The 288,358-nt window shown below is 39.7% G+C and overlaps 1 protein-coding gene across 3 annotated transcripts; it reads right to left on the reverse strand.

Moving 5' to 3' along the window:
* Positions 1 to 28,072: 28,072 nt before the first annotated feature.
* On the reverse strand, positions 28,073 to 226,557 carry LOC127433000 (kin of IRRE-like protein 3). Of its 3 annotated transcripts, none has more exons than XM_051684578.1 (16): positions 226,129 to 226,557; positions 100,713 to 100,862; positions 91,135 to 91,284; positions 79,277 to 79,434; positions 73,794 to 73,944; positions 67,194 to 67,299; positions 50,648 to 50,796; positions 50,125 to 50,252; positions 49,575 to 49,701; positions 43,210 to 43,310; positions 41,025 to 41,223; positions 40,229 to 40,336; positions 37,541 to 37,624; positions 37,299 to 37,408; positions 34,622 to 34,708; positions 28,073 to 29,877 (listed from the first exon to the last, which is right to left on the reverse strand). In XM_051684578.1, the coding sequence occupies exons 1-16, from the start codon at positions 226,175 to 226,177 to the stop codon at positions 29,413 to 29,415; spliced, it is 2,322 nt and encodes a 773-aa protein (XP_051540538.1). In that variant the 5' UTR covers positions 226,178 to 226,557; the 3' UTR covers positions 28,073 to 29,412. The 3 variants fall into 3 exon arrangements, with proteins under 3 accessions (XP_051540538.1, XP_051540537.1, XP_051540539.1); XM_051684577.1 differs by having other exon boundaries at positions 37,299 to 37,411; XM_051684579.1 differs by lacking the exon at positions 37,541 to 37,624.
* Positions 226,558 to 288,358: the final 61,801 nt, after the last annotated feature.

The raw sequence follows: 288,358 nt of genomic DNA on the forward strand, positions 1-288,358 counted from the left end.
AAATAAAATAAAAAGTTTAGCCTTCAGTCTAATGTACTGTTTAACGAGCTTATCTTTACATAAAATGTTGTTATAGTGGATATTGCTTCATGTTTATGCACAGCAATGTTGTCCAAAATAATTAAACGTAATGTTTATCTTAATGTCTGGTGTATATCATTTGGAATGTAATTCAGCTTTCATGTTCAAATCAAGCGGCATAGTGACATAATCAATTCTGTAGTGGCTATCTGTCGTGGATTTGAGATCTCAATTCTAACACTAATAGCTAGACAGGACCGTAAACATCATATTTCAGCCGTGACACAGATACGAATTTAATGGCTCGCAGTCACCCTGTGTAGTAATCTGTGTGATAAAAGCCAGCAAGCTCCTTCAGACCAGACCCTGACGGGAAATAAGTGCTCGATACAGCTAAATAGAGAGAGAGAGAGAGAGAGAGAGAGAGAGAGAGAGAGAGAGAGAGAGAGAGAGTTAGGCTGGAGATGTTGTCTTGCCCCTTCTCTTCATGGCTAGACTAGGGGTCGGCAACCTTTTTGACGTGGAGTGCCATTTTTTATTTACCTGGTCAATGGCTGTGGCGAATTCCACCCCTTGATATACTTTCCCCATGTTTCTACTCTTAATATTTCCTATAATACTACTTATAGTATTAAATAAAAGAGATTCCTCGCAGTGATCTGGTCACAGTGAAGGTCGATGAGTTGAGAGGATTTGATCCGGATTAAATTAACTATGGTTTTACTGTAGTAATATTGTAGTAACTATGTGTTTTGGTGGAAACTATATAGTTCTGATGTACTAGCCATGGTGTTGCTACAGTAACATTAATAGTAGTTAATAGTAACCATGTTTAATTTTGCGGTTACTATGATTTTACTTGAAAAATACTATGGTGATACTATGGTTACTGTAGTAAAACCATGGTTAATTTTTGTAACGTAGAGTTAGGGGTAGGGGTTGGTGTAGGGTGTCTGTGGGACACCAAATAAACAAAATAAAAATGCTGCAGTGATTCCACTCTTCTGTATGTTAGCATTTAAACAGGGGTGTAACAGCATCTAACGCTATTTGCACTTAGTGCAAAGAAGATGCTTTTATTTGCTTTTTACACTTAGTGAAAATAGCATCTGTCGCTATTTGTACTTAGAGACTCGCGCTGCTCGTGCAAGCCATTCGCGCATCACAAGCCTAGACTATTTAGCCCTTTTCGGTGAATTGCACCTGCAAAATCCACTGTCCAGTTTAATTTAGATTTTGAATAGACTTTTGAACCGTACGATGTGGGTTTATGTTTTCTCTTTTAATCTTTTAATGTAATTTTGAGTGTGACTATGGTTTAAGGACGGTGTACCGGTATGCTGGGTTGGAAACCTCAGGGATTAACGGTGCTCTGAAAGCAAAAAGAAACAAATGAAACACGGAATTTAGGCACAGCCTGACCGAAGCAAATCCGGCGCGTTTACTCGCGATTAATCATTAGTGACGCGCTGCCGGCTCGTGATGCGCGAATGGCTTGCACGCGCAGCGCGAGTCTCATCACACTTTAATAGTGTTTAGTCTCCCATTCAGCTGATGAAAACACGTTGCGTGATCATGAGGAAGGATTACATCAAGATGTAGATTGGAATGCTGGTGCGGAATTTAAATAAATTAAATTGTCTACTCCTCTCTCGCCTTTGCTGGCGTGTCAGTGATTACATCTCCGCGTGCCATAAATTGCCGACCCCTGCTGTAGTCTTATAAATGCAACGCTGCTAATCGCCTCTCTTACCTTGTGATGGCACTGGAGTAATGCAGCAAGAAAAGGGCTTATGACAGGTTTCATTATTCCTCTCTCTGTCTCTAAAATCTGCTTTACTGGTGGTTAAATATTTGAAGTCAGTCATTGTTATTGATTTTAATGTTAATCAGTTAATGAGTGCAATCATGTGACAATTGTCTCTGTTCTGTCTGGTCTTTATAAGTGAGCTAAGCTAATTATTCTTTGCATTTGAATCTTTTTTTTAATTTTTATTTTTTTTTAATTTTGGTGTAGGCTAATGTATTCAAGACAATTACTCTTATGAAGTAATTGTACAGTTATTTTTTTTCTGTTTCACACAAACATGTACAAACACACACGCGCATACTGTTGACACATTCAGTACACACAAATCCAAACACACAAACAGAAAAAAATTACAAATAAATGATGAAACAGTGAGTAACCTGAGTTCAGGGTGAGATAGTCCCACCACCCTCTGGATATTGACTTCTTCTTTTATTCAATTGCAGAGCATTAATCCAAAGGAGTAAGTAGGGCATTCACATTTCAATGCTGTGCAAACACCACTTTGAATATCTCAAATATGATAAAGAGATTTGCTCTATAATTGTCTCTCTCAGAAGTCAGAGGAATGTGTTCTTCTGTAAAGCCACAAAAACACACATATTTCTGTTGGCTGTGAGTGTGAGGCAGTTTGCGATGGCACACATCTGGGTGTTTATTCTGTGAGTCAGTTTCTTTGAACCTCTATTGAATGTGTTTTACATCAGTTTAGATGTTACATCAGATTAGTTAAAGGAAAAGTCCTGTCATTATTTTGTCAAGAATTGCCAGAATTCTGTGATTATTTACTCACCCTCATGTCACATAAGCCTCAAGCTGTTAATATCTTTCTGCAGCAAAAAAAAAAACAAAAAAACAAACAAAAAAAAACTTGCTCCAAACTGAAAATCTACGTCTCTGCTGCAGCTCTTATATCAGACATGGCACAGGTTGGATGTCACTGATGTCACTGAACAGCATTGGTTTACGCATGTCTCACGACCAACCAAACATCATTAACATGTTAACAATGAAACAGTGCCAAATTTGGATTAAGAGTTGTAGTGGAGGGGAAGATTTCTCTGAATATAGTGCACGAGTTGTATGTACTACTTTAATGGTGTCTTTTGGTCCTTTTTGGAGCTTGACAGACATGGTCACTATTAACTTGCCTTGTGTGGAAAAGAGCTGCATTAAGATTCTGTTTTGTTCCTGTTGTGTTCACAAAAGAAATAAAGTCATATGGCGTTGGAACAACATGAGGGTGAACTGTGATTCCAGAATGATTGAAGAATTGTCACTTTGGGTGAACTACACTGCTAAGGTGGCACAGAAGCTGCATCTGATGTGTCATATAAACCACAAATAGGTGCATTTTCAAAGGCAATGCTTCACAGAGGCAGCATGTGGGTTGATGATGTGACGCTTATTTTTTTGTCTGGATCTATTGTTATTCAAAAATAAATTAAAAATGCAATTCACACAAAATAATGACTATACCTCTTCTATGATGTACATCTTTTCAATTACAGATTATTTATTTATGTATTTATTTTTTGGGTGGTTTGGCTTAAAGTAAAAATGGCATCTGGTGAAACCGTCCAGAGATAAAAAAATATAAATAAAAAATAAATAAATAAAAGTCTCATTAAACGTTAATGTGGCATTGAGCAATGAAGAATAATCTTTTATTATTATTTCTAAAAAAAAAAAATAAAAAATAAAAAAAAAACAGTGAAAAATTTGTATTTTTAAAATATTATCAATATTTTGAAAAACTTTTGTTCACCAAATCAAGGTCATGTGATAAAATAAATAAATAAATAAATAAATGCCTAGATAAATAAATAAATAAATAAAACAGGGAGAACTCCTTTAAACCCTCAAGAATGTGTGCGAAATAATTATACAAAATTTTAAAAATATGATGGGGGGAACTAAGCCTGGAAAACTTCTTGATATTCTTGACTCAAACATTTTTTATTTTATTTTATTTTATAAATAAATAAATAAAAATAAATAAAAATTTATTAAAAGTAAAACAAATATTTTTGAATACTTTTAAAAATACATTTGAAAACCTTTCTGAAATTAATGATCATGATCAAGCTGTGTACACACTCATGTATTCAAGGTGCAAGGAATTGTTTTTTTACATTTTTCTTGATGGTTACAACATGACATTTAATTATATATATATATATATATATATATATATATATATATATATATATATATATATATATATATATATATATTTTTTTTTTTTTTTTTTTTTTTAATTATATAAATCTTTTTCAAAAATTATTAAACCAAAGTGGACACCCTATTTGTCAATGAACCATGAATATTTTTACATTGAAATTACAAATGCACAATTAATGTAATGAAATTAATGTTTTGGTAACACTTTACAATAAGGTTGTATTTATTAACATTAGTTAACTAGTGAACTGTACTAACAATAAACAATACTTTACAGCACTTATTAATCTTGGTTAATGTTCATTTTAACATACAATAATACTTTTTTTAAAGTTGTATATTTTTACATTAGTTAATGCATTATGAACTCTATAAACATGAATTAACAATAAGAAATGCTGTTAACAATATTGTAAATTGTTACTTCATGATACCTAATGCATTTACTAATATTAAGAATTGAATATTAACTAACTAATGTTTTAAATATATAGTTATGAACTAACAATGAGCAATGACTTTTTACAGCATTTATTATTCTTGGTTGTTTGTTCATTCTTAGTGCATATTGCATAAACTAATGTTAATAATCAAGATTAATAAATGCTGTAAAAGTAGGCTTTTGCTACTTGTTAGTTTATGCTATGTACAGCTGAAGTCAGAAGTTTACATACACATAGGTTGAAGTCATTAAAACACATTTTTTAACCACTCCACAGATTTAATATTAGCAAACTATAGTTTTGGCAAATCATTTAGTACATGTATTTTGTGCGTGACATGAGTAATTTTTCCAACAATTGTTTACAGACAGATTGTTTCACTTTTAATTTACTATATCACAACTCCAATGGGTCAGAAGTTTGCATACTTACTGCCTTTAAGCAGCTTGGAAAATTCCAGAAAATTTTGTCAAGCCTTTAGATAGTTAGCTAATTAGCTTCTGATAGGAGGTGTACTGAATTGGAGGTGTACCTGTGGATGTATTTTAAGGCCTACCTTCAAACTCAGTGCTTCTTTGCTTGACATCATGGGAAAATCAAAAGAAATCAGCCAAGACCTCAGAAAAAAAAAAAAATTGTAGACCTCCACAAGTCTGGTTCTTCCTTGGGAGCAATTTCCAAATGCTTGAAGGTACCACGTTCATCTGTACAAACAATAATACGCAAGTATAAACAGCCATCATACCGCTCAGGAAGGAGACGCATTCTATCTCCTAGAGATGAACGTAGTTTGGTGCGAAAAGTGAAAATCAATCCCAGAACAACAGTAATGGACCTTGTGAAGATGCTGGAGGAAACAGGTAGACAAGTATCTATATTCACAGTAAAACGAGTCCTATATCGACATAACCTGAAAGGATGCTCAGCAAGGAAGAAGCCAATGTTCCAAAACCACCATAAAAACAGATTACAGTGTGCAAGTGCACATGGGGAAAAGTTCTTACTTTTTGAAGACATGTCCTCTGGGCTGATGAATTTTTTTTTTTTAACTGTTTGGCCATAATGACCATCATTATGCTTGGTCACAAATAGGTCTTCCAAATGTCTAACACCTGTTTCTGATTGCGGAAAGCGATAAAAGGAGGAACCACACCAGAGATAGCTAGAGATGGAGAGAGAGAGTGACACACGAAGACGAGTTTGTGTGAAAGTGACTGCTGAAACGCACATTTTTATAAGTGACTTCTGAAAAGCAATTTTGAGTTTTGTCTAATTAAAGACCTACCTTTTGAGTTGAAGTCCCACATTTCCCACCTCCTTCCTGGGTTACAGAACCACTGTAACACTTAAAGGATGGGCAAGGAGGAGGCGGGAACTGGCTGAACAGTCAACATAAAGTTTAATGTAATACTCAACATAAAACAAACATAAACAAACACACACACCTGCAGTGCGGCCGCATGCGTCTCTCAAACTCTCTCTCGAACTGGCGTCGGCGGCCCCCCTTTATCTCGCTCTCCCGCTGATCATCTGCTTTAGTGCCGGCCATACACCCTCACGGCCCAGCCACACCCTCCTCCTCATCACAGAGGCCTACAAATCTGACTCAGTTAGACCAGTTCTATCTGGAGGAATGGGCCAAAATTCTAGCAACTTATCGTGAGAAGTTTGTGGAAGGCTACCCAAAACGTTTGACCCAAATTAAACAATTTAAAGGCACTGATACCAAATACTTACAAAGTGTATGTAAACTTCTGATCCACTGGGAATGTGATGAAAAAAATAAAAGCTGAAATAAATCATTCTCTCTATTAGTATTCTGACATTTCACATTCTTAAAATAAAGTAGCGATCCTAACTGACCTAAGACAGGAAATGTTTTCTATGATTAAATATCAGGAATTGTGAAAAACTGAGTTTAAATGTATTTGGCTAAGGTGTATGTAAACTTCTGACTTCAGCTGTAGGTAATGTTAATGCATGTAACCCTACTTTAAAGTTGTCCAAAATAATGGTTGAAAATATTCAATTATAATTAAAAACATGAAATATGCAGTTGAAAATATGTGTTTTGCTCATGACAAAGTTGAAGGCAGCACTGATGCTGCATTATTTACACATAACCAAAGCAGGGGCGTGGCCTGAAGGGTGGCACGGTGAAAATTGAGCTTTTCCACTCCATTTACCACCCCAACTCTGACCCAGCTCACATAGTGGAGATGGGGCGCAATGGCTTATCCCATATGGGGATAACGTTCCGATTGCATGTTCCGCAAGTTGACAATGTTCCACCTACACATGCGACAGATGCCTCTATTCATGTAAACCCCATCTGCTTAATGAAAAGTGCAAATGTTAGCAGTGCTCGCTATTTTGCAAGGGCCACGAGAGTCATGTTGAAAAAGCGACCCACCATGTCCGACATCCTCAGAAGGTGTCTGGGGTTGAGCTATGTCATTACACAGGAGCTCAAAGTGATAATCCAGCAAATTGAAAGCTACTAGTGCATGTTCTAATGCATCTGTCACTTGTGAACTCCCGCCAGATAAGAGGAAAGAACTGTCCGTTCCAGCCATAAAGTGGACAGACTAATGCAGCCGGGGAATCTGATATCATCCACAGCACAGATCAGCTCACCCACAAACTGCCATTGTTTTGAGCACCACAAGCATATCAAAATTACAAACACATTTAGTTTGAAAGCATTTCTTTCCTTCTGCATAAATACCTTAAGTTCTTGAATTTGAACTTTTTGTGACGGGGTCTCTGTTGACCCAGATGATTCGGCCACAGCTTATTTCTAAAATCGGAAAATCGACAGGCTCAAGTCTGAAGTGCTTTCTGCTTCAAAAAATTTAATGTGCAAGGTCAAAAAAAAAATCTAAATGATTGATTTTCAGAGCATCAGCTCTCTGCACCTTACTGTAAGGTGTAATTGCAAGTGTGTTTGTGTGAGCCGAGTCTTACATGGAGGGCGTGTCTGTCATGTTATGTTTTTAAGGTGATTTGTTGATCTTTTAAAGGGTTTTGCAGGAAGTGTTTACGTGGCATTTCAGGAGTGGATGGACAGGGCTGTTTTTATATGTCAGTTGAGTTTTTCACTTACACTAAAAGGAGTAGTTCACTTTGAAAATGGGTTGGTAATATATAATTTACTGACATTCCAAACCTGTACAATTTTCTTTCTTTCAAAGAACTAAAAAAAAGAGTTATCTAGTAGAATATCAGAGCTGCTCATTTGCAATCTTCAAAAAGGACATAAAAGCATCACAAAAGCAGTCCATTTGACTTGAATGCCATAGCAGACTGATCTCACTGTGAATATGGCAATGGTAGGTCAAAAGTTCTGCTGCTGAAATTGGTCTGTGCTTACCGAAATTGTAAACACTGCCCCCAGTGGCTGAAGCTGGAAGAGTTGTTGAACTTATGGGTACATTTGAGCTCTAGTTTCCAGGGAAACTGTCCACAGAGTGGCGCCAAAAGCGAGTTTATTTTAGAGCAATAATGCAAATTCCAAATCACGCTTATCATTGTTTATGTGAACGCTATTACTTTCTGGTTCCTACGGGACCAGAATCTGTATCTCGGAGGTTGCTAAAGGAAAATGTGTTCATGTTCAAATTTATGCAAAAATGTCTGATGGGGGATGGCGCTTTACAGTAATTCAGCAGAATGGGGTGGATTTTTAGGGTACATGAACATTCGGAAGCAACATGTAGATTTCCTGTGTGATTATGTTGCATGGTTTAAGCAAAAAAAAAAAAAAAAAAAAAGGGAACCACAAGTGAACGAAAGTCACAAGATGCTTGAAAGTGTAACTTTATCAACAGTGTTTGTATTGAACCTCATAATCCATGATTACCATTTACTCAGTCTCCCACGAGAACTCAGTAATGTAAACTGACTAGTTTAATCAATCACTTCTCTGTCATATTGTGAACAAAACTACATCAATTATGGAGAGTGTTTTAAAGACCTCGTAAAATGGTTTAACAAATGTACATTTCTTTCCAGGGTTTATGTATCAACTTTATCTCTAATGTTTCTCCTTAAATTACATAGGAAAATTAAAAATATACTCAAATGAAACAATTGTTAACTTGACAACTACAGTACAGTAATGTTGCTAAAATTAATGTGGATGGCATAGCCCTGATAATGTGCTCTTGGACAAATTTGATGCGAAATACTATAAATTTCAGCCTTATCTAATGAAAATTTCATGACTGTGGCAACATTTTTGCGAAAACGACACTGCGTGGTTCATGAAAAATTTCGCAGCATTTCCAAGATGAAATGTTCACTGTGTGGCGCTAAAAATGAGTAAATGTCCTCCCAAACAGATAAGGTTTTTAACTTTAAAGCTCTATCATGTTGTAGAGCAGAGGAGGGCGGGGCCGGGCTGGAATGATGCACGCCTGGTCCCAATCAGCCTGATGGGGCGTGCTAGGGATAAAGGCGGCCGGGGACGACAGTTCGAGAGAGAGAGAATTACAGGCAGCTGCCCTGTGTGTGGTTATGTTTGTGTGTTTTTGGTTAAGTTGATCATTAAACTATTATTTATATTCTCAAGCCGGTTCTCGCCTCCTCCTTTCCCTCTAACCCCCTTACACATGTTTTAAATCAACAAAATCTTCCTCCTTACCCTAAACCTTTAAGCTAAACCGAACTGATGGTGTCATGAAAAACAATTGTGACATCAAAAGCACTATTGCTGAAGCAGCCACGTCATTTTGTGATCATTTTATGACACGTTTGAATCACTTGTCGAATTTTAGGGTGCATGTGAGATATGAACACATTCAAACAAGCTTGTAAATGTACTCGGTTATGTAATGCCAATGCGGTTTTTTCTCACAAGTCATGCGCTATAGTAAAAGTGTTTAGATGTCATAAGCTAGCCTTGTGTGAGGAACAGAGTGAAAAGTGTATATGAACTGATAATCTCTTGATAATTTCTCGTGATTTGTGTAAAAACTAATAAAAGTCGTTGTTGTAAAGCCTCTAGTGTTCACTTTACCAGGAAATTAACATGTGAGCCACGTAAAAATCATTTCGCTAAAGTATAGTAACATGACTCTATGGGACCAGGTTACAAAATTTGATTGCAGACTTTGGTATCCTGGCAAATCTGAGCACATTTTAAGACGCTGAGATCTCTTTTCTCAAAAGAAAAGTCAAGGAAGCAGGAGATTTCAACAAAAGCTTGATACTAGAGATACGAGATACTAAAGAGATCTCAAATGTGATTTTTCTCTCTAATGGGTCTGCTAAAAGTGTATTCGGTCAACTTTCAGGAGTACTCTATTATATTAATGGCCTCAAAGCCCACAGACAGGGACTGAGAGCAACAAAACTAAAAGTTTGATCGGGTCTTTAAAACAAAATAAAACCTTATAAAAGGATTCATATATACAAGCTGACTAGCTGTTTTTTTTTTATTCAGAGGGAGTAAATCTCTTGTGCATAGGGAATCATAAACAAAATACTGTTATTTTCCGAACAAAGATAGGGAGAGAGATCAAGAGAGATCATGCCACAATCTTTTTTATGTTGTTTTTTGCAGCATGCAACACAAAGCTTGAAGGTCAAATCATGCCTAGCGTCTGATCACTCATCCGGTGGCTGTCCACTCTTATTCATGCCCCTGAAGTGAGGGCAGAGCTTCTTACAAAATCTGCACATTCCAGAATGCCAGAGTGGCATTATTTGTTTGGTTTAGTCGGATGCCACCACCTGAATGGAAATGAGCACTTTTGATTGGAGGAGAAATGCTTGAAGGGGAAACCAAATGCAATTAACTTTAAACACACACACACACACACACCTTTACACATGTGCTCTGTGATATGCATAGTTAATAGGATTATCAATCGATTACAAATTGTAATCAAATTACTGACATGATATACTGATTAATTAACCAAATTAATCACAATTAATCACACAGAATGAATATTTGCTGAGACAAGCCTTGAAATGAAGATTACTGAAGGCCTACATCAAGAACGTACCCAGGAAATTACTTTTAGGTGGACCTCAATTGGCCCCAAATGTTTTTTAACCAAATTTTCCTTAACAACAGAAAAGCGGCACATTCAAAAGTTCTTTCACACTTTTAGAAATCAGAATTTATGCAATATATGCAGCTATTTCATGAAAATATATTTGAATTAGAAGAATAATCTCTAATATTCTGAGTGGGCCTGGGTTTAATTACCCATACTTTTTTCTTTTTTTTAACACTAATCATAAGCCTGTCACTTTTATTTATTTAAATTGCTATTTTATGTACACCATTATGAGTCACGCCAGGAAAAAAAAAGCACATTTGAATTTATGCAAAGATGTCTGATGGGAGATGCCACTTGTGAGTAACTCGAGTTTATAATTAATTGTACTAAATTAACATTATTTTAAATAAACAGTCTTGTTTATTATGTTAGAATGGAAAATTTGACACTGATGAGACATTTGTATTGTTTGAAATAATGTCTCTCTTCCTCACAGCAGTGGGTGTAAAGCCCATCATGAACACAGTAGATGCAGGTTTATGTTGCTCAACTTCACCTGAGCAAGTCTCTGGAGTTTCCTGGGAAACGCAAAAATCCAATCTGATAAATTGTTCAGTGGCCCTATGTGAGACCTGTCACTGCAAAATTACCTGACTGAAGATTTTCTAAAGACAGCACTACATGACTCAAATGTCTTGGTGCATTTTTTCGGCATTAGTTAAAATCAAAACATCACATTTGAAGCTGAATAAGGCAGTAGAAATAAATGATAAGATTGATTGACTACTAGATCTTTTATAATCTTTCCAACACACTCTCATGGCAAAATCGTCAGAATTCGTACGACTTTTCTAAATTTGGCTAATTCGTATGATATTCCTACGACTTTCACTACAGCCGATGATGTTGCTGGACATCGATTCCATCTAATACACGACAATTACTTGCTTCTGTCACACACAACAGCTTCCTATCATATTTACACACTCTATTGATTGGTTAAGTTTAGATAAGGGGTTTGGGTAAGGGCATAATATTAGTAAATATTTCCTTAAGGCCTCGTGCACGGAACTCGCGCTTACTTCCATCCGTGAGTTTGCACGTGATGAAGTCATACGAGTTTATGTGAACAACATTTTGCGAGAACATATGAAATAGCCAACTTGTAAATTATATACGACTTTTCATGAGATTGGGTTGAATCTTTCATGTCAAGTAGGCCTACCCCTGAATCGGCTACATTTTCCATTAACGCTTCAATGCATGGTAATTTTCCCAAACACTCTTACATATTCGGGTCTTTAGAGACCCGGCACTTATATCTATAGAAAATGGATGTACAAAATGCCCAGACAGTGTAACATTTTTAAAATATTTTCAAAACAATTAGAAAACAATAAAATAAAATATATTTTGATATATTTTGATGTTTTAATTTTAATAAATTAAAGAGATACTGCAACAAATTAGGACAAATCAAGAAAAGGATTCATTATTTTCACACTGAAATTTCTTGAGATGCAACTGGCTGTCAAACACATATTGAGCTACACATAACACATAATCTACACATGTAATCTATGTGTAATTTATGTGTACCTTATGTTTATCTTATGAGTATTTTCACAGGCACTAATTGAGTCTACATAGATACACAGCTTATATTATTTCAGTAGTACACCCAAAATGATAATAGTCATATCATGCTGTTTATGTGTTGTACTAGTTATAAGTTTACTTCGATGTTGTTTCTTTGTCAAATAGCAATGTCAAATGTAAATCAAGTCAATCACTGAAACAATAGTGCCACCTTGAGTAAGAAATTGAATGTATATTATGTATGTGTATACGCATATAAAATACTGATAATTCACCATTGTTGAAAATTCATTGTTGCACAGAAAGTCAACGTGATCTAGTATTTATTTGTATGAATATAGTACTCAATTCTCTTGTAAGACACAAAGAAATAGATATCCTGTGATAGTAAAGTCAAATAGATATGAAATATTTATAAAAAATAATTTATGGAAGTAAAAAAAAAAAAAAAAAAAACTGACACTCTTACATACCTTGGGTCTCTAGAGACCCTATACACTTTTGGTACTTAAACCATTATATTATTATTATTATTATTATTATTATTATTATTTAGTAATTGTGCCTTTTTTTTTTTTTTTTGTGTTACACTATTTACACTGTTAATAATAAGAGGTCCCACACAACTCAGAACCACAGATTTCTGCAGAATTCAAGCAATAACCATAAAACTGCTGCAACCTGGGACCTATATTTTTTGCAAAAAATTTTTTTTACGCAGCTCCTTGTATCACAGCAGTTTACTGGTGAAATGAACACTAGAGGCGCTATAACAAAGACTTTTATCTCCTTTCACACAAATCACCAGTAAAACGGCAGATTATGCACACCTTTCACCTTGTTTCTCACCTCACACAATACTATCTCACTGTAGTTATTTAGAAAATTAATTTATCCAAAGTGACTTTTACACATTTACACCTGGCTCAAACGAGCAACCTTCCAGTTGCAAGTCTTCTGTTTACGCCAATATGCCACACCACCCCATGGTGGCCAGAAGTTCAATAATCCACTTACATGCATAATAGAAAACACTTGCAAAGCCATCATGGGTTCGATTCCAAGGGAACACATGCTGATATGTAACATAGATGCATTTCTAATCTTGAATGTGTCTCCTAAATGTGTAATCGTGCTCGTAACACATAAACAGCAGCATTTAGCCTAATAAATATACAGTAAAGAACATAAAATGCCTCACGGCACTTATAAGTGATGACTCAAACGAATCAGTCAGTGGCAAATTCTCAGGGCCAGCAAAGCCTTCTCTGCTGGCCTAACATGCCAAATAAAGAAATATTTTTCATCATTTCATTCTCAATCACCTTTTTGCCTATGTATTTATAATTGCTTTCCACTCTTAATTCATCTACAAACAAATAGAGAAAAAATAAAAGTTTATCCAGTCAGAATTTATTCCTTGATGCTTACAAGTGTGACAAATGTTTCACAAATCGCATGCCCGAAGCAGCGTGTGAGTTCGAGCTCCACCCTGTCAGGCTTCAGAATTTCTTCAGAATCCCTCAACAGTGCAAATGAATGAGCAACTAAAGTCAGATTGTCAGATTCATCAGCGAATCAGATTGATTGATTTGTTCTTGGTGGGTGTGATCTTTAGGATATGTCCCGGTTGAGGCCTTCTAGCTGGCCTTGAGTGATGCAATCACGCTTTAAGTGATGTACTTAATTCAAGAGCGAAAAGCGTGAGATCTTGCTGACGAGTCGGCTGTCATCACTGCTGGTATTGCCGTTGAGAAAGAGATCCTTATGGATTTAAAAACATGAGATGTTCTGCATGACGTGTGATTGATTAATTAAACAGGAAAGGAGGACTGATTTTCACTTCAAGTAAATTGCTAAGTGCTTTTTGCATTGTTATAGCAACATCAGGAGTTTTCTAAGTGTAAATTAGGCTGCTTGAGCATTCAGTGTCGGATCAAGTTTTGAAAAGTAGCGCTGCGTTCCATTCAACTCAGAAAGTCGGATTTTCCAACTTCCTACTAGGAAAAGTGCAATGGAATGCATCTGAAGTTAGAATTATCGCTTTTAGGCTTGTGCAGAAATTCTCAACTCCGATTTCACAGAGATGCAGGTTCATGATGTCACACAAACATGTCGACACTCAGGAAGATATACAAAGTATGTGATAAACATTCACTTGATTAAGTAATATCGATAAATTAGTTAGTTTCCACATTACATGATATTAAAGCTTGTTTAACAAACGCCTGCAGAAACAGGTGTATAAAACATTATAATCTCTTTTGATAACCGTAGACCTGAAGCACAAATGCTAGCGCTGCAGCATTGTTTATCAGTTGGGTTGCTAGGAGACATCTCTAATGAGAGTCAAACCCCTGCTAATCTAACGGGAGTGTTGTAGTTCCGAATATCGGGGAATGGAATTTTTTATGGAATTTATGTTCGGAGATATCAAATAGGAATATCCCACATCCAACTTGAATGGAACGCAGCATAACCATGTACCCTGATGAAACAAAATTTATTGCAAGCAACATTAAATCGCAAATATTATTAGATAGATTTTTCCAGGTATTATAGACCTCCTTGGTAGATTCATATGAAAAATTATGATTTTTGAATGTCTGTTCGGGAGACGTTCATTTCACAAAACAATCATGCTGCAGTTAAAAGTAGGCTTACTTGAGCATTAAATGTCATTTCAAGTTCTGGCTTTCGTGCGTGGACGTGTTTTTAAAATGTCAGTTGGTATTACTAGTTAGCTGCGGCATAATGTATGATGCCCAAAGGCATAGGGTGTCTTATTCATTGTGAAACTGTGTTTTCTTAATGGCATGAATCACACTGAAGGCCTAGACTTTAAATGCACGGCCCGCCACTGCAATCAGTGAATCCTTTTCTGAACCGGTTCATTGAAACAAGAGATCTTTACAAACCAATTGAATGTGAATCACGTTTCCGAACGCTATTACATTGGGTATTTTAACAATTACCTCAAACTGCTATCATCAATTTGTAGCTTTGATAACCAATTTGATTCATTCTGTGCTTCCAAAAATCTGATTAAATATCATATTACTTTTCTATGCTTTAGCCATTTTGCACAACGTTGCAACCGTACAACCAATTTTTGGCATTAGATGCTGGCAGCCTGGATAATTACCTTTTTCGAAGAATTCAGTTTGAAGCCAAGAGTTCATCTTTGCAGACAATGAGGAAATTCTTTCACCTCAGTCCATTAAAAAAATATAACCCATGAACATACCCCTCATTCTTAGAGGCATTTCTCTCACCCTATGCTTTTAAAAGCTAAACCTTCCATTTAAAAGCCTCCCATACCCTTTACTTTAATTAAAAGGGCAAACATACTCTCTAAATGCACAGAATAAATGACACCTGAATCAATGGGGAATTTAAAAGGTTGAAACCTTTTTATTTAAGAGATTTATTAAAAGTCAGTGTGATAGAGGATCTTTTAAAGATTTGATGATCTGTTTTTATCATGTTAGGAAAATGCCACACTTTTCATCTGTGCAGTCACTGACATCTCTGTTTCAGTCTGACAACTTCCAAGTTAATCCACGTAAATCCCTCATCAGAAATGCAACTTTAGAACAAGCTGAAGAACTGGATTAGCATGCACAGATCTTTGTATGCCACCCGTGTGCGGTTGCGTTCTGTTCGGCATTTTCCAAATGTCAATAAGCATGGGTGATTTATCTTTAAGTCTAGTTGCGAGGTGCCCCCTGTCAATAACAGCTGCTGATGGAGCGCCTCCTCGTGTGCTATCTCAATGGCTTACAATTTAGGTAGAAAATAAAATAGAAAAACAGACCTTGGCTGATCTGTGGGTCAGCAAAATCAGAGCCCATGTCGAAGATGTAATTGAGACCTTTGAGAATGAGATCAATGTTCATATGAAGGCCAGTGTATTTCTCCATATTTGCATTGATTTTCTTTATTTCTAAAGTTGTGTTCTAATGCCATTGTTTATTTCACTATTACTATTGCTGATACTTTGGAATTTGAGCAAACCCCTAACTTTAAGTATTACACTGCTTCGGACATAACTGAGCGTGTTTACTTGCACATTCTTACACTGATTAGGTTTAATAAGCAGACAACATAAGGTCATGTAAACACCTTAACCGGCTTTCTATTGTCGGGGTAAGGTCTTAAACAGTAAAACATAAAGCACAAACTGATCAACAAAGGTAGATTCTTGCCCTTTAGCCCAATTTTGTGTTGCATGTAGGGTAGACAGAGTACAGTTGTAACACTGAATAGTTCTCCTCTCATGCAATTTAGAAGGAACTGTCATTATTAGTGTGCACATTCATATTAGCATCCTCTCTGGGAAATTTGGACGTTGTCACCAAAGTCAAAACAATTATTAGAAAAAAAACCTGTTTTTGTTTTTTAATTCTCTTTGTAAATAAATCATTCCTGCCTGACTATTATTACGATGGCTTGAAAAGCCAACATACTGTTATTCTACAAACTTTGTTTAGGGATATTTCAAAGTCTCCTAAACTCAGACCAAAATTTCTAACACCAACTCCTCCTAAAGTTTTCAAGCTACATCCATCAAACTTGCCACAGAACTTCAGACTAGAGGTCTTCATGGGTCCACCCTAACCAGAGGACCCGACACCCGACCCGGGACCCGTACGAGTTTGGATCAACGTTTTATACAGTCAGCCGGGTCCGGGTCGGGTCCCATTCTATTGCTGCGGTTCCAAGGTCTGTTTAACATTATGTGTAATAAGTGAGTCGATCCGAGAAGACCCGGCCGTGATCAGACAGCGCTGATGATGATGGTGCTGTGTGTGTTGCAACATTGTAAAATTAGGATGAGAAAGTGCGGGCGGGAAATAAGGTGAAAAACGGAGTGGAGCCACGACGAGCTGAGTGATGTCAAAGGCAGAGTGGAGTTAAGGCACACAATAGCAAAATAGCAATGCTAACATTAGCAGCCGTGGCTATGAAAGAGCAATTGTTATTATAGTTCAAAAGGGCAAACAGTCGAAGTTATCTTATGTGAAAATAAGATTGCAAAGCTGATTCTAAACAAGTCGCGTTTGTTATCCGTCACCGAGACAGCAAGTGGACTTTTGAAGCTGAAATAATGAGTGGATTAGCTATGCTGTTTCAGTCAACAAGAGAGGAATCACAGAAAACCTGAATATATTTTACCAACTTTCTTGGCAAGGAGGATGGATTATATGCGCCAGGCACAGGGGAGAAGGCTACTAACGTTACATTAGGTAAGACACAAAGTTCTGTTTTCACAAGTTGTAAATTAACTTGTTAATAGCAATCAACTGTGAAATCTGTGTCGATCGGGTCTGTGTCTCCCGGCCGGGTCCCAGCTTTCAAATAATAGAAGGGTCCGGTTTGGGTAGTACATTTCCGGGTCTCTTTGGGTCCGGGCACAAATTTTTGGACCCGTGAAATCCATCAGACCGTTCTGAAATAGTGTGCATCAAACTTACGATTTTCCATTAAAGCACAAACAAAATACCTAGGGAGATTGCAGGGTAAAAGAAAAAAATTCATTCAACACTCATTCATACCCACAATGCATCGTGATTTCGAGTATAAATAGGATGTACACTCACCAATGCTATCTTGCCAATAATCCAACGCAGGGAGGACTGATGTGCGGGGAGAGAGAGCAAGAGTGGGAGAGCAAGAGACAGCAGTTAGTGCCTTCATTTCATTCCTGCAATGTTTTATTTCACACTGGCTGTAGTGGTTACATTTTTGACATATCAAAGCTTGATTAAAAATAACAGAATCAAATATAGCGATCCAAAATGATACCAATAAATTGTACAATTTCTGATTTATTAATATAGACGGAATATTTGATATGGATATTTTTTATTTTGCCATTAAAATGCAAGGTGAATTCTTTCTTCAGTAATTCACTGTGGTGATATTTTTAAGCCAGAAGATTGTGCACAGAAATTATTCAAATATTCAGTTATCACGTAGGTATTCATCCAATGATCAATGGATGTTGTTCATAATAACTTTAGTACTGTATTCCAGTCACCACTTCTCGGCATTCAGAAATGCTGCTGAATTTGGATGGGAGAGTGTCAAGATGTCAAGAAAATAAAAATAAATAAATAAATACAATAATGTTCACTTGTATAAATGTTTTTTAGTTTTTAGTATTAATGTTTTAATCATTATGAAAATATATATGGAGTTAAACATGACAAACAGAATGAAGATGTACACCTTTTTATAAGAATAACAAGTATTATAATTGTTGTTATTATGATTATTATTATCCTGCATGTAACATGAAAGTTCTTATGTGACGAAGTTGTTTCTGTGTCACCTCCGTGTATACATCTGTGTCTGAATTCACTCAATCATTTCCTTCACTCCTTGCGTGATATAGGAAACTCACAGACATCCACTATATCCACCTTTTTCCTACGTCCCGTGATGCTTAGCGTGAAATATGGGCGTTACTTCCATTGTCAAGTAAACACAGCTGTTGTTGCTGCGTCCGTCCATTCATTCTTTCATTGCGGTATTGGGATTTTGAGGACAGCATGAATGATTTCATGAGGATATACATCAATCATTATATCAGTGTGTTACTGAACGATAATAAACGGCAAAAAAAAGTCATAAAGACAAAGAAAGCGCAAACAAAACTGGCGTGCTTTTTAAGAGCTGAGATTTAATCTAAGCACAAACGCAACATTTCGAGCAAAATTATCATTTGTTTTAGTGGAGTACCTGTGTTAGTTCAGCTTCAGATGTGTGTGCTTGTACTTGTCACTCTGCATGTTCAAATCAGACAGACTCACTGAGGAAGAGCCATGAAGTTTTCATCCGTGGGTATGTAATTGCTTTTTCAAGTTTTCCGATCGGACGTTTATTTCCTTTTAAATCCGTACGTAAGTTTAAACATTTGTTCGGCGGGTGATTGAATGGTGAGAAGCTGTGCTTTGCTGCTGTTCGGAACTCATCAGGATGGCATTTTAAACTGAAAATGCGATGTGGTTTTTGACTACCTCTGTATGTGTTTTTATAATTTAATCACAAAACATTTTGCACCCCATTTACATCTATATTTAGTGCTGACCATTTGTGATTGGATCATCCGAAACGTGTCTTATTACCAGCTGTAAACAGGGTCTAAAATAACTGCAGCCTGAGCTAGGGAATGCTATAGAACAGCTTCCAGCGGAAGTCCCACCCACATTCGTTTCCCCAGGAAAAGGTGGATAGGAAATAGTGGCTGTGTCTCGTTTGTAAGGCTGTGTCCTCCGGAGGCCGCATTTGTCGGCCGCATACGTCATCGAGGCTGTCTCATTTCAGAAAAGCGAGTAGGACACTTCGAATGCGACCTTCTTTCACGGGAATTCGGAGGATGCATGAGGTGTATCCTTCATGGGCTCTCACAACCCACAATTCGTTGCTTCAACAGAAATGTCTAAATAAAATAACGGCAATTTGCCCGTAAATATGATGTTCAAACGCAAGTAATGTTAATTCCCAAGTTGAAGTACCTCAGTAGATGGGTGCAGAGAATATAATATGTATAATTATATTACTATATAATTAAAATAAAGTATTAGACTAAATTTACACTTTAAAAAATCTATTTTCTTTTCTCTCTACATCATTATAACTCTCCTAAAATGTACCTCATACATTCCCTTCCAAAGAGACTTTGTTACCTTCTCACTCAAAGTGCTCGCGCTTGTTAAAAAGTGGCGTGCTGTCATAGCAACCATGTTACGTTATGTTTCCGTTCGTCCTACGAAGGCCGTCTCGTTTAAATGAGACTTGTTTAAAAGAGGACACTTGTGTAGGGCTTTACTGGTTGTTTAGATCAATTTTACTATCAGAAATAATTGGTAATTATTTCTTTAGTTATTAATTAATATTTAAATTAAATAATAGAATCTAACTCATTAAAACCTTATATGGGGCTCCAGTAAATGTAGTGCGCTACGTTTAGGAGCGGGTTTGGCTATTAGCAATGATTAATAATTATCAAAGATAATTGTGTGTGCTGGTATCAAATGCACAACAGTCCAATGTGGTTGGACACAGCAGATCTCATTCATGATAAGTCATTACAGTAATACCTTGTATTATTACTAGTATTATTATTAGCAATGAGCGGACTCGGCGGTCCATAAACTGTACAAGCAATAACCTTGGTACACAAGAATAACACACTATAATATTCTGTCTCTGCCCAGACGTAAACCTCTTACTTGAATCGCATGGGGATGCAGTTAGAATGTGTGTTCATCCGTCCTTTAACTCCGACTCGGTTCCTCGATTCACATTCAAATATAGACAAACCCACAAAATGCCTTTAAAATCAGATTTAAAATGCTCTCTCTCTCTCTCTCTCTCTCTCTCTCTCTCACATCATCGTATTTGAGGTGTAAATATTAATCTGTTCTGATGCGTCATGGACTTCACCTGTCAATCAGCCGCTGCGTTAAAACAAGAGTTTAAACTTTGCCGGTTACAAGCGGCTTTAAAAGGAAATAACCTTTTTCAAATTAATGAAAATTTAAGAAAAGTGGATGCATACACAACACGAGAACTTCACAGATCTTCCTCAGTGTGTCTGATATCAACATGCAGAAACACAGATGAGAAGCACGAACATCTGAAGCTAAGGTTAACAGAGGAAATAATGGCTAATTCTGTTTGAAATGTTGTGTTTGTGCTTAGATTAAATTTCAGATGCATCTGGGAGATGAGCTTTGGTGAGAAACAAACCAAAATCGAATGTATTGTTTTGTGAAACTGTTGACCAACCGTTTCTCTACTCTATGAGTTTATGAGACTGCACGAAAGCAAGTTCAAACAGCCTCCACTTGTGAAATTGGGAATTCAAGTGAAAACCCGTGTTGTTTATCTAAAAACAGGTCCACCACAGCGATTGAAACAACAGAACACAACACAGCTGAACACAAACCAGAGAACCGAACTTACTAAATATGTCTGATGAGTTTGTAGTCTGAGAATGCCCAGCCTCATTTGTTTGAAACAGAGTGCTCAAGCGGACAGGGTTTCCCGCTGAAAATCGAAACCAAGCTATTGACAGAATGTACTGTCACTCCTCAGAGCTGGTTAAGACATAAACTCTGATTAACAGAAAATGTACCTTTTATCATGTGTTCATGATAATCTATCTGGGTCTGTCTCTCTCAGTTTGATTGAGAACTCTGTTTCAAACAAATGAAGCTGGGCATAGAAATGCATCTATTCTCCAACTACAAACTCATCAGACATATTTAGTAAGTTCGGTTCTCTGGTTTGTGTGCAGCTGTGTTATGTTCTGATGTTTATATCGTTATGGTGGACCTGTTTTTAGATAAGCAAAATTAGTTTTCGCTTGAACGCCACATTTTGCGAGTGGGGGCTGTTTGATCTTGCTCTCGTGCAGTCTCATAAACGTGCAGAGGAGAGTAATTGTCGGTCAACAGTTTCACTAAATAATAATTTTTTACAATTCCTCCCTTTGTTTTAAGAAAAAGAAAGAAAGTCAAATTGGGTTATAACAACACAGGAGTGAGTAAACAATGATTCATTTTGGGGTGAACTATCCCTTTAAGCATCCAGGTGTAAACAGCGACGTGTCTCGTCTGACCACATGTGATCGGATCACCCAAGACGCATCTTAATACCAGAGGGTCTACATGACAGTCTGACTATGTAGTTACCTGGCTGTTTGCCATAATGTAATGTCTGTATGTACTTATAAAACTTCACAATTTTAAAAATAGCCAGACAAGGCTTTTGACAACATCAAAGTTTGTTTTGACAGAGTCTAGTTATTAATTTGTCCTCTTAAAATTAACTTATTTTGGGACATGCACGGTCACTGAGAAAATCAGGATGAATGAATGGATGGGAATTTGGTGTGCATGAAAAACACAGAACCCATTAGCAACCAGATGGTAAACAACCTAGCATTATGGAGGCGAATTTTGCACGGGCAAGCACAACTCACATTTTCTTCCAAAATGTAAAAATCTATTATGTTATTATGAGTTATTTAACTTCTAGAAGGTGGAGGCAAAAAAAAAAAAAAAAATGTATTCTCTTTCTCATTCTGTCTCTCCGTTTTGAAAATGCTGATAAAGTCAACCTAATTAGTCCATGATTGTGCAATCATGAACATTTATTGGACCGTCCTCATGTGCAAAATACAAATGACAATTAATTACAGATGGCAACTGTCAGCGTTTGGTTAGCTAACAGGTATCATGCTGCGAGATAATTCAGACCACATCAGGAGAGAGAGAGATACAGGGATTTGCAGCTCATCGGCTTGCATAGTATGCGATAAAGCCGTCCGTTGGGAAAAGGGGGTGTTTAGTTGTGTGAGCCTTGTGAACTTCCTTTGTTTTAGTTTTTCTTTTTGCTGATGACATTTGTGTGGTTCCATTTAATTATACTTTTTAATACTGCAACTATTTGATTCATATGCAAGCATAAGGTTTGTCCCAAGGGAAAGAACATTTGAATTTAAACGTATGTAGATTAATATAGATTTATGTAAAGAGCAAAAAGAGGGTAGAAGACTTGTTTAAAAAAAACTTTTATATTTTTCATGATCGATTCACAGATCTGATGGAGTGAATCAACTCCTAAAACATTTGTCTTTAAATGAATCATCACACCAGCAGAACTTCGGTTAAGTTGCTTTGAAGAATCGATAATGCACATCTTAGATTGAGATTGAGAGAAACCGATAATTTATTGATCATCAAGACAAAACTTAGTGCAAAGTTTTTGTGTCCAACAGAAAAGAGAATCTCGTATTCCTTATTCTCAGACAGACGTCACAGAAGGACAAACCCACTTAAAAGCTTCTGCAATTTAGTTCTTCAGCAAAATGAGCCAATTAAAAGAGTTGTACAAAAACATCTGTGTATACACCATTATGTTCATTATCCGTGAATAATGATCAATCCATGAAAGATGCTTTCTGTTGAAACGAATTACACTCATTCATGAGCAATTTTAGCTGGGTATAAAGGCTGGACGGGATATTTGTTTTTCTTCCGGTCGAGAGAGAACAATGAGAGCTGAAAGAGAAAAATTGACGTGCATATTGATTCGCGAGGGACCCCTGGAGACCTCCGAGACAAAATGTCAGAAGTTAGTTTGCCATCGATCAACTCAACAATCTCTAATATTAATTACAAAAGGCAAATAAAGCAATACTGAGCATGCCCATCATGTTAAATGTCCCAGGAAAAACAGGAGCAAAATCACTAGCCCATGTGCTGTATGTGTTTCCTTGTCTTTGCATGATATACAACACCTGATACATTCCAACTGCCCAATAGTGCTTCACAAGGTATTCATTCAATTTATGTGAGATTCCACATCAAAGAGACTGCATATATTACCTCCCTATGATGTCAAAAGGGTGCTTCAAACAGCATATGGAACAAGTGTACATCAATATATCACTTCAAGGAAGTGGACAGGGAAATGTACACATCAGTCATTGTGCACCTGGTGAAAAGGAGTAAGACCCTCAAGTCTTACTTTTTTATTCAGCTTAATTCACTTCAGGGGTGGTTACTATGCATACTGTATGTGACCAGATATGTGCCTGTTGCAATTCCATTAGCATGACTGTTCGAATTCCACTCCACAGTTAATAAGGCTCTAGATCATAATAAGACTCCACAAACTCTAGGTCATGACGTGTGTTTAGTGATGTTAATGCTAATTAGTCACATTTGATCTGTTTCAGAGAGAATCCTTTTTTTCAATGGACACATACTTAAAAGCAAGGGCACCATTTCTTTGTTCATCCGTGAGTTTTCTTTTTAAAGGAAATGATGAATGAACTGAGCCAAGTGCTTCTGTCAACTGATCTATCTCTTTCCCCCCCTGTTCTCTCAGAGCTCCACAATGTTTCTATTTGCCCTGCTCTCAAAAGGTTAAGCAGGAAAGTCAAGCATTCTCGCTTGACAGCTCCTACGCCACCAGCGGCTCAGAGGTCCCTTAACCTCGTTCAGCGCGGCTTAGCAGAGTGATGATCTTGAAGAAATCCCCTTATTCTGCTGTCATGTGATGCTTTCTGTTCCTGCACTTTTCAGAACTAAAGGTTGCATTGTGATTTATTTTTCCTTTCCATGTCGCAAATTCTCCTCACCATATGTGCTGCGCAGAAAAACAACATAATGTCAGGCAACGTGAGCAATTTCATGTTTATTCTTTCTTAATATTTTTTGCTGGTGCTTATAATTATGTTGTGCTGTTGCTGAGCAGCAGGTTGATTCTAAATGAGTTTATTGTTTCATTACTCACAGAAAACATTTTAAAGTTTTTTACTTAATCTTCAACATGTTCTTGAAAAATAACAATCAGACAGACGAACAATACAGTACATCAAAAGTTTTATGTTTTTCGTCTTCCTGTATGGTGAGGCACCCAGGTTCAGCACGTCATTCATAGGAATGGAGTGCAGATAAACGTTTCACAGAGCGTCTGGATGAAGCTTCGGTTCGAATAGATGTTTCATCATGCATTTAGAGGCTTGAATCATTTTCCTGCAGGTGTTTCTTGCCAGCACAGTATGAGGAATGAGGAATGATGACGTTTATTTAGAGTTTCATTTGTCATATTTCCGGGCCTTGCCACATGCTGCGATCATCAGTTACGGAGTGTTTGGAGGGATATAAATGGGCATAGTTTTATCTTAATTTACATAAACATCTCAGTCTCTGCTGTAAACTTTGTCATCTTGAGTGCTCCCATAGATCTGAACTGCCTGGCTGAGTAGCATTTTCAATTTTGTAGATACAGTCAGCAACATGTCATATACTGGAGGCACTGTTTAACGTGGGGGAAAACAAAACATGGCTAACAAAGTTACGAATGAAGAGATCTGGCAGTTTAAAAAAAAAAAAAAAAAAAAAATCAAAGCAAAAAAATACAAAATAACCAAAACAAACCAAAATCACAAAACAAAACACCAAAACAAACAAACTGAATCTTTCTTTCCTTCTTTTTTTTTTTTTTCTTTTTTTGCCAGCCAATAGAATAAAAAAAGCTAAAAGAAGTTGGGCAGGGGACTGCATAAATGACCACCAATGCTGACCCCAAAAACAAATGGCGAACCATACTATATATGGATTTGCATCAAGGGCTGCATACATTTGCATCTCCCGCTGCATGCGTTGCGGGATCTCTCGCGAATGTTGACGGGGGAGAATAGTGTGCAGGATGCCACAACTTCACCCCCTTCACAAGGAGTTGGGGGCCCCCTGCAGCCATGGGCCCCGGGGCGTTAATGCGGCCCTGTTTGTGTCCACAAGCAGAAGAATTAACCCGGCATGGGTGGTGTCTATAAAGTTGAAGGGACCAGTTAAAATGTTGCATGCTTTGTGGATTGGTGTAAATTAATGCATTAAGCTGCCATCACTTCTGGCCCTGTGTAGAATCATTAGATGCATCCTGAAAGTGGCTGTAGAAGTACTCACCGCTGGTCACAACAGATTGGTCAGGCAAATTCTGTTCCAGCACTCTGAGCTCCACAGAACACAGGCAACTGAGGAATGTGCTGAAGAAGCCTTTTCCAAATAGCTGCACTTACGAAGTGTGACTCGACTTTTGATTAAGATGACAAAGCTGGAAGCAACAGGGACTGTAATTTAATCCAGTACAAACATGAGGGCCTGTACTTAAAGTAAGATCATCCTTTGAAGTCCATTTAGTTTTAAAATGAAGCTGTCGCAGTCGGGCCAACCTTTAAAAGCCAAGATGATGGATTAAACCCACAGTGTAACTAATTTGTTTAAAGATGTTTGGAGGGTTTGTGAAATATCACTAATGCTATCGTGGGGAGATTATATCAGAGTAGGTTTGTATTTCCCTGACCCTATTTGCAGCTTTATTCAAGGGCGATTTATTCAGGAAATAATACTCAAAGTAAGGGATGATCTAAGCAGATTTGTGTTGTATTTATAACATGTTTAAAGGGGACTAGCATTTTACTTTTTGCAAGTCCACCTTTAAGGCTTCTATATGTACATTTCGCTTATGAAATGAGTAATAGTTTTAAAATTGGTGTTGGTATGTAAATGTGGGTAGTTATACTGTACGTTAATTTCTGAACAGCTTGTTTTTGCAGCTTTGTTTTTAAAGGAGATTTGTGTTGTCAGTGTTTTGCAATGTCCTAACTGAGACACAATAATGTGACAAACAATAAAAGCCATCTACCATGTATATCTGAGTCTTTGTTGGACATTTTGCTTGTCACTTTCTTTCTATTTCTGTGGCATTGCGCTGTGTAGCTACACTCACAGTGAAGTCAAAATTGGTCCAGAATTCTGTTCCACATACCATTGTTGTTTTAAAACAACAAATGTGTACTAGTTGACTGTAACTGTGTCATATTATGCAAGGATTGCTGATTTTTCAGTGTCTACAAACAAATTACTTGTCACTGGAAACTTGTCGCCTGGTAAAGAGACATTGTTAGAGCATGTCTAAATAGTACAATCTCTGCTATTTCAAAAGAGCAAGAAAAATGTTTTCCATGGTATGTCCCCCTTAAAGAGATAGTTCACCCTAAAATGTAAATTCTGTAATAATTTACTCACCCTCATGTCATTCCAAACCCTTATCGCACGTGAACTTCCTTTGTTTTAGTTTTTCTTTTTGCTGTTGACATTTATGGTTTCATTTAATAATACTTTTTAATACTGCAACTATTTGACTCATATGCTAGTATAAGGTTTGTCCCAAGGGAAAGAACATTTGAATTAAAATTTCATAATGGAAATGATGTAGTAAAGTAACACCAGCAGAAAAAGTGGAGACGTTTAGCAAAAGATTTAAGTTCTCACATGAACATGCGTGACACTATGAACGAGCTTTTCACATAGCACTGATGACCGGGCAATGGATGCCAAAATGTAAATTTTTAAATTACTTAAAGGAATATTCCGGGTTCAATACAAGTTAAGCTCAATCGACAGCATTTGTGGCATAATATTGATAACCACAAAATTAATTTGGACTTGTCGCTCCTTTTCTTTAAAAAAAGCAAAAATCTGGGTAACAGTGAGACAAGTGAACAGGGGCCAATTTTTGAACATTAAAATACTGACTGTTTCAAAAGTATAGCTACAAGACATAAACAATATGTGTAAAAATGATTTTAGTGTGATAAAATCACTCACTAACCTTTTCTGTGTAAAATTATATCCAATTTTACAACTTCGTTGCCTTGACGATGTAATGTCAACAAACCCTAAAATCCTAAAACGACTGTAAAAATGACAATTTAAACAACTTTATAGCTCAAATACTACATGAGTTTTAACAGAAATATTAATGTAAGTGATTTTATAAAATTCTAAGCTTCTCATTTCTGCCTTTAAACCCTCCAAAAATTGGCCCCAATCACTTCCATTGTAAGTGCCTCACTGTAACCTCGATTTTTTTATTTTTTTATTTTTTTTATTAAAAGGAGGGATGATTCAAAATTAATTTTTGTGGTAATCAACCTTATACCACAAATGCTGTCGACTGAGCTTAACTTGTAGTGAACCTGGAATGTTCCTTTAAATTTCAGGTTGTTTTAAATCACAACCGTATGCCTTCAGAAGACACACAGACTACTTTTATGATAGATTTGGGACCTTTTTTAAGCTCTAAAGTGAGTTGCTCCCTAAAAACTGCCATTGTATTGAAAATACATAACGAAATATTCAAAATATATTCATATTCATAATATTCAGCATAATATACTGTAAATATTCATAATATTCAGCATAGTAAAAAAGTCTTTTGGAACTTCAATTTTCACTTTTGGGTAACCTATTCCTTCAAATGAAGCATAAGTAAAACTTAAAAGCATTCATGTTTTATCATCAGTATAGTAAGTGGGTGTGTTTAAAATGATGATTTTGACATGATCTCTTCTGACAGGAAGTCCTGAATAAAAAAAGCCCACAGAGGAACAAACAGAGGTGCTGCATAAGCTTTAATGACCACAGAAGCTCGTTCCCACACACTGTTTTATTCAACACTTATTTTGTAATCATGATTATTTGATCAGTGTACAGTAATTGCTCTGATGCTCTGCTCAAGTTAAAAGTTTCACTGGAAATGTTTCTGCAGGCTCAGCCACTGATGGGAGGCACTTCCTGCAGCAATTAACGGTGTAAATGTTTACGCCAGACAAGCTTACTTAAAACAGTAAGCTTACATAATGGCAGCTTCAAAATTAACATAGCATCAGAAAGATGGGGAAAAATCATCAAGAACATTTGTTCTCCCACCAGAATGTGGGATTTATGAGCACAGGATGTATAGAACAACAACAACATATAGCTGCAGGTAAAAGTCAATTAATCACAAAGTGTTTAAATTCACTGTAAGCATAAGTACGTAAACTCATTTATTAACCATGAGGAGTTGAAATGACAAGCTCACATTTAATAAATGTTAAATACGTGAAAATAAAATATTCAGAACTACATTCTGGTCTCTGGCATGTAAACAATATGCTGTCCATGTTAGCAAAGCTCATATAGAGTTTTCCATACATGTAGTTTGGCCATGTGTGATTTTTACACACTCACATTGCATTTGAAAAAAGACAAAACATTAAATCGTAGTGACGAGAGACCACATTGGGAAAGAGATGCATTTAAAAAAACTGTTTAGTGCACACAAATGAAATATCTTACAGAGTCTTTAGAAAAAGCACAGAATGAACATTTTCAGCGATGACCTCTGGAGGATAATTCATCCTCGTTAAGATCTCTTTATCAGCAGAGAAACACTGCGGTTGGCATTGAACAGACACCATTGTGCTTTGAGCCACAGTAGATGAACTACAAGATGGCCCAAGTTTGGCTCCTCAGAAAAAATTTATACAACGCTCAAGTTTGTCATCGTATCTGAGCGCAAGGTACTGGATCCCAGAGAGCAGTCTGGCTGCGTGGAAAAGATTAGATCGGTTCACTGTAATAGCTGATGGCAATTGTGTGGGCGGACTCCTGATTGTCATGTTATGAAACGACGTCTGAGATCTTTTTTTTTTTTTCATTTTTCAAGCATTCAAAAGTTATTTCACAAAGAACTTTTTAAAAAAACACATTACTTTTCAAAATATACAGTAAAATGGGGTGCTTGTGTGTTGAGATGTTGGCATTGTCTTTCCAAGCTAAGGACGCTTGAATTTCGTCAGTGTACAGAGAACAGAGCACGAATGATGCATGAAGCACAGGTGATGCACCATAAGTGTTCGTCCGAATGCATGTCCTGTATGACTTTCATAAAAGTAGTTAGCATTCATTCCTCACTCTCTGTGAGGTTAAACGTGTGTCTGCATTCGTTTCTGCAGTGGTCGGGTAAGGTCCGAATTCTGCGACGAAGATTGCGAATAGTGCGACGAAGAAGATGCTGAGGCTTTGCTGGCTTTGTCGAACTGCACATATCCATCTGGCTTGCTGTAGCTGCTGACGCTGCTGTCACACTGCGTGTCCTGGAACGAGCTGGAATCGCTGAGTGATCCTCTCTGGAATTCTCTTTCGCACAGCTCGATGGAGCTGCTGCCCATGCCCAGCACGAAACGCTGACTGTAGTCGTAGAGGCGGTTGGGTCCTGTGCCCAAGGTGTTGTAAATGTTGGTGTAAGACATGCCGGTGGGTACGCGATGCTTTCCGAGGGTGGCCGTGCCAGGGTTCCGTACCTCAGCGTTCTGATTGGCTGTCAGAGATATGGTCGGAGTTTGCTGTTCCTTGAAGGTGTTGACACTGTAGTATCCGTTGGTTGGATCCTTTAGAGGCAAAAGAAACATAAAAAGACAAAGTAATTTAAGTAACTTAATTTTAAAACACAATCTGTAAACAAAAAGAGCTTTCAAAACATAATCATTAACACAATAGAACTTAAGTCACTGTCAGAAGTGTATAGTAACAAAGTACAAATACTGTACTTTTCTACATTGCTTAAGTACAGTTTTTAAATATATCTACTTTACTCAAGTATAAATATTATTTCACTACATTTTGAAGAGAAAATTAAAGGAATATACTGGGTTCAATACAGGTTAAGCTCAATCGACAGCATATGTGGCATAATGTTGATTACCACAAAAAATATTTTCGACTTGTCCCTCCTTTTCTTTAAAAAGAGCAAAAATCCACGGTTACAGTGAGACACTTAGAATTGAAGTTAATGGGGCCAATTTTTGGAGTGTTTAAAGGCAGAAATTGGAAGCTTATCATTTTTTAAAAGGCAGCTGCTATTTGCACCCTGGTGCAAATAATGGTATATGCTATTTACACCCCAGTGCAAATAGTAGCAGATATTATTTGCACCCCAACCCTGGTGCAAATAATGGTAGATACTAATTGCACCCTAGTGAATATAGTGTCAAATATTATTTGCACCCATATTTAAATATTAACATACAGTATATGGGCATCACTGCAGTGTGTTTATTGTGAGTCCCACAGACACACTATATTAACCTCTACCCCTAAACCTAACCTTAACCTTCCCTTAGAAGAAAATAACCTTGCTTTCACCAACCAAGGTTTCACAGCATTTTTTGGTAAATTTACAGTAACCACAAAATTAACCATGGTTACTATATTAGCACCATATTACTGTACTAACAACACCATTGTTCATTGCATTAAAACTATGGTTTCTGCCAAAGAACATGGTTACGACAATATTAGTAATACAGTGACACAATGTACACACAAGTGATGCCGAGCCTCGTGAACGAGTGCGATCGACAGAACCCGCCTCCGGATCAAACCCTTCTCTGCACTCCTCAACATTCACCGTGACAAAATCACTGCAATAAAATCAACATTTATATCCATTTTTATCTATTATTTTAATTAGTATTAAAGGAAATATTAAGAGTGGAAACAGGAAATCGAATGGGACAAAGAGTGGGACAAAAGTTCCGCGGTCGCTAAGACAGCACTACGCAATCACACACCAACTCTACAGCCTGCGCCACTGCAGCGACATCTACTGATTAGTTTGTCGCATATTTCATTGGTTCCACCAGACTATTGGAGTGCAAATAGATGGCTTGTGTGGCAAATGCTATTTACACCGGGGTTTTTTAAAAGCACTTACATTAATTCTTCTGTTAAAACCTGTGTATTATTTAAGGTCCTGCCATAGCTTCTCAATTGGGTTCAAGTCAGGACTTTGACTTTAATTTTGCTTCTTTTGAGCCATTCAGAGGTGGACTTACTCCTATGCTTTGGATCATTGTCTTGCTGCATACTCCAGTTGCACTGAGCTTCAACTCACAGGAATGATCGGATGTTCTCCTTTAGGATTTTCTGGTAGAGAGCAGAACTAATGTTTCCTTCAGTTATTGCAAGTCGCCCTGGCCTTGAAGCAGCAAAGCATCCCTACACCATCACACTACCACCACCATGCTTGACCGCAAGTATGATGTTCTTTTTGTGAAATTATGTGTTTGATTTACACATCAAACATCTGGTACTGTTACATCTGTGTCCAGATGTAACGGGATCCCTGTCTTCCAAAAAGTTCCACTTTCGTCTCATCAGTCCACAGAACATTCTCCCAAAAGGTTTGAGGATCATCATGGTTTTGGCAAAATTCAGACGAGCCTTAATGTTCTTCTGGGTTAGCAGTGGTTTTCGCCTCGCCACTCTTCCATGGATGCCATTTTTGGTCAATGTCTTTCTGATAGTAGAGTCATGAACATTGACCTTTACTGATGCGAGGGAGGCTTGCAGTTCCTTGGATGTTGTCCTTGGCTTTTTTGTGACTTCCTGGATGAGTCATCGCTGTGCTCTTGGAGGAATTTTGGAAGGTCGGCCTCTTCTGGGAAGGTTCACTACTGTGCCATGTTTTCTCCATTTGGAGATAATGGCTCTCACTGTGGTTCTTTGGAGTCCCAGCGCCTTTGAAATAGCTTTATAACCCTTCCCAGGCTGATGTATTTCAATCACCTTTTTCCTCATCATTTCTGGAATTTCTTTCAACCGTGGCATAGTGTGCTACTGGGTGAGACATTTTAGCCAAATTCATGCTGCTGAAAAAGTTCTATTTAGGTGTTGATTTGATTGAACAGGGCTGGCAGTAATCAGGCCTGGGTGTGTCTAGTCCAGCTGAACCCCATTATGATTGATTGCAGTTTCATAGATTTGGGGATTTAGTAATTAACAGGGCAAATACTTTTTCACACAGGCCCAGTTGATATCGGATAATTTTTTTGCTTCAATAAATGACATTATCATTTAAGAACTGTATTTTGTGTTTACTTAAATTGCCTTTGTTTTATGTTAGATTTTGTTTGAATTTCTGAAAAATTTAGTATGAGATATACACAAAAACAGAAGAAATACTTTTTCACAGCACTGTACGTTTATGAAAATGAAATACTGCACAACAAACTGTTTAGTGAATTCAACCCTCAAAGAGGTAATTCAATGATTTAACACATCAAATTAATCTCTCTTTAAATTTTTCTCATTGTCTCTGGTAGTTTTCCTGGATGTATTCATAAAGCTTTTGTTACCTAATTAATTTGTTTATCCGAAGTCTGTAAGCACTATAATTAAATTATTAGCACTTTTAATATATTACAGGACAGCTTTAAACATCGTGAGCTTTGATTTAAAAGCAAAAAGATAGAGAAAAAGAGAAAGGAAACTGTGATTTTATTCTCTATTATTTGTAAGCTCTAAAAAGCCAAGGTCAAGTATAGCTCACACTAATTATAGGCAGCGTGACATGGAAATTAGGGAACAGACTGATATCTGTCCTACGCTAAGAAGATTACACGGTTTAGTGATGTGAAACAGTCATCTCCAGCATAAACAGTCAAATCCTGTTATCAGCTAATTAAATGGGCCTTGACGATTCATGTCGACATTAAATATGCAAAATCATCTCCATAAAATTCACTCACATTTTATTTTTGGCCAGTTTTTATATAGATAAAACATTTCTCTCTCTTTCTTGTCCTTTTTAATCCTAGTGTCCTTGAAGCAGTGTAAAGGTGAAATAACTCCAGGATTCCAGGAAAAAGAGCAGCTCAGTGTTTGCTTTCACTGCTGTCAGAGTCAAGGCCGCACATCTCTGAATCATGAATGAGGGCCAAATGGCTTAATCATACAGAATGGAATTTAATATTTCAGGTTTGACAGACGTTGGAGGTTCCCTCTCAGTGAGATTTATCATTGGAGGTATGGATGACTGGAGAAAACAAGATGACCAATGAGATCTTTTACATTTTCTGAAGGACATTTGAGTTGTGCTTGCCCATGCAAAACTCACTGCCACAATGCTAGGGGGATGCAGGGTGATGCTATGTGGTTGCTATGTGATCGAAATGGTTTTTAGTGCATTGCTAGGGTCTTTTGAGTGGCTCCTTACTGGGCCAGGTTGGAAAAGCCCACCCCCAAATCAGTGTTATTATCGTTAACGAAAACTAAAGCTAAATAAAATAAAATTCATTAACTGAAATAAAAACGAACTAAACTGAAACTAAATAACACTGAGAAAATGAAAACTAACCTAAAACTAACAAAGTGTGAAAACTAACAAAAACGAAACTAAATTGAAATGAAAAATTGAATATAAAATAGAAATAAAAACTAAATTAAAAATCCAAAACTATAATAACCCTGCCCCAAGTTTCTGTGACCTAGATATGGCTATGAGACCCTTCTTCAGCGTAAGTCTATGGGATTTTTTTTGCCTGTTTTATCGTCTGCTAGGCAAAAAACACAAGTCTGATCGTTTAGAAAAGAACAGCAGACCTTTCCTGAACAATCTGGATGATTTGACGTTTGAGTTTTGAGACGAGTTGCACATCATTTATCTGAAAATCTCTAATCCTAATTATGAGCAATAGTAAGTGATGTTTGCCTTAGCAAGCACCACTCATGATCGATGCTTTTTGTCTAAAACCAGCAATTTCTAACTAATGATCTTAATGAGTCCTTAAAATATTGTGCTTTTAAAATGATCTAAAATGCTGCAGTGGTCTTTTTTTTTTTTTTTTTTTTTTTTAAAGATCAGATTTCAAAAGTTGATTTAAAAAAAAAAGTTTTAATATATATTACTGTGACAAAACATCTAGACTGAAGTCTAGCCAAATGGTTTTCATTAAACAAATTAGAATGCGTATTCAACCAAAGCAACCCCATTACTTCTCAATTACCAGAGAATATAATGAAAACTTGGTCTCTGTGGATCTGACATGCAGTCAGTCAGTTTGGCAACATGTCCATTTATGAACATTTCTATAATGGACGCTGTGTAAAAAAAGCAAAGGACTGCAAATGAAAGGAATTCTTAAAAACTCATGTCCAAGAGTAAGAGTTCCAACAACTCCGGTTTATTAGATTTTCTCAGATTACATGGCCGTTCTATTAAATCTGTTTTTTTATGAGTGTGATGGAGAAATGACTCTCTGGGGTTCTTTAATGGTGACAGATGCGAGTCCTGCAGAGTTCCCCCAGCCCCCCCCCCCCCCCCCCCCGTCCCGCCGTCTCTCTGTTCATCACCTTAATGTGTTGTAGCTCTCTCTCCTCCTGCTGCAAGACCTCCAACTGTTTCAGCACCGACTCCTGCTGAAATTCACCTCTCTCCATCTGAGAAGAAAGAGAAGGCAAGATGATGCAGTAGGTGAGTGCTATTGATTTCTGCCTGTAAACATGCACAGTAGAAGTCAACATCTTGAATAAACATAAACTCTGTATAAGCTCAGATCTGATCTGAACCTAGTCAGAGTTCAAGGATGTAGCAGTGTTGCAGTGTGACAGAAATGCTGCCATGTCTTGCATCCATAGGAGTGTTTGATTGTCTCATCCTTTACTGAAACAGCACTACAACCTCAAATGAGAGAGAGAGAGACCCTGTTTACACCTGACATTAAAGGGACAGTCTACTCAAAAATGAAATTTCTTCATTTATTTACTTACCCTCATGTAATTTCATACCTGGATGACTTACTTTCTTCAGTTGAACACTAAAGGAGATGTTTATCACCATTTACTTTTATTGGTTGTCAGTCCCTAACACAGGCATAATTTTGCCTTTGCCAATTTTGTCCCCACCACTTTTTCAAATTTCATTCGTCAGGTAAGTGTCTAATGCAGAAGAAACATCTCCAGCTCTTGAGCAGGGATTTCTATTTTGTTTGTGTGTGTTACAATAAGTGGCGATCCAGTGCTGGATTAAAAATTTTTTTTTTTTAATGTTATGATTAATACGTGTTGCGGCTGTTATCAGTGGTGTTAAGTGACAGGGGGCAGCAATGTTTTCTTACGCATCCAGATGCACGCTAATCGCTCTGCTGTTCCGCAGCTCTTTTCCAGTTTAATCAAAAAGCAAAATGCAAAAAGAAGTGTCCCCGCACAGGATAAACATCCACTAACGTACAGATGCAATTTTCATTTATTAAAATAAAAATTTGTATTAGGGTGGATTAGAACTCAGAACTTCTTGTACTAGAGGCGAAAACTTCACCAAAACCAGCAGGTTATTCTAGCTAAAACTATGCTGATCCATGGATTTATTAAAAAAAAAATTCCAATACTGACAGTTTTATATGAATGGATCAAGTTATCAAATTAATTATGTGAAATATGTATTGTAGCGCTTACATTGGTCATCAAGAATGACTATTCATCAAAACAGTAAAAGGTTATTTGACATTATCTGAACATAACTTAATGTTCATGAGTTTCGCCACTTCGCGACATCACAACCCCCACCAATCCCCCCCATCTGATCCCACCACTTTTTAAAACAAAGTGACACCCTTGGTCCCTAACATTAAAGCCAAAATCATGCTCTATGCAAGTACATGAACACAAACGTGCACTATTTCATGCATCATAACACTGCAAAATGTGTCATAATACAATTCTAAATGCAACACCAGTATGTATTGCATTCACATCACTGCCACAAGGAGCACCTTCCTCTATGGTCAGTTTTACCTTTGAGGCCAACAACTGTCATGGCACAGAAATAGTTTGAACAGTTTATCATCTTGATAAGCAAATAAGACAAAGACATCTTTATAGCTAGCTACATGAATAGTAACACATCTGGTTTAATGGTGCAGACATTGAGAACTAAGGTTTACATGTTTTCATGACAGTTACGCACATTTTCCCCACAATTCTCATTACTGCAACGTGAAAAAAGATGGTGTGACAAGGAGGAGGGCGTGGCCGAGCCGTGAGGATGCACGCCCGGAGCTGAAATGTCCTAATCAGCCGGGAGGGGGATAAAGACGAACCGGGGCGTCAGTTTGAGAGAGAGAGAGACACACGCGGCCGCTGTGTGTGTGCGCGCGTGTCAGTGTGTTATGTTTCAGTTTCTTTATGTCATTAAATTATGTTGACTGTTCTTCCGGTTCCCGCCTCCTCCTTGCCCATCATAAGATATCATCATTATACATCGTTGTACTCCCTTGACACTTCCGTGCATTTTCTGTGGTTTTAATTTAGAAAATCATTGTAAAACAGCACATTTTTTACTGTAATACAGTAAAAAAATAAATAACTGTGCTACAGTAATGAGAATCATCATTAAAAACAATGAAAATAGTAAAAGTAAAATGGCCGAACGCATTGAGGTAATGAGAATTGGGGGTTAAATGTGCTTAAGTGTCATGAAATAATTTCACAATGAAAAATAAATAAATAAATTAATGGTTCGAAATGTATGCTTCATTTTCTTTATGCAAAATTTAACTTCATGTTTTTTTTGTACATTTTGATTTGAGGTTAAATATGACCTGGACATTTTCTTAACATGTTATATGAGAACCACCCCTTCACTGTCACTCCCTGTCTTAAAAGTTTTTTTCCACATTTTTTGTTTGGACGGTTTTCTTTTAAAGTTCTATTTGGCTAACAAAGTTGCTAACCTTTGTTTTGGCACAATGATTACATTGTTACATGAATAGGCTGTCCTTTAATGTAGTCCAGGAAGCATCAGGATGCATTAGTGTTTACATATCAAATGCAATATGGCCATACAAGTCCCTGCCCACATCCAAAGATGGTTTGAGTGAACGGACCACAATGCATCTCCAAGATGCTTTGGATTCCATTTACACCTGTATTTAGGGCAGTCCACTTGTGATCAGATCGCTTGAGATGGATGTTAATCCACAATTTAAAAGGAGTCAGAGGCAGGGGGACAGGGTCAAGAGTGAAAACTCACCATCATTTGCTTCATGCTGCTGTGATCTTCCGGTTCTCTAGCTGCATTATGATCCTTATGGACAATCTCCACTCGGATGTCATTTTTAGCTGATACGACCCCTTTGAGATCTGCTGGAAAATGTTCTGATTAGCCATAGTCACTTAAACACAAACCTCTGGCCCAATGCAGCACGCATATGCATTTTCCCAGATTCTGCCTGCTAATTTTAAAGGGGTGAGAAAAGTGCACAAGGGGCTTACTTTCACTTTTTAACGTGCCGGAGAGCTCTCGCTGCCGAGAAGAGAGGGACACAGGAAGTGATGACATCACCAGGTGCATGTCCTCTGTGGTGCATGGTCACAACATGCAAATAAAGAAGTATCACTTAAAAATGAGGTCTTTAAAGTCTTGACCAGATAAGTCTTGCAAAATGGCTGCTGCTGGTAAAGTCCAGGAGCTCACAGCTAATGGGGTCAATCACTTCTATTTGAGATTTTTGCAAAGAAAGGATAAGACAATAAAGACCTCAGATAAACACACTCGGATGTGTGTGAAGTCCTGGTGCACTTTTATCATACAGTGTTGGGGTAGTGACTTTGAAAATGGATCTTGCCAAGCTACAAGGTATTCGTATAGTTCACCCAAAAATGAAAATTGTCACATCATTTACTTACCCTCATTTGATCCCAGATGTGTATGACTTTTTTTCTTCTGCTGAACACAACCAAAGATTTTTAGAAGAAAATTTCAGCTCTGTAGGTCCTCACAATGCAAGTGAATGGGTACCAAAATTTTGAAGCTCCAAAATGCACATAAAGGCAGCATGAGAGTAATCCATAAGATTCCACTGGTTAAATACATATTTTCAGAAGTTGTATTACAGGTGTGGTTGAGAAACACATATTTAAAAATATTTAAGTCCACCAGCTGGTGGTGAAATGTACAAAGAATATGAATCACCAAAAACAAAAGAAGAAGAATGTGAAAGTAAAAGTTTGATTGATAGTAAAAAAATGACTGAAATATCAATCTGTTTCTCACACATACTTATCATATCACTTCTGAAGATATGAATTTAACCACTGGAGTTTTATGGATTTCTCTTATGCCGCCTTAATGTGCTTTTGGAGCTTAAAAATGTTGGTCCCCATTCACTTGCATTGTATGCACCTACAGAGCTGAGATTTTCTTCTAAAAATCTTCTTAAAAAAAGTCATACACATCTGGGATGGCATGAGGGTGAGTAAATGATGGAAGAATTTGTATTTTTGGGTGAATTAACCCTTTAAACCTTTTGAAATAGTTGTTGACTACACTACAAGCTACTATCAGTAGCTAACTACACTATATCTACTTAAAGGAGTAATATACTGTAGCTGTGTCCAAAATCGCTCACTTGTTCACTCATTCACTATTTCCTATATAGTGGATGTCTGTGAGTGCACTATATCAGGCAAGGAGTGAACAAAATGAGTGAGTGAATTCATACGCTGACGTATACACCTAGTGTCAGAGAGAGCGCTGGAGATGACGCAGAAACAACTTCATCACATACCTGTATGTACTTTTATCTTACATGTAGGATAATAATAATCATAATAATAATACTTGATATTCTTACAGAATGGTATATAAACAATAAATCTTCATTCTGTTTGTCATGTTTCATATATTTTTCATAATGATTAAAATAATAATACTGAGAAAAACTGCCAACAAGAATTAAAACATTTGAAGAAGCATACATTATTGTATTTATTTATTATTTTTTAGCATCTTGACGCTCTCCCATCCAAACTGGCCAGCATTTTAAAGCACAGAGAAAAAAATAAGTATGCATAGCGCCCTCATTCGACTGTAGAACAGTTCTAAAGTTATTATTAACAACATCCGTTGATTATTAGACGAACGCGTTAGCTACACGTGATAACCGAATATTTGAATAATTTCCACTGTGCACAGTCTTCTGAGTTAACAATAATATCACCTCAATGAATTAGTGAAGAAATAAATCACTTAGCATTAATGGCAAAATAAATAAATAAATAAATAAATAAAAACTATATAAAATATGTTTTTATCTGTATATATAAATAATAAATTGTTCAATTTATCTGTATGATTTTGGATTGCTATATATTATTATGTTATTTTTAATCAAGTTTTGAATTTTGATATGTCAAAAAGTAAAGCACAACAGCCAGTGTGAAATAAAACATTGCAGGAACGAAGGAAGATGTAAACTGGCGTCTCTCTTTGATTATGGGCAAGATAGCATCAGCGAGTGTACATTGGCTGTACACTCGAAATCAGAGTGTATTGTGGGTAAGAATGAGTAAACGTAAATGTAGGGAATGAGATGTAGGGAAAAATTTGGACACCACTACAAACTGACCGACACCCAAAATAGTGCACTATATAGTGGATCGGGGGCGATTTCGAACACGGTTTGCACTTTTATCATATAACTTACTTAATATAATCAAGGTAATATACAAATCTGAAATGACAATCTCAATTTTGATGATCTTGAAACTTGAACTAATACATTTACAGTTAATGGTAACTAAACTATTAAAACAGCTTAATTTATATAACTGAATCGAAAATATTGTGATTCATATGAGTATTTAGCTAAATGTTTATTTTGCTAAAAAAAGAAAAAAATTCAATGGTGTGTAGGGACTTCTGGGAACACTATTGGGTGATGATTCACACAAACAATGAATAGTGTCGCCCAGTAAGTATAAATTAGCCTTTAGTAGCATTGCCACTTTTGCTTAGTTACTCCCCAACACTGTTGTGGTTGTGCATGTGCAGCTAAAGCCATGTTGCATGGTGCAATACACAATTACAAATTTAATCTAAAATCAGCTGGGTCTCAGTGGACATGCGGGGTGAGTTGCTTTTGTGGTTTGTGTCTCTTTAGAAACAACAAGCTCTCTTACTTCTCTGTAGTCGAGTGCAGCAGAAAGCCCCCAGGGTCCCAATGAGGACGATGAGAGCCAGGAAAGCTCCCACTGCAACCCCGATGATGACGGCCAAGCGCAAAGACCCTGAGGAGAACACAGAACCACTGGGATCATCACACAACCAGTGACAGTAGGTAGAACCCATGCAATGTTCACAGTGCAGACCCAGAGCCTGTTTGTCACTCGAGGAGACATAATGAAGTCATGTTCCGGGAGCTTTCTATTAAATCCTACGGGGATGAGCTGACCTCTTTGAATAACTCAGCTTTGCACATTGGGAGTCAGATTAACTGTAGGAAAATGGGCCAGTATTTGAATAAAAAATACATTCTAATTTAATTTAAATCTCCCAAAGAAACCATAAAGGCAAGTAAAAGGATTAAGATCTGTTTAAATGGAAGTTCTGAATATGTCAGGATTCCATTAAGGAAATCCATAGATTTAAGCAGGTGACATTTAACTAAATATACAGACTATGATCTGGTATTCACCATAATGCTCTGAAGAATCATAAGAGACGTAAGTAGGGCTGGGCGGTTTGACAGTATATCTATATACTCTATATTTATAGAAATGTATTCATCAAAAGAGATTTTGCTATACAGTTTAGATATATTTATAAGTGGGCAGGACTGCTTAACATTATTAACAAGCTATAGTGATGAATAAACATGAAGTAATGTAAAAAAAAAAAAAAATAGAGAGCAGTACATGTCAAACAAATCAAGATGAGGAATAACTTGTTATAAACACAAGTATAACTTGTGTTTACCTTGTTCCTTGAGGCGGATGATCTCCGTGTCAGAGCCGAAACTGTTCCATGCAGTGCAGTTGTAGATGGTCTGGAAGTCAGCAGGGACGATGTTGCTCATTGTGAGGGTGGAGATGACACCTTCCTCTGTGCTCACAGTCTCCACTGTATAACGGCCTGATGTTCCTGATTCCAGCACGGTCTCCTTCCATGACCATGCCTGCAGAACAAACAGTGACTAAACCCAAATGCTCAACCCATATATCTTTTTAGTAGATCTTTAATGCTTTAGAAGATCTGTTTATTGCTATTAACTGTAAATGCATTAAACCCGTTTCATGGCTCTTAGCAGAGTCACATTTTTGCACCTTTTAAATGTTTGTTATTTATCACCTAAATGGATAGACCGTAGTCTCATGTAGCAGGAAATAAAGTGGGTTCCACATATTCTGGTCCAGTGAGAAAGGATGGGGCCGTTTGACCAACCTGTACAGTGACTAGCCACATTTATGTTTTTAAATGACAAATAAAGCAGAATAAACAGTTTTATTATGTCGCTCTCTGGAGTACTTGATTATATTTGGTTAATAGTGACATTCTGTGATCAAATATTTTTATATAATGACTACTAAACAGTATAATCGACTGTTGTCCCAGTGTGCAGTCTCTTTCTTTGCACATACAGTAATAAGTATATATAAAACTAATAAATTCAGGGTTCCCACTCTTTTCAAGTCACAAATTTCCAGGACATTTCATGTGCCACACAGTTGTAATATTTAAGCAGAAACACATGAGAGGTCATTAAAATTGTGGTTATTGGAGGGTTATTTTTTTCTGTATTCAACATTATTCAATTTCATCATCACAATAGTGTCTAATCAAATGAACTTGTTAAAACTTTAATCAAATGAATATATATATATATATATATATATATATATATAGTTTTTTTAATTAAAATTTTCAACATAACATTGCATTATTTTTATCAAATGAAGTGCTTTCAACAAAATCCTCAAAGTACAATCTGAAATAACACTGGAGATATTTTTGTGAAAAGAAGTACTGCACAACAGAACATCACAGATGTGACATTGATTTAATACATTATTATTTAATTGCACTTATTTTGCCGTTTCTGTGTATTTTTGACAATAGTTTCTCACCTCCGGATAAGCAGTTTGCCACTTGTCCCAGAGTGATTATTAAGCCCCATTAAAATAAATATATAGTCTGCATGTGCTGCATGCTTCAGAGCGCTCTGCTCACTGTCATCTACTACACACATACACACACACACACACACCCAGAGCACACGTGATGCTCATGAGAGGTGTTTTCTGCATATGAGCAGCCAGCTTCACACATTCATTTTGAAGCACTCAGCACATGTAAATTGTATTTTTTTTTTTTATTACATCGCAGCCTTTTACGGTTTAATAATCACACTTGAACATGATTTTAAATTGATTAATTGTGCATTCAAACATTCATTTTCATCCCAAATATGTTAAATTCAGTGACATTCTGCATTTTATAGCTAATGCAATTTTTATGACTGGATTCAGTGATTTCATCTGTGTTTACCACATCGCAGACATCATAGGGCCCTCATGTGGTAACAGCGGTACAAGCAGACTCCAATCATTGAATTATAGAAAATTAATTTACATTCCGAGGTGTAAAGGACACATCACCACACTATCAACTCGGGGTGTGAATCCGTAAAAAAAAAAAAAAAAAAAAAAAAAAAAGAAATTTACTAAAACTTTAGGAAATTCAAATGTTTTTGTAATTAACACTACAGCAGTGTTAGAACAGAAAAATTGCACTATATCAATACTTGTACAAAAACCTTGTCAGCGACACGATCAAACAGTAAAATATTTTCCATGACAAATAATTATTTTCCAGGACATTTAGGTATTTTTCTCATTTTCCATGACTTTTCCATGACTGGAAAACAGCATTGCATTTTTATTTAGCAATAATGTCCGGATGATTGTATATAATTCATTACAAATTTAATATATACCCCATTATAGCCACAGATATATACAATAATATCATGTGTAGTTGCTGCTACGTTTTTTACACAAAACTCATGAAAATCTTTCAAAGATTTAATGCCATGAACCTCTCAAAACTTAGCTAGCTAGACAGACAGACAGACAGACAGACAGACAGATAGTTATGGACTCACGATGCGGTCTGGAGGTGGGGTGCTGCGGATGAAACACTTGATCTGGCCCTTCTCCCCATACAGAGCCTGCTGGGTCTGTGTGCTGGAGATGGTGGGAGGCCCTGAAACAAACAACAGATTCCTCAAGCTTCCTGCCTAACAGCTGAACCGCCTGCACATCAGCACCCATCCACACACATATCCGCCCTTAGAACAGAGGTGACAGGACATTTAGCTCCTGCTTTCATTATCTCCTGTCTCCAGGGGATCCACAAACTACCACAGATTTCTGTGGAATGATTTATAAAATGTACAGAAATTTCTGGCAGTGGCCTCAAAAGTTAAGTGTAGTTAGGTACTGCAAGACATATTTTGGTATGAATTAATGCAGTGTTTAAATACCTTGCTGTCATTAACGACAAAACCGCACATGGATTTATTTTGGTGTTATGAGCGTTGCCATAGAAACAAATAATTTCTGAGTCAAATGATCTCAGCAGGTATAATAGAATCTCCAAATTGTCATCTTGTAATTATGGCAATTCAGTTCTATATTTATAAAATAAGTTAATTTGTTACTTTTTTTATTTGTGGTCGAAGAAACAACTTCTTTCATCTTTGCTTGATTTTACTCTTCTAGAGCGTAAAACGCAACCTGGTCTCATAGAATGAATGTTACTCTATAAACATTTTCGCAAAATGACTTTTACGTGCTGCATTGTAAATTTCGCTGCAGTTTCCTGGTGAAATGAACACTAGAGGCACTACAACAACTGTGCGTTTTATTCATTGTCACATAAATCACGAGTTGCTGATTATGACTTTATAAACACTTATTTTTCGCTCTATTACTCACCCTCGCTATGTTATGTTGTCAAAACACTTTTACTTTAACACATGAATTGAAAAATGATACATTTTTAACACGTGTATTACAGACCCCCTAAATATACCCACTTATTCTAATATGAATAGCTTGCTTGGAAGCTCACCTGATAGAGTGTTGGACTTTGGACTTGTCAACCATGATTCAAGTCCAGCCAAAGACACACAAAAGTGATAGAGCCATAGAAGTGACACGAAATGACGTGGTTGTTTCAGAAAATGTGCTTTTCATTTTGAATTGGTATTTTAAAAGACTATCGGTTAGGGTTAGGTGTTGGTTAAGGGTAAGGATGTCTATTTTGTTAAACTCTTATTTATCTTTTAGGACACTATTGGTTATGTTCACCTTAAAAACCTTGTCTGATTACAACCTCATTTCGCTTGGTTTTAGTGCCCCCAACTGGACATTTCACTTGGAAACTGCAGCCAAACATGTAATGAAGCACGTAATTTCAGTTTTGCAAAACGTAAATTTCATGAGATCAGACTGGTAAAACCATCATTAAACAAACTTAAATATCTCGCTGTCGGACAAGTGGCACAAAGAACTGTGAAACAAAGTCACCATTAGAATAACATAATAGCATTTGTTAAGGTTATTAATGAAAGTTATAATATGGCTACGAAAAATGTAGCTTTTCATTTTAAGGGTTCCCTGGGTTGGTAAATGTTGACAACCGCTGTTTTATATTTTGGACTGGATTATATTTTACTGTATCTTGAGATGAGGGATGAGGCATGCCAGTGTGACATTTTATGGCTCACATTTTTTTCATCTCATACATTGTACAATGTGATTTGCTTTCAAACACAACACACTGCAATAATTTTTCTCCTCAGAATTTTTGTCAAGTCTTTCAATAAAAATATACAAACATCCTTCAAACAACATACACACAACTTTAGAAGCAACGTGAATTCACTAAACATTTGCACCACTTTTGTGTGAGGTATTTCAGCTCAAACCCTACATCTTATTCACTAATGTAGTCAAGCGCTCTTTTAGCAATTCAGTTAATGATTCAGGTGTCTGTACCAAAGTAATGTTGTGATGCTGCTATATAGCGCACAGAACCAGCCCGCAAAATTGGACATTGCGTCATGCAAATTGTGTTCACCACAGATTTTGTGGCCATGTTTGCGACATTTCCTAATCTGCATAATTTCTTTAGTGAATTGGAAGCTAAACCAGCGAAGAAAGCGTGTGCGAAAATCTGTGTGTTTACCCCTAAGTCTGTTTAAAGAAATCTAACAAAATGTAGTGAGGTTTATGGCTGAAAACAAGTAAAAACTATTTGCTAATGGGTTAAGAACAAGAAACTTATTTCAAAGGTCCTGACTAAATTTGTTAGACTTTAACAAGACTTAACATCTTATGTCTTTGTTTCTCAACTACATCTCTCTTGTTTTAAGAATGTTTTTACTGCAAAACAAGACAAAATTACTAATTATTATTAGTACAGAGAACAAAAATGAACTCTTTCCTTTGCTTCTAATTCAGAACATGCAATACACGACTGGGAAGAATGTTTGGACTTAAAAAAGCGAAAGAGACAGAGATAAAATCTTAATAAACATAATCATAACTTTTACATTTTTCCTTTGGCAGCAGATTGCAGTTCATTACGTGTCTCTATACGACAACAGATTTTCATTTTAATTGGAATTCGGAGGTCTCTATGCATGAGTACCATCTCATCAATTAGAGATCCCAGCAGTGTGCAGGAGTCTTCTGTACACACTGCATATCCATCTCTCTAGAGAGAAGAAGACAATGCTCTCGCTTTCCCCGCCACCCTCTTAATCACCCACACGCTCAAAGGCTGCAGTCGAGCAGAGGGGTGGGACGAGTTTCCGTGCTCTTTTAGCGGCAGTCTGTTCAGATCGTGTCCTCTGGGGGAGCCAAACAAATCTGACAGGGGATCATGGCCGTAAATGAGGGCTGTAATTAAACAGCTTTATCTCTCAGCCTCAGAAGGGAAACGAGAGTAGAGGAGAGAGAGCAGGATGTAAAGACTAAACTGCACGAGGAGACCGCTGTCACATATCTCACTCTGTACCTGGCTCCCAAGAAAGCTCCGCTCATGCAAGAGAGGGAGGCCCGTTCATCTTCTGTGATACATCGGAACTGAGTGTGTTGCATTTCACTGGGTTTTTGGAAATGAGGGTGCAGAAATTGGAGAATCTTTTTTTAACAAGTTTAAAAGGACCTTTTACGGGGATTAGCTAGCATTTTATGTATCCTAAATACAATCAAATAATGGTACACCAACTTAAAAAACAAAACAAACAAACAAACAAAAAAATATTAGTGGCAGAATTGTTTATTGTGGTGGAAATGACACCACAAAAATTGTGTATTTGTGCAAAAATGGATAAATATCCATGGTAGTGCTCGGCTAACTTGCTATGTAATGTTATTGTTTTGGTAAGGGTTTACTATTCAGCTGTGGGCCGGCTTTTACCTAAAACTGTGTAACAAAATGGTCGATCTCAAGAGTCTTATATAATTATATAATTACAAGCTGTAATGTTACGGGCACTATCGGTAATCAACGGCTAACTTGTTCACTAACTCTCTAATACAATGTCCAACTAGGAGTAAGCCTCTGTTCTCCGTTCATATCTCGGGCAACAAAAGTTCGGCTACAGCCATTCCAGCAAAAGATGACTAACTTAGATGCACTACGTGTCTTACTTGAAGCTTTGTTAGGTTCACAATAATCAACAGTGTACTTGTAAGAAAGCTACAAAATGAAAACTTACCACTGTAAATCTTTGTGCTTGCGAAGGTGGTTCGTGTTGATCAGCTTATTCTTCCAAACTTTCATTATCAGGCTCGAACTGGTACGGCAAATACCGACGCCATTGTTACCATAGTTACAATAGTGTTTACAGCTGTTAAGGAAGCCTGAAACTCAGTTATGGTAAGGGGCATTACATTTCTGACACACGCTCTATGTGGTTGACCTATCACAACAGACTAGGCCAGCTGACCAATCAGAGCAGACTGGACTTTTGGGAAAGGGGTGCGTTAAAGAGACAGGACTTATATCAGAGCGTTTGAGCCAGAGGATGAAAATAGGTTTAGCAGAACTGTACAGTATGAGAAAAATAATGTTTTTTGAACATTAAAGCATGTAAACCTATTCTAGTAGACCCCCAAAATAAAATCATGAACCTGTAAATTAGCAAAATATGGGCTCTTTAAGGTCAATATTAGGTCAAAAATGGCAAAAAAAAAAAAAAAAAAGACAGCTTTCTCTAGAAACTCATCAATCATTGTTTTGAGGAATGAAGGTTATGCAATGCTTGAAATTGCCAAAAAAACTGAAGATTTCATACAAAGGTGTACACTACAGTCTTCAAAGACAAAGGACAACTGGCTCTAACAAGGACAGAAAGAGATCTGGAAGGCCAGATGTACAACTAAACAAGAGGATAAGTATATCAGAGTCTCTAGTTTGAGAAATAGATGCCTCACATGTCCTCAGCTTACAGCTTCATTGAATTCTACCTGCTCAACACCAGTGTCATGTACAACAGTAAAGAGAAGACTCAGGGGTGCAGGCCTTATGCAATATATATATATATAGAAGATATAAAGTCTGAGACAAGGGTAAAACAATAAAATCTATAGCTTAAAGACCTTTAAAAAGTAGCAAAAATAAATGTTGAAGGCGTGGTAAATGGTTTCCATTTTTAAAGTGAGCTTCATTTAACAAAAATAAATAAGTTTATTTCTGTTTTGATAAAAAATAAAAATAAAAAAAAAACTCTGCTCATATAGAGGGTAAAAGGCCCGTTCATCTATTGTGATTCATCAGCGCCGTGTTTCAATTCACTGGGTTTTTGGAGATGAGGCTGCAGAAAATGGAAAGTCTCTTTTTTTACCTGAACGAGTTTAAAAGCACCTTTTACTCAGATGAGGGGTCAGGAGCAGCTCAGAGATTGGAGAGATATCGATCTGTTTCCATGAGGCAGCTCATTCATGCAAATTTTTAAGGGGCCTCATTATCAAAGAAACAAAATCATGTGGTTATTCATTAATGATCTATTGTAATATCAGTAATCTTATTTCCAATTCATTATCTGTCTAATCTGCTTAATTTCTATTTTTTTAAGCACTAATGTGTCTCTTCTTTTAAGTCATGTCGTAATTGATCATATTTACGAGATGAGCGCACGTAATGTCGTAATTACCAGTGGGAAGATCCAGATTTTCTTTGAGCCCAAACTTTTTGAGTTGGGTCCATGTCAGTTAAAGAACTATGAAGGAAGCTAACTGGTATTGGTTATAAAGTGTCATTGTGAAAGTTGACTGTACAATTAGGTTTGTATGCAGTGTGTGTAGTGTGTAAAGAATAGCAAGCAAGCTTTCCAGAAAATGCTACTTATTTAGCTGGTTCATGGGTCAACAGGCTTGTTTGACAAAAATACAGTTCCTATTCTCTATGGCAGCATGAGAAAGATAAAATAATCCCACAAAGCATCAATTACACACCTAATGCACATTGTAATGCTAAAAAAGCTTCCTGTCTTTGTCGGGAAAAGAAGAGTATGAAATTGCCCAGCGTGCTCATTTAATTCAGACCAAAATCGCTTGAACACACATCAGGCCGTAATTGCGATTTCCAAACTCGTAGGTAGGGGAGGACTTGATGGCAGCTTTAGCCCTCTGTTTATTTGCACACATTTGTATTCTTTTTAAGAGGACAATGGATTGGACACAAGGCGTCAAGGAGACCCACAGTCACACATCAACCCGACCCAGATCTTGACTTTCAAACACCACAAGAGAAAAAACTAAAGATTAAGAATTCATCTAGCGTTGAACAGGCTTATTGCTTCACAGGAGCAGGTCAGTGTTATTGCAAAGCCCTGAGGACTTAAAAGTTTCCATCAAAACAAATGGACATACCATACAAGGCCCCATAACACTTTTTCATGATCTACTCTAGAGAAAGAATAACCAATAAAATGATGCCAGCAGCAGGACAAAGCTAAACAACAAAAACACATTGGTCTATATGTATATACGGTCTTTGTTAGAGTACTATTTGAGCACCAATAACACACCATTCATTTTTTAATTACATTTCACGGCAAGACACTTAAAATGAGGAGGTTAATCAAAATACCTGTATTGATTCACAAACCTGGTGGAGTCCTTCAAGTAAATCAAATGGCCACATGTGCCCCAGAGTTTGTCATCTATCGACAAGCGAGAAGAAATGATGAGTGCGATTCGAGATCATCTCTCCTGATTACGATGCCCATATCTCTGAGGGTCATAGAGTATGTCTCGCTTATTGCAAAGCTAAACAGTGTAGAGAACATCCCTTTTAGCCCAAGTGAAATGTGGCCTGATCCCACATTTGAGAGCCTCTTCTAGCTCTTGTGAGTCAAAGCAATCAAAACCCAAAACAAATGAGATTTTCAATGAAGAGTCCAGAGCAGACCGGCAGATGGAACATAAACAAAACGTTCAAATTATTTACCATTGACGGTCAGAGTCACTTCCTTCTCTCCCACTCCCACCCGTGGCACCACAGCTCGACACACGTATTTCCCAGCATCCTCTTGTCTCACTGCCTTCAGTGTCAAAGTGTTCTCGTTGCTTAGCACCTGCAAAGTAACAGATGTTTCAAAAAGTGCAACGCCACAGTCTGAACAAACTTTGTCGAGATCATTAAAAAGTTTTGTTTCTTTCCTGTCTTGGTGAAGCAATTACACGAAGCAGAACTGCATCCTTAATTAAGCATCACTATAGTCACATGCAGATCTGCACACAGTTTCTGCAATGAGTTTTGAAATCAGCTCAACATCAGAAGTGAAGTTTTGAGACCTTAACAGCTGACGACTCAAACAAACACAATGTGCTCAACTGAGGGTCATTAGCCTTCAAAACTGAACTGTCACAGATGCTATCCTCATCAAAAACAGTTCTGTCATTTGTTCATCACATATATTCATCACGTCCAGATGGAGAGATTAATAAAACTCTATGAGTTCATCAGGTTTATGAGTAGAGCACTGTAAAATACGTACAACCCCATGGCCCCTTTTCATCCAGACGATGGTGAGCGAAGGGTTTCCAATCCAAGCGCAACTGAACACGGCATCAGAACCGCGGTCCACCTGCAAGCTTTGAGGTTCAGCGGCCAGACGTGGCCCAACTGCAGCACAAAAACATAAACACACTTATTTTTATGCCCACATGCAAAGGGTTAGTTGACCCAAATTTTAATCCAGAAGGACACTGTCAATTTCCAAAAATGACAACAAATCTCTATATGACTTCTAAAGTCTTCTAAAGCCATAAAATACTTTCATGTGATAAATATACAGAAATTTAAGTCTTTATGCAATAAAAATCTTCCCCTTTTTTGTCATTTTTAGAACAAGAAAGTGTCAGACCACATTTAATTCCATTGCATAGAAAAGCATGAACATTCTTTAAAACATCTTCAAAGAAAGGGAGAGTAAAAGATGACAGGATTTTCATTGTTGGGTTGTCAAGAAAATGGAACACTTTTAGTAGTACTGTAGATGTTGACGAAGATAAACTTACAGTAAACGTCCACATTACGGCTGATGTTGGTGCTGCCCAGGGCGTTGGTGACCTCACAGGATACTGGCTCGGTGAAGAAGGAATGATCCACCAGCACCTCATAAGTATCTCCTGTTACGTCCATGATAATATTGCCGCCCTTCGCCCATCTAATTATCCAATGGAGACAACAACAGAGAAAGAAAAAGACAAACTCTGATGGACGTTGCCAAGGCTTGTTTGTCTAGATCTGCTATAAAGATCAAAGGCTGTAAGAATGGTATTTTTTACAGACAAATGACCGAGATCATGTCTTATTTGCATGATGTACTGAAACAACAAAAGCATCCTTCAGAGCGTCTAACATAATTTTCAGGACACTGTGTGTGTGTGTGTGTGTGTGTGTGTGTGTGTGTGTGTTTTATTTGTGAACACATTAAGAGGTTTTTAGATGCTGCTTCTCTCATTGGTATCCTTTGATGCTGCCATCATTATAGGGAAATGTGAAGAGACAGAGAAACCGTGGACAACGCAAGCGAACGCCGCCGCTCTCGTTTCAGATAGGAAGATCAAGCACTGAACAGATGGACTTTTGTTTGTAGTTGTGAAGTAAAAGTGGACAGTGTTAGAATAATAAAGAGAACTTGGTGTAATGATGTATTTGTTATGCAACAGTGTGTATTCTTATTTCAAGTATTGTTGTTGTTTTCGTAACTTTTATTGGCAGCGATAGTGAGGAGAGGACAGGAAATGGTGGGAAGATCACACACTTTTTGATCAATGAATTTCCTTGACTTTTCCAGTCATTTGTTATTACTACATAGGGAGTTTTCAAAATAATTTTGATTTAGACTGAATTTGTTAATGATTCATTACTGAACCACTGAAAGCGATTTGTGAACTGGTTTGCCTGATTTGAATCGAACCAACCTACTCAAAATAACAATTTGTTCACAAATTGAACATCATTATGGCTTACAAGCAAGTTTAACTCTACAAAAAAGCAACATCTAACTGATTTAATATTGTAATGACCCCAGTGTACAAAATAAAAAGACAAAGTTACCCGTTATGTCTTATATTCTTAATAAAAAAAAAAAAATAAAAAAAAAAACAGGGCCACAATAAACCGTGAAACTCGGGATCAGAACAATCCAAAAATGAGCTAAAACAAATTAGTTTCCTCAGTCAAATCTAAAAGAATCTAAAAGTATCAGTCCAGACTCAAAATCAGCCATTTCTTCCATACCAGTTTCCTCTTCCCTTTTTTTTTTTTTTCTCAACACCTCCCTTTAACCCCTTATGGTTATTCCAGGGCAACCAAGAACCAATAACAGCCCTTCTAACAGAAAGACATTAGAACATACACTGGCGGCCAAAAGTTTGGAATAATGTACAGATTTTACTCTTATGGAAATAAATTGGTACTTTTATTCACCAAAGTAGCATTCAACTGATCACAATGTATAGTCAGGACATTAATAATGTGAAAAATTATTATTACAATTTGAATTTTTTCAAATTCAAACTACTTAAAAGAGTTCACATCAAAAAATCCTCCATGTGCAGCAATGACAGCTTTGCAGATCCTTGGCATTCTAGCTGTCAGTTTGTCCAGACACTCAGCTGTCAGCTGAGGACATGTTTCTCAAACTAGAGACTCTGATGTACTTATCCTCTTGTTTATTTGTACATCTGGCCTTCCACATCTCTTTCTGTCCTTGTTAGAGCCAGTTGTCCTTTGTCTTTGAAGACTGTAGAGTACACCTTTGTATGAAATCTTCAGTTTTTTGGCAATTTCATTGTTTAGCCTTCATTCCTCAAAACAATGATTGACTGATGAGTTTCTAGGGAAAGCTGTTTCTTTTTTTTTTCTGTTTTTTCTTTTTTTTTTTGTGTGTCATTTTTGACCTAATATTGACCATAAGACATGCCAGTCTATTGCATACAGTGGCAACTCAAAAACAAACACAAAGTCAATGTTAAGATTCATTTAACAAACCAAATCAGCTGTGTTTGATATAATGGCAAGTGATTTTCAGGTACCAAATGAGCAATTTAGTATGATTACTCAAGGATAAGGTGTTGGAGTGATGGCTGCTGGAAATGGGGCCTGTTTAGATTTGATCAAAAATGACTTTTTTCAAATAGTGATGGTGCTGTTTTTTTAAATCAATAATATCCTGACTATACTTTGTGATCAGTTGAATGCCACTTTGGTAAATTAAAGTACAAATTTCCTTCTGAAACAGCAAAATCTGTACATTATTCATAAAATTTGGCCACCAGTGTAAATTAACTCTATTTTTTGTATGTTACAATATTTTAGAGCAGAGCATAACTAGAAAAATGTATACATCTTACTATACGGTAGAAATGTGCACATAGAAATATGACATTTCCAAGACTTTTAAGATTATATCAGTTCCCTTTATCTTTCCGGGCCTGGAAAACGCAATTTAAACATTTATATTTCCAGGTTTTCCATGAGCTTGAACCCCTGGCAATGGACACATGCCAGACCCAACTTGCATCGCCTGCATGTTTTGAGCACATGTGCTAACCACTAGGCCACAGCACTGACACAAACGTTCTTTTTTTGTAGAATTTCCACAGTGTTCGTTTGGGGATTGTAGCCTCTATGTAAACTCAAACACATGAGAGAGATCCGCACACAGGACACAGGTCTGTTGGCTTCACCTGTCAATCTCAGGAAAAAAGTCTGACCAGCTCAGAAAACCAGTGAGAATGAAAAAGAAAGATGGAAAAAGGAAAAAAAAAACTCCAGGCATCTGTGGAGATGAACAGAGACCCATTTCATTCATATGTATTGGGTTTGCACATGTGTAGCTAATCCAGTGGCAATCTATTTATCATCAAAAGTGTCTCAAATGAAGCGATTACTCAGGATCACAGCAGGTCTGTGTCACCTCATTACAGATTCAAACGAATACCGGAAAAGGGCTTATTACATTGTGTTAGGAAATTCAATTTTATTAATTCCGAAGGTGCCAATAGTCAGTGCTAGCTGTTTATATAATTATTTTAATCCTGTATTTGGTGCTAAAATTGGAAAATGCTGCGAACAATTTCCATGGATCTTTGACATTTAAGTGATTAACTGGCATACTTTAATTTAATCAAGACCCAAAGCAGTCATAATAAATTACAGCATCCTCTTGCCAGGGATGTCTTCTATAAGACTCTTTTTTTGGCTCTGATGAGGGCTTACATTTAGACGGAAAATGTTATGTTACTTTATAGAGCTATAAAAATGTATTTTTTAAGAGAAAAAATTTGTAACATAAACACAAATAAATCATCAGTGGACGTCATTCAAACTCCAATCAGAAAGAAAATCGCAAGCAATCAGCCTATCCACTCTCAAAGCTGTCTCTGGCTTTGCAATCCAAACAAAGATCAAATCCTTGTATCTCTATTGTATATTCTATTTTCTTTGCATAATTCAGCAGCGATAGTATGTATGTACAAGGGTTAAAACAAAAAAAAATACACAAAACCCCTCTGAAGGTGTAAGCCGGTACAACAGTCGTGGAAAATAAATTGTTTTTGTAAGATGCGGCAGGTGGGCTGTTTGTGATATGCCGCATTTTGAATTAAAATGCTGGGTGGTACGAATTGTCTTCTCAAAACAAGCAATCAGCAGCATGGATGCTGATGCCCACTGATGCCAAGCTGCAAACCCACATGTTCACATCAAATGTTCGACACGCCCAACAGAGCATCTTCCATTAGACACTCCAGAGGTGACAAATGAGGATAAGACGAGACAAATCACCTACGCCAGAACAAAGCCGCCAACACCAGTGCTGACAGAAAGACCCTGGAGGGACAAGAAACACATACTTTATTCACAGGCAGAAAACCGACGTGTCTGATTCCATCCATTCATGCCCCACTTTTCTGCTCTCAGATTTAAAGAAGAAAACAAACATTCACGGGCACGATAAACGGAGACACTCTCTTTCTTTTGCATGCTGAAACAGAATCTTCTCTTCTCCTCTCATGACTTTCTCTATTATATTTCAAGGTTTTGGTTTATTATTTGAGTGCAGTGGCAATTCTTGAACACTCCATAATGGCTTCACATTTCAGGGTATTATTTTGATGGAAAAAAGATCTAGATTTAGCCTAAATGAAAGGTAGAGTCCTTCCAAAAGAAAGAACGGAAGTCTTTGTGATTTCACTGTCACAACGAATTTCACCCACACTAAATCACATTCAAAGCTTCCCTGGGACAAATGCAATGCTTTTCTTTGTAGAGTCCAGTTCACTTTCATCATAAACACAGTCGACAGTGTTCCCTCAAGGAATTTGCACATGTAAGATGTTGCAAAAGGCCGACATATTATCCAATATTTGGCCAATTGAAGATTATCAGCATAACGTCTGTAGCCTCGCCCACTTTGCTAATTAACCAATTAAGCTTTACATCCCTCTTCTGTCCGTTCCAAAATCTACAAATGGCCTCCTTAATGGAAAATAAACATTAGCCGCTTTTACGCCATTGCATTGAACGTTCTCGTTGTGAAACCATATAGAAAAATAATGTACTAGTTAAACCATCATCATAAAATCATGAAGATACACTAAACATACAATAATTTTTATTTAGTTTTATAAACCATAAAATAAAACCATTCCACCAGCACGGTTGAGCACAATTAGCTAACACTTATTGTTTTTTTTTTTTTTTTTTAATACCAGCATATTTGTGTACATCTCATAAGCTATTTTTTTAATTGTATTAATCTTCATATTACATAGAAAGCAGGGTAAAAACATTTCAAACCACATTGAAAATAAACCTTGAACTAAAAAAGTGTTTAGGAGTTTGAAAAATTTAAAACGTCCTGGTTACTTTCGTAACCTCCGTTCCCTTATGGAGGGAACGAGATGTTGTGTCGATGTAGTGACACTAGGGGTCGCACTTGGGAGCCCCAAACACCTCTGATCTTTGAGAAAAGGCCAATGGGAATTGGCGAGTGGAATTTGCATGCCACTCCCCCGGACATACGGGACATGGTCCCGGCCATTTCAGTGAGTAGTTTAGTGTTGTGGCAAGAAGGACACAACGTCTCGTTCCCTCCATCAGGGAACAGAGGTTACGAAAGTAACCAGGACGTTCCCTATCTGTCACTCACTCAACATTGTGTCGATGTAGTGACACTAGGGATCCCTATACAAAATGCCACAATAAGCTGTACTGTGTTACGTGGACTGGCGGTGTGAGACGGGCAGACCGCTGTGTGCCTCGTAGCCAGCACACCAGGCCATCACGTAACCTCCCCAATGCTCCTACGAGCGTCGACTCGGGGACAAGTCGACTGCCCAAACAAATGGGGACAGGCTAGTCCAGCCATGGCTTCTTCTCCTCTTTTTTCTTCCCAAAAAAGAGTTGAAATTGTTTACCAACTGGGGGCCATAAGTGTCCGTATCGGGGTGGTGTCACTCCCAAGGGGAAGATACCACGGAGACCACACCCCGCCCGGAGTGGGGGGGGGGGGGGGGGGTTGAGTGGAAATACATCACATGGTATTACCGAGTTTTGTCGGAAATATGTCATGTGGTGAAGTCCCGTGGTAGGTCCTACCCGAGGGGGGAGGAGTTCTACAGACATGGTGACCAAGGAAGACACAGTTTACCAACAGGGAAACCATTTAGCGGAAGATACATCACACGGGGTTACCACGGGGAACCAGCGCAAGTGGAACACCTACCTCAGTACTGGGCCTAGTTAGTACACGTAGTTTCTCCGCAAACCCACCTGCCACAGGGCTAAGGAGGAAGGTCATCCAGGGTCCACAACCTTGTGAACACAACTGGGGGTCAAAAAGCATGTCTTCACCATGGGGAGGGGAAAGGCGCTATGTGCAAGCGGTACACCCGGCCAACTGTCCCGGAACTTACCTGCTCGTACCTGACAACACATGGGATGAGACCGACTCAACCCGGAGATTGTAAAACCTCGCAAAGGTGTTGGGTGTTGCCCAGCCCGCTGCTCTGCAGATGTCTGCTAAAGAGGTGCCATTGGTCAGGGCCCATGAGGCCACCACACTCCTAGTAGAGTGGGCTCATAGCCCCAAGGAGGGTGGCATGTCCTGGGCATGATATGCCATCGCGATGGCGTTAATGACCCAGTGGGTGATCCTCTGTTCGGAGACAGCGCTCCCTTTCCGCTGTCCGCCAAAGCAGACAAAGAGCTGCTCGGAGCTTCTAAAGCTCTGCGTGTGATCCAAATAAATGCGTAAAGCACGCATCGGACACAGCAACGCCAAGGCTGGGTCTGCCTCCTCCTGGGGCAGTGCTTGCAGGTTCACCACCTGATTCCTAAACAGGGTCATGGGAACCTTGGGCACATAGCCCGGTCGGGGTCTCAGGATCACGTGAGAGTAGCCCGGACCGAACTCTAGGCACATTTCGCTGACAGAGAATGCCTGCAGGTCCCCTACCCTCTTGATGGAAGTGAGTGCAGTCAGGAGGGCAGTCTTCAAAGAGAGTGCCTTTAGCTCAACCGTCTCCAGGGGTTCTAATGGAGCTCCCCGTAGACCCCAAAGGACCACAGAGAGGTCCCAAGAGGGGATGAGGCGCAATCTGGGGGGATTCAACCTCCTAGTGCCTCTCAGGAATCTGATGATCAAGTCGTGCTTCCCCAAATACTTACTGTCTTATGCATTGTGATGTGCCTATATAGTGGCTACATAGACATTTAAGGTGGAGGGGGACTGCCGCTCCTCCAGCTTCTCCTGCAGGAAGGAAACACCGATCCGACTGCACATCTCTGGGGGCCTTCGCGTCGGGAAGAACACCACTTAGCGAACAGACGCCACTTCAAGGCATACAGGCATCTCGTAGATGGAGCCCTGGCCTGAGTGATTGTGTATACCACTGCAGGTGGTAGGCACTTAGGTCTTCCGTGTCCCTCCAAAGGCCAGACATGGAGGTTCCTGAGGTCTGGTTGCAGGTACCAGATGGTGCCCCATCCCTGAGAAAGAAGGTTCTTCCTCAGGGGAATTTGCCAGGGAGGGGCTGTCACGAGGAGCGTGAGGTCTTAGAACCAAGTCTGGGTGGGCCAGTAGGGTGCTTCTAGGATGACCTGCTCCTTGTCCTCCCTGACCTTATACAACGTCTGTGCAAGTAGGCTCACTGGGGGGAACGCATACTTGCACAGCCCCAGGGGCCAGCTGTGTGCCAGCACATCTGTGCCGAGGGGAGCCTTGGTCAGAGAATACCAGAGCGGGCAGTGGGAGGATTCCCGGGAAGCGAACAGGTCTACCTGCGCTTGACCGAATCGACTCCAAATCAGCTGGACCACCTGAGGGTGGAGTCTCCACTCTCCTCTGAGTGTGACCTGCCATGATAGCGCATCCGCTGCGCTGTTGAGGTTGCCCAGGATGTGAGTGGCTCACAACAAATTGAGCCACTGCTGACTACAGAGGAGGAGACGGCGGGCGAGTTGCGACATTTGACGAGAGTGCATGCCGCTTTGGCGGTTGATGTACGCTACGTGCTTGCCCTGGATCAATGGCCGAAGCCTCCGCAGGGCGAGCAACTCGTGGCAGTTGATGTGCCAACGTAGTCGCGGGCCAGTCCAAGGACGGGTGACTGCGCGCCCGTTGCACACGGCGCCCCAGCCATGCTTGGAGGCATCCATCGTAACCACGACGCACCTGGAGACCTGCTCTAGGGGAACCCCTGCCCGTATAAATGCTAGGTCAGTCCAAGGGCTGAAGTGACAGCAGCAGACTGGCGTGATGGGCATGCGGTGTGCCCCATGGTGCCATGCCCATCTCGGACTCGAGTCTGAAGCCAGTGCTGAAGCGGTCTCATATGTATCAACCTGAGCGGTGTGACCGCTGCTGAGGACGCCATATGCCCCAGGAGCCTCTGAAACAGTTTCAGTGGGACTGCCATTTTCCATCTGAATGCTCTCAGACAGTTCAGCACTGACTGTGCGCGCTCGCTCATGAGGCGCACCATCATTGAGACTGAGTCTAACTCTATGCCAAGAAAAGAGATGCTCTGAACTGGGGAGAGCTTGCTCTTTTCCCAGTTGATCCAAAGCCCCAACCGGCTGAGGTGCCTGAGCACCAGGTCCCTTTACGCACACATAAAGTCCCACGAGTGAGCCAGAATCAGCCAGTCGTCGAGATAGTTGAGAGTGAGAATGCCCACTTCCCTTAAAGGGGCAAGGGCTGTCTCTGCGACTTTCGTGAAGGCCCGAGGTGACAGGGACAGACCGAAGGGGAGGACTTTGTACTGGTATGCCTGACCCTCGAAAGCAAACCGTAGGAAAGGCCTGTGTCGAGGTAAAACCGATACGTGGAAGTATGCGCCCTTTAGGTCTACTGCTGTGAACCAATCTTGATGTCAGACGCTCGCTAAGGTGCGTTTTTGCATCAGCATCTTGAACGCGAGTCTGTGCAAGGCCCGGTTCTGAACTCACAGTTCAAAGATTGGCCGTAACCCACCGACTTTTTTGGGTACGATGAAGTAGGGGCTGTAAAACCCCTTCTTCATCTCGGCTGAAGGGACAGGCTCTATCGCGTTCTTCCGTAGCAGGGATGCAATCTCCGCGCGTAAGGCAGCGGCGTTCTTGCCCTTCACCGAGGTGAAGCGGATGCCGCTGAACCTGGGTGGGCGCCTGGCGAACTGAATCGCATAGCTTATTCGGACGGTCTGGGTCAGCCATCACGACGGGTTGGAGAGCGCAAGCCACGCGTCCAAACTCCGGGCGACCAAGGGGACAATCGCGTCGGACGTACCAGCGGGTGGGGCCTCACGGCGGGGTGGAGCCTGAGGCGCCACATCGAGGGGGCCTGAGCCCCGAACCCGTGGCTGTGCTGAGTCTGGGGACATCGAAGCACTTACCTGGCTCCGGATACCCACCATAGGGCTGGTCAGGGAGGGGGAGCCGCCCCTGGAGTGCCATAAAGGAATGGTGGCTGGTGGTCATGATAACAACTGCTGTGTGCACCGGATATGTGACCCAGGAAATGAGGAAACTGCTCCTTTTCTGAACGTGATCTGAACAAATCAAAGAAATTCTCCTCCCGGCCCTCGACCGGGGGATGGAGTGGTCTGCTTACCATCTCTAGGCCTGCAGCAGGTCTCCACATGCCTGGGCCGCCCGTCTCGGGGTGCTTCGAAGCCTTCCTTGGGTTCTTGGCGGCCGGCCGTGAGATGGGTGGAGTCTGCTTCCTGCGGGTGGCTCCATGCCAGGCCGCGGGGGCAGGCTGCAGTGGAGCCGGTGTTGTTGCGGTAGGAGGATGCCCTTAGCAACGAGCAGACGGGGTGCGGGGTCTTGAACCGCGCCGAGGCAGGATGTACTGAATAGCCTCCATCTGCCGTTTCATCGCTGAGAACTGCTGGGCGAAGTCCTCGACGGTATCGCCGAACAGGCTGACCTGGGAGACGGGGGAGTCAAGGAACCGTACCTTGTCAGCTTCCCACATCTCGACCAAATTGAGCCATAGGTGGCGCTCCTGGACCACCAGGGTGGGCATCGCCAGCCCGAGAGTCTGCGCCGTGACCTTCATCGCTCGGAGGGCGAGGTCGGTCAACGAGTGCAGCTCCTGCATCAATACCCTCATGCAGTTCTCTTAACACCTTGAGTTGTTGCACTTGCAGGAGAGCCATGGTGTGCAGGGCGGAGGCGGCCTGTCCAGTGGCACCGCAGGCCTTAGTCGCCAGAGATGACGTAAACCTACAGGCGCTGGATGGGAGGTGGAGGTGCCGGTGTTTTGCAGGCACAGGTGCACCACAATCGCCTTATCCACCTGGGGAATCGCCGAGTACCCCCTGGCAGCCCCACCATCGAGGGTAGTGAGAGCGAAGGTCCCTTTCTTCCCGGAGGTGCATGAGGAGCTCACGAGGTCACAGCGGGCACCTTTCACTGCCCAGACCCGGGCTCTGAGCTCCTCATGCACCTCCGGGAAGAAAGAGACCAGGGCGGGGCGCGGCCGTGAGCGGCGCTCCGGGCCCAGGAACCAATCGTCAAGCTGCGAGGGTTCAGGGGGGGTGGAGGGTTCCACTCCAGCCCAACGCACGCAGCCGCCCGGGCAAGCATGGCTGCCAGCTGCACTTCAGCCTGCGACTGGGCGACAGCACCCAAAGGTGGGAGCCCAGTTGAGTCCTCAGTGTCAGCCCACTCTCCAATGCTGCAATCGAGAGCTCATCCACTTCGCGAGCGCAGAAACGAGATCGCGAACTCACCCTGAGACGAGCTGGCAGTCTCATCCCAGCAGAGCAAATGAGTGTACTGGGGAATGGGAGGTCCGTGGGGAGTTACATGGCGGAGTGGCTCCCATTGGGGTCCCCAAATCGCCCCCAGTGCTAACAGATGCGGCCTCAAACGCATAGGTAGAAGGACCGAGGTGGGGAGCCACTGGGGTGGCTTTTTCCTCTAAGGAAGGAAAAAACCGCGACCGCAACGTTGCCATGGTCACGCTCTCGTAGTGAGAACATGACCGGAACATGGCTCCGAAGAGAAAATCTGAATGAGTGGTTGTGAGCCAGCTCCTTTTATACCCGTATGTCCGGGGGAGTGGCATGCAAATTCCACTCGCCAATTCCCATTGGCCTTTTCTCAGAGATCAGAGGTGTTTGGGGCTCCAAAGGGCGACCCCTAGTGTCACTACATCAACACAATGTCGAGTGAGTGACAGATAGGGAACAAAGGATGTGTCTCTTCTCACTCCCTAGCTTTCTATGTCATGAATTGGAGTTAGAGTTGAATTTCGGGAGGAGCAGTTTCATCTAATCTTGCAGTCATCACTAGAGTTTATAAAGGCTTGCATACCTCTCCAGCGACAATTCTTCCACCATACCTCCTCCACCCCATCTCCACATAATTTTACATAAATTTCCATTAATCCATTGACATGTATTATCTCTATATCTAGTCTGGGGGAATCTTGGAGCGTGAGTCAAGTCTCATGTTCTGGGTCCTCCATTGCAGACAGCAAGCCAAACCATTTACTATTATCTCAAGATTATATCAACACGCGAACTCATTAATCAGTACATTGTGAACAGGAATTCGGGCAATAGCAATGCTAATGATCCATTAAACATTGGGACACTGTTGACTCAAATAACTGCGACATGATTACAAGGTTGTTCTTTAAAAAGGCAGCTGGTATTAATCAACAATATCACAGTATAAAAAGACACTATCGCGCACTTTCGTTGTAGAGGGTATGTACAACGTACACAGCTGTTGTGAAAGACAAATTACATAAATGACCAAAAACATGTAGAGCGTATTTTTTTATATTTTTCTAACAAGTCCATTATTTAAAGGTTTGTGGGATTGTATCCCTTTCATACACATTATGAATAAAAGATAATTACAAACAAAATCTCTTTAAAAGACTGAAAATAAAGCTTTGGCTTCATTAAATTTGCGCTTGTCCTCTAATGACTTGAGGAATTTCAGAAGACATGACAACATTTCCTGTAAGGGAACATAGTGAACAACAACACTCACTGTTTTTTTTAACGGTGCATTCTGGGAATTTTTAAGGAGTGAACGTTTTCATGCAGTGGAAATGTAAGTGTAAGTGTAGCAGGAAGATCTTGGGATTCAGTCTATCAGGTATCTCACCCAATCACAATACAGCCTCTGCTTTATAAGTCTGCCAGCTACCTTTCATAGTTCACATACTTCCGTGTATTCACCCCCCCATCCCACCCCATCTCCACCAGTTTAGGTCCCATCCTGGGCAGGGGTAAGCTCCGCTACCCTGCCGTCATCACCTCCATCAGGATCTGACGGTTCAAGCAAGCATCCAAATGCTGAACCGTAGGACGGGGCTTACGCCAAATGATATAAGTATCCTTTTTTTCACATTTATTCTGACAATCTTGAGTCTTTCTGATAGAACTATTTTGTGAATGTGACAGCCCTTGACATGGTTGACTCCCTACTAGACAGTGCTCTGACTGCTGACATACAAAATACGAAAAAAAAAAATGAATTAATTAATATTAATATTTAAATTCAAATTATTAGTCAAATAGTTATGATGATAATATCATTTGAAATGGAAAACTTTAAAATCCAATTAGAAAAATGCTAAATAAATTTTTTTATTTTATTTTATTTTATTTATTTATTTTTTACTAGTGGTCTTAGACATTTGGACCCCTCTGTATATCAACATCTGTCATCGAAAAACCCATGTTGGTCAACCACAAGTAACATGGAGCTGTGAGCTCTACTGCGGACTTCCCAACAAGATCATATGACACCAGATTCCATTAGATATATAATAGCTCTGCGAAACTATGAAAAGTCATGAATGAAAAATACTCAAGGTTTTAAATGGCCATCATGACCACTAAATGTAAAGGCTTTATTCCTGCTAATTAATTTACAGCCTCACTAATCGCATTTCAAATGCCATGGGAGGACAGTGATGGATTTTATTTCTACAAGCGTCTGGACTGGACGCTTCCAATAAGCATTGCTACATTTTGTTTAAAAAAAAAAAAAAAAAAAAAAAAGAAAAAAAGACAAGAGTTAAATTAATTTCCATATTTATGTAAACAAAATGAACATGAATAAAATATTGGCTAGTGAAAATAATCCTTCCCCTTTCTAGTGAGGCAGCTCTAATCCTCTCGCAGGGACGGTGTAATGCCCACAGGAAATCTCTCGCAATCAGTAATGACTTTCTTCGTAATTAGTTGGGCTTCTGTGTTCCTGCAGTGTGAATTTTCAAACACTGCATTTCTCTGGAGCGAGTCTCTGTGTGGAAAGTTTTCCTGCACTTGATTGATGGTTTCACGACATTACATATGGCCAATGGTTCGGTCTGTGGTACACAACACGACCGGCTGTTCTTCTGAAGCCTGCTGCAGTGGGTCAGGGGACAGAAGACACACAGTGCCCTCTGAGCTTCTAAAATCCTTTGCCCAGCTGGCTGAGGGCACAGGCGGAAGGCTCTGTTGTGTATTGGTCTGCGCTTCTTTAGACCTCTCCTGCATGAATAATGCATGAAAATCTGATGGGGTGGGAGGTGAGATTGTCTCTCAGTCCACACTGATTAAAAACAAGAGTCAGAGAGATGGTATGTGTGACACGGTCTTTTGCTATATGACGAGTTCCTCATGAGGAAGATCAAGAAAATAATCAAGAAATGATCATAGACATAATTTACTGTGGGTATGGTGGGCTTTTTTCTCTGAAAGGTTTGTCCCCATGACTTTATGATATAGCTTGCAGCAAGTATATTTATAATACAAAAGAAGTTAATCTCCAATTTATTGAGCAGAAATTAAATGAGTAATTACAATGAGAGATGATCTGGCACTGAAATTCGTTATTTTTAATGTTTTGCTAAGTGGTTGTTACAGTTTGCTATCCAAGTCACAAAAAATTTGTTCTCGCTGCTGATATACATCGACTGATGTACAGTGGCATTTTTGGTATATTTAAACAAAAACGTATAGAAGGAGACGGGTCACTGGTATACTTATGAATGGGAAAAAATAGTAACACTGAACATGGCAGCTCTTGAAAATTGAAGTGCCGCCTTACATTTAAAAGAGCAAATCACTTTTTTGATACAGACATCACTTGAACAATTTTTTTTTATTTTTTTTATTTTTTTTGTGATCTGAGCTAAAGAAGCACAATTTATGATATGATAGTTGTCAGAGTTTATTGCTGATTTGAAACATGTTATTTGCTCATAATCTCGACCAACCGCTTTGGTGTTTTTGGTCTTTGCCTATTCAAGTATACAGGAACTGTCCTTGTATCCATAGAAAACAGCATCTCACAAGCTTCCCAGAGGCGTTATAAACATGGCCAATGGCGACGAGTGACCTGACTTGCAGTAAGGTGACTTTGTTTAATTCCCTGCAACACTTATATTCAAAGTGAAAATGAAACCAACAAGTTAAGTTTGATCCAGTGGCAGATGTATAGAAGTTATCAAATAAAATGTAAGTTCATTTGAGCCCTTGAATCGGTCGACAAGAATTGCTCCATCAAATGTGTAATGAGAACTGTGTAATGAGCCACTCAATGTGCTATTGAAATTGTTACTTATCTGCCTTTGAAGATTTTATTTCTAATTGTAATGTTATTAATAAATTATTCAAATTTCAGTTTTGTCTTGGGAATGATCGAATAATCTACTATAAACTTGATCTTTGACATTATAATATCGTATAGACTATTTATCAAAGCAGAAAAAAATCCATATATTTCAATCTAAAATAATCCATAACCTAATTAATAGATCCTTTTCACTGACTGTATTAAGCGTAAATTAGCAAATATATATATATATATATACACACACACACACTACTGGTCAAAATTTTTGAAACACGACTGAAATGTTTTTCATGATCTTAAAAATCTTTTGATCTGAAGGTGTATGCTTAAATGTTTGAAATTAGTTTTGTAGACAAAAACATAATTGTGCCACCATATTCATTTATTTCATTATAAAACTAAAATGTAATTAAAAAAAAAAAGTTTTTGAAATGTATGACTTGGTCCAAATTTTAAAGAAAAGCAGCAAATAAGTGCCCAACATAGATGGGAACTCCTTCAATACTGTTTAAAAAGCATCCCAGGGTGATACCTCAAGAAGTTGGTTGAGAAAATGTCAAGAGTACATGTCTGCAAATTCTAGGCAAAGGGTGACTACTTTGAAGATGCTAAAATATAACACAGTTTTGATTTATTTTGGATTTTGTTTAGTCACAACAAAATTCCCAAAGTTCCATTTATGTTATTCCATAGTTTTGATGACTTTACTATTAATCAAAAATGTAAAAAAAAATTATAATAAAGAATGAGTAAGTGTTTCAAAACTTTTGACCGGTAGTGTATATATATATATATATATTTAAGCAATATCACATGAGCAAGAGTGCGATATGGCCCTACATCAGCACTGCTGTGATTCGGCCGCAGGCCGAGTGCCGTAGGTAATCTCAGCAGTGCTGATTTAGGGCCATATAGCATGATTGCGAGCGTGACATTGCTTATATACAACAGTTCAATGAACAAGTAAATTAAAAAAAATTAGGAAAAACTGAGTACGGTCATAAAAACGCATTTGTGCATGGAACTACTTTATTATGCGGCGGATCAGAATCTGCCGTTGCTAGTTCAAACCAAATAATGCCTCCAAGCCTCCATTAGTAATTCAAAAATTTCACTTCAGAAATAGTATCACGGCTTGTGCTGTTATTGGATAAACAAGGATGGATGGATGTGTGTGTGTGTGTGTGAGTGTGAGTGTGAGTGTGTGTGTGAGAGAGAGAGAGAGAGAGAGAGAGAGAGAGAGAGAGATTGATGGAGCATGTGCTATCACCTGTTGCCACTCCCAAGCACAGATGCTGTCAGCTTTCTGAAGATCAGCTTTCTCAGTGGAAAAGTAGCAGTCCAAGCGGGGGTAATTCCACCTATTTTGTGGTAGCCGGTGCGCAAGAGTCGATCACTACAGAAACCGCAATGTCCTTCATTTTAAACAGTGTGTCCACTCCAGTGTGGAAAGTTTGATAAGAGGTAAGCGCCTTCAGTTTGTGTAATTAATCAGTCTGTTGTGTCTCTCAGCTGTGATGAGCCGTAATGCTGAAGTTGTTTGTTTAAAGCCGTTTAAAGCTATTTCCTAGCTTTAGTAGTAGTAATACAAGCGATCATATTGTGCTGTATGTAAACACTGGCTGACGCAGATCATTTGTAACATTATTTGTGTTATATTACCATTGCATTAATGTAGAGTTTGTTTAAAAACTTGTCAACACTGTTGTGATGGTGTTTCAAATATATCTTCTGAGGAAGTGACTGTAAATTAGACATCTTTCTCTCTTCTGACTACTGCAAACAATCTCTCTCTTTTTTTCCTGTTTTGGAAAGTCATGGAAATGTAATAGTGGGCTTTTTGTTTTGCTATTGGAGCAAGTGTAAATGAAAAAAAATTATATTTTCTATGGTCTCCCATGTAGATAGAATAATTACACCACTATAGTTTACTTCCGCGTCCCAAACCCTGAAATGTGAAAAGGGTCCATACTCGTGAACTAAGCCTTTGCCAGTTTGTGAAGTCACAACCAGCACATCCCCTCATCCCCACATTCATTGTGATAATGATTTCCTGTCAAATGTCTTGCCAAACTCCTAAATGTAAAAGCACATCCTTACAGGAAAACATCTGTAAGGATGTTGCACATGTCTGATTTCACTCGTGAGTTTTGTGTGGTTTTGGAACATTTAACAGATGCTTCCAAAGTTTCATATGGTGCCAAATCTGCAAATGTCAAGCCTCAGGGGCTATTTTTATGAGATCATGTGAATAAACAACAACACATTAATTTAATATGCTCCCACACGTGCATACGTGATGAACATGTGTTCACATGTGAAATTCATGTATTTTTCCATTAAGGCATGTGCACAAAAGCAAAAGCGCCTGTATACAATCAGGAGAGAGAAAGAATGAGACACTGGCAAAGAAAAGCATTGTTATGGCCTGTGTGTGTGTGCGTGTGTGAGAGAGAGAGAGAGAGTTCTCACCTGTAATGAGTGACAGGAGGATTTGCTTTTGCAGCACAGTGGAACTTGACCAGATTGCCTTCCAGAACAGGCTGCGGTTCCACAGAGAGGTTCACCAATGGGAAATCTGCAGGAGCAGAGAAGCCGGTCAACTTCATCTTCCCAGAGAATGCCTCCAAACGCTCATTAATAAACACTCGTCAGAAAGATTAATTGCAGATTAAAGAACAAACTAAAAATAAGCTCTAAAAAGTGGGAACGGCTTGATTATTCCTTTTCTTAGTAATGGGAGCTACTTTGCATTAAGATTAATTGGAACTGTAACTCGCCTTCTAATAGCTGAATTAGAATTCAAACAACTTTTAAAATGAGAATGATTAAAGAGAGTTTTTGGCAATATGAAGAAATAGATTGATTACACAAATTAAACAAACAGCAGCCATATTTAGATTAAGCAAAAGCTGTATTTACCCCTAGACCTTGTATCAAGCTGTTTCAAAGACAATTACATTTGATTTATTTAGCGTCATTGTATGTCATTTTCAATTTAAACCGCAATTTTTATTTATTTTTTTCATTAAAGGAATAGTTTGCCCAAAACTGAAAATTCTCTCATCATTTACTCACCCTTATGCAATCCCAGATGTGTATGACTTTCTTTCATCTGCTGAACTCAAATGAAGATTTTTAGAAGAATTTCTCAGCTCTTTAGGTCCATAAAATTCAAGTGAATGGGTGCCAACATCTTGAAGATCCAAAAATCACATAAGTCAGCATTTAAGTAATCCATATGACTCCAGTGGTTAAATACATGTCTTTAGAAGTGATAGGTGTGGGTGAGAAACAGATCAATATTTAAGTCCTTTTTTTACAATAAATTCTCCTCTGTGCTCAGTCAATCTTTACTGGGCAGGGAATAGAATTTCTAGAAAAAAAAAGGACTTAAATATTGATTTACCCACACCTGTCATATCACTTCTGAAGATATGGATTAAAACACTGGAGTTGTATGGATTACTTTTATGCTCCCTTTATGTGCTTTTTGGAGTGTCAAAGTTTTGGCAGCCATTCACTTGCATTGTATGGACCTACAGAGCTAAAATATTCTGGAGTGCATGTATAGGTTGGATCAAGGCTATTCTAGCTTCAAAAATAGAGAAATATGACACAAACAGTGTCTGTTGCTTTCATTCACACTCAAAACCCAAACCTCAACAATCACACAGGAATGACAGCATACAGACAGAAAGTGACAGCAGACAGACAGGCGCTGACACACTTCGAGCTGAAGGAACCATCTCAGAAAGCATGATGGTGTTGAATGTTTGGACACAGGGCATGTTGGACATTAACTAGACCAGCAGTAGAAAAATCAGCACCATATCAACAAATCACAGCAATTCCAGACAGCAATGTTTCCTCCTGCTGTTTTTCCCCCAAAATCCTCAAACTTTAAAATGAGAAAAGCTCCTACAATCTGCCCCAGTCCTGTCAAAGCACAGTGGACATATCTGTCACCTCCCACAGGTCTGAATATGATTAGAGGCCTCTGGAAAGCCCAGACACAGTGCTGGGTCTGATTTCTCATTAGCAGTCTGCTCCCGTCATTCGCCAAACGTATTTGTACCTTGGACAGATGTTTCATTCATAATGCCTTATGGCGTGGGACTAGTCATTTAAAACTTACCTGCAGGCTTTCCGAAATACGCCGAAAAGAAATATCAACACTTTCGAATGTATTTGAGAAACAATAACAACAATAAAGAGCGAGCAGTTAACAAAGCAAGAAACTAAGCTGTCTGGCTTCTTATGAAAACATACCAGAACCTCAGATGGTACAGAATCAACATTGATTTGTGGTCATTCATTTTAAATGAAGTTTGCACTGGATTGTGGTATCACTGGGATTTGGAGCAGTTTCTAAGGTTTCCAAAATGTTCTGCTGTTCAATCATGTGTCAGTGTGTTTTATGAAATGCAAATGTTGAATGGGGTGTTATGATCTTACAGTTAGGATATTTTCCAAATTGTTGTCACAATCTTTAGAACTATATAGGTGCAAATATGGATCTGAAAAGCAACCTAATAAGAAAGATTCAATCATGTTTAGTGTATTTTACAAAATGTAAAGGTTTGTATAGGTTTGACGATTTAACAATTACAATATTTCTGAAAAAATTTATTAAATAATTGTATTACTCAGTATTTTATCTTGTTTCCATTTAAAATATCTGAACATCCTTAAAACACAAATTATTTTAGGGAAAAATAATTAAAAGGCAAAATAAGTTAATTTTTCTGGCAAATTTATTTTTATAATTTTTTTGCAGTGAAGAATTACATGCAAATTACAGTATCATATGAAAGGCAAAATTATTAAGAAAAATGCATGTCTGGTTTCTAAGCTTTCCAAAATCTTCTTCAGTTCAATTATGTTTCGGAGTGTCTTACGAAATACACATGCTGAATGCAGTTTTACAATCTTACGGTTAAGATTATTATAAAAAAAATTTATATACACTATTTGTTTTCACAATCTTCTGAACTACATGCAAATATGCATATGAAAAGCAAACATGTTAAGAAAGAAGCACGTCCTCCATATGTAAAGGCATGCATCTATTTTGGAGAGAGGACTCGAGGGGCGATGCAAGTGAGTGTTTCCTTGAGTTTGATAAAGCACCTCTTGTCGTTTCCTTTGTCTGGAGTGAGTGCGCTCACTGACAGGAGCTCACGAGAGGCCCCCAGACACAACTCCATGTGAGCATGCGGTCATTAATTATTCCTAACAAACAGCATTGTTTTCAATCCCACTCTTATTTACAAGGCAATTACTGTGAGAAGCGGCAAGCCACTCTCCTCTCCTGCGTACTAATTCTTAAATGAACCACTACACCAAGGACCACAAGCTAACAGCATGAAAGATCTCCATGCCACATTCGAGCAAAAGGGTCAGATGGTGATGGGGGTATCGACGCCTTCAGATTCAGGCAATCAGCGGCAGTAACTGTGAAGAATATTATGGGACTGTATGATTAAGTCAAATATCAAGAGACACATTTGAGTCTTAAGAGGGAAAACAACTGAAATGGGTTAAAATGAAGTGTGCGATGGATTGATGAGGGCTGCTAGCCGATGCGAGCCTTGAGAACACTTTCATGAAATATGAAACGTGTTGTTTAATTTTGATTACTGAATGTGGTTCAGAGGCAGTGATGACCTTTAAAGAGAGAACATGTGAATGGAAGAAGGAGAGGGCTGGAGATGTGAATGTCAACACATCGCAGATTAATTTTTGTATCTAGTCTTGAAGATTGGTTGAGAGTCCAGAGATCCTTATCGAAATGGTGTTGTGTGAAGAGGAACTTCTCAAATTTCCATTAATCACCATCATAAAGTAATTTTTTTAGAGTGTGCTTCCATGGAAATAATCAATGGAATCTAGAATGGAAGTCTCAGAGGGTGTCCGACTAATTAAAAAGTAGTGCCCATATCAATGGGAAGCTTCATCCGAGTGATACAAACCCTTAACTCTGGCACACCAGACACTGAAAGACCATCTGTTCACGGCCAAACTGATTAAAGAAATGCATATTTACCAGTTTTCCTGATGAAAAGACCAGCTAAGGCCAGCCTGATTTTCCACGATGGACCAGATTGCTTTATGCTGACTAGTGTTGGGTTGGTGCTAATATAGTTGGTGGACCATCATAGCCAAACTGTTTACCAATAAAACTTATTACCTGAAAAGGTATTTTCAGACTGGAGTCCAAAAAAGACCAAAAAGTGAAGAGATTAAAAAGAACCCACTTCCTTTGGAATTTAAACTGTCGCTGGACCTAAAAAGTGGGCTCAGAACTCAGTTTGGCCCAATTTAAATGAGTCCACTTTCCATTCACTTTGACCTGGTCAAAGTTTACACCTGGTATTAAGATGTGGTTATCCAATCACATGTGATCACAAGTTCCAATCGGACAGTTATTTCCTTTTAAAGCCGTTCGTTACTGGCAAAGTTTAAACTTTTGTAGACAGGTGAGGGGTGACAACGCATTTCTCTTCTTCACTTCTGTCCGGGACGTATTCAGGACGGATTAGTGTTTACACCTCAAATGCGATGTGGTCACATGCATTTCTGACTACCTCCATATGTGGTTTTTGTACTCAGATCACAAAATGTTTTGCGCCCCGTTTACACCTGTATTTAATGCTGACCACTTATGATCCGATCACATTTTAATACCAGGAGTAAACGGGGTCGTTTAAAAAAAAAAAAGAAAAAAAAAGTGGTTTTCCACTTTTCACAGAGATTATTTAACAAAAACACTCTCTTTATATCTTCATATTCACATGCTGGATTTCAATTTCTCCTTCATTGTAGGCATTTGCCCAACATTAAAATATTAATCCATCTTCTTAACAAATTGAATAAACTGAAAAAGCATAATACAATAGTGATATTATAATTTAGAATGATATAATGTATCATCTTATAATACAGTATGTCATTTTAATACAACCCTCATTAAACCCTCCTTACCTCCATTATTGAACTAAAATAAGATGCTTTCTCCTCCTCTATGTTATTGTGTGTCATTATTATCCAGAATTATCATCATATGCTTGGTTGCTTGGTCAGAAAAATTGCATGAAGACAGCCAAAGCAGTTATTGGGTGGTCAGTGGGATTCACAGCAGGTCAGGACAGACAAAAACCTCACTGACTGGTTTTGAAGGAGCCCTGATAAATAGGCCAGTACTTTTACAGCCAAGAGCTTATAAATGATTAGAAACCAATGTTTCCTGTCTAGTCTGAAGAGAAGGGTCAGAGTTACTCGTTACACTTATTTAGGTCACCAGTGACTCATATGCCCACAGATCAGTGCCGTTTATTATCCGTACACTTTAGGCAAAACACAAAAACTTCAAACGAAATGGAATTGTATGATTTTTTTTTGCTCTGAAGATGAACTCATCCAGCTCTTTCACATTGCCTTATATGATCAAACCTGTAGGTTTATAACTGTTGTTGTTGGGCAATTACCTACAGAGAAGGATCCACAAGTGGAAAAACAACATGTGAATTTGAAAATGTAATGAAAGTGTTTATGTTAAATAATCTCAGGTACCGCTCTGCACATTTATATACGCTTTGTTCCACAGCAAGCATTATGGACTGTAAGGTCCCCCACAAACCACGCTCCATCATGGTACCTCACCTAACAGCTGCCTGTCATGAATATTGATGTTGTGGCGTGTCAGAAAAGCGCCCCTAGTGCCGGTTTGAGGTCCCTGTAGGCCAACATGGCCAAAAGGTTCTAGCACCTCTCCGCTCTCAGTCATCACTTATTTACCCAGCACATGTTGTTCCAGCTTGTGGTCTACAGCTCAGGTTAGACGCACTCACACTCAGTGTGAATTATTCTGATTAAGACGGCTAAAGGGAAGTTCAAGTTAGCCACAGGAAGTACACCCTGAATCTTGAGCTAAATCAATCGTGACAGCAGCAGCTGGCTTATTTGTGGCAATTTTATTGACTTGCAAGTAGGAGAGCAGAAATCGTCTAAAACGTGTGTGGATGTACAAATAAATGGCTGATTTTACTTTCTGTAATCATGGTTAAATAATTCAATGTAAGAAAAGTGGATTTTGTTGGCTGTCACAGATGTGGAAACATCTGAGCTGACCAATCAGAGGTGTTCGTGGAATCCAGTGTAGAAAGAGGCTTACAGTAAACGACTCTTCTGTTGTTTTGCATGACAAAATGATTTGGGCCGAGTCCAGTGGAGCAAAAAAACAGACAAACGTTTTTTTGGTTTAGGCTTTCATTTGTGAATTTGAGCTCCATTGTGATGAGGCGCATAAAATAGAATTTATGGATGTGAAGAAAGGAGCTGTCAGAACTTGTGGATTTTTAAATATTATATATTTTCTAGTTTATTAGTCAGAGTTCACATCTTTCAACACATGAGTGAGTTGAAGGAATGCCTTTGTTCACGATGCATATTATTGTCAGAAATATTTCAGTAAACATTCTTATCTTCGCACTGAATTAGTTAATGCCTTTCTTTTTTGCGCTTTCAGAAAAAAAAATTGACAGTGAAGCTTATGAATGCTAGAAATAAAAATAAACAACACGCTGTTTACCAGTAGGGGAGGAGCTGGTTGTGTTTAATTTTCGCAATGTTTGATAGCTTACAATAAGCATCCACAATGCCCGGCTTAATGCTCAGAAACGTTCCCCATACACACAGTGAGCAGAAAATCTGTCACTTATGAATTTTACAATTGTGTCTCAAAGAAAAAAAAAAAAAAAAAGACGAAAAAACAAAACAAAAACAACAACTGTGTCAAGTTTTGTGTGTCTGCGTATTGAAGTACGACATGTGCTCAGACATCAGAATGCATGCATACGCAACGACTGTTTGGATAAAGAAAATAGGACAGCACATTGCGGATTTTCACGTGTGAATAATTTATCTACACAGACAGGAAAACACAAGAACTGCTCAAAACAGAATGCAGGTCAAAGAATTTGGAAGGGAATGTAAGCTTGAGTGTGTTTGGCACTAATTATGTTTGAGCAGAAGCGCAGTCGGTGGAAGAATTGGAAAGCCCACACTCACGTTGAATGTCGATGGTGACTGTGGCCTCCTTGCCGTTTGGCGCCGCTTTGTTGGAGGCACGGCAGGTGATCTGTTGTCCGCTTTCGATGTTGGAGGCAGAGATGTGGAGCGAGCTGACCGTGCTTTCTCTTCTGCCATCTCGCAGCAGTGTCTAAGAAAAAAAAAAGACCATAGTCTTTAAAGTGTCAGGAAGGCAGTATTACACAGATGGATATTAACAAAAGGTTCAACGATAAGGATGGCCCACCGGCCCAGGGCCAGTGTGAGAGGTTTTCAGGCCAGTTAACGAAACTGTCACTTGCCCTATCAGGGCAGTACTGCGTTGTAACTAAATTAGAAATTTGTTGATCTTGTAAATGTATTTTATTGCCTTGCAATAAATCCTTTAATATTTGGACTGGATTCTGTGAAGTACCAAACGTTGCTGATGTATTGAATTTCGAATTCTGCTGATTTAAACATGTCACTTTTAAATTAGGTTACACTACCAAGCTTGCTAACATAGATGAGGTTTTGCAAAAATTGCATTATCGTCATTTTTGCCGAAACAACAGCAATAGCTTTGTGTGATGAATAGCCCGAAAGTTGTTACTCACCAAAAATCTTGCCCATAGCCACAGCTCTCAAATGAGGAAAATAGAGAGAAAGGTGACTAACTTCAGTCTATTTCGCTATCATTTGGCTTTAGAAGACTTGGAATTCAGTGTACTTACTGTATATACACAAGTCATATGGACTACTTTTATGGTGTCTGGTCAAAGACGGACTATAAATCTTGCAATCAGGTCCTCTCTGTTGGAGGTCACTTGAGCAGTCTGATACACTATATTGCCAAAAGTATTCGCTCATCTGCCTTTAGACGCATATGAACTTAAGTGACATCCCATTCTTAATCCATAGGGTTTAATATGACGTCGGCCCACCCCTTGCAGCTATAACAGCTTCAACTCTTCTGGGAAGGATTTCCACAAGGTTTAGGAGTGTGTTTATGAGAATTTTTGACCATTCTTCCAGAAGCGCATTTGTGAGGTCAGACACTGATGTTGGATGAGAAGGCCTGGCTCGCAGTCTTCGCTCTAATTCATCCCAAAGGTGCTCTGTCGGGTTGAGGTCAGAACTCTGTGCAGGCCAGTCAAGTTCTTCCACACCAAACTCGCTCATCCATGTCTTTATGGACCTTGCTTTGTGCACTGGTGCGCAGTCATGTTGGAACAGGAAGGGGCCATCCCCAAACTGTTCCCACAAAGTTGGGAGCATGGAATTGTCCAAAATCTCTTGGTATGCTGAAGCATTCAGAGTTCCTTTCACTGGAACTAAGGGGCCAAGCCCAGCTCCTGAAAAACAACCCCACACCATAATCCCCCCTCCACCAAACTTCACAGTTGGCACAATGCAGTCAGACAAGTACCATTCTCCTGGCAACCGCCAAACCCAGACTCGTCCATCAGATTGCCAGATGGAGAAGCGTGATTCGTCACTCCAGAGAACGCGTCTCCACTGCTCTAGAGTCCAGTGGCGGCGTGCTTTACACCACTGCATCTGACGCTTTGCATTGCACTTGGTGATGTATGGCTTGGATGCAGCTGCTCGGCCATGGAAACCCATTCCATGAAGCTCTCTACGCACTGTTCTTGAGCTAATCTGAAGGCCACATGAACTTTGGAGGTCTGTAGCGATTAACTCTGCAGAAAGTTGGTGACCTCTGCGCAATATGTGCCTCAGCATCCGCTGACCCCGCTCTGTCATTTTACGTGGCCTACCACTCCGTGGCTGAGTTGCTGTCATTCCCAATCGCTTCCACTTTGTTATAATACCACTGACAGTTGACTGTGGAATATTTAGTAGCGAGGAAATTTCACGACTGGACTTGTTGCACAGGTGTCACAGTACCACGCTGGAATTCACTGAGCTCCTGAGCGGCCCATTCTTTCACAAATGTTTGTAGAAGCAGTCTGCATGCCTAGGTGCTTCATTTTATACACCTGTGGCCATGGAAGTGATTGGAACAATTGAATTCAATTATTTGGATGGGTGAGCGAATACTTTTGGCAATATAGTGTATGAAAAAAGCGTCTACCCAAAGTGTTCAAAGCAGGAACATGTAGCTATACTGTAGCATTCCAGAAAGGTTCACTTTGGGTCTGAATATTAAAATCTGAATGGAGAGTATTACAATGGAACAAAAATTCCACTGCCATAACAGTGTAGACGATAATTCATTTATCAGCCACAAAGCATCTTATTCATGGTGATATTACCTGCACATGGTGATATTACCTGTGTGATTTTGAGACACTGTTTATTCAGAAAAAGATTATTAAAAAATTGGTACAGATATTTGAAGGATATTGACTTCATCTAAAACACCCATCTGCCTTGCAGCTATAACATATTCTCTAGCAAAATTAATCAAATAACACAATAAAAGAGTGTTCAGAGTGGAGCACAAGTCCTGGAGAAAAATTCAAATTTCTCATGCTTTTATCATCTGACATTCTTCTACCAGCTGATTGTGTTATGATAAGAAAAGGTTCATTTTCAGATATAAATAAAAGTTTCGGCACAAAATCAAGTTTTCAGAACCAATGTACAGTATTCAGGATATGTACAATATCCTGTTTGTATTTAAACAACAGATTCATCTCTTTAATATGCAATTAGTATGTACTGGCATGACTTTCAAGACATGAATAACTTTGTCTCATGGAGGTACTTGATCATTTCAGAAGAATTTTAAAGAGTCTCCCAAGTGTAGAACAGATTTGAAAGCAGTGTGTGACGAGGAGGAGGGCGTAGCCGGGCCATGAGAATGCACGCCCGGCGCTGAATCATCCTAATCAGCCGGGAGGGGGATAAGGACCAGCCGGACACGCCAGTTTGGGAGAGAGAGAAGCATGTATCTGTGTGTGTGCGTCTATGTTTCATTGTACTGTTTAAATTTGAGTTTGAAATTAAAGTTCTGTTGATTGTTCACTCCGGTTCCCACTTCCTATTTGGTAGGGAAGGCAGAGTCTGCCACAGTGGTGCCGAAACCCAAGATAGGAGGAAGATGCGCTGTCAGAAAAGCCCTCGCCGCTGGGGGAGGGTCGTGACGCCAAGGAGGTATGATACGGTGGTACTGGAGTGGTTCGCCCGAAGGCGGAGGAGACCGCTGCCGTCCGCCAGGAGACGAAGGAGCCACTGCCATCCACCAGGGGGTGGGGGAGCTCGCTACCATCCGCCAGGAAGCAGAGGAGCCGCTGCTGGTCGCTAGAGGGTGGAGGAGGACGGGGGAGCTCGCGGTCGTCCGACGGGAGGCGGAGGAGCTGCTGACGTCTGCCGGGAGGCGGAGGTCACTACTGTCTGCCAGGAGGTGAGGTCCAGTGCCATCGCCCGGCGTTGTGGTGGTCCGCTGCCCAGCTGGCCGAGGACCGAATGGCACCATGGTTGGGGACTGCAGTATTACTTTTTTTTCTCTCTCTCTCCTCTCTCCAAAGAGGCAGGGAAGAACTGCCGGCAGAAGGAAGGGAGGGGAGTACGTCAAGCCGGAGGATTCCCGGCCTGAATCAGGAGGTGGAGGAGTGTGACAAGGAGGAGGGTGTGACCGGGAAGTGAGGACGCACGCTCGGTGCTGAATCGTCCTAATCTGCCGGGAGGGGGATAAGGACGAGCCGGAGATGCCAGTTTGGGAGAGAGACACAGTGCTTCTTTTGGAAAACAGCTAACCTGTCTAGCTTGCTTGTGTCTGAATTGCTTGTGTCTGAATTAGGCCTGGTTAATTAATGAAGGGACTCTCTCCGGTGGGTGCTGAGGGTTTCGGCTTACTCGAAATGAGCAGATTACACTCTCCAATCACGGTATGAGCGGTACTTTAAACACATTTCCTGCCCTCTCAATTTCCTCCCCTTAGCTGACAAACTGAGCAAATTGCTGAGGAACACATTCATAATGGAGTGCTGGAATGTTTTTCCATTATGACATATTTAAAGCACTGCATTACAGCTCCACTTTGCCCCAAGGATTAAATTAAAAATTACTCCTTACTTGTCATTAATTTGACAGTCGGCATTTCGTGGACATGCAGTCAGACGGAGTGCAGGATTTCATGAGAGAATTTTACAGTGACATGTGAAATAGGGGAACGCGTGGCTGAGGATATTGAAAATATCAACTGTAGCCACAAAAGTAGTGTGCTTTATACACAGCATGTTTTGGTATCAAAAAGGCATTTGAACATTTTGATCTAATCAAAATGTTTGGCCATCACAAGCATGTTCCAACATTCAAATCAAAACATTCAAGGAACAATTTTTGGGTATCACTTGTTTAACTGTTACATTTACAAAAAAAACAAACATATGAGACAGAATTTTTGAGAATCACTGGCACAAAAGCATTTCTGGACATCACAGACACGTTTGAATGGAATCTAAAAGTTTGAGACAGCATTTTTGGGCATCAATGGCATGTATAAATCGAAAACATTTGCTGGCATTTTTGAGAATCATAGGTATATTCAAATATTTGAATCTAATCAAAATGTTTTTAACAGTAGTTTCAGGTTTTACAGGCATCTTTTCAATGTTTAAATCCAAATGATCAAGACCTTTCTTGGGCATCACTGGAGAATTTTAAATATTCAAATTAAATAATAAACATTTCAGACCACATTTTTGGACATTACAGCCATATTCAAACATTAATCGAAAATCTCAAGACTATTTCTGAGCATCACAGATGCGTTTAAATGTTCCAACTGAAAACATTCAAGACAGCATTTTTGGACATTGCATGTGTTTTCGAAAATTCAAATCAAAACATTTGAGACATTGTTTTTTGAGCATCACAGGAGCGTTTGAATGTTTTAATTGAATTGAAAACATTAGAGACAGCATTTTTTGAGAAAGCATATTTGGGCATCATAGGCCCATTTGAACATTTGAATCAAAACATTCAAGACTGTTTTTGAGCATCACAGCCTGTTTGAATGCTCGAACTGAATCGAAATATTCAAAACAACACTTTTAGACATACAGGCATGTTTGAACATTCGAAATTAAGACGTTTGAGAAAGCATTTTTGGGTATCATAGGCCCAATTTTAACCTTTGAATCAAAACATTCAAGACATGATTTTTGAACATCACAGGAGCATTTAATGCTCAAATTGAATCGAAACATACAGCATTTTTGGACATCACAGGTGTGTTCAAACATTTGAATCGAAATGTTTGAGAAAGCATTTTTTGAGCACCACAGGAGCATGTGAATGTTCGAACTGAATCAAAACATTTAAATCTTCTAACTGATCGAAAGAAATCAAGACAGCATTTTGAACATCACCAGCGTGATTGAAATCGAAAATGTTCAAATGTTCGGACACACCTATGATGTCCAAAGATGATGCTCACTAGGTTTTGGGACACAGCCACTGTCTTTACTCCTTGGTTCAGTATTGTGTTCTGCTGGTGTACAATGGCTGACAATAGCAGGGGATGTCCATACCTTTGTGTACGATGCACCGTTCAGCACCTCTCCATTACGGGTCCAGATGATGGAGGCGGCTGGTTTGGCATTGTCAGCATGGCAGGTAAGGTTTAGCGAGTCCCCGGCATGCAAGCTCACCACAGGAGCACCACTTATCACAGGGTCATCAGGAGGAACTGTAAAAATCAGACAGAAGTTTATTTTTTCGACAAACAATGGGAAATACTGTAGTAAAAAAAGAGAGAGCACTGGAAGGATGAGTCAAAAAACCTGAATAGCACTGATTGCACTCCTCTCTTTAAACAGTTCTGATCAGCCTGGTTCTCATTCAGACTTGGCTAAATTATTGATTGGGCACTCAGCTCATTAGGGAGCATATCTGGGGCAAGTCTAAATCAAAGGCAACAAGCAGCTGGTACATCCTGAGCGCTCCAGAGACGGCACTACAGAGAAAGAGAGGGCAGTAAGATGTGAGAAGAGGAGGGACTATTTGAAGATGCCAGAACGGACCAGTTGGGGGCCGCTTGTTGTTGCGGAAGGTCCCAAAGATGTTGACTTCATTACAAGGGAAGCTGAGACCCCATTACTCATTTCTTACTGATTAGACTTCGGCAAGCATTTACTCTAACTGAGATTTTTGGCCAATCAGATTCTATGAATAAGTTTGAGCAACTGGGTGCTTTAAGACAGCATGGTAACAGCAAAGTTAAAGGGATAGTTCACCCACAAATAAAAATGTGGTCATCATTTACTCACTCTCATTTTGTTCTAGACAACAGTAAAACTTTCTTATGTGGGACACAAAAGGAGATGTCAGATTGACAGTCTTTTTTAACATCTCCTTTTGTGTTCCACAGAAGAAAGAAGTCATACAGGTTTGGAACCATATGATGGTGAATTTTCATTTGTGGATGAACTGTCCCTTTAAGGACTGAAAATTCCACCGCTGGCTCTGCAGTGTAAAGGGGATGTTCTTCCCATGTTCCTTCATGAGAAGGAAGTCTCAGAACAGCTATTTCGAGGACACTCTTTGCAGGACATCTCTCTGTGTAGCACATCAGACCGTTGAGATTTGGCCTTGTGCTCGGTGACTGTCTCTGAGCAGAGACCTGTGTGATTTGTTAGCTGGTATTTCCTCTCTGGAACCAATCACGTCTCCCACCGGCTTGAAAAATCATACGGTTCTCAGAGTGAATGAATAGTTTTTCCCTTATGCCTCTGTGTATAAAGGCCACATCTCGTTGTCAGCACAGTTTGGAAAGAGAGAAAAATAGAGGGAGAGTGGGAGAGATAAGAGCGGGAGAGAAATAAAGAAAAGTATGAAGAAAAATGAAAAATATAAAACTGATTCGGCCTGTTGTGATGGAAGAGTAAATCTGTTTAACTGTGCAAGGAAACATGGGCAGCTCAAATATTATAAATAAGTATAAATAATATGTAAACAAACATATTTTTTTTAAAGATAATTTTAACTATGCTTGCCTGTGAAAAAGTTTCCACCACATTGTTACTGTGTTGTGTACGATTAACATGGCGTTGCTATTCACAAGTTAAAGGGATAGTTCACCCAAAAATGAAAATTCTCTCATTTACTCACCCTCATGCCATCCCAGATGTGTATGACTTTCTTTCTTCTGCAGAACACAAATTAAGATATTTAGAAGAATATTTCAGCTCTGTAGTCCCATATAATGCAAGTGAATGGGTGGCAAAATGTTTACACTCCAAAAAGCACATGAAGGCAGCATAAAAGTAGTCCATATGACTCCAGTGTTTTAAACCATGTCTTCAGAAGTGATACGATAGGTGTGGGTGAGAAACAGATCAGTATTTAAGTCCTTTTTGGCTAGAAATTCTTCTCCCTGCCCAGTAGGTGGCAATATGCATGAAGAATGTGAATCACCAAAAACACAAGAAGAAGAATGTGAAAGTGAAATTGGAGATTGACTGGACACGGAGGAGAATTTATAGTAAAAAGGACATAAATATTGATCTGTTTCTTACCCACACCTATCATATCGCTCCTGAAGACATTGATTTAACCACTGGAGTCTTATGGATTACTTTTATGCTGATTTATGTGATTTTCGGAACTTCAAACTTTTGGCACCCATTCACTTGAACTGTATGGGCCAAAAACAAAATCTTCATTGGAGTTCAGCAGATGAGTTTAAGTGGAGTGTTTTTAGCATGTTGATATTTGGTTGAAAGGGTATTCTGGGTGGTTGCTTATTGGCACCACTCAAAGGCCTTAGTCTTAAATTGAAAATGCATGGATTTTGCTATGTTTATATCCCTAATTCACACTGCCAGTGACACTGGAATGGTGTTTACCTCCACCGAGACTTTTAAGAATGCTCTTTAGTATCACATACTTTAGAAAACAATTACATTAGGAAATAGAAAATTGAGTTTTAGACCAAAAATGTATTTGTGTGGACGTGGCTTTAAAGCCCACCCCAAATCTCTTTGATATTTTGGTCCCTAACATGTCTAAGCTCCCCTTTTTTTTATTGTTTGCCAGGTGAAAAAATAAGTCTGATTGCATAGAGAAGTAATAGCACGCCTCTCCTTGACAAGTAGCATGATTTGAGGTATCATTCACGTCTGTAGCACAAAAAGTGTCGGACAAGTTTCACACCAAAGTTTAATACTTTAGGGGAATGTTGAATAGTAATAGTGATGCTTGCCTTAGCAAACACCACTAATATAAAAGGGCCAGAGAACTGGAGTGAGATCTCTTTTGCTGCATTTAAATTAGTGTTGGATAAATTCAAAGTACTTCCATCCACTCAGAATCCACTCTCATTTTCAGAAGCAATTAAAGTCATATTCCTTTTGCCATCTGGACATCAAAGCAATCCTTAACTGCTTGTTTTTAATGTCTAAGTGCTTTGCGTGTTTAGAGCAAAAACTCATTCATTTTTTCAAGCAATACAAACAGAGCTTACAATTGCATGCTGGGATTGTTTTCCAGGACTGACAGACCAGAGGCTAAGTGTATGCAAATGAGCAAAACATTTAAGTCAATCAGTCTGTCTGCTCAAGTTGCAGTTATTGATGGGGTTGAATTAGAGAAACAGACAGAAAGAGAGAGTGAGAGAGACAGTTTCCTAAGCAGGCATTGCAGCCAAACATTCACATCCTTGAATTCTGGAAGCTGCGTGCCAATATACTATGGTGTGAATTCACACACTGGCATTTTCAAGCAGCTTTGGACAGCATCCTGTGACTCTCCTTATGGCGCCAATCCCAGATGGTTCATGCTCTGCTTTGAGTGCCAGAGACTGGCATAACCATGTTAAACCTTCTCCTGAAAGGCATGTTTGCAAATATGCCCTGGTGCAACAGTTCCAAACTCAAGTCTTAACACGGCCAATCATCTTCATGTCCTTAGCTGGTCAACCCGATGAATTAATCATCCCGGCGTAATTGCTGTTCTGAGTGGGTGAAACTCTCACATGGAGCCTAATGAACAGCCAGCATGGAATTACTTCTGTCTCGGCTCTCTTGATACAGCGGGCCCTTGAGACATCTCAAGTCATTCGGCATGTGGAGGGAGAAAAATGGAGCAATTTTATTTTGGAAACAAGAGAGAAGGGGCATTATTGGAGATGTGACCTATTTCGAAATGTACCTGGACTTGGTCTCACATCTGGAGATGTGTCTCTCTCTTTCGCACTTATTCTCTCTCTCTGTCTTCCTCTCTCAGGAATTGGTAGCACAGTGGATTAATCACTTTCATCCTGAGTTCAGTTGTTGTACCACACAGCAGCACACAACCTTTAGCAATTATCCTTTCACTTTTGCTTTTTGTTTCAGGTGTATTAACTAAAAATACTCACAGACGCTCTTGATAAAGACCCTTTTAAACAGGAACAGGTGTGATCTTTCCTCCCAGAAATAAACATTTAACTGAAAGGAAGCATTTGAACTGAAATATATCTCGACGCCTGCTAAATCAACACTGAATATTTTTTCAAAAATGATGCCGCACTGTTTCACCATAACATAACAGTTCAAAAGTTCCTGCTAAAGGCTGTTTTAAGAAAAGGGGGCACTTATTGTTATAGAAATGTATGTCTGGGAAATCCAATTAGTCAAATAAACAAGTTAACATATGTAACATATTGCTCACTCAAGGACAGTTTAAACTGGCTCTACACTAGCTGATTTTTTACATTGATTTACAGGTGTTAGCTTCATTAACATAATCACTGGCCAGGCAGATGGAGACAGAGCACCCATTAGCACCTCTCAGCGGGAGTTGTTAATCACCTGAGTTACTGTCTTGAAACACTGAAAATACACATCTAGCTTGCTTGAAATTATCACTGGCTGTGGGTGGGGCAGGAACACGCCACCAAGGCAGTGACCAAAGAGTGCAGTTCATGTAAAAAGTATTTTTTGCCGGAGGACGGAATTTATTTTTTTTCTGCAGAAAAAGCATGGTGTCTGGAAAGCAGTCATGGATGGTGCATTTGGAGGAGAACTTTATTGCTATTGTGCTTGGTGACGATCTCACATATATTTTTTATGACATATCTCATTTGTCATATTATGATGGACCATTAAAATAAAAAAAAAAGCGGTTGGAGATCGCTGCTGAACTCAAAGTTCATGGTAAGGAACCGTTTAAATATACAATAATGAATATGAGTAGCAGGTTGTAATTAATATTTATACTACTGCTGCAGTGATAATGCACAGAACAAAGTCAAAGGCAGTCGTTAAGTGTGACACCTTCCCTTCGTTTTTAATTGGTAAATGTGACAGGCTTGCTGACTAGGAGGGCAAGATTAGCGAAAAGAGTCATTAAGTGTGACACCCCCACCCAATTCAAGTTGTTCTGAGTCTGCCAGTGTAGAGCCAGCTTTATGCTAAATTCAGTTTTCCAGAAGAACTTTTTTAGCACATTTAAAGAAAGCAGACTAGGATTTTTAATGACCACAGAGAGTCAGGACCTCAGTTTAATGTCTCATCTGAAGGACAGTGCCTTTTTACAGTATAGTGTCCCCATCACTATGCTGAGGCATTAGGACCTAGGCTTAGCACCCCCTGCTGGCCTCCCTAATACCTCTTCCAGCAGCAACCTTAGATTTCCCCAGGAGGTCTCCCATTCAGGTACTGACCAGCCTAAACCCTGCTTAGCTTCAATGGACAACTGGTCTTGAGCTACAGGGTGATACGGCTGCTGGTTTAATCCATCATCGAGACAAGCGGATAGATCTATTTCTTAATTTCAGTTGCTTTTAAAAACACCAGCCTTGTCATTTTACATTAATAAGTGCTAATTACAATATCATCACAAGTTGATGTATATTTGAGCTAATGCTTTGTTAACAGGGTAGATGAATAGTTCCATTATGATTAAGGTTCAATGTATTTGTTCTTTAGTCATGACATGAATACTGAGCATAAATAAATAAATGGATGTCAGCTTGATGAGCTTTAACCGCAGGGTGCCATTACTGACGCAAGCACTGAATTCACAACGAATTCAGAATTTAATTTATCCCACTTCTTCTGCACGAGTTCCTTTAAAAGCATCTCTTGGAGGGAAGGGATGTCACAGAGAAGTCTGATGTTCAGAAACAGGAGTAATCATATGAGGAAGGCCAAAAAAACAGAGCATGTTCAAAGATGACACGCATGAAAAAGTGGCCCACACCAGAGAGCCCTTTGGCCTAAACAGGCTGGTGAATAGCACAGCTTAGCTCTAATCAGAACTCTGTCTGTTGCTCCAGACGCCCTGTAGGAGATCTACAGTACAGGAAGAGCATATCACAATGCAGTTTTCTCTTTCCTGATACTCCCCATGATATGACAACTTGATCTCATTAGTATTGTATTCCATTAGTACGGAACGGAACACTGAGGCCATTAAAAAGTCACAGCAAAGACTACATGTGCTGAGGAAATCGAACTCCTTCGGTGTTCAAAGTTCTATTCTTATAAATTTTTATAGTTCCTTTATTGAGAGTTTTTTGTGTTTCTCTTTCATATGTTGGTTTTCCTCACTGTCAATCAAAAACAAAAAAGGCCTTCAAGCCATTGTTAAACTATGCTCAAAAATTACTGGTGTACCTTTACGTAGTTTAACTTTATTTTATGAGCAACAGGTGATAAGAAAGGCTTATAGCATCATGGGAGATGCTATAAGCCTTTCTCAATTCAAGCTTTTGCCCCTTGGGAGGGGTCTACGTGGTGTAACAAATCGATATAAATTTACTTTTGTGTCTGTGGCTATTCGATTATGTAATGGGTGATATAACATTTTCTTATCATTATTATAGTATTTTTTATGTATGTATTTATTTATCTTTAATATTTATTCTCAATGTGTGATCTGGTATGCTGTATTCTTGTTTAGTTATTGTGGTGTTGTGTGAAGCACTGCTGTAGCCCTATATTAATTGCCCCACGGGGATTAATAATGTTCTAATAATAATAATAATAATAATAAAAGTATTGTAGGCATTCATATGTAAACTGCAGCTCTAGCACACATTTACAGTGATAGTTCACCCAAAAAGGAAAATTATGTCTCACCCCAGAATGTTCGGACTGGCAGCCTCAGTCACCATTCACTTTCATTGCGTCTTTTTTCAAAAAAATAAAAGTGAATGGTGAGTAAGATTGTCAATCTGCTTAAGAAAGAATGTTATGTGCTTTCCGAATATAAGGGTGAGTAAATGATGACAAATGATACACTTTCAATGTTATGAGAAATATCCCTTTAAAGGAATATTCCGTGTTCAATACAAGTTAAGCTTAATCGACAGCATTTGTGGCACAATGTTGATTACCACAAAAAATAATTTCGAATCGAGCCTCATTTTCTTAAAAAAAAAAAAAATCCAAAATGGAGGTTACAATGAGGCACTTACAATGAGAGTGAATGGGGCCAATTTTTGGAGAGTTTAAAGGCAGAAATGTGAAGCTTATAATTTTATAAAAGCACTTACATCAATACTTCTGTTAAAACGCATGTATTATTTGAGCTGTAATGTTGTTTAAATCATAATTTTTACAGTTGTTTTACGGTTTTAGGGTTTGTTGACTACAGCAACGAAGTTGTAAAATTGGCAATAACTTTACACAGAAAAGGTTAGTAGGCAATTTTATCACACTGAAATCATGTCAACACACATACTGTTAACGTCTTGTGGCTATACTTTTGAAAATTGGAAAACTGGCCCCCATTCACTTCCATTGTAAGTGCCTCACTGTTACCCAAACTTTTATTATTTTTTTAAAGAAAAGGAGGGGCAATTCAAAATAGATTTTTGTGGTAATCAATATTATGCCACAAATGCTGTCGATTGAGATTAACTTCTATTGAACCCGGAATATTTTTTTAACTACACTACAAATACTTATGAATAATCAGATTCTGTCATCAGGGATATGGACAAAAAAAAAAATAACGATACTTTTAAAAAAAATTTTATGTATTTTTCAGAGAGGCGATCAGAAGTTGAATATATATTTCTTAAAATACCTGTCCCTATGACAATAGAATTATTTATCTATTTTCCCATTGCATATTTGCAACAAACATGCACAAATTGCATCACATAATAGCCAGTCTCTCCAAGTCCTTTCATTGGTGAAACGTACCTTTTACACAAAGATGACTCTAGGACTTTATAGATATTAAAGTTTCATTTCCTGTTAAAGCATGATTTTCTGTACAGCTGCTTTGAAACGATGTGTGTTGTGAAAAGCACTATACAAATAAAAATGACAACTTGAAATGACTTGACTTACAACAATGTCAAAAAACCTTGATGACTTAACGGCAGGAATGTATTGCAATATGGAGTTCTGGAGTCACAACAACAAAAGAATAAAACGTTTGGCCTTCGAGCTGAACTTCAGATTGTTCATTTTCAACTGAGGTACAAGTTGACACATGACACAACAGACAATCAATCACTGAGCTTTTCGGCTTGCTTGCATCACATGTTTTAGAAAAAAATATTGCAAGATAAGCTTAACCTTATTACGCTGTGATTCAAACCATGCATTATGTTGCAATTCCTAAGTAAACAGGCAACTCAACAAGACACTGTTTTATTTACTCTCCCGTTTTTACTCGCATTTGAGTCTTGGCAAGAGTTAATTTCACACCATATGTTAACTTTGTTGTTTAGGTAAAGATGGAAGTTTTGCACTTATGTCATGTTTGTGAGAATTTTCATTCTCCCTTCATTACAGCTGCAACACAGGACTATGATGTACCTGTCTGAATTCATATCTCTCTGAGATACAGATGCTGCTGCATGCCTGCTAACTGTTCAACAAAGTGTTCAAAACTTCAATACATTTTTAAGCATTCATAGCGCTAACTGCATTTGAAGACTGCAGGGTATAATTCTTTGCACATCTCTCTTTCATTTAAAAACATAGACAACTACGTGATAGGGGAAAAACTGAGAATCCCGGGGAACTATGGCATTTGGCTGCTACTCAGGTCGAGACCTGCGTCTGTGAACTCCACATTTTCAATTTCATCTCAGCATTGTTTGCTCTCTCCGTCCCCAATCTGGCTGTGATGTGCCTCTTTGCGGCCAGCACCAGCTCTGACATTAACATGAGGAGATGGGGAGCGTATTTGGACAAGGCTGAGGGAATAAGCTCACTGCGAAAAGGGGAAAAACTCCCAAAAAAGGGTAAAAGACAACAGAACGTCTTTCCTTTGCCTTTCAGTTTTAGTTTTCTGAGAATCTGGTGATGATCCCCTGACTGGTGTTTTATCCACGAAGAGGAGGAACAGAACAGCCTCTTCGCTTTGAAGGACTACGAGTAATTACCGTCTCCTCTCATTAGGACTGATGTTTGTCTCCTTCTGGGACAGGTTAACATGGCTTATTCAACACACACTTAAGGCAAAGGATAACATCTTGTACAAAGCTTTAATCTGCTAGCTTTTCTCCTACAACTAGTCTGAGAAGTCCATGTTTATACCTAGTTAATGTGAAGTGACTGCACAATTAGACTCCAAGAGGTTTGAGAAAACAAAGCCCTTCAATGCAATGGTGACTCGGGTTTTCAATTGGTCAAAAATACAAACTTCTGTGATGGTACTGATCATTCAGATTTAATAATATAAGCTTTTACTAGATATGCATATGCTTCCTTTGAATTTTATGAATTATTTATATATGTAGAGAAAACATATTAATCTTTCTCACCAAGGCGCTTGAATTGGGACAGTTTTACATTATATGTGCTTTTATATGTTGGGCTATAAAAAAACATAATTCCAAAGCAATATACATTAGTCAGAGAAGATTGCATTTTTAATTTGACAAAAACAAGTCTGTGAGAGATAGTACTGTGTAATTTTGTGCTGTTTTGTACCTGGGTGCTGTTCGTTAAGCCGATGAAACATTGGGCCATATTCATAAACCACTAGCTGAATGAATTGTTGGTAATCGTTTGAAAAACCATTTACCTGTAAATTGTCACAGTCAATGTGAACGAAGAATGAATTTCTGAACAATTTACACAGAAATTCGTCGCATTGAATGTGTCAACTCATGTAAGATTGATTTTATGATCAATTTACATAGAAAGTTGTCGCACTGAATGAGTCAGTTTAATGTTAGAAAGATTTTAAGAACAATTAACACAGACACTGAATGTGCCAATTTACATTAGAATGATTTACGAACTATTTACAAAGAAATTTGTCGCATTGAATGTGTCCACTTACGTAAAAATGATTTTACGATTAATTTACACAGAAAGTTTGTCAATTTACATTTGATTTAAGAATGGTATTACAAATTATTTACAAAGAAATTTTAAATCGGAAGGTCGGTTGGCCGTAAGGAAGGAAGGAAGAAGGAAGAAGGAAGGAAGGAAGGCAGGCAACCAGGCAGGAAGGAAGGAAGCAAGAAAAGAAATTCTCTAATTACATCAGAAAGCAGCAAAATCTTATAAGCCTCTTTAGCTCAGAGCAGAAGACAATGAGCAGAAGAAATGCTATGAGCTTACAGAAACACTGCACTGGCTCTTTTTAAAGAATAGTGACCTCTGGAAGGGGCTGGGTTTCCTCCCCACGGTTCACTGACTGAGTTCCTACACCACTGTTCTCTCTCTCCGGCTTCTCAGCTTGGCTTTAGGGGAATTCCTTAGATCTAATTAGCCTCAGGGGTCCTTCTTCAGCAATGTGTACCTACCCCACCTCATGTCTTATTCAGCAGCCTGGCCACCACAAAGCAAACTGGGTTACCCCACAGCTCTCATACGAGGGTTCAAAGTTCAAATGTCACTCCGACAGGTCAGCCGCCTCCCACTGCTGTCACCTCAGCGGGGTTGAGCTAGTGTAGCTGCGGAAGTACACGTCTGAAACTGAGCAGGATTGTTAGAGAGCCTTATTGTGAGGCTGTGCCGCTTGAAAGAGAATACGGAAAGCTTGAACTTGCTCTGAATTTGCATGAGCTTCGCCAGTGCTCTGTGGGGGACTGGAGAAAGTATTTAGTAGACACTGCTGTAACTGCGACCACGACTCAGGATCCAGGCATTTTAATGCATCACAGCGGCGCCCTGGACTCAAGCCCAAACAGCGAGCTTCAAAGTCAAAGTTAGAAAAAAGCTTCTCCAACCATTTTTCTCCGTAAGTGACAGAGACAGGTCTGAGACTTCACAGGCAAGGCATCCAATCAGGTTATAAAGAGAAGTCTGAATCTTGTCTGTCAGGGGACAGATACAGAGATAGATAGAGAGAGAGAGACAGAGAGCAAAGAAAGCAAAGATGAGAAGAAATAACTTATACAACAAACGAACACAAACTAATGAATAAACTTACTAAAACTAACTAATGTAAGAAAGAAAGAAAGAAAGAAAGAAAGAAAGAAAACAAAAGGTTGTGTCTGACTGTGGTCACGTGCCATCGTCCCGTGGGAGGGAAGTGACAGGTGATTGACGGTGACAGAGTCCCTACATGAGGTTCATTACCTCTCTCAGGAGCCGCTTGAGGTTTTGTATGCAACTTTTCAGAAGTAAGCCAGTTTGTGTGGGATTACATGTCAGGCTAATGGCTCTGCCCTGGGGAGCAAGATGATTTGTCTCTGCTGCCACCAGACCAGCAAAGAATAAAAACAAATGAGCAGCCTCTAATCTCTAATTAATCATTTTAATGGACCTCGAATCGCCGGAATCTTCGGTAGGCTTTAAGTGTCTAGATTACTGGTTTAAAACGCTGTTACTCTGAGGCCAGTATAATGAACTTATTCCTCTGGAATATATCATACTTTTAACAAAGGAAGGAGAGAAATCAATAATGATAATCAGGCTGAGTCGGGCTGGCCAGGAGCTAAGCTGACGCAATGTGTTTGTGTCAGGGCCTTTATCGATCGCAAATATATCTAATGTGTCTTATTAAAGCTGATTAGCCCCTGATTTCAGAATATCACACATTTATCTGACTCAGACATTGACTTGTTCTTGTCTACATTCACTGTATTGCAGAGGCAATGTTTTTTCTCGCTTTCTCTTTCTCTAGCTCATGCTTTCTTCTACTCTGTAAGCGCTTGAATGCTATTCTAGTTAAAGTATTTATCGATTTGTCTGACTGTCAGTCGGTTCATCCATCTGTCTTTCCACACTCTTTCAAATATGGTCTTCATTCAGAACTAAAAATGTTTTAGAAGGTTAATGCCATAGAACAACCTTTTAAAGTTCCACAGATAACTTTTTATGCTCTAATTCTTTATCTAAGTACTGCTTTTATTAAACTCAGAAACCATTCTTATCTGTAAGCATCTGAAAATAACCTATAATCAATCTATCCATCCATCCATCCATCCATCCAGCCATCCAAATTTCAGGGATGGAAGGTTCTGGTGTTAAGTGAGACTGACCCAAAACAGTGAGCCGAGCAGGTCGTGATCTGCTAGCGACTTGGATGGCTTGACACTCAAAGCTGCCGTCATCGGCCAGTTCCGTCCTCTGGATCAGTAGGTGATATTCCCCCTTGCTGTGGTCCCCAATAACGTCATAGCGTGGATAACCTGAAACACAAGCGCTTAGATTGAACATTTATGCTTAACATAAAAGTAGACACATATGGTGGCCCCAAAATGTTTTTGGACACTTAAGCCACAATTTAAAATATATGATTGACAATGACATCAAACCATTTACTGTGTATCTGACACCCTTTCTTCTGCAAACAGATACCAAAGCCATTGGCTTACAAACAAGAATACTTTTTAAGACAACAATTTGCACACATAGTCTGCTACAAAATGATTAAACTCTTCCTCTAATTTCTAACCCTCTGGGCTCACAGATGTTTTTTAAATGCATTTACTCTTAGTTTATTTGCTGGATGAAAAATCCAGTTTCATTAGTATGTTGCTGGGAGCGTTGTAAGTATTTTACTCTTTGTGCTTTAGTATTGTTCTATTTCTAAGGTAAAGTAGTTGAATGAATAATATTTGAAAAAGATAAAAAGGCCAATATTTCACTTAACAATAAGAGACTGGGCCCATTCAAAGTTGGCTTTGAATGATCTTCTGTCACACTCCAGTCATGTGAATGTGAAAATGCAGTGTTTTGTACACCTTGTGCTGACATCTTAAATTTGGACATACAATATTTATCACAGAACAAACCTCTGCACAATACCATAGCATTTCAATGTTAACATGTTCTATTCGTATTTAAAAAGACTGATGAATTGCTTTAAGCTGCAATTTAAATAGGTAAGAAGATTAAGGTAAAAGTCATTATTGATTCCATTTCAAATGTTTATTCTGCTGTCCAAGGATTTGCACATCTTCCCAAAGCACCACACATTCTGAAATATTCTTACAGTATTAAACATATGACATCCAGCGTGACACAAACAGAAGTCTTAATAATAACAGAAATATAGAATGGAAAACAGCATTTTCCCAACTTTTTAGGTAGACAAAGCAAAGCAAAAAGCAAAGTACACTCATACCATTCATTAAATCTAAGCAGCAAAAACAGTCTATTTAGAAATTTGCACGGTATTGATGTTGCAACCATTAGCATATAGTAACTTATGACTGCTTACCTTCATAAATTAACACCTACTCGGAATTCAGTATTCAGCCAAGCCTTATGCATGACAGTATGAAGTATGCCAGTACAGATTAGCCAGTCATAAACTGTGGTCCCTTACATATAGAAGTCTTAAAGGTAGCCACGACTGCAACAAATTAAGAATATTAGGACATTTTTTATTTCGCTTTTTGTCTATTTCTGCAGAGGTCCACAATGGTCCACAATCTCACTTCATATAACTTATATTAAATATAAAAAATCTTCTGATCTTCTCAATGACACGTTGTGGAGCCTTTACGCATTCAGTGTGTTCGAGATAGTCGCATCGCACATGGTTTGGCAATGGTGGAAAAATAGTCATTTGAAAGAAAATCACAAATGTTTTTGGTGCAAAGAAAAGTGTTTTAAAAAGTGGACTACAGGGGAAAAATTAAATGCTTCAAAAGTGTAGAATATGGCCTCTTTAAAACTGAAGTATGCAACTTTTTCAGTGTCAAAATACTTCCTTCTATCCCAGCTTAATATGCAGAGAGAACTACAAGTAAGTCATTCAGATGTTTCAGATGATTTTCTCGAAAACTGTAAAAGCTTTGTCTCTCTGGTACTATAACATTTCTGTGTTTGTTCAGAGTGACCCACTTAGACCCGCCCCAACAACGTTACTAAACCAGTGGTGTGAGTTGGGGGCTGGGATATCTGACTGTTCGAACAACAGCAGACCAGGGGTGAATTTGGAAAGCTGTTTTGAAAACATAATTTATTTTTGCAATTCTGTATGGTGGCGCTAGTATCGCATAAATTACACACTTCAGCTTTAAGAAATTATGTATGATGCCATTGCAACCAGCAAAATTGCTACATGATACTCTACTCAAGACAGCTGTCTCATTTTCTGTTAATCTGCTCGTATCTACAGACAGATCGCAGGCCCGAGCACGTTTAAATCCGAACATGATCTTGTAAACAGCCATCATGGCATGTCTGTGAAACCCTGGTGATCCTTTATTTTAAAGAAGTTTGGCTGTCCTGTGCTATCTGGTAATAAGCCCGTATTAGGAATCAATAACGTCATTACAGCCTTCAGGTTCTTGCCACTGGATCTTCTTTTGCCTTTTATTTAAGAGCTGTTTTCATTAGGGATTATTGAGGCATACAAGCGCCTCAATAAAGCTCTGATGAATTCCCCAATATGCCTGACTGGGCGGCTACAGACAATGGCTGTCAATTAGAAGAAACAATGTGAAATGACCCTATTAAAGGTAATGAATCCCACCGAAATGGATTTGGCTTCATGTTGGATCAATACTAGCTGCGACAGAGAGCTAGGACATGGATTTGTCACATGCAGGAAGACTGTGGGCATGTCACTGACACTCCAGCGGATGGAAAGACTGTTGAAACTTGGCTGAAAGGAGGCAGATCAAAGCTCTGAATGAGTGGATGTGAAAGCTGACAGAGGAGGACATATTGATGGATCCTAATCAAGCTTTATGTTCAGCTCTATATCTTTGACAAAAGATGTATTTTTTCAAGCTTAGAGGGCACTTACTGTATTCTCAAATACATAAATACTGTATCTATGTTTCATTGATTGTAAATTCTGATGTTTTACAGGTCAATATAAGCATGTCATTTCGTCAGTGTGAAACTACAAGTAATAAAATGTTAGACTTGTTTCTCAAATTGTGTTATGGATTAACATAATAAAAGTGAGAATTGCTTTACACTTGAAACAATTGGCTAATGGTTTTATACACATCGGCAGAGCTGCTCTGAACATATTGATGAAGGCCGATAGTGTCAATGCTCTACTGCATTACTGGTAAATTTTCTGATCTTTTCTTTTTCGCAACTGCTATGAAGCGAGATTTTGCTGAATGTCTTGTTGTGACCACTAGTTAAATGGATAGTTCAACCAAAAATGACAATTCTGTCATAATTTACTCACTTTCATGTTGAAAAATGGCTGACTTTCTTCCATGGAACACAAAATGAGAGCCTCAATCACCATTCACTTTTAGCCCATCTCTTGTCCATACAAGTGAATGGTGACTGAGGCTATAATTCTGCCAAACATTTATTTTTGTGTCATATGGGTTCGGAATGATGCGAGGTGATGACACCAGAGTATTAGAGGTCTGTACTCAATTACATGGTGCAACGATATCTAGGAGTCCCTGGACACTTTTAAAGGGATAGTTCACCCAAAAATGAAAATTATCTCATCATTTACTCACCCTCATGCCATCCCATATGTGTATGGCTTTCTTTCTTCAGCAGAACACAAACAAAGATTTTTAGAAGACTATTTCAGCTCTGTAGGTCCATACAGTGCAAGTGAATGGTGATCACACATTTATAGCTGCAAAAATCACATAAAGGAAACATAAAAGTAATCCATAGGACTCCAGTGGTTAAATCCATGTCTTCAGAAGCGATACATTTATAAATACTGTAGATTATAATTGTAGGTGAGAAACAGATAAAAATGTAAGTCCTTTTTATACTATAAATCTCCACTTTCACTTTTCTGAAAGTCACATGTGGTGCCTATTTAGTTTCACTTTCACTTCTGAAAGTGAAAGTGAAAGTGGAGATTTAGAGTAAAAAAAGGACTTAAATATTGTTCTGTTTCTCACCCACACCTATTATTTTGCTTCTAAAGACATGGATTTAACCACTGGAGTCATATTGATTACTTTTATGTTTCCTTTATGTGATTTTTGGAGCTACAAAGGTCTGATCACCATTCACTTGCATTATGAGGACCTACAGAGCTGAGATATTCTTCTAAAAATCTTTGTTTGTGTTCTGCTGAAGAAAGAAAGTCATACACATCTGGGACGGCATGAGGGTGAGTAAATGAAAGAATTTTTGGGTGAACTATTATATTTGCCAGCCTTTTATAAGTGTCTTTTTTGTAACTGTTCTTACAAATCGAGACTTTGTGGAATTCACATTCTCCACTGTTGTTAACTATGAAAGCTCTGTACTAGATTATGCTAGGATGTGCAGAGTTAAATAGAATGGGCTTTATTTAAAACAAACAAACAAAAAAAAAAAACAACCCCATAGGGGAAAGCGTCACAGTTCAGGGCAGAATAAACGAACCGACTGGCTGGGCTGGAGAAGGAGAGCCTCCAGGCCCTGGCTCAAAGGAATCTCCAGGGAACTGCGGGAATACAAACAGACAAGACCGAATACCACGACAGGGAAACATCCAAAATGAACTGGCATGGGACAGAAAACACAGTGAGGTTAAATAAGGAAGGAACAGAGGAGAGTAATGAGGGAAAGCAGATGAGGCAAATTAACTAATAAGGTAACAAGGGGGGATGGGTATCACTCACAACTGAATTGACACGAGTGCACATGACAATGAGAAAACACAAAGTCAAGTGCACTCACACAACAAATGACAAGACACAAGAACACATGGCACTGAAAACCAAACAAAGCCATGTGTTCACACAACATGACACAAAACATGAGTGTCAGAGTTCAGCCACAAGAAGATATAAACAAAACCAACAGAAGTGGCTGAACCCTGGCATACACATTACAGTACACTGTAAAGGTATGTATGAATGATGGCTCGAAAAAAACCCATTAATTTCTTCACATGTGAAACAATGGTTTTATCCACACACAAAGCAAAAGCCACTCTAAATGTACTGCTGGCTGATCATGTCAACTCTCTAGAGCGAAACCAGCAAATTTCCTAACCTTTTATGCTTTCACAAGTGTCATTTTCGAAATAATTTTGAAGCAAAATTCACTGGATGTCCGGTTACTACTGCTTATTAAGTACCAGAGCTCTGTACTCGATTATACCACGGTACAATAATATCCAGGAGTCTCTTGACACCTATAAATGCTCAGAGAAAGACAGACGCAGTGGAAAGGAAAGAAAAGTCCTCAGAGGCTCAATTAAAGAGCTCCGTCCATGACTAAATGCTGCCTGGGGCCAGGGCTGAAAATGACTAACTTGTGGAGAAACCGATGTCAAAAATGCAATTCCTCTTTCGTAAAGTATACATTTGAAATCTCATATCACAAGAGGATTAAATGAGGCCGCAGCTCAAAGCTTAATCTTTAAATATTAAGTGCTTATTTCTTGAGAGACATGCAATCAGCAACCATTGTTAGCAATAATGACCCCTGGATCCAGCAATTATGAGTAACGTTAGCTAAACAGGCCCTGATCACTGTACTTTGAATAAGATGCTACAATAAAATCACTGAAATTCTCTTTCATAATGCTTGGTTACACAATAAATATTTCAAAGAGCTAATAATTTCAACTTCGAGCAAATTGAGCGAATTTGGAAGGGACATTGAACAAACAGATGCATGAGGGAAGAATGTGCAATGAATTAGAATTTTGTTTTGCATTTCTGTCTTTAATCTGATGGTCTACTGTAAAACACACACAGGCACATGCACATAATGTGGCCCAGAATGCCATACTAAAGACATCATGTGTGATAATCATATCTAGTTTGCTTCTAATGAACAAGCCAAACTGATTTTAAAAACAAAAAGGTTGCCCTTGCATATATTCTTGAGTTTTATAAGGGCAAATTTTTCTTAGTTTCAGAACATTTCAATTCGTTTGCACAAATTAATTTGTACATTTCATCATGTGAATGTAAAACAGCTGCACTTGCAGCTTGTCTCTCTGGGATTCTGTGGATGATGAAGTGTTTGCCTTAATTAATGATAGAAATGCAATTAATTCTTGATTGTTGTTTTGCTTTGCTCTGTCTGACAGCACTTTTGACAGGCCTTCCTGAAGCAAACAGGAAAAACTTCAAACAATCACGAAAAGTTAGTGGGAAAAACAGCAAGACTGCTTGGTAAGTAAATGTCAGGGGAGGCATTCACAACCTGACAGAATGGGCTATTGTCCTTGAGTGTACAGTGCCTTCCTTGAGAAAAGACCAGACAAAGACGTGTCTGAGGAATTCAGCATCATCTACTAACAGATCCAGCCAAGACACAAGGCTGTTGTGAGCAGCAAAAGTCTATGTGGTATTAGTGTGATTGAGTGTACACTACAAGTAGAGCTTAACAAAATGTACTTGAAGGAATAGTTTACCCAAAAATGTAAATTCTGTTATCCTTTTACTCACCCTCATGTTTTTCCAAACCCTTATGACTTTCTTTATTCCACTGAACACAAAAGGAGATGTTAGACAGAATATTAGACTCAGTCACCATTCACTTTTAACCATGTGCGACCCAGCGTTCTTCAGCGCGGACATTGTTTTATGGCTTCACTATACGCAATGCATGATTTAAATTCCTTTAATCCGACTGATCTCAGTTCAGAGGACACTGAGCTGTCAGTAAAGGGTTAAACTTTTGACGTAAGGAGTCATGTGACAAAACAACATGGCGCTTATCACAGTGGAGTCACAGTGGAGTCAAAAGATTAGAGTTTCTAGTTTCATCCGATATGTCATTTTTTAAATTTGAGTGATTTATCATAAAATGGTACATTGTTAAACACAATGACCACTATAGTGGACAATAGCACTAGTTTTTCATTGGAAAATCCATTTGAAATCCTATATTTACTGTGCATTTTCACATTGTGAAAAAAAATTGCTTAAATGGAGTTAGGATAAAAATCAGTTGCATTTCAAACTGTTCTGAGACCAGTGCAGACAGACTGGAGATTAAGTAATTCACTAAATAGGGAGCAAGGGAGCAAGGGAACAAGGGAGCATCCTATAGATTTCTTATGCAGCTAAGTGCATTCACTCCTAACATCCGGTCAAAGTTCAGTTTCAGGCTGCAGATGATGTTTGGACCACTCAACATGTTTGGCAGACACAGGGCAATGTTAATCAGTACTTTTGCAGAATTTATAATGTATCATTTTATTTTAACATGGTTGGCAGTGATTGGACGATGCTGGCCATTACTTTCAATCAGAAATATTTAAGCTAATTTCTAATTGGTAAAATGCTTCAGCACTGGCTATCACTTGTTTGTTTGACAGTGCAAAGAGATAACATTGATATTTTATTGCCAAAGTAGAAAAATATATATAAAACATTGTAACATAAAAGCAGAGACTATTTAGCTCAGGCCACTTCTATTAAAATGAATGGGAGAAATTGGATCACCCAGCCAAGAAGCTCTAGTGCCCAGTGGTCAACAGATTTAGAAAGAAAGTCCCACCTTACAGTTAAAGGAGCCAATCACCTTATAGATACTGACATCACCTGTCAACGCGCATTAGCTACACAAGACGGTAAAATAGTTTTTTTTAGCATAATCTGAGGTAAAGAAGCGTAATTTATGATACCAGCGTTGTCAGATTTTCCTGCCGATTTGAAATATGTTTTTTGATCGTAATCTTGACCAAACTTTTTTGAGATTTTGGTGTTCCCCCATTCAAGTAGATAGGAGCTGCACTGTCATGACTGGAAATTGTCAGAGACTATTTAGCAGAGTCACTTCTTTGTGACTTCACGGGTCACTTCTTTTTAAATGAATGGGAGAAAGTGGAACACCAACCAAAGAGCTCTAGCACCCAACGGTCAACGGATGTAGAAAGGAATTCCCGCCTTACAGGTAAAAGAGCTAATCAACTTTTAGATACAGACATCACCTGTCAATCATCTTGCTAACACACATGCTCTATACAAGAAGGGAAAATTGTGTGTTTTAGCATAATATGAGGTAAAGATAATTTAAAGATAAAGATATGGCAGACAATATTTTCATCCAAACCCTGGTGCAAATAATGGTAGATACTAATTGCACACTGGTGTGTGTGAGTCTGAGCGTCCACCCGTCTTAGGCCTTCAGAATTTCTGCAGAATCCCTCAACAGTGCAAATGAATGGCCATCTAAAGTCAGATTGTCAGATTCTTCAACCAATCAGATTGATTTATTTGTTCTTGCTGGGTGTGGTCTTTAGATATGTCCCAGTCCTTCTAGCTGGCCTTGAGTGACGCAATCACGCTTTAAGTGATGTACATAATTTAAAAAAGAAGAGCGCGAGATTTTGCTTATGAGTTAGCTATCACTGCCACATCACCATTGAGAAAGAGACCCTTATGGATGTAAAAACCTGAGATGTTCTGCATGATCATGCAATTGATTAATTAAACAGGAAAGGAGGGCTGATTTTCACTTCAAGCAAATTGGTAAGTGCTTTTTGCATTGTAATAGCAACATCAGGAGTTTTCTAAGTGTAAATTAGTCTGCTGGAGCATTCAGTGTCAGATCAAGTTTTGAAAAGTAACCGTGTAACCTTATGAAACAAAATTTATTGCAAATATTATTAGAGAGCTTTTTCTTGGTATTAGACCTCCTTGGTTCTGGCTTTCGTGCTTGGACGTGTTTTTAAAATGTAAATTGGTATTGTTTGCTGACTGCCACATAATGTATGATAGGCATACGGTGTCTTATTCATTGTGAAACTTTGTTTTCTTAATGGCATGAATCGCAATGTAGGCCTAGACTTAAAATGCATGGGCCGCCACTGGTTTTCACCAAAATTTAAATATTAACATACAGATTAACATTAACCCCTACCCCTAAACCTAACCTTAACCTTACCTTAGAAAAAATAACCTTGGTTTTTCTACAGTAACCATGATGTCAACATGGTATTTTTTGTAAATTTACAGTAACCACCAAATTAACCATGGTTACTATATTATCACCATTTTACTGTACTAACACCATGGTTAGTTGTGTTAAAACGATAGTTTCTTCCAAAAAAACATGGTTACTACAATATTAGTAATACAGTGATGCAATGTAAACACAAGCAATGCCGAGCCGCAGGAATGAGTGTGATCGACAGACCCCTCCTACGGATCAAACCCTTCTCTGCACTCCCTGACATTCTCCGTGACCAAATCACTGTGATGAAATCAACATTTATATTAATTACTATTACTTTCAGTAGTATTTAATGAGAAAGATTAAATATTAAGAGTGGAAACAGGAAATCGGATGGGAAAAAGAGTGGGACAAAAGGCGGATTCTAACTGCGATCGCTAGGACAACTCTACACATATACACATCGTCTTTAAACCCCACGCCACTGCAGCGACACCTTGTACACCAATACACATTGTTCCAAAGCAGCTTTACAGAAAATCAGCTGTATTGTCTGTAACAATTTAAAAACCAACACTCTTAGAAACATAATGAACAATTTGATAAAAAAAAAAAAATCTGACTTTAAAATGTAGTCACGCAGCAGTCACGTCCGGGTCTCAGGAGGTTAATGTACAGAAAAAAGATGCGATGAAAGTGAATGGTGAGTGAGGCTTTTGCATTCCACATACAGAAGAAACATAGTCATATGGGTTTGTAACAATATGAGTGTGGGTAAATGATGACATAATTTGACAAAACTCTGCAGCATTACCTGATAGGTCTCGGTTGACACCCAAAGCGAGGCCGTCTTTGACCCAGAGCACCATGCCATGATATCCAGTGATGGAGCATGGCAGGGTCACGGGCTGCCCGGCTACTACCACCAGGTCATGGGGCTGCTGGACAAACACAACACAGGTTCCTAAAACAGAGAGGGAGAAATAGAGAAAGGAAGGTCACAATCATCAAATACAATTTGTCAGTGCTCACTGCCCCTGCCAAAGGATTAATAAAAAAACACCCTTTTAATTGAGGATCATTATTATGAGCCTAGTAAATCTATTCAAACTCCAGAAACCACTTTGTAGAATAAATCGATAAATTTGAGTTTTATGTCACTTGGAACCTTGATAAATTGAACTGACACACCGTAGTGTGAGAGTAGGTGTCTCGCAGTTAGAAAAGCTGAACATGACACTGCTGAGATCCACAAGACTGTAGCATCGGACCATACATCAGCTCTCCACTGAAGCTCCTCAAACTCTCATCTCACTCCAAAAACTTAGCTTATCAGGCAAAATAACTTTCCTCTGGACAAACCCTCGCCATGTGAGATGACACACTTGGTGATGCTCTGGAACAGCCGCTTGCAGATGGCTGTTCACCTTGAAGTGTAATAGAATGAACTGCAAATGAAAAAGCACCCTGAAGGTAAGCAGTCTTCAATGCAGGAGGTGAAAAGGATGTTACCTTTCTCATTAAATTGCAGGGAGACATGCAGAGCGGCATAAGGGGGAAACGGCATAAGAGCGTCAACAGAAAGCGAATATATATTTCTGTGAGAATATATTCACTGAAGTTTCCTGAGAAATAAACAACTCACCCTTTCAACACGCTGTCTTCCCTCACCTTTTTTTGTCGTTTAATGTGAAAACAGTTGACACATCAGAGGAATGGAGGAGCCTCATGCATCTCTAGAGACCACTTTGGTCGATTTTGTCTTAAATTCAATAAAGTGCAGCTCTGTAAGGTGCATCTTTCATAAATAGCACTCGGCCGTGATGTGGCAGAATTTCTTTGGGCAGAGGTGTAAAACGGCAGTGATGCCGAACAACTCGTTGTCTAATTTGGGCGTTCTGAGTTAACACCTCTTATTCTCACATTTTATCTTAACTTCCATCAGCACTAAAACTTGCACAAAACATTGCCATAGAGGTGTTTTTTATTCCTCTATCCTTGTTAAAGGTGTGCAGGGTGTCGCAAATCATTGATTTTTGATTTCAGACATTGGCATCTTGACAAATCTGGGCAGAGTTTGAATGGACTACTTCTATGATACTTCACTTACATTGCATGGAAAAGAGCAACTTGGTCACTCTGCCTAGTCTCCTTTTATGTTCCACAGAAGATAGCAAATCAAACATTTTTGGAACAACAGGAGGGTGGGTAAATGTTAACAGAATTTTCAATTTGGGCTGAACTATTCCTTTAATAAAAATTGGTAGTCACAGAGACACAAGAATGAATGCTGTGTTTCCTACTATTGGCCAGATCAGTGTGTTTTTGAGAGATCTTCAGGGTTGCCCTGGCATTTCAAACACTTATAAAATTGACAGAGCACAATGATGAAATGTCACGACAGTCCTCTGGCCACACAGTAATAAAAAATGTTTTAGTTTTGTGAAAACTTGCAAACTTCATTAAAAGTTTACAATAGAATTGACTGAGTGGGAATATAAATATTCCAGGTCTGCAAGAACTTCCAAAAATGGCAGTGATGTCATTTTAATATCTGAATAGTGTTACACATTTTATAAAATTCACCACTTCTGATGTTCAGACTCTTCCACATACAAGAATCCTCTCATAAATCACAACTACTGAGCCACCACTCAATGTATCCTAATGGTAATGCTTCCTTTTGAAATCCATTGCTATTTTCTACTATTGCCATTCAACTCATTTATACTGACACTGAACATGTTTACATGCACACCAATACGCCGAATATCTACCAAAAATCAGCTTTTAAAAAAAATCCAGCCTGATCTCATGAAAACTGTGTGACTGTGGCAACATTTTTGTTCATTACACGTTCCTTTCACGTTTTGCTGCAGTTCCGAGTTGAAATGTCCGCTAAATGTTCTTTTAATGTTCTCCCCAAAAAGATGAGGTTTTTAAGGTTAATGCATTATGGACTTTTAAATGAGTAAAACCCACCTCTGTAACCTAAACATTTAACCAAAATCTAACCAATAGTGTCCTAAAAAGCAAATGTGATCTTTTTTCCTATTTTTGAAATGAACAAAACTGACGTCCCTACCCTAACTACTACATTTAAAACCTAAACAATAGTGTCATAAAAGCAAATGTGAAGTGAACAAAACAGCCATCCTTACCCTAAACTCGACATCTAAACCTAACCGATAGTGTCATACATTTTCATTTCAAGGCGTTTTATGGTGGCATACGTGTTGACTCGCTTGCTTTACTGCCCTCGAACCCTGGTCTTCGCATTCAAATTCGACACTCTATCAGTTGTGCCATCGCAAAAATAAATTATATGGTACTTAAATAAGCTTGTATATGTATTGGTAATGTAACCAATTAAAACCAAAATTTAAATTTATCGTATTTTGAATCATACGTTATTTTAAAAGTGTTTTCATGTAAAAAGATAGTAATGTGTGGGGAACAGAGCAAAAAAATATGTTTATAAAGTGTTAATCTGCTGTGTTACTCATGATTTGTGTGAAAGTTATTAAAACTTGTTGTCGTAGCGCCTCTAGTGTGTTTTTCATCAGAACGATTGAACGAGGCACGTAAAACACATTTCACAAAAATGTAGCTATAGTCATGTTTTACTATGAGATCAGGTTGAAAAAAATCAGAGAATTCAGGAAAATTGTGTTTACATGTTGTGACGAGGTGGAGGGCGTGGCCGGGACGTAACGATGGACATCCGGTGCTGAATCAGCCCAGTCAGTGGGAGAGGGATAAAGAGGAGCCGGGGACGCCAGTTAGAGAGAGAGAGTGTGTGCTGTGTGTGTGTTTTATGTTAAGTTTAAGTTCAGTTATGTAATTAAAGTTTCACTGACTGCTCAGCCGGTTCCCGCCTCCTCCTTACCCATCCTTTACCTGTTACACATGTGATTTGAAATCATTGGCTAATTCTATGCCTTTGATGTTAAAAGATAAACAGGTATGAGCACAACACTTGCGCACATTGGATAAGCCGGTAAAAACACTCGTAAAGGTGTATAAAACAAAGCCATTTAAGGTATTTACCTGACCTTACACGTTGTCGACTTTATAGGCATGCTCATTAATTGGTATTAATTACTGTGTTAACAGTTGGTAAGATGTTACCTTCAACAACAGCCTCGAACAAGGACAAACAATGGTTAACATTATTTTTCTTGTCTGCGCAGTAGATAGGAAATCGTTTCAGAGGCAGAGCAAGTTAGATTATGAAAACAACTATTTTTTTCTTTCTTTGAAATAACAGGTACTGATAAATCTTGCATAATAAGACAACATGTATTAAGAATGTAAATAGGGTCCATTTGGATTTTAATTTTGATGTGAACTGTCAGAATCAAAGGGCATTTTGAAGACCTTCACATTATTTTGATCAATTATATGTTCTAGATTGCAATGACAGATGTAAAGAGTGAAATGCACCACCCGAAACAAATGTATCATCTCCAGCTGAGGCATCACAGCATCTTTTTGTTTATGAGATGCAGCAGTTGTGTTTCATGTAGGCAGACCAATATCCACGGCAGGGGCTCTAGGAACCATGGACACCTCTAATGAGAGCCACAAATAGATAAATAAATCCAATCATTACATTCAGAGGTTTGGCGCATCCCCTCGCAGTGGGTAAAGCACCTCAAGTCAAATCTAGACAAATGAATTTTGTTATTGGATTCCTGCGGTTCCATTTCCTGGACACAAATTTAAATATCACTCCCAGACGATGTCAATTCCGAATGTAACAAAGGGAGAGAAAAACAGCATGCAGGCAAGGCATTGAACCCTCCTGGAGAAAAGAAGCAGAGAGAGAATAACAGCGAGAGAAATATGAATGGGAAATGATTTACAAGATCAGCATACAAGATTGATTGGGTTTATTGTATTATTGCATTTTGAAAGCTAAGTGTTACCTGAACATAGAATCTTGTTTATTTTTAGAATGCAAGTTTAGTGCAGTACATGCCAAGGTGTTATCTTAGGTGTTTTCTTGAAATTCTGATTTCCCAGTGTATTAATCCAAAATGTGTTAATGATTTGCACTGTAGAAGTGAAAAATTTCTTTACTCCCATATGGCGCAGTTGATCAGTTTCCTTGTGGTAAAGATTTGTGTCTAACAGTGAACAGTTGTAAATGTTTAAATTAACATTAATCAAGATGAATAAATGCTGTAAAAAAATGTCACTTTTAGTTTATGATACCTAATGCATTTACTAATTAAAACGAATAGAATCCTATTGTAAAGTGTTACCATTTTTAATAAAGACAAAATGAAAGTGCGTTCATGACGCATAATGTGACGCATATTCAAGTGAAACAGTATAGTCAGTAGGAAATAATGTAGGATAGGATTTTACTCTTCGGGATTTGATTGGATCAATATTGGGTGGCAATGTTATTATTTGTTCATGTTTTACCAGACAACGTAGACTTGGGTCTGTCAGCTGAAACAGCTAGATCTCACATAAAAATCGGCAAGTGTGTGCCGATTTGTCTTTAGCAGAAATCGGTATACGTTAACTGAATCTTAAAACACTGCCCCAGAGGCTAAAGAGATAAGTGTTTTAGAGAATATAAACAAGTGTGACATCCATTTATATCCAGGAGAGGTCACCAGAAGCCAGTTGTAAAAATAAATGTTTTCAGCTTTACAGGTTATAAAACAGTGAAGAGAAATGCTTATTTTATTTAATCTACCCCCCAACCAAAACCCAAATCTAACCTTAACCATTAGTAGAGACAAAATGCAATGTTAGGGATAAAAATACAACCTCCTTATCACGCTCGTGATTGTTTATAAAAGCATGATTATCTCCTCGTTTGAATGGGGATTGAACTGTGGTCTCCTGTGCAACTGATGCAATATGCTACCAGTCGCGCCATGAGGGAAAGTGACAGTGGAGGAGCTGTTGGGAGATAGGACATGTCAGTGAGTCGGCATACTGTTGCCGATCCTAGTGTACTGGAACTTTCGGAAACAGCATGCCGACTTTCTGTGTGATCATGTTTGCTGAAAAGTTGTTTCAGGGGTGGACAAAGTATTTACGTTTTAATGAAATATTAAGAAAACAAACTGTTTTTCCTTTTTTGATAACATACACTGATGAATCGTGCACAATAAGATCAGGGACATTTATTAAGAATAATAAATTAATAAATTAAATTAAAGAGGGTTTTTGATTTCACATTGTTTTAGGCATCAGCAACACATACAATCTACAAACTAATTTGGATTTTATGAGGTGGATTTAGCCATTGTCTGAATATGTTACCTGTGGAAGAGCAGAAGCAGCTTTATTTAACTGTGGAAGCTGAAGGGTCAGCTGAGAGGAGCAATTCGCCTGCAGTAAACAGTGTCAGCAATTTATGCCTGAGTGCTGCTGATGCTACAGCTCATTAAAATAAACGCCCTCTAGCATCTTTACCTCCTCCAGAGAGAAACAGACAGAGAGAGAGAGACAGAGAGAGAAATGGAGAGCCGTTTGTGCAAGAGGCAATCAGCTCTGTTGTCTCGTTGTCAAAGGTCTACTTTACCACAGTACTTTAGAGGTGTTTAGAAACTGCATGTCATAAGCCTCTCTAATGGTACAGTGAAATTGGTCAAAAGCCGAAGGATTTTGTGTAGAAAAACAATTACTTTATTGTTTTTCTTCTAACCTTCCCATGCCTTACATTAGTCTGCGATGAACAAAGTAAGCAGCTACCTGAGGTACAAGAGAAACAGGTGGAAGATTAATCTAGCATGCAACAGAATTATTACAAAAGATTTTCTTAGTCAAGGCAAAAAAAACAACAAAACATCCAGTGGTAAAATGACTCATGATTGAGGATTAAACTGCCGTCGCTAAAAATAAACAGCCAGGACAGACGAATCTCTAAATCTAATCCTGTGCGGAATAAAATAAACAAACCAAAACAATATATATATATATATATATATATATATAAACACATACCGAAGCATCATATTAAAGTGTGACTGACAGATAGCTGATCTGTTGTCCTCTTTGGCGCCTCCAACAAAAATAAGACTGCGACTTGTTCCACCAAAGACATGCCTTGAAAGATTGTGAGTAGTTTTGCAAAATGCAGTGCAAAATTGCACTTGCTTTCCAAGAGTGAGAGCTCTTCCTGTATCAGAAAATAGGTTCGGCTGGCCTGGCCCTCTCCACTCGAAGCAAAAGGCATTGTGCATGACAGAACTGGAACATGAATCGCTTTGATTTCTGGATTGATTTCTCAACTGAGTCTTCAAAACTCACAAATTCAAAACCGAACTGTTAGCCAAGAGAAATCAGAGGGCCTTCAATTCCACCCAGACCTCTCTGCTCTTCAAAAGATGGGCATAATCTGAATCATGAAACCACAAAATTCAAACACTCGAGAAGTTAAATTCCCAGTACCTGAATAGCGCTTTTCTTGTATGTCTTGGATTTGCCGATTGAAATAAACATGATTATGCACCAGAGAAGGTGTATTTATTGATCTTCTTTATGTGTTTCTATGATTTCTGAAAAAGCTTTTTTTCTCTAACAAACCTGTACTTCAAAGCGAATAAAAAACCTTCGGCACAACCTTGAAATACAAAAGGACATATAGAATAACAATGCCAAACTGCTTGATCTTTTTCCCTGGTTCTAGTTAATTGTGACCTCGTTAGAATGGGTTTTTAAATCTTGATACATTCTGAAAGTTGAAGATCATTACATAGTAAGTCAGTAACTACGGTAACTGTAACAGAAAAAGTCGTTGTTGAATTAAACATGTCTCAAGAGGTCAATTAACATTCTAATAGAGGTGCTGAAATAATACTTTTCTATTTTACAAAAAGACTAAAAATAGTCCATCAATAAAGAAAATCAGACTGGACACTGATCAACAACACATCACAGCCTTTTGAGAAAAATCAAATCTACTTCTACAATGAACAGACAATCGGGAGTGACGGACTCGTCTGTGTGGAGGGAAGTTATTTGTGAGAAGACAGGATATCTTATTTGGGGAAACAGATTACTGTAGGTTGTAATTAGGTGTTGGGAAAATGATCAACTCATGCAAGGATGGTTGCGATTCATTCCCTTTTCTCGAAAATCTAGAGATAAAAATTATTATTATGCCATTATTCTGATAAATGATCCATGTATACGAAAATCAAATACAGTACTAAAGTTCTCTTGACCATATTTGCTGTAGGTCTGCCTGCAAATGAACTTTTGTTGAACTATTGTTACAATTTTAAATTAACATGAAATGCTGTTTTCAACCTAATTTTATGCCTTTCCAAGTGAAACAGGATATCTTGATTTGACTGAATTGTTAAAAGTGGGCATTAAAGGGATACTTCACTCAAAAATGTAATGACATTCTCTTTCCATATGACTTTCTTTCTTCTGTGGTACACAAAAAATGATATAAGGCAGAAGGTCAGCCTCAGTCACTATTCACTTTCATTGCATCTGTTTTTCATGAAAGTGAATGGTGACTGAGGCTGACAGTCCCTCATATTCTGCATCTCCTTTTGTGTTCCATGGAAGCACGAAAGTCATATGGGTTTGTAACAAAATGAGGGTGAGGAAATGGTGATAGAATTTTCATTTTAGATGAACTGTCCCTTAACCTCCTGTGACCCCCGTCCACATGTGTGGATGTTGTATTTTGGCTTCGCTATAAGCACCGCATAATTTAAATGAATTAAAACTGACTGAATGCTGTTCACAAGACTCTACACTGTAATTTAATGGTTAAACGTCTAGCACCACGTCACGTGACACAACAGCATGACGTTGATTTCCGTGAGGCGCTACTATGGACACAGCGCCAACAAAAGTGCCTCTGGTTAGAAACCTCTTTAAGTTTTTTGATTGACACCTGTTTGTAAAGATTAGCGTTTCTAGTTTCGTTTGATATGCCACTTTAAAAAATCTATAAATTTTTTGTGCATCAGTGCACTATCATATATACAGTATATGAAGTCCACTTATGTGGAAATTAGGACCACATTCCCTCAAAAGTATTTCACTAAATAGGGAGCAATTGAGCAAGGGTGCAACCTATAGCTTTCTATGCAGGTAACTGCATTCTATCCTAAAAAGTTTAGTTTCAGGCAGCAGATGATGTTTGGACCACTTAACATGTTTGACAGACATGGGACAATGATAATCAGTAAATAGATTCAAAATTTGATTATGCTAAATTTTATTTTAATATGGCTGGCAGTGATTTGATGATGCTGGCCATTTATTTTAATCAGAATTATTTATTCAGCTTTATAGAAAATCAGCTGTAATGTCTATAATGTCATAAAAACACGAATAACCAACACTCCTGGACAAAAAAATCTAACTTTCTATTGGTATTACTTAAAATTTCACAACGTAGTCCTGCTGTCCACATATGTCAATTATTAGTTATCAAATATTAGGAAAACTATTTGCTCTCGAATTTTTAATAATTTTTTTTTTTTGCTTGTTTATTTGGTGCTACTAGTTACAAATCAAAAAGGGAAATGGAAAATGCACACACCAGTCATGCAGGGGTCTAAAATAAATAAACCAATCAATTTCTGATGGACAAAATTAAGTCCCGCCCTCCTTTTTTGTTGAATCTCCTGTCGCAAATGCGTAAGATTAAGGAAGTAAAATGGGTTGCAAACAGTGTTTCATGTTTAAACTGCAATATGGGTTTACATCAACATAAGGGAGAGTTATTGATGACAGAATCTTGATTTTTGGGCAAACTGTCCCTTCAAATACAAGAATGGAGCCAGGTGGTTCAGAGACATTTTGATAAAAGTTTACAAAAACAAACTTCTTTTCATTTGTAATAACATGCAACAATAAACTGTACACAGTAAGACTAAGAACGTGAATTAAGTAAATAGGGTCAATTTTTATTTTATGTTGCCTTTAACCACAAGATTCAATTATGAACGAGACTGCTCTTCTGACTGCTAAGATCAAAACAGGTGCATTAGAACATCAAAGAGCAGAAAACTAGAACAGGGTCTAAATTACAAATTGTAATCCCCAACTAGTGTTGTCAAAAGTACCAGTACTTCGGGGGCCTGGGTAGCTCAGTGGTAAAATACGCTGGCGTGCTGAGTGACTCCAGCCAGGTCTCCTAAGCAACCAAATTGGCCCGGTTGCTAGGGAGGGTAGAGTCACAAGGGGTAACCTCCTTGTGGTTGCTATAATGTGGTTTGTTCTCGGTGGGGCGCATGGTGAATTGAGCGTGGTTGCCGCGGTGGATGGCGTGAAGCCTCCACACGCGCTATGTCTCCGTGGCAACGCGCTCAACAAGCCACGTGATAAGATGCGCGGGTTGACTGTCTCAGACGCGGAGGCAACTGGGATTCGTCCTCCGCCACCCGGACTGAGGCGAATCACTATGCGACCACAAGGACTTAGAGCGCGTTGGGCATTCCAAATTGGGAGAAAAAGGGGAAAAATCCCCCCCCCCCCTGTGGTGGCCCGCCACAGTCTAATTTGTCTCACCACAGTTTCGTAATGAACCGAAAATATTTTTTCACTTCTCATAATAACATAAAAGATCTCTAATGTTGTGTCTTGCACTGTTGCTTCGGTAAAGCATCTCTCACTCCTAGTCAGTCAGCTCCCCCAAGAATTTTACTTGCCCGACCGGACAAGTAGCCTGATTAAAATCTCAATAACGAATGTTAGCTCAATAGCGCAGGATTGCGGGGATTGAGCACAATTTTAATGATTCCCGCATGTTTCACTTTCAAAATGCGGGGAATTCACTCTATCGTGTCGCCCTCGTTCAGCAGCTTGTGAGTGCGTGCAGTGGGGAAGCGCATATTTACTGAACATTAGATTTTACATATATAAACGGGTATAAACCTGTTAATTGGACATGCGAATGGTGTTGTACCATGTCTTTATAAGTGAGCAATGTGATAAAACTATTGCTCCTGTTTATAATCAACAAAGCTGTCTTCATCGCAAGTGCCCAAAGTTGGAGAGATCTAATTTTGTCTCGTCATATTCTGGTGCTCCCTCATAATACAGCAAGAAAGGCATAAATTGCAAAAATGCTTTGTGTAATAAAACCAACTGTAGAGTGAGGAGAAATGCTTAAAACAGACTTATGCAACCGTTACATCTCTTATCTTTCTAAAGCTCCATCTAATGTATGTTTCCGAGGTATTTTCTCTGCCATGTGAATCAGTCAGTTTTAATAAGTATATAACAATATACAGTACATAATAATAATATGAATAATTTAACATTAATAAATTACACACAATGAAAAAATATTATCTATCTTTAATATGCATATCTGTTTTGAATTTTCTACATAACTGATTTAGCAGCAAGGTTCTTTCAGGATTTTATCTAACATTTTTAATGCACTTTAAAATGTACAACATTTTCTTACGGGGGAGCATGCCCCTGGACCCACCTAGAGGGTCCAAGATCCACTCACCACAGTCTCACAAAATCCTGTGGGAAACACTGTACCCCTCACACTGAAATGGCCAATTAATCAAATTAAAACAGTGACATGTCCTAGTGTGATTTATTCAACCGCTAGAGGCTGCAATCTTAGTGTGGATGAGCTGCATACTTTAAATGAATGTATAAATCCGACCGCTCATCCACTAAAAACTCCACAGACATTGAGGATCATTCACGACACGTTGTATCAGATGACAAAGCTGAGCACTAATCTACTGTGAACCACGCAGCACATGTAAACTTTATATAATTAAATCACAGCATTTGCACTTTAATCTCAACTAAACTTTATTTATATTGCATTTAAAACAACAGAGTTGACCAAAGTGCTTCACAGTAATACAATTTAAAACATAACATTTAAAAATTACCACATTCACAAACACCAGTTGTCTAAAATAAAAACATTCCAAAACTGTGTCCTACATTTCATTTGTCAGACTCAAAGTCCAGTGTAAAGAGATGAGAGTTCAGACATGACTTAAAAGTCTCTGTGTCTCAAATGGTTTATCCGGAAAGTGAAGCTTCAGGCAAGAAATAAACGTCATAATAAAAGCACGTTTTAAAATATAAGCTAGAGCCCTGAAATTGAAGAAATTGAGACAGAAATATATTACAACGGTATAGTAAAATTTTATATTCACTGTAATGATAATAATAATAATAATAATAATAATAATAATAATAATTAAGCAATATATCACAAGCAAGACAATAAAAATTTAGCAAAAAAAGTTATATTTTCACTTATTAAAAGGTTTAAAAATGAATTGATTAGACACCATTTTGATGATGAAATTAAATTAAAATCTAAAACATGGAGTTCTGGAAAATAAAAATAATAACAATAACAAAAAGGAAAACATGATTTGGTAAGGAATAAAACAGATTTCAGTAGGGTGCTATTTAAAAACACTTAAGCAATGCATCCTTGATTGAGAAAAGCATTTCTTTTAATTTATTATTTACATTGAAATGTAACTTTGAAATAGGCTAAATGGGTGTGTTCAATAGCACATTGTCATATTAGCCTATTTATGCTGTGGTACTGAAACTGGTATCGAGAACTGTGAAATTTCACTGGTATCGGTACCGACTACTGAAATTTTGGTACCGTGACAACACTATCAGCAACATAATGGTTATATGTGAAGCATTCATGTATGCAAATCACAAACCAAACAGGCAAATGAGTCATTCTGCTCGAGGAGTAATGATTATGTGCTTTGTGGCATTTATTTTATCTTTATTTTCACAGTGTTTCTTTGCTAAGAGGTTTAGCATTTGCACTGTGTGAGTGTGTGCCGGTCTTAGCGGGAACGGTGGTTCCAGCAGTTCCAGTTTTTCTTCTGTAGTATAAACTCAAGGCCTCCTGCACTCCTGGCTGATTCAGCCACCCCCTCTGGCCTGCGAGGCTGCCCAGGGCGATAATTCTTTTGCCTGACACTCAAAGAGCTTCATGGGCTCTGTACCCTTCACCACTGGCTCCAGATTCACTCACAGAAGCCACAAGGAAACATTCATACATATAGTATATGATCGCATGCTGGCGCAGACACACACACAAACATGGACACAAAATGAATATAACATGTGGCCTCAAATGGTGATTTATTCTTTACATAGTTGATAATTGTTCTTAAATTATAAAGTGGAGGAGGTGAGAAGTGGGTGTGTTGAAATCCTAGTGGAATTCTGCAGACTTCTGCCGCAAATGACTTTTTAGGGCCAAGCAGAGGCTGGCGATTGTCACACACTGCTATGACAAGCGATAATTGCAGTTATAACATTGCCGCCCAGCCAATTCGCTGAAAAGAGCCATGGTGTTCCATTCTCATTAGCACTGGTGTACGAGCCCTGGTCCCGCACAGACAGGGCAGACCGAGCTCCAACACGGCTAATTACTGTGGGGACTTGGGACCACAAACTCAGAGGAACTGCCTCACCTTAAAGCAGCTGTGGAAACTCTCGCACCAAGTCCTAATAAAACACCAAATCGTCTGACAAGCAATTTCTCAAAGCACCTTTGTCTGCAATTACTCACCGTGTGACACCTCAGCCTCATATTGCATTAACACATGGCTTTATACCATGGTGCAGCAGGGGATTTTGGAATCACGGAATTGAGTTATTAAAATGGAATTCTAAGTAAAATACAGAATTTCATAGAATTTGACAAATTTGGAATAAAATGAATGACAATTTGACAATAAGTGTGATTATTAAACCACAAAAGGATGCAATTCTCAAATGCTCTGAGAGTTCAGGATGTGAGCTTTTTAGCATTCTATTTAGAATGGGGAGCTTATTAAAAACAGCCAAAAACACACAGGAATTCAAAGGTCTTCCGATAGTTTTTCGTCAAAATAAAAGCTTGATTCAACTGGATGCATGAAACTGAAGACATTATGACCGAAATGTAGTACTACTGATTAGCCTACATGTATAAAACTAATAACAATAATTCACCATTAAATTGTTTTCTATAAAATTCTATTAAACAATATTATTTTTATTAAATCTAATAATAACTATTATTATTATTATTATTATTATCATTATTTATAAAGCAATATTATCACACAAGAAAGAAGGTACTGAATATCAGCTCACAGCCATAGCAACATTGTGCCACAGGAAATCACCGATTGTATCATAATTTTTGTCCTTTATATTATGTTGTGCAGTAAATTTTTTGACCAAAAATAACTGCAATGCTATGTTGAAAGTTTATTGTTATATTTTAATTTAATTAAAGTTTTGTTTTATATCATTTGAATTCATATGATTAAACACTATTTTGATTCTAAAAAAAATTATTACAACATAAAACATGGAATCCAGAAAATGTAAATGTAAAACAAAGAATCCAGGGGGGAATTTAGGAAAAAATATTTCATAATGCCCTACAGAATCCACAGAGCAGCATAGCACCACACACGATTTCATGACCCTAACTCATCATGCTGTGCTGCATCTGGATTTGATATGTATGAACTCAAAATCTGGTGCATGTTTTTGCCCTTGAACCCACGCGCAGCCGCTGTAGCATGTGATACGCATTCTGACGTGTCCGATGTCCCCACCTGCCGGCCCACCACTTATAAGGGGGCGAGTCGCGCTGGATTACTTCAGCTCCTTGAAGCTTTGCTGCCTAGAGGTTAAATTCTACTCAAGCTCAGGATCTGTGATGCAATGTTCATGAATGTGTGAATTACCATACCGACAGTTTGTTCACTGCTACGTCTCTCCAGCAGAACTAATGGAGCTAATCTGCTGTCTAAAGGTCGAGTCAGGAAAGACTGCAGTGTAGTCGTGAACTGACAGGCTAACCTTATCATGACTAATGCCCCCACAAAGGATGTGGATATCAACACCTGGCTCTAACACCTTTCCATTATCGCAGCAAAGGGACATAAGTGGTAGTTATACAGGAAAGTGTGAATTTCCAGGAGATGTTGCAGATTTCTGAGGACACTGCATCTTCATTAGTCGTGAGGGAAAGAGGAATTAAAGCAAAGGCAATAAATGAACTAAAAGCCATCCTGAAATGCTCTGTTTTGGGAGCACTTTTCCGCTCGTACAAATGTGAGCCGCAAAAAGCGAGGCAGCTCAAATGTCAGTGTGGGCCTCAGTGACAGGTTAAGTAATGTGTCCCTCGCAGCTAAAGCAGACAGGCTGTGACACTGCCGCGGGTCTCCTGTACCCACCTGGCCTGGGCAGATCCATAACCCTGTGTCTAATGGAAATGCCAGAAGTACTGTTTGAGCTGCAGTCATGCGCTCCTCCCAAGGCGCACACACACGTGACAGGTCATGTCATAACCAGACTACTCCCTCTCTGACAGACCATGCTTGGCAGTTACCCTGCCTTTCCCTTAGTAAACAATCCCCAACAATGTGGGAACAGAGACCACCGCTGCGAAAACAACATGCGATGGGGTCTTGTTTTATCATGCAACTCAAAATAGCTTCTGTCTCCGAAACCACACTCAGGTGAACAGCTCAGAGAGAAAGAATTAATATAACATAACAGCTTCTGAGTGGGTCACAAGCAAAGCTCTGTTATGGATAATGTTTTGGAATAAACCTCAAATTGCACAGCCACGGATGGACGATCAGTCCTGCAGACAGAGAGGAGCATGCTGTTGTTGCTGCTGGAATTTAGAATGAGATGCTGATTTCAGAGATGCTTTTATTTTTACAAGCACTCAAGGATCCTGGACAATCTAATGAAAAGTCTAATCTTTGATTAATATGTACTGTAAATAAAGACAGCCCAAAACAGCATTCTCAACACATTTACTTTCTGTAACAGAATGTATTTTCAAATTAAAAAGAATATTAAGGGGAAATTAAAGAAAGGCAGAAATTTTATCAATTTGAATGGATTGTGAGTGTGGGTGAGGGGATTATTCTGTTGTTATTGGGTCATTTTATTTTTCCCCACCCACACAGCCTTGCTTACATCTTTAGAAAGGAAAAGTCATTTCAGAGGGGGAGAAAGTTAACCCATTTTGATGAAATATTATGAAAACATGCACTGATAAATTTACATTTTTAAAGAGATATTTCACCCAAAAATGGAAATTATTTGAAAACTTTAAACTGAAATAATTCAGTCACCCTTATGTGACTTCAAACCCATATGACTTTCTTTCATGAAACACACAAGGAGATGTGAGGCTGAAAATTAGCCTTGCTGACCATTGACTTTCATTGCATCTTTTTTCTATACAACAAAAGTAAATGGTGACTGAAGCCATCTTTCTGCCTAACATTTCCTTTTGTGCTGCACAGAAAAAAGAAATACACGTTTCGAACAACATGAGGGTGTGTAAATGATAGAATTTTTGGGTGAACTATCCCTTTAAGGAAGTAAATGGTGTCATTAAATAAATATGATTCAATTACACATATATAGTTTTACTGCATCTTACCGTGATACTTGTTCAGTTGGAGCTTTGCTGCCAAATAAATCAATGTAATCCCTGTAGATAACAGGTTTTAGGTTGTGCAGGTGTCTGGAATTCAGTGTTGTTTGTCTGCATGCTTTTCAGTACAAACGTATCGAGGGAATCGAGAGAGAGAGAGAGAGAGAGAGAGAGCAAGAAAGACAAAGATAGAGCAGAAATTGCAGTGCAGAACAGCTTCCAATTGCCATCAGCGACGATGTAATTCAGCAATTAGAAACACACATTTCCATGATTAGTTGAAACTCAACAGGCCAGCAATCATGTCACAGTGAATCCTGTCAGACTCCCGATCTCCTTTCTCTCGCTCTCAGGTGAAAGTAAGGCCACTAATCACAGTAGTCCATGCACACCGCACAAGACACTTTTACTTTTTTTCTTATATTGAGTTGGAAATAACTTTGCACAAAAAAAAAAAAAAAAACTTTTTTCTTTTCTTTTTTCTTTCAGCTGGTTTCATTTCTCCATGTCAAACACTCTCCTTGCAAAGCTCATGGGATGTTAAACTGCAGGTTTTCTGTGGCCCTATAGCTGTGGATGATTTTGTAGAGAAAGATCAGTTCTTGCCATATGTTCTAGCTGAACACATGTCACGCTCTTGTCATTTGTAGTCTTAGTTAATGCTGGTTCTGCTTCAATGTGTTTCTGAGGCTGTTTGGCTTTGCTAAAACTAAAGATATTCCAAATGAGGGAATAAAACCTCTGGACCCGAGTAATGGACTAAATGGCAGGAGGAGAAGAATCAGATTTGACAGATTAAAGGCCAGACGATTGTGGCATGTGGGTTATTAACTAATTGTGTAGTTGATGATGTAATGTTTTGGAGATGCTCGAGGTGTAAAATGCAACTTCAGCCTGGTGCAAAATAAAATCTACAATCCTTTGCTTTAAAACAGAATGCACATAAATACGTCAAGGCCACTTTCATTCACGAAACTCCTTAAATAGATGCAATATTTCGGGATTAATTGAGCAACTGGATATAAGCTTTCTGTGTTTTAAACACACTATTGCTACACACACTCTATACCAAAATGTCATTAAAACTCTGATGCAGGAAATTACCTTTAAAAAATATGAGCTAATTCATTTCAGTCTTTCCAGATTAAATTTTTTTTCCCCCACAAAGTAGGTAGCTAGCTAGCTAAATAAAGATAAATGATTTTTGACTCAGACGTCACATACGCTTACAAGTACACAGTGTTGCAGCATTGCAGCAGTTCTAATTGCATCTTAAGCTTGTATTGAACTGCATTCATATGTAAGCAGAATGAACATTATAACTGAAATATACCCAACTTAATCAGAATCTAATAAAATAGAATCTGAATCAAATTGAGACCCAGCCAAATAGCAAAAATGCTTTTAAATTTACGGCAAATGCTGTATTAAAGCAACTAATATCACATTTACATGCAAGTGAATGTTGCAGCACACACTTGCACCACATCAAATTGAATCAACAAGTCCTCTCTCAGGGATTGTTCACCCTGAGAGTTGTCTGAAAAAAGACAATGGGAGAACTGTGGTTACTTCACCTTGGACTGCACTGACAATACTGACAATACACACAGGAATCACAAGGGTTGTGACATCATATGAGCTCTCAAGAGTGTTTTAAATGGACTAAAGGTCTGAGAGCGGCCAGCCTTTGTGTCTCTCCACTTGTCAATCAAATGCATGAAGTGAAAGCTTGGTACAACCGGTAATCTTTCGATAAATAGAAGGAAAAAAGCACACAATGCATTGACATGGCCCTTCAGTCATCAGACAACATGACCATGGCTCTCTCGAGGAGCCACATGTGAAATATCAAGAACAGGATTATGGACTTTTGATGACAGATTATTAATGGCTCATGTCATGGCTGAGAGCTGTTTAAAGAGTGACTCCTCCAGTGTTCAGGGCCAAAGCGAATTTTGGCGTGTTAAAGCTTGTATTGTTCTCTAAAAAGGTTCTCATTTAATTAACCTCATAATACAGTCAACAGGATGGAGGTGAAAGGTTTGGGGCAGCAAATACAGGAAGAAGAGAAACAGACGGCTGAAAAAGTTGGGGAGAAATAAAAAGAGCGAGAGATGCACAGAATGTTCTCTTCTTGTGTGCCAGCTGCCACAACTGCCAAAAATACCTTTGATATCATCATTAGTTCATTTAGCTTTATTACTTCTGAAAAGAATGGTGATGCATCATTGGTGGTTCATCAAAGCTTTGAATCTTGTGTATCCAGCCAGTGATTTGTATGTAATCTGCAAAAGTCAATCGCATCTAAATCATCTCTGAAGTGAGCCCCAGCTTCTTTGAGAAGTCGACAAAACAAGTGTTACATAAAAGGAACCAAAAACCCATTTTCCAAATAACTCTCAGAGAGTCATGGGTGAACGGAATGATTTTTCAAGGCCTGTGTGTCAGCTGACAGTTCTGAGATGCTAAATGATTTCATTCCCAAAGTATTACTGAGGTAATCTTAGAGGTTGGGAAATGAAGATCATCTGTCAGGATGATTCCATTTATAGGTCTAAACTGACACGCGTCGTTCATTTTCCTCCGTGTCATGTCATATCTGAAGATTCTGGACGTGTGTGAGGTAATGGATTGATTTTCGGGTGACCAAATCTGATCCCTGGAGTTTAGTCACAAACCAACAGATGCAGGGAAAGACAGGCCTTTATTTAATTTCCTGCTAGTGGTGAGACTTCATGAAATGAACATTACTTTGGTGCAGTATCACATGGGATTTAGCCCTCTACACTTGTGACAGCTGAAAATACCAGCATGACTGATCACCAGCACATGTTGTGCTTTGGATGGTGGTGCTCAGAGGATGCTGGTGTGCTAGTGTCCACTCCAGGCTTCTTGAAGGAATGTTCCTGGTTCAACACAAGCTGGTAACACTGTAGAATACTGTTTCATTCTTAATAGGTAACTATGCATGAATTAATGCAGGACAAATGAGCAGTAGTACATTAACACTTTAGTCACTACTATTAACTAATATAGAAACACAATTAACAAATCAGTAAGTAATACCGATCTGATGACTGTGGTATTTCAGTGTTAGCTAATCAATATTTACTGAATTTCAATTGCCTCATTGAGAACTATTAACTATGGGCAAATTAAAAGAACTACTAATTAATTACTCACAACACAAAACACTATTGAGTGGATTAACTGTTCAGGGCAGAAGTACACAGACATGTGGAATCGGCCTCTAAGCAGCGCTGTTTTCTGTTTAAGTCTTTTGGAGATCAGTGCACCTGTTTGCCGACACTTGATGTTTTTACAGTACATCGTAATGTTATGCTTTTAAAGTCGATTGTGGAAATAATGTTTACACTGTTCTCTGTGTATTAAACTTATGATAGGCCACCGGCACTCGTTCACGACTGCAACTGTGAGCACCAGCCTTTAAAAGCATTATATCCTGCTTTACGTTTGATAAAAGATTTTGTACGCCAGTAAAGTGTGTATTATGCAGTATATGGTCAATGAATTTAATGTCACAAGAATATGTTTTGAATATGTGTGAATGTTTTTGCAACTGATTTGTATGTATTTGTATGTATCTGATTACATTAATAAAATATAGAACCAAATACTTGAGTATTCACTATTAACTGACCAGTACCACCTCAGTTACTATTAATAGTTTTCACGAAAACACATTTCATATAATGTGTTTTCACTTTATAATACTGTTCAGATAACCATTAACTCATAAGGAAGGACACAATAAGTTATTAATGCATTATCATGATTTTCACTTTAGCATACTGTTGCAGATCATTAGTAATTCCTTCATATGGATGTGGTAACACTTGACTCATTACTAAGGGTTAACCAAGATTTTCACTTTTCTATTCTAAGCAATTATCGAGAAGAACTCATTATATACTACTTTATGTAACATGCACAAGTTATTCATTAATGATTACAAAAGATACCCCAAATAATACAGAGGTTGGACACGTACAGTATAACATCCCTTTATTTAAGGTAAGCGACTAGTCATGATACTCTACCAGGCACTGTAGACCAGTGATTTAGAGTGGTGTTGCGTTCATAACTGATTTCTGGTTAAAGAACACATGACGCATATGCATCTCTGATGATGCAAATTCAATGTTGACAATAAAAGTATAATTGTTCACATTTTAGACACTAGATTTTGAGGAGTTAATGTTGTGATGAGTAATTAATTAGTAGTTCTTTTAATTTACCCATAGTTAGTTAATAGTTCTCAGTGAGGCAAATAAAATTCAGTAAAAACTGATTAGCTAACACTGAACTACCACAGTCATTAGATCGCTATTACTTACTGATTAGTTAATTGTGTTTCTACATTAGTTAATAGTAGTGACTGAAGTGTTAATGTAGTACTCATTTGTCCTGCATTAATTCCTGCATAGTTAACTATTAAGAATGAAACTGTATTCTAAAATGGTACCGTTAAGCTTAATCTACAGCATTTTTGCCGTAATGTTCATTACCACAAAAAATACTTTCGACTCGTCCCTCGTTCATTTAAAAAAGCAATAGTCATGGTTACGATAAGACACTTACAATGAAATTGAATGGGCCCAATCCAGTTTCAGAAGTATAGCTACAAGACATAAACATTGTAATTGTAAACATGAATGTGGTGTGATAATTCGCTTATTACACGGGTCTCTGGAATACTCGATTCTGATTGGTCAATGGCATCATCTAGTGGTCTGTTTTTTCTGATTATTACATGGCTCTCTGGAATATTCGATTCTGATTGGTCAATGGCACCATCTAGTGGTCTGATATTTCTCAGTAACAACTGCACATCCACGTATCAGACCGCTCATCCGGGTATTTGTGAGCCATCTTTCCTGCTTCTCGGATCACTGTGCATTCACTACAATATAATTTTTTTTTAAACTTAAATCAATGTTTCATGTGCATTTTGTCATTTAATTGGCAAGTAGTCTTGGAATAAGATAAACAATGAGTGGTCAGATGTCACTTAACTATTAAATAAACATCAACAGAACTGCAAACCGGAGGTGGATTTCATCTGTTCAGCACTTTATTTCTTCTCACATAATTGCATAATTTGAATGCAAATCAATGTTTCATATCCAATTATTTGTTTATTTGGTAAGTAGTCTTTTAATAGGCTGGATCATGTACAGTCAGTCAGTTATCGCAAAAGAAACCCTTTCAGGCTGATATAAGACCCCTCTGCTTTGCGTCTGGATCCTGATCACCCCGTCGAGGTTTATTTAGCAATAACAACTGACTGACTGTACATTATCCCTTACATAACAACTGCACATCCAGAGATAAAGAAGTATCAGAATGGTGATCTTTGGTATTGCAAGTCATCTTTCCAACTTCTCTGATCTCTGTTTGATCTCTACAAGTACTGTCAGCTTATACAATTATTTAAACTCTGTAACAAGGTTAAAATGGGAAAGGAGGAGGCCGGAACCGTGTGGCTCTCTCTCTCCCCCGAACTGCTGCATTCTGCTGCACTTATACCTCTCCTAAGCTGATTAGCCCTCCTCCTCGTCACAAACTCAAATCAGTGTTTCATGTGCATTTATTTATTTATTTGGCAAGTAGTCTTGTAATAAGCTGGATAATGAGCAGTCAAATATTATTTACAAAAAAAAAAAAAAATTTATTTACAGTCATTATTTACAAAATAAACACAAACAGAATTCTGATGCAAACCGGAGGTGGAATTCATCTGTTCAGTGATTTCTTTCTTCTTACATTATTCCATAATTTTAATGCAAATCAATATTTTATGTCCATTTATTTATTTATTTGGTTAGTTGCTGTGTAATAAGCAGGATAATGTACAGTCAGCCAGTTGTTGTTGCAAAATAAACCCCTTCAGGGTGATACAAGACCCCTCCACTTTGCATTGGTGTCCTGATCACATTGTCTGAGTTTATTTTGTGACAACAACCGGCTGACTGTAAATTATCACATACATAAAAAGTTATTTCCAATATTTAAAAGTTGAATATTTTTTTGTGGTAATCAATATTACGCCACAAACGCTGTCGATTGAGCTTAACTTGTATTGAATCCAGAACATTCCTTTAACTAGCTTAAAGGAATCCTTCACACAAAAATGAAAATTCTGTCACAACAAGAGAAGCTTGTTCACAGTGGATCTTAATCAGTTTTAAGATCTAACAAATACTACTGATGCACAGAAACACATTAGTATGGTCCTTCACCCACATTCTCACTTTCTCTTTCTGTTTTGTCATTGGTTTCACCTGCAGGAATCTTTGTTCCCCTTGTATTTCAATCTTGTTTTTCAATACTCTGCTTGTGTCAGACATGACAGATGCATGAAGCAAATCTTTTGATTGGACCTCGATGTGCCCTCTGACAAATCCCGTGAGATGAGGCCTCATCAGGGTTAAGGTATTCATGCCATTTTTAAAAAGAGCATCTGCCTTGGTTTGATTAAAATACTTAAGCAACTCGCAGGGTGATGCAGCCATCATTTGAAAGTTTTAATTATTTTGTCCTCTCAAGCCAAAGGCAGCTGTTCTTTTATTAGGTTTCTATTTAATTACTCTCAGATCTAAATTCCACAAGGTTCCCCCATTCATTAAAGCAATTACAGATCAGGAGGAAGTGTCATCTATAGACAGAATGGATGACGTACTGTATTTTCATCTAGCCATTAGTTTGTTCTCTCCTATGCAGTGCCTCAATAAAGCACAAAGCAACACCGCAACAAAATCAGCAGTGCAAAACATACAGGCCACGTACACACTACGAAGTTTCAAGAGTGACAACTGCATTTAAATGTAAATCCCCTAAACTTTAACTCAATGTGTGTACGGAATACAGGAGATACAGTACTCCCGCAATTATGATGTTTTAATTATTGACAAGTGATAACCATAGCAACATTGCTAATGCATCTCGTGCCTTTGCACAAAAAACATGACTGCCACCATTTTTACAAATTTTTTGTTCGCTATTTTTAAGCAAAAGGATTATTCACCAGAGACTTATTAGCTGCGTAGTTAGCTGCCATCGACAGAAAGGGTTTTGTTTATGCGCATCTAAGCGGCTGCTGTTAAACAGTGCATGCGCTCTCTCTGGACTGTAATGTACAGGTTACCGCAAGACCACAGAGATGATGAGAGAAACTACAGTGAAGAGACACACTGGAATATATGAATGAATGAAGACACATAACTCAGTTTGTGTGATTTACACCAGGAGAGGATTGACACGTCTCACATGCACTACTGATCACGTCATTTACGACCAGTTGTTCAGTTCAAAATATGCGGTTGTCACTAGCTGAATTTTTCGGGAGTTAATTCGGTTGTAGAATGCGGTCGTCACTCCTGTAAATTACCGAACTGTGATTACAAACAGTATTAGGCACCAAAAGGTGAACTGACAACCATATTTTGCTGCAGTGTATACGTGGCCATAGTTTAGCCTGATTCCCGAATGAATGACTCTTATGAGCCAGTTCTTTTGAATTTACAGCACAAAACAAACAGCATGACAAGTGCAACCCTATTTACGAACAAATGACTCTTAAAAGTTGGTTCTTTTGAATCCACAGTATTTAGAAAAACATACAGTACTACCTCTCGAACAAATGACAAAATGATTGTAATCTTGAACAACCGTTTTGGATATTTTGTTCTGTCCCCAATCAAGTAACATTGAAAATAGCTGCCCAGCCTACCCAGTAGCATCCCAAATATGGCTGCCAAGTAAACAGACTTGCCTGGAAAAGGGACTTTGAAACCGTTCATGTAAACACACACAGAAGATCTGAGCTCCGGCAAAGTCTTCATACGTGTAAGTCGCGAACCCGTGTCAAGCTATGAGGGAAGACTGGCGGCGCAAACCCTTGAAACTGACAGACATGAGGAGTCACATTAATTTGAAATTACTGATACGTGAAGAGCACGGTAGCCTGTGTGTGTGATATCAGAAAGCACATGACATGCATGTAAGAGTGCCGCCCAGGGTTGGCGGCTCACTGGAGGCAGGAAGTAACTGGTTGCTGTGTGAGTGTGTCAGAGGTCTGACGGATTCGTTTGGACAGGAGAGCATGAGCGCTGCCACACAGCATTAGACTCAGGGCAGGGGAGTGTGCCGCACAGGAAGCCCACACAGAGAGGCAATCACAGATATAATACTGCATCCCTCTTTCTCTCTGTCTCTCTCTTTCTGTCTCTCTCTCTCTAGGGGGTCAGTCAGACACTGCAGGGAGAGTCTGTCAGTACGAGTCTTTGAAGCCTCTGTCGAGAGAGAGAACATACAGTATGAATGACGGACACAGAGATTTTATGAGCGTTGGTGGCAGGAAACGGTTAATCGGAGCACTGAAGTGTAGCACTAGGAAATTAGAAAGGGTAGCGATGTTTAAAGAGAGATAGTTCACCCAAAAATGAAAATTCTGTCAACATTTAATCACCTTCATGTTGTTCAAACCGTATGATTTTCTTTCTTCCGTGGAACACAAAAGAAGATGTTAGGCAGAATGTTAGTCTTAGTTACCACTTACTTTCATTGCATTTTTTTTTCATAAGTGAATAGTGAACATTCTGCCTAACATCTTTTGTCATGCGGGTTTGGAACAATAAACGTAAATAATATCAGAATTTTTATTTCTTGATGAAGTATCACTCTACAGTTCTCTAAAATGGCCCTTCCTTGTACACAAAACAAGAAAAATAATAATCTGTCATGCTGAATCAGTGCATTTCAACTGGGCTTAGCGGCAAGTCAAGTCTCAGGGTCCTCTGTCACAACCTGTCACCAGAATTACCCTGAGCTCTCAGCAAAAACCGAAGGTTTCACACAAAAGAAATGGTAAAATGAAAATCACAATGTTCTCCACATGTACAGTATATTTTTGCATTTCATCGTTAAAGCAAGCAGGACTTTGATCTTATATCATCTTCGATATTATATCATAATCAAGGAAGCATAAACAAACATGAGCAGGTGAAGGTGTAGATAAGATATTGCTCTAGATGTGGATCAATTACAGTACATTTCCTGCACTGATGCAAAGCTTAATGTAACATCCATGACCTGATTTCATTTAAGAGCATTAAAATTAAGGAGCATTAAGTCATTTGATAATATTATGGTATTTGATCAACTTTCCACGTAAACAGCACAAATAAACCGAGATAGGCGCCTCAAGAATACGTTTAAACCCAGTTTATGTACAGGCAAGCACGTTTGTATGTTACGTACAATATTTAGCAGGCGGAAGATGAAGAAGATGGCTGCGTATTTATGTAGATGTTGCCACAGGTGAAAGGGCAGAAAGCTTACGGAACAAGATGTTTAAGGCCCTTTCACATGCATTGAATTCAATGGAGCAAAATGCCAAGCTAGAGTGTAACCCCCAGTGCTGCACTGTGCACAGGTAAAGCCTTCTAACATGATATTCAAATGTTCAAACAATTTCAACTTTTATCGGCATCAAAAATCAAAACAAGGTGGAAGACAGACTGATCCTGTGTGTATCAAGATACATCAACATCCCATGATGGTAAGGTTTTGTGAACATGTTCGACAAGTACATTTTTTCCTGCAATGTATCAAAGCAATCACTAGGACTTTGATCTGTTCTAAGCTCAAACGGAACCTTTTCACATTTCCAGTGTTTGGAATGAGGAAGCCAACTATACTAGGGTAACCGTCTATTGAGGTACACGAGAGACAGTAACATAACATATATTTATTATTTCTGCGTTCCTATTTGCCTCAAAAGCAAAAAAAAAAAAAAAAAAAAAAGAAATCACAAATGTACCTTTTTTTTAGAAACAAAAATTGAGAGAGATCCTGTAGATTATGGCCGTTAGAAGAGAGAAAGATGCCCTCAGCAACTTGACTTACTAAACTGCACCACAGCAGTGTTTCTTCTGAATGCCAGGGTAATAGACAAGATGACGGTGCACATGCACGCAGTGGCTGAATCGGCTCTGATGAAAACGGTGCTAAATGTTGTTAAGGTCTCAAACGTCTTTAATGTTTCTATGTTAAATGTAGTCTTAGTGTATGATAGTCTAACGTTGCTGGAAATTGGGGTAACTCTTCACAAGGACCACCCGGAAAATGTGCTGCAAGGAGAACTAATGGAGACGCTGAGTAGCCTTGGCTTAGCGTGAGGACCAGGCCCCAAGATGGCGGAGTTGCCTGACATAAAAAAACCGCGTGAAGCGACGCTGTAAGTGGTGCCACAGGAAGCAGAAGTGGGGTAAGAGGGCTGGAATCCAAGCTAAGCTAAGAGCTAACCTATCCAACGTTTGCTCTCTGGATAACAATCTGGACCATCTAAAACTACAACTGTATGCACAGAAGGAGTTAAAATTATGCTGTGTCATCGTTTTAACTGAAACGTGGCTGAACGAAAACATCCCGGATTCAGCAATTCAGTTAGATGGACTAAACTGTTTTCGAGCGGACAGAGATGCGGCTACAACCGGCAAGGCCCGTGGAGGTGGGGTGCGTGTTTACATCAACAAGTACTGGTGTGAGAATGCTGCAGTAATCTCCAGATACTGCTTTTCGCTAATGGTATTCATGACAATTAAGTGTAGACCCTTTTATCTGCCGAGAGAATTCACTACTGTTATCATTGTGACTGTTTACATTCCACCCAGAGCTGACTCAAAGGAAGTGCTGCGTGCCCTTTATGGAGAAATTAGCGATCTGCAAACCACACACCCTGACGGCTTCATCTGTATTGCCAGATATTTCAATCATACAGACTTAAGGACTGTTTTTCCCAAGTTTCAACAGTATTTAAACTTTGCAACCATAGGAGAAAATACTTTGGACTTGGTTTACACAAACATTCGAGATGCCTAAAGAGCAGCACCCTGCCCCCACCTAGGTTCTTCTGACCACATCTCTGTCATGCTATTCCCAGCATACAGACAACTGCTAAAAAGTGTAAAACTGGTTCCCAAACAGATCAGAGTATGGCCAGAGGGAGCCATCTCAGCACTACAGGACTGCTTTGAGTGTACTGACTGGAGCATGTTCAGAGAGACAGCTACAACTGGGAACACTATCAACATGGAGGAGTATGCAGCATCTGGGTCTGGCTACATTAGCAAGTGCATAGACGATGTTACTGTCTCCAAGCTCATCATCACACGGGCAAACCATAAACCATGGATGAATGCAGATACCCAGTCGCTGCTGAAAACACGTAATGATGCATTCCGATCTGGTGACAAAGCTGCCCTGAAGACTGCAAGTGCCCACCTGTCACGTGCCATCAAGACCGCAAAACGTGCGCATGTGCATAAAATCCATTGTCACTTTATGGACGCAAGGGACTCATGGCATATGTGGAAGGGAATTCAGGCTATCACAGACTACAAGATAACTCCACAGGTCTCTGACAGTGATGCATCCCTGCCAGATAAGCTCAAAAACTTCCATGCACAATTTGATGCACTAAACAGCATACCAGAATGCCATGCATACCAACAGCATACCATACCCCTGATGACTAGGTTCTCTGCCTGTCTACAGCTGAAGTGAGAAGAGCACTAACTAGAGTCAATCAATGCAAGGCTGCTGGACCAGACAACATACCTGGTCGTGTGCTCAAGGAATGTGCTGACCAGCTAGTGAATATCCTAACTGACATCTTTAACAACTCCCTAAGTCACGCTGTCATTCCTGTCTGCTTCAAAACCACCACCATAATTCCTGTTCTGAAGAAGTCAAGTGTATCATGCCTCAATGACTACCGGCCCGTAGCACTCACAACGACCATCATGAAGTGCTTTAAGAAAGTAGTCATGAACTACATCAAGTCCTCATTGCCCCCCTACCTCGACCCTCTCCAATTTGCATATCACCCCAATCGCTCAACTGACGATGCCATATCCATCGCCCTTCATCTGGCCTCAACACACCTGGAACAGAAAAACAGTCATGTCAGAATGCTGTTCACAGACCCTCAGAACCTTACAGAGAAACTGAGCACACTCAACATCAGCAACTGGGAGACCTCAGACAGTCCGGATAGGCAGCAACCAGTCCAGCAACATCACACTGAGCACCGGAGCCCCACAAGGCTGCGTGCTCAGCCCACTTCTGTTTACCCTGCTGACCCACGACTGTACTACTTAACACAGCACAAACCACATCAACAAATTCACAGAAGATACCACGATAGTGGGGCTCAACAAATCACTATACAGAGACGAGGTGAAGCGTCTAGTGGTTTGGTGCAAGAACAACAATCTCTCTCTGAATGTTGAAAAAAGAAAGTAGATAATCATTGACTTCAGGAAGTCATACGCCAACCACCCCCAACTGCTCATCAATGGGTCTGCTGTGGAGAGAGTAAGGAGCACCAAGTTTCTGGGTCTGCACATCACAGACAATCTGACTTGGTCCCTCAGCACCTCTTCACTCACTAAGAAAGCACAGCAGCATCTTCACTTTGTACGGTGACTGAAGAAGGCAACCCCCCCCCCCCCCCATCCTCACCACGTTCTACAGAGGATCCATTGAGAGCATTCTAACAACCTGCATCACTGCCTGGTTTGGAAACTTCAATGCTTCAGACCACAAGGCCCTGCAACGTACTGTGAAAACAACATCATTGGACTCTCACTCCCATCCATATTCAGACATTTACCAAAAACGCTGTCTGCACAAGGACCACAGCATCATAGTGGACCCCTCCCACCCCTCCTACATCTCAAAAGAGATACTGTAGTATACGGGCCAAAACACAAAGACTCTGCAATAGCTTTTTCCCTCAGGCTGTCAGGCTCCTCAACACCCTGACACCTCCTACCACCTCCAGGACAAGAACTTAAACCTAACTGAAAGAAACATTTTGCACTACTTTCAGCCTTTTGCACAACATTTACACTTTATTTTATATCATAAACTGGTATATATACCATATGCTGCTGCTGCCACCACCAGTATTTGAGTGGACACTGTGTCTTCCCCCTCTACTTTTATTGCATTTATTATGTTTAAGTATATATTGTCTAGAGAGTATGGATAGTGTTTACACTACAGTTTGTCTACATTGAGTGTATATATGTATACATATTTATGTACATATAGATTTATATTGCTCATAGTGTTTGTTTCTTAAGCTCTTGTTTATTGTTTATTATATTGTGAAGTGTGCCTTGTTTTGTCTGTAATTGTGCACTGCAGACCTGGTAAATCGCCATTTCGTTCCTCTGTATACTTGTATATTGGCTGGAATGACAATAAACTTGAAACTTGAACATAACACAAACATAATGTTACAAATCTACATTAAGTAATTGAAAAATTACGTTGCTCGATTGATGCTGCTAAATAAAGGCAGAAATGCATCATTACAATACATGAGAAGGGTCCGTACAAGTTACACATTTTTCCATTTGCTTTCACTATTTTCTTTATTTACCGTGTACACATAACACATGCTACCAAGCAACCTTGTAAAAATGTCCATCAGTGCTATCTGCAACGCTTTTCATGTGAAGATCAAAGTGGCGCATGACGCTTGATTTGAGAGATGCATTGAAGCCCTGATGTGAATCAAGTGAATGTGCCTTTACCAGACTGATCTCACTGCGAATTTGCCGACAATAGATGAAATTGGTCTGCGCTTACCGAAATTCAGCACTGCCCCCTGTGGTAGAAGTTGGAAATGTTGTTGAACCCATGGGCACATGCAAGCTCCATTTTCTGGGTGAAATGTCCACAGAGTGGCACAAAAAGTGAGTTGTTTTTTTTTTAGTTGTAAAAGAACAGGAATACATATTTGAACTAATCGAATCCCCAACCCTCATCCTAACCATCAGTGGAGTAAAACTGTAATCATAGAGGGAATATTCAACCTTCGAGTTGTGCTAATCATTGATTTTATGCATGAGATTACTTCCTGGTTACGATGGGATCAGAATCCATGTCTCACGCAATGTGCTATCATAGAAAATCTATTCACCCTTTAATTAATGCAAAAATGTCTGACGGGGGATGTAGCTTGTCAGTAATTTGGCTGAATAGGGTTCATTTCAGAGTACATGAACTTTTGGAAGCAACATATTGATTCCCTGTGTTATCATGTTGCCTTTACAGTATCTAAGTGAATAAATGCTAATGAGCCTTATCACTGTAGGACCTTGCAGTGTATAAATGGTATGTTAAAAGGCATTGTCAACTGCCTCTTACTCTTCAGCCAAAAATTTGACATCTACCAGTGTTGAGTGCTTTGATGTTGGGAAGAAGACAGCAGTTAGAGTGAAGTTGCTTCTAGGTGGACTGATGGAGGAAGGTTGGGCCAACACTAGATTAGGACGCTCACAGAATGGCGTAGAACTGCTGAGCTTTTGTTTGTTTTGTTGTCTGATTAGTTCTGACTGGAGCAGCGGGACCCACAGAGATAAAAGAAGAACTATAACGGTTTGAACACACCCTCGGTGCTCTGGGTGGCAGGCTGTGACAGGGAGATGTGGGTTGTGTGGGGGAAGCAGATGAAGGAACCCAGGGTTTTTCCTCAGGGCTCAGACGACAAAGGTTCTTGTATGGAGGTGACAAAGTCCAGAGTCAGTCTTTTACACAGCCGAAAACATCCCATTCCTCTGTATTTTGCAGATCTACAGCTCTGCTCCGCAGAACTGCAGAGGGAAAATCTCAGATTCTGCTCATGGTGTAAAGCCAGTTTATGCTTTTATGCATTTTCAGTTAATTTAGAGATAGCAGAACCTTTGGTATTATGCAGCACAGCAGATTTGCTGACTAAACACAGACTTCACCGGCTATATTAACATGGAAATGTGAGACAAACAGCCGGAGCATGGCGCGGTTAATTGGATCAGATGCTAAAGGAATGGGGCCCTCCTCCCTGGGGCCTCAACATTGCTGAGATGCACTTTCAGCCCGGCTGATGTATTCCAAAGCAGCAATGTCAATTTACATCACCCATCAGGTGTCAAGCCAGATTGAAGCCCATGCTTGAGGGACCCACGTTGTGCTGTGGGCCTTTTAACTCTCTTTGAAAATCAGAGGGCCGATTCCCCAGTACCCATGTCCTTTGCTCTGTGGACTGAGGGGCAATGTCTGTCTGAGGATAGCCGCCTGACATAAACAGAAAAAAATTCAGTCTACCAAATGAGTGGGATATTAATCAGGGCTCCAGACTAACATTTGAGAGTGGTAGCACCGATGCCACCAAGTTCTACAGATGGTCGCACCAGCACCTGAGTTTGTCGTGGTGGGGGGCGGGGGGGGGGGGTTGTAGACGTGATACTGTGATATTCATACACTAGTCAGGAACAGTCTGTTTGTTGGACGCACCTCATTTTCTCACTGAAGCTGCGTATGGACATACATTTCTATGGCAAACCTCAAGCGGATAATTACATGATCACACACATACACAGGGCAAAGTTACTTTATGAATCGCATCAAAATTCAGTCTACTTCCCTTTTAATGTTCACGCACTCATGCAGTACTCTGTTATTTCGTCGATCTCCATGTGACAGGGAAGCGGAGAGAAAGTCAAAATGAGCTATTCTATGACAGAGCTCCGGTTGAAGAGAACGAGACCTCAAACACAACATTCCGTGTCTGTGACATCCTTACCGAAAATAAAGTTGTTTTGAACTGGCTAGTGTCACCCTGGCTTTAATGCTGTTATGAGAAGGATTTTAGACCCATTTTTGACTGAGCTGCCCGACGCGACATCACAGAAAATCGAAACCATTCCAAAAATAGAACAGGATAAAAACTCTGTTTAACGGAAAAGATAAATTTCATCACGTGTCGCAACAAAAAATGTCAGCGCAAAATGCAACCATTTAGTCAGTCTGGAGCCCTGTTAATTATGTTTATTGTAAACAGTATAAATGAGGCATGTAACCAAGTACAACCTGTGTAAGGCAACAATCTAGATGCAGAACCTTCTATAGGATGTGTGGGTGAGCGAAAAGAAGGGGTTTTGTTTCCAGGCAAAGTTATTTATTAGACGAATTGCTTGTGATATGAGAAAAAACATGCAAATGTAATTTAATTTATCTAGTACCTGCAGAGCTATAGGGCTTTGAACTCCCACAAATACCTCAATTCCCTTTTTTTAATGGCATAATCCCACCGCAGAGGATTTTGAATGCGTGCAACAAAGCTTCAAACAGCTATGAAGAAGTAGGCTATGAGTCACTGAGAGAAATGGAGACGGAGAAAGAACGATTAATGCTGGTATACAAAAAGTCTTAATGCAGAAAACTATGATGGTTTAACATCACTTTTTTTTTACTTTAGGTGGAAGATTTCAAACTGTGTCAGCTGTTGACAGTTTGTTAAATAATGAGTTTTCAATTTGACAACTCATATCTCAAATAAATCAGGTCAAGATAATGTTCAAAGTCAACATGAAATGCCTTCGCAACCCATTTAATATCTATAATGTGACATTTTTTTGAGTGAAACTAAATATTTAACTAAATATTTACTGAGGAAATTATTTTGGAATTGATTGGATTATAGCACCTACTTATGAGGAAGCATCTCAATGTTTTCCAATAGTAGCAACTTATTCAAATCTATTTTTATTTGCTATTGTTGCCATAACTTTTTTTTGTTAACTTTAAAGGATTAGTTCACCCCAAAATGAAAATTCTCTCATCATTTACTCACCCTCATAAAAGTATGGATAAAAGTAAAAGTATCCATATGACTACAGTGGTTAAATCCATATCATCTGAAGCGATATGATAGGTGTGGGTGAGAAACAGACCAATATTTAAGTCCTTTTTTTACTATCAATATCCACCTTTGACCAGCCCCGACCAGTAGGTGGCTGAATGTAAAAGTGAAAGTCACTTCCACACCAGAATGTGGAAGTGAAAGCGGAAGTGTAGATTTTTAGTAAAAAAAGGACCCACACCTATCATATCACTTCAGGAGACATAGATTTAACCCAGTGTTTCCCAACCTTTTTTTTCTGCCACGGCACACTTTTTACTGATAAAAACTACCATGGCACACCACTATCCCACTATCCCACATAACCATCGTCGATAGTTTTCCTTTTCAAGAACTTGTCCATGTTTTCTGTACGTCTTAGTAGCATCTTTATTTGTAATTCGAAATTCGACAAAGCAAAAAATGCAAGTCACGTAGGTATGCTGTATAATGAGGTCACAGGTAGCAAGAGCACTAATTGACCTTTCGCTGAGCTTCGCCCCCCTTGTTTAGGTTTTATTCTCTGACAAGCTCTGCAGAACTCCCCATTGGAATGAATGGGAGAATGCCGTGAACTATGCGTTTTTGGCAAAATATTCTCATAAACGGAATGGATAACATTTTTACATGGGCTGGTATGAAGAGTGACATTGTAATGCAAATTTATCTGAAGTTTTTTGTAAAATAAATTGTTTAATTACTTTAGTTTAATACAAACTGTGGAGACTGTGAATCAGAATCAAGGCAAACGATTATTATAGTCACTTGAAAAGAGAAAAACTTCATTTAATAGCGTTTACACATCTGATAACATTAGCGTAAGTGAACAGAGCTGTTATAACATCTTATAACACACTCATGTTGATGTTGTGAACTAATTATTTATTATCGCTTTTACTATGACTTGAATCAATACATAAATGGATTAATGTTCAGTTATTAGCTTTAATTTACCTTGGAGCAAATGTAGGTGTCATTTCTGATGTTATATGTTCATTTGTGAATGAGGGCTCACACAGTTTAATCTATAATATGCTCTTCTCCAGATCTATTTAAATATTATTTTAAAAAAGAAAGAGAAACACTGCATGTATCCTCTCTGGGTAACTTGTGTCACTATTACAAATGACCCGGAAACAATGTGTTTTAAATGTTTTTGATTATTTTGATAAAATCCCACTTAAAAGTACTCAAACACACATTACTCCATAGGCTGTCATTGTAAAATAGCAATCCTGCCTTAGCAACAGTTGCTAAGGCAGGATTGGTTAGAAGCATTTTTAAGGCGGGGCTTATCAAAGGGTCAATTAGGTAATGAAAAAACAACAAATTTGCTTCTTTTCTAATTTGTAGATTTGTTCTTGCAAATTAATTCTTGCAATGCAACAGCAAAAAAAAAAAAAAAAAAAAAAAAAAAAATATATATATATATATATATATATATATATATATATATATATATATATATATATATATATATATATATATATATATATATGTGTGTATTTATTTATTTTGTGGAATTTTATAATTTTCCACAGCAAACCTGACAATCTTTCACGGCACACACGGAAACACTGATTTAACCACTGGAGTCTTATGGATTACTTTTATACTGCCTTAATGTCCCTTTTGGACCTTCAAAGTTATGGTCACCATTCACTTGCATTGTGAGGACCAACAGAGCTGAGATATTCTTTTAAAAATCATTGTTTGCGTTCTGCTGAAGAAAGAAAGTCATACACATCTGGGATGGCATGATGGTGAGTAAATGATGAGAGAATTGTAATTGCAAATTGTCGTCATGTACACATCATTTACACGTGATTAAAATCCAAAATTTGTGTTTCATGGACTTCCTGTCGTGGTTGGGGGGGGGGGTTAGGTGCATGTCGCGGCCCCCTTTGGCATATCGCACGCCATTTTGCAGCCCGTTCTGCCCCGTTTAGTGGCTGGCCCAACAGGAAAAGTCCTGGTGCTCCCTATGGCCAGACCGTCCCTTGTCACAGTCACCATTCACTTTCATTGCATTTTTTTCCATTCAACGAAAGTGAATGGTGACTAAGGCTGTCATTCTCCCTAACATCTCCTTTTGGAAAGAAAGAAAGTTATATGGCTTTGCAACAACACGAGAAAGCATAAATAGTGACAGTATTGTCATTTTTTGGTAAACTATCCCTTTAAATTACTGTGTTAATTGGCAAGGTTTTGTTTAACATTACTTTCCTTGCTCACATGGCTCATATCTGGCTCATATCTATGAGCTGGAACACACAAACTTTAAACCATAAATTATTTGTAATTTTTGTAACCCAACATTACAAGGATAATATCATCTTAGTGTTGTAGCCTACATCTTTGCAAAACTGCACGTCTAAACCTTCTTTTATGTAAATGTGTGTATTGCTGACAAGCAGTGCATCCACTCATTTGGATAAAACTCTTCCAGCGAAGGTATACAGGCATTTGTGCTCTGCATTTTGGAAACAAACAGGTTCAATTCAGTTCTTCTGATTGCTGAATATGATGATCACTGCAATCAGCCAAAAAAAAAAAAAAAAAAATCAGCAGACAGGTTCAGCAAGTAGAACAGTGTTTGCTTTCAATACCACTTTTTTTTTTTTTTTTTTTGCACGTGTGTGCAAGTGGTCCAAAAAAGCATGTCACCATGGAGACTACCCAGCTTTAAATCCAGCCTAAAGAGAAATCTCCAAACACACCACAAATGATTCTTAGTCGTGCAGAACAGACTGCAGAGATGTCTAACAGCTAAGCTCAAACTTTCTCATTAAACAGCTCTGGTGAGAAACACAATTGTAACTGTGATCAAATGCAATTGTCAGGGCAAAATGATCTGCACATTTTAACTGGATTGAAAAAGAAAAACAATGGCATAATCAAGCAGCCCTTTCTGATTAGATTTAGACTTTTTGACTTTCGCTTGACAAATATGATGATCAATGCTAAAAGCGAGAGACATTACACTCTAGAGCCAGTGATTTTTCTTTAATTTGCTCATATTAATTAACCGTGCAAACACAAATTATTTCAAACGAGCAAAACCGTGAAATGGAAGACAATGGAATATAATTTTTCAGAAACAACTGAAGTGATCTAATGAGAAATGTTTCAGCTGAGTGTGCTTCGGCTGTGGTACCCAACAAAAGCGATCAATGCGTTTTAGCGAATGTAAAGTACAGAGCTGATAATGCAGTAGCATGAAACTTGAGATGGATCGATACTTGTGTGGAAGCACATTACTGTAATGAAACAATCCTTATATTAAACCCTGGTGTGAAAAAAAGATCCTTTACATTTATTGATAAGACAGAGTCTTTTTGCAATCAAGTCATCATACAAATCAGTGTTAAAAAAAAAAAAAGAGTAAAACATGAACGGCATATTCTGGAAATGAAAATGTCTTGGCTGAGTGAGCAGCATCTTTTATGTCTTGGAAATTAAACTTGATTGTGTAAGGAACCTGATGTATTTTTATAACTCAGACCAGCATGTGTATTCTCTTTCTGCAGTTTATGTATTTAATGATTTTGGCAACTTAAAGGGTTAGTTCATCCAAAAATGAAAATTATCTCATCATTTACTCACCCTCATGCCTTCCCAGATGTGTAGGACTTTCTTTCTTCTGCTGAACGCAAACAAAGATTTTCAGAAGAATATCTCAGCTCTGTAGGCCTATAAAATGCAAGTGAATTGGTGCCAAAATTTTGAAGCTCCACAATCCACATAAGGGCAACATAAAAGTGATCCAGATGACTCTGGTGGTTTAATCCATATCTTCTGAAGCGATATGATAGGAGTGGGTGAGAAACAGTTCAATAGGCTACTTGTAGGGATAGTTCATCCCAAAGTGAAAATTCAAAAATACACACAAAGGGAGCATAAAAGTAATCCATGTAACTCCAGTGGCTGGAATCACCAAAAACAGAAGAAGAAAGTGAAAGTGAAGGAAAAAATATTTAAAGGGATAGTTCACCCAAAAAAGAAAATTCAGTCATTGTTTACTCACCCCTGTGTTGTTATAACCCCATATGATTTTCTTTCTTTTTCTTAACACAAAGGGAGAAATTGTGAAAAAATTTGCTCAGTGATGTCACACAATTGCAGTTTATGGTGACCACCTCTTCAAGCTTCAAAAGGACGCAAAATTATTGTTCAGAAGTCTTATAAATTATCCCACGAGACTCATGATTGTTCAGAAAGCATCCAATGAGCTTTGGTGAGAAACAAACCGAAATCTAATGTAATATTTAGTTAAACTGTTGACCGACCGTTACTCTGCGCGTTCATGATGAGACTGCATGAGTTTGTAGTCGGAGAATAGATGCATTTCTATGCCCAGCCTCATTTGTTTGAAACAGAGTACTCAATCAAACTGAGATAGACAGAGGAGGCTGAAGGCAGCTACAGTCACACTGTGTCCTATCCTGATGGCAAACGACACATGATAAAAGGTATATTTTCAATGTTAATCAGAGTTTGGGCCAGCCGTGACGAGAGACAGTACATTCCGCTTGTTTTTTTTTTAGCATCGCAGCGGGAAACCTCACCAGCTATGAACTGGCACCGGTCCAAAAACTTTCTCATAACAGCATACACTGATCAGCCACAACATTAAAACCACTGACAGGTGAAGTGAATAACATTTATTATCTCATTACAATGGCACCTGTCAAAGGGGTGGGATATATTAGGCAGCAAGTGAACAGTCAGACCTAAGCGACTTTGACAAGGGCCAAATTGTGATGGCTAGACTACTGGGTCAGCGCATCTCCAAAACGGCAGGTCTTGTGGGGTGTTCCCGGTATGCAGTGGTTAGTACCTACCAAAAGTGGTCCAAGGAAGGACAACCGGTGAACCGGCGACAGGGTCATGGGTGCCCAAGGCTCATTGATGTACGTGGGGAGCGAAGGCTAGCCCGTCTGGTCTGATCCCACAGAAGAGCTACTGTAGCCCAAATTGCGAAAAACTTAATGCTGGCTATGATAGAAAGGTGTCAGAACACACAGTGCATCGTGGCTTGCTGCGTATGGGGCTGCATATCCACAGACCGGTCAGAGTGCCCATGCTGACCCTTGCCCACCGCCGAAAGTGCCTACAATGGGCACGTAAGCAAAAATTGTTCAGGAATGGTTTGAGGAACATGACAAAGAGTTCAAGGTGTTGACTTGGCCTCCAAATTCCCCAGATCTTAATCCAATTGAGCATCTATGGTATGTGTTGGACCAACAAGTCCTATCCATGGAGGCCACAACTCACAACTTACAGGAATTGAAGGATCTGCTGCTAACGTCTTGGTGCCAGATACCACAGGACAACTTCAAAGGTCTTGTGCACTCCATGCCTCAACGCAGAGGTGCAAAAACAATATATGCAAGGTAAGCAATGTATAGGGGCAACAGAGGCTCACTAAAGGTGGTGCAATCGGCCTCCTCGACACCCCCAACATCACCCTCCCCCACCCATAATCGGCCTCCTCGACCCATCCAACATCAACCCCCCCCCCCCCCCTCGCTTGACAGATACATGGGGCACAAAATGTCGTTTTGCATAAACGCTCGGAAATGTGTAGTTGCTCCCATGCGTCGACAGGTCAGAGCTGTTTTGGTGGCAGGAGGGGTCCTACACAATATTAGGCAGCTAGCACCATCTTTGATTTTTCATGGGAATGACAACAAGGCTGTGAGGGATAGACTTACCATCTCTTCAATGACACGAATGGTATAAAGCTGCATTAAGCTCCTAGATCACATCTGATTTTCCACAACTCGTCTGGAGTTCTTTGTATACTGAATGTTCTTGAACAGATATTTTATAAATGTTTTTGTTCACTGAACAATCAAAAAACACTTTAAACTGAATTACAGTCCACTGAAGAGATTGTAAGTCTATCCCTCGCAGCCTCGTTGCCATTCTCATTCAAAATCAAAGATGGTGCTAGCGGGAATGAGGTCTATATTGAAGCCTGCATCTCACTAGCCAGTTAAAAACTACTTGATGCCAAGTTTTTGGCCAAGAATGTTACACCTACTGAATGTTTTCACTGAGGTATCGCTCTCTTCAGACGGAAGTCTGTCACAAATGCTCACCAGTTCAGACTGGAGACAAAAAATTCCCGCTTCCTCTATCTCTCTGTTTGATTGAGTACTCTGTTTCAAACAAATGAGGCAGCACAGAATTGCATCTATTCTCCGACTACAAACTCATCAGATATTTTTAGTAAGTTTGGTTCTCTGGTTTGTGTGCAACTGTGTTCTGTTCTTTCTATCACTGTGGTGGACATGTGTTTAGATAAAATCGAGTTTTTGCTTGAATGCCCCATGTTGCGAGCGAGGGGGTGGGGCTGTGTGAACTGCAGCTCTCGTGCAGTCTCGTGTCTCACAGAGGAGAGTAACGGTTGGTCAACAATTTCACTAATAATACATAAAATTTTGGTTTGTTTCTCACCAAAGCTCATCATATGCTTTCATAACAATCACGAGTCTCATGGAATAATTTATTCTACTTTTGCGTCCTTTTGAAGCTTGAAGAGGTGGTCACCATAAACTGCCATTGTATGACATCACAGGGGTGAGTAAACAATGACTGAATTTTCTTTTTTGGGTGAACTATCCCTTTAAGTCCTTTTTCCTTCACTTTCAATTTCTCCTTTGTCTGTTTTTGGTGATTCCAACCACCTGAGTCATATGGATTACTTTTATGCTCTCTTTATGTGGATTTTGGAGCTTCAAAATTTTGGCACCCATTCTCTTGCATTATATGGCGCTACAGAGCTGAAATATTCTTCTAAAATTTTTAATTTGTGTTCTGCATAGAAAGAAAGTCATACACATCTGGGATGCCAGGAGTAAATCATGAGAGAATTTTCATTTTTGGGTGAACTTGTCACATATTCCCTGTTGTTTGTATTGACTTTTATGTTGAAATTCTGGTTTAGTTCCCTGTTCCTGTTTCCTGTTAGTTTTGTAGTCCTTTGTAGTTTCTTTTCATGATAGGTTTTCCCCTGACTGTTTCCCCAGCTGTTACTCATTCATTTGTTTTCCCTTGTGTATTTAAGCCCTTGTTTTCGCCTGGGTTTTTTTTTTTTGTTTTTTTTTGTTTTTTTTGTCAGTCTTCATCTGTATTATGCTGTGCTTTGTTCCCCATGTTTTGTTTCATTATGTTCTGAGTTACCTGATTTACTTTTGTTTTATTAAAAAAGGCTGCATTTAGATCCTCATTCCTCTCCTGTCTCGTCACAGAAAGACTGACCAAGAAATGGATCTAGTGGCCGTCAGGATTCTATTCCTTCAGCAAGGGGACCGTCCAGTTGAGGATCACGCCAGTGAGTTTTTAGAGCTGGCAAATGTAGTGCACTATCCAGACCATTCTCCGGTGGTTTTCTTCCGGGCCGGTCTGAATAGTGCCCTGAGGAAACTCATGCCTCCGGCTAATCCTCACTGGGCGCTCGGCGATTATGTGGAGGCTCTGGAACTTGGCGGTTCCCCTTATACAGTGGATTATGGCGGGAACCTCGGGCCAAAACCTGTCCACGGCCCCTGCCTTGAAGCCTTCCGTGGCCCCTGTCTTGAAGCTGTATGATCTGCCACTGATGTCAGTGCGTAGGTCCATGAAGACCCTACCTCAAATTGTCTGCACCCATGCCTGCCACTGTCAACAAGCCAACGCCCACGCCTGCCACGGCCAATGAGTTGCCAGCCTCGTCCGTCCCAGAGCCAGCATTGCCAGCCTCGTCCGTCCCAGAGCCAGCATTGCCAGCCTCGTCCATCCCAGAGCCAGCGTTGCCAGCCTCGTCCGTCCCAGCGTTGCCAGCCTCGTCCGTCCCAGCGTTGCCAGCTTCAGCCATCCAGAGGAGGAAGAGAAGAAAAGTTTCCGTTCCCGAGTCTCTGCCCATGCCCGCGACCACGGAGGTTGTTCCAGAGTCTCTCCCCATGTTCGCGACCATGGAGGTCATTTCCAATTCATCCAGGACTCTTTGTCTCGAGCCTCCCATGGCTCCACCTTCCACGGCTCCGCTCCCAGAGTCTTCCCCAGTGGCTCCGCCCCCAGAGACCATTCCTCCTGTGGCTCCTCCCCCAGAGACTCCTCCTACAGCGGCGCTGCTGCCTGTCCCTGTCCTGCGGCCGCCTCCCAGGACTCCTGACCCAGTCCCCACCTTGAGGTCATCTCCTTGGTCTCCTGGCTGTCCGCCTGTTCTGCTCTGGTCTCCTGGCCTTCCGCCTGATCTGCTCTGGTTTCCCTGGTCTCCTAGCCTGCAGCGTCGCCTTGGCTCTCCATCCCTCTGGCTCCTCCTTGGTTTCAAGCCTCCTTGACTTTGCCTTGTTCTTCTGCTCCCCTTGTGCCCCCCCCCAAGAACTACCTGTTTTTTTTTCCCCCCATGGACAATGTTTTTTTAGTTTTTTGGAGCATCTGGAATCTGATCCTTTAAAAGGGGGGGCTCTGTCACATTCCTTGTTTATATTGACTTATGTTGAAATTCTGGTTTAGTTTCCTGTTTTGTAATCCTTTTTTGTAGTTTATTTTCATGATTGGTTTTCCCCTGATTGTTTCCCCAGGTGTTCCTCTTCCCCTTGTGTATTTAAGCCCTTGTTTTCCCCTGGTTTTTTTGTCTTCATCTATATTATTCTGTGCTTTTGTTCCCTGTGTGTTTCATTATGTTCTGAGTTGCCTGGTTTTTTTAAAGGCTGCATTTAGATCCTCATTCCTCTTCTGTCTCTAAACAGAACTATCCATTTAAACGTGTATATACAGATCAAATCCTACCCTACAATAACTCCTTTAAAGTGAAGGAAAAGATTTGCCTAAACATTAACTCTTTGGCACAGATTTAAACAGGCAGAAGATTTTACGTCAGTAGTACAATTTGATGAAACTTCTGCATGGCTGCATCTGATATTTTCTCAGAGAATCTATTTGACCGTTTGTTCATAAATCTTTGGTATTAAACTGAAATGTGGGAAAACTTCTGTGAATAAAACAGAGGAATATTTCTCTGAATTCTTCAAATATCTGAGTTTAAACAAACATCTCCTTTTGAAGTTCTAACACGTTTAGGTTCTATTTTTCCTTTAACCTCCTGAGAAATGAGCATGACTGCTGTGTGCATTTTCCATTTCCCTTTTTGGTTTGTAACTAGTAGCCCCTATTTATATATATATATATAGAGAGAGAGAGAGAGAGCGAGAGAGAGCGAGAGAGAGAGAGAGAGAGAGAGAGAGCCAGCTCTGGAAAAAATTAAGAGACCACTCCAAATTTATGAGTTTCTCTGGCTTTACTATTTATAGGTATGTGTTTGAGTGAAATGAACATTTTTGTTTTATTCTATTAAGTATTGACAACATTTATCCCAAATTCCAAATATTATTTCTATTTAAAATAATATTTATTTTTAAACAAAATTCTAATGATATAACTTAGGAAGAGTTCAGAAATCAATATTTGGTGGAATAACCCTAATTTTCAATCACAGCTTTCATGCGTCTTGGCATGCTCTCTATCAGTCTTTCACATTGCTGTTGGATCATCACTGATCCTCTACCAAATTTCACAGTGGGTGCGAGACACTGTAGCTTGAAGGTCTCTCCAGGTCTCTGTCTTACCATTAGACAACCAGGTGGAGGATAGGTGATGATCTGTGCTTCAGCAAGGCTGGAATCGGGCAGATTTGTCTTTGTGAAGGACGCATGAATCAAGCCAAGTACAAGTTTATCCTGGAAGAAAACTTGCTTCCTTCTGGTTCCCCAACTCTGAAGACTGTTCTTTCCAGTAAGACAAAGCTCCATGTCACACAGCCAGGTCAATCAAGGTGTGGATGGAGGACCACCGGATCAAAACCCTGTCATGGCCAGTCCAATCTCCAGACCTGAACCCCTTTGAAAACCTCTGGAATGTGATCAAGAGGAAGATGGATGCCACAAGCCATCAAACAAAGCAGAGCTGCTTGAATTTTTGCACCATGAGTGGCATAAAGTCACCCAACAGCAATGTGAAAGACTGGTGGAGAGCATACCAAAGTGCATGAAAGCTGTGATTGAAAATCAGGGTTATTCCACCAAATATTGATTTCTGAAATCTTCCTAAGTTAAAATATTAGTATATTGTTGTTTAAAAAAAGAATATGAACTTGTTGTCTTTGCATTATTCAAGGTCTGAAAACACGGCATATTTTTTGTTATTTTGACCAGTTGTCATTTTCTGCAAATAAATGCTCTAAATGACAATATTTTTATTTGGAATTTGGGAGAATTGTTGTCAGTACTTTATAGAATAAAACAAAAATGTACATTTTACTCAAACACATACCTATAAAAAGTAAATCCAGAGAAACTGATAATTTTGCAGTGGTCTCAATGTATTTTTTGAGCAAATAATTTTCCTAAAAATTAATGTCCTTATATGGGGACAATGGCACTAAGTTGTGAAATTTTGATTAATACCAAGCTATAGAAGTTTTTTTTTTTTTTTTTTTTTTTTTATCAAATTGTTTATTTTATTTGCTGGAGTGTTGGTTATTCATGTTTTTGAGACGTTACAGATATTACAGCTGATTTTCTGTAAAGCTGGTTTGGAACAATGTGTATTTGGAAAACCACAAATAAAAGAATACAATTATTTGACTTGACCTGACTTTTATGTTATAATGTTTTTTTTTTTTTTATAGTTTGGCATCAAAATCTCATTGTTCTCTCTTTGTACAGTCAAACAAACAAGTGACAGCCAGTGCTGAAGCAGAAATTAGCATAATTAATTCTGATGCAAGTAATGGCCAGCATTGTCCAATTACTGCCAACCATGATAAAATAAAATTATACATTATAAATTCTGAAAAAGTACTGATTACCATTGTCCCATGATCAACTGCAGCCTGAAAATAAACTTTTGAACGGATGTTAGGAGTGAATGCAGCTGTCTGTCTGCACTGGTCTCAAATCAGTAACGAAATGCACCTTATGTTTATCCTATCTCCATATAAAGCCTTGGAAGCAACAATTTTCAGCTATTTTATGTAATGACTGAACAAATATACATATACACATTCAATGTGGTCTCAGACTTTTGGACCCCATTGTATATGTACACACTTAGGCACCAGTTGCCACCATTCCTTTCTAGTACATGTTTTATCATTCATCCTTTATCATTAATCCTTTATCTTAAAACTAGTGGTGCACCAATCAGGAAATTTGAGGCCAATACCGATCTCCGATTTTTTAACACTAAGATCGGTCGATACCGATTTTTTCTTAAAGTGCCTTTTGTCACACTTTTGCAAGTTATATGCAGCAGTTATATGTTTATGCCCCACACAGTAAAATTACGGTAACACTTTACAAAAAGGTTCCATTTGTTAACATTATTTAACAACATTACTGTAGTTAACATGAACTAATGAACTTAATATTAGTTGCAAGATATACTAATACATTTTTAAAATCAAAAGTTGTATTAGTTAACATTAATGCACTACGAACTAACATGAACTAACAATGAACAATTGTATTTTTATTAACTAACATTCATTAATAAATGCTATAAAAATATATTGTTCATTGTTTGTTCATGATCCCTAATGCATTAACTAATGTTAAAGAAATGAAACCTTTTTATTAATTTTTACCAAAATTACATTAAAAATACAATAATTGTGAATTGCTAACATTTATTTGTATTGAAAACAGTTATGAATAGTTCTGTTGTCAATATCAAAAGGTCACTGTGACATACTGGCAACCAGTAAAAACCATGAGAGCATCACACACAGCGGAGATACTTTCAAAAATAAGAAAAATATATCCATTACAATTATCCATTACTAACACTGCTCAAGTGAGAAATCATTAATATCTATGATTTGTTTACTGTCTTTGGCATCTTGTTGTAACTAGGGATGCACCGATACCACTTTTTCTGTTCCGATCCGATTCCGATATCTGAAATCTCAGTATCAGCCAATACCGATCCTGATCCGATACCAGTGTTGTTGTTTTGCATAATCAGATTAGAATATCTTCCCTTCATTGTGCGAATCTAATTGGGGGTACTCTTTAATATGTAAAGAAGCACAAACCTCTAACCACACATTATTTCAATATAAATGTACAGCCTATTAAGAAAAACTGTATTGGTAACTAGTCTACTGGATAATACAGATGCAAAATGAACAGTAATTCCAGTCTAAGTCTTCAGTAGAAAAGAAGCCAGTTTTCTGTTTAAATTTTTTTTTCAACTTGTATCTGGACTTCAAAGGATTCAGATCTCTTTTTTGTCCACTTTAATTGTAAAACGTCCACTTCTCATTCACAGAGTTATTTTTTGGAACCCATTCAACTTAAATAATTGTTGTAATTTGTAAACAAATAATAATGATAATAATAATAATAAATAATTATTTAAAATACAACATTAATATATTTCAGTTGTGCACCTTTAACTGTAAAACCCATTGGCTTTTATTTTGACTGTCAGAACACTCCAGGAACACTCCTGTATGTGCCTTTATATGATCTAATTCACAGTAGTTTAATTTGCTTCTTATTCATATTCTGGTTAAATGCTCTTACGGTGCCAATAAATGCATATAACAAGTGAATCAAACTACTGAACATCTACATCTGAGATGTTGTTCTTGAGTAGTGCTTACATATGAAAATAGCTGTGACCACGTTTTTTTTATGTCATTTTTGGAGTTTGACAGTAATGAACATGACTAACACACAGTGTCAGATTTGGATCAGGCTTGTCGAACTGATACCTGATCCGTCTAAAAACGTCAGTATTGGAGCCTTTACTGATCCAGGTATCGGATCGGTGCATCACTAAACTAATTATTAAGCAAATGCGTGAAGATGCGGTGCCATTATGGTTAAAATGTAATTTCTGTGATTAGTGGTAGTGTGACCAACATTTATCTGATTTAAATTGGGATCCTCACAGAATAGCACTGAGATGAGTGACTGATGATGAGATATTGAGAGCATCTGGAGAGCCGCATGTTTGATTAACACCGAGAGTACATATGTTAAAGAGAGTGAAGCTAAAAGCACTCATGATTGCTCAAACAGTCTCTATAACTCCACACAAAGTCTGATTGTCATGTGTACTCAGATTTGTATTCACATGTTTATTTGTTTAATTAGTTTTTATACCCGTTTGTATTCTCTTTATCCTCCTCTTGCTTACTGTGCAACGAGTCTGAATAACTACCGTAATGACTCTAGAAAATGGGCAACTTAATATTGATATACGTATAATTCTTACACATTTTTAAAAACAAAACTGCATATTCATGTGTATTACATAATGTCTAAAAGTTTAAATTCGTGAATGCTTAGAATTGCCAATAACTCCCTCCAAAGGCCACTCTGTCATGCTTCAAGGGCTCATTTACTAGAGGAGCAGTGTATGTGTTATTCCCTGTGTGCTACAAAAAAAGATCGGCCCTGATTCTAGGCACGATCGGCCGATCGCGGATTTAAGAAAAATATCAGATGATTTCGATCAGTGGCCGATCGATCGGTGCACCCATACTTAAACCTATCAATACAAGCACATACACACACAATTAAATGGGGATCCCACAGATGAGCATGTTTAGCTGACTTAGTCAATGAGACTAGGCCCACCGATATTGTCACCTCTGTCTGAGTAGCTCTTAAATGCTCACTGCCTGTCCATCAAAACTAAACAAATCAAATCAACAATATTCTTTTTCAGTCTCCAAGAACACTGCATACTGGTCTAAAAACAGACATGGAATATGATTTTCCTGAGCACTGTGCATGTTGTCGCTATGGTTGCCGAAGACTCCAGTACATTTATCTTAAAGCATAGCATTGCGCACAGTATTTACAACAATACGCAAAATAAAAAAACTCAGTCTCCTGGAATCTAACTGGTTAAAATAATTTAGTTGTCACAGGTTTTGATTCCGCATTACTGAATGTAAGTAATCGACCATTTCGACCAATGACAAGCCAGGAACCTGTTCAGACATCAAATGGCAACATTATTAAAGGACGTGGGTTGATGTTATAATCACAGTACTCTCTAACCTCTGACTTTATTTCACAAAGATCTGCTTTGAGCAAGAGTTAAGCTTTCATCTCTGTCATTTATGGGATGTAGTTAGTCAGCAATTTTGTTTATTGGGTTTCTTTGGGTTTTCAAGGTACTAACAATGCTAATAAATGCTTTTTTTAGTCTTACAGTATATTTCAGCTTGATTTATGCTGTGCTTTTGAAGAGAAAATATCATGGAAAATGAATTTCCTTTGCTCTTTTTAAATAAAAAATTTTGATCACTATGTGGACATAGTCTAACATGCACAACGCAAAGGTCCATCCAGTCCAGTCAGACCCTCTCCAATCCATCCAAACCATTTATGTATGCACAAACAGCTAATTTAGAAATCAGCATTGTTATGACACCACAACCTTGAATCAATTAACATATGACCACCCACATTTCAATATTAACACTATTTCAGTATTCAGCAACTTGGCCCAACCTGTTGAACAACAGTGTGAATGCCAGTAGGCTATAATTTGCCAATTATATAAGGCCATTCTTATAGAATGGAAATTAGCATTCTTACAGCCATGCTGTATAGTCTTAAAGGTGCAATAACAAGAAAAAGAAAAAGGGAACAGATGTCCACTGATATCTGTTACATCTGAGGAATATTCCGGGTTCAATACAAGTTAAACTCAATTGACAGCATTTGTGGCATAATGTTGATTACCACAAAAATAAATGGACTTGTCCGTCCTTTTGTCCCTCTTTTTTTAGTCAGATGTTAGATGTGAATGCAAAAAAAAAAAAAAAAAAATAAATAAAAAAAAAAGATACCAAATCTGGGTAACAATGAGGCACTTACAATGAAAGTTAATGGGGCCAACCAATAAACGTTAAATACTCAGGGGGGAACTCACTAGAATGAATTGCACCCCGTAAATGCGCTATTTATTAGCATGTGCTCTCTGCGCTGGTTTAGCACCCCATTCACTAAAGAAATTATGCAGATCGGGCAACAGCGTAAACACGCCCACAAAATCTGTGCTGAATGCAATTAGTGCTATATGGTTGAGGATGCAGCAGACCTACATAATCTGACACACTCTACCGGGACTGTACAGCATCACTGCACTACTGTGATCCAGACACATGAATTATCTATTTAATATGATGTAAGTGCGCTTGACTGCACCATGCATCTGGAAATATGACAGGTTAGGCTTCTCCATCATTTGATCATAAATTAATTAATTACTGCTGCCATGATTGATAGAAATCTATATCTCTTTTAAACAAAATTTGCCTGGTTTCAATAGGCGCTACAGTAATAGTGCTAGGGATGTGCGGAACGACTAGTTTCACTGAAGTTTAAAGGTGCACTCAGTAACTTTAGTCTTTTTGTCATCTTGGACTTACACTGACACCGAGCGGCTTAGATGCGGCATCATTTAAAATCAATAGTTTTTCCAGATGCCATTGTAGAGATTGTGTATTCATAGTCAGCCATGATTAATTTAATCCTAAAGTGAAAGTGTCCAATAACAAGATGGTTACTGAGATTAAGCGAGTAGTATTCAGCTGGTCATGTGATTCTAACATGGAAGCCCCCATGTGCGGACCCTCTCCATGTGGTTACTGATATGATTGGAGTCTTCATTTTAATGTGAGTGGTCATGATTTCCTATATATATTGCAAAATTACAATTCATGCCTTTAGAAGTTAATCTTTTTTAATGAGGAAAAAATTACTGAGTGCACCTAAACTAAAATTTTTGAGTCAACTAGTCGACTAGTAAGAAACATTCAGAAAACAGTCAAAAAAGAAATTGTGTTTATGTGACACATATAAAAAAAAAACCTATTCCAAATCTGACGCTAAATTCCGCTGAAAAGGGCGTTTATTTGCAACGTGTTTGCCTTGCATTATGCTCATTGTACATTAAATATTGAACATGACATGCATTCACTTTATTGAAAATGAACAGTGCAGGACCAGCAGAGAAACCCTAATAGACTGTTCTAAACTGAATTCACCAAATAAAAGTTAGTTAACATATTAAAACATTCAGGACATTGTTGAAAATAATTCACAGGTAAGTCAAATCTACAAGAGAGAACAAAGCGCAGAAAAATTTGGCACATTTCACGACGTGCATTAGCCACTGATCTAATATTACAGCTGTTCGTTAAAGGTGCAATATGTGACAATTTTCATGTAATATTCGCATTTTTATTTTATTTTTTTGCCAGTGTGTGAACGGCTTGTAACGCAACTTAAAAAATGAGCCCTTCCCAGACTTTCTAGGTTGCCTATTAAAGCCTGTAGACTGATTTTCATGCGAAGGGAGCGGGTCGCTTTTGCTGGGAAAATCCAAAAGTTGTGACGTTTATGCGCACTCCCGAGAGCCTTGCCTCAGTAATAGCTTCTCTTCCACTATTCAACAGCAACAACAAACTGCAACACTAGGTAACGTTATCTTAGAGATGGAATCCAGCAAACGTCCGGATCCCAGCACAACACCGACTCCTACACAAACTCAGAGTAAGCCACGTGATCATGGTCGAGCGAAAACTAGAGTGAACATCGGCAGGGCATTTGATTCCTGAAGGGACCTTCGTTCGGTTTTGGGGATCAAAAGTGACCCTGAATTGGCGTTCTTCTTATTGGACAGGTAAGCTTACATAACTGCAAAGCATGTGAAATATAGTGCCATAAGGATTGATCTGTGTAATTTTAGCTAACTTGATCTTGCCTGCTAACACTGACGAATTGCAAGCTACCTTGCTTCATAACTTATAATTTCAATGATCTTTTCTTTATATTAAAAGTCAGGTATACAGGATAAATTTAAGCAAATACGCTGGTTTCTTGATCGTAGTACAACATATGACATACAAAACATACAATAGTGCAACATAACTGCAGTGCAACAGTAAACTGTCTGGTATAGTTTGGTAGTATGTAGCTGTATGTGTGTATCAGTATGCTATGTTAGCTGATAAGTAGTTTTAGTTTAGTCTCAAAGTTTGTAGTAAAGCAATCATAACTGTGTAATTTTAATTATGCTACCTCACCTGTCAGCATGATGCCGGTGAATCACGTTCAGCCTCTTTGTACGTTAGGTCATTGTTTTGGTAGATGCTCGCTCGCTCGCGTCCCTATGGAGTTGGCTGCAGTTCACTTAATGGCCACAGGTGTCATTAATAACAAGGGTTTCAGAATCTTACATACTGCACCTTTAAAGAACTTTAACCAATAACAGTTACAGTGTAAAAAGACAAAAATAGCTACAGGATAGAAAAAAATAGGCCTGTGTTGTAGCCTATGATAAACCTAATGTATTCTAAACATGACGTGCAAACAGAATAAAATATAGTTTAACCTGTAAAGCTGTCGGCACCTCGTTAAAAATAGCCTTCTTAATCAGCAGGGTTAAGGCTACTTACTCAAAAGCATATATTTTTGATGTGCAAAATTAACATGTCAGCATGGTCTTTTGAAAGACGGGACTTGACTCACCTGAGGCGATTATCCTGCACTTGAAAAAGCCTGCTCGGCAGGAAAATAACTTACAAGCACACACAGATTTCAAGATGACATCCATAGCGAATTTTAAGCCAACGTTTCGGAAATCCCCTTCCTTTGCTTGTCCCCAATTTGGAATGCCCAATTCCCTATGCGTTCTAAGTCCTTGTGGTGGCATAGCGACTCGCCTCAATCCGGGTGGCGGAGGACGAATCTCAGTTGCCTCCCTATCTGAGACCGTCAATCCGTACATCTTATTATGTGGCTAGTTGAGCGTGTTACCGCAGAGACGTAGCACATGTGGAGGCTTCTCACTATTCTCCGCAGCATCCACGCACAACTCATCACGCACCCCACCGTGAGCAAGAACCACATTATAGCGACCACGAGGAGGTTAACCCAACGCGACTCTACCCACCCTAGCAAGCGGGCCAATTGGTTGCTTAGGAAGCCTGATTGGAGTCACTCAGCACCCCTGGATTCGAACTTGTGACTCCAGGTGTGGTAGTCAGCGTCTTTACTTGCTGAGCTACCCAGGCCCCCTCAGATATCCTCTTTTTTTTAATATTATTTGCATTATTAAATATATTTAAAATGTGTCAAATGAACATGACAGTAAATTAAGTGCAGCCTTTGTAAAAACATAAAGCCAAAAATTTTAATGTGGAAAAATGTTGAACAGTTCAGTGGGGAAAAATATTAAATGACTAGTAATTCCAGCGTCGACAAGAGCATCAGTACGTTTAGACGACTAGTCTCACACATCCCTAAATAGCGCAACATAAATTGCACTGGGCAAATAGCACAACATTTTGTGAATGAAGCACAATCTATAATAAGTCTAGTTTACATAGAAAGGAGGCGTGTTGGCGTGGAAAGGAAAGACAATTCTATCAGGAAGACTCGCAGATTTGAGTAAAGTTTTAGATTACATTTATTTGAAGAATATAAAACAGGAATGTAATGTCTCTCTTTGGTGTAAGCCCCGTCTGGCGGTCCGAAGTTGTTGTACTCGGAACTATCAGATCCTGCCGGAGATAGGAGGCAGGGGCGAGGAGCCTACCCCCATGCAGGACGGGACTAAACTGGTGGCGGTGGGGTAGTGGAGGTTGCCATGTTAGCACACTGAAACAGCAATGTTTCAAACTTACATGTGATTGGATAGGATTTACCTAGCTAATGGTGCGTTGATGTACAGCTGCTAGTCTTCCCGCTAGAACTACGCTGCGCTTACATTGATTTAATTTCAATACTGAAGGCGCTGATTACGCCTGCTTTAACAAGATTGCGGGTGGTTAGTCAATAAGACGCAGGTTTTTACACTGAAATACCTTGCGCAAGTGGCACAACTGTTTAGTGAATTTGTCCCTCACTGTTTCAAAAGTACAGCCACAAGATGAAAACAAAATGTATGTTAACATGATTTTAGTGTGATAAAACTACTTACCAACTTTTTCCGTTTAAAGTTATACAGTGTCTAATTTTACAACTTAGTTGCTATGGCAAAGTAATGCAGTAAACGGTAAAACACTAAAATGAAGATTTAAACAACTTCACAGCTCAAATAATACAAAAGTTGTAACAGAATAATTAGGCTTATGTAAGTGCTCTTATAAAAAAATTCAAGCTTCACATTTCAGCCTTTAAAACCTCCAAAAATTATCCCCATTCACTTCCGTTTTAAGTGGCTTCTGTTGTAGGCAGAATGTCAGCCTCAGTCACCATTCACTTTCATTGGATCACTCTTACATACAATGAAAGTAAATGGTGACTGAGGCCGCATCCACACTTATACACTAAATTTTTATTTGAAAATGCATTGATATCGCTACGTTTACACCTCTCATCCACACTTGAATGGTATTATCCTCTACCAAAAAAGGGAGCATTTCGAAAACAATCTCCATTGCCACATACTTCTGAAAATGATGAAGTTAGGAAACTGAAAACAGAGATTTCAAATGACAACGGATTAGTATGGATGTGGCCTTTTTTGGTGTTCCAAAGAAGAAAGAATGTTGTATATGTTTGGATGATATGACCACGAGTAAAATACAGAAAATTTCATTTTTGGGTGAACTATCCCTTTAACCAAAACTTCTCTACAATAATAATAATAATAATAATAATAATAATATTAATAATAATAATAATAAAACCTGTTCAATTGTAAGGGTAAAATAAAGTGTAGAAAACTGTCATGCAAAACAAAATTATGGCATTTTTTAATGCAAGAAACCTTGACTCGCTTTGAATGCACAGAAAATAAAATGCTGAAATAAAATGAAGGAAAAGTTTTGTCTAACAATAAGAGCATTATTCTAACTGCAAAATCTGAGAAATGTTGTTTCAAAATAATGTGTTGTTCAGAGCTTTTTCAACAAAGCTTGAGAGTGACCCTCACCTTGAGAAAGCCATCTTCAATTTACACACATATGCATATCCAAAAAAGCCAAAAATGCTTCTTTCTGAAAGCTTTTTGAGTGCTCTTCCATTTTCCGACTTATGGTCTGGCAAATCCCAGGTGTGTTGCAGATGAGTAGAGTGGAGCTTTGTGTAGACAACAGTTGGCCTCAGCATCAATAACAAGTACGTGTCCCTGTGGCCTGCTGTCTGCACCGCCTGCCCGCGCCCCCTCCTCCTCCCCGGAGAGAGATGGAAACACCCCAGCAACATCTGACAGCTTCATCAGTGTTGCTGCACACCTGTCAGGGCCGCTGAGTTTGCAAAGTTGCCCCTGTTGTCCATTATCATAGAGCACCAGCAGCAAGCCTCTGAACCACAGAGCACTCACACAAACACACACACACACCCCAATTACCTGACACACACATCCTAATTACCTCATAAACACACGGAGCCTCAGCATGGAGAAATTACTTATTGACTCCATCCAGAAGGTAATATGGCGGGCTGTTGTTATGGGCAGGAGAGTTTGATACAGGGACGTGCTCTCACACCCATGACAAGAAATCCAATACAGCTTTAATTTTATTATCTCAGATTTGCATAATGGTTGTTCGGCAGTGTAATATTGCTCCAACTGTGCATGTCTTTAAATGCATAATTATTTGTTTTTGTTTTTGCGTGTTCTTCTACGAATCAGCTGAAAGTTTATCTTGTTATAGGCAAGTCCTTGTTTTTGTGGAATTATGCAAATAGCTTAAAAAGTTTTAGCAAAAAGATTATGTGAAAGTTTTCTTTATGCAAAATGCTGCATACACAAGCTATGCAATTAGCATTTTCATAAGCACCGATTCGGTTTGTCTCATGAATATGAAATTAGCAACATGCTTCAGATGTCATAGCATTACCCAACACTAGTACATTTTAACTAGCCATCCGTAAAATAATGGCCATTAACGCAGCTGAGTGTAAAACACGATCTCAGCTAAACTCTCTGTTATTAAAAAGTCTGTGCCATAAACATGACCTTTATTCAGGTGTCTCAAATGAGTTTTGAGAGCTGTATTGTATATGAAGAGGTAATGGGCCTCTTCATCTGTCCTCCAAAGTGAAATGAGCAGAAAAATCATGGAAGCCTTCACCTCTTTATTTCAGAGATATGCCTGTGATTATTCAGCTATTAAAGGAATAGTTCACCCAAAAATGAAAATTCTCTCATAATTTACCCTAATGCACTCCCAGATGTGTGACTTTCTTTCTTCTGTAGAACACAAGCAAAGATTTTGAAGAATATCTCGGCTCTGTAGGTCCATACAATGGAAGTGAATGGTGACCAAAACTTTGAAGCTCCAAAAAGCACATAAAGGCATCACTCCAATTGTTTAATCCATGTTTTCTGAAGCGATCAAATCGGTTTTGGGTGAGAACAGACCAAAATGCAAAATGTAACTCCTTTTTCACTGTACATCTTGCCATTGCAGTCTCTTAGCACAATCATGATTTCAAGCTCAACTGCACTTCCTAGAGCTTGATGCATACACAGAGTGCAAGATGGTGCAGGAAAGTGTTATCGAGCTTGAAATCATGATCGCCAAGGAAACAGCAGATGTTAAGGTTTATAGTATATCTGATGCCACTGATTAGATCACTTCAGAAGACATGGATTAAAACACTTGAGTCTTATGGATTACCTTTATGTGCTTTTTGGATCTTCAAAGTTTTGGTCAACATTCACTTGCATTATATGGACTGACAGAGCTGAGATATTCTTCTAAAAATCTTCGTTTGTGTTCTGCAGAAGAAAGTCATCCACATCTGGGATGGAATGAGGGTGAGTAAATGATGAGAGAATTGTAATTTTTGGGTGAACTATTCTATTAAAGTGCCAGCAGTTGTTGCCTGCTGTTACAGTATGTTACAGATTTCTGTCCCTGTGTCATGACCATGGAAGATAAAAAACTAAAATGGAGCACTCAGTGAAAGCAGAAAAAGGATGCACACTAGATGTACTTTATATTCAGCCTCTAGTAAACAAAGACATTTTCAAGGGCCACTTATTTCAGTTTGAACTTTGAAAACATAATTCTTTGTTCTCGTGTCACTGTGCGTATGTGTGCATATGAGTTCTCTCTTCTGAAGTGAGTTGATGTCTACGGATATTTTTGGATGATTGGGAGTTGTGGACAGAGACATCATTTTCTCATCCTGACGTTGTTCCAAACCCGTATAACTTTCTGTCTAATGTAGAACACAAAAGGAGATGTTACGTATGCAGTATGTCACTGTTTACTTTCATTGCATATTTTTTTTTTTTTTTTTCAGTACAATGAAAGTGAATGGTGACTGAAGCTAACATTCAGTTTAATTTCTCGTCACTCAGGTTGTACGGGTTTGGAACACGAGGGTAAGTAAATGATGACAGAATTGTCATTTCTGGGTGAACTATCCATTTAAGTTAAACTAGATAAAAGAGACAGCCAAATAACAAAGTAGCAAGTAACTGTCTGCAAGTCTGAATCCGAGATGGTATTTTTGTTTTTATTATTATTATTTCTATCAGCATTGGACTCGACTGGCTGCTCTGTAAGAAAGCCAGAATGATCCCACAGACAACATGAATATTTCTCAGTTTTGCTCCTTCCTTCATTTCTACTGTCACCACTTTCCTTAAACAACATCCAATTACACCCCCACACAACACTTCATGTACGAAAATCCATCTGGCAAACCAACACGTGCACTTGGGCTTCAGATCCGATAATGAACATTCGGTTGGGCTCCAGATATACAGTATACAGTCTCAAAATGGAATGAAACTTTTTGGGTGCACCATTTTGGGTGCGCAAACTGATCTAGCACATATTTTATTGTAAAATTGACTCTGCAAGCATTTTAATAGGTTCTCACTACATAATTACACAAGGCACTTAAATGCCGACATGGATATGAGTCCTTTCTCGCTGAGGCTTTGGACAGCGTTCAGAATGTCTTATCAGCCTAAACAACCCTGGAAATCCTTTGATATATGCAGGATTTTAAGGTCAGCTTGAACTGTGCGGGGGATTAGGCTGGCTCCAACACATCCATTTTGGGTCAACAGTGCCAAAATCCTAATTAGCATCCTGTTGCTGCCAGCAGGACATTTGGACTGGGGCTGAATCCAGCGCTATTATTGAGGATGTAAAAAAAAAGCACAATTCCAACCTGCCAATGTTTATGTTGTGCTTTTTGTTTGGGTGCACCTGCTCCGGCATTGTGTGCTGGTTGGAAGGCATCAATTCACACTTTTGAATACACACATGCACTAGCTCCAGAAGACTGCTCCCTTTGCTCCCTACGCTGCGGAGGTGAAGGTGAATGCAGGCAGAAGGGTGACCGGCTCAAAAGCAGCTGCTATCAGCCTGCAGCAGGAGTCAAACGTGGATCCCCCGCCTGCCAAGCAGTCAAGAGCTCTCACCTCCCAGACAGCTGAATCCTGGCAGCTGTGGCAAAGCTAGCATTACAACAGCAGCTGGGTTTGTGAATGGTTGCAATTACAGCCATTAGGATGTATGTTTAATTAACCGATTGCTGTCAGCCTAAGATAAACACTTGCCCTCTCCACCCATGGTCCTTCCGAAAGCCCACCAACTCCAACCGCAGAGCTTTTACTTGGTGAAAGGTGCATTTGAGATTCAAATATTATGTAAAGTGATTCGCACATGAAATGAGTGTAAGACGCTCAAACTGATACACATATCACCTTTTCTTAGATTAAATCTTTCCAAGAATCATCACACGCACAATTTTATCACCAGCTCTGCAGGAATGCACACACAAAGATCGGGCATTCATGGAAAACACAGTACTCTGATGTACTGAGTTTGATTAAAGTTAAACTCAATCGAAAGCATGTGTGTCTTAATGTTGATCACCACATAAAATAATTTTGACCCATCCCTCAGTTATTAAAAAAGAAAAAAAGCCAAAATAACAGATACAGTAAGGCACTTAGAAAGGAAGTGAATGGGGCAAGTTCAGCATAAACTGATGTTCTACATAATTTTAGTGTGTTAAAATTGCTTACAGCTGTTACATTGTCATGACAATGTCATTGTAATATAGGATATAACATTACACAGTTAAGGTTAGGAAGCAATTTTATCACACTAAAATCATGCTACCATGTACAATGTTTACAACTTGTGGCTATACTTCTGAAACAGTGTGTATATGAATGTTGGCCCCCATTTACTTCCACTGTACTGTAAGTGCCTTTCTGCAACCATGATTTTTGCCTCTTTTTTTCTTTATAAACAAATGAATTATTATTATTTATTTATTTATTTATTTATTTATTTATTTATTTTTTTTTTGTGGTTATCAACATTATCCAAAAAATCCTGTCGATTAAGCTTAACTTACTGAACTGCAATGTTCTTTTAATGTTTTATATAAGTGATAGCTGCCTGTGCTCAACTTCATGCATTTTCCCACTCTGGAACTGTTTTATCAAAAACAATAAGAACTCCAAAATAATGAAAATAGACTATCTGTAAAAAAAAATGTTTAAAAAATGGCTCTTAAAAAAATATCTGCTTTCAGATTTCAATTTTCAGCATTTCTGTACAACTTCATTAATTTTTTCAAGCTTGAATGTACACCAGCTTGAGGACGTGTTCACTGATGAACTAGAAGCAAAAAGAGGTTCTGATTATCCCACAATTTCCCTTTTACAGCTTAATTTATCCAACACACGCAGCCCCTGTGGACCAAAACACTTGAAACGAAGTCAATTATCATATTCTAATTTCCTTCCTTACAAGCAGAACAGGAGACAGATTCATACTCTCAATGGGCAGTGGTCTCTTAAAATTCTCTTAAAAGGTCCAGGCTGGAACATCAGAACACAAGAGCAGTGAGAAAGAGAGAAGCACAGAAAGCAGGTCTCCTCAGCTTGTGGCACTTGTCCACAGCTTATCAGTCGAGCTATTTAATTGGATGTAGAATTTCTAATTAGCATGCATCCACTGTAAAGCTGATACATTTTAGTGTTCTTTCTGTGACTGGACAAGGGTGGGGGAGCGGGTGCATTTTTAAAATGATTTCCCACAGTGCTTCACTGGTAGACCCACCACGACCCCTGTTTACAGCTGACCCCTTCTGATAGTATCCTCTGTCCAGCAGGATAGGAGATGAGTATACTCCGCATGTCTCTCATCAGTTAATTACAACACACAAGTTTTGTCTGTCAGTATTTGAATGCTGTCCACATTGCTGGTTTGCACCATGGACAGCTCTCAGTGGGAGCAGAGAAGCCCAGCTGACTCATTCTTAGTTGTGCAGATGAGATGAAAGGTGATCTTGTCACAAAAGCATTCGTATTTTATGCAGATGAAAGTGCACTTTGAAGACTTTGGATGGAAAGTTTAGGGCTGTGCCAGTATATTCATACAGTATATCAATATATACTGCAATTCTTTTTCTTACAATATTGCATAAATTCTTGCATCAATATTTTTTTCACTTATATCCTTTCATACAGTTCTGTTAATGGATAGTTCACTCAAAATAAAAATTGTCATAATTTACCCACCATCATGTTGTTCTAAACCCTTTCTTCTTTGGAACCCAAAGGAAGAATGACAGCGTCAGCTACCATTCTTTTATTGCATGTTATTATTTTAAAATCATCGTGTTATTCTCTGCTTTTGATGTCAAAATATAAAAGACATGCTCACAACACTGGATAAGTCAAAATAATTTTTATCAACATTATGCCACAAACCAGTTGATTGAGCTGAATTTTTATTGAACCCAGAATATTCCTTTAAACCATTTATGACCTTACCCAGATAAACGAAAGCTGTTTTAGGCGTTTACATTACCACACATGTTGTCATTGTGCGCACTCATTGTGTCAACCCTCTGTGGACATGTTGGAACGAACAATATATGATGCCATGAAATTGTATTTATAATGATACAAGCTAGGTCTGTCACAATTATGAAATGTAGCTGACACAACGACAAATAACATTTGCCATTACACGATCGTTCAGTTAAAGTGAGACCTGAACGCTTTTTGTTCACTAAAATCCTTGTTTATATTTCTACGGGATTTTGGCGTGAACCTCCGCGGTGCGTGCATCAGAGTGCTTCAAGTCTGGTTTAGAAGTGGTTAATCTTCACACGCTCTTCTGGAGCTGCACTCAGTGTGGTCCGTGGTGCGGCTCAGTGAGATGGCCAGAGTTCAATTGAATAAGACACTCAAATGTGCCATTCATTGCCTTATTCGGACCGTAAATTGTGATAGGAATTTAAAGTGCAAAATAACTGTTAGATCAAATAACAGTGGTTAGATCAAACTGTTACTGGTACTGTTCCTTTAAGAGCACCAGAAGTTCTGCAAGCGATTGTTTGCAGTTGAATGAGCGCATCGCACATTTACGAGAGAGAAGTTGCAAGGATTTTTTGACCTCATCCGTGCAATGCGTGATTAAATTAATGTTTCTTTTTACTTTTTGAACAACAAATGACTATAAATTACAGAAAGGATAATAAAAGACACATTAAGAAATGAAAATGTAGTGCGTAGATCTCACCATTGGACACACATTACATGGAACGAGATGAAGCAAATTCTTTACTCAAATATTATGTATTGACCTATGTGTACAGTACAAGTTCTCAAATTCAAGTCTACATGCTCTCGAGTTTTGCAACTCTTTTACCTTCTAACAGGTGCGTTACACTGGTCTGTTGCCATGCTGTAAAATTGAGATTGTTGTGAAAAAGTTTTACCAAATTCAGAGTTAACGTTGTTAAATGCAATGTAAATGTATCACATCTCAACTAAAGTGATGGTGTCACCGCGATCGATGACAACTCATGACCCACTGCAGCCAAATAAGATAAATTTCCTTAAGAGTGTTTGCTCATAAGACACAATGCTAAACTTCTTCGCCACTACACAACACAAACGCTGGCAGGTGAAATCTGAATATTTTCTAGCCATTTCTCATTTGAAATCACAATTCCATCCTGATGTAAGAAGCTCGAAGATGAATAGCTTATGAACTGCGCTAAACATTTGACAATTCACATCAGTTCTGTTTCCAAATACTGTTACTGTGTGTTCTGTAGTGGGCATGAATGGATCTGTGTAGGTTTCTCTGCAGATATAGTCAGTCCTGGAAACATCAAAGCTCCAGGACTCACGTACCAACACATCTATGCACACCCTCACTCACAATCAGCACCTGGCATTCACTTGGGACGCTGGCCATCACATAGCGTGGGGGCAAGAAAAGAGGTTCAAATGCTCTCCCGGCTGAAGCCACAGCTCAAGATGACTGGAGCGGGGGTTTTTCCCTACAATTCTCAGTGTTTATTAATGCCGTGAAGCTTTGCCACATGAGTGACAGTGATTGCTCCCACTCATTTCTGTTTTAATGAGGAGATAGAGAAACAGGGAGACTGCAGCACAACTGTCAGTCAACGACCCGTCAGGGTGACATGATCACACTCCCGCTGGTTGGCAGCTGATGCCGACGGTGGGGGGGAGGGCATGTTAGCTCTCTCTGCGCTGTCCTGGGTGGAAGGTTGTCTTTGGCTGGGTCATAGTCCCCACATCACTGTGGCTCCTTAATAGATCCCTACCTTCCCTGTCGGCTTCATCCATAAGAAAGGTGATGACCTGAAAGACTCATCAGATCGTATGTCAGAATGAGACCTTATAAACCCTGCAATAGCTCAAAAGTACTCTCTAATGAAGCACTCTTCAGTAAATTGAGTTTTAATCGAGACACCCTCAATAACAGAGCTGAATATATGATTAAATGTTCTAAATATTTAATCAGCCTGCATTAAAATGACTAATTATCTTGTTTTGCACTGGGTTTTGATGAAAAAAACCTGAGGAAAATCTAAGAAAAATGAAGACCTGTCAGGTTGACATTTGGAGTAAAATTTCTGGCTGCTTTTTTTATCTCTCTCAGCTGGTTGCAGAAGCATCTCTGGACAGAGCTGTTATACAGATAAAAACACTCTTACTTATGAGGTTTTGAACAGACAGGGGAATCTCTAAACTAAAAACAAAGTTTTAAGGCTTGTAGAATGTGGATACTTCTAAAGTAACAAATCATGCATTATATCCCCTCTGATCTCTTTTATCTCTATTGTTTCTCCAAGACAGCAATGAGATAGGATGGAGAACAAATGTTGAAATCTTCTGCTGCTTTGATTTTTCTCCTGTGGAAAAGACCCTAGCAACTCACATGTGTCTCCTCAAGCTTCAGTCTCAACGTCACAAACTGTGCTCAGATTTGCCAAGACACTAAAGTCTGCAATCAAAACTCAGAGATTTTAATATGAACTCCTTTCAAATTTCTCATCAAATTCTTTCAAGACCAAATTACCTGGGCTATAACATTACCATTCAGTTTTATAGCTTTAATTGCATCTCAACAACTCTCTCATTTGTTTCCATTTTTAGTTCTCCTAAGGAATTTTAGAGGATACATCTGTGACTAAAGTTGACAAGAAACAGCTGTCAGCATTATTAAAGGGAAAGTATTGGTGTACATCCAAACACAATCATTTTTTAATATAATTTTGTCCACTAGTGGTAGCTCTCGAAACTATTTTAGGGATAGTTCACCCAAAAATCAAAATTCTGTCATCGTTTACTCACTCTCACTCCAAACCTGTATGACATTTTTTTTCTTCCATGGAACACAAAAAGAGATGTTAGGCAGAAAGTTAGAGACTGGCAGCCTTTGTCACCATTTACTTTCATTGTATAGGACTGTGGCTGCCATTCTGCTTAAAGGAATACTCTGCAATTCAAGTTAAGCTAAATCAACAGCATTTGTGGCATAATGTTCACCACAAAAAAAAAAAAGCAAAAAAAAAAAAAAAAAAAAAAGCAAAAATCAGGGTTACAAGGACGCACTTGCAATGGAAGTGAATGGGGCCAATCCATAAACATACTCAACATTTCACAATAGCCACAAGACATAAACAATATGCATGTTAACATGATTTTAGTGTGATAAAATCACTTTCTAACCTTTTCTGTGTCAAGTAATATTAAAATGCACAACATCATTGCCATGGCGATGTAACGCTGTAAAACCTAAAAACCCTTAAACGACCATAAAAACGACTCAAATAATATACAAGTTTTAACAGAAGAATTAATGTAAGTGATTTTATAAAATTATAAGCTTCACACTTCTGCCTTTAATCCCTCCAAAAATTGGCCCCATTCACTTCCATTGTAAATGCTCACTGTAATCAAATGTTTTTTTTTTTTTTAAAGGGGTCATGAAATGCTTTTTTTTTATATATAGTTTTATTATTTTCCCTGAGGTCCACTGTCATGTGTATTTTGTTGATTCATGTCTTTTATTTTGAAAAGTTTAGTTCCTGTTCCCTTGTCATGTGATTTCATGTTTTACCTCCATGTTCATGTTCATGTGTCATGTTTTCATTGGTTTATTGTTTAATTAGCTTGTTATGAGTTCTGTTTGTTCACTGGTTTATGTTCCCCCATGTCCATGTATTTAAGCCTCATGTTTTCCATTGTGTCTTTTGTCAAGTATTGAATGTAGATGTGAATGTAACTTTGCTGTCAAGCCAAGCCAAGCCAAGCCAAGCCATAGTCAAGTCTAGTTTATGTCAAGTTCATGTTTTTGTTAGATCACGTTTATGGTTAGGGTTTTTGGATTTCACTTATTTAATAAACTGCACTTGGGTTCTCTACACTTCATCACCGACATCGTCTTCATCACTGCCAGTGCCAACACACGTTACAGAATACTTGACTATGAACCCAGCAGTTCTACTCATACCGCTACGTCAGGGGAATTGTCCCCTAGACGAGTACGTAGAGGACGTTTGCGCTCTGGCCAGCCAGGTGGATTTTAATGTGGTCACCCTCAAGGACATTTTTAGGGTGGGGTTAAATTAGCAGATCTCCTCCTTGATGCCTGGCGGTCGCAGTTCCCTCATCCTGGCTCAATATATCGACCTCGCCCTACAGTTCATTGGTTCCACGTTCACTGTGGGGGAGGCGGATGCCGAGCCAGAGTTCCACGACATGGCCGCCGCTGAGCCAGAGTTCCACGACGTGGCCGCAGCTGAGCCAGAGTTCCACGACATGGAGGAGGCGTCCAACATGTGACGCGAGCATACTGTAGGGCTTTACCGGTTGTTTAGATCAGTGTTACTGTCAGAAATAATTAATAATTATTTCTGTAGTTATTAATTAATATTTCTATTAATTAATTGGATCTAACTCATTAAAACCTCATATGGGACTCCAGTAAATGTAGTGTGCTACGTTTAGGAGCAAGTTTGGTTATTAGCAATAATTAATAATTATCAAAGATATTTATTAATTATTAAAATCAATAGAACATTGATGAGAATCAATGTTAGCTTTTTTTAATCCTTTAAATCAACAATTATCAAAGATAATCATTAATTGTTAACATCGATGAAACATTAATTAAAATTAACACTAGCTTATTGATCATTCAAATTCAATCATCAAAGATAATTATCAATTATTAAAAATCAATAGAATATTAATAAGGATTAACATTGACGGGGCACCACCCTGAAATCAGGGACTAATAACCGAATAGTAAAACAGTCTCAATATTAGAAAAATTGTTTTCTTAGGAAAATCGACATCCGAAGAATATCGATTTTCGGAAAAAAAAAAACAATGAATGAAGGTTTGAATCCGAGCACTGACATCCCGTCAGCATGACACAGGCGTATGCAAAACAAACCAAAACACTTCTCTTTGTAATATAAACAAAGTTTATTTATGCAGTAATATCAATTAATAATTAATACAATGCAGTCAATAAACTTCCGACTTACAACTACAAACTAAACAGTGATATGATTAGATATGGAAATCAAAATAATCCTATAACACATAAGGTGTGTGTGTGACAGTGTGTGTGTGTGTGATTAGTAAGAGAGAGAGAGAGACAGAGAGAGATGATTAAGTGACAGCCCTAAAGCTGATTTCATGATCGTGGGAGAGAAAGCAGCTGTTTAGTTCATCGCTCAGAGATGCGGTGGACGGCTCGTAAACAGTCCCGCGTTATTTGACTCTTTAATGGATGAACTCAGTTTCTGTCTCACCCGCGACGGCGAAATTGCACAATCCAATTTGGTTGGACCACAATACAGCAAAACAAATTTGTGATAATTAATACCCTGAGTATTAATAATGAGCGGACATGGCGGTCCATAAACTGTACAAGCAAAAACCTTGAAACAAAAGAATAACACTGTGGCAGCGGGGGCGTGGTCAAGCATCTCTCCGGAGAGAGAGAAAGCGGTAAGGGCGCTTACACCTGAGCTAAATTATGTCTAACACCTGTCTCTAATTTCAGTGAGCATGGGGAGAGCGGTATAAATAGAGCGACACAGCACTTAGTCGGGAGGGAGACTGGATACGACAGAGCCGAGCCAGAGCAAGGATTTTTAGTAGTGAAAGTTTATTGTGAAAGCAGTGTGTGTTAGTGTTTAGTTTAGTGCTTCAAGGTAAACTGTAAAGTGGTGTGGTGAAGAGGAAAGAATAAAGCCTCACCTAAGAAGGAAAACTGCTTCTCGCCTCATCTTTTACAAACACGCTATAATATTCTATCTCTGCCCAGACGTAACCTCTTACTTGAATCGCATGAGGACACAGGTAGAATGTGTTTTCCTCTGTCCTTTAACTTTGACCCGGTTCCTTGAGGCTCGGGTAATGACGAGAGGCCGTTTCCTCGCTCTGTCGGCGGGCGAGACGGAGATTGTATGGCTACAGTTTCAAGTCGGACATTACTTCCTTGTGCCACGAGGTTGCACCGGAGAACAGCAAAAAAAAAAAAAAACTACGTCTATATTCGGTGAACAAAGTCGCTGGAAGCAACTCACGAAACATTTCAGAGGTATTTCAACTCCTGATGATGTCATGTTTGAGGGACGTTCTGTTGTGTGCCTCATCCAATAGGAGTTGAGAGTTCGATCCTTTAGTGAGCAAGGCTTCATGGATTTGTAGTCTGTTTTGGACTCCCTTTGTTTGATTTTGGCACGATTTTTTTCAGAAAGATTTACGACTGGTGTGTGGGGGCTGAGTTAGGTTTTACGACTGTTAGGCCTGCCTTTGTCTTCTATCTGAATACATGAGGCCCAACAATACCCTGCCTTGGCGGTTTATGTACGCTACGGTCGCTGTGTTGTCGGTTCAGACCAACACATGCTTGCCCTGAATCAACAGCCGAAGCCTCCTCAGGGCCAGAAATACCGCCAGCAACTCTAAGCAGTTGATGTGCAATTGGAGTCGGGGCCCCGTCCAGAGCCCCAACACTGCTTGCCCATTGCACACGGCACCCCAGCCCAAGTTCGAGGCATCTGTCATGACCACGACGCACCTTGAGACCTGCTCTAGGGGAACACCTGCCCATAGAAATGCCAGGTCCGACCAAGGGCTGAAAGTCTGACGGCATTGTGGCGTGATGGTCACTCGCCGGGTGCCATGGCACCATGCCCACCTCAGGACTCAAGTCAGTTGCAAGTGCTGAAGTGGTCTCATATGCATCAAACTGAGGGGGAGAACTGCCGCCAAGGATGCCATATGCCCCAGGAGCCTCTGAAATTGTTTCACTGGCACCGCTACCTTCTTGCCTGAAGGATAATTGAGAATGCGTACACCCTTCTCCCTCATCGGGACCAGGGCAGCCTCTGTGACCTCGGTAAAGACACAAGGAGACAGGGACAGACCGAAGGGGAGAACCTTGTACTGGTATGCTTGTCCCTCGAAGGCAAACCGAAGAAAGGGTCTGTGTTGAGGAAGGATCGATACGTGAAAGTACGCGAAAGAACCAATCCTGATGTCTTACTGATGCCAGGTTGCGCTTTTGCATTAATATCCTGAAGGGAACCTGTGTAAGGTCTTGTTCAGGGCACACAGGCCCAAGATTAGGTGCGACCCTCCCCCTCTCTTGGAAACAATAAAATAAGGGCTGTAGAAGCCCTTGCATAACTCTGCTACGGGGACGGGCTCTATTGCTCCCTTCGCCAGGAGGGTGGCAACCTCCGCCCAGAGGACAGAGGCGCCCTCGCCCTGCACCGTAGTGGAGATGATGCCACTGAACCGGGGCAGGCGTCTGGCGAACTGGATCACGTAGCCGAGGTGAATCGTCCTGATGAGCCACCGCAAGGGGCTGGAGAGCGCTAACCAGGCCTCCAGCCTCCGTGACAGCGGCACCAGGAGGACAACTGGACTTACCGTGCCCGGGCAGGGTGGTTCGCGGCAAGGCAGAGTAGGTGCCCCACCTGGAAGACAGCCCAGGGGGGACGTGCTGCTCCGCAAGCCCGCAACGGTAGCTGGTGACTGGGGCAGGCAAGCAGCCCCAGAGACCAGCACACTTACCTGTTCGCCAGCTGTCTCTCGATGGAGAATGAGGGAACGGGAGTTACTCGCGTTCGCCTGATTGACCGGAAAGACTTCCAGCACCTGGCCATTGTGAGTGTGCTGGCCAAGGGAATGAGGAAACTGCTCTTTTATTGACCATGTGGGTGACGAGGCCCAGAGGGCACTCGGCAATGTAATACTCACCATGCGCTGGCCCAGGGGCGATGTTGGGGCTGGAGAGATGCCCCGGGCCAGACCAGTCAGGAGTAGTTGCCTCATCCCTGGGCAGCCCATGTCAGGACTGCCTCGAAGCCTGTCTGGGGTTCTTGGGGGCCGGCTGATGGGCAGGTGGAGCCGACTTCCTGCGGGAGGATCTTTTTCTCTGAGGCCGGCGTGCAGGCTCTGATGGTAAAGGAGACAGGGAACTGCTCTTGCAAGAAGCAGACGGGGTGCGGGACCTCGGTGGCCTGATGGACGAAATCCTCGACGGTGTCGCCAAAAAGCCCCCCTTGGGAGATGGACACATCAAGAAAGCAGACTTTCTCTGCGTCACACATCTCCACACGGTTGAGCCACAGGTGCCGCTCTTGGACCACAAGAGTGGACATCGTCCGGCCCAGGGCACGCGCCGTGACCTTCGTCGCACGTAAGGTGAGGTCGGTCACAGTGCTCAGTTCCTGCATCAGCCCTGGGTCGGTCCTACTCTCGTGCAGATCTTTCAGCGCCTTGGCCTGGTGGACCTGCAGGATGGCCATGGTGTGCAGGATGGAAGAGGCCTGACCCGCTGCCTTGTAAGCCTTCGTCATTAAAGAGGAAGAGAACTTACAGGCCTTGGAAGGGAGCCTTGGTCAGTCGCGCCAGGTGGCTGCGCCCAGCGGACATAAATGCACCACTACGGTGCGCTCCACCTGGGGAAGCTCGACATATCCCTTAGCCGCTCCACCATCGAGGGTAGTCAGAGTGGATGAGCCCGCGAAGCATGTACGGGCAGTAAAAGGTGCCTTCCACGACTTTGTTAGCTCCTCGTGCACTTCCGGGAAGAAAGGCACCGGGGCGGGGCATGGCCGTGAGTCACGCTCTGAGCCCAGAAACCAATCATCCAGCCGCGAATGCTCAGGGTAGGGTGGAGGGTTCCACTTCAGCCTGATGTTTGCAGCCGCCCGGGCATGCACGGCTGCCATATCAGCGTCCGCCTCATCCTGTGCTCTACCGCCCGTGGGTGGGAGCTCAGAAGATTCGTCCGCTTCCGATAGCAGAAGCCCATACTGGATAAGCATGTACTACCCTTAAAAATGTATTTTTTAAAAGAATAATTTAGAAACGTGTAATCAGTGACAATATGGTTTTAAAACTTACAATATTAATTTTAAATACTTAAAATGTATGTAATCAGTGACAGTGTACAAGCATACAGGGTTGGGGAGTAATGAAATACATGTAACGGGATTATGTATTTAAAATACAAAATATAAGTAACTGTATTCCACTACAGTTACAGTTTAAATCATAGGTATTCAGAATATAGTTACATTCAAAAAGTATTTTAATTACTGAAGAGATTAATTTGCATTTTATTTTCATTTGTTTCATTTAATATTTAGTCCTTTCAGATGGAAAAATGTATACATATAAACGATGCGATCCAAAGTGCATTTCAACAGCGGTGAAAAACTTTCTTATGATGTGTTACCTTCATAAGAGCAGACAGAGAAGTAAGTCTGAATTAAGTTTGGAGCAGAAGAAATAGAAATAAACCTTGTGTAAATTGTCAGCTTTACGCTAAGCTAAAATGCTATTTCTAGCCATTTTACATGCTCATGTAAATCACGATCATATTTTTTTATCAAGAAAATTCACGTTGGATCATAATTTCTTTGATGTTAGGGCAAAATTTATTTTTGATCATTTTTGTATTGTTTTCCTGTAAAAATATCTAAAAATCCTTAAAACAAGATCAGTTTGATTTATCTTGTTTTAGAAACAACACTGCATAAGATATTTAGGTTTTTCAGAGAATGTATTTTTAACATGTGTATTTTGTCTTACTGTACTGGCAGAGTTTTTATAGTCAAAACAAATGAAAAAAATCTACCAGTGCTGAAGAAGTAATTTAGACTGTAAGTATTACTGACCTTGAGTAATCTAACAGAGTAGGTTACAAATTACATTTTACAGCATGTATTCTGTAATCAGTAGTGGAATACATTTCAAAAGTAACCCTCCCAACCCTGCAAGCATATGTATCTAACATAATTATGTATTTTTCAGCTGGGCAGAATTATTAATATTTCTATTCTGGTGTCACCATTGCCCTCTGCTGGGCTGATTTTTTGTCCCACTCTATCCCTGATGAATAATTTTACTCTTTAATAAACAGTAATTTTAAGTTTTACAAGTAAAGGAAAGGAACTGTTTTGCATATGTACTAAAAGTAATAATAATAATAGTAAAAATCAAACATAACTATTCATGATTCAGGCTTTATTCAAAGTTTTGTGCGAGTATAGAAATGTTCAGTACAGTAAACCAAACCAAATTCTTAAACCCTTTATCATTTCTGTTTCTTATAAAATAACATTTTAATAAAATACAGGAAATGTAGTTATTTATCTGATTAATCGAAGAAATAATCGAACATTAATCGATTATCAAAATAATCATTAGTTGCAGCCCTACTATTTACTTACATTTTTGATCAGGTTCAATAGTGTTTTTAATTGCCCCATCCTTTGCAAAGCTTCATTTTATGACTGGTTCAAAAGCAATCCATGCTGAAATACATTGAAGACACGTCCACATGATGCACATACGTAGTCTAAAGCACAATGAAGATGCACACATCCAGTTTCCAGTAGCATCTTGTACTGAGGTGCACATTGCCGGAAACACATCAAAACAGTTAAAGACGTCCATTTATTGTGTGTTTAAATACACCAACAATTAAAAATAGCGCAGATGGGTGAAAGAACAGTATGTTGAGCAGTTTGTGCACACAACAACAAGTGGCAGCAGCTGAATGGAACTGAATGGCTTGAAACTGAGTTGTAATTTGACACCGTATTTTTTAAAAGCGGCGCCAGAGGCATGACAACAGTCAAATACGTCTGTGTAGTCCATGTTTATATACAAAAATAATTCCAAATAGTCCCAATGGGTCCCCTTTGGTGTTCAGGAATAGACCACACTAGGCCTCTGTGATGCTCCTGTACTACCCACTCCGTACGGGACTCGAACCGGCGCTCCGGCATGGGAGGCGGGTGCGCTAACAAGGAGGCTAAAGGCTACAGCCCCTAGCATCAGTCGCTAGGTCAGGAGAGTGAGGTTTATACACATTGCACAGCTATCTATCAGCTGGCTCCCGTTACACTCACCCCCCTAAACTTCACTTCCCTCTGGGTCACGGCACCATTGTGACACTCCTGTTCTACCCGTTTTGGCAGCTTGGTTTCAATAAATGCTTTTATTGCATTGGGGATTATGTTTTGAGTTCTGAAATTTATAGTAGGTTTTTATAGTAGAAAGAGCTCTTAGATGTCAATATATCAAGGAAAATTGTATTCCTCATGACATGACCCCTTTAAAGAAAATGAGGCACAAGTAATCAACATGTCACAAATGCTGTCAATTGAGCTAAATTTTATTGAACCCGGTGTATTACTTTAACAGCTCTTGGCTGCTGTCGCATCATCCAGGTGGATGCTGCACACTGGTGGTGGTTGAGAAGAGTCCGCTTTTCACTGAGTAAAGCACTTTGAGTGTAGTGTCAGAAAAGCGCTGTATAAATGTAACATTCATTCATTTATTATTTTTGTGTTTCACTGAAGAAAGAAAGTCATACAGGTTTGGAACAACATGAGGATGAGTAAATGATCACAGAATGTTGGGGTGAACTACGCCTCTCCTGAGACTTTCCAATGGGTTGATCAGATGGGGCACGTCTAAAGAACTAAAACTTGTTTTTTTGCATGTGAATTTTTCTAAAGCAACAAAAATATGCATTAAAGAAAATATATACATTATCTTCCTCCACTCCGAAGTGTTCAAACATTAGAAACCAAATTATAAACTACTGAGATCAGCACAACGCAGCAAACGTACCTGAGAAATTGTTTAGACACATTACCCATTGTGCGGCAAAGGCACTGTTCATTAGGAAACTCTTGTAAAACGTTCTCATCCTACCCATGTGCTCTCATGCAGAAAATGAATCTATGTAGCAACTGCAGAGAATCATAAACACATTGGGGTAGCGGTAGCCCTTCCTCCCACTCTTTCCCGTTAGTAAACAGAGTCGCACACATGAACAAATGCACACTCTTACACAAACACACACACCTGGACGGGCTGCAGGGTAGCGCTCAGCTCTCAATGTTGCATCTGTGCATAATTAAGGGCCAGATGTAATTAACTATTGCCACTTTATCCACACACACAAAAAAACTGTCAATAATGGCTATTTCTGTATGCCGTCTCAGTCTAAGGAACGTATGGTTTTAATAACGGAGAGTGGCTGTGAGAGTGGACAAACACGGATCATCTGAAAAGGGAAAGAATCGGCAAGGGAGAGAGACTCAGTGGGGTGGATGGAATCAGTTTCATTACAGTCCTTTGTTTCTGCGTTCATCTGCATTCTGGAGACAAACTCCTATTAAGTCCATCAGATGCAAATGAGCAGGGAGAGACACACACTGCCACAGTGCTGCCTGCAGTACAATCAGAGCAGCAGTGCTTCAGTGCATTTTCATTAGCAGACGCAGCTCGGCTCTACCTCCCCCTGCTCCAAACAACACCTTTCAGAATTAGAAAATTCTGAAATGAGCTGGAACATTACACTGTCCTGTCACTTTTGTTTGCCTTTGATCAGATACAAGTCTCCTTTAAAAGAAGGTGGAAGCTGGTCACATTATAATAGACTACGAATATCTCTCGTGTGGCAAAAGGAGAATGTTTTGTGAATTTGAAAGTGTGATCAGTCTCACGCAGGTGAGCCGGTCAAGTGAGAAAGTATAATGAGATATTCAAGGCTTCTTCCTGCTGGTCTTGTTCTGTTCTATAAGGTTATTTGTACAAAATCCACTAGGGGAAAATGGGCTTTTTATGGTGTATGATTGTAAAAATGTGTACGGAATGGTGAGATATATTTCACCTAAAATTACTAACCTCCAAACTGAGTTCCTGCTTATCAGCTGGAGTCTTTGGACTCCAGATGAGAAACAACAAATCTACTTTCAACCAGTATAACCACTAAAGCCGCCAGCAAAAGAAGAGAATGGAATTATGGGATAAAGATAGTGGGAGATACTGTAACTTTCAGAGATTGCAGTTAAAGGAATAGTCCGGGTTCAATTCAAGTTAAGCTCAATCAACAGCATTTGTGGCATAATATTGATTACCACAAAATAATTTCGACTTGTCTCTAATTTTCTTTAAAAACAGCAAAAATCAGGGTTACAGTGAGGCATTCACAATGGAAGTAAATTGGGCCAATCAGTAAACGTATAAATACTCATGGTTTCAAAAGTATAGCCAAAAAATGATTAAAATGATTGCAGTGTGATAAAATCACTTACTAACCTTTTCTGTGTAAAGTTTGCTCCATTTTTTCAACTTTGTATGCCGATGTAATGTTGTAAACCCACAAACCCTAAAACTAAGTTTTAACAGAAGAATGAATGATAAATGTACTGTAAGTTCTTATATAAAATTATTAGCTTCACATTTCTGCCTTTAAACCCTCCAAAAATTGGCCGTATTCTCTTCCATCATAAATGTCTCACTGTAACCTCAATTTTTGTTTTGTTTTTTAAAGAAAATGAGGGACAAGTCGAAATTGTTTTTTTGGTATCAAAATTATGCCATAAATGCTGTCGATTGAGCTTAACTTGTACTGAACCCAGAATATTCCTTTAAGGATGTGAACATGTTCCAAAACCTAGTGAGCGTCCTCCAGAGGCAGCATTTTAAGACATCATAGGTGCGCTCCCAGCTGTTCCAAAAGGTAGGTTTATTAATTATGCTGGCCAAATTTTAAGGTAGCATCATATGTATGTCAAGCAGGTGATCCCAGAATGCACCATGATGAGCTCCGCGGAAAAATAAATCCAAGATGGTGGACAAAGCGAAGGAAATTTAGATTATAAATACAGTATATTTATAATCTATTTAATACTGAAAAATATTGATACATAACAGTTTAATATGACACAAAACCGACCAAAATGTGTGTGTGCAGTGTGTATTTAGACTCGTTAGAGGATTGCGTCATTTTTCTTACATCACCTGTCTTGAAATCAGTTGTGAGTCAAGTGTCCCGTGAGCTGCGCATGAGGAGCATTATTTGAATGGTGCGCGGAGCTGCCGCCTATGTAGAGCACTCCAGATCGGTCTCATTTCAGTAAGGATGCCATAGAAGACAGCTGCCTATGTAGGTAGGATACAGCGAGGCAGCTCACTAAGTTTTGGAACAGACCCTACATCTTCAGTGGAACACAAAAAGAGGAGGTTAGGCAGAATGTTAGGAACTAACAGCCTCTGTCACATTACATTTTCTATGTATGGAGAAATAAAAGCAGCATCAAAAGAATTTCTACTCTTGTGTTCCATTGAAGACACAAAGTTAAATTTTTAGGTGAACTATTCTTTTAAGCTGCCTTTTGGGTGGTACACCTTGCGGTACAAACAGCTGTACACTGTGCACAGCCCTATGGTGGGAAAACACTTAATTACCAAAAATGCATATCCCTAGTTTCAGTTATAAGAGGAAAGACAGAGAGTGAGAGAAAACAAAGACAGATGTCATATAAATCTAATAAAAAAAAGAGTGTGAAAATCAAGAACGTCTTTTGGAAATGTTAGAGTGAAAATGTGTTATTTTGCTCTTAAGGTAAAATTAGCCTCTCTTGGGTTTGTAAAAGTCAGTGAGTAAAAATAAGTAATGCAAAGAGAAGATGAAAAGGGATCATTAATCTAACCCCACCTCTAGCCTTTGTGATACAATCAAGCTCTCATTAGGCCGTGATTGAACAAACTTTAGTTAACAAGCTCCAACTTGCTGCCTCTTTGAAAAGCAAATGGCAATAAAAAAGCATCAGAATTACTGCTAGTAACAAGCCTGTTTTATGTGCGAAGAGCAACTGTCTGAAATGAAAAATGGCACGAGTTGCCACCACTTTCCTGCAGCTGTTTGTTAATGATGTGGAAGATAACAGTCTCAGAAAACATAATCGCACAAAAAACAACAGGCCTACCAGTTGCCTTTATGCCAGATGCAAATATCGTGACTCAGTTTAACCAGGAGAAGCCTGGGGTTTGAGCATTAAATGGGTTGTAACAGAGATGCCCGAGATGTCCAAACATGCTGGTTCACTGCAATAGACCATTTAAGGGGTTAAAAATAGGGCAAAAACATCCATCTAGAAGTTATTTTTATTTTATCCCGAAGCTCCATTAGCACTTAACACTTTGGATGTGTCTTAACGAGTGGTAGACTAGTCGATCTTATGGAAGTCCAGTATAAGTAGTCTGGTTTAGGGCAGACACCTATTAGAGATGTTAAAGGGGAGTTCACACAGGATGAATTCTTGAATTAGAAAAACAGCTGGAGAGAATGTAATAGAACTGAAAAGAATTCAGATGTCTTGACACTTATTTTTGAAAGTTTAACTTTATTGTTTTAAAACGAATCGCTAATAGACCTTATTCAAAGCAGCAGCATCTTTGATTTTTGAAGGGAATGACAATGAGGCTGTAGGGGATTGATGTACAGTCTCTTCAATTGGCTGTACTGCAGTTTAAAGTGTTTTTGGATCATTCCACAGACAAAACATTGAGAAAAAAAATATTTTCAAGAACATTCAGTAGACAAAAACTCCAGACAACATGAGTTGTGGAAAATAAAATGTGATCAAGCTTAATACCGTGCTTGCCATTGAAGAGATGGTAAATCTATCACTCACAACCTTGTCATTTTCATTAAAAATCAAAGATGCCGCTAATGTGAATAAGGTCTATGGCAGTGAGTTGCAATTCAGTGGCCAAGGATGTCTATTTGCATGTGTTAAAAAACAATTCAAACATTTTGGGGACTGACAGTTCTTTTTTTTTTTTTTTTTCTCTAATAAATTTCAATTGTCTTGAAATTTAGAGAAGGCAGTGGATTTGAAAAAGATGTGCTTTGATGGCTTTAGCTGAGGTGCTTTAAAAAGGAATGAATTTGGAAATGCAAATTCCTAGAGATGTTTTAGCGTGTTGACAGTTCAACATTTCCTGTTACATTTAGCACACTAAAGCAAAGCTCACTGTCAGCATGCTAAACATGCTTTCTGAGAAAATGCATTCCCTATAAAGCAATGCCACTAAAAAAAAAAAATAAAGCTAAGAAATATTAAAGTAAAAAAAAAAAAAGAAATCTAGATAAGCTCACTAGTTGACCTCACTAATCAACTAGGCAAAACTCCTTAGACTACGCTATACAACCTCGGTGTAATGCTTTCATTTTCTGAGAATGCACTTCCTGTCCTAGTGTTTGGGAAGCAACCGGTTAAAGCTGCTTTACCGTGTCACCTATGGACAGGCAGAGCGAGCAGCCACCCACACACCTCAGCACATACTCTGTGAAGTGTTCGGATGCAGCAGCAGTGCTGGGGGTTGAGTGATGCTTTCCACACGCATTATTGCATCTGTCAAGAAGACTTGTCTTGATTCTCCTTTTATCTGCTGACCTTCGCACGTCAGAGTCCAAAACCTTCAGAAAAATGACATCTTTGTTCTTCAACAATGACGTTACGGGTTTACTGAAGCCAGCTGGAAAAGAGCCGGGAGAGAAAATCTGCTATGAGAACTGACTCTTTCTGAGAAAAAAAAAGAGAGTGCTTTCAAAAGGGTGGCTCAAATTTAAAGCACCATTCCACGCAATTTACTGTCATCTCACATAAACGTTTGCTTGAAAACAATTGATTTTCCTCTGTTTTATTTACTGCCTACCAGCATCTCACTCTCTTTTTCTCCTTGCCTTCGTAGTTTGCACTATCTGTTTAAAAGTAGATAAATATCGTTAACAGACTGAAAAGAACAGGTTTGCGTTAGAGCAGAGGACAGGTCGCAATGCATCCCTGCCGAATCAAAAATAAACTGCAGCTCTGTGAATGACAGATTGTTTACAGATCGCTGAAAGCTAAATAACACGCATTATTGGCGGTCAGCAGCATAACCAAAATCAATAAAAGTCTGCCATAAATTGCTTTTACAGAAAGGTCCACAAAATGATGTCTTCTTTGGAAATTTAGCGTGCGATGTCATAAGTCACATACAAGAAAAACAAACGTACGGTTCTTAAAAGTGTGTGTCAAGCATGTCAAATGGCACTTATCAGCTCTGGATCTTTAAATTGTTTGAATGAAGTTTGTTTTCTTAACTTTGAATGTGAACGTGTTTAACAAACATCAGTATGCAGGTCAGAATATTCTGCGATGTGTGACCGCAGGAGAGTTCAGGCCCACTGGTGCAGCACCGTGACATGAAAATCATCATTACAAATTCTCTAGTAATAATCACTGTCTGGTTCGCAGTCTGTTTCAAAATGAGATGCAGTTTTGTGGTGAATATTACACGACCAAATCATGTAGCCTTTGAAACAAAAACACTCCAAAGACTATCTCTCATTCTGATGCCTCTCTGCGTGGGGAAAAAGTGTGGATCCTGGATTAATCAAAACGAGTTATTGTATGAAGATGGGCACCTTATTTCTGTGAGGCGGAAAAAGCCAATCAGAACGCAGTGAGCTGTGGGCTTCATCCATTTCGTGGAGACTGACAAGTTAGTGGCAGTCAGGGAGAGGGGGCTCACTTCATAAATCAAACCTGACAACTCCCTCCACATGGACGTCAAGCACAACTTCTTATTTCCCCATTTCTGTACGACACAAGCCCGTCGGTATGAACATCATCATCGCAGATGGACAGCAGGACCCTCGTCTAGAGTTCTGCACTGTCTACAGTGATTCTAATGGTTGGACAGCTCTCTGGACTTCATTATAGCCTAATCACCCTTATAATTACTTAGAATAGAGCAGACATACTGTAGAACTGAGCAATTTAAATTGTTTTGATGGCATTTCAATAGTATACACACACACATACACACTCTCCCTACTTGCATTCTGCTCCTAATGAGCAAAATCCCACTTACTTGGAGTTGTTTCAACTGTGTATTGATTTTCATATATCTCATATAGTCTTATTTGTGGATGCATGGTGAAGTGCACATTATTAGAATTCCAACAATCAAACAGTGTTGTTATTCCTAAGGTTCATATATCAAACGAGGAGGGCACTGTGGGGAGGGACGATGAAATCAGCCAAGCAATTACCCACACAGATGTTTAACTGCAGAAAATTAAAGCAATGTTAATCAAGCATTAAACATTTACAAATGCTCCCTCCCTGAACAGCTGAATTTTCTTCTGTTTAACTCGAGAGAGAAACTGGTTTTCATGTCAGTGATATTGCATTGCTTTAACGTTTAATCTCGTGCGACCCCGCATCCTCCTGCATGGACATTGTGTGTTGTCTTCACTATAAGCTATGCATAATTTCATTTCATTTAAACCAACTGATTTCAGTTCAGAACACTCTGGGATGTCATTAAAGGGTTAAAGTTTTGATGCACAGTCATGTCACAAAACAATATGGCGCCAATCACAGCGGAGTTTGTCTTTGGGAGAAACACCAACAAAACTACGCCTGGTAAGAAACCTAATGAAGTTTTTACACTGAAACCTATTTGAGTCAAAACACTAGTCTCTGGTGTCATCTGACATGCCCTTTTTAAAATCTGAGCAATTTATCACGAAATGGCACACTGTTAAACACAATAACTACTTCCGAGGACTATAGGCCTTTTTTACCTTAGAAATCCTACAGTATATATAATGTGCATTTTCACACTGAAAAAAAAAAAAAATGTTTGCTTTCAGAGGCTGTATATATGGTGTTAGGATGAAAATAAGGTGCTTTTCAAACTGTTCTGAGACCAGTACAGACAGACAGCACACTGGAGTTTAAGTCATACACTAAACTGGGAGCAAGGGAGCATCCTATAGCTTTCCTAAGCAGTCAAGTGCATTCACTCATAACATCCGACCAAAAGTTCAGTTTCAGGCTGCAGGTGATGTTCGGACCACTAAACATGTTTGGCAGATATGGGACAATGGTAATCAGTACTTACATTCAGAATTTATAATGTTTCATTTTATTTTAACATGGTTGCCAGTGATTGGACAATGCTGGATATTACTTGCTGTATTATAATCAATTATGCTAATTTTTGATTGGTAAAATGCTTCAGCGCTGGCTATTACTTGTTTGTTTGACAGTACAAAGAGAGAACATTGAGATTTTGTTGGCAAAGTAGAAAAAAAAAACATTGTAACATAAAAGTCAAATCAAGTCAAACAATTTTTATTTGATAGTTTTTATTTGTGCTTTTCCAAATACACATTGTTCCAAGGCAGCTTAACAGAAAATCAGCTGTAATGTCTGTTATGTCTCAAAAACATGAATAACAAACACTCCTGGAAATATAATAAACAATAATAATAATAAAAAAAAAAATTAAAAAAAAATCTCACTTTCTAGAACTTGGTATTATTTAAAATTTTACAACTAAGTCCGCTGTCCCCATATGTGGACATACATTTTTAGGAAAATTACTTTTTATTTTTTCATGTTTATTAGGGGCTACTAGTTACAAATCAAAAAGGGAAATGGAAAATGCACACAGCAGTTACGCTCGGGTCTCAGGAGGTTAAAAGAAAAATTAAATGTTGATATGATTCTGTAATTAATGATATTTTTTTATTCATTTATTTGATATTGATTTTTAGTCACTCATTAGTCATAGTCTAAACCCATACTGCCCTTCTACAAACCTTGCTTAGTGTTATGGGATAGAGTGTCCAATGTGTTGAGTTGGAGCAGAGTTTTTTCTGCAGTGCTGAAAAGATCACGAGTCTTAAGGAATTCCTCACCTTTCATTTAAATCAGTGGATTTTTGGCAGCCCCTAAGAAAATTACACTTCTCCACTCCACCTTTTCAGTGATTCACAGCCACTGAGCTGCATTACAGAGTACAACAGAAACCATGAGAATAGATAATAGAACATGAAAATATTCTTTCATCTTAATGTGAATGAAAGAAAATGTACAAGAGCATGCTTTTCTCTAATATTCGTATCTTAAGATACTTATGTTCACTTAGAGAAATATACCCAATGACTCATAGGTCTATCACACCAAAGAAAAAGACAGTGTTTTCTGAGAATCAAACTACACCGGAAATCTGAAGCAAAACAGGATGCAGGGAAGCATACGGCAGACAAAAAGTACACAATTCAACTGTCAGAGCATTTAGGAAGCAAGCCAAACTAAAAGTATATGCACTTAATGCGTCATATATAATTGTCAAAAACAATTCCAGCTAGGATCAAGCAAACTGAACTTAAGTAAACAAAAATAATACACAAAGAACTCATTAGAACAAATGTAATTAATCTAATTTTCTTGTTTGCACTACGTAACAAACATAATTGCACTTAAAGTGAAAAAACGCAGTGTGAATTTTAATTGCTCTAAATGTCTAAAGCACTACAAACATTGATTATCTATCTATCTGTCTGCCTGCCTGTCTATCCATACATTGCTTTGAGATAGTGAATTGGTGGGTTTTTGTTAAATGTGAGCCAAAATCATCACAATTAAAAGAACCAAAGACTTAAACTACCTCAGTCTGTGTGTATTGAATTTATTTAATACACGAGTTTCACAATTTGAGTTGAATTACTGAAATAAATGAACTTTTCCACGACATTCTAATTTATTGAGATGCACCTGTACATCCATCAATCAGGATTTTATGCTTTCAGAGTTCAGATTTCATCATTCCTCTGGTCCTTCTCAGAACACAAGACATAATGATCTAATCAAAGCCTTTCACATTAGTGGTCCACAGTTATCTTGGCTCTCTGGAATACTCTTGGTATTTGGTCAAATGTTCATCACCATTATTAACAGCAAAAATACCACTCCTGCTACCCAAATGTTACATCTCTGGTTTCCTGCAAGAAGATGCTTCATTATCGAGAAAACGCTTCTTTCTGATCCAACACATTTTCCTTTTCCCTGTCAGTGCTTTGGCATCTGCTAATTGATACTCCATTGAGACTAAGTGCCTAAAAGGGTCAGCCTTTCTTTTTGTGGACAAATTGCCCAATCTGTCCGAAAAGGTCAAGCTCCTACCTAGAATCTCAGCTTGACTGTTTTTACACAAATTTGAGATGATGTAAGTGTAATGAACTGGCCATGGAGACAGTGTTAGGATCCATGTCCTGGAAGTTTATTACGAACACAATCCAAATCGGCAGGCAAATAGAGGTAGTCATTAAGCAAGTAGTATAATCCAATAAACAAAAAAGACAGTCCAACAAGGCAAACAAAACAAAGGGGTATCCAAAAGGCAGTAAATCCAGGAAAACAGGCAATGGTCATAAGATGAAAACAATCAGCAAAGCTGATTGGAGAACTGCTTGGTAAGGCAGGGTACACCAGCAATACTTCGCAAAGTCAAAATGGAACAGCATGGTATTTATATAGTTTAAACAGGAAGTCACCAAAGAAGAAACGGTACAGAGTTAGTATTCGGGAGAGGGCTCCCTCTGGTGGTTGGTAGAAGGGGTAACAACCAGATGTCACAGTAAGTATATCTTGGTGTGTTCGGTTCTATGATATCAGGAGTGTATGCACACAGTGAGTCATTCTGTGGATAAACTGGCATCTGCAGTTCAATATGGAGGCAGGAAAAACTAGCAAATAAAAAATGTATTGTTGGTTTTTGTGTTTTATCTGATGTCCTTCAAAAACAGTCTTTAATATATGAACAGCCTAGCCTATACTGAATGTTACTAGCAAATTTATCGAAAAAACCTCTGCATACACACACTCCCTACTGTTGAAAGTGTAAGACACGTTAAAATGCATAATCATTGTATGTCATCAGATCAGACCTGTGATAAACCACAACAAGCAAGTCGGACTGCCAGCTGCTTGGCACATCTGTCCATCAGAAACGTTCTACAATTACTTCTCGGGAAGGAAAGAAAGCGCTTGAGTAATTATCAGACTCATTTTCCTTATACAACGCAATTCCTTACACAATCACTCTATTGCTGAGGTTAATTAATAAGCCACTTCATCTGCTTTGATCATTAAACAGGTGAGGATGAAAAATCAGGGTTGTTCAGAATGCTGTAGGGAGTCTGTTTCATGGAGAATGATGAAGAACTCACATATACCTTTCCTGGTAAACCTTTTCCAGTCACAGCTTGACTATTTGTCAACCAACTGAAATCGGATAGTTTCAGTTCAGAATCTTCACAACAGACATCAGCATTCAGAAAACAGTGAGTTCAAGAAGCACCATGCCCCATCACATCGTAGGTACAGGAAAAAACACAGGTATCGCACAAAAAATGTGTCAGTGTTGTGCACAAAGGTGGCAGTCCTAAATAGTGAATCTAATCACTGTACATACAAAAGTTACATAAATGTTTTGCACTTCTTCAAGAGTGAACAAAGTCACGTAGATGAGTTTGCTGGTTGGTATATAAAAAAAATAAATAAAAAAAAAACAGAAAACTGCAAACCAGCACAAACCAAAAGATTAAAAAGGGTTATTAGAAATTATGCAATTAGTCTATGTGTAGTTTTGGCATTATCCAAGCTGTCAAACCACAAAAAGATAAACTTTAAGTTACTTTAAGTTAGTTGATGAACAGCAGCATAACCAAATATTTGGATACAAAAAAGGACGGACATTGAAATAAACTTCACTAGAATTACTCGACTTGCCAAAAATTACTTGCCAACAAGACTTGACAAAGGACATTTTATGGGAGCACATTTGATTTTTGCCTCAGTTTATTTGGCTGTACAGCTGGATGTGCAATTCAGTGTGACATAAATCGGCAACATAGTTTTTTTTACTACTTGTTGGATAAAGAAGCTCATTTCTACACTGTTTTGAAAACAGCTAAGTTACTGTCACACTACTGAAAAATGTAGTTAAGTTAGTAGCATTGCGACTTTTAATTAGTTACTCCCCACTGGTCCAGTAACAGTTGTAACAACAATAGCTAAACGTAACAGAAACTACTGCTCTGAAGTTATTGAAGCTTTCCTCTCCACACAGAAATTACCATCAGCATAATTTATTATGCCACATTACAATGCAATTAGGCTGAATTCTAAAGAGGGGGAGGAGAATTCTCACAACCCATCAGAGTCCTGCAATGTGGGACTTTCACGTTAGTGAGCTGATACAGAAGAGCAGTGGTGTATAACTGTATTTTTTCACTAAGTTAGTTGTGTTTGTTGCTAAGAATGTTAATGTGAATCGTCTAACAAGCCTGTCGTTGCTGGGGTGCATGGTGTGTGTCAGGCCAGCCAGCAGAGGTTAACATAGCTTGGCGAATGAGCCTCGACCAACATTAGCGCAAATGAAGGGGCAGATTCTATCGAATTCATGATGGAGTTATTGAACGGCATGCAGTGGCAGAACATCACGTCTGAGAGAGTCGAGCAGTCAGGGTAAATTGAAATGATGTCACATCTAAACTTGTGGAAAGGCAATATTATGGTTTCCAAAAGTCTTCCACTTATCTGGAACATTGATTATGTCAGACATTACTGGACATTACAGAACAACACTTCTACAGCAGTAGGCAAAACACTCACTACTGTCTGTGAGTAACTGCTGTAGTATTACAGCTAGTATTACAAACACATGTTCCCTGTCTGTCACTCACTCGACGTTGTGTCGATGTAGTGACAATAGGGGTTCGATCTAGAGAGCCCCAATCACCTTTGCTTAAAATAGAAAAGGCCAATGAAAATTGGCGAGTGGAATTTGCATGCCACTCTCCGCCCCGGACATACGGGTATAAAAGGAGATGGCGTGCATCACTCATTCAGATTTTTTCTTCGGAGCCGAATGCTTGTGTGTTCGTCCTCTCATCTCTTGCTACACTGCTGGATTTTTTATGCCGCATATCAGCGTTCACCCTCGCACAGTCGAGTGTTGTGTTTTCCCTGGGTGCTTCGGCAGCCTGAGTCTGTGAGTGCTAAAAGAGTACATTCAAAAGAGTATATTTTCTCTAAAAGAGCTTGCGCAAACGCCTGCCGTCTTTTTAAAGATGTCCTTCCGCATTTGCGGTACAGGTTGTGGCCGTTATCTCTCCCCTCCGGATACTCATGAAATCTGCCTCGAGTGTCTGGGGTGCCAGCACGCCGAGGCGGCATTCGTGGAAGGGTTGTGTTCTCATTGCGAGAACATGCCCATGAGAACGTTGCGGTCGTGGCTCACTTTCTCCTTCATGAAGCAAGGAGCCACCGTGGCTGCTCCCCAACCCGGTCCGCAAGCACCGCGGGCGATCTGTATGTGGACATGGGAGCATTTCCACCGGCTCAGCCCCCACGGACCTCCCATCCCCCAGCACGCTCGTTCTGTCTGGACGAGCTGTCGAGCGATGCAGGCGGTCTGCCTCAGGGTGAGTTAAATGTGTCATTCGCGGCTTGCGACAAGGATGAGCTTTCAGTCACGGCATCAGAGGGTGGGATTCTGCTATCAGAAGCGGTCGAATCTTCTGAGCTCCCACCCACGGGCAGTAGAACACAGAATGAGGCAGACACTGAGATGGCGGCCGTGCTTGCCCGGGCAGAAGTGGAACCCTCTGCCCTGTCCTGAGCATTCGCGGCTGGATGATTGGTTTCTGGGCTCGGAGCGCGACTCATGGCCTTTCATCCCGGAAGTGCACGAGGAGATAACGAAGTCGTGGAAGGCACCTTTTACTGCCCGTACACGCTTCGCGGGCTCATCCACTCTGACTACCCTCGACGGCGGAGCGGCTAAGGGATATGTCGGGCTTCCCCAGGTAGAGCACGCTGTAGCGGTGCACTTATGCCCGCAGGACACAGCCACCTGGCGTGACCGACCAAGGCTCCCTTCCAAGGCCTGTAAGTTCTCTTCCTCTTTAATGACGAAGGCTTAAAAGGCCACGGGTCAGGCCAATCCAGGGCTGATGCAGGAACTGTGCACTGCGACCGACCTCGCCTTACATGCGACGAAGGTCACGGCGCGTGCCCTGGGCCGGACGATGTCCACTCTTGTGGTCCAAGAGTGGCACCTGTGGCTCAAACTTGCAGAGACACGTGATGCCAAGAAAGTCTGCTTTCTTGATGTGCCCATCTCCCAAGGGGGGCTTTTTGGCGACACCTTTGAGAATTTTGCCAATCAGTTCTCGACGATGAAGAAGCAGACTGAGGCGATTAAACACATCCTGCTGCGGCGCGACCTGGCCGCCTTCAGGCCACCAAGTTCCTGCAGCCCATCTGCTTCTTGCCAGAGCCGTTCCCCTGTGGTGCCGGTCCCGGCTCCTGTACCATCAGAGCCCGCACGCTGGCCTCAGAGAAAAAGATCCTCCCATGGGAAGTCGGCTCTACCTGCCCGTCAGCCGGCCCCCAAGAACCCCAGATGGGCTTCGAGGCGGTCCTGACATGGGCCGCCCAAGGATGAGGCAACTTCTCCTGACCAGTCTGGCCTGGGGCATCTCTCCATGCCCCGGGGTCAGCGCGTGGTGAGTATTACATAACCGAGTACCCTCTGGGCCTCTGCACCCACATGGTCAATAAAAGACCAGTTTCCTCATTCCCTGGGCCAGTGCACTCGCAACGGCCAGGCGCTGGAAGTCTTTCCGGTCAATCAGGCGAATGCGAGTATCTCCTGTTCCCTCGTTCTCCGTCGAGAGACAGCTGGCGAACAGGTAAGTGTGCTGGTCTCTTGGGCCACTCGCCCGCCCCAGTCACCGGCCACTGTTTCGGGCTTACGGAGCAGCACGTCCCCCCAGGCTGTCTTCCAGGTGGGGCTCCTGCTCTGCCTTGCCACGAACTACCCTGCCCGGGCACAGTAAGTCCAGTCGTTCCCCTGGTGCCGCTGTCATGGAGGCTGGAGGCCTGGTTAGCGCTCTCCAGCCCCTCGCAGTGGATTATCATGCCGATTCGCCTCGGTTACATGATTCCCGGTTCAGTGGCATCCTCTCCACTATGGTGCTGGGCGGAGGTTGCCACCCTCCTGGCGAAGGGAGCAATAGAGCCCATCCCCATAGCCGAGTTGCGCAAGGGCTTCTACAGCCCTTATTTTATCGTGCCCAAGGGGGGGGGTCGTGCCCAATCTTGGACCTGCGTGCCCTGAACAAGGCCTTACACAGGCTTCTGTTCAGGATGTTAACGCAGAAGCGCATCCTGGCGTCAGCACGACATCAGGATTGGTTCGCGGCCATTGACCTGAAGGACGCGTACTTTCACGTATCGATCCTTCCTCGACACAGACCCTTTCTTTGGTTTGCCTTTGAGGGATGTGCATACCAGTACAAGGTCCTCCCCTTCGGTCTCCTCGTGTCTTTATCAAGGTTGCAAAGGCTGCCCTGGCCCCACTGATGGAGAAGGGCATACGCATTCTCAATTATCTCGATGACTGGCTAATCCTAGCTCACTCGCGAGATCTATTGTGTGCGCACAGGGACCTTGTGCTTCAGCACCTCGACCGACTGTGCATAGCATCTCTTTTCTCAGTATGGAGTTGTACCTTCAGGCAGAAGGTAGCGGCACCAGTAAAACAATTTCAGAGGCTCCTGGGGCATATGGTGTCCTCGGCAGCAGTTCTCACCCTCGGGTTGATGCATATGATGCATATGTCATTAAGTTGTTGCAGGAATAACATAATGGTTTAAAAAAGTTACATTTTTACCACACTCAGTAGTCTAACACCGCTCATCAATGTCATATGAGATAGCCAATCAAATCGATGAAGGCGGGACTCAAGTTTAAGACGCTAAGCGGGAACTTCGTGGATTATCCCAGCACCACGCATCAGCAAGCAGTTCACGATAAGAGTGTTTGTGTCATGTGAGATGTAAGTATCTAACTAAACATTAAATATTTGACCACTGTTTTATGATTGAAATGTTGTACCTACCGACATTAATTTCCAAGGGTGCAAACTATTCACCACTTGGCAACATTCGGCATTTTGAATGTAAAATATGTCACGTACAGCACGTGATTTGTGTCATTCATAATTGTGAATGTGAAAACATTAACGGAGCAGTTTTCAGCGAATCAGATTTAAGACAAAGAGTGATTGTGTGTATATTGTAAAGGAATTGAATGATTGTGGTAATCTGGCAGGCTTTTGAAGTAGCTTTTTAGAATATTCTCTTGACATTGTCTAAGAAAATTATCTATACAAAAAAAAAACAAAGTAGAGTGTTATTACCCTCAGATCAGAACTAGAACATATTAAGACTTCTATTGTGCTTTGAGGTTTTGGCAAGGACAGTGTCATATATTCTTAATGCAAATATTATTAGGTAATAATTAAAAATGAATTTAAGATTTGCTAAATAATTTCTTTATATCTTTAATTAATTCTGAATTTTGTACAGCATCTCCTAAGAGTCTAATTTTAAAAAAGACCATTTTATTTTGAGTATGTCTTGTCAGGTTTGTGCCTAAAAATATTAGCCACCCATTAAAGGAGTAGTTCACCTAAAAATGGAAAATGTACTTTTACTCATTCATTTACTAAAACCCATATGCTGGGTTTTTTCTTGGAACATAAAAATAGATATTTTAAGCAGCTCTATTCCATAGAATAACAGTTTATAGTGAGCAGGAGCTGTCAAGCTTCAAAAAGGACAAATGCTATAAAGCACTATTAAAGGTTCAGTATAAAGACATCATAACAGTAGTCCATATGACAAGTGCACTATATCCCAAGCTTTCTGGGGCCATAAAACAGTGTGTTGTATGGACTACTTTTATGGTATTTTTATAATGATTTTTTTTTCTCTCTCTCTCTTTGGACCTTGATAGCAGTGGTCAGTATGCACTGTTTTTGTATGGAAAAGAGCAGTGTTAGGAATTTTGAAGAAAATATTGTGTTAAGATTCTGCTGGGAGAAAAAAACAATGAGGGACAACTCTTTTTGCTAGCCAGCTGACACAGTCATGTCATTTTACAGATGCATCAATGATGAAAAGAAATTCAAATTATATTAATCTTTTCTTTGAGGCAGCACAAAAAAGAAAGAAAAGTTGACTGAAACAGGCAAATCGCTAGCACTGTGTGAACTTTAAAAATACATTTATCTTTTAAAACCAAAAATTATACAGTTTTGGGCCTTTATCGCATTTCAAGCCTTTATTCAGAAAATTATTGCATTCAGCGCCTTTATATATTAAAGGAACAAAGAGGACAATTATAATTTGTGACCTCAAATTTGTCCCGTATTTAAGCTGGTCAGATGGCGTCACAGTGAAATCGTTCCAGATCGCTAATTTAACATTGATGTAAATTGGAAAATTTGCCTATGGTGGGTAAGGGACCATCTGAAAAGTCCACACATTGTGCTAAAATGTGCTAACTACTGTGTAGGGTGTGGAAAGGGACCGTCTGAAAAGTCCACAAATGGTGATAAAACTGTGGATTTTTTTCTATATAAATGTTCAATAAGATCAAACAGTTTGCACACCCTTGGAGAATTGGTAATATATGTACCATTTTTAAAGAAAACATGAGTGAGCAGGCAAAACACATTTCTTTTATTTCTTATGGGATTCATATTCAACTGTAGGTTATAACAGAATGGCACAATCATAAAACAAAACATGGAAACAATGAAAAAAATGAAATGACCCCTGTTCAAAAGTCTGCATACCCTTAGTTCTTAATACTGTGTATTGCCCCCTTTAGCATCAATGACAGCGTGCAGTCTTTTGTAATAGTTGTCTATGAGGCCCCAAATTCTTGCAGGTGGTATAGCTGCCAATTCGTCTTGGCAAAATGCCTCCAGGTCATGCAATGTCTTTGGTCGTCTTGCATGAACCGCACGTTTGAGATCTCCCCAGAGTGGCTCGATGATATTAAGGTCAGGAGACTGTGATGGCCACTCCAGAACCTTCACCTTTTTCTGCTGTAACCACTGGAGGGTCAACTTGGCCTTGTGCTTAGGGTCATTGTCATGCTGGAAAGTCCAAGAGCGTATTTTCTGATAACATGCTGCATTCATCTTGCCATCAATTTTCACAAGATTCCCTGTGCCTTTAGAGCTCACACACCCCTAAAACATCAGTGAGCCACCACCATGCTTCACAGTGGAGATGGTATTCTTTTCACTATAGCCCTTGTTGACCCCTCTCCAAACATAGCGCTTATGGTTGTGACCATAAAGCTCTATTTTGGTCTCGTCACTGCTGTGAGGTGTTGTCTGGCATATTTTAACTGGGTTTTTTTGTGGTATTGGCGCAGTAAAGGCTTCTTTCTGGCAACTCAACCATGCAGCTATTTTTTTTCAAGTATCGTCGTATTGTGCTCCTTGAAACAACCACACTGTCTTTTTCCAGAGCAGCCTGTATTTCTCCTGAGGTTACCTTTGGGTTTTTCTTTGTATCCCGAACAATTCTTCTGGCAGTTGTGGCTGAAATCTTTCTTGGTCTACCTGACCTTGGCTTAGTATCAAGAGATCCCCGAATTTTTCCCACTTCTTGATAAGTGATTGAACAGTACTGACTGGCATTTTCAAGGCTTTGGATATCTTTTTAGATCCTTTTCCATCTTTATAAATTTCCAGTACCTTGTTACGCAGGTCTTTTGACAGTTCTTTTCTGCTCCCCATGGCTCAGTATCTAGCCTGCACAGTGCATCCACGTGAGAGCTAACAAACTCATTGACTATTTATACACAGGCACTAATTGCAATTTAAAAAGCCACAGGTGTGGGAAATTGACCTTTAATTGCCATTTAAACCTGTGTGTGTCACCTTGTGTGTCTGTAACAAGGCCAAACATTCAAGGGTATGTAAACATTTGATCAGGGCCATTTGGGTGATTTCTGTTATCATTATGATTTAAAAAGGAGCCAAACAACTATGTGATAATAAATGGCTTCATATGATCACTATCCTTAAATAAAAGACAGTTTTTTTGCATGATCAGTCATATTTTCAAAATCAATGCCAAAATTTCACAATTTCTGCCAGGGTATGCAAACTTTTGAGCACAACTGTATATAGGCTGAAATACTGACCAACGTGCAGTTGTTTGTAACCTTGTCAAGGTGCCAAAATGTATTACCTAACAATTACAGAATTTAATTAAAGAAATTAGGCATCTTTATGCATCATGCAATTTGTTACTGTCTTGTAAAAATATGCAAGCCAATTTGAACCAGCCATTGGAGGAAGGAAGAAGAGGAGGAGGGAGAGAGAGAGGGAATCTCTCATTGCACACTCTCGTTCTAATCTCCTCTGTTAACCATATTTTATTTAAGGCATATTTATTTAATTTTTAAACCGCGTGGTCACATTATTTACATGTCTTCTTAAATAATATGTTTAATAAGAACATATCGTTTTTCTGTTGCCATTACAATTATGCTTAACAAAAAAGTCTTTATACTGTATTACGTGTCTTGTAAAATTAGACCTATTACGTTGCATGCACAGACTGCAGAGACTACCTACTGATTTCAAAGCGATTTTTTTCAACACTTTTTTTATTCTCTGAAATAATTTACAATGGCTTTCCAATGATCAAAATATATTAATAACATTTATTAAATGTCCCATTGTCTTTGATAAACTGTGAAAGATGCCAGAAAGATATGTTTAAGGTGCACTTAATGAACTTAAGAGCGGTTCAAGAGTGTTAATTTACGAACGTTTTTACGAACTACTTAGAAAATGATGCTTTTGAGAAATGCGCCTTAGAGATTAAGTACTACTTAAGTGCTACTAATGTCCTACTTAGTGCTTCAGGAAACCCAGCCAAGGTTAATAATAATAATAATAAATATAGCCGCAAGCGGCAATCATCGGGGTCCAAGCACATGTGAAGAAATAAACAATATAATCAGAATTGACAGAAATGATCCAGTGGATGCCAAATAATACAAATTGACAGAATAGATCCTCCCTAACCTAAATTTGCTGAAAATTGTGTACCAAAATTTTGAAGCTGTAAAACGCATATAAAGGAATCATAAAATTAATCCATACGACTCCATTGGTTGAGTCCATATCTTTTGTAGCAAAATAATTAAATAGTTATGGCCCAAAATGTGATTTTTATTTGTTTTATTTGTTTTGTCTGAGTCAAATGAACAAAACCGGAAGTCTCTACTATGTTCTGGTGCAGAGATATATGTTTTGCTAGGGTAACCCCATATGGTTGCTAGGCAGTTACCAAAGTGATACTCAAAAGGCTCCTTGCTACCCTGAGTCAAATGAATGAAACCAGAAGTCGCTATGATGTTCTGGTGCAGAGAAATGTGATTTGTTACTTGGTTGCTAGGGTAACCCCATCTGGTTGCAAGGCAGTTACCAAGGTGATACTCAAAAAGGCTCCTTGCTACCCTGAGACAAATGAATGAAGCCGGAAATCACTACGATATTCTGGTGCAGAGATATGTGATTTGTTTCTTGGTTGCTATGGTAATCCCATCTGGTTGATAGGCAGTTACCAAGGTGATACTCAAAAGGCTCCTTGCTACCCTGAGACAAATGAACAAAACCGAAAGTCTCTATGATGTTCTGGTGCAGAGATATGTGATTTGTTTCTTGGTTGCTGAGGTAACCCCATTTGGTTGCTAGGCAGTTACCAAGGTGATAATCAAAAGGCTCCTAGCTACCCTGAGTCAAATTAAAAAAACTGGATGTTTCTACAATGTTCTGGTGCAGAGATATGTGATTTATTACTTGGTTGCTAGGGTAACCCCTTCTGGATGCTAGTCAGTCAACAAGGTGATACTCAAAAGACTCCTTGTTACCCTGAGTCAAATTAACAAAACCGGAAGTCTCTCCGATGTTCTGGTGCAGAGATATGTGATTTGTTACATGGTTGCTAGGGTAACCTATCTGGTTGCTAGGTAGTTACCAAGGTGATACTCAAAAAGACTCCTTGCTACCCTGAGTCAAATGAATGAAGCTGGAAGTCTCTACGATGTTCTGGCGCAGAAATATGTGATTTGTTACTTGGTTGCTAGGGTAACCCCATCTGGTTGCTAGGCAGTTACCAAGGTGATAATCAAAAGGCTCTTTGCTACCCTGAGTCAAATTAACAAAACTGGATGTCTCTATGATCTTCTGGTGCAGAGATATGTGATTTGTTAAATGGTTGCTGAGGTAACCCCATTTTGGTTGCTAGGCAGTTACCAAGGTGATAATCAAAAGGCTCTTTGCTACCCTGAGTCAAATTAACAAAACCGGATGTCTCTATGATCTGGTGCAGAGATATTTGATTTGTTACATGGTTGCTAGGGTAACCCCATCTGGTTGCTAGGCAGTTACCAACGTGATACTCAAAAGGCTCCTTGCTATTCTGAGTCAAATGAATGAAACCAGAAGTCTCTACGATGTTCTGGTGTAGAGATATGTTGTTACTTGGTTGCTAAGTTAACCCCATCTGGTTGCTATGCAGTTACCAAGGTGATACTCAAAAGACTCCTTGCTACTCTGAGACAAATTAATGAAACCAGAAGTTGAAACGATGTTCTGGTGCAGAGATATGTGATTTGTTACTTGGTTGCTAGGGTAACCCCATCTGGTTGCTAGGCAGTTAGCAAGGTGATACTCAAAAGGCTCCTTGCTACCGTGAATCCAATGAATGAAACCAGATGTCTCTACGACATTCTGATCCTGAGAACCCCATCTAAGCATTTTGAATGGAAGTCAATGGGGTTTGGTTGCTAGGGTGCTCTAAATGGTTGCTAGGGCATGGCTAAGTAGTTTCCATGATGATACTTGAAGTCTGATTGCTCACCCAAGTAAACAAGCCATCTGTCATTTCTCTAGGATATTCTGATCCAAAGATATCACACTCAGCCATTTTGATTGGAAGTCAATGGGGCTGGTTGCTAGCATACTCTAAATGGTTGCTAGGGCGTGGCTAAGTAGTTTTTCAAGTGGATACATGAAGACTGATTGCTCACCCAAGTAAAACAAGCCAACTGTCATGTCTGTAGTCCATTCTGATCCAAAGATATCCCTCTCAGCCATTTTTAATGGAAGTCAATAGGGCTGGTTGCTAGGGTGCTCTAAATGGTTGCTAGGGCATGGCTAGCCAGTGACCAGAGAGATTCTTATTGGCTAATTACTAACCTAACTCAAAAGATCCAATCCCCAAGTGTCTACAAAAGTCTGTTCTGAAGATATCCTTCTGAGCCATTTTGAATGGAAGTCTGTGGGGGTGGTTGCTAGGGTGCCTTTAAATGGTTGCTAGGGCGTGGCTACGCCATTTCCAAGATGATACATAAAGACTGATTGGTAGCCCGAGTGAAATGAGCCCGCCCCTATGTCTCTACGACATTCTGATTGAGAGATATGATCCCACAAAATTCATTGTCTTGTGATATTAGGAAAAAAACTATTGTTTTCATGGGCAAGAGCCTTGCCATAGTATGCCTATGGGGCATTTTTGGGCTGGTTTTAAGGAAGCATTTTACAGTTTTCGGACTCAGCCATATAGAAATGATGCTAGACAGAAACAGGGATAATGGAAAAATAAACACATACTATAATTCCAGACATATGTAAACATATCCCTAAAACAATGTGACAGTTATTCATCTGGCAACTTGACAAATATGTTTTCAATATTTTTAGTATATGTAAAAATTAAGGTGACATTTGATTATATATAATCATTTTGGAAATCACAAATTTATTTGCAAACTAATGTTATAAAAGTCAGAAGACATTGTCAGTGTACCACGTTTCTTCAAAAAAATTTATATGCATTCATACACTCATGAAAGCCTTAGACTTTAAAGGATTTCTTATCCTGTGGCTCCCTCTGGTGGACAAAATTGCTGTTAGCAATTTGATTGGCTGCTGGCGGCCATGTTTGTTGATTTTTCCAAATGGTATTTGAGTGATGTGTTAGCCTTTGGGCCATAGAAGATGCAAACTGATTTTCAACAAGATTGATCTTACAGCTGCGGAGTTATGAGCGTTTTTCAGTTGTAATGCCCCCTATAGGCAGAATTTGACGTGTCCAGCCTCAGAATGTCGTGTTGTCTATGTGTATCAAGTTTCACTACGTTTGGACTTTTAGTCTGGTAGACATAGGTCAATATCGATTATATGGACGACGCCTGACCAGTTCGTTGGCTTATATCTTCATAATGCTTCAACGAAATTCTTTTGCTAACTTTTTGTCAGGAGGTTCCATAGATGATGCATACCAAATTTCGTGCGAATCGGACATACGGCATTGGAGGAGTTCGAAAAGGTACATTTTCCCGAAAATTCAAAATGTCGGAAACATTTTATAGACGGAAATGAAATCGGACTCAAGGATTCAGAGGAAAATTATTTTGATCCTAGCCCTTACAGTTCCAGAGTTCTGACCACAAATGCAAAGGTGCTTATTATAGCGCCACCTAGTGTCCGACGGGTCTGTGTGTGGGTGCTTTAGTAGTGGGGGGGATTTCTGACCATCCCACCAAGTTTGGTGTTTCTGCGACTTACGGTCTCTGGCACCCAAACACTTTTAAGGCAGAAAAAGAATAATTAATAATTCAGTACGAATAAAATAGGGTTCCTGCACCTTCGGTGCTTGGACCCCTAATAATGCATAAAATAGATATATCAGTGGATGAATGGATAAAATAAAATCAGAGAGAGCAGAAAAATGTCAGTGACTTTTCTCATCATAATTAAATAGGAAGAATATATCTTTAAACATTTCCAGGGAGGTAAATGACAAATGTTTATAAAGTTATGCACAAATATAATGATGCTACTATGACAAGCAACACTGGTCTACCCAGATTGATGGCTGGTCCACCCAGTCAAATCTGCCAGAATATACTAATAGTTTGCAAATAAAAATAAACTGCATTTTGTCGCACGCAAAATAGCTCACATGATAATAATCATATTCCTGTTAGAAAATGTAGACAATTGTTTTTATTTCAAATAAGAAAATGTATATGGTTTTGGTGAATTGAAATGGGTCGTTTCGTGCTTCTCACCGAATTGGTTTGTTCCGCTCAGCAGATAATTGATCATGTTTTGTCTCTATCGAAGTACACTCCTTAACATCCAACACACAGACAACAGCCACATATGAGCAGTAATAGGCTGACCGCATCCTCTTTTAGCCAAGCCTGTCCTTTTTTTCTGACTTCTGGTCAATTGTCTGGCATAATCAGTGTTGCTATCTACACCATGTGCGCAATGCGCCACGACAGCTTGAAGCTGTCTACACTGGCCGCGTCAAAGGGAACATTCTAAAGGCCGGTACACACGGGACACGGCAAGTGCAAGTATCTAGTTCATTTTCAATCAGAGGCACACGGAAAGCGGCAAATTGCAGGCGCTTTTGCTAGTGGCATGGAGGCGGCGCACAAGCGGTGCTCGTGCACCCAATATCCTGCCGCTTTCACGTTCATGGATCTTCGCAACAGGCGCCGTGAGAGGTAAAATATTTCATCTTTTTCTGAGCCGCTACAGCAGTCATTGAAAGGCTTATTATTCACAGCCAATCATACAACAATTTACTGAGCTTATATAAGATTGCTGAAAACATGGAAGAAAAGATATATGTCATTAAAATTCCCAAATTACATGATCCTTCAAAAATCTCATAAAAAGATATTATTTGAAATCCAGGGCTTGGGAGCTTATGAGTGCACAAGTAGATTTGCCAGATTAAAATAAACTGAAAAATGAAACCTTATTTTAAAATGAACTTATTTCAATGGGTAACATCGTCAATGCTAATCATAAACCAAACCCCAAAAATATTTCAATTAATTCTAATGAAGCTATAAACAACAAATAAAAATAAATGCTGCGCTAAATTTGCATCAGGGTTTCTCGTAGGCAAATCAAAATCAACATAAGTGCCATTTTTATTTTATCATTTGTTTGTCTCATGTAACAACTGATTATGATTCAACTGACTTCTATTATTTAACTGACTATCTGCTGATTTTATTTAACTACTATATGAAGTGCAACAGTTAAAGAAACAAAGTTTAAAGCCCAGTTTAAAATCTGTGGTCAACTTATCTTAATTAAAGAGTGTTGACAGGGCACTTCTCCTTGAGGTAAGGTAAAACAGATCCAAAATGACTTTGGATAACGAAATTTGTGTTTATTACATTGGTTTTAGTAAATACAAATATGTGTGTATGTGACTTGGCGCAGTGGAGTTCTTGTTCATTGTAAATATGGCAACGGCCGCGCCTGAAACCGCAACGCAAGCACCGCCTACAATGCACAAAAGGCATGTGTAATCAGGGAATGAGAGCTTCATATCTCTTGACATTTTTCTTAATTTATGTAGCCTACGTTGTTTTGCACTATTTTCTTTGCATGCCATTTCTTTCTAAGCTGCCATTGCTTCTAAGCACTTAAAACTGAAACGGAGAGTGCTCCCAGCCAAGTGCATTGATCATGAGAAACAATAACTCTGGGTCTTAGCTTCAGGGTCTGTGAAGATATAAAAATTATAAAGAGGTTAACGTGTTGGTAGGCCTATTTCATGTGCACAATAGGGTAGTGGAAGGACTAACATAGGGTAAATGTACAAACATTAACTGATTAAGCGGAGATCTGTGCTTTGCGCCTAAACTGATCATCAATGCATAACGTGCATGTGACTGCGCCCTTCGGTGTCAGAGAGCAAGATGAGAAGGAAGGAATGTGGGAAAATGCGCCAAGATCGACAATTTCCCCATAGATACAGAATAACATCTACATCATTCCTTCTGAATTTAATACAATATCACGTGGCCACATTGTATCAGCTTGTGCACAAAGGTAGGCCTATTGTTTATTGATTTAGGCCTAATTAATTTTTCATTAATTAATTTATTATTTTTATTGTAACATGTTATTTTGTTTAATTTTCTTGTTTTCTTGTTTCTGCTTATTTCTTTTCAAATTGAAAAACAAAATGATCAAAACATACACAGCTGTTCTCCATACCTGTAGCTTTAGTCTTCAGCAGTCAACACCCGATTGCATTGCACCACCTACTGGTGAGAACGAATAGCACCAGGTTGAGATTGTGCATCGGTACGCTGCTGCTTTTCCTGCTGTTCCTGGATGTGGAAGGTTAAAGTTCCAACCAAATTTGAACCACTGAATTTGAGGAAGCATATTTTGTTAAGCGAAATAGAACGGGCTGAATTTTACCTGTCGAAAAATCTAGATGGTATTTTAAAATGAACTGAATATTTTGGAAGCTAACTTTGGAAGGTGAATATTTATTGTTTAATTTTTAATAATGAAATTAGTTGTGAAATGTTTCCAAATGAAATATTCAATGCTTAAAAATTTTAAATTTCAGCCTCCCAAAATGCAAGCACTGTAAATGCAAGCATTGATAATACAATGCATTTATTTTTTTTCAATTAGAGCAATTCAACATGCTTTTATGCTTCAAATACTTTAGTCATGAATTTAGCTCCATAAGTTTGCTACAATGAAGCAAAATTATGCAGGAGTTAGTGTGGAGATCAATGGCCATCAATGGGCCAAAAGCACACTCAAAATTCAACTGTGCTAGAATCTGCTTATTTTCAGAATATCCAAATTTATGTATGCATGATTGTGATGATATAAATCAAGATCAGAGGAATCAGGCGATGTCAAGTTATCCACTCTCCTTCCAAGCTGACATACAGAACAGAGAGAAACATCAAGACCAGAGCTACAAAATGGCATTTTATAAACAACCAACAACAAATTCCATAGCCAGTAGATCCAAGCCCTATGAAATTACGATGAGAGTTTGTTATCAGAAGGTCAGTGTTTGATATGACATATAATTATCCCAATTAAGAACATTCCCCATTCTGTGACACTGGACTGTGTTGACGCTCCAGGAATCAGAAACAAAAGGAAATGAGAAGCAACTCCGCCTTTTAAAAGGTTAAAAGTTCATATGAAACAATATAAAGTCAATATGTACAGTGTTAACAGTGCCAAGTTAATATATGCACAGACAGCATGAGAGGCCATACGTTTGTTTGTTGTAGGCTCAAGCATCATTAACTCCTAACACCAGCCACAACCAACAAGTTGTTTCTTAAAGTGCTTTTAATTTTTCTAATGAAATCTTGAATTTCCATGTCGATGTGAAGGTTGTGTTGTGCCAAAACATCCAGTGATTTTTACTAAAAAGAAATTAATGGACAGACGATGCAGGACGAGTCAGAGTAAGTGGTACACACTTTCATCACATGTAAATGTGGAGATGAAGAGGCTCCTCAAGCAGAACAAACTAGGACGGTCTCAAAATTAATTCAAAGAGGGTCACTTATTTATGCAAGCTGCACCGTGATAAAAGCTTCCACGAGAGGACCAGATGCATCAAAAGATGCAGTGATATTTTATATGTGGGACTCAAGAGGCTAGAGCAGAGGTGCCCAAGCTTTTTTTTTTTTTTTTGATTGAGGGCCGTGGGCCAAAAGAGAACATTGCATTATTATAAACTCTGGGCCTGAAATTCATTTCTGGAAATGACTGGGGGGGGGGGGTCCCCCTTATATGGCTCATATGGGTGGTACACATCATCATTTCATGCATAATTTCCTTTAACCAATCACTGTTCACCTCTCGCTTTAAAGGTCTGCCAGCAACCAACCACTCTGCTGCCTTCAGGCGCCAACGTAGCAATTCTTTCTACAACATACTATGTCCAACATCAAGTCAGCTTCGCTCGAGCTAATATGGATTTAGTCACTGCTCTTTATCTTATATACAGGATCAGCAGCTCCTCGCCTCAAAGCGTGTCTGCAATTTTCAGAGTCTCAGTGGGATCGTGGCCCTCTTAGAATGATAATAGAAATGTTAAAGAGGCATCTCCATCAACCACGATCTCTCCAGACCACAGGTGAACCAGCTCACATAACATCTTGGGAAGCCGCATTCCCTCCCCGACGATGCTGCCGCTCTATCTCAACATTCTGCCCCGCAAACCTACGGGCATAAACGATCAGCAAATCCGGATCTTCATCCAGATCTCAGTCATGTAAAAGACCTCCCTCAGTCGAGCCATCGCATCTACCGCAACTGGAATGCACAACCCAGTGCTGGAAGGCGCCCGCTCCTCGCCAAGTCCGTCAAATGCATTGCATCAAGGCAGCAGCTGATCCCCATCAGAAATACCCTAAGTTCTCTATCATATTCTTCAATTTGCATTTAGAGGATGGTTTAAGGGTCTTAGGCTTTCTGCTGCCAATGTTGTCTGTTCATCACAACCCTCATCTGCATCAATATCACATTCAAGTGGCAATACTTCATTCCAATAGAGCATTCGGCACTCATAGTTCATGGTAGGTGATCACATGTTTCACAGCGTGATGGCCGTGCCATGGCGGGTTACTCAGTTAAGGTTCACAATGCATGATTAAGTCACCATGTTGCATGCCTGAGTGTTTCTTTTGATTTTCCCATGATGTCAAGCAAAGAGGCACTGAGTTTAAAGGTAGGCCTGAAAATACATCCACAGGTATACCTCCAATTCAGTACAACTCCTATCAGAAGCTAATTGGCTAATTGTCTAAACTAAAGGCGTGACATCATTTTCTGGAATTTTCAAAGCTGCTTAAAAGCACAGTTCACTTAGTGTATGTAAAATTCTGACCCACTGGAATTGTGATATAGTCAATTAAAAGTGAAACAATCTGTCTGTAAACAATTGTTGGGAAAATTACTCATGTCATGCACAAAGTAGATGTCCTAAACGACTTGCCAAAACTATAGTTTGCTAAAATTAAATCTGTGGAGTGGTTAAAAATAAGTTTTAATGACTTCAACCTAAGTGTATGTAAACTTCTGACCTCAACTGTACAAACGTCCCAACCTGCATTCAATCAACCATGCTCAGCTCATATTAAGCAATGCATCAAAGGTTCAATTTCCTTACATGAAATTGTATGCACTCCCTTCCTCATATTCCTAAGAATTGTTATCCTTTTCAAGGGTATTGCACAAACAATGCTTCCCTCCCTCATACTTCCCCAAGCATTGTTATCCTTTTCAAGGGTATTGCACAAACAGTTCTCCCCTCCCTCATACTTCCCCAAGCATTGTTATCCTTTTCAAGGGTATTGCACAACAATGCTCCCTTTCCCCTAAATACGTTACAAGCTTTGGTTATTCTTTTCAAGAATATTGCAAGATCAAACGCTCACCCATTCAGGGCTCAAAAGCATTGCAAGCATTGGTTACTCTTTTCAAGAGTATTGCACATCCAATGCACCCCTTCCCTTCATGTGTCATAAGCTTTGGTTATCCTTTTCAAGGATATTGCACAACCAATGCCCCCACCCCTTCCCTTCATGTCTCATAAGCTTTGGTTATCCTTTTCAAGGGTATTGCACAACCAATGCCCCCTTCCCTTCATGTGTCATACGTTTTGATTATCCTTTTCAAGGATATTGCATGATCAAATGCTTGCCCAACTCAGGGCTTAAATACAGCATTGGGTACTCTTTTCAAGGGTATTGCACAACAGAATGTTCACCCAATTCAGGGCTCTAATTCATCAAACATCACAAATGATGCTCCCCTCCCTCTTTTTCCTCATAGCATTGTTATCCTTTTCAAGGGTATTGCACAAACTATACTCCCCCACTCCCCAACTATGCTCCATTATCTTTTACAGATTGTTTCCTGCCAACATGAAGACCCAGTCAGATTCCTTATTTTTCTCTCTTTTGGGTGTACTAGTATTAAAAGTTATTTTTGGGGTAGGCTCCTCGCCCCTGCCGTCTTCCCCTGCAGGATTTGAAGGTTCACTAAAATTTTCACTGGACCGTCAGACGGGGGCAGACAGTGGCCAAAAGACTTTCCTTTATTATTTTATTGTTCATAAATAAATTGTCATTCCCTTTATGCCATGCTTTTCCGAGTCTTTCTGATAGAATTATTCAAATTGTGTGCAATACCTGCGCTGAATTTCAGGCTCTGCAAACTGTATTATATTAAAGTTGCCCTGGTTCCCCTCCTTTATGATTTCATTATACAAAAAAAAAAAAAAAAACATTACTGCAGTCTGCTAAATTAATGCAATGAAAAGCTGCGTCAATAGAATTTTTTCCCCCACTCTTGTCATATATGTCATGGCAGGCCAAATCAAAGGTTAGTTGGCCCGCGGGCCCTAGTTTGGGCATCTCTGGGCTAGAGGAACAGAGCGCAAGATTAACCTGATATAAGTACAGTAATGAAGTTGACATAATTAATAGCGAGGAAAGTGTTTTTAGCTTCTGTTGGGGCATGCTTATATTGTGTTATTTATTGAATTGTCTTAATTATTTATTTTCTATTTACTTACTAAATGCAAATAGAAAACTCCCTTATACAACAAAAAATATTTTTTGCTTCGTCTTACTGCTATTTGAGCTGACACCCCTTGGCATTATTCACAAGCCGCCATTAATATTATGATTGGCTGGTGCTAATTCAAATTAATTTCCAGTTTTGTTAGTGTGCCTCTGAATTTTACATCTGACCTCTGCTGACCTCTCAGTGAGAGACAGTCAGAGACACTGGGCAAGTCATAACATGTGTCAACGGAAATTAGAAAAAGAACATTTTAAAATTATTTCATTGAAAATCAGCAGAGATGCTAATGAAATCCTTCTTTTGGGCATGGTAATTTAAAGGTACTGGAAGCCATGAGCTGACTGTCCTCGATCGAAGAGCACACCCATAAACCAGGCTCAGCTCCCACGCCGCCTATTTACGGTACACATTTTCATTCGAGCCCACTTTATGTTGAAGATCGAGATATGATCCTTGCACATTTATTATATCTCTAAGGGACAGATTTCTGTATCTCTAATTCAAGCAAACGCAGGAGCTGAATATTCTCCTATTCACTGGAGAGCGGAGCCTCACAACACAGCTCTACATTCTGGCGGCAGACGAAGCCAGAAGCTGCTTTACAAACAGGCAACATTCTTAATATTCATGGCTCTTGGGAAGCTCTAGGAAAAGATAAAGTGAAATGTCAAAGGGTAATGAATGCCCTGAACAGCACTACACAGAGGTGTGGAATCTCATGGAACTTTAGCATATACCTCAAACTTTATGGAGAACATTCTGAGGTTTCTGTTTTGGTCAAGATGGGGAGAGAAATCCAAGAATGGTCAGCAGGCTTTGAGTTGATGGATCGATGAAAGTGTATCTACTTTATGGTTTACAGCCAAGCCTCATGAAAGCAGAGCAGGTGCTAGGGACTTTGTATGATGCAATATGTAAACAAATCAGGCCCTTCATTCCTCAGCGGTGAGTAGAAATTGAGCATTTCTCACCTAATGCCTCTCTGTGTACTTATGCTCGAGGAACAAAAGCATATCTTTTCATGTAACAAAGATGTGCTGAAGCAAATCAGCGATCACAGGAGCTAATGCTCTCAGGCAAACAGGTATTACTCCATCTGTTTATGTCCCCTGGTCATGAACATTTTCTTACTTGATGGGGTCTTTACTGCATGTCAATGTGCTTCTCAGAAACAAACACAAAGAAAATGGTATAGAAGCTATTCTTTTTAAAGAAGTCATATCTGTGTACTTTTCTATGCAAAGTCCTCTTCATGTATCAGACTATTACATTATCTGAAGAAAATGTGTGATAAATGGTGCTTGCCCATGAAAACCTTGCTGCCACAATGCTACAGTGCTGTGTGTGCTTGTCACAGTGTTGCCAAGTGGTCGCTAGGGCATTGCTAGGTGGCTGCTAGGGTACTATGGGTGGTTCCTTGGTGGTTGCTTAATGTTCTAAGTCAAAAGAACTGAAACTATTTTCATTCAAGCTGGTCTCCATAAGAGAATCATTGACACTTGAAAAAAATATATATATACAAATATATATCTTTATAAATGGATAGTAAGTTTGGAGACAACCAAAACTGTGAAGCTTAGGGAAAACACACACACACAACACACAATTAAGACATATCTGGCCTTGCACCCATCTTGCAATGTCATGCCACATGCAAAGTATAATTTAGTTTACAGGGCACTACAACGCCCCAGAACTCCAGGTTAACAATAGTTACTCTAGATTCACTCTACACTCCTCTAATGGAGTTTACCAGTCACCTAAAAGTACAAATAGAAACAACACAGATAGAAAAAATGTATGGAGAGGTAGGTGGATGCGACTTAAACCTGCCTAACTACAAAGAACCACACAAAATGAGAGCAAAACAAAGAACAAGCATTCTGACCATGGAGGAAATTTCTATGTAGTCATCTTGGCAAACCAATTTATGAATTCCTCAGTGAGTACATGCTTAACATGTTTGTAGGACAAAAGGATTTTGTCTTTATCTGTCCTTGTTACATCCAGCTGGAATCAATACCCCTCTGTTCATCTTGAATGTCCAATAATAACAATTCCTCAAGCTTTTCTGCACAGATTAGACAGCATTCCTCAGGCAAACAGACAGATACACATATCAAAGGAAAGGAAAGGAAAGGAAAGGAAAGGAACTAATACTCTCAGGCAAAGGGAAGGGAAGGACATGAGGAGAGAAAAGAAAGAAAAGGAAAAAGGCAGAAGAGGAGAGGAGAGGGTGATGGAAGTCCCATCAGAAGAGCATGTGGCAGATTGTGAGGATTTAAGGATTTCAGAGGAAGGATTGCAAGCTGTGCATGGGGATCTGTGAGGAGACTGAGACCAGATGGTATCCCCCTCTATTGTTACTGATCTCCATCATTCTGTCTCTCCCCGCTCATCTCAGCTTCTGCCAACAGCCCAGAATCACTTAATGGAAAAATCTTTAAAGCGACAAGTGTGTGTGTGCCTGACCTTTAATCTATTTAATCTGTCCGGCAGTAGTTTAACAACAGCATGAAAAAGTCTAAATTCATTGGTCATTTATAAGAAGATGCAGTACTTGACAGTGGTGAACTGATGTAGAAAATCAATAAAATTAAGAATTTAAAGACAACATGAAATGGCATTGTGACATATTATAGACTTTTAATGTGACACATTAGACTTTTTTTTTTAAAAATCGGGATTTGATTGGAATATGTTAGACTGTAATATTATTGGTTAATATCACTTTCTCCACAGAAAAGTAATTTCAGAGGCAGATAATGTTATTTCCATTGCATGCACTGATAAAATGTGCACAATAAGACCAGGGACATTTAAAAGATAGTTCACCCAAAAAAACGAAAATTCTGACATCAGTCATCATGTTAGGCAGAATGTTAGTCTTAGTCACCATTCACTTTCATTGCATCTTTTCCCCATACAATGAAAGTGAATGGTGACTGAGGCTAACATTCATCCAGACATCTCCTTTTGTGTTCCACGGAAAAAATGAAAGTCATACAGCTCTGGAACAACATGAGGGTGAGTGAATAATGACAGAATTTTCATTTTGTGTGAACTATCCCTTTAAGAAAGTAGATATTGTCAATATTGATTTCATGTTGTCTCACAGATCGCTCAGCAGAATGATGCAAGCAGAAGCAGTAAGCCAAACGCAGACCCTGCTAAACCTTAGAGAGCAACAACCAGCATTTCTTCAGAAAACAATTTCCCAGCATTTAAATCTTTTGCTCCTGTGAGAGATGGGTCTAAGGACTTAACAGATAAAAAAAATAAATATGCTGAAGCTTTTGGGTTCGACTAGTAAAACAGCAGCTCTTGGTGCCTGCAGACTCTTGTTTCTCAAAAGTGTTTGTGTGGTCTCTTGTTTTAGCCTTTAATGTCATCATCCACTTTTACAGCTGCCATCATTTTGTGTTATTTCTGTTTTTTTTTGTTTTTTTTTTCAGGTAAAGTAGACATAATTTTTGTGATTTAATTCAGAGAGTAACCTTTATAGCATCCAGTGCTGCTGTTCCCGAGAGCTTTGATGAAATATCACAATAACACGTAACACAGGGGGCAACGGGATTATGAGATGTGTAAACAGGAAGTTTACAGCAGGAGCCAAAGTCAATGTTAAAACAGAGCATGAAAGCACGAGGGCTTTTTCTCTCTGTCAAATATAAGTTGGGCTCTTTGAAGTGCTCTGATTTAGAGGAACCTGAGGCAGTTAATTGTAATTATTTAACACTTAGGCCCACCAGACTGCAGTCGACTATGTATTTTTCATGTTTTCACGACAAATTGCACTGCAGACTCGGTGGATAAAAAAGACAAAGCGCAGCTCATTTATTTCAGTATCTTTTCTCTCCTTTTGTTATGGCCTAATTCAACATGTTTATTCTTCAAAGTCAAAGTAATTATTTGTTTTTTGCATATTCTAAAAGAACGCCACATTTCGGCTTTCCAGTACCTGCCTCATGCCTTTTCTCCATCAACAAGGTCATAACAAGAATATAAAGCGACCTATTATTAATATCCACATGTCCAGACCAAATTAAATTGGACTAGTAGTGTTCTGTTGAAAGCAAACAAGTTTTATGCTTTGTTGCAAACTGATATTTCTTATTGTTTTATAATGTAATACAAAGTGCTATGAACTAACATAAAGTACACAATTCAGCAATCAGTTAGTGTGAATCACAAGAATTTTCTTAACTGAAAAATTAAGTTACAAGCCATTGAAAATTCTTGACATGCCCAAAGACTTTTGTTGACATGCAGCAATCTGCTTTTTCCACAGCTTTACATTTCACACTTTTGGTGACTCACTTTCATGCCCCAGCAATCAAAGCCAAAGTTCAAAACAGCACATGTCCAGGATGTCTGACGCAGCTATACAAGTGACACGGCTTGTCTTTTTCAACTGTCCAGAAAAGAGTGCCCAGGAGAAAATGTATGAGCTTGCAATGTTTCAGAGGTGTGTGTACCAGTGTCAGAAGCTGCGAGTCATTTTGAAGGCCAAAACCTTCTCGTCTACACCTGACTCGCAGAGATTGCTCATACACAGATAAGCCACAACATTAAAACCACCTGCCTAATATTGTGTAGGTCCCCCCATTTCGCCAAGACCGCAGCAACCTGCATCTCAGAATAGCATTACCGTAGACTTTTCAAACCAGTCTGGCCATTCTCTTTTGGCCTCTCTCATCAAGGCGTTTCCATCCGCAAAACTGCCCCTCACTGGAAGTTTTTGTTTTTGCCACCATTCTGAGTAAATTCTAGAGACTGTTGTGTGTGAAAATCCCCAGTGATCAGCAGTTACAGAAATACTCAAACCAGGCCATCTGGCACCAACAATCATCCATGTGATTATCTAATTAGCCAATCGTGTGGCAGCAATGCATAAAATCATGCAGATACAGGTCATGTGCTTCAGTTAATGTTCACATCAACCATCAGAATGGGGAAAAATGTGATCTCAGTGAGTATTTCTGTAACTGCTCATCTCCTGTTATTTTCACGCACAACAGTCTCTAGAATTTACTCCGAATGATGCCAAAAACAAAACACATCCAGTGAGCAGCAGTTCTGTGGATAGAAATGCCTTGTTGATGAGAGAGGTCAACAGAGAATGGCCAGATTGGTCAAACTGACAAAGTCTACAGTAACTCAGATAACCACTCTTTACAATTGTGGTGAGAAGAATAGCATCTCAGAATGCTATTCTGAGATGCGTGTTGGCACATTTTTGGTGGCACAAGTGGGACCTACACAATATTAGGCAGGTGGTTTTAATGTTGTGGCTGATCGGTGTATATGTCATGGAAAATGACTCATTACAGTAGCAAACTCAGGCTACCTGATGTATACTACCAATAGCTCAGGTTATTCTTTAGAAAATGGAGAAAGCAGCTCTAAAATCTGATTGGATGAGCAGCTTTCAAAGTCACTGTAAAACAACCAATGACTTGGTTCCAGAAGTAATTTTCACATTCATGTTTTCCACAGGGATTTAATAAAATCCTTCATAAAAGAGTTCTAAGCCATAAACCAAACCAACCAGCTCCGAGGTGAATCACAACATTACAAACTTTGATTTGAAGAAAAAAAGTATTTGAGAATCGCACAAAAAGACAAAGGAATAAGTCTGTGTATTTAATGTGTTTCATGAAGAAATTAACTACAATTCCATGAAGCATTGCGAATGACATAATTGAATAAAAAACTATCGAAAAATATAAAACTATTGATTTCAAGTTGTAAATTATAAGTATAGATCAATATATTAAAGTATATTGCAAAATATTCCAACAGATACAAATATATCAGTAGTTTGAGGGTGTAGGTAGACTGACTCGATTGCATCATTCACAATGTGTTGTGGAAGTAGGAGGTCGCTGCAAAGCTTTTTTGCTGCAGTTATTTGATTGATGGATTTTCACCCTCAGGATCAATGACATGTGGTTCTTCACCAGGAATCCTGCCATTAAACGTAATTTTTTTTAAAGAAGTTGAAATAACGCAGACTGACAGCTGAAGCATAACAGAAACAGAAGTATATACTATCAATTAACAACCTCAGAGATCACAGTAGATCTGTCATTAAAGGTTCATATGTTTTCGTTAATAATCAAGTCCCTTCTGGAAAAAATAAATGTACATTTGACTTCTGAAACCAGGCTGTTGCACTCTATGGCTCTGATTTACTAAAGGATTGAGTGCATAAAAACTTGCTGATCTACTAATATTGTCTTCTGATTGCATCTGCAAAATAGCACATTTTGGCAGTTTTCCCCAGAAATGAATATGCAATTTAGAGGCGTGCCTTCAAATGTGCAAAATGAGGGGCTGTGTCAATGCAAAGTCATTTCAGAATTGGAAACTATGAGAGCAAATTAATACGAATGAAAGGCAGGTTTTAATTTGATTTGTGCAATGCATCATGCTGTCACTGTGGCAAAAAAGAGACTTTGAGAATGGAGAATATATAGAACACCCATTGATGACACAAGTTACTGTTAAATTAAATATTTTTTCATGAAAAAACTGTTTTATTTGGTTATCTCACAACTTAGTATCATAACTGATAACATACTAATTTTAATTTTAATTAATTAATTAATTGTAATTAATTTTTTTATTTTTTTTTTATTTTTTTAATTAATTTTTTTAATTTTATATATTTATCACACATTATACGTTTGCACATATACAGTGAAATTCTTTTTTTTCACATACTGATGATCATACAACTCTTGGATACAAAAAACAAAAAGCCAAAAAATAAATAAATAAATAAATCTACCGAAATATGGAAAAATATTTTAAGTGGTGGTTTTTTCCAGTATTCAATCGAAGTGGGCCGGCTGGTACGCACCAGTACGCCAAACAGCTGTGTCTTGCTCCCGCAAAATGAACGGCAAGCGCTGGTTCTCTCCCATGCAGCCTTCATATTATGAGCACAACTTGAACATGGTCACGATATTTGCGGTTTGAAATTCAGATTTCGTTTTAGTATACATCAGTGGTACAATGGCTTAAAGTGTACTGCACATAATGCTTTTCTTTGTGAATTACGTATTTGCTCAGCTTCTTTCTGAAACATTTCAAGAGAAGAGTATTCTCATTAACTATTGTTACACTTGTTAAATAGCAGGGATTTTATGATGATGTCTGTAAGGGGGTTCAGTGGAGAGGAGGAGGCGAGAACCGGCTTAATAATATAAATAATAATTTAATAAACAATTTAAACAAGACACATAACTAAAAACACACAGTATAGCTGCCTGCAATTCTCTCTCTCTCAAACTGTCGTCCCCGGCCGCCTTTATCCCTCGCACACCCCATCAGGCTGATTGGGGACCGGGTGTGTCTCATTCCAGCCCGGCCCCGCCCTCCTCGGCTCTACACTCCTCCCGGCGTTGCCTCAGGCCGGGGAGCCCCCGGCATGATGTACATCCACCACCCTTCCTCTCCGGGGGGGCGTGCCTTACACCCCGACTGCCGGCGGGTCATCCCCTCCTTCCTCGACCTGGGAGGAGACAGGAGGGGAAAAAACAACAAAACAAAATGGCGAGGGAAAGGCCAACACAGAGCGAAAGTGAGAGAGGGAGGAGAGAGAGAAAAAGAAACTCACCGGTTCTCTGATGCGCCGTCGCGTGGTCCTCGATCACTACTCCACCCTCTCAGGCGGACTGCAGCCTCTCCTCCCCAGGCGGACCGGAGTCAGACCTCTGACCCCCAGTGGACAGAACACACCTCTGCGTTCCCAGCGTCCCGTGGGGACACTCCTCCGCCCCTGGCAGCGGCCCTACCACTCCAGGCGGTCGGGGAGTCACTTCCCTCCTCCCCCCATGGACGGTGGTCTTCTCTCGACCCCTCCACGTTCCCGGGGGACGGCAGGGCACTCCTCCGCCCCCGGCAGTGGCTCCCTCGCTCCAGGCGGTCGGGGAGTCCCGTCCCCACTCGCCTCGCGGACGGCGGCCGTTCCCCGCGTCCGGGTGGTCGGGCTACTCCGTCCCTTGTCGGATGGCAGCGGCACTCCCCTGGGTGGACGACAGTGTCGAGGACTCTGTGACGGGAATCCCTCCTCCTTCCCGGGTTTCGGCACCAGTGTAAGGGGGTTCAGTGGAAAGGAGGAGGTGAGAACCGGCTTAATAATATAAATAATAATTTAATAAACAATTTAAACAAAACACATAACTAAAAACACACAGTACAGCTGCCTGCAATTCTCTCTCTCTCAAACTGTCGTCCCCGGCCGCCCTTATCCCTCGCGCGCCCCATCAGGCTGATTGGGGACTGGGTGTGTCTCATTCCAGCCCGGCCCTGCCCTCCTCGGCTCTACAATGTCATATAAACCTATAAATAACATTATTTGTATTAATAAATGCCATATTGAATAAAAATAAAATGGTATTTAGTGAGAGCCGTACTGAAAGTGAGCATGCATTTGGTGCAGGTATTTTGCACCGTTTTTCTTAGTAAATCACCCTCAAATGCCCATGACGCACACACACAGTTTGATAGATTGCACAAAGAAATTACTACCAGTTATTTGGGATCTTATTAAATCAAGGCCTATATACGCAAACATGTTAACACACTAGGGTTGCAGCGGTATACCGGTTTCACGGTATACCACAGTATGAAAATTGACGGTTATCATACCATGTACATTTGCTTATCTATGGTATTGAGAAAAAAAAAATTCAACCGGACGGAGAATCTCACCTGCGTGTGCGCATCTCCTTTCCTCCTCGACTGTCTGTAAGACTCCTTAACTTGCACCACACACAAACATGCAGCGGAGAAAATGTCAGAGAGAAGCGAGGCGAGGGGGTCTGACATAAGTGAGTGTATGTGTGAGTTAAAGTAGTGTTTCTCAACTGGTGGGTCGTGACCCAAAAGTGGGATGCAGGTCTATTCGGACTGGGTCGCGGACAGCAGGGAAAGAACAATGCCATGGTTCTCCCATTGAAGATATTTAGGTGGCCACCCAAGTGATAGCCTATTTAGGACTGCCAAGGTAGATTTAATGATAATCTTGCAATCTGCTAAAGGCTTCTCATCTGCACTTTCGTACGAATGTAACGGAACCAGCTCGCAATCATGATCTGCTCTTCTCTCTGGCGCGCGCCTGAAACAACCGGGCTTCCCTCGATATTGCGGAACACAGACCTCAAAACTTATGAGATCAATTTAAATTCTAGAGAGACTTTTCTAGTTTAGCGTTACGGAGGAAGTCAAGTCAAACCTCTCAAACAATAGGCAGCCCTGACATGCCAAATCATCACCTTTACAAAATAGTTTCTCTATTTTACATGAGTTACATTTTGACAAAATTTTAGTTTCATATGAAATAATCTAAAGGTAGAATCTATTAGACCTCATTTTATATCAACAGTGGCAGATGTAGTTAAAGTTTCAAGATGTGTTTCAGCTAGTATTTATTTTTTCATAAATACTATAATTTGTTGTTATTATTATTACTATTATTTAAGACTAGCTACACTGACCTAACCATGGTAACGAGGAGCCTTTCCTCCTGTGTAATTTGTATGTTCGTTTTGAATTATGTTTGAAATGAGGAAACAAACGGGATAATAATGGGCTCATATAAGTAAATCTGCTCTTCAATTGTTAAAAGGGGGGAGAGAAAATTTTCTGTCGCTTTTGTTGTTGACGTCAACAACAAAAATAATGTCACTTGATGCATGTCCTTGTACTTGAAAACAATTAACAAAACTATGCAACATAAAAGGAAATGCCTGGGTCGCCACTTGATTTCCAATGTAAAATCTGGGTCCTGAAGCAAAACCAGTTGAGAACCACTGAGTTAAAGGTACAGAGAGGAGCAGTCTGGCTGCGCTGTCATGCACCTACAGTATATGTTAATTGTTAATAATCATAGGAAATTACTTTAAAAGCTCACACAGCTGATGTTATTTTTCATTTAGAAGTTAATTTAACATGCTATGCTAACAGGTAATCTAACATGCTTTAGTTATATAACATGTTATAGTTACATGCTATTTTTTTTGTTTATAATTTGGTTTATTATTATAATTCTGTTAGCTTTCTTATTTATTCTATTTATTTTATTTATTTTCAAAAGGGAGACTTTTTTACACATACTTCCTTTAAAAAATGGTTTCAAGTTTCAATTATAATAAAGCGTTTGTTCAACCAAAAAAAAAAGACCTTCTGTTTTCACTCCTTTAAGGGTCATAGTAACTGATAATAATAATTGTGTAATACAATATACCGTGAAACTGTGATATTTTCTGAGACGTTTATCGTACTGTGAAAATCTCATACTATTGCAACCCTAAAACACACATTAATTGAATTCCCTATTAATGCACCAAGTTGCTAAAAAATATTTTAATGGCAAACACATTAAAGTTAGGCTAGTGAGCTATACTGCTTCATAGAACAATTGATGGCTTTAGTAGTCTTTGTAGCTGTCTCCTTTTTGCAGAAGTAATTGTCATGAATCCAACATATGTACTTTTTTTATAGGCATTCTGGTGACATGTGTCGGGACAAGAAGGGATTTGTTAATGCAAAAAGACTCAGGCAATCCTGTGATATAGAGCACCGAAATGAAGTCAACCACTGGGGTTTGCCCTGTAGCATTAAAAAGCTCTAGGGATATCTTAAAGCAGTGTGACAACTCAACAATCCCACCCATACTCTCGCAATGATGCTGTAATGTTGTCATGACGATAGAGAAAAAAGGAATAGAACTGGAACTGAAAATTCTGTCATCATTCACTCTCCCCCATGTTGTTCCAAATCTTAATGACTTTCATTCATCTGTGGAACACAAAAGGAAATGTTAGACAGAATGCTAGCTTCAGTCACCATTCATTTCCATTGAATCTTCTTCCCATACAATGAAAGCAAACAGTGACTGAGGGTAACATTCAACCCAATAACTTCTTTTGTGTTCCTGCAAACTGAATTTGTTTTTGCATACATTTGCTTTTTGAGAGGAACTAATGCGGCTGATCATAAACTATCTTACTCTTCTCACACTGACACTCAAGTGGGTTACAAAATTTCAAATAGAATCTGATCCTACCCGCCAACCCCCCCCCCAAAGTCGGTAGTGTGTGCATGTGTGAGGAAGCGAAATTGTATGGTTAATGACCATGCTGCCATATAATTCAGCAATGAAGACATTCTCTCAGGCCAGCATCTCAGACAAGAAAGAAACACAATCAGGGCAGATGGGTTAAAGAAAGAGCAACAGCACCACCAGTAAGGAGTCAATGCTCCATCCCTGCACTCCTCTTCAATCTTCCAAACATACCGCAAGTCAATGTGCAGCACGATCCCATAAGGAGAGATTAGAAAGGCACGAATTAGAGGGGTAAAGGGGTAATGCAGAACGAGACTATGTCTGAGTTTTACAGAGGGAGAGATTTTCAAATCACCAAGTTCTGGAAGACCTGAATGACATGTGATTCTCAAAGACATTTGTCTGTCAATGATTTCAAAGGAAGCATATGTCTGAACCTTTCTGTCATGTCAAATTTATTCACATTTAAATGTCTTGACAGGCTTGTTGTTTCCAGAGGGGGGTGAAGCAAGGCTATCTGCCTTGAGTTCACACAGTGTTGTCCAGACGGTGAAAGACCAAGTGCGATGGCGAGTTTGACATCCTGGGCTTTAACTATATGTTTTTGACTCTTCTTTCATCGTAAATGCACAATTTCTCAGACAGCCCAGTCAACACATGGATGGAATCTCTCTCTCTCTCTCTATCTTTCTTTCTCTAAGAGCTTCTATTCACATCAGCTCCCTTAGCCACAGGAGATGTTTTCCTTTCAGCTTGACCTGTGACAACTGACAAGCTAAATTAAATGCTGTCTCCACTCTTTTTTTGCACCTATGCCAAAATTCTTACTCTTTCATGCCCCTAAAAGCCAGGAGTAAGTAACACACACACACACACACACACACTCACACACACACACACTGGTCTCTAGTGTCCTCTTGCTATCTGGCATTAAAGACCCATCACAGCAGAGTGTCATATCTCCTTGTTTGCCCTCTGCAGGAGCTGTTACTCTATCAATGGCCTCCGTCTCGCAGACCCTCTGGACACTAACGGTATTAAAATGACACAGAGCTTCTGAGGGATCCGGAGTTTGCCCTACTTACATCACAGGCAACTGGAGGAAACTTCACTGGGGTCCAAAACAACCTTGCCATGGGCTCGAGTCCCACGCATCTGCCACAGAGACTGAGCTGTGACCTTCTCATTTCAGTCCAGGACAGCAGTTTGTAAAAAGGAACAAATGAATCCCCCCATTGTGGAAAAAAAATCACAAAGGAGATTTCTTTAAAATCACAACTATTTCTCCAAGACAGTAATGGATTCTTCTCCAGAGTAAAAAAACAAAAAAACAATAGTAATCTAACACGAGTCTGATGCAGGGGTTTTCATACTTTAAAGGAACCCCAAATACAATGATCCCCTTGTGAGGGAAATATAAAGGCAGATTTATAATTTAATGTAAATATAGCCCTTTGTGCTGCATTGAAAACCATAATAAGTTGACTCAACTCAGTTGAATAAGTAAACTCGTTCCCTCAGTTGAATTGAATAATGGCATCTCCAAAACTTGTGTACTTAAAGGGATAGTTCACCCAAAAATGAAAATTCTCTCATTATTTACTCACCCTCATGACATCCCAGGTGTGTATGACTTTCTTTCTTCAACAGAACACATTTGAAGAAAAATAGAAAACATTCTTAGCTCAGTATGTCCTTAAAATGCAAGTGAATGGCAATTTCTCTTTTAAAGGTCCAAAAATCACAAACAGTCAGCATAAATGTCATAGATACGACAGCTGTTAAATTAATGTCTTATAAAGTGATACGATCGCTTTTGGTGCAAAAAAAATATCAATATTTAAGTACTTTTTAACTATAATCCAACACTTCAGGAGATGGTAGAGTCCAAGTGGTCTCTCGTGTGATGTGTTCGTGTTGCCATGGGATGCCAAGGTAATCTCACATTCTCCACTCAGTTGAGACATCCAGGATAACCACACAAATGCACCATTGTGAGTAAAGAAAGAGATAATAACAGATCTAAACCAAAATCAATCAAGCTACTGTACAGCGTTCCTCCTCATTTGTAAACAGCACTGCTCTTCCAGCTGTGACGCACGTGCGTCAGTTCTCACGTGTTTCAAATGCCAATGCGATTACGTCACACGTGTGAACCACTGTCGGCCGGAAGGATTTAGAGTTTATAAAAGTACTTAAATATTTTCTTTTTCGCACCAAAAGTGATCGTATCGCTTTAGAAGACATTAATCGCTGGAGTCGTATGGATGAAGTTTATGCTGACTGTCTGTGATTTTTGGACCTTCAAAAGAGAAATCGCCATTCACTTACATTTTAAGGACCTTTTTTCTATTTTTCTTCAAATGTGTTCTGGTGAAGAAAGAAAGTCATACACACCTGGGATATCATGAGAGTGAGTAAATAATGAGAGCATTTTTTGGGGGTCAGCTATACCTTTAAGCTCACTTAACTTGGTGTTCATATAGAATGAATGTCTTGGTTACTGATATAACCTCTGTTCCCAGATGGAGGGAACGAGACGTTGTGTCAATGTAGTGACACTAGAGGTTCGCTCGAGAGCCCCAATCACCTTTGCTTTATTCAGAAAAGGCCAATGAAAATTGGCGAGTGGAATTTGCATGCCACTCTCTGCCCCGGACATACGGGTATAAAAGGAGATGGCGTGCACCACTCATTCAGAGTTGTGCTGAGGAGCCGAGAGAAAGATCCGGCCATGTCAGTGGTCGGTTCAGCACTGCAGCAGCAGGGACACAACATCTCATTCCCTCCATCAGGGAACAGAGGTTACATCAATAACCAAGACGTTCCCTGTCTGTCACTCACTCGACGTTGTGTCAATGTAGTGACACTAGGGGTTCCTATACGAAACGCCGCAGGCGCTGAACTGTGTCGCGAGGTACAGAGGAGCGGACATGGGCAGGCTACCGCGTGCCTCGCAGCGAGCGCTCGACCACGTCGTGACCTTCCAGCGAGTTAGGTAAGGCGTCTTCCTGGTCCCACTAAGGGTGGGAGGAGGCACTTACCTGAGGAAGCTACAGGCGGTGGCCTTTCCTGATTTTTGTATTAACCAATTTCCCACCGAGCACCTGCTAGAATAGAGCTGGGGAAGTGCTCTTCCCTCTCCTACCAGAGGGAGGTTAACATGTGGAGAATACCTCACATGGACTTACTGACGGGGAAGTTCACATATGGAATGATGCCACTGGGGAGGACCCTATCTACGGAGAGGGTACACAGCAACAGGAAACACAGGGTTCACCTGAGGGGAAACCGAACAGTGGAAATGCATCATATGGGATTACCGAGGGGGGAATCACCACGTATGGAGCACTGAGACCAAGTACACAGGCTCACCTGAAAAGGGGCATACCACGAGTACTGGGCCTGGCGGCGTTACTCCTCCGCCAAGTTCGCCACCGAATAGTGCTTAAAGAATTAAAGAGGCATCCAGTGTTCACCAGTTGCGGGGAACTGTTGTGGACAAGATAGCGCACATTATCACCTTAAAAGTGGAAAGGTGCCTCGTGAAGGGGGCTATGGCCTGATTGATCATGTCTACCACTGCTGGAGGAAGGCCTGCTAGGTCCTCCGCATCCCGTCCAGGAGCCAGACGTGGAGATTCCAGAGGTCTGGCCACGGATGCCGGAGCATGCCCTGCCCCTGAGTGAGAAGGTCCTGCCTCAGGAGAATGCACCAGGGAGGGGCTACTGCCAGGAGCATCAGGTCTGAAAACCAAGTTTTTTTGGGCCAGTACGGCGCAACCATCAGGACTTGTTGCCCGTCCTCCCTGACTTTGCACAACGTCTGTGCAACGAGGCTCACTGGGGGAAACGCGTACTTGCACAGCCCCCAAAGCCAGCTGTGCGCCAAGGCATCCGTGCCGAGGGGAGCCTCGGACAGGGAGTACCAAAGGGGGTAGTGAGAGGAATCTCAGGAGGTGAACAGGTCCACCTGTGCCTCCCCAAAAGTGCTGGAAAGTGCTAACCAGGATTCCAGACTCTGTGCTAACGGCACCAGGGGGACGATTGGATTTATCACGCCCGGGGTGGGTGATTCGCGGTGAGGCAGAGCAGACACCCCACTGGGAAGATTGTCCGGGGGAGGCGTGCTGCCCCGCGAGCCCGCAATGGTGGCCGGTGGCTGGGGCAGGCGGCCCCAAGAACCACCATACTTACCTGTTTGCCGGCTTTCTTTTGATGGAAAACAAGGGAAAGGGAATTTTTATTGACAATTTGGGTGCTGGGGCACAGAAGGCACCCGGTGATGTTACGAGGGTACTCACCTCGTGCTGGCCCAGGGGCGGGAGTGGGGCCCATGCGCACATCTGGGTCAGGACAGTCAACGAGAGTTGCCTCATCCCTGGGTCGCCTGTCTCAGGACCGCTTTGAAGCCCGTCCGGGGTTCTTGGCGGCTGGCTGACGGGCAGGCGGTGCCGTCTTCCTGTGGGAGGATCTTCTAGAGCCCGGCGTACGGGCTCCGATGGTTTGGGAGCCGGGGCCGACACCGCAGGAGGACGGCCCTGGTGAGAGGCAGACGGGCGTGGGACTTTGGAGGCCTGAAGGTGGCCGAGTTGTGCCACGGCAGGATATGTTTGATGGCCTCCATCTGCTTCTTCACCGTCGAGAATTGATGGGCGAAGTCCTCGACAGTGACGCCAAAGAGCCCCCCTTGGAAGCGGACTTTCTTGGCATCACGCATCTCCGCAAGGTTGAGCCACAGGTGCTGCTCTTGGACCACCAAGGTGGACATCGCCCAGCCCAGGGTGCGCGCCGTGACTCGTCGCCCATAGAGCGAGGTTGATTGCGGTACGCAGTTCCTGCATAAGCCCTGGGTCGGTCCTACCCTCGTGCAGATCTTTAAGCGCCTTGGCCTGGTGTACCTGCAGGATGGCCATGGCATGCAGGGCGGACTCTATGCCACTCTCTTCGCCATACAATCACCTCGCGCCGCACATCTCTCACTTGCATGCCCCGCACACCTCGCTGTGCATGCGCAGAAATGCTGTCTGTTCGCGCTCTAGTTGTCAATCACGCGAACGGCAGAGCAAAAGGCATTTACACTTAACTTGGATGTTTACATGGATTTATACAGTTAATCTGCCCGAAGAAGCTGCAATAGTTTCCAGTAAATGCGTAAATACTGCTCATGACATGCGGGACGCGGGACAAAGTGCACTGATATATTGCTGCACTGATTTAAAAATGTACACTTAAAAATGGATGTCATTAGAGCCCAGTTACATTATCACCCTGAAAATTACCATCACATTACACAGAAAAGCCCGCGTTAGCATTAGAGCCAAAACGTATCTTAGCGTGCTGCCTTAAGTTGAAACTGACATTTTTATCTTGAAATATCAGCTTGTCTTGGTGTTAAATGAAGGCATTGCATGATGAAACTATTCTTTTTTTCCACTGTACGGAGTGAAGAAAGTGTTTCACTTTGAAGTTACTCAAGTAAATGTAATGGAGTAAATGAAGTGTTTACTTTCCACCTCTGATTGCAGTGTGTGTGAGAAAAATACTAAGTGTGATATAAAGTCAACATTATGTTTGCAAAATTAAATAATTGGCTTTTATCCCTGCTGAAAAGACCAGCATTTCTGGCCACCAGCTTATGTTGTGTTTTGGGTATTGTTCACCCAGCATCGGATGCTGGTGTGCTGGTGTCTGCACTAGGCTTTTAAACTATCTTAACCAGCATCAACAGAAAGACCATGCTGGTCCACCACCTAGACCAGCACCAAACCAGCACTATCCAGCATAAACCAGCCTAGACCATCATGGGAATTGCATGCTGGTTAAGCTGGTCTTTTATGAGCCAAAAGATCTGAGAGTGAATAATGTTTTAAATGTTGTTCTGTTCATCACACAATGTGTTCATATCGCTTTAGTTATATAGTGCATTAGTAGCATTGATAAGCTAATTCTACTGTGGTTTTATGGTGTTTTTGGTTCTTTTTCGAGCTTGACAGACCGAAGTCAGTATTCACATGCATTATGACAAATAAACCCTATAAATACTTTTTTATTATTATTATTTACATTTTGTGTTCCATGTAAGAAAATCAAATGACTCACATGGGTTTGGAGTGACATTGGGGTAAATAAATACAGAATTAAAATTTTTACGTGAACGTTTCACTACACTACACGTACACTATATTTGCAGTAGTGCTTTTAGTTGTGTGTGGTTGAAACAAAGATAAAGAGTAATATATATATATTTATTCAGTCCGGACAGTGTTATATAAGAGAGAGAGATGTCATTTTTTATCATTACTTAAATAAAAAATATTTGTGGACCACATTTTGTAAACCCTTGGTCTAGAGTTTTACAGAGATCATATTAAATCTTGCCATGTTACGATTGGTTATGCAGGGTCTTGATTGCCATTGAATAACATTAAGATTATCTTTGAATAACAACTTGGCTTTACCATATGGATGTAGCGTATACTTTCCTTAAAAAACAAAAGAAAAACAAAAACCCATTGTATAAAACTATTTAGCATACATTGTATAAAAGTGCAACCTCTGAGCAGTGTGCTTTCACTCCTCAAAGACTGTTTGTATCTTAAAACTATGTTTCTGTGAATGCTTTTTTGTGCAAATGAGAGTAACATAATGAGTTCGAAAAGACAGAAGGTGTAAGTCTTCATACACTCAGTGAGGAATGTGTTTCTGTATTTTTCAGCTCAATATGACATCAGGAGTGATGACAAATATATGATAATGTCTTCACGGAGAGAAAATGCATAAAATGAAAGTCCAAAGATGTGAACGACAATCTAATGGACTCTCTAGGTTTTATTTGCTGTTTAGAATGTTTTCACACCTTTAGTCCCATTTAAAGGAAACATTTAAGTGTAGAAAACTGAAGCCATCAGTCTTGTCTCCCTACCTTCTTGTCTACTGCCGTCTTTACCTCCCAGATGATAATTTACACCAGATTAGGGAAGTTTGAACACAGCAGTCCATCTTTGCTATTTACCAAACCAGCTCCCGTCACCTAAATCATTATGAACAGGACGTGGAACCCCAAGGGCCAGAAACAGGACCACATGCCCGGTACAACCACACAGCTCAGCAATACTCTCCATTCAGCTGACCTCCAAATGAATTCAGCAAGAAACATTTATGGGCTGCAAGCAATCATGAGCTGCAGGGGTTCAGTGCTGCCTCTAGCACAGAGAATGCAGCAGCAAGTTAAAACACCCTGAAGTTTCCTGACCAGAAAAGGCTCTGGATTAGCCAGAGCAGAAAAGAGAGCAACCGCCATACTCCTCTACCTGAAAAATGTACTTTGCTGGGAGATTGTGCTTTCGGAGCAAATTATGATTTAGCCAGACTCTGAACAACCTTCAAACCGATGCATGTCCCTGAGATGGAGCTTTATGGATGTTCCAAAAATTGCTGGTGGTGTAGAAATGACAATAAATGAAAGAAAAATAGTAGGATATATTAAACATCTCCTCTGATTTAGAAAGTGGTAAGCGCTATGAGGCCACCTACATTAATCATATCCTCTGGGACATTGATCTTTAATAAGTGTAGATGGTGTCACACTATTCTGTCAGCTCAGAGCATTAGATGGCGTTCATGCAAGGACCTCTGACGGAAAGCCTGTTAATTATGTATTTATTCCTTATCAGTGCCTGTGGGATGAACCTGGCTGCCTAGTTTTGTTTTCTAAAGTGTTTATTTGTGTAAAACCATTTAAAGTGCCTGAAAATGGCTTTCTTTTGTTTTCTTGTATAATAAATTCATACTTTAAATGGATCACAAAAAAGCACATATAGTCAAGCCTCATGCTAGTGAATTCACGGTAATGTATCATTTCATGCAAATTTTCTGCCAAGACCCTCTGAGATGCACAATAATTCATGGTGAGGTTCGTATTATTCTTTTTTGTCAGAAATCGGTGAAGCAAGTATAACATTTTAAGTTACAACCTATTCCTCTACCAGTTCTTTGGAGAAATCTCTTCAGTAGAGAAGTTATAGGAGTTTTAGCAGCCCACAGGGAAACATTTCAGCAGCATTCTGCTGTATATGAAGCTTTGAAGAAATGATTACCTTTCCATTTAGCAGAGGTCAGCTGGACTCTGAGGTTGTCAATAAATATTGATGTTTCAGAATTACAGCGACAGTCTTCGGTTCTCTTTGTTGTTTCAGCTATATATTTGTACACATAAACTTGAGTTATTGTTAATAATCTTGCAGGAAAAATGTTCTTATCTAAATGCTGTAGGAGCCTTTTGTCTCAAAAAGAATCAAACTCTGTCAAAGTTGAGCTTTGCCTGTCATTCTTTACCTTTCAACCTTGTTTCATCTTTCTCTAGCAATCTAAAAAAAAAAAAAAAAAAGGCTTTCATACAGGAAATGGAGAAATGGAGCTTTCAGTCCTGAAAAGCTGTCAGACATACTCACGCCTTTAGTTCAGTCTTACCTGCTCTGCTGAACCTAAAGCGATGCCATTCGACAGATGCATCATTTTCAAAGCGCACTTAAGAAGACAGGGTTCAGCCTACTGGCTACTTTTAAAAAACACTGCTCTCCAGGTCTGTGTGCATGCTATCTGATCTGACTTTATGGCTTTTATAAGATTACAGCCCAGTCATTCTTCAGTACACACCCCTCTGTGATGCCATTATCAGTATTGATAAGGTGAAAATAAACTACACTAAGCTCACAGATTTTCTGACAGGATCTTAACAGAATCTTGCTTTTTCTCGCTCCTGTGTCCTGTGTTGCTCCATTCATTTGTGGGATGTAGCTGACATTAAAAGAAGCTGGATTCATTTTTTTTGGGGGGGGAGGGGGCTCACTCAAGGCACGACAGTCAGTTCACTCAAGCTGCACCATTTAGCTTTGGTCTGCAGCCAAGCAGGCGTGCCGGACGGATGTGTCTGCGCTTCATGTGTGATTTTCTGCGGATGTTTCAGAGCTGTGGATGCTGCTGATTGAATCAGCGTTCTCCTTTATTAAATCATGGCACCACAGCAATTGATGCAGCCATTCAAAACGAACTCTTCTTAATGTACAGATGGCCTCGATTACTGTTCTGAAAAAAAAAGCATGGCTGAACTGTGCTGAATAGAAGTTGCTCAGTTGTCCTGTGTAGTTTCCAGATTTAGAGATGAATCACAGGCAAACACTTGTTTGACAAGACAGGTGACTCTGATAAATGCAAATGTATCTTTTCACCCTTTTGTAAAGAGTCAAGATGAGGCTGGTCTCGTGATAATTATGTGACTATTGAGTTTAAAATCAACAAAACCCACATCCCTACCCTCAGGGCTGCCAATAAGGGGAGACAACTGGACCTTTTGTCCCGGGCCCGGGCTTGAGAGGGGGCACAGAAAGGCTGTGCCATTTTGTGGAGCGCATCCAAACGGATTCAGCGGAGATGTGATTATAAACACAGAGACAGTGTGCAACAGCGAATGCGAAAGCCGCCGGGTAGCGCACGTTGATGGAATTCATTGAATAATTGTATGCGCACCCCACCGCATCAAGTCATTATGTTGCATCCGACATTATGTTATCCTTTATCTATTATGCATGTTATGTATCTATATGTAGGATATTATGTCTACATGTAACATAATCATATCTATAATGAATATCATGTAATGCATTTTTGTTAATATATGCAGCTACACAAATAATCCAATCCTCCTTGGTCCTAAATTCATCTGTGACTGTAGAGCTCAAGTCTGGTGCATTTCTGTACTGTCTAAATTCCGAATATTCAGTAAAAACTTTTTATCATTTTTCAGTATATTTCTGAAAATAATTATGAATCATTCCAAAATAATCGAATAGGATCGAATCGAATCATGACCAACTTTCAGATTTCATGATGCATCATAATCATTAGGTTAGAAAATCGTAACCGAATCGAATCGTTGTCAGAGCGAATTGTTACACACCTAGTTAAAACCTATCGCCTTACAAGTCATGCTTTAAGTGTTTTGATGTCATAAGATAGCATCGTGTGCGAAAGTATGTGTTCATGAACAGATCATTTTACTTGTCATTTGTGTGAAAGGGAGGAAAAAGTCGTTGTTGTAGTGCCTCTAGTGTTCATTTCACCAGGAAAGTGCCACGGTACATACATTCTATGAGACCTATGAGAGGTTGGATGAAATTATAAAATTTAGCTAAATATGGCCTCATGGACAGATCTTTGTCCTGCACAATTTTGATGAAAGTCAGCAGAACTTGGTAGGGAACAAATTTACTAAAACATCAACAGCCTTGAGGTTCACACAAGGCTGGTGGACAAGTCAATAATCAACTAAGTTTATACCCCTAAAACTTGTAAATTGGACATTCAAGAACTGCTCAAAGGCATTAGAAGGCTTTTGTAAGCCCATAAACCCTTGGTAATTCCTATTGTTTCAGACTAGTGGGAAATAATTTATTTTTAATGAAAGATTTTGAGACCTGACCACTGCAGACGTCACTAAACACAAGAGAACGAAGCTCTATCCGCCTCTCTGGAGAGTAAACTTTGGTGTTGTTGGGCGTCTTTCAAAAAGAACATTATTAGAGGTTCTTTATCGGAAAGGCTTAAAGCAATATGTTTTTTCAGATCTGCCTTGAACGAAGAGGCAACATAGAGAAACATGCTGTGAACAATTATTATAAGCTCCCGTGGCGACTGCTTGCAGTTCCCATCAAAAGTTGCCATCAAAGCATTTGGTTTACTAGCGCAAAATAATGAAGTATTAACCGTGCCTCACAGGGTTCAGATCACACAACACTCCTGATAGATGCCTTCCTCTGTAGCAAAGCATCTTGTGTTCTGAAATTGGTCACTCTGAAACACAGCGTCAGCCTCTCATCAGAAATGTGACCACAAAGCAATACACAGGTTTAGAAGGTAAACTCATGGAGGCCTGTAAAGGATGCATTGTTACGAGAGAAAAACATACACAGAATTATCTGAAGTTAAGAGGACAGTAACCCTGCCCCAAATTGCTGTTTTTCAGTCAGAAGATTGATTTGCATTTAAATAAGCCAGGCTTATGCTCATATTGTGGCGCTGATCTGTGCTGCAGTAAACAGACTCTCTTTATAATGCCACCAGACACAGGGATTATGGGGAGACAGACCTGTCAATTCAGGTGTGCGATTGTCCACGGCAAAAAAACGTCCTGCCAACACGAAGCCTTTATCAGATCATCTGTTCAATTCTTCAAAGTGTTTCACATCCGACAACACAAAATCCATCTTCTGCACTCCATCCCATGCTAAATTTACCAGGCCTGCGTACATCTATATCTCAGAGTCTGTCAGGAAGAACAACCTAACAACTGTTTGCAATGCAGAGCAAATATGTGGCAGTGTCACATTGATTCATAGCTGCAATATAGTGGAAGAATAAAATGATGCTGATGTTTTTTCAAACTACCCCCTTCAGCAAATGAGAGCATGAAATAAATGATCAAATGATTGATAGCGCAGATAAGAGGAAAAATAAGCTCATATACACACAGACAAACTGCCATTCACACACACAGCAAGGACCCTCTCGCACACCCACACGGGATTGCTCATATACAAACATGTCAAGAAATGACTTTGTTATTACCTGCTTAGACCATATTAGGCCTGTCATTGCTCCAGTGTGGGTGAGAGAAAGAAACTTTGGTGGAAGGTGTTAAGTGACATTTAAGAATGTGACGGCCTTCAAGCTTTGATGTGATCTAATTAACCCGGAGACATGTACAGCAACACTTCCTTAATACTCCATACCGTCAGTACTGTTATGAGGCTACGGAATGTATGCATGGTAGAATCAAAAAATAAAACCGAAAAATCGAATTTCTATGGCCAATGAGAAATAGCCTTTCCTGAGTGCCTGGTTTTTCATTTGCTTTGTGATGGTTGCCCATGTATCCTGGTCGCAGCTAGCTCTCTCTATCTCCGCCCTTTCTGAGCTGTAATTTTCTCTTCACTTATTTATGGACTAATCTGTCTCTGTCTGCTTCCAATCAAATTACATAAAAACAAACAGAGGAGAGCACATATGGAGGCTAACCTCATCCGCAATGGGCCGAGCCGACGTCAGGAACGTACTCTGCCTCATTCCCGATCTGACTTGTCCCGAGTCAAGCCAACACACTCAGCCGGACAGCAAGAATGATGAGACCAGCTGGGAGAAAATTGGTGTTTACCTGGCTGCTTCAGAGAGAAGATTACACTTAAATACCACATTTCAGGCCGAGCAAAAACCAACTCTCTTCAAGACCAAGAGCTTAAATGCGGCTTTGAGGCAGTGGAGAGTTCAAAGATGTGTGAAATAAAAGAGCGAGGTGGGGGAAATTTAAGCTTCTCTCAACAGAGAGATATAAAGTCCTGCATCTCGAATGTTTAGGCAAGCTGTCCTTGAAAGCACAAATGAACACCATGAGTTTGCTTCATGAACATCAGTATTTTCAGTATCAACATGAGGTGAAAAAACACAAGGCCTTTGGAGTCTAATTCTGTAAATTAATACTTAAATTAGTGGTTCTCTTAATGATCATCCACTGATTGGTATAATGTCCTATGATTTGATCACTGGTATCATAATTTTGCAGGATCACATAAAGCGATCACATTGGTCGCCATAAAGGGTATCAGGGGTGTGAGGGAACATTGGCCAAAGGAACTTTATTCGGTAGTTAAAAGGAATATTCCAGGTTCAATATAAGTTAAGATCAATGAACAGCATTTGTGATATGATTACCACAAAAATAAATTGATCGATTGGAGCATTCCTAACTTAAATGTGAAAAAACATAACATCTTAAAATAACACAACGCAAAATGCTGGTTTCCAGCATTATCATAATGCCACAGCTTCTCTTCAAGCTGTTTAGCCTACACAAATGTAGGCAATCCTCACAATGTCTAAAAGACATCTGCACAAAGACAAAGGGTGTTTGTAAAACAACAGCTGAGATGACTCCACAGTACACATTTTATGAAAGACAAGCTCTGATTGCAATATAATTGTTAGCAAGCGTTGACAGCATCTTGTATGACAGAGTGTGGGCTGAACAAAACCATGCGGCGCTCTACTGCCCCCACGGCTGCAAACCACTGCTGACAATGCTGATGGTGTTTATGACACTTAAAGAGGAAACATGATGCCTCTGCAGCAATCTGGAAGTTGTGGAGTGAGTGAGTGAGTGAGTGAGTGAGTGAGTGAGTAAATTCAATATTAGCTCAGTTCAACGCTGCAGCTCAGAGATTACTGAAATGTGTGATATGTGCAGAAGGCATTGCTGATATTAAACCTTGGTGATTCATTCAAAGTGACATTTTAAAAGAAGAGCTTGTTTCTCAACTTGCTATGACGACCGCTCTTGAATCTCTTTGAGCCAGTCTGCCCGAGGGTCCCTTTCATGGGGTCCTTGGCTGCTCCTTGTTGGGTAAGAGCTATAAGTGGAGTCTGGGCCAAGCACAAATTAGATTGTTCCTGTCACTGCAGGGGAAAGATCTGCCTCTCCCCCTCACTGCTAGGGAGGCAGTGGGGCCACATCGCAGATAAAGGGATCAGATGATGGGTGTCAGATCGCATTGACTTTTCCTCTCCTTCTGTTTCCTGGCCACAGCACTCCGATTCAACTGTCAGGAGATGCTAAATAAACCCTGCGTTCATTTGTAACACAAGAGTTGGCTCTGGTTAACAAAGCATCCCCAGGGGCTGGAACAAACACAGACAGTTCAGTTGCGTTCACCTGATAACATCTCTTCTCACCAGAATATGCTTGTCAGAGGAACAGCTTCACTGACAGCAAGTATAAATAGCTGTTACTCAGATTAATCTCTTGTGTAGTTGACTGGGAGGAGTAGATTGTTAATTTAATGTATAGTTTTGTAAACTGTCTATGAAATGTTTCTTCATTTTCAGCTGAGGTGTGAGGCTGCAAGGCAACACAAACTTTAAGCACGGATGGGAACAGGAGGGGGCTGCAGTATATCATCAGTGTGTAAACTCGGAAGTTCGGAGCCACTGAAGTGCAACACTGTGTGCATATGGCGTAAACACAACTCTGCAGCAAAAATCCTGTCAGTGTTTCCTCTCGAGTCATAAAAAATGATTTTCAGAGTGATGGCAAAGCACTCCCTCTCAAGACTCACACAAGGTAAAGAAAAAAAAAGAAACGGAGCCCCGCAAGGCTTAACATCTTGGCACACAGACTCATAAAAAGCAGTAATAAAACAGAAAGCCTCTTGAGATTAGATGTTCATTCGCACAAGTGTGCAAGTGGGAGCCATACCGGAGGCTTTATTGCCAGTTTCCGATTTAAATGAGGAGTTTGGCCCATGCTGGACCTTAAATGTGAGTGTTTAAGGGTTTCGTCTTCAGGTTATTTCAGGCTCACACAATCAAATATCACAGAATCTCAATAGGTTCCCGGAAGGTGCAGAAGTGGCAGAGATTTTTAGATACACCTGAAAAGCTTAGGTCACCAAAGAAGATAGAAATACCACCTTTCCTTGGATTTTCTGGCAGATATCAAGTGCAGAAGAATAAAGGAATGGGGTGAATAAGTGATTGGACAATTGGCGGTACACACAAGGCATCACCCAAAAATTGGGGTGCAGCATAGAAAGTTATGCAACTGATAATGTATAAAAATATGATAAGTTGCAAAGTTATGACTGCACTAATAAAAGCAATAATCAGTGATGACTGTGGATGCTCAATCCATCCAGTATTTACTCATGGGATTATGTGTGTGCGCATACAAAAAAGAGCTATAAAACACTAGTTTATTCTTCTGATGCGCCTATATGTGTTTGAGTGTCGTTTAGCAGTACTGACATCTGTCTCGTGTTCATAACAGTAACAAGCGATGCGCGCAAACCTGTACAGTACAAATCTGACACAAGCGCCTTCACGTACACACAGAAATAGCGTATTATTCAGTTAATCATAGGATAGATAGATTTATCATTCACAAATAAACACGTTGTAATAAAAGGAACCCAGATAAGTAATGTGTACAGGCACTCTGCGCACTTTTCCCTCCGTCTGAAGTAGCCGACAGGTGAATGTGCGTGCATGGAGTAAAAGAACAATCTCTCTTACCTAACCCGATGAGCCCGAAGATCAGCAGCAGCAGCAGTCCGGGTCGCATCGCTGGAGTGGGTGAGAACACCTTCAGAGATGTGAGGGGTGACAGGCAATGATGCGCATTCACTGCGGTCCTTCAAAGTTAGGAGCGCTGATTTATTCTGTCTTCTCTTTATAGGGAACGTTTTGCGCCTCTTTCCTTACAGCTTGTCCTCTTTTATATATAACAGTCTTAAATGCAGCTCTTCGAAGAGCTTCTCGTCTACAGTGTCTCGCCCCGGTCTGCTGTCTGACACTCAGAGCGCATCAGTGTCCGGTTCACCCACAGCGAGCTCCATTCTCTCTCACTCTCTCCTTCGCTTAACGGCAGATGATGTATGAGTCACGATACTGGACAAAGTGAAGCGAAAGGTGCGAGAGAGTTTGGACATGCGCGAGAAAGAACCAGCGCGTCCGCGAGGAGAATTATATGCGCGAGATTGATTGAACTGAACCAATGCCAACCGCGCGAGAGAGCCGGCGTGCGCGCGAGCGATCGAAAGACTCTGGGAGATAGCCCGATTGTCTGTGAAAGAGACCTAAAGTGCGCGAGAGAAAGTGAATCCGCGCGAGAGTTATTTAGCTTATAGTTCAATTATATATATATATATATATATATATATATAGGCCTACACACCGGCAGTCAAAAGTTTGGAATAACAGTACAGATAATAAGATAATAATAAGTACAGATTTTGGTACTTTTATTCACCAATGTGGCATTCAACTGATCACAATGTATAGTCAGGACATTAATAATGTGAAAAATTGCATTTAAAAAAATGTTCAGAACTTCTTAAACTACTTCAAATAGTTCTCATCAAAAAATCCTCCACATGCAGCAATGTCAGTTTGTCCAGATACTCAGGTGACATTTCACCCCACACTTCCTGTAGCACTTGCCATAGATGTGGCTGTCTTGTCAGGCACTTCTCACGCACCTTACAGTCTAGCTGATCCCACAAAAGCTCAATGGGGTTAAGATCCATAACACTCTTTTCCAATTATCTGATGTCCAATGTCTGTGTTTCTTTGCCCACTCTAACCTTTTCTTTTTGTTTTTCTGTTTCAAAAGTGGCTTTTTCTTTGCAATTCTTCCCATAAGGCCTGCACCCCTGAGTCTTCTCTTTACTGTTGTACATGAAACTGGTGTTGAGCGGGTAGAATTCAATGAAGCTGTCAGCTGAGGACATGTGAGGCGTCTATTTCTCAAACTAGATACTCTGATGTACTTATCCTCTTGTTTAGTTGTACATCTGGGCCTTCCACATCTCTTTCTGTCCTTGTTAGAGCCAGTTGACCTTTGTCTTTGAAGACTGTAATGTACACCTTTGTATGAAATCTTCATTTTTTGTAATTTTTTTTTTAAAAACAATGATTGGCTGACGAGTTTCTAGAAAAAGCTGTTTCTTTTTGCCTGTATATTGCATACTGTGGCAACTCAAAAACAAACATAGAGACAACGTTAAGCTTCATTTAACAAACCAAATAGCTTCCAACTATGTTTGATATAATGTCATGTGATTTTCTAGTACCAAATTAGCAATTTAGCATGATTACTCAAGGATAAGGTGTTGGAGTGATAGCTGCTGGAAATGGGGCCTGTCTAGATTTGATCAAAAATGACTTTTTTCAAATAGTGATGGTGCTGTTTTTTACATCAGTAATGTCCTGACTATACTTTGTGATCAGCTGAATGCCACTTTGGTGAATTAAAGTACCAATTACGCCAGTATACTATATATATATATATATAATATATATATATATATATATATATATATATATATATATATATATATATACACACACACACAAACACACACACACACACACACACACACACACACACTACCGTTCAAAAGTTTTGAAACACTTGACTGAAATGTTTCTCATGATCTTAAAAATCTTTTGATCTGAAGGCGTATGCTTAAATGATTGAAATTAGTTTTGTAGACAAAAATATAATTGTGCCAACATATTCATTTATTTCATTATAAAACTAAAATTTAAAAAAATAAAAAAAACGTTTTTGAAAATGATGACTTGGACCAAATAATAAAGAAAAGTAGCCAATAAGTGCCCAACATAGATGGGAACTCCTTCAATACTGATTAAAAAGCATCCCAGGGTGATACCTCAAGAAGTTGGTTGAGAAAATGTCGAGTACATGTCTGTAAATTCTAGGCAAAGGGTGACTACTTTGAAGATGCTAAAATATAACACAGTTTTGATTTATTTTGGATTATATTTATTCACAACATAATTCCCATAGTTCCATTTATGTTATTCCATAGTTTTGATGACTTTACTATTATTCTAAAATGTGAAGAAACAAAATTATAATAAAGAATGAGTAAGTGTTTCAAAACTTTTGACCGGTAGTGTGTATATATATATATATATATATATATATATATATATATATATATATATATATATATATATATATAGTTAATGCCAAGAACATCCTACACAATGTATTACAGAAATTAAAGAGGAAAAAAAAACAATTATTAGAGTTTGAGAGCTTGTACATCAATAATAATGGAACCATCTTAATTCAAATGCAGCATATGACGTGTTTTATGCATATAAAATGTTGGATAAAGTTTTGCCAATATAAACGTATGTTTATCATGCAAATAACACTTCTGCGATTTGATTTGGATCTGCATTATTTTATCCTATTATAAGAAAGCTCACTAGGAGAAGCCAGATGTTTTGACTGAGCCTTGTTATTTTAATGAAGCACATTTCTACTGACAACATACACACTTTCGCTAAATGTCACATTTGCAGACTTGCAGACCTGATGTCTGACGTGGCCAGAAGAATTATGAATAATATTCTCTCACGTTCCACGGCACTTGAGAACATTGACAATGCACTCAAAGTAGTCACTTTCAAAACCAAAGATCTTCAGCAAACGAGATGCAGAGACTTTTTAATTCAGCTGCTTCCTCTAATGTTTACCAGCCTGCATTTGATTTTTCCCTCAATTTTTGTGGATCAGCCAGAAGAGGTTCTGTAAACATGTCACAGAACAGGTATGTCCTTCAGATGTTGTCTGATTAAATTAATTAACAGTATATACATTATAGAGATAATAACTTGTGACACACTTGGTCTGTAATATGCACGTTATACTGTGATCTCAGATGTCCAGTGTTTAGCGTGCCAACTTTCCATAGCATGCCTATTAGGAGGTAACTAACTAGCTGTCTCAGTCAAGTTCAATCTGCCTAGTGATATGTTAGTTTCCACCCAGGTTTATAAATGTTTCACCATGTGACTATATTGAACGTATTTTGTTAATGTATCTGAAAAATGTATCAATTTATCTGACAATGCATTTTTTTATATATATTTAACATTTCAAACATTTGTAAGGTTTTATGGTGAAATGTAGATTACATTAGGGTAGTATTGCTTCATTAATGTCCATTAATTTATTAATAATGTTACACTAATAAAACATTGCTTCTGTTAATTAAGACATGGGAAAAGGAGAAGGATGTTGTAAACTGTCCACTTCCCCGAGATGTTTGCCTTCTGTCATCTTCCAAAGATTGCACAGTCCCAAGGACCAGCAGAAGGACACTTGCAGAGCAAGAGCATATAGTGTCTACTGTCCAATTTCAAAAGGAGTGGACTACAGAGGAGATCCTACAACACCTGAGGACCATATTTCATTCAAAACTGAAGAACAGCACAGAGTAAGATAACATCCAGTAAACATTCCGTAGTTGTGCTATTGCATGTTCCTGTCAGCACTTAAAGGGGTCATGAAACACTCTTTTTTTTATATAGTTTTATTATCTTCCTGAGGTCCACTGATAATGTTTATTTTTTTTAAATTATTTTTTTTGCATTAAAACAGTCATAATTTAGTAATATATGATAATTTTCGGTTTTAGCCTAAGCGCTGTCATGTGTATTTTGTTGATTCATGTCTTTTCTTTTGAAAAGTTTAGTTCCTTTTCACTTGTCATGTGATTTCATGTTTTCCCTCCATGTTCATGTGTCATGTTTTCATTGGTTTATTGGTTAATTGTCTTGTTAGCTTGTTATCAGTTCTGTCTGTTCATTGGTTCTTGTTCTCCCATGTCTTGTATTTAAGCCCTTGTGTTTGCCATTGTCCATTGTCAAGTATTGAATGTATGTGGATGTGTTTTGCTCCTAGCCAAGTCAAGCCATGTTATGTTTGTCAAGTTCATGTTTCACATTTATAGTTAGGGTTTTGGTTTCACTTTTGTAAATAAACTGCACTTGGGTTCTTCTCATCTTCACGTCATCGTCTTCATCATTGCCAGCAGTGCCAGCAACGTTACAAGCGCCTCCTTAAAATTTCAATGTAAATAGCCACTCTTATGATTGGCTAACATCATGCAGCCCCTCGAACACAGCCATATTTGAAACTCAATCGGAAGAGAATGGACAAGCTCCACAACATTATCAAACTAAATTTCAGGGGTTACATATAATGCACATCCAACACATTGCATCTGAATATATTAAACTTTTCATCTTAAGCACAACTGATAACACTCACACCCTGTTAACACACTGGGGATTAAGTTTGAGTTCTGAAATGTACAGTACGTTTTTATAGTAGAAAAAGGCCTATATGACAAAATATCAAGGAAAATTTAATTTATGACATGACCCCTTTAAATGTATAATAGAACAGTATGAACAAATAAGGGTATGTCAATTTGTAGTAAATTATTTTAAAATATTTTCGGGCTGAAATGATACATATATGATCTTCATATAAGACCATCTACCTCCAGTCATCAAGTGATCTAATATATGAAGACGAGACTACAAATGAGGTAAATTAGATAAATTAACACGATTATAAACTATAATGAATTTGCATGTACTGCATATCTCTTTTAATTTCACTTGTTTAATTTGGTGTCCCATCAATATATCAGTTCAGTTCAGCCTGTGAAACCACTGTGAAAAAAGTATATAATTTCTATATCTCCAGCTGCACCAAACGGAAATGCAAAGAAATGTTTCCCATAACAGTCCCTGTCTACCAAACAGGTAGTCCTGCTTCAAACTCACACTATTGGTGAGCCAATTTTGCTATTTTGGGCAGAGTGGGATCACACAAACAGAGCAATGTTGAAAGCACCACAGAGCCAATGTTTGCACTTATTTTGTGGAAATCAGCAGACGAATGGCTTAATTATAGTTCAGTCTGTTCACACAATAGCTGGGATTGAAGAACATATTTTAAAATAAAAATCATTACATACTTCACCTTTAATGATTAAAATCTGTTTTATATATATTTTTAAAGGATACTCATAATGAATTACTAGATGCTACCTTCAGTTCTGTAGGCAACACTGTCATCATTGATGTTTGTGAGGAGCAGCCATATGCAGTCATTGTGTTACAAAACAGGGATCCATCTGTTGCTTCATCTTCCATGACCATGATCCCTGCCAGCTCTGTTCTGCTGACATTGAATAATGAACCTCAAACCTCTGATTTTCAGTTGAATGAGGGGAGTTCAATGAGTCTAATCGACAACAACAGGTGAAAATCCAAATCATCCACTATTGTCTCTATTACATCTCTCATGGAGTAGACTTTGCTAAACTTTGTAATTAGTTCTTAATGTATTAGTAATATATATTACTAATATATTACTGTAATTGTGTGGAAAACGTGTTGTGCTAAAACTCCTTTCTTTTTTCAAGGGAGTGACAATATTCTGTTCTCTTTGACAGTGACATCAGTGACAGCGAAAGTATTCAGTTGACACATAACTATGAGGACATTGTGTCATCTTCTTCAGAGCAAAGGTAAAAATCATGTGCTCTACGATCGTACATCAAGATTAGGGGTTAGGGGTTTTCCAGCCCTGTTGATGGAGGCCATGCAAACAGTACACATTTTGGATGTCACCCTTATCTGACACACCCATTTCAGGTCTTTAAACACTGTACTAATAAGCTGATGAGATAAATCAGGCATGTTAAATTAAGGAGACAAAAAAAAAGTGCAGGGCCTCCAGGAACAGGGATTGGAAACACTGGTCTTCTACAATGGTATTCCTTTAAATTATACTGTTATTACACTGCTACTAATTATACTGTTCTTTCTGAATGATGATGTGTTCTTATTGTATAGCTTCTTTCATTTTCCAACAGGGACATTGATATCAAGACATGCTGTAAGTTCAAAATGAAATAAAATCTTTTACAAAAAGATAGTGATCAATGACTTGGTTGCCATCGTCAGTGAGTAAACAGGTTACATTTTCAGGATTTAATGTGAGGTCTTTCTGGAACTATTATTTGCTCATTGGTATCTTCTCGAACTACAGGGCCATCATAGTCAATACCATATTCATCAGTTTCTTCCTGTGTGAGAAGCTCCAGATTTGGCTGTGAGAACATACCCATGTACCACATTGCCAAGGGTGTCATTGACTGACTTGAATTTAAAGAATGATGGTTCCACTGCTGGCAAAATTCTCTGGCTGATCGCTGTATCCCCTAAGGTACACAAAATGTAAAGCCACTAGGTGGGCTTCACTTGTGGAGTCCAAGAACTCAGGCTGTTCCATATACTGGAAAAGTTGCCTGTAGAAGTCTAACACTACCCTATTGACATCAGCCCAAAGACGTTCAATTCTTTGACTTTGAACACTTCGCCCTACTATAAAACTCCCTCTCTCACTTCCCCTGTTGTTTATCATGTACCTGGCCACTTCAGTGTTCTCGCCACCTCTATCCCCTCTGGCTCTGTAAGGCAAACCGAATCTTGCCACACCCTGCTGAAAAAAGGCAAGTACTGTAAATGCTCTGTTGTTGGTACAGCATTCAAGGTAAATAACAGTCCGGCTATAGCCATCAATTCACCCATGAAACACAAATCTCCACGCAAATAATTTGTGGTTCGAATTGATGTGCCTAGAAAAAATAAAAAGATTTAAACCAATTTTTTGATAATATGATATTGGATGAATACCAATGTCATTGTGATCCATACCAGAGATTATTTGGTCCTCTAACATTATATATTCTCCTCCTAATTGCATGCATTGTACGAATCATGGTGCCAACAGGGTCAACTGCCAGTCGCTCCCGGACACGCCGTCTTTGGATAAAGAGTCCTCTACTTCTGAGGCTTCCTACAATGCAATAGTACTGAATGTAAGCATCATTAATATAAGCACACTTAACAACAAATTTACATCAAGATTTACAGTATTAATATTTTTTATATAATATACTGCATATAAGTACAATATAAGATCACATACCTAAGACAAGTGTAACTCCAGCATTAGGTGTTTGACTGATAATTGAACGAATCAGTGCATCAAGGTCATGATCTGAAATTGTGCTGAAATTTGTCTCAATGTCATATTGAAGACGTCGTCTTCATACTGTTTGACAGCTTACACCCAAACAGTTTGAAATAGCAGTCCAGGACATTCCTGCCTCTCTCAGCTGGGTCAGCTGCTCTCTGGTCAGATCATACCTGCATAAGGAAACACATAGAAATGCTAACTTTTAGTATTTAATGCACTCCTGTGTGGAATGATTCAAAACTTGATTTTATAGCTTGTTGAACATTTCAGACTATAAAATTACATCATTACATCATAATTCTGGTTTATCCAACTTTTTTCTAATAAAATCTATGTACTGTATTGCCTATTAACAATTGTATTTTAAATTATTAACCCCATCAAACACCTCAGCAATGTACAATCTATTTAATTCATTTCCCAACTGTCACCTTGTTGCAATCACAATCCACAGCACACATAATGGAGAAGGGGAAATGCACTCACACATCAGAACCAGAAATGGTACATACAAAAGTCTCAGGAAAATGGCATATAGAATACTGGTTCTTTCATAATTAACAGTGATGTTATGTGCTGAAGATATATTTATGTATTAATATTTATACATTTATGTATTACCCCTTAAACGCATACCTCAGGTCTTTAGAGACCCAGGACCTCATTCCACACCCTGTAGCTCATTCATTATTTTGGAATTGTGCCCACACCTCTTTAGTATTACTCAATCTATCTCTTATAAATAGTGACACACAAAAAAATGCCAACTTTTTTGGCACTTCCATAAATTCTTTTTGTATTATTATTTCATATCTATTTAAGTTTATTATCAAAGGATATCTATTTCTTTGTGTTTTACAAGAGAAATTAGTACTATATTCATTCAAATAAATTCTAAATCAAGTTTACTTTCTGTGCAACAATGAACAATCAACAATAGTGAATGATCAGTATTTATGCATATACACATACATAATATGCATGTTATTTCTTACTCAAGGTGGCGTTGTTGTTTCACTTATTGACTTGATTTACATTTGACATTGTTATTTGTTGAAGAAACAACACTGAAGTAAACTTATAGCTAGTACAACACATGAACTGTATGATATGACTATTGTCATTTGGGTGTACTACTGAAATAATTACACATTACACATGTGTAGATTATGTGTTATGTGTAGCTCAATATGTGTTGACAGCCAGTTGCATCTCATGAATTTTCAGTTGAAAATAATGTATCCTGTTCTTGATTTGTCCTGATTAGTTGCATTATCTCTTTAATTTATGAAAAATAAAACATCAAAATATATTTTATTTTATTATTTTCTAATTGTCTTGAAAATATTTTTAGAATTTTACACTATCTAGGCATTTTATACATCCATATTTCATATATATAAGTGCCGGGTCTCTAAAGATTAAAAAAAAAAAAGATTTAAGATAAAAATGTAAGTGTTAATTATAAATATTTAACATAAATTATGTATTTTTATGTTCTGTGCTGTACAGTATATGTGTCTAAAAAAATCTGTATAACGTTATATGTAGGGGTAGCTTGTCCTAAGAAATTATATGTAAAAAAAAAATAACAAATGTTTATTATTCAAAACATAAGGGACATAATCACCTTGGTCGCCTACCAGTCCTAGAAACAGATATTGTAATTGTTGGTGTGAGATGGGGGTGGAGGATTTGTTCCAGTTGCAGTAACATTTCTGAGACTGTCATGTAACCCCAATACCATGGATGTGATTTGATTCTCCTATGGAAAGAAATTTCAATTGATACTGTTATCTTTTTCATACATAAAACTAAGTATTAGCCCTACCTGAGAGTGTCTCAAATGGTCCAACATTCTGGATAGAATGTAAGAATGTTCCTCCAATAACCTGTGGCAATGCTCCATGCTGTTAAAATGTCTTGACAGCAAACTTTCTTCGTAAAATATAACACAAGCGTTTAGCTCTGTGAAATATTTTTGTAGGCTACATCGTTGCACTGACAACTAATGCAGTGCATCAAAATTAATTAATTCATTATAAAATGTATCTCGAACATATTGAGAAATGAAGATAAATTACGTTGTATGCTAAAAGTTCAAACCATTTGGTTCAGTTCAGTTTTGTAATGTAATCACTGTAACTACCTCTTGCAGTTCCACTCCCTCACGCTGGGTTCACTTTCAGTCGCTCTCACGCACATAATTATTTGTCGCGGGCACGTGGGGTCTTTTTGGCGTATGTTCAAAGTCTCTCGCACAGTTCGCTTCACTTTTGTCCAGTACTGCGCCACATAATGAGGCAGCCATGGAGAGGGGAGCACTGAACGGCTTCTCTCTTCCTTCCCTGCCTCCTCCCACCGTGTCTCCGTTCTCAGAGAGTTTGACACAACTTAACAGTGCACAGTCTAAACAACTCTTGTTGTCTTGCGAAGGCCATGGACGGCCTTGTGTTTTCAATTGTTTACATTCAGTACATGTGTACAGTATCACTGTATGAAGTAACCTGGTCAACCAATACACCATTTAAAAGATCAATCTAAATGACTTTCAGCCGATGATTTCTTATTTTGTGTAAAGAGTGCACAATAGACAACACAACAACAAAGCAGGGAGTCCTTACCTTGTTTGTGTTATGGCAGTGTAGAGGTTGATTAAACAATGATGATATCCGTCTGTTTTGACTGCAATAGTTCATTACACAATATCCATAGTAAATCTTTGCCCAAAAACACGCAAACTTGTAGAAAAATCCATAGTACGTCCATTGTTTACATCATGAAATCCAGTAAACATGGTGACGTCATCCTTTTTATTCGACAAACTATGCGCGTCTAACGTGCCCTTCGATCAAACAAACCGTATAAATGCTTTTAGTAGAGTGTCTTGAATAGAATTATCACACCCCTGGAGTTTTCTGAATTAAACTGCATTCATAGTTTTAGAAAATAGCGCATGAGAACAAATTTGTTCGGTTAAAAAAATCTACCAATAGCACTCTAGAGGGTTGTAATTTATGAGGACATGAAACCAATGAAATTACGAATACGCCAATATGTGGGTGTTGATAGTTCACATAAATTATCGCATTATTTCATAAGTGAGAACACCTCTCATTGGAAGATTCAAACGCACGTGCGCTGTGACACTGACACCTGCAGTCTACTTGACAACGCTATGACCTCTTGCATCCACGCAGAAAACAGAGATTGTTTACTCCAGCTGCTGAAGAATTTACAGACATTTCAGACTACAAACAGCGTGGATTCTGTAGCAGAAGACATGATTTTGGAAGGTCTTGACCATGATTTAGATCGGTAAGTTTCTAAAAATTGCAATGATTGTTGCACTTTGTTTTTACATATTTGTTAGTCAGTTTTTATGCATCTGGTATTACATAATTATTGAGGGACTTACTAAAACATTCGATACAAAAATATTGTAATAAGGTATATCATTAGTGTTGTGAAGAGCGGAATAAACAATTCTAAATGTGTGCAGAGAGAAGATGTTCTAGAATGAGTACAGACAGGAAAAAAAAATTTCAACACAAAATTTTAGAATGACAGTTTGAATGTCATTTTTTATGTCAAAATTTTTAATGTCAGTTTGCTGTGATTAGAAGAATCCTAATCTGTTTTGTGTAATTCAACATTTATGATTCATCAGATGACGAATGGGTTCCAAAGCCACCAGCAAAACGTCCTTGCCAGCCTGCAACACCTGTACCTGCTTCCAGAGGTGCCAGGAGAAGAGGGAGACAGAGACGATACACTCATGCTAACTGGTAAGTAAAGTGTGTTCATTTGTGCTAAGATGTACATTCATGCCAAAAGGAATAGATAAAATAGTTTATTTGGCCACATTTCTATTTGAGACATAAACCAACTGTGTGTTCAGACAGCTCCAACACCTATTCTTTTGAATTCTCTTAGCACATGTTCACACCACTAGCTTATGTTTCAGATGGCAATCGGCCCCAATTCCTGTTCTTTTGAATTCTCTTAGCACACGTTCACACCACTAGCTTATGTTTCAGACGGTAATTGGCCCCAATACCTGTTCTTTTGTATTCTCTTAGCACACGTTTACATCACTAGCTTATGTTTCAGACTGCAATCGGCCCCAATCCCTATTATTTTGTTTTCTTGGAGACATAGTCTGTGAGTTTGGAAGTACATCTCTAATCCTGTTTTTGTTATTCAATAGTGATGACACTGGATGGTTGCATCAAAAGCAAGATGTGGACTCAAACAGTTTATGAAAAATAAACCCACAAAGTGGGGATACAAACTGTTTGTATTGGCAGATTCCCTTTGTGGTTATACCTGGGACTTCCTTGTCTATGAGGGCAAGTCTACAGCAGCAGAGAAAGGTAATGGACTGAGCTATTATGCGGTCATGACCCTTGTAAATGAGGTGTTGGGAACTGGTTACAAGCTATTTGTGGATAACTTCTACTCCAGTTCAAAACTCTTTAGAGACCTACTTGGAAAAAAGATCTACACTTGTGGCACCATCAGACCAAACCGAAAAGGCTTTCCCAATACAACAGTGAACAAGATGCCCAAGAACGCAACACGCAGCACTATTCGCTGGATAAGGGACAAGGATCTGTTGTTTGTGGAGTGGAAAGACACAAGGGAACTGCTGATGGTATCCACTTTTCACAAGGCTTTCACCGGTAATTATGTGCAGGGAAGGGTCAAAGGGAGAGATGGCTGTTGGACACTAGTGGATGTCCCTGTTCCAGCAGTTATCAATGACTACAATAATTTAGTACTCTTTATTATATTATAACATTTTTATTTTTATAATATAATATTATGAACACATATTATGTATGTTGGCTTCTCTAAAATTCTACTTTTGCTTTCCATCCAGGCACATGGGGGGAGTGGATCTCTCTGATGCCCTGACTGGCTACCACAATGTCCTGCAAAAAACCAAAAGGTGGTATCAGACTTTTTTTTTTTTACCTTTGTGGACATTGCTGTAGTCAATGCATTCATCTTGCATCAGCAACTGGCCAAGTCAAGACAGGATTCAGAGAGACATTAATTTTGGAGCTTGCAGGCATTCAGACTCCAACAATGACTATAAAGCATTTATTACACATTTATAAGATTGTATGTCTTACTGTAAACCTTACTGTAACTGTTAGCTTTCTAAAGATACCTTGATTATGTGTGTAGTCAGAGGGACTCATGAGCAGTGAGAACGATAAAGAACATTGAAGCATGTTCTAAGGAAGATATGTTCATATTTGTGTTTTCTCTAGCACAGAAGGAAATATTGGTGGACTAGATTGTAAATCATACTCAACAATAAATATAACTTAAAATAAAAATATTTACGTTAAAAAATAATCTAACTAGTAATCCAAACATGGATATTAAATGCACCTTCCCAGTTTCTGGTGATTTTTTGACGTATCCAACTACGGATAGATAAAGCAACTTGTCTTCTTTATTATGCAGCTTCTGTCAGTAACAACCGTTACAAATTAAATTATTCTCATGTGACTTTGTTTACTGGCTCTTCAATATAAGAAAAAAAAAAAAAACGTAACTAGTTAGGAAACAATTATCTAACATAGTAACCCAACTATCAGTATAAAGCAACTCTCCATCTTTGGGTCATATTATGTAGCTTTTCTGCCAGTTTACAACCATTACTATTTAAAATGTTCTTGTGAGGTTTGTATTAGACTTACTGGCTGTTTAAAAAAAATAAAAATAAAAAATAAATAAAAATTAACTAGTTGGGTTAAAAATAACCTGACAACCCAACAATGGATAGATAAAGCAACTTAACTTGCCATCTTTGGGTCATATCAGTTACGACCATTATAATTTAAATGGTCCCCTCAAGACTTATATTTGAACTTTCTAGGTTTTACAAAGAAGGAAAAAACTAACTAGATGATTAAAAATAACCTAACATGGTAAATCAACTATGGACTGATATAGCAGCTCTTTTATGACTGTTACAACTTACAATTGTTCTCGTGAGACTTGTATTAGACCCATCAAATGGGCAGTGTTGCCAACTTAGCAACTTTGTCACTAGATTTAGCGACTTTTTGACCCCCTTAGCAAGTAAAAGAGCCATCTAGCGACTATTTTAGCAACTTTTGTTGTCTGTGACATTCTTCCACATCTGGCGACGCAAAAAACATCAGCTCTATCATGAATGCCTCATTTTTCTCTGTGTTCTAGCACCCCCTGTGCTTCAAGTAATATGACTGACCTGCATGCCATCAGGAGATTTATGTGCATACAGATGTTCTATAAATCGAATGACTAACGAGCTTATGTGTTGTTGGTATTTGTTGTGACAATCTCAACCTCAATTCAGGTGCATGCTCTCCGTTTCGAAAAGAAAAGTCAGCCTATAGTGGTAGAAGAGCGTTGATAAATTATCTAGCAGGGCTAGAGAGAGAAAGAGAGAGAATGCAATTATATTCACAGAGCCTCCGAAAAGGCCAGCTAAAGACACCGGAGCATCAAATAGAGCAGCTTTTCCTGTGTCACGCATTTCCGTGAGGATCAGCCAGTTGTGACGATCCAAAAGCACCAGGTTGACTCACTGAGTTGCCAATGGCCTGTGCAGTGACTATTGTGGCTAGGAGCTCTTTGAACGTTTCTAGGTCTTAGCCTTGCTCGTCCATTTGTTTGAGGAGCTTAGCTAGGAAAACTTGGAGCACCGTCATCACGTGGAGTGCTGAACCAGTTTGGCCCGCCACTGAGTATGCTCTTCCAGCCAGTCGACACTGCTTAGGAAGATGAACGGGGTGTGAGTTCCACACCCTGCTAGTCGCCAGGCAGAAATTTGCTGCCTACCATATTTGTGCATAACCATTTTCTTTCCCATGATCCACATTGGAGAGGATGTAATCACTGTGTGGGTGAGCTTAATAGGGCGCGCGCCAGGATTTTGACAGTTCGTTATGAACTTCAAGGAAGAATGGGGCAGATCTATGAGACACGGTCACTTGACGGTGTCCGGACTGCAGGAACCATTCATCAAGGCAAGATAGTTAGGTTCCTCTGGAGGAGACCACTCGATATCGAGCTCTTCGATCGCCCTTGAAAGGACGCAAACATCTCCTTGTCATTGGCATTTACACACTCCTTGCCCTCACTGGGAGGAGGGACGGAAGCATCATCCACTGACCACTCGCCTGATGCAGCAAGAGACATGACATTATCATCATCCCCAGCGTCAGAACCGCTGACGAGATGTCATGTACATAATGTATCGGCATAGACGCGTTGCATGGAGATTGAGGGTCTCACGGGGCATGTGCCGGCATGAAGTCCACCTCAAATTCATGCTGCTCATCCTCGCGGCCCCGTCATGCCTCATCGTGTGATCCCTCAGGTGTCACAGAAGAGGCAGGTGGGAGGGCATGTGAGGCTGAATCGTCCCTCAGAACGAGGGCAATTCACGAGCACAGCGTCTTGAAACTCATGCCCTCACAGTGAGGGCAGTCTGTCTCTATGAAAGCTGACTCTGCATGGGTGCGGTCCAGACAGAGAATGCAACTCTCATGCTGATCTGACGGCGGGATGTGCCTCTCGCACAAGGAACACTTATGGAACGACATCTTTAAAAAGACGCAAACACGTAAGCGACTCTTTTAGAGTGCTGCGGGGAATCAGTATGCTGAAGCGGCCCATTCTCCAGCGAAGCTTCAAGGCGGAGTGATATTCGCCGGAGCACTGCAGGGGAGAGGAGAGTCTTCTCATTGAGGGCGAAGCTGTAGAGGGCTTCTAGATGAGAGATAAATCGCTGTCTTAAAGGAATTCTGAGGAATGGTGTTTGTGCACCTGCTTTTATAGTGGACAACTTCACGCCTAAAAGGGCGGGGCTCAAACACCATAGTCAATATTAGAATATTACCGTTATTGTAGAGAGTTTTCAACTAGGTCGTGTGGAAGTACAACTCCCCATATGTGTTAGCACGCAATGTCAAGTGTACTGAGTCATAAGTTTATCCATACAATGCAAGTAAACTGGTGCCATCAGGCTGCTGGCTATTTGACGGTTCAAAAGGCATATTTAGACAACATAAGAGTAATCCACACGACTCTAATTGATCAATTAATGTCTTCTATAGCAAATCAATAGGTTGGTGTAAGAAACAAATCGATAATTAAAAAGTTGCATTGTATGGATAAACTGAGCTGAAATCTGCTTATAAAAATCTTCATTTCAGTTCTGCTGAAGAAGGAAAGTCATGCACATCTGGGATGGCTTAAATGTAAGTAAATCATGAGAGGATTTTCAGTTGGGGGTGAACTAACTCTTTAACAATGCTGCCATGTTTCTTTAAAATGAAGATTGTGAATTGATGAAAGGTAGCTCAGCAAGTAAAGACACTGACTACCACACCCGGAGTCGCAAGTTTGAATCCAGGGCATGCTGAGTGACTCCAGTCAGGCTTCCTAAGCAACCAATTGGCCCGGTTGCTCAGGTGGGTAGAGTCACGATGGGTTAACCTCCTTGTGGTCGCTATAATGTGGTTCTCACTCTCAGTGGGGCACGTGGTGAGTTGTGCGTGGATGCCACGGAGAATAGTTTGAGCCTCCACATGCACTAGGTCTCCGTGGTAACGCGCTCAACAAGCCACATTATAAGATGCGCGGATTGACGGTCTCAGATGCGGAGGCAACTGAGATTCGTCCTCTGCCACCCCAATTGAGGCGAGTTACTACGCCACCACGAGGACTTAGAGCGCATTGGGAATTGGGCATGCAAATTGGGGAGAAAAGGGGAGAAACCTCCCCCCAAAAAAAGTTTGTGAATTGATGCCAGAGTTTTAATACAAATTTATGTGACCTCAGTATTTGCAGGGACTCCATTTTTAATAATTTTCACAGACATTTGGCCAACTAACTCAATGCTCTTCTCTCCAGCCTCTCAAATGCTTGTGTCCCCCAGAATACAAAATCCATTGTAGGGATATTAAAGGCATCAGAAGAGTTGTTACAGTTATTGGAATACTCCTGTGACCAGAAAAGATTTGATACTTTGAAATGAGTATGGCTATGTTTGAATTGTATTGTTTTTATTGCAGGTTTGCTGTGAGCCCCAGCTGAAGACAAGTAGAACTAACAGAGTTTGGTCTTAACTTGTGTCAACCTGGACAGACGTCCATTCCAGTCCTACCTACCCAGTAGATTGCTGTCTACTAGGAAGTTCTCTTTAGAAATAGATGTATGTAAATATAACTCAGTGACATAAAGAACTGAAAACTGCAAGAGCAAAGAAATTGCCTTCAGAAATAAGGGAAATAATTTATCCATTATTTTTCTCTGTCCTCTATTTTCCAGGGTAACATTTCTTTATAAAGAGCCTACTGTGTGAGGGATAATTAAAAAATCCTGTCATCTACTCACACTTACGTTCTTCCTATGGAGCCCCTTCTAAAATAGTTTTGCATGCCCTTGCAATACGTTTTCCTTTTCCTTGCAATAAATTGACCATGGTTTTAATTTAGTAATACTGGAGTAACCATGGTTAATCTTGTGTTTATGGTGTATCTAAAAAATACCATGGTTAAACTATGGTTTCTGTAGTAAAACCATGTTTAATGTAACGTCTGTGTAAGATCAGTGATGGCTAATTACACTTTGTTTAAAAAAAAACCTTTTAGCCTTTTGACATTTGCATATAAATTACTGACCTGGCCTCCGCGTTTACATTTATATGGGTGCTAAATTGCAGATGGTCTTTATCACTATCAAAAGGATGCTAAAACAGGTCGCCTCTGGAGTGTCTCCATCAAGCTTCAAACACATTCCACAGAAAGGGGGGGTGACCCCCGTGCCAGGCACCAGAGCAGTTGTCTGTCTCCACCAATTCCAATACACGTCACACACACACACCTAAAGACATTTTCTCTATTTAGGCCATAGTAAGCAGTTATAAATGTATCTGCTATGTGCATGTGTTGTATGTATATTCCCCTATTATATTAACTTAGTTAAAACCCTTTACTTGTATTAGTTAGACGTTAAATGCCTATATTCAAGTGTATGAGTGTATCTCTGCTTTAATATCGTCTGGAGGTTACCTTCTTGGTATCAAAATGATCTTCTCTTTATTTCTCACACAATAATGTACACCATGTGATCGTGAAATGCATCGAACAATTCTTACTATGTTTTGAATTAAAAGCTGCACTAGCGGTCCAGATCAGCAATAAAATGCGAATGGGCCATAAACGGAGACAAAGGATGTCTCTCCCGCTCAAAATGCATGCCTCTGATTGGCCACTCCACCCACAAAATGGGTGCGGCAATGAACTATTAAAACTCCAGAACGCAGACTAATCATCGCTCAAAACTCTTCTTCTTGAGACCAACACACTCCAAAACTCTCCTCTTGAGTTTAACCTTCTGGCAGTGTTTACCTTCAAGTAACTTTGTGGATTTGCTGTGGACTTCTTCAACTCACTCCTAAAGAAATCGTCGAGAACCTTGTCTACCGCATCAAGACTCTTATTCAGCAACAAACCAATGCAAGTAACCATTTACAACTGATTAGATGCGCGTTTAAGTTTGAACCCCTTTTAAGTTGAATTGTGCCTCTGATGATTCTCATTTAGGTTGTGGTTAATTGATGTGAAATACTGCCATTCTTTGCTCTTCTCTCTCCTTTCCTTACTCTCCTTCATTCTATATATGTATGTTTTGCTTAGTTTGTTTGTATGTTAGTTATAGTTTCATTTATTAAATCCCTTATATTCACAATTGATTGTCTCTGTGTTCCGCTCACAATTCAAAGTCACTGAATGTTGCTCCTTGCTACATGCTAAACTACTGCTAGCACAGTATAAGTAGGATGGCTATTGTTCCTTGGCCAGGAAAGTAATCTTCCTAGAATTGATAAATAATTATATTGTCTGCTCGGTGGACGGACAGATCAAATAATTGTAATATCGATTCTGCTACAGTTAATTCTAAGATCTAATCTAAATATGTATTATTAATTATAACTAGTTATAATTAATTATAAATAATTCCCTTTTTAAGCTAATTTGCTACATTAATATTTATAACGGCTAACCATGGCTTCATACAGTAATCAAAGTTAAACTATGGTATTTTTAGTAAAACTAGAGGAACCACAAAATTGTGATTTTTAAAAAAAAAATTTTACTATGGTTTTCATTGTCCTGTATTATTATTGTGGTTTCACTACAAATATGGTTACTGTAGTAAAGCCATGATAATTGTTTTGGTTATGGTTACACTACATTACTGGTTGAAGAGGGAGCACAAAACTTATTGCAAGGGACTTTTTTTAATAAAAAATTCAGGGAAAGAAAAAAACCCTCCCTGTACTCTCAGAGGAGCTCAGTATGTTCCAAACCAAAATGTCTTTCTTGGAATATATTGGAATATATTGAAATATATATTCAGTCTCAGTCACCATTCACTTTTATTGAGCGGGAAAGAGAAAAAAGATGCAATAAAATTGATTGTTGACTGAAATTATTGGTCCCTTCTGCCTTTTGCATTCCACAGAATAAAAAGTCATAAAGGTTCAGAACAACAAGAGGGTGTATATATGATGACAGTTTACATTTTTGGGTGGTGAACTCTTTAAATCTTTAAATTTGAGACTTTTTAAATTAGCCTGTAATTTGTTTATTATTATGCATTCATCTGTGATTGCACCAGTGTGATTTGGCTGTTTACAGTAGATTTAAGATTTATGTATTGCAGATAAAAAGTTTACTCTAAAGATGTTTATGTATTTGTATGTATATTTTGCATAAATAAAATGAACTACACTTGCTGTGTGTTTAATAAATTATTACATAAATAGACTGATTTATTCATTAAAGTATTTGGGATTCTAAAATGGAAAGTGAAAATGTGTTGATTGTATAGCATAGTTTTACCCAACTTAAATCATCATAGTTTCAACATAAGATAAGCAAATCATTTGGATATACTTTATGTGTTTTCAGTGGTGTTAATGACGTTGATTCAACGGATGTCGAGAGGACATTCAAATGACTGGTAGCGAACGTCCCTTAAAGGTCCCCAAATGTCCGCTGAAAGTCCTGCGAACACCCCCCCCCCTCCCCCCCGGATGTCCCTTTGACGGCAAGAGGACCCTACATGAAGATGTTCAGGGGACGTTCGCAGAGGCCATTCAGGGGATGTCTTGGGGACCTTTATTTATTAACTGGGGACTTGCTGGCCGTTCAAAATGAGATTTTTTTTATTTTTTATTTTTTTTATATAACCTAACTAGTACCCCAAGCATGGATAGATAAAGCACCTTTCCAACTTCAGAACTATCTGTCAGCTTCCAAAAGAGGGTGCGCTAGGGAAAATCTGTAGTTTCTTACTGTATTTCATGACTATGGCTGCAAATTCTGGTACAGAATGAAAAAAAAAAAAAAGGTGTTGACTGTCGATTGAAACAACACATTGCCCAGAAGCGCTTTGTATTTCCCACAAAGATTCTGGATTCATCTTTCCTTTTTTAAATCAAAGCAGCTGAATGACAGAATGTAGGTTGGTAAAGCATTTGTGCTACCTACCTCCTGTCAGAACATCGCAGTAAAACTAGCAGAAACCAACACAAAGCCCTACTGTCTGCTCATAATGGCTGTGCTACTTTTCTTCCTATATATCTCACAGTTTCAGTTTGGTTTTATGTAGTTCTTTCTGTAGAGTCAACAGCGCACGTATTCAGCTCAGGCGAGGTGAAAGGCGCTATGCACAAGTGATACACCTGGCCAGCTGTCCCGGACTTACCTGCTTGTGCGTGCCACTACACAGGACGAAACCGGTTCCACCCGGAGATTGTAGAACCTCACAAAGGTGTTGGGTGTTGCCCAGCCCGCTGCTCTGCAAATATCTGTTAGAGAGGTGCCACTGGTCAAGGCCCAGGAGGCTGCTACACCCCTGGTAGAATGGGCTCGTAGCCCTGCCGGAGGCGGCACGTCCTGGGCATGATATGCCATTGTTATGGCATCAATGAGCCAGTGGTCGATCCTCTGCTTGGAGACAGAGCTTCCTTTCCGCTGTCCACCAAAGCAGACAAAGAGCTGCTCAAAGACTCTAAAGCTCTGCGTGCAATCCAAATAGTTGCATAAAGCGCGCACCGGACACAGCAACATCAGGGCTGGGTCTGCCTCCTCCTGGGGCAGCGCTTGCAGGTTCACCGCCTGGTCCCTAAAAGGGGTCGTGGGAACCTTGGGCACATAGCCCGGTCAGGGTCTCAGGATCACGTGAGAGTAGCCCGGACCGAAATCCAGGCACGTTTCGCTGACAGAGAAGGATTGCCGGTCTCCTACCCTCTTGATGGAAGTGAGCGCAGTCAAGAGGGCAGTCTTCAAAGAGAGTGCCTTAAGCTCAGCTGACTGCAAGGGCTCAAAGGGGGCTCTCCATAGACCCTGAAGAACTACAGAGCAGTCCTATGAGGGAACGAGGTGTGGTCTGAAGGGATTCAACCTCCTGGCACCTCTCAGGAACCTGATGATCAGGTCATGCTTCCCTAAGGACTTACCGTCCACTGTGTCATGGTGTGCCGCTATAGCAGCTACATTCACCTTCAAGGTGGAGGGGGACAGCTGCCCTTCCAACCTCTCCTGCAGGAAGGAAAGCACCGATTCGACTGCGCATCTCTGGGGGTCTTCGCGTCGGGAAGAACACCAATTAGCAAACAGACACCACTTAAAGGCATACAGGTGCCTCGTAGAGGGGGCCCTAGCCTGAGTGATCGTGTCTACCACCGTGGGTTGTCGCAAGGAGCGTGAGGTCCGAGAACCACATCTGGGTGGGCCAGTAGGGTGCTACCAGGACGACCTGCTCCTCATCCTCCCTGACCTTGCACAGGGTCTGTGCAAGTAGGCTTACTGGGGGAAACGCATATTTGCGAAGTCCAGGGGGCCCGCTGTGTGCCAGTGCGTCTATACCGAGAGGTGCCTCGGTCAGGGTGTACCAGAGCGGGCAGTGGGAGGATTCTTGGGAGGCGAACAGGTCTACCTGTGCCTACCTGAATCGACTCCAAATCAGCTGGACCTCCTGAGGATGGAGTCTCCACTCTCCCCTGAGGGTAACCTGCCGTGACAGCGCGTCTGTTGCAGTGTTGAGGTCACCCGAGATGTGAGTGGCTCGCAGTGACTTGAGGTGCTGTTGACTCCAGAGGAGAAGACGGTCGATGTTGTGACATACAACGGGAGCGCAGACCACCTTGAGAGTTGACATATGCTACCGTTGCCGTGTTGTCTGTCTGAACTAACACTCGCTTGCCCTGGCTTAATGCAAACCGCAGGAAGGGTCTGTGACGAGGTAGAATCGAGATGAGGAAGTATGCGTCCTTCAGGTATACTGCCGCAAACCAATCTTGATGCCGAACGCTCGCCAGAATGAGTTTTTGTGTCAGCATCTTGAATGGGAGTCTGTGTAAGACCCGGTTCAGTACTCACAGGTCCAAGATTGGCCGCAACCCACCGCCTTTTTTCGGTACAATGAAGTAGGGGCTGTACAACCCCTTCTTCATCTCGGCCAGAGGGACAGGCTCTATCGCATCCTTCCGTAGGAGGGTAGCGACCTCCGCGCAAGGCAGCGGTGTACTCACCCTTCACCGAGGTGAAGTGGATGCTGCTGAACCTGGGCGGACGCCTGGTGAAGTGAATCACATAGCCGAGTCGGACGGTCCGGACCAACCATCGCGACGGGTTGCAAAGTGCAAGCCACGCATCCAAGCTCTGGGTGAGGGGGACCAAGGGGACAATCTCGTTAGACGTACCGGCGGTTGGGGCCTCGTGGCGGGGCGGAGCGGAGCCTAAGGTGCCACACCGTGTTGTGGCCGTGCTGAGTTCAGGGACATCGAAGTACTGACCTGGCTCCTTGTGACCACCCCCGGAACAGCCTGGGACGGGGAGGAAGAGGCCTGTCCTAGTGACCCGTGGAGACTGTCACATCGGGGGCAGATTTGTGCCACAGCTGGGCACACAGGGACGGGGAGACCGCCGCTGGAGCGCCAAACCTGCTAAAATGGAGTGGTGAACGGTGGTCGTGATGACGGCCGTACACACCGGGTATGTGACCCAGGGAACAAGGAAACTGCTCTTGCTGAACTCTTGGGTACCGCAGCCACTTGGGCATGCGGCGCAATTAAATGCAAAGGTAACAAAAGATTCTCCACCGGGGGATGGAGTGGTCTGCTTACCAGCTCCAGAGCAGCGGGTTTCGTCGTCCCCGTCTAGGCGGCCGTGAGACGGGTGGTGTCTGCTTTTTGCGGTGGGCTCCACGCTGGGGCCGGGCCGCAGGGGCAAGCTGCAGTGGAGCCGGTGCAGGGGGGATGCCCTTGGCGACAAGCAAATGGGGTGCAGGATCTTGAGCCGCTCTGGGGCAGGATGTGCCGGATAGCCTCCATCTGCTGCTTCACCGCTGAGAACTGCTGGGCAAAATCCTCGACGGTGTGGGAAATGGGGGCGCCAAGGAACCGTGCCTTGTTGGCCTCTCCTGTCTCAACCAGGTTGAGCCAAAGGTGGTGCTCATGGACCACCAAGGTGGACATCGCCAGCCGAGAGACCGCGCCATGACCTTCGTCACTCGGAGAGTGAGGTCGGTCGTCGAGTGCAGCTCCTGCAACAATCCTGGGGCGGAACTACCCTCATGCAGTTCCTTTAGCGCTGTTGGGCCTCATGTATTCAGATAGAAGACAAAGGCAGGCCTAACAGTCATAAAAACATTCCTCAAGCCCCCACCTTCTTAGTCGTAAATTTTACTGAAAAAAATCACGCCAAAATCAAACAAAGGGAGTCCAAAACAGACTACAAATCCATGAAGCCTTGCTCACTAAAGGATCGAACTCTCAACTCCTATTGGATGAGGCACACAACAGAACGTCCCTCAAACATGACATCATCAGGACTTCAAATAATTCTGAAATGCTTCCAGAGTTGCTTCCAGCGACTTAGTTCACAGAATACGGACGTAGCTTTTTGCTGCTCTCCGGTGCAGCCTCATGGCATAAGGAAGTAATGTCTGACTTGAAACTGTAGCCATACAATCTCCATCTCGCTGGACGAGTTGAGATTACTCTGTGTTCAACCGAACACTCTAACAGATCCAAAGGAGACCGCTGAGCAATTCACATCTTCATCCGTTGGCCTACAGAAGTGAAGAGATTAAAGATTTCTCTTCCATCTTCGACATTTCTGAGTTCTCCGCCAGCCCACCGAGAATCAACAGCCGTACCGCCCTCTGAGAATCAACAGCCGTACCGTCCGCCGACAGCGCGAGGAAACAGCCTCTCGTCATCACACGAGCCTCAAGGAACCGGGTCAGAGTTAAAGGACAGAGGAAAACACATTCTACCTGTGTCCTCATGCGATTCAAGTAAGAGGTTACGTCTGGGCAGAGATAGAATATTATAGCATGTTATTCTTGTGTTTCAAGGTTTTTTGCTTGTACAGTTTACGGACCGCCATGTCCGCTAATTATTAATACTCAGGGTATTAATTATCACGAATTTGTTTTGCTGTATTGTGGTCCAACCAAATTGGATTGTTGTGCATTTTCGCCATCGCGGGTGAGACAGCAACTGAGTTCATCCATTAGAGTCAAATAACACAGGACTTTTACGAGCCCCGCTCGTAAAACCGCGTCTCTGAGTGCTGAACACGGTTGCTTTATCTCCAGCTATAGCGAAATCAGCTTTCGGGCTGTCACTTAATAATCTCTCTCTCTCTCTCTCTCTCTCTCTCTCTCTCTCTCTCTCTCTCTCTCTCTCACTAACCACACTGACACACACACACACACACTGATACACACACACCTTATGTGTTATAGGATTATTTTGATTTCCATATCTAATCATATCACTGTTTAGTTTGTAGTTGTAAGTCGGAAGTTTATTGACTGCATTGTATTAATTATTAATTGATATTACTGCATAAATAAACTTTGTTATATTACAAAGAGAAGTGTTTTGGTTTGTTTTGCATATGCCTGTGTCATGCTGACGGGATGTCAGTGCTCGGATTCAAACCTTCATTCATTGTTTTTTTTTTCCCGAAAATCGATATTCTTCGGATGTCTATTTTCCTAAGAAAACAATCTAATATTGAGACTGTTTTAATATTTGGCTATTAGTCCCTGATTCCAGGGTGGTGCCCCGTCAATGTTAATCCTTATTAATATTCTATTGATTTTTGATAATTGATAATTATCTTTGATTGAATTTGAATGATCAATAAGCTAGTGTTAATTTTATTGTTTCATCGATGTTAACAATTAACGATTATCTTTAAGTGTTGATTTTAAAGGATTAAAAAAAGCTAACATTGATTCTCATCAATGTTCTATTGATTTTTATAATTAATCATTATCTTTGATAATGATTAATTATTGCTAATAACCAAACTTGCTCCTAAACGTAGCACACTACATTTACTGGAGTCCCATATGAGGTTTTAATGAGTTAGATCCAATTAATTAATTTAAATATTAATAACTACAGAAATAATTATTAATTATTTCTGATAGTAACACTGATCTAAACAACCAGTAAAGCCCTACAGCGCCTTGGCTTGGTGGACTTGCAGGAGAGCCATGGCGTGCAGGGCGGAGGCAGCTTGTCCAGCAGCACCGTAGGCTTTGGCCGTCAGGGACGACGAAAACCTACAGGCCTTGGACGGGAGATTTGGGCACCCGCGCCAGGTGGTGGTGCTCTATGGGCATAGGTGCACCGTGAGCGCCTTATCCACCGAGGGGATTGCCGCATAGCCCTTGGCCACCCCACCATCGAGGGTAGTGAGGGCGGGGAGCTAAAAGATCGGGACTGGGCAGTAAAAGGTGCCTCCCATGACCTTGTCAGCTCCTCATGCACTTCCGGGAAGAAAGGAACGGGGGCAGGGCGTGGCTGTGAGTGGCGCCGCGAGCCCAGGAACCAATCATCGAGCCGCGAGGGTTCAGGGGAGAACGGAGGGTTCCACTCTTACCCGACGCTCGCGGCTGCCCGGGAAAGCATGTCCATCATCTCCTCGTCAGCCTGTGACTGGGCGACTGCACCCGAAGGGAGGAGCCTAGCTGAGGCTTCCATGTCCGACTGGATGAACCCGCTCTCCAATGCTGCGCTCGAGAGCTCATCACCTTCACGGGCTCTGAATAAGAGGTCAAACTCGCTGTGAGACGAGCCGGCGGACTCATACGGAAGCCGATTGGGGCAGACGAGCGTGCTGGGGAATGGGAGGTCCATGGGGGGATGCCCGGTGGAGGTGGTCCCATTGGGGTCCCCAAATCGCCCCCAGTGCTAGCTGCACTAGGCTCACACCCGTGGGTAGAAGGACAGAGGCGGGGAGCCTCTGGGGTGTCTTGCTTTCTTATGAAGGCACGCCGCGACCGCATCGTTGCCATGGACATGTTCTCGCAATGAGTACATGACCCATCCACGAACGCTGTCTCCGTGTGAGCAGTGCCCAGACACGAAAGACAGTGATCGTGGCCGTCAGAAGGCGAGAGATAACGAGCACAACCAGGAATAACACACAAATGGAAAGGCATCTTTAAAAAGATGCGTCTTTAAAAATATGTTCCATATGTGCCGCTCTTTTAGAGAAATATACTGTTTTTTTAGAATATACTCTTTTATTTCTGCCGAAGCGCCCAGGGGCGTTCAGGGGCAGAGGGGGGAGAAGCCGCTGAAATGCACCGTCAGATTCAGCAGAGGTGAATGAACAGCCGTGGGAATTCAGCTCAGTGAGCATCGACCGTTCGGCTCCGAAGAGAAAATCTGAATGAGTGGTTGCATACCATCTCCTTTTATACCCATATGTCCGGGGGAGTGGTATGCAAATACCACTTGCCAATTTTCATTGGCCTTTTATCAAAGACCAGAGGTGTCTTGGGCTCCCAAGAGTGACCCCTAGTGTCACTACATCGACATAACGTCGAGTGAGTGACAGATAGGGAACCAAAGTCTTTCATAAAAGCATGAAAACTGTGATTTCTTCGCTAAACCTACATTATTCCCCAATTCTATTCTAACCACTGTTACAAACATGCATTAGTCTGAAATCATTCTGATCTTGTAGTTTGTTTTGTTATTTTTAACAGAGGTTGTTGGAATCACATTTGTTCTGGTAGGCTATGTTTTAAATATCTGTGCTTCATTGACTTTCAGTACACAAAAATGAAACCATGCTCAGAAGGTCCTTACAATCAAATGACTTGATTGTCAATGAATGGTTTTCATCAAACAAAAACACATCTCTTTTCCTGCTTCACTTGGTTGGTGTCATTCACTGTAGACTGTGGTACATTAGACTTCTGTTCTGACAAGACCGTATATGGCTACATGTTCACCTCTCACTGTGTCTAAATCTCAGTTTAATTACCATGTCATCATGACATACTATGTTTGTTATGGCTTTATCATCAGTGAATATGTCATCATTTTTGCAACATAATGCACAGGCTAATGGATTTCTGAACATCATACTGAGAGCTGGTGATTTTTGGGCATAATAGGCATGCTCCCAAAGTGAAGGTGGCTTTGAATTGCTGGTGGCGAAATTATGCAAACTTCTGAATATATTATGCATGGAAACAGTTTCATGTCACTGAGAAAAAAAGTTATATTTCATCCAATATATGAGAGTTCCACAACTGTGAGCATTTTTTGAGTCTGTTGTACAGTTCACATTTGCATGGCACATGTAATGCTGCCTTCAAGACCTGGTAAGTTCATACTTGCAAGTTCTACAGTTGTACTTACAATGTCATGTGCATTCAAGAAATTTTGATCAGAATGAAATGGACATGTTGGGTTTTTATGTATATATATATATATATATATATATATATATATATATATATATATATATATATTCATTTTTTCAACAAAGCTAGGAAGCATGTGTAGCGCTTGTTGTGTGTTAGGTGTGTGATTGACAGGGTTGGGGAGTAGTAAAAGATTAAAATATAAGTAACTGTGTTCCACTACAGTTACAATTTAAATCATTGGTAATTAGAATACAGTTACATTCAAAAAGTATTTTGATTACTGAAGAGATTACTTTGCATTTTATTGTAATTTGTTTCATTTAATATTTAGACTTTTCAGATGGAAAACATTTATACATATAAATGATGCGATCCAAAGTGCATTTGAACAGCGGTGAAACACTCTTATGATCTGTTACATACAACCTTATGTAAATTGTCAGTTTTACGCTAAGCTAAAATGCTATTTCTAGCCATTTTACGTGCACTTTACCAGGCGCGATCATATTTTTTAATCAAGAAAATTCACATTAGATCATAATTTCTTTTTTTCTAGTAAGACCTAGTAGGGCAAAAGTCGTATTTTTGATAATAATTTTTGTATTGTTTTCCTGTAAAAATATCTAAACATCCTTAAAACAAGATCAATTTGATTTATCTTGTTTTAGAAACAACACTGCATAAGATATTTAGGTTTTTCAGAGAATGTATTTTTAACATGTGTTAAAAGTCTTACTGTACTGGCAGAGTTTTTATAGTCAAAACAAGTGAAAAAATCTACCAGTGCTGAAGAAGTAATCCAAAGTATTTAGAATACGTTACTGACCTTGAGTAATCTAAAGGAATATATTACAAATCACATTTTACAGCATGTATTCTGTAATCTGTAGTGGAATACATTTCAAAAGTAACCCTCCCAACCCTGGTGATTGATGCTCTTTCTAGTACGTATTGTATTACTCTTGTGCTGTCACATAATGGGAAATGTACTGTAGTTTGGTTGCATAAGCCAGTTGCCTTACTAACTGGCTATATTTGTTACTTTCCCAACTCAGAAAGTAACAGCTCAAAGTAAATGCAGTTCCACAATGGTAATTAAACATTCTGGGCTGGGTTTGCCAAAAACATCACAAGCTTAAGTTGATCGTAGAGACCACTGGTGCCAATGGTTTCTTCGATCTACTTAGGCTTACGATGCTTTTGGGAAATGCAGCCCTGGTAAATACATACGATAATTCTAACATGACTTGCTGTTAACACAGTTCCTACATGCATATGAAGAGTGTATCAAATAAGTCCATTATCTGATTTGTTTTTTGATTGGATTGCTGTGTAGAGGTGCCCAAGTAGGCATTAATCAGCAAGTCAGCTCAATATAAGTTGAGACCCAGCCAATCTTTTGTCAGTGACAAATACATGGCATAAACTCTATATAGCAGACTCAACCATTGACTATTTGATGTTCATTTGATCTGAATGCAACAATCAGAAACTGAGCAGTGCCTTTCATAAACAGAAAACATTCTAATCAGATCATTTGAATTTTAGGCCTTTCACACCATAAACAACCTATAATGTCACAATGAGAACATAATAAAATTAAGTTTATGACTTAACAAGAAAAAATATAAACTCAGCAAAGAGAGAAACGTTCTCTCACTTTCAGCTGCTTTTATTTTCAGCAGATTTAACGTGTAAATATTTGTGTGAACAAAAAAAGACATAAACTGAACAAGTTTCTCAGACATGTGACTAACAGAAATTGAATGTGTCCCTGAACAAAGCGGATGTCCAAATCAAAAGTAACAGTCAGTACCAGCTGCATTAAGTACTGCAGTGCATCTCCTCCTCATGGACTGCACCAAATTTGCCAGTTCTTGTTGTGAGATGTTACCCCACTCTTCCACCAAGGCACTTGCAAGTTCCCAGACATTTCTGGGTGGAATAGCCCTAGCCCTCACCCTCCGATCCAACAGGTCCCAGACGTGCTCAATGGGATTGAGATCCGGGCTCTTCGCTGGCCATGGCAGAACACTGACATACCTGTCTTGCAGGAAATCACACACAGAACGAGCAGTATGGCTGGTGGCATTGTCATGCTGGAGGGTCATGTCAGGATGAGCCTGCAGGAAGGGTACCACATGAAGACAGTGTCTTCCCTGTAACACACAGTGTTGAGATTGCCTGCAATGACAACAAGCTCAGTCCGATGATGCTGTGACACACCACCCCAGACCATGACAGACCCTCCACCTCCAAATCAATCCTGCTCCAGAGTACAGGCCTCGGTGTAATGCTCATTCCTTCAATGATAAACGCGAGTCTGACCATCACCCCTGGTGAGACAAAACCACGACTCGTCAGTGAAGAGCACTTTTTGCCAGTCCAGTCTGGTCCAGTGAAGGTGGGTTTGTGCCCATAGGCGACGTTGTTGCCAGTAATGTCTGGTAAGGACCTGCCTTACAACAGGCCTACAAGCCCTCAGTCCAGCCTCTCTCAGCCTATTGCGGACACTCTGAGCACTGATGTAGGGAATGTGCATTCCTGGTGTAACTCGGGCAGTTGTTGTTGCCATCCTGAACCTGTCCCACAGGTGTGATATTTGGATGTACCGATCCTGTGCAGGTGTTGTTACACGTGGTCTGCCACTGTGAGGATGATCAGCTGTCCTTCCTGTCTCCCTGTAGCGCTGTCTTAGGTGTCTCACAGTACGGACATTGCAATTTATTGCCCTGGCCACATCTGCAGTCCTCATGCCTCCATGCAGCATGCCTAAGGTACATTCACGCAGATGAGCAGGGACCCTGGGCATCTTTCTTTTGGTGTTTTTCAGAGTCAGAAGAAAGGTCTCTTTAGTGTCCTAAGTTTTTATAACTGTGACCTTAATTGCCTACCGTCTGTAAGCTGTTAGTGTCTTAACGACCGTTCCACAGGTGCATGTTCATTAACTGTTTATGGTTCATTGAACAAGCATGGAAAACATTGTTTAAACCCTTTACAATAAAGATATGTAAAGTTATTTTGATTTTTACAAAATTATCTTTAAAATACAGTGTCCTGAAAAAGGGAGTTTATATATATGCTTTTAGATGAGCCAGCTCTTGGCTCTGATACTTAGAAAGTTCTTTCCAATTTCATCTGTTCCGAGAAATGAATAAATAGTTTCTGCTTTTAAATCACACTCTGTTTTATGCTTTAACAAGACATAATTGTAATATCTAAGTACAGAAGACCTTTTAACTAACACAACTGCCTGAGCTTCAACTTTAACTTCAGCTTTTTTATTATTTTTATTTTTAGAGATCTGTCATTGTGAAAAGAAGCTAATCAAATGAATTAATTTCAACAGAATGTCTTGCAAACATGTTTTGAATTAGCAGACCTCCAGTGCCAAGTGCAGAGTTTGAAATATGCAGAAGGAAATGTTGCATCTCAGTCCATCATAAGAATGTAGAGTTATGGCAAACCTGTGTCTGATTAATAGAAACAAGACACTGAATGTGAAATTTGAGGCTTCATCAAGTGTTTCTTAAAATCATTAAACACCTTTGATTCATGTTTAGATCATATAGTAGAAGACTATACATTTCTACTATGACATTTGACATTGGGTATACTGTATATGGAACAGCTGCCCAAAAATTATGCATAAAAACATTCAGAAATATTCAGGTGGGTCAGAAAGCAACAACCCAATGTACCCTAGCAACCCCCAAGAACACCGCAGCAGCATAGTATCACACACACACACACACACACACACACACACACACACACACACACACATATACACACACACAAAGAACATTGGTTATTGTGGCCAAAATGGGTTTGAGTTAGAATCCAAACCTCCCATATTCCCATACCTTTTCACTGAAGATGACAGATAGTAATTGTGTATAACTTTATTTTTGAATGATGTGGACTGATATTATATTGAATAATTTATCAGATTTACTGTATATAATATAGTTTTATCCCCCAATGGCCCATGCCATTTGGCATCTCATTTTCTTTGTTTAATTTATTTATTTTCTGTTCGATATTCATAAATATGTATTTGCATTGCCACAGTACAAGTATGGAACAATATCAAATAAATTTCCTTAGTCTGAGAAACTTTGATCTCCAGAGCCTGTCCTTATGGGTCTTGAAATCCTTGCAATCGATGAACAACTTAGTAAGGTCTTAGTCAGGTCTTCTGGGAAGATCACATGAGGAGAGAAGGCACAGCAAGTAGATATTTTTAGGTCAAAGAGCTTAAAATGCCAAACAAGTTCGTATTTTCCAGTTAGTCATATTTGCATATGAATTAAATTATGTAAACAGCTTGTAGGCTTACCTCTATTAAACAATGACAATCTAATTTATGTAAGCAAAGGTTTTGGGGGGTTGCAATGCCAAGTGCTCATGAATGATAATCAGCTGGTTTTACAGTTCGTCTAGATCCCAATGGGCTGCTTGTGGCCAGATCTCCAACTCTGTGAGAATCATGATTCACCATCTCACTAATCCACATGGAGAACATTTTGTATGAAATTTAATATCATCACTATACATGAGATATTTCACATAGATTAGCAATATGGTGAATTTACTGAGTGTATATAGCAATTCATTCAGTATTTAGTAAGAGATGGTGAAATCGTAAGAAATCGTACAAGTTGGCTCGTACAAAAAAGTACAACTTTTACTCCAATAGAGAAAAATTAACCAACAAACAACATTATTATGATTTTAAAATTAAGTGTAACCCCTAACCCAAACCTAAACCTTACCATTAAGTTTTACCACTTACCTAAACCAAAAAATTTTAATAGGAAAATAACTTTTGTGCAGTGGCGAATTCTCAGGGCCAGCAAAGCCTTCTCTGCTGGCCTAACATGACAAATAAATAAATATTTTTCATCCTTTCATACTCAATCAACTTTTTGCCTATGTATTTTTAATCACTTTCCACTCTTAATTAACCTACAAACAAATAGAGAAAAACGAAAAATGTATCCAATCAGAATTTATTCCTTGATGCTTACAAGCAAAGTGTGACAACTGTTTATTATATAAATCGCATGCCTGAAGCAGCACGTGAGTTTGAGCTCCACCCCGTCAGGCCTTCAGAATTTCTTCAGAATCCCTCAACAGTGCAAATGAATGGGCAACTAAAGTCAGATTGTCAGATTAATCAGCCAGTCAGATTGATTTATTTGTTCTTGATGGGTGTGATCTTTAGGATATGTCCCGGTCGAGGCCTTCTAGCTGGCCTTGAGTGACGCAATCACACTTTAAGTGATGTAGTACGCAATTTGAAAGTGAGAGCGCGAGATCTTGCTGACGAGTTGGCTGGCACTGCCACATCACCACTGAGAAAGAGATCCTTATGGATTTGAAAACACAAGATGTTCTGCATGGTGTGATTGCTTAATTTATTAAACAGGAAAGGAGGACAGATTTTCACATCAGGTAAATTGGTAAGTGCTTTTTGCATTGTTATTTCAACATCAGGAGTTTTCTAAGTGTAAATTAGGCTGCTTGAGCATTCAGTGTTGGATCAAGTTTTGAAAATTACTGCTGCATTCCATTCAACTCAGAAAGTCGGATTTTACAACTTCCTACTAGGAAAAGTGCAATGGAATGCATCTTGAAGTCAGAATTACAACTTGTAGGCTCGTGCAGATATTCTCAACTCTGATTTCGCAGAGATGCAGGGGCACGATGTCACACAAACATTCACTTGATTAAGTAATATCGATAAATGAGTTCGTTTCCACATTACATGATATTAAAGCTTGTTTAACAAACGCCTGCAGAAACAGGTGTATAAAACATTATAATCTCTTTTGATAACCGTACACCTGAAGCACAAATGCTAGTGCTGCAGCATTGTTTATCAGTTGGGTTTCTAGGAGACATCTCTAATGAGAGTCAAACCCCTGCTAAGCTAACGGGAGCATTGCAGTTTTGTTTCCTTAAATGTCATCTTCCAAATATCGGGGAATGGAATGCATTTATGGTTGGAGATATCAAGTAGGAATATCCCACATCCAACTTGAATGGAACACAGCATAACCGTGTACCCTGACTAAATGAAATGTAATGCAAGCAACATTTAAATCGCAATTATTATTAGATAGATTTTTCCAGGTATTATAGACCTCCTTGGTAGATGAAAAATTATGATTTTTGAATGTCTGTTCAGGAGATGTTCATTTCACAAAACAGTCATGTTGCAGTTAAAATTATGCTTGCTTGAGAATTAAGTGCTGTTTCAAGTTCTGGCTTTCGTGCGTGGACATGTTTTTAAAATGTCAATTGGTTTTACCAGTTAGCTGCGACATAATGTATGATGCCCAAAGGCATAAGGTGTCTTATTCATTGTGAAACTGTGTTTTCTTAATGGCATGAATCACACTGAAAGCCTAGACTTTAAATGCACGGCCCGCCACTGCTTTTGTGTACTGTGGAATAAAGAGAAACAGTGGGGTTTGGAATGAGCGTTCTTATGATTTTGTAACCCCTAACCCAAACCCCAAAATTAAACCTAACCAATAAGTCTAACCCCTTACCCAAACCCTAAATCTAAACAAAGTGTTCGACAGGAGGCTTACTAAAATTTGATGACTATATTGTAATGATTTGAAATTCTGTTTTTTGATTGTTTGGTCTCTATGGGAATACAATTTGCATATTTTCGTGTGAGATTTATTTTACGATTTTGCCATCTTGTACAAACGATTACGAGTGGTCATGGGACTGTGTTGGATTGGACGCACAGCCTTTGACATCATCAGTAAAAAATGGGTAGTGTTTTCTCCTCTTATTTATGGTTGGTTTTGCATTTTACGCTGCGATTTGCCATCTGCAGTTCATTTTTGGGTCATGACCCACCAGTAGCACTGCTTTAGAGTACAATACCAACCTACATTCAACTTTGTTTTTAAGATATAAATCTGACACATATACATGTTATTTTCTGTTTCAGTGTGTTTTTTCCCCTATATTTCCCATGCATGTTTTTGTGTCCATGGTCTATCCAATGGCCTATATACTCACCCCTGGAGAACCAGCTGCACTGCATATAAAACACCTGCCAAATTTGGATCAGATTTTGAAAGAGTAGTATTAGTGTTTATGATCAAACTTTTAGTGGAATATTTTATTATGAGAGATGAGACTGCTGACAGGTGTCTTGCTCAATGTATCTCTTATGATGGGCAAATCTCTCGCCATTTGGATCCTGTCTGCAAGAGATAAATAAAATATGAGTGGATGTTTAAAGCGTTAGTAGGCCAGCAGTAATATATCAGCTGCATAGTCAAAACAGATGATTGGTACTGCGTTCACAGAGAAGCGAGGGTGCTGACAGGTCCATGGGGGCCGTCGTGGAATGACGGCAGTGGGCTGCTGTCTTTGTCTTTATTCAAACATGATACAAAAAACTATTAACTGTTGTCATTCCATCACTTCTTTGGAACGTGACATTTTGTACCTGTCAGCGAGCAAAAAAAGTTCTGGACTATGAGGTGGCATAGTTCTCACACATGAGGGATTCACAAACAGGAATTGATGCTTCACAGTTAATAACATGAACATGCCAACAGTCACACTGAACTGAGACAAACACTTTTTATATTCAGATGCAATGTTGATGGCAAGAGTTGCCTTATATGGTGACTATGCGATTACACAAAGTGAATAGATTGTTACACCTTGGGCAAACTGTCTTTTTACTTTTCACCATGACAAGTGAACCTTGGGAAATCGATTTCTTTAAGCAACCAACACCTTTAATTTAGTTGCACGACCATTCTGCAAGAAATTACATGTTATGTGTGCTTGGAAATAGAATGAATACTATTGCTTTACTCTCACTCCAGTGTTAACTAAGACAACTTCTTTATGAAAATCAGATGTGAGCGTGGAGTGGGTGTTCGCTTTACACAATTATGAAAATAAAAACAATATAATTCAAGAATGTGCATCATTTAAGTTAAAGATAGAATTGTTTAATGAAGCCAAAGCAACCCAAAGTGCCTGATTACAACTGAAGTCATGCATAATAATGGCAAGCCATGAACATTTCTCCTTAATTTCCTCTGGGATCAATAAAGTATGTGTTAATAAAGCATCTCTCTAAAATTTATTTCCCATGGTTTATATATGCACAGTAAGTTGCCAAGAATTAAAATGATATGGAGACACTTGAAAATGTAAAAAAAATGAAAGTCGCAATAATATTTTAAGTGAGTGTTGAGCTATTCAGATGGAGTCATGGGTATGTTCTTTGCTATTCGCCGTTAGTGTGTTTTTTATTTTCAAATCCTTTCAGCCCTGATCTTACTTTTCATTCTGTTCATCTCACTCAAAGTCAATCACTAACAAAGTCTAAATGACACATTTTGATGGAACGCTTATTCAATGGCACTCATGTTCTTGTCGCACCATTCATATCCTCAGAGAAAGAACCAAAAATGATGCCTTCATTTGAATCTCTTTATTGTTTCTTTTTATCCAACTTTGTACGCCGATATTCACAATTCAGACTCCAGTGAATAGGACTCTGTGTAGCATTAACTGCACACATGGAAGGAAGCACAAAGATTTCATGTTCAAGTGGATTCAGTGCAGATTGACACTTAAATTAGCCCCACGTCCGCCCCTGTGCTAATAGTGCAGTTGTGAGCCAGATGGGTACATGGAAAGTCATTAAAACATCTTTAAAATGAGTAAGGTTTACTCAAGGCCAGTGATCAAGAATCACAGCTCTGACAGGTATAGCCTCAATGCAATCAGTGCTTCCAGGAACTAAATAATTTAAGAAATTAAACTACAATTGCAAAACAATCATCCAAATCAGGGTTGCCAAGTCTAAGATTTTCCCGCAAAATAGGACTTTTAAACTATTGTCCTAGTTGACTTGTTTTGTGGGATGAAGGCTTAAAAGTTTCTACAAATTAGATTGGAATGTAAGCTTTACTGACCAACCAACAGCCAATTATCTGCAAGTCAAAACAGGTCAAATATATAGTGTTTTATGGAAACAGACTGACCAGCTGCACTTATGATAAAAATAAAGCGATTTTACAGGTGATCTAGTTTTAGGTAAATATGGGTAATGGGCCTACATCTAATCCCCCCTAAAGCCTGTCCTCAGAAAGAAAGGGATAGAGAGAGAGAGAGAGAGAGAGAGAGAGAGAGAGAATTAAAACAGATTAAGGCCACATCCACACTAATTTCTTTAGTTTCAAAACAGCAAAATCAATGCATTTTCAAACAAAATCACATTAATGTGGACACAGCCTAATGTTGTGTTCACGTCGTGTCGGAATTACTGTAATTACGAGATGGCAATTCGGAGGCCCTATTCTGAGCTGTTCACATCCTGGGACCTCGGAAGTTATTTGTTTCTATGACAACACGGCAAAACGGCTCACTTGTTGATAACAGAAGTATTTATCACTACATTAATTAATTAATTCACTTCTATATGTCAGCCGCGGCCCATGCATTTTAAGTCTAGGCCTTCAGTGCGATTCATGCCATTAAGAAAACACAGTTTAGACACCGTATGCCTATCATACATTATATGGCAGACAACTAATAATACCAACAGAGATTTTAAAAACACGTCCATGCACGAAAGCCAGAACCAAGGAGGTCTAATACCAAGAAAAAGCTGTCTAATAATATTTCGATTTAAATTCTGTTTGCAATATATTATGTTTCATCAGGGTACATGGTTACTTTTCAAAATTTGATCCGACACTGAATGCTCAAGCAGCATAATTTACACTTAGAAAACTCCTGATGTTGCTATTACAATGCAAAAAGCACTTACCAATTTGCGTGAAGTGAAAATCAGTCCTCCTTTCCTGTTTAATTAATCAATCGCACGATCAAGCAGAACATTTCAGGTTTTTAAATCCATAAGGATCTCTTTCTCAACGGCAATAACAGCAGTGATGACAGCCGTCTCGTCAGCAAGATCTCACGCTCTTCGCTATCAAATTACGTACATCATTTAAAGCATAATTGCGTCACTCAAGGCTAGCTAGAAGGCTTGGACTGGGACATATCCTAAAGACCACACCCAACAAAGAACAAATAAATCAATCTGATTGGCTTATGAATCTGACAATCTGACATAAGATGCCTATTCACTGCAGTGTTGAGGGATTCTGCAGAAATTCTGAAGGCCTGACGGGGTGGAGCTCAGACTCATACGCTGCTTCGGCTAAGGAGCATAGCTTCGGGCATGCAATTTGTGAAACAGTTGTCATACTTTGGAACAAATTGGAACATCCAGCGGCCAACGAATGTAGAAAAAGAGGTCCCGCCTTACAAGGAAAAGAGCCAATCACCTTCCAGATACTGAACATGCATTTGCTACAGTATACAAGTCGTGAAAATGTAATTTTGTTATGTAATCTGAGGTAAAGAAGCACAATTTATGATACCAGTGTTGTCAGATTTTACTGCTGATTTGAAATATGTTCTTTGATCGTAATCTTGTCCAACTGTTTTGGGAATTTCAGTCTTTCCCCATTAAAGTAGATATGCTATACATAGCTGTACTTGTATGCCGCTTGTTTACATAGAAAAAAAGCTGCCCTGCCTGCCCAGAGCATTCCGAAGATGGCCGCCGAGTGGACTGACTTGCCTTGAAATGGACTTTGCCTTGTGTGGGTTTGTTTAGATTTTAATTTTATGACAGCTAGAAAAGACATAGCAACCTGTGTCAGAACAGACTGAAGGACAGTTCCAAGTTTGGAGGACTTAATGTGAAAGCTCTAAGACGAGTTACAGTCCGAAATTTTGGTCTGTAGAATAACAGTATGCCAAGCCAACATTATAATGCAAGGAAATATAGAAATGCATAATAGGGAAATCTGTGGCATACTTTAAGTTTTGGTATTGGGCTGGTTTTAATCTGTCTTTGTCACACAGACCTGGCAACCCTGATCAGGCTCCACAGTGGAGCAAACGTCCAGTGCCATCTCGCTGTGCACCACTTCTAAACGGATAAGAAGTTCAAACTTGGATCAGTCTCAGGTTTTTCACTTCTTGGCAGCGTCAAATATCAACAGCCCTCTCTTTTTTTCCTAAACTCTTTTATGTCGCTTTTAAAAAGATCTCCACAGCGTCACAAAGTCACTGCATTCTCTGCACTGGATCTCACAGAGCTCAGCTCTGCGTTTGATCTTTTAAATCCACAGGGGTCCTGTCAGTGTATGACAATGCAGACCAGGACGGTTATACCTCTCCATTGTGCAGGTGAGGTGATATTCGGTAATGAAACAGAGTACCCCAGAGCATTCAAGCATCTATCATCTCTCTGAACTCTCTAAAAACAATCTAACAAGCCCTCTGGGCTAAATTAGAGAATCAGTGTTAGCACATTTTAATGTGGCCTGATATCAAAACTGTTAATACATAATTGATATTAGAAAATGAATTCAATTTAAAAAAAAAAAAAAAAAACTATATATATATATATATATATATATATATATATATATATATATATATATATATATATATATATATCACAAATGCACTTTTCATTATGCACACAACACAGCATACTGCAGCCTGATGTGATTTATCCAAGTAAGGACATCTCTTGGATAAACATCCTTGTTGAATCTGAAATAAAATTCCAATCAACCAATCAGATGATAGAGTTAAGTTTAGGGATCAAGTAAGTCTATATTATATAGAGAGAGCTATCCTATAGTATTTCCATTAATCTCAAAGGCAATTGCTCAACTGGTGCAGGACTCCCAATACTCGATTGTGAAAAGTGCTTTTCTCATGAAAATTTTCTCATGGGCAATCTGTTCTGCATCCAGTTTTTTGGAGCCAGTCACCTTTTCTTTTTTGAGTCATAAATGTCATGTGACCAATCCAATAAAAATGCGGCAATCCTTGAAATGAACTGGACTAGAGATAAATCAAATATGGGAGCAAATGAACTGATGCAGTGTCTTGTGTTTATGAGTAAATTTATGAGGCATGCAGATCCCCCATTTAAATATTTTATTTGTTTTGCCCAAGCATTTATTTTTATTAGTTTTGATGCTCACATATCAGTTTCAGTGGAATACAATGGCATACATAAAATCCTGAAAGACTGAGCATTTAAAAAACCAGCCCAAGCAAAAGCAGATTCTGCCTCCTCCTCGTTCACATATTGCTGCTTCACATATTGCTGTTATATGCTGTGATTATGATTTGATGTGCAAAGCACAAAGTTTCATCTTGTGTTTCTTTCAGCACACAATAATTAAAGCAGTACAATTCACAAATGATTTGATCACTGACGTTTCTTTAGAACCCAGAGACGTCAGAAAGCTTCAAAGACTTAAACAAGTTCAAGCCATCAAACATTTATGAATCGCGCCATTCGTGTTAATTGCGGAAAGGCTGACTAACTATGTGTTTGTATTTTACAAGTGGATTATTCACAAGGCATTTCTTTACCCTTTCCCTACTTCCTTCTGCTTAAAGGATATTGATTGTTCCCTGGAGCTCAGTCTCTTTAACCTGCAAACCTTCTCACTGCACAACAAAAAATGTCCCTCTTATTGCAAACCCAAGATGCATTATCGTTTTCTAAAGTTTTGGTGAAAAGTTAGAGGGTTAGAGTCAACCCTAATTATCTAAAAAGCTGGATATGGATCAAATGAAGAGGGCCAGGGTGGCACTGATAATATTGTATTCATCTGACTGTGACACAAGTGTTTTATCAGGCAGATGGTGGAATGCATATGCGTGTGTAATTTAAACGGTCCAATAGATGCCAATTCTGCTGCTGCCCTTGAAGTGTCATAACTCACTACAATTACAACTGGACAGTTGACATGCTATACAATACTCCTTCTAAAACTACTTTGATTACTTACTTTTAATACATAATATTGATTACAACAAAAATTAATTTTCACTCTTCCCTCCTTTCCTTTAAAAAAAGCAAAAATCTAGGTTACAGTGAAACACTTTTAATGGAAGTGAATGGGGCAAATTTTTGGAAGGTTTAAAGGCAGAAATTTAAAGCTTATGATATTATAAAAGCACTTACATTAATTCTTATTTAAAAACGTATGTATTATTTTATGTAAAGTTTGTTTATATCGCAGATTTTGCCGGATTACAGGGTTTATGGCATTATGTCGTCATGGTAATTGTTGGAAAGTGGTTCCGCACGCACCTTTCACTCATATTCAGTCAGCATCGGGAGTGTTAAAACAGACGGAGACACTCTGCAAGCGGGAGACTTTCTGAATGCGTGTGCTGAAGTGTGCATCTGTGAATGAATAACCCCACACACACACACACCCACACACATATGTACATTTAAATACATACTCACACAATGGTACTTGTGGACACGGATCTAACCTGTCTAGCCTACTGTACTGCTGTTGTGTTTGCTGTAGGGATAAATGGCTCAATAAACCCCTTTTGAACTGAATCTGATTGAAGATTATGTTCTGACTGACTTTGACCTTGAGGAAGGCTAGATAATTAATTGAGCCTCACCAACTACAGTCCTAATACAGTCCTACTATTCAATAACAATTAATGAAGTTATAAAATTGGATATAACTTTATACAAAAAATAAGTGATTTTGATCACACTAAAATTATGTTAACACTCATCTTGTGGCTGTAATTTTGATACAGTGAGTATTTAAATGTTTACTGAATGGCCCCGTTCACTTCCATTGTAAGTGCCCCAATGTATCCCAGATTTTTGAAGAAAAGGAGAGACGGCCTAATATTATTATTATTATTATTATTTTTTTTTTTTTTTTGTGGTAATCAACATTATGCCACAATTGCTCTCAATTGAGTTTAACTTGTATTGAACCCGGAATACTCCTTTAAAGGTGTCATATCATACATTTTGTATCATTTTATTATTTTTCCCTGAGGTCCACTTATAATGTTTGCAAGATTAATTTGCGCCAAAAACAGGGCAGAAAATGGTGCTGAATACTGAACAGGTGTCGTGTGTGAATGTGGATGGTCATGTGTTGATTTTTTTAATCTAGTTCAGAACAAGCTATTTTTGCATGTCAGTAATCTTATGATCAATAAATTGTGATTTTGAGCTGGGGTGAAATTTTTGAGTTCAGAAAATTACATTGTCTTCTCTGTACAAACCCTTTTATTTTCAAAGATAATTATATAGCCACTTTAACAGAAATTAAAGCATATAAAAACACTTTCCTTTATACATTTATCTAAATTTTAAAACATATACGTTGAAAAAAATGTCATGTCCATGTAATATTTGTCAACAACCCAACTGTAAATGTGGATTAAAACGGGCTATTAATGAATGAATCTGTCTTTCTCTTTTTCTGCACATCTTACACCTCTCTCTCTCTCTCTCTCTCTCTCTCTCTCTCTCTCTCTCTCTCTCTCTCTCTCTCTCTCTCTTCTGTTCATCCAGAGTTAGTGACAGTGCTTGTTATAGGAGCAGAGTGACTGCCAGATTGTGTCGGGCCAACTTTCCAGCTCATGGGATCCGGTGAGAGAGTTTTTATCTCCCCAAAACAGACACATCCGACTGCCTCCGAGGGCTTCAATGAAGAGGTATGTGGGTGTGTGTCTACCGAGGAGATTTTAGTTTGAGGTTTTATTTGCAAATTTCCCAAAAGCTTTTTTTTTTTTTTTTTTTTTACAAAGTCAAGGTCCTGTTACTGAATTGAAGTTTTTTCCCAAACTGATCACTCTCTCACAAGGATATTACATGTACTCAGAATACTTTTCAATTAAACTCAATTGCTTGTTGTTTTGTATAAATATTGATTCTTGCTTGTAATGTCGCTTTGCGTCATCTTATAATATAACCTCAAGCATTATGAGTACCATTAATTTCAACGGTATTTTAAAATCACAGCGGTCCAATTGTCCAATGCCCAATTGTCTGATCAATAAATCACAGATTGTTAGACAATTTGCTCTCAGTGGATTGTACAGCATGCAGTCGGACTCTTGCTGAGTTATCGATAGAGTCGAGGATTTTGTTCAAGATACTGCACACCTAAATACACCAGAGGTATTAACTGTTGTCTGTGCTTATTTCAGATAAAAAGGAATCAAGTTTGGGTTGAACATGTCGCTTGATCCAGCAAAGCTCTTAACCTTTGACCCTCATTTGGTGATGCAAAACAACTTTGGACTTATCAGATTTCAATATGCTGGGCCATCATGGTCAAGACACCTTTAAACAGGAAGGTCTTTAAGTGAAAGTTCTTTATCTGGTCATGTTTTTTTTTTTTTTTTTTTAAATGGTTAGATTGTACACTGTGTCACAACCACTGATCTATAAATAACTGGATTGCTCATGATGTTACGCAACAGTGAAGCTACTGCACTGCCATCTTTGTATTCCCTAACATTCTGTACTCCCTATGGGTCTTAAAGGGAAATCATCTGTTTTTGGTGAGTAATTTTTACCCATCCAGTCACTTAAAAAAAAAAATTGAAATCTGCATATACAGCATCACAATACAATCTATACATGTATTTAGTTATTTATTTGGACTCTAATTTTTTTTCCTGCTTACTGTAAGTGTAAGCGTGTTATGTTACCCTTTATCGCAGCAGCATTACCTTCAGTGGCGCACGTGTGACCTCAACAGAAACAATTTTAAGAAACTGAGGTAAGATATCAGTAGGCATTTTCAAACATATGTTCCCCTTCTGTCACTCACTCGACATTGTGTCGATGTAGTGACACTAGGGGTAGGTCTTGAGAGCCCTGAACACCTCAGATCTTTGAGAAAAGGCCAATGAGAATTGGCGAGTGGAATTTGCATGCCACTCCCCCGGACATACGGATATAAAAGGAGCTGGCTCGCAACCACTCATTCAGATTTTTTCTTCGGAGCCGAGCGGTTGTACTATCAGCGAGCTAAATACTACTGCTGTTCCATTCACCTCTTAAGAAGCGTATGCTATTGGATATACGCCGCATTTCCAGCATCTTTTTCTCCTTCTGCATGACGAGTGCAGATTTCGCCCCTGGGCACTTCGACAGCGCTAAAACAGTGTATATTCCTGCTAAAGAGTATATTTTCTCTATTAGAGCACAAACATTGACTTTGAACGTCTTTTTAAAGATGCGTCTTTATAAAGATGCCTTTCCGTCTTTGTGTGATTCCTGGATGCGTTCGCTATCTCTCCGCTTCCGACGGCCACGGGTGCTGCCTCACGTGTCTGGGCAGCGATCACACTGAGGCAGCATTCATGGATGGTTCATGATCTCATTGCGAGAATATGACCATGGTAATGTTGCGGTCGTGGCTTTCCTTGTTCCGGGGGAAAGCCAGTCTAGCCACCCCCCGCACCTCGCCTTTTACCTCCGGGTACGAGGCCGGCCCAGCTGGCGCTGGAGGTGATTTGGGGGCTTCAATGGGCGCGGCTCCGCTGGGTAAATCCCCGCGTACCTCCCATTCCCCAGCACGCTCGTTTGCCCCCAGCGAGTTCCAAGAAGAGACCAGCTCACCCCAGGGCCAGCTTAGTGTCCCTTTCGGAGCACCGGAGCAGGAAGAGCGCTCGATCGCTGCATCGGAGAGTGTACTGGCAATGTCAGACACCAAGGACTCGACTGTGCTGCCACCTTCGGGTCGGCCCGCCCAGTCTGAGGCTGATGGTGTGATGACCACCATGCTTGCCCGGGCCACCGTGTGTGTCGGGTTGGAGTGGAACCTTCCACCCTCCCCTGAGCCCTCACGGCTAGATGATTGGTTCCTGGGTTCAGGGCACCGCTCACAGCCATGCCACCCCTCCCCTCCGGTCCCTTTCTTCCCGGAAGTGCACGACAAGCTGACGAGGTCATGGAGGGCACAGTTTTCTGCCCGAAACCAACCTTCCAGCTCGTCCACTCTCACTACCCTCGATGGCAGGGTGGCCCACGGGTATACGGAGGTCCCTCAGGTGGATAAGATGGTTGCAGTGCACCTGTGCCTGCAAAGCACAGCCACCTGGCGGGATCGCCCCGGCACTCCTCTCCAAGGCCTGTAGGATGACATCGTCTCTGACGGCCAAAGCCTACAGCACTGCTGGTCAGGCCACCTCTGCCCTGCATGCCATGGCCCTCCTGCAAGTACATTAGGCCAAGGCACTAAAGGAACTGCACGTGGGTAGTCCTGATCCCGATGTGATGCAGGAGCTGCGCTAGGCAACCGACCTTGCCCTCCGGGCGACGAAGGTCATGGCGCGAGCACTCGGGCAGGCGATGTCCACCCTCGTGGTCCAGGAACGCCACCTGTGGCTGAATCTGGTTGAGATGAGGGACTCGGACATTTTTCGCTGTCTCAACGCCCCCATCTCCCAGATCGCCCTATTCGGCAACACCATCGAGGATTTCGCCCAGCAGTTCTCAGCGGTGAGGAAGCAGATGGAGGCTATACAACACATCTTGCCCTTGGCGCGGCTCAAGATCCCGCACCCCGTCTGCTCGTCACCAAGGGCGTCCTCCTGCAGCAACAGCATTGGCTCCGCTACAGCCCGCCCCCACGGCCCGGCCCCGGCATGGAGTCCACCGCAGGAAGCAGAGGCCACCCATCTCACGGCAGGCTGCCAAGAGCCTTAGGAAGGCTTCGAAAGCACCCCTGAGATGGGCGACCTAGGGACGAGGAGATCCGCTTCTACGGAGTTGGTAGACAGACCACTCCATCCCCCGGTGGAGGGCCGGGAGGAGAATCTTTTGTTTCATTTTTTGCTGCATGCCCAAGAGGCTGCGGTACCCAAAACTTCAACAAAAGAGTGGTTTCCATGTTCTCTGGGTCACATGTCAGGTGTGCAAGGCCATCATCATGACTGCCGTCCACCGTCCCATTTTGGCAGGTTTGGCGCTCCAGCAGCGGATCCCCCACCCCTGCGCACCCAGCTGTGGCACAAACACGGCCACACTGGGTTGTCTTTCTCCTTCCCCCTCCTTGACCAATCTTATGGTGGGTATCAGGAGCCAGGTAAGTGCTTCGGCCTGTCCTTGTCCCCTCGCGTTTTCACGAAGGTCGCAGAGGCAGCCCTTGCCCCGCTAAGGGAAGTGGGCGTCCGCATACTCAGCTACCTCGATGACTGCCTGATCCTAGCTCACTCTTGAGAGTTACTGTGCACACACAGGGACCTGGTGCTCAGGCACCTCAGCCGTCTAGGGCTCCGGGTCAACTGGGAAAAGAGCAAGCTCTCCCTGGTTCAGAGCATCTCTTTTCTCGGCTTGGAGTTGGATTCAGTCTCAATGACGGCGCACCTCACAAACGAGCATGCACAGTTGGTGCTGAACTGTCTGAAGGCATTCAGACAGAAGACAGCGGTTCCACTGAAACTTTTTCAGAGGCTCTTGGGGCATATGACATCCTCTGTGGTTGCCACACCGCTCGGGTTGATGCATATGAGATCGCTTTAGCACTGGCTTCAGACTCGAGTCCCGAGATGGGCATGGTGCCATGGGACACATTGTGTGGTCGTCAAGCCGATCTGTCGCCGCCTCTGGTTACAACAGATGCCTCCAAGACGGGCTGGGGCACCGTATGCAATGGGCGCACAGCCGCCAGCTCCTGGACTGCATTGGCACATCAACTGCCTCTAGTTACTGCTCGCACCCTGCGGAGGTTACGGCCTTGATCCAGGGCAAGCACGTGTTGGTCCGGACAGACACGGCGACGGTAGCATACATCAACCATCAAGGAGGTCTACGCTCCCATTGCATGTCGCAACTCACCCACAATCTCCTCCTCTGGAGTCAGCAGTGCTTCAAGTCACTATGAGCCACTCACATCCCGGGCGACCTCAACACCACAGCAGACATGCTGTCACGACAGGTTATGCTCAGGGGAGAGTGGAGACTCCACCCCCAGGTGGTCCATCTGATTTGGAGTCGATTTGGTCGAGCACAGGTAGACCTGTTTGCTTCCCGGGAATCCTCCCACTGCCAGCTTTGGTACGCCCTGACCGAGGCACCCCTCGGTATAGGCGCACTGGCACACAGCTGGCCCCCTGGACTACGCAAATACGCGTTTCCCCCAGTGAGCCTACTTGCACAGACCCTGTGCAAGGTCAGGGAGGACGAGGAGCAGGTCATCCTAGTAGCACCCTACTGGCCCACCCAGACATGGTTCTCGGACCTCACGCTCCTCGCGACAGCCCCCTCTCTGGCGAATTCCCCTGAGGAAGGACCTTCTTTCTTAGGGATGGGGCACCATCTGGCACCTGCGACCAGACTTCTGGAATCTCCACGTCTGGCCCTTTGACTGGATGTGGAAGACCTAAGTGGCCTACCACCTGCGGTGATAGACACAATCACTCAGGCTAGAGCTCCCTCTATGAGGTGCCTGTATGCTTTGAAGTGGCGTCTGTTCGCTAAGTGGCGTCTTCCCGACGCGAAGACCCCCAGAGATGCGCAGTCGGATCAGTGCTTTCCTTCCTGCAGGAGAGGCTGGAGGGGCGGCTGTCTCAGACCGTGTCTCATCCCCTCATGGGACCTCTCTGTAGTCCTTCGGGGTCTACGGGGAGCCTCCTTCGAGCCCCTGGAGTCAGCTGAGCTTAAGGCACTCTCTTTGAAGACTGCCCTCCTGACTGCGCTCACTTCCATCAAGATGGTAGGGGACCTGCATGCGTTCTCTGTCTGCAAAACGTGCCTGGAGTTTGGTCCGGGCTACTCTCGCGTGATCCTGAGACCCCCACCGGGCAATGTGCCCAAGGTTCACACAACCCCGTTTAGGGATCAGGTGGTGAACCTGCAAGCGCTGCCCCAGGAGGAGCGTGCTTTACACATCTATTGGGATCACACGCAGAGCTTTAGAAGCTCAGAGCAGCTCTTTGTCTGCTTTGGTGGACAGCAGAAAGGAAGCGCTGTCTTCAAACAGAGGATCGCCCACTGGGTCACTGACGTCATCATGATGGCATATCATGCTCAGGACGTGCCGCCCCCCGTGGTGCTACGAGCCCACTCTGCTAGGAGTGTAGTGGCCTCCTGGGCCCTGACCAGTGGCGCCTCTTTGTTCCAGAACCTTTGTGGACACCCTGGATTTAAATTTGGTGTCAAATTCAAAGATGGGCTGATTCAGAGAGTGTGTGCTGTTGAATAAATCTCTCAGCTGTCTTGCAGACCTTCAGGACGCTGTCTGACGGTCTGATAAGTCCACCTCGGGACTTCATGTCGATCAGCGTGTGTCCAAGTTCATCTTGGGAAGAGCTCTCGACACTGAATGCTGATAAACAGGTAGTGCACTCAATCTTCTTCATAGTTGTTTTAACTACAAAGCCTGCTATGTACCCCTCCACAGCCTCTTTGAACATGGACAAGCAGGGAAGACTTACAGTGATGTTTTTCTCTGTGTCTTCTGTTTCAGGCTGAACATCACTTTGCTAAAATGCCAGCATATCAAAAGGTGTTGCCTCCAGTACCCCTGTGCTATCCAGTGGAGAACAGTTGCTACTAGCTCTGGCATGTCTTGCTACCATTCTTTTGAAAGCTGACTTAAATTGCCTTGCTGTGGGATTGATGTTAAATCCATTAGCAGATTTTTCCCCAAATATCTTCACATTTTTATTGTATTGTTCAGTTTAATAGTAAATTTTTGAGTGTACTTAGAAGCTCCTGTTATTGAACAAATATATTTATGTGTGATTTCCTTGAGTGTGCATAAATGTCAATAAACCTCTTTCTGATTATGATTTAATAGATATGGGGATTGTTGAAATTTTGATTTATTGATTGGCCAATGATTAAATGCTCATAAGCTGGTATGTAAATATTCCAGAAATTAATGCAAATACAGGGGATAATTCCATTAAGTAAAGGTAAATTCATGAATATACTGCATATGAACTTGTGTGTATATATACTATACTCCATTTTTATATTTGGTTCTTCTGGATTTATTCGGAAGAGGTATTGTCTAGTTACAATATCAACACAAAGCTAGTCCTTTTTATTAACAATCATTGATCTCAGTGATTATATCTTTTTTAAACTCTATGAAGGCAGAGAATCAAATCAAAATTAAATCACTTTTATTGTCACACAGCCATATACACAAGTGCAATGGTGTGTGAAATTCTTGGGTGCAGTTCCGATCAACATAGCTGTCGTGACAGTGATGAGACATATACCAATTTAAAATAACATCAAATTAACACAGCACAATTTTAAGTCTAATATACACATAATTACACACAACAATATACAAATAATAACATACACTGTACAGTATACAATACACACAATATAGATACACATTATTCAATAAAAAAAAAAGTATATATAGAATGTACAGTAGGTTGTATTGTACTGTATTGACATTCAGGCTGTCGGTTGATAGTAAGTTGTTAAGAGAGAATATAATATAATAATAATATAATATATGACAGTCCGGTGTGAGATATAAGAGTAAGAGTAATAAAGTGCAGTGCTGATATATTTTGATCGTGGGAGATCAAGAGTTCAAAAGTCTGATTGCTTGGGGGAAGAAGCTATCATGGAGTGGGCTGGTGCGGGTCCTGATGCTGCGATACCACCTGCCTGATGGAAGCAGTGAGAACAGCCCATGGCTCGGGTGGCTGGAGTCTCTGATGATCCTCTGAGCTTTTTTCACACACCGCCTTGTATATATGTCCTGGAGGGAGGGAAGCTAACCTCCGATGATGTGTCTGGCAGTTCGCACCACCCTTTGCAGTGCTTTGCGGTTGTGGGCTGTGCTATTGCCGTACCAGGCGGAGATGCAGCCAGTCAGGATGCTCTCTACAGTGCAGGTGTAGAACCATGTGAGGATGTGGCGGTTCATTCCAAACTTCCTCAGCCGTCTCAGGAAGAAGAGGTGCTGGTGAGCCTTCTTCGCAACGACTTCAGTGTGGATGGACCATGTGAGTTCCTTAGTGATGTGGACACCCAGGAACTTGAAGCTGCTGACTCTCTCCACTGGTGCTCCATTGATGGTGATGGGACTGTGTTCTCTGTCTTTTTTTCTGAAGTCCACCACAAGCTCCTTTGTCTTACTGATGTTGAGGGAGAGGTTGTGCTCCTGACACCAGTGTGTCAGAGTGTGCATCTCCTCTCTGTAGGCTGTTTCATCATTGTCAGTGATCAGACCTACCACTGTCGTGTCATCAGCAAACTTAATGATGGCATTTGAGCTATGTGTTGCCACACAGTCATGTGTGTACAAGGAATACAAGAGTTCTGATTCAGAGGGCATAACTGGCTTGTTTATGCTCCTCTGCGTTCCTGGAATTGAAAGCAGAGGTCTGCACATTAAGTGCCGCGCGAACAGCGCTATTTATCCATGGCTTCTGGTTCGGATAGATCCGTGTTGTTCTGGTCGGAACGACATCCTCCACGCACTTTTTGATGAAACACATTACGCTATCAGCATAAAGCTCGAGGTCGTCATCAGAGGCGGACCGGAACATCTCCCAATCCGTGTGATCAAAACAGTCCTGTAGCGTAGAGTCTGATTGGTCCAGCACGACCAGCACTGGATCATTCTGAGGGTGGGTGCTTCCTGTTTCAGTTTCTGCTTGTAAGCAGGCAGAAGCAGAATGGAAGAGTGGTCCGATTTGCCAAATGGTGGGCAGGGGAGGGATTTGTAGCCATCCCGGAAGGGAGAGTAGCAATGGTCCAAAACCCGGTCCCCTCGTGTTGAAACTAATGTGTTGGTGGTATTTTGGTGCGACTGATTTGAAACTGGCTTTATTAAAGTCCCCAGTCACAATGAACGCGGCCTCAGGGTGCACGGTTTCCTGCTCACTTATACTCCCATACAGTTCCTTGAGTGCCCGGTCTGTGTCGGCTTGTGGGGGGATGTACACAGCTGTGATAATGACCACTGTGAATTCCCTCGGTAGCCAGAATGGTCGACACAGAAGCATGAGAAATTCCAGATCAGGAGTGCAGAAAGACTTAATTAATTTTAATTAATTTAATTTTAATTTAATTTTATTTATTTATCACACATTATACATTTGCACATATACAGTGAAATTCTTTTTTTCACATATCCCAGCTAAGCTGGGGTCAGAGTGCACGTCAAGAATGTCAAGAATGTACGTTCCTCTGATCACACCAGGATTTGTTGATCATAAAACATACACCACCACCTCTGCTTTTACCTGAGAGGTCTTTCGCTCTGTGCACAGAGAACCCCGTGGGTTCAATGGCTGAGTCTGGAATCTCCGCTGACATCCAAGTTTCTGTTAGGCAGATAATGCAGCAGTCCCTCATCTCTCGTTGGAAAGAGATCCGCGCTTTCAGCTTGCAGAGCTTGTTGTCCAGAGACTGAACATTTGCCAGTAGAATACTGGGTAGCGGGGGTCGATTTGTGCGGCGTCCTACTCTGATGAGAACGCCAGCCCTGTTTCCCCTTTTCCTCCTGCGTTTCCGCGTCATAAAGCAGACAACATCCAAGACAAAAAACATAAGAATTGTGAAAAAAACAAACAAAACACTACTATGTTGTGTCGGAACTCGCAACGCAGCAGCCATAATCGGCGCCATCTTGAGTCCTACCACTTGAGAAACGTTGCATCCTGTAACAATCTGCAGATGTCACCATTGTATACTTTTGCTTTAAAAAGGGTAATTTATACACTTTGATGTTGTATTTTTATTGTTGATTATTAAATATTATGCCCACTCTATATGGGGATAACGACTCATTTGTGCTTTATAGGTACATAGTCTGTATAAATTACAACCTGTGGGCACTTTTGCCACATCCTTTAGTGACCGTTGTTTCGTGGTTAAACGCAGCACATCGGGTCATCTTGAGAGTTTCGTCTGTTGGTGGTTGATGCCCTCTGTTGGTAGGGAATAGTAAAATGGCCACCAGAGCACTTCCGGTGGCTTCACATACTGCTGGCAGTTTAGAGTTCTATGAGCAATCCAGTTATATATATAGATCAGTGGTCACAACCCCAGCAAACATCGGAACTGTTCTTGCATTAGTGCCTTTCTATTTGTCAATAAAACCATGTCATGCAGAGTTTCATTGAGATTATTTCTACATATCAAGCTTGCTGATCACAGTAAGTGTTTCAACTTTGAGATGAACCCCATTGATCATTATTAAAACATTATGAAGAATCTAATGAGATGAGCAGAGAGGTTTAGAACACTCAAAGCATTTGCAAAAACATTCCTCTCAAGAGCATCATAATGTACAGTTGCATTTATCTTCTTTTGCTTACATGTTTATAAAACAAAAATTATACTATAAAAAATCAAAGAGTGAATCAAATTGAAAATGAAGTAGTCAGAGTTCAGGGTGAATACGCAGTTGCTCATTGCTTCTTGTGGACCAATAATGTATTTAATAATGGCAAAACTATATGCCACAGACAGGGCCATCTAATGTCCTTAAACTTTGTAGGACCTCCTGGGTCAATTTGACCCGTTTTAGATTTGAACACCGATTTACATCAACTGAACTTCAGATTTTTGGCCTGAAACTTCATGACATTCTCCACGGAGGTGATCTGAACCTGATGATGTAAAAATGATCAATTTTATGTTGTGAGGAAGTTATAAAAAGTCCCTCCGGAACCACAGTTTGACCTGGTTAATATAAAGACTTGTAAAAAAGCTGTAAAAAGGTAGTACAGTTCCAAATGTTATTTATAAGTACACTCATACTCATAATTGCATGCACACACACTCTCCCCACACATATGCACTCACAACCCCCCTCCTACACACACACTCACACACACACACACTCATAAACAGATGCACACATATACACACATACTCACACACAACCTCATGCACTCATACACACACTGGTTTCCATGTTTTATGGGGACTTTCCATGGACATAATGGTTTTTATACTATACAAACTTTATATTCTATCCCCTAACCCTAACCCTACCCCTAAACCTAACCCTCACAGAAAACTTTCTGCATTTTTACATTTTCAAAAAACATAGTTTAGTGTGATTTATAAGCTGTTTTCCTCATGGGGACTGACAAATTGTCCCCACAACGTCAAAAATTTCGGGTTTTACTATCCTTATGGGGACATTTGGTACCCACAAAGTGATAAACACCCACATACACATACATACATACATATACATTCATACATTCTGCTGCTGTGCTCCATTGATTACCTCCCCCTCTCTCTCCCTCCCCTCACACCCATTCCATACATATACATATGCACTCACACACACTCACACATACATATGTGAATTCATACATTCTGCTGCTGTGCTCTATTGATTACCTCCCTCTCTCTCTCCCTCTCTCTCCCCTCACACCCTATCCATACACACACACACACACACACACACACACACAACACACACACACACACACACACACACACACACACACACACACACACTTCCAAACAATACAAATCACTTGTTATGGCTGGAAATTCAAAGATGTTTTTATAACATTCTTACAGTGGCAGTACTTAGAGTGTTTGCACAGAAGCAATATATACGTAAATTGGAAAACTGGTAAATTCGGATGTTGAGTAATTAATAACGTCTACAGTGGAACTTGATAGTTAGGACCAAGCAAGGGTTAAATGAATGGTTTTGGTAGCACTTTACAGTATTTTACAGTATTGTTCTACATTTAGTAGGGGTGGTGGAGGGATGCTGTAAGAATCGTCATGGTAGTGAAGTAAGCAGCTGCTTATATGTGCTTGCATTATGATTGACAGGACTAACTTGACAAGCTCCTCCCGACCCTTTGTTCAGAACTCCAGTATGTTTTGTCAATAGCTGCGCCTCAGATTGCATACTTCTGTTCTATTCTACAGCAATTTGCAGTGTAAAGCCCAAAGTATACTTCGGTTTTGACGTGAATGCTTAGTGTATGTGTACAGTCAAGCGTATGCCTTTCAAAGTATACTTCATTTGACTTTGCGCGCATAGGCGGTTGGCACATGTGCACTACGACTGCTATGAAATACTGGACTATTTCTCTTCAAGAGTTTAGACCCATAAAGATGTCTTTATATTCCTTCAGGCTCAAATTATACAAATGCAGGTATCATCTGACCTTCTCACAGATGCGTTCTTGACGTGCACATCCACTGTTGTTGTTTCCACCTTCGTGTCCTGTTGTTAGTAATTACATCTTCTTCTAGTGCTTCTTTATGACACCAACGGCTCAACTGTGAGTACTGCCAACGTGTGGAGCTACTAATTAGTGCAAATAACTCCAGACGCATGTGCACACTGTGTGTTCAGAGTACGCCTGATTAGAAAAATCAGGCCCCACACATTAGGTGCTTGCGCAATCTGCTGATGATCTAGGCGCAGCCGCCTAGCATTTGTGTCTGACTGAAGTATACTTTGGGCTTAAGTAATCTGAATGGTGTGTTTACACTGAAAATGCAGCGAAAGAATGCTACGAGTACCTGAATGATGTACTTCTTCAGCCAAAATAATGGAGTGTAAAATTTTGGAGACACTTCATGCACTCACTCACGGCTTACACTACGTAGTGGAGAGGAGGAGTGACCTGGTCGTGGTGCTGATCTGATTTATGTAAAAGTTAGTGGCAACACAAAAACATGCATTTGAATCTGAAACCGTGAATGATTCTTTGTAGTAAAATAATATTAGTGTTCCATTTGAAATTATATCACATCATTTCCATACGACTATGAATCTGACAAAAAAATTTTGAGTAGCCTATTGTTGCTATGGTTGCTTCCTTAAGCAAACACGGTTTCTGTTTGCAAGCATCTATTTAATTTGTGTTTACTGAAACGTTAGAAAATCCCTTTGAGAGGGTTTCCCCCCATAATTTGCCAATAACTCTGTTTTGGCCTGCTTTGAACATCATCATTTGTGAGTTTACAGTAGCTCTGTGCTCCAGCAAGTCAAACGATGATCAACATACCGAGCATCGTACAGAAACAAATTGTTAATCACGGTATGTTACCCTCCCACCTCTTTGAGCGAGTACTCCTGTGAGTGTGTATTATTTGGCTCCGTCTTAAGCCTCTCCTGCTCCTTTACGGCTCACTGGCTTCTTATAGATTTAACTGAATGTTGTATTAGTCATAGTCAAAGTGCAGAATCCATTTCCCCCCTCTCTCTAAATAACCAGGCAATGAATGAGCTCTACCACCCATAACGGTTCCAGATCTGCTTCACCTCCATTCTGACGGGGAAAGCACTCCAGACGCAGAAGTGTTTAATCTCTTTATTATCTCTACAGAAAATTATTTGATGGAAGCAAAGCTATGTCATCTGATAAATGTAAGTGTGCAGGGTTTACTCACAGTTCTGTGATGTCTTTCTTTAAGATAAGTCTGCGAGGATGCTGATGAAGCAGATGATGAAAACTTTACTTCAGTGCTCTAGAAGTCAATTACGAATAATTATTGCAATGACATACATGTCTGATCATGAGTTTTCAAACACAGGATTCACATAACCAGTGGTTAAATCAAGATAAACAAAATATGACATGATAGCACCCCAAATTCCCTCAAATTTTACTATATACAAAACTGAATAAAATAAACGATGAATCAAAAATGAAATACACGAATGTACAGATAAATACAAAAATATCACTAAAGACTAATGCTCAAGCCCAGTGGTTTGATTGCAACATGGTTTAAAACATTATCACATACAGTATATACAACTTTTTAAAAAATCAAGCAAAATTGTCAATGCATATCAGTGGATGTACTATAAATAAGGAACTTTAAAGGTTTTTTGAGCATGTACACTAGCAAGTACACTACACTGAGATTGAATGTTTGTACTGGATCAAACAAAAACTGGACTAGAGCATACCTTAAATAGAATGAACTGCACAATATTTTTCTCTAAATTTTTTTAATTGAAGGTGCTGGAATGCCTGTAGTCTAAAGATGCAGTTTTACATTTGTCAGAAGCTTTTATCAAATGCAACTAACAGTGCTTTCAAAGCATACATTCAATCAGTCCATGAATTCCCTGAGAACTGAACCCATGACCTTGAAGTTTCTAGTACTTCACTCTACCAGTTGAGCTACAGGAACACCAGACTCAAGCATCTTAGCCTGAAATTGAAATAACGGCTGCCTTTCTAAGAGGCTTAGAGCAGCTTTCCAGCCTCAAAAAAAAAAAAAAAAAAAAAATCCTTGCCATTTTGATTGGTGTTGAGATTATTTCTCAGATAGTTTGATGCATCTGTTGCTCTTCTTTGACAAGTTGAAGCCTCATTGACAAGGCTGCTTCATCTCTGTGGACATCTGAACTGTTCCTGCCTGCCAAATAATCTCTCCTTTCTCAACCTAAAAAAAAAATTATGTGAATATGTATACATGCTCTGTTCCAAAACTTAGTAAAATGCCAACCTAGATTGCACTTCAAAGACCACATGAAATGAAAATTTGAGTTTTTTGGCTTTTGGTCCATGTCTCTAAGCTTTGAGGCCAGCTATTTGCTAGTTTACTCGGGGAAAACAAACCAAAAATATTGATCCAAATGGCCAATTAATATCAACATTTTTGTTCAATAAAATACACTTTTGAATGATGACTTCCCCTCCTCCTAATACCAATTAAGCAAAGTTACCAAGTAGCAAATCGTGATTTATGGCTGTGGCTTAAACTAAAGGTTATTACCTATTATAAAAAAGGGGTGAGCCATCCATGTCCTGCACCAACTCAGATGAACTCTCTGAAATAATCCATCCAAGAGTCAAAAGATGTCAACTATAAATATATTTCATTCAAACCTGTAAATATTTTTTAGTACAATATTTACAATATCTGTGTGTGCTACTGTATGTATTTTTAATGGTTCTTACAGTATATGCATGTGTTAGCAACATGTTTACATCAATTGTGAGTTGTGTATTATAAGAGCGCTATATTGTGTAGCGCTTAAAAGTGTGGTGCTATTTTGATGCTTCCTTAAAAGGCAGCTGACTATGTAGACAATACACAGCTCAATAGGTTTTGGAACAATGCCATTAGCACATTTATCTGGCAACAGTTTCTGGCTGAAATCAAACATATGTAACATATTTCTCAGTGAATAATTAGCAACATTGAGTTTCACGTTCAGTAATGCACACTGAAAGTTCATCGTGTTGAAAGCTCATTCAACTGACTTTTTCCATAACTAAGAGTCTGCAGTACTTTAAGACACACTCTACAAAAGACAATAGCAAGGTAAAGGAGTTATCTTTACAACTTTTGGGGGAAGGAACAATTTTCTTGTCTTTCCTGTATTTCTGATTTGTCTTGTGATTAAATTAATTTGTCATCAGGGCTGGTTGCATAAAACGTTTTGGACTAGTCTTACTAGTTAGCCGTCTAAAGTTTTGGTCTTAACTTTTTCAGTCAGTTGCATAAAAACTTAGATCGCACTAATTTAAGACAAAAATGTAAGACAGTACACCCTTAGGCTAATTTTTGTTTACATTCCATGTTGCCATGGAAAATAACTGTCAGCTGAGCCAGTGGGGGCTTCAGTTGAGGAATTGAAGGGATATCAGTTGAGACTTTGTTGAAGACTTTGACTTCTACGTTGGTAACAAAATTTTGTTTTTTATTATTTGGGTAAAAATCACAAAATTTGTTAATTAGAATCAGCATAGTATTCCTCTAATAAGCAAATATTTTCAGAGGATGAAATTATGTATTGATCGTCCACAGTCGGACATTTTTTTAAGCTGTTCATTGTCTTACTTTTCCCACAATACAATGCGAATTAGACAACTGAGAGCTTGTTTTATGCAACCGGCTTTCTACGCCGTCTTTAGCTAGCCAGACTAATTGTTAGACGAAGTCTTAAGTTAATGGCTATATTTATGCAACCAGCCCCAGGACTCTGCTGCAGGTTTAGGTTGGCTGATCTGGCTTTGAAATTCCAGGCTGAAGGGTTTTAAATGAGATTTCTCACCACATTTGGGGCGGTTTGAGTGATTTGTCTATTACGAACAAAAAGGAAATCTAGTGTCCAGTGGGCTGGAAAACTAGAGATTGCAGATGTTTTGAACTAGAAGTGATTGAATGACTTAAAAACCAAATGAATCATGTGACTCCTGCATTTTCTCTCATTTAACAACCTAAAATGGTTTGTTGGTTTTAAAGGAATTTTGAGCACTTGGGAGACCAACTGTCCAAAAAAATGATCAGGCTTGGAGGCCAACAAGACCAGCTTTGTGCAGACCAGTAAACTAGCTTAAACTGGTAAGCATTTTTTTCAGTAGATATAAAGGCAAAAAGGTCATAAAGTAATAATAATATATATATGTAAAAAAAAAATTAACCACCGGAAATGCAAAAAACTATTGAAGAGTGCTATATTATTCTTTTTCAAACCGATTCAAAATACGTACATCCATATTTACTAGGCAACAGAAAGATGTTTGTCTCCTGAGAGGATTTTATTAGATTGTTTCATTTTTGGTTGTGAGCACATTTCAGAAACATTTGAATAATTCACAAGGCATCACGTCCATTGCTTTTGGTTCGCAAAGCTGCTGACCTCTTGCACTTAAGCTAGAATTATGACCTTAAAGCTCTCGCTGGAGCGGCGAGCAGAGCTTTCCACCAATCCATCCAAACATCCTGTGAACCCACAAACAGCACACTTTTCTCTCTCGAGTTTCAGCACCTCCCGGATGAGCGAAAATGATTGCTGAAAAATCCCATCCAAAAGGTGCAAACAGAGGATGTTATTAACCCCATTCAGATATCAAGTACGGATGCACTTGCCTTCGGCAATAAATGGCTCTGTCTGCTCCAATCTCATTCACTTCCCGTGCAACATAAACATCAAGGAGAGCCCCAGGCCATTTTGCCAGGACTGCACGCCATCGCCTTTTGAAAAGGAGGAATAAAACATAGGCAAACAAACAAGCCATTAAAAGGCACACAGCGGCAGGGAGCAGCCACATCTGTAGGTGTGAGAATTCTCAAGCTTCTTTATGACAGCGCGGGACAGAGACGGGCAGTCAGTCCATGATGCATTCGGGGTCTCGTTAGTGGGCAGACAGGGCACGAAAACAGGCAGGAATCAGAGACTCGCAGGCTCATTACCAGGTGCTATCCAGTCTTGGATACACCAAGTGTACGTTAGCAACTGTCTGCTCACATCACCGCTGCATATCTGATCATGTGAAAATGATTCAATCTGTATATGCTACCTGCCAACCAAATTCAGCCTGGGCATATTGATTGATTCAAAGCAGAGCAACAGCATGCTGACTGGACGCTTGCGGTTAGAGCCTTCCTGCCAGAGATGTGTGTCATGAGCCGAGAAAAATAAATAAATAATTAAACGGCTCTAGATTTCATAATGAGACACTTACGGGAGGAATCGTGAGGTGAGTGTGTCACACCAGAAGTTGCTTATGATGTTTTGATTGATTAGCTGAAAGATGCTCTAGGTATTTTAAAAAGGTTTTACACCTTAAGAAATTAATAGTACTTTTGACAAATATGATTTCTGATGTATCCACAATTTTTACGAGCGGCAAAATTACCCATTATGCTTAGCACATACTCCCAACGCGGATTGAAATAATCACTAACGACAGTCAAAAATGATGGAACACTCCCTGTTTACTTAAAGTAAATCCCTTTCTCACTAAAATCTGTGTGTGGATGCTTTCGACGGCTGAATAAATAAGTACACAATCACACGCATTTACATGGTAAAGTTACTACACTGGGCTCTCACTCTTTCTGCACACGCCCTGTGTGTGTTTGTGTGTGTGTGTGTGTGTGTGTGTGTCTGTGTGTGTGTGTGTGTGTGTGTGTGTGTAAAAGAGAGAAAGAGAGACACAGACATTCAGTGTGCAGAGACAGAATTCACATTTATGATGCGCTAGATTTCACCAGGTTTCTTATTGCACACACAATGTATGATGTTAATGATAGAGAGCACTTCAATATGAAAATCGACCAATCTGGGAATCTGAATCTGACCGGATACTTTTTAAGGTCCAAAAAAGAGGACATGTACATGAAAAGAGGACGTATGTTCTCCCTAGGTTTCATTTAAAAATCAGCAGATTTGAGGGATGTATCTTTGGAATTATCCGTCAGTGTTTTAAAAAAATAGGCAAATGATGGAGAATTATGGTAATGCAACCTCTGCTTATTGCATCTGGTGCGACTTAAAGTTTCAGGCATTGACAGCTTTTGGGGGGGTTTATTGTTGTAACATTCATTTTCCATTAATTTTTTAAGTCACCTGTAGTTGTTATAACATCCTATAACAGTACATATTCCTCAAGAGCCTCCAATGATCAGCATCACCAGTAACATTTGTCTAGCTCTAGTGTACAATAACAACAACTTAAGCAGAAGTGCGGAGCATTCGAGAGGATGTAGCTCGCTGTAATAGCGCCGCCCATGGAGAAGCCAGGAAAAAGGTGGATACTAACAAGAGATAAAGGGCCCTAATGGTGACCGCCATGATGAGATTGCATAACCAGCCAAATGTTATTTTATTTATGTATTATCAGATGCTTTCGGTCATGAAATATATGAATAATGGGTACTTCTGTGAACTGGGTATTTCTGCAATGGCACTGGTTACCAAAAATTATTTCTTTTGAAAGATTCTGCATCAACACACCAACAGTTGTCAGTAAAAAGTCCAAGACAAATGTCGTATTATGTTATTTATGGCTCAGCTTATTGGTTCAAAAAAATCTTTTCAGGCTGCATGTGCCAGCCAAGCAAATGCCAAAATATGCTAAGATACTGTATAGTTTCCCCAAGGTCCTATAGTCCTCCGTGTCAGCAACCAAAAATAGAGACTTTTTAGCCCCAGATGGAGCACTTGTTTTAAAATGAATAGGAGAAATTGGAACATCCAATATGGCAGATGTAGAAAAGGAAGTCCCACCTTACAGGTAAAAAAGCCAATCACCTTTAGATACAGACATCACCTGTCAATCAACTCGAGAACACGCATGTGCATTAGCTGGACCAGCCTGAAAAATATCTTTTTTAGCTCTGAGCTAAAGAAGCACAATTTATCATACCATTGTTGTCGTTTTGGAGATTTCAGTCTTTCACCATTCAAGTAGGAGCTGTTTATGCTGCTTGTATCCATAGACAATAGCAGCCTTGAAAGACTTGCCTTGAAAGGGACTTTGATAAAACTTTTAGTCACTGTAACAGGTAAAGGATGGGCAAGGAGGAGGTGGGAACCGGCAGAACAGTCAACATAACTTTAATGACGTAACTGAACTTAAAACAACATAACATAAACACACAAACTTGTTTTTATATCATTGTGGGGACTCTCCATAGACTTCCATGCATTTTATGGATTTTATACAGATCTAAAGATAATTTCTATCCCCTAACCCTTCCCCTAAACCTAACCCTCACAGAAACCTTTTTGCATTTTTACATGTTCAAAAAAACATAGTTTAATATGTTTAATAAGCCATTTCCCTCATGGGGACCACTGGCCAGGCCCCACAATGTAGGTGATATCAGGTTTTACTATCCTTGTGGGGACATTTGGTGGGGACATTATACACAATGTAGTATAAACATGTACACACAGACACACACACGCACACACAGTGGCCATGTGTATCTCTCTCTCTCTCTCTCTCTCTCTCTCTCTCTCTCAAACTGGCATCACCGGCTCCCCTTTATCTCTCTCTCTCCCGCTGATTCCGTGCACCCTTGCGGCCCGGCCAAGCACTCCTCCTCATCACAGTCACTCAGTAATTTTTCCACATTAATAAGTTGAACTTCTAAAGCAATGAATTGTAGTTCTGAAACATATGTATAAAATCACTCACGTAAGATAAGGGCTCACTCAGTCATATCACTAATCTTATAAATGAAGTTTTATTCTACATGGAGAGGGTCACCTCATGGGGGCTACCATGTTAGAATCACGTGACCAGTTGAATTCTACTCGCTTAATCTCAGTAACCGCCCTGTTATTGTATACTTTCACTCTTGGAATAAATTAATCATGATTGTGAATTGTGAATGCAATGTCATCTGTAACTGATAACTATTGATTTTGAATTATGCTGCATCCACACCACTAGGTGTCACTGTAAGTCTAAGATGACAAACAAAAAAGTTACTGTGTGCATCTTTAAACTAAAATAAATAATACAATAAACATTTTCTGATATTTTCTGTTCTGTTATAGACATTATTCACGCTAGCGTCATCTTTGATTTTTAGTGGGAACGACAATTAGGCTGTGAGGGATAGACTTACAGTCTCTTCAATGGCACGAATGGTATAAAGCTGTAAAAAGGTCCTAGATCACAGCTGATTTTCCACAACTCATGCTGTCTGGAGTTCTTTGTATACTGAATGTTCTTGGACAGTTATTTAATTAATGTTTTGTCCCCGAACGATCCAAAAACACTTTAAACTGCAGTACAACCCACTGAAGAGACTGTAAGTCTGTCCCTCACAGCTTGGTTGTCATTCCCATTAAAAATCAAAGATGGCGTCAAAGATGAATAAGGTCTATGAGGTGTTATCATCAATGTGATACTCAAATGACTGTTTTAACAGCTTGTAGTGACAGCTCACACATTTGCACCATCGCATATAATGTTGCATTATGAAATGAAATTCTGTTAGCTTGAAAGTGGCTGTGCCATGAAATTTTATTTCGAACAGCTTGTATTTCCCAGATGCGCCCCTCACACTAACAAGCAAAGCTTTTAGCAAAAGGTTATTGATTTTAAAACCCCAAAATTAGATTCAGTCATTCACTGAGCAGAGATACAACATGCCTTTATATTACACTTGAATGTGTGTTTGTGTGTACAGTGTCAAGCTCAGAGAGGCTTTATATAATATCTAGACTCTTTCAGCCCTCTAATTAGAGTCTCTCTCTCTTTCATCTAATGACATACCGTTGTGATACAGGGAGCCACTCTGGGGTTTCTTTTGTCCTCGGGGATGTTATGATCTACTAATTAACTAATGGCCTTAAATTCAGCTTCATTCATCAACAGTTTCTGAAAGAGGTGGAGGTCTGGAACCTAACCCTAACCAATCTTGAGTTTTTTCCATTTAAACACAGAAATAAATGGAAAGTTTTGGGTTCTGAAACATTTAAAACAAGGAAGATATACAATGAA

Source organism: Myxocyprinus asiaticus, chromosome 42, assembly GCF_019703515.2.
Source record: "Myxocyprinus asiaticus isolate MX2 ecotype Aquarium Trade chromosome 42, UBuf_Myxa_2, whole genome shotgun sequence".
Lineage (NCBI taxonomy): Eukaryota > Metazoa > Chordata > Actinopteri > Cypriniformes > Catostomidae > Myxocyprinus > Myxocyprinus asiaticus.

Coding starts and splice junctions, on each gene's coding strand:
- LOC127433000 (XM_051684577.1), bottom strand. CDS start 226,177: ATGCGACCCGGACTGCTGCTGCTGCTGATCTTCGGGCTCATCGGGTTA. Junction 100,863..226,128: donor CTTCGGGCTCATCGGGTTAG/GTAAGAGAGATT, acceptor TCTCTGTTTTAG/GAACCTGTGTTGTGTTTGTC. Junction 29,878..34,621: donor GAGAGCTACAACACATTAAG/GTGATGAACAGA, acceptor TTGCCTCTAAAG/GATCCAACCAACGGATACTA.